This window comes from Salmo salar, chromosome ssa04 (genome assembly GCF_905237065.1).
Source record: "Salmo salar chromosome ssa04, Ssal_v3.1, whole genome shotgun sequence".
NCBI classification, from domain to species: domain Eukaryota; kingdom Metazoa; phylum Chordata; class Actinopteri; order Salmoniformes; family Salmonidae; genus Salmo; species Salmo salar.
Window position 1 is genome coordinate 68,851,283 of NC_059445.1, and position 277,688 is coordinate 69,128,970.

Sequence of the window (277,688 nt, forward strand, 5' to 3'; positions counted from 1 at the left end):
GTTAGCCAGCTAGCTAACGTTAGTGCCACAACAAATTGAAATTCGTAACATATCATAAGTTTAGCAAATTTGTTACATATCATACAAAATGGATGATGGACATCCATCCACAAATTAATACATATCATACGAAACGTAACATATCATACTAAATGGTGTGTCTCAGATTTACATACAGAATAATACGAAATGCCCTGAGACCAGTTTGGTGCCAGAGGGGATAGATGGAGACAACCAAATAGAGTAACCCAGAGGTCATATTACACCCATCTATTTGTGAAATTTCAATTAATCTACGGAAGGTAAACTGCTAACAAAAATACCTATTGGATAAAGTATATCTCAATATAAGAATATGTTGATATCAATGAGGTGACTTTGCTGAATTATTTTATTTGGTAAGGGGGAGGGGGTCTGCTCTTTTAATTACATTTAGTTAGCAGTTTTATAGTGTCAGAAGGATGATGAAAGGTGACGTAATAGTTGTTCGTGGAACACCCAATGATACACCCTGCGCCTTACAATCAGTTTCTGCATCAGTGATTGATCAGTTGAGGCCCTTGCAGCTCCTAAGGAGAGAGAAACTGCAATATTAACACTTCTATACTTCCTCTGCCACCTCTGATCTTAATCTGTACTACCGTAATAATTTAGAGTTCTTAATGCAATGGGTACTTAAAGTGACATTAAAAGTTTGTCAGATGTTTTCAGACCTCTAATGTCATGGGACGTGGTTTCATCTTGACATTACTTTACTTTTGAGGTGTGAAAAGATGGAGCAAACTTCCATTTATGAGTGAAATGTCCCTTTAAGGTAACCAAATAAAACAAGATTTTTTTTAACCTATATTATTCAGCAAATAAATGCCAATTTACCATGCTATCAATCCCCCTTCCATTCATCAAGAATGCTGTTGTCTGTTTTTAGTGAGAATGGATGTGGGGGCTAACAGAAGTGCTCTTCTTTATACAGATGATGGGCAAGTTGAGTTCCAAAATGTAAATGAGAACATCCAAAACAACAAAGGATAGTGCCTCCTGTTCAGTTTTGTCAGGCTTTCCGATTTTGATAGTATACCTCTCGCTACCACCCATAAACCATGTTGATGTCCAAATACCAGAGATAATATTTATCATCCTACAGATAGATGCCGTTTTTGATGAAAAATCTATGGTTTTTGTATAGGAAAAACAATGATATGAGCGAAAATCCCTCTTTCCATGAAGTGTATTTTGCCCATATACACTGTTGAGTCCCAAATTACAGCCCATTTAGGGCTGTTATGGTGACCATATTACTGCCACACCGGCAGTCACGAGTCACGATGGCAGTCAAATTCCACATGACCATTTAGCCACGGTAATGAGGCTTCTCCAAGCTCTGATACTGCTGATGGTCATTAGTACCCTACCAAACTTCCTACCTGCCTGATACTCAGCACTCTAATCATGCTGACATCAATGCAAATGAGTGCCATGAATCAGGCCTTCATGGTTGAATTGCTGCAAAGAAACCCCTACTAAAGGACACCAATAATAATAAGAGACTTGCTTGGGCCAAGAAACAAGAGCAATAGACATTAGACCGGTGGAAATCTGTCCTTTGGTCTGATGAGTCCAAATCTGAGATTTTTGGTTCAACCGCCGTGTCTTTGTGAGACACAGAGTAGGTGAACGGATGATCTCTGCATGTGTAGTTCCCACCGTGAAGCATGGAGGAGGAGGTGTGATGGTGTGGGGGTGCTTTGCTGATGACACTGTCTGTGATTTATTTAGAATTCAAGGCACACTTAACCAGCATGTCTACTACAGCATTCTGCAGCGATACGCCATCCCATCTGGTTTGAGTTTAGTGTGACTATGATTTGTTTTTCAACAGGACAATGACCCAAAACACACCTCCAGGCTGTGTAAGGGCTATATGACCAAGAAGGAGAGTGATGGAGTGCTGCATCCGATGACCTGGCCTCCACAATCACCTGACCTCAACCCAATTGAGATGGTTTGGGATGAGTCGGACCGCAGAATGAAGGAAAAGCAGCCAACAAGTGCATCTGTGGGAACTCCTTTAAGACTCTTGGTTGAGAGAATGCTAAGAGTGTGCAAAGCTGTCAAGGCAAAGGGTGGCTACTTTGAAGAATCTCAAATATAAAATATATTTATTTTGTTGAACACTTTTTTGGTTACTACATGATTCCATATGTGTTATTTCATAGTTTTGATGTCTTCACTATTCTTCTACAATATAGAAATTAATAAAAATAAAGAAAAACCTTGAATGAGTAGGTGTGTCCAAACTTTTGACTGCTACTGTATATTATTTAGTATATGTAAAGACAACATTAAATGAAGAATAGTCTGATGGGTGACAATATTAGCCTATCACTTGTGAATTATGCCCAGCTTGTGCATTAAGGCAAGAAACAGAGCACAACTTTTTTTTGCGAATTTTATCAAATCATAGTCATATACCTCATGTATCATAGCCCATAGGCCTATATGTTTTGATAAAGTTTGAATCACAACTAAAGTGGCCCAATAACTTCTTAAAATTAAGACATTAATCTGATGTATAACCGGTGTAGAGCCTAACTGACATACATAGGCTGCGTGTGAGTTTCACGTTTAGGTAAGATAATTTTCACCATTAAAATGGACCTTTATAATACAGTTGAAGTCGGAAGTTTACATACTGTCACAGGCCGGCTCATAGCCTGTGGCAAAAATGAGAGGACATCAACAACCGATATAGGCCAATTCAAAAAGTTATTTATTATCAAACAAAATTATTAATTCTAAACAAAAGAAAAAGGAATGAGGTGTGGAAATGTCATAATGTAAGGTGTATGTAAGGTGCATGGATGCGTGAATATGTGTGTGTGAACATGACTGAGTGGAAACTAAATAAACCAACAAAGGAACAAACAAAACAGGATCATACCTGGAGGAGCAGGGAGACAGAGAGCAAGCCAAGCGAGAAGAAGAGAGAGGTTAGGGGAGCAGTTGGTTAAATACCCTGAGCCCAGGTGGCTCCAATCACCCCAGCTCCAATCACTAACGACCCTCCTCTGCCTGCAGGAGGAACCGCCCCTGCACTGCAGAGGAGGAGCCGTGACAATACACCTCAGCCAAATACATTTAAACTCAGTTTTTCACAATTCCAGACATTTAATCTAAGTAAAAATTCCCAGTTTTAGGTCAGTTAGGATCACCACTTTATTTGGAGAATGTCAAATGTCAGAATAATTGTAGAGAGAATGATTTATTTCAGCTTTTATTCCTTTCATCACATTCCCAGTGGGTCAGACGTTTACATACACTCAATTGATATTTGGTAGCATTGCCTTTAAATGGTTTAACTTGGGTCAAACGTTTCGGGTAGCCTTCCACAAGCTTCCCACAATAAGTTGGGTGAATTTTGGCCCATTCCTCCTGACAGAGCTGGTGTAACTGAGTCAGGTTTGTAGGCCTCCTTGCTCGCACACACTTTTTCAGTTCTGCCCACAAATTTTCTAAAGGATTGAGGTCAGGGCTTTGTGATGGCCACAACTTTGGAAGTATGCTTTGGGTCATTTTCCATTTGGAAGACCCATTTGCGACCAAGCTTTAACTTCCTGACTGATGTCTTGAGATGTTGCTTCAACATATCCACATCATTTTCCTTCTTCAGTACGCCATCTATTTTGTGAAGTGCACCGGTCCCTCCTGCAGCAAAGCACCCCCACAACATGATGCTGCCACCCCTGTGCTTCACGGTTGGGATTGTGTTCTTCAGCTTGCAAGCATCCCCTTTTTCCTCCAAACATAACGATGGTCATTATGGCCAAACAGTTTTATTTTCGGTTTCATCAGACCAGAGGACATTTCTCCAAAAAGTACGATCTTTGTCCCCATGTGCAGTTACGAACTGTAGTCTGGCTGATTTTTTTGATTTTCTCATGATGTCAAGCAAAGAGGCACTGAGTTTGAAGGTAGGCCTTGAAATACATCCACAGGTACACCTCCAATTGACTCAAATGATGTCAATTAGCCTAACAGAAGCTTCTAAAGCCATGACATCATTTTCTGGTATTTTCCAAGCTGTTTAAAGGCAGTCAACTTAGTGAATGCAAACTTCTGACCCACTGGAATTGTGATACAAGGAATTATAATTGAAATAATCTGTCTGTAAACAATTGTTGGAAAAATTACTTGTGTCATGCACAAAGTAGATGTCCTAACTGACTTGCCAAAACTATAGTTTGTTAACAAGAAATTTGTTCAGTGGTTGAAAACGAGTTTTAATGACTCCAACCTAAGTGTATATAAACTTCCGACTTCCACTGTAAATCAGTACATGCATAATCGCATTTGCCATCACTTCTGAGAACAGTGTATTCCCGCTAATTGATTGGATATTGGAACATCCACAGTTAGGACAAGTTGACCAATATAATAGGTCAACTTTTGTATGATGGGGTTTAGTAGATTGACATACTGTAGGCTAGTGCTTTTGCTGTTAGTTAGGCTTACTCATCTTTTTGGCTGACGAAAGTAGGCTAAATGTGGACAGTTCTAACATCAATATGCGCCTCGGAATTTGATAACAGATGCGGATGCGGATGCGTCTACCTTCATTCACTTGTAGCCTACTTCTTAGCTGAAATGCCTGTGAGAAGGACCCCATCACGTGACTGGGCATTGGCTACATCTGAGAGAGCCATGTGAGTGAAAGGTGCTTCGGAGCAAGGCAGCCGGGAGAAGGGAATTATAATCTGCCTATTATACACTGCTCAAAAAAATAAAGGGAACACTTAAAAAACACAATGTAACTCCAAGTCAATCACACTTCTGTGAAATCAAACTGTCCACTTAGGAAGCAACACTGATTGACAATACATTTCACATGCTGTTGTGCAAATGGAATAGACAACAGGTGGAAATTATAGGCAATTAGCAAGACACCCCCAATAAAGGAGTGGTTCTGCAGGTGGGGACCACAGACCACTTCTCAGTTCCTATGCTTCCTGGCTGATGTTTTGGTCACTTTTGAATGCTGGCGGTGCTTTCACTCTAGTGGTAGCATGAGACGGAGTCTACAACCCACACAAGTGGCTCAGGTAGTGCAGCTCATCCAGAATGGCACATCAATGCGAGCTTTGGCAAGAAGGTTTGCTGTGTCTGTCAGCGTAGTGTCCAGAGCATGGAGGTGCTACCAGGAGACAGGCCAGTACATCAGGAGACGTGGAGGAGGCCGTAGGAGTGCAACAACCCAGCAGCAGGACCGCTACCTCCGCCTTTGTGCAAGGAGGAGCAGGAGAAGCACTGCCAGAGCCCTGTAAAATGACCTCCAGCAGGCCACAAATGTGCATGTGTCTGCTCAAACGGTCAGAAACAGACTCCATGAGGGTGGTATGAGGGCCCGACGTCCACAGGTGGGGGTTGTGCTTACAGCCCAACACTGTGCAGGATGTTTGGCATTTGCCAGAGAACACCAAGATTGGCAAATTCGCCACTGGCGCCCTGTGCTCTTCACAGATGAAAGCAGGTTCACACTGAGCACAGGTGACAGACGTGATAGAGTCTGGAGACGCCGTGGAGAACGTTCTGCTGCCTGCAACATCCTCCTGCATCACCGGTTTGGCGGTGGGTCAGTCATGGTGTGGGGTGGCATTTCTTTGGGGGGCCGCACAGCCCTCCATGTGCTCGCCAGAGGTAGCCTGACTGCCATTAGGTACCGAGATGAGATCCTCAGACCCCTTGTGAGACCATATGCTGGTGCGGTTGGCCCTGGGTTCCTCCTAATGCAAGACAATGCTAGACCTCATGTGGCTGGAGTGTATCAGAAGTTCCTGCAAGAGGAAGGCATTGATGCTATGGACTGGCCCGCCCGTTCCCCAGACCTGAATCCAATTGAGCACTTCTGGGACATCATGTCTCGCTCCATCCACCAACGCCACGTTGCACCACAGACTGTCCAGGAGTTGGCGGATGCTTTAGTCCAGGACTGGGAGGAGATCCCTCAGGAGACCATCTGCCACCTCATCAGGAGCATGCCCAGGCGTTGTAGGGAGGTCATACAGGCACGTGGAGGCCACACACACTACTGAGCCTCATTTTGACTTGTTTTAAGGACATTACATCAAAGTTGGATCAGCCTGTAGTGTAGTTTTCCACTTTAATTTTGAGTGTGACTCCAAATCCAGACCTCCATGGGTTGATAAATTTGATTTTCATTGATTATTTTTGTGTGATTTTGTTGTCAGCACATTCAACTATGTAAAGAAAAAAGTATTTAATACGATTATTACTTTCATTCAGATCTTGGATGTGTTGTTTAAGTGTTCCCTTTATTTTTTTGAGCAGTATATTTAGCCCAAGGGCACATCAGCCACTTTGGCCGCAAAATACATGTTTTTTTTTAGGCGGCATTACGGCTACACAAGGATGCCGCCGGGAAATTTGAGGCCTGGTGAGATTATTATCAAGTGCTTGTCAAATTGTGAATGTGTCAAGTCTACTCCAGCTCCCCCTCTCCAGCGCTCGATGTACTACGCACACCTGGCAATCATCATGAGGCACATCTGAACTTCATCACTCCCTGATTACTTCCCCTTTATCTAGCACTCCGTTGTATTAGGTAGTATTGTTTCCTGTTTTCATGTTTAGACGGTACTCCTGTTTTTGTATTCACTCCATGTTCGTTCCTGTGCAACCAGAGGGAAATAAATTCTAGATCACCTGTACTCCACACACAGAGACACGTACAAAGCTCTCCCTCGCCCTCCATTTGGTAAATCCGACCACAACTCTATCCTCCTGATTCCTACTTACAAGCAAAAATTAAAGCAGGAAGCACCAGTGACTCGGTTAATAAAAAAGTGGTCAGCTGAAGCAGATGCTAAACTACAGGAATGTTTTGCTATCACAGACTGGAACATGTTCCGGGATTCTTCCGATGGCATTGAGGAGTACACCACATCAGTTACTGGCTTTATCAATAAGTGCATCAAGGACGTCGTCCCCACAGTGACTGTATGTACATACCCCAACCAGAAGCCATGGATTACAGGGAACATTCGCACTAAGCTAAAGGGTAGAGCAGCCGCTTTCAAGGTGCGGGACTCTAACCTGGAAGCTTACAAGAAATCCTGCTATGCCCTGCAACAAACCATCAAACAGGCAAAGCATCAATACAGGGCTAAGATTGAATCATACTACATCAGCTCCGACGCTCGTCTTATGTGGCAGGGCTTGCAAACTATTAAAGACTACAAAGGGAAGCACAGCCGTGAGCAGCCCAGTGACACGAGCGTACCAGATGAGCTAAATCACTTCTATGCTCGCTTCGAGGCAAGCAACACTGAGGCATGCATGAGAGCATCAGCTGTTCCGGACGATTGTGTGACCACGCTCTCCGTAGCCGACGTGAGTAAGACCTTTAAACAGGTCAATATACACAAGGCTGCGGGGCCAGACGGATTACCCGGACGTGTGCTCCGGGCATGTGCTGACCAACTGGCACGTGTCTTCAATGATTTTCAAATCTCCCTGATTGAGTCTGTAATACCAACATGTTTCAAGCAGACCACCATAGTCCCTGTGCCCAAGAACACAAAGGCAACCTGCCTAAATGACTACAGACCCGTAGCACTCACGTCCGTAGCCATGAAGTGCTTTGAAAGGTTGGTAATGGCTCACATCAACACCATTATCCCAGAAACCCTAGACCCACTCCAATTTGCATACAGCCCAAACAGATCCACAGATAATACAATCTCTATTGCACTCCACACTGCCCTTTCCCACCTGGACAAAAGGAACACTTATGTGAGAATGCTATTCATTGACTACAGCTCAGCGTTCAACACCATAGTACCCTCAAAGCTCATCACTAAGCTAAGGATCCTGGGACTAAACACCTCCCTCTGCAACTGGATCCTGGACTTCCTGATGGGCCGCCTCCAGGTGGTGAGGGTAGGTAGCAACACATCTGCCACACTGATCCTCAACACTGGAGCTCCCCAGGGGTGTGTGCTCAGTCCCCTCCTGTACTCCCTGTTCACCCACGACTGCATGGCCAGGCACGACTCCAACACCATCATTAAGTTTGCAGATGACACAACAGTGATAGGCCTGATCACCGACAACAACGAGACAGCCTATAGGGAGGAGGTCAGAGACCTTGTCGGGTGGTGCCAGAATAACAACCTATCCCTCAACATAACCACGACTAAGGAGATGATTGTTGACTACAGGAAAAGGAGGACCGAGCACGCCCACATTCTCCTCGACGGGGCTGTAGTGGAGCATGTTGAAAGCTTCAAGCTCCTTGGTGCCCACATCAACAACAAACTATAATGGTCCAAACACACCAAGACAGTCGTGAAGAGGGTATGACAAAACCTATTCCCCCTCAGGAAACTAAAAAGATTTGGCATGGGTCCTGAGATCCTCAAAACGTTCTACAGCTGCAACATCGAGAGCATCCTGACTGGTTGACGAGGGAAGGCGGGTGTGCGTGATGGATGGCAGGAGTGTGTGATGCAGGGCAACCTGGCGGCCTCAAGCGCCAGGGGGAGGGAAGAGCGGGAGCAGACGTGACAGTACCCCACCTCCTCTTGGGGCGCCACCCGGTGTCCCACCTGGGCGAACCAGCCGAGACATGGGCAAGCCGGTTGGGGCCTGGAAGCCTGACGAACCGGCAGGAGCATGGGAGCCTGAAGATCCGGCTGAGGCAAGATGCCTGTCGATCCCGCTGCAGAGAGGGAGACCGATAATCCGGTGGAGAGTTACGTGGGAGCCGCCGAGCCAACCGAGGCAAGGAAACCTCTCGAGCCAGCCAGGGCGTGGAAGCCCGACGGGCTGGCTTAGGCACTCCCAGTTCCATCAGCGCCAGAATCAACCTCAACGTCACCAACAAAACAAAAGACAAAAAAAATGAAAACTCCTGGACCGGCTGGGCGAACATGAACTGACGATCCGGCTGAGGCCCAACGTGGCATGGGCGCAATCTGAGCCAACCGGGGCAAAGAAACCTCTCAAGCCAGCCAGGGCGTGGAAGCCCGACCAGCTGGCTAGGCAACCCCGGTTCCAACAGGTGGTGACCCAGAGCCGATGCCACCATACCAACCGGAACGCCAGTACTCCCCGATGCTTCATATGTATGGTGGCTGCATTCTGTCACATAAGTTGACGCTGGAGAGACGAAGCAGCTACGGGGAGTAAAACATTTAATAAATAACGGACATGGAACGAGACAGGAACAGCGTCAGCAAACTAATACTAAAGACAATAACAATACAATGCAGCCACGGGGAACAGAGCTGGGGAACTGACAAATATAGGGGAGGAAATAAACAGGTGATAAGTGAATCCAGGTAAGTCCAATAACGCTGATGCACGTGACGAGGGAAGGCAGGTGTGCATGATGCAGGGCAACCTGGCGGCCTCAAGCGCCAGGGGGAGGGAAGAGCGGGAGCAGACGTGACACTTAGAATGTATTAAAAATCCAAACATTTATCCCAACATTTGTATCACAATGAAACTGCATTAATAACTCTAAATTAAGCAGATAGGACCCGTTTCTTTGTTAACCGATCAACACAAAATAGCCGCATGTGCGCACTTCCTTTGAAATCATTTTTAGAAAATATACTTACTTCATCCTATAAAATTATTGTAAAATAATGCCACGGAATTCTAAGCAATTATTATCTGCTAAATGAACTACTGAAGCCCACAGCCAAATGGCATAGCCATATCAGGTCCTAACATAAGCATTACAAGGGCCTGCTCCTGCATATCTTTCAGATTTGATCCTGCCGTACATACCTACACGTACGCTACGGTCACAAGACGCAGGCCTCCTTACTGTCCCTAGAATTTCTAAGCAAACAGCTGGAGGCAGGGCTTTCTCCTATAGAGCTCAATTTTTATGTAATGGTCTGCCTACCCATGTGAGAGACGCAGATTCGGTCTCAACCTTTAAGTCTTTATTGAAGACTCAACTCTTCAGTAGGTCCTATGATTGAGTGTAGTCTGGCCCAAGAGTGTGAAGGTGAACAGAAAGGCACTGGAACAACGAACCACCCTTGCTGTTTCTGCCTGGCCGGTTCCCCTCTCTCCACTGGGATTCTCTGCCTCTAACCCTATTACAGGGGCTGAGTCACTGGCTTACTGGTGCTCTTCCATGCCGTCCCTAGGAGGGGTGCGTCACTTGAGTGGGTTGAGTCACTGATGTGATCTTCCTGTCTGGGTTGGCGCCCCCCCTTGGGTTGTGCCGTGGCGGAGATCTTTGTGGGCAAGTGTAGGTTGGTTTATACTCGGCCTTGTCTCAGGATGGTAAGTTGGTGGTTGAAGATATCCCTCTAGTGGTGTGGGGGCTGTGTTTTGGCAAAGTGGGTGGGGTTATATCCTGCCTGTTTGGCCCTGTCCTGGGGTATCGTCGGATGGGGCCACAGTGTCTCCCTCCTGTCTCAGCCTCCAGTATTTATGCTGCAGTAGTTTATGTGTCGGGGGGCTAGGGTCAGTCTGTTATATCTGGAGTATTTCTCCTGTCTTATCCGGTGTCCTGTGTGAATTTAAGTATGCTCTCGCTAATTCTCTCTCTCTTTCTTTCTCTCTCTCGGAGGACCTGAGCCTTAGGACTACCTGGCCTGATGACTCCTTGCTGTCCCCAGTCCACCTGGCCATGCTGCTGCTCCAGTTTCAACTGTTCTGCCTGCGGCTATGGAAGCCTGACCTTTTCACCAGACGTGCTACCTGTCCCAGACCTGCTGTTTTCAACTCTCTAGAGACAGCAGGAGTGGTAGAGATACTCTGAATGATCGGCTATGACAAGCCAACTGATATTTACTCCTGAGGTGATGACCTGTTGCACCCTTGACAACCACTGTGATTATTATTATATGACCCTGCTGGTCATCTATGAACATTTGAACATCTTGGCCATGCTGTTATAATCTCCACCCGGCACAGCCAGAAGAGGACTGGCCACCCCTCATAGCCTGATTCCTCTCCAGGTTTCTTCCTAGGTTCTTTCTAGGGAGTTTTTCCTAGCCACCGTGCTTCTACACCTGCATTGCTTGCTGTTTGGGGTTTTAGGCTGGGTTTCTGTACAGCACTTTGTGACATCAGCTGATGTAAGAAGAGCTTTATAAATAAATTTGATTTGATAAGGACACCTCATAGTATGCTATTCTGTTGTTCTGAAATAGATTACATTTCCTTCATATCCTGTTTCTTTAGACCTTTCTAAAATAAATAATGGATTTATTGTGATGGTGTAGGCCATATTAAATTCATTTAATAGACTTTTTAAAATGTAGATGTTCCAAAGGTCTGCATCAGTGGCTTGTAGGCTATGCGTGGAAGCCAGGAGATGCTAAATGTGTTTGTGCTAATTAACGGTCAATTACAGTGAGACAGGCAGTTATTTTCTTGACAATCACAGGCTGACCAAACTTCATGACTGCCACAGCCCTAACCCTATTCCCTTTATAGTGCACTACTTTTTACCAAGGCCCAAATAGCACTATAGGGGAAAGGATGCCATTTAAGATGCAGACCTTACTCAGCAGTACCATTAGAGAAGGGCCCTCCTCTCTATGCCCCTAATACTGAGAACAGAGGAACAACAAGTGGCTTCAGACTGAGGCAAAGTATAAGCGTTCAGTGGCCAGGGTAAAACCTGAATAGCCTAGGTCTTGCCATGGCATTGTCAGCTCATTTTGGCCATTTCCATTCCAGAAGTGTATTTGAATAAGCTTAAGTGACGTTCTAAAGGGACATTCATGTATTCATTGCTGCACTTGGAATTTCACTCATGCTTAGAAGCTTACTATGCACGTTTTAAAAGTAGTCTCACTACAAATCCAGAATTGTGCAGAAAATAAACAAGATGTGTGTTTTATTTTCGGTACAATTGTTCTACTAAACACACACACACACACTGCTGTTGTGTTGCTTTGTTGTGCAGTGCACCCAGTCCTAGTAGGCCCTGCCTTGGAGGAATGTCTGTGTGCTCTTTCGGGGGACGTGCCCAGAGTGGACAAATCATGCTAATTGTCTGGGAGAGAAACAGAGCGTTAGACCCAAGATGAAGGCAGAGAGGGAGGATCTCTCCAAAGCCATAGCCGCTCCTCAACTTTTGCTGCTCTGGTGTCTTCTTGTCTCACCTCAGTCAGGTAAGGGAAACTTTCCCGTTTTTGGAAAACACATCTGTGCTGACTTAAAGGAATGTGTAGTGTTCACTTGCAAGGCTAAGACAATGTGGGTAGGAAGTATTTAGAGTGGAGTGGGCAAGTGTAGGTTGGTTTATGCATGTTTTCTGACTGACGTATTTGTTTGGCTGATAAGTTGGACACATACATTTTTGTGTTTTTCTTGTCCTACTAAATTATGCCTACTTTTGCTTGTAAATTTGTTCATGTAAATTCATCTATTCAATAAAAAAAGATTACTGTCAATCATTCAACAGCCCCTAATAAGACCCCTATTATGAATTTAAATGTCTCAGAATATTTATTGAATTAATTTGATTAGCATATATGCATAGGTACCATATAAATTACAAAAACAATTATATAAAACACAATTTCCATGTCAAACAAGCAAATAAACATTTCCTTGTTGTGTACTAGCTTATATTCTGAAAAAAAAACGTTATTTAAAACATTCAAACTGACTGCACAATGCCACACAGTATGTATTTTTATTACTATTGCTCAATTACTAGAAAGAAAATGAAACTCTGATGACACTCATAAAACTATACATACTCTGTGGATTTAAAAATAGATTGATGAAGATATATTATTTGGCAGAAAGCAGTCACAATGGGACCCAGATTCAATCCTGGAGTAAAATGTACTTTCAATGGACATTGAAAGTACATTGAGAACGGTTTTTAGTCCAGGACTGCTTAATCTGGGTTTGGGAAACTGGCAAATAGGGTTTAGACTTTAGAGAGTATAGGTGTTCGTTCTGTACAAAAAGCTATTTAGTTCATATCAATGGTAATTGATCTCTGTAGAGCCCATGTGGAACCTATGCTACTCAGATGTCTTCCGGTTGGTTCAGCAGGTTAGCCAAAGCCCTCCACCAGTATTCACTGTGATGTCATTGAACCAAACTGCTCTGTGAGAATGGCACAATCAGAGGATTCTCCAAGATGAGAGGATCATGGTTAGAAGACAGATGTTGGTTGGTATGAGGTTGGAGAAGGACCTGAGCTCAGGCTATTGAGGTGTGACCTAGATACATAAATGGAAAGCTATACGACGAATTGATCATTTTGTACATATATAATTCTAATTGTATATGAGATATAGCAAAAAGGTGTGCAGACTCAAACATAGAAACATGATACTTGGTACTTTTTGAGGTGCGATTGTGTCATGTTGCGGTTGTGTTGTCATCAGCAGAATCACTGGGGCCCTCTGTCTTCGGGCTCAGCCAATCGGGGAGCTTGTGTTGCTCTGAGGCCTCTTTTCATGGGCTGCCAGGAAGGAAATTGGTCCAAACAATCCCCCCTTTTGTCAGCTCATCACAGCCGTCCAAGAGGACTGCAAGCCGTTACCACGGCGATGCAGTGCTGCCACGCAGGCTCCATGCAGCGCACTCTGCCCCGGCGGAGGAGGGGGCCCGGTGCCTACAGTCAAGTCATCAGCAGCCTGCCGCCCACAACAACAGCCAGCAGAGCTAGTTAGAGTCCATTGGCTCTCACTTTATAAGCCCACTCTGATCACATACTGTAGGCTATCAAAAAGAAACCTCTGGTCAATCAACTCTGAAAGGATTTCTGCAAAATCTGTTGGCCATAAGTTAAACGGTTTGAAATATGCCTTGTAGTGAACTTATTGAACTAGCTAACGGGCTAAGAGAAATCTTAGCATAACCCAGACAATGACCTGCTAACAATGTCACGCCTTCTAGCCACAAATGCTTGAATAGAAGCATGTCACTTAATCAAGGACGGTTTAGACACGACTGGGATGGTGGTATTGGTGGTGTAGAGATTGTGGACAGTCCAATATTTTTCTGAATACTAACCTTCACAGTGTAATGGAATAGGAAAGGTCCACAGAAGGCTGCTGAGGGGAGGACGGCTCATAATACTGTCTGGAATAGACCGAATGGAATTGCATCAATGTCACGATCGTCTAAAGGAGTAGACCAAGGTGCAGCATACTTAGAGTTCCACATGTTTAATAAATATGAAACTCACCAAAACAATACAGATGAAAACGAAGCGTGACGTTCTGGGCTGCTCACAGGCAGCTACACAAACACAAGATCCCACAAAGCACAGGTGGGAAAAGGCTGCCTAAGTATGATTCCTAATCAGAGACAACAATAGACAGCTGCCTCTGATTAGGAACCATACTTGGCGCAAAACAAAGAAATACAAAAACATAGAAAAAGGAACATAGAACGCCCACCCTAGTCACACCCTGGCCTAACCAAAATAGAGAACAAAACCCTCTCTATGGCCAGGGCGTGACAATCAAACACTTGGAAACCATGTGTTTTATGTATTTGATACCATTCCAGTAATTCCACTCCAGCCATTACAACGAGCCAGTCTTCCCCAATTAAGGCGCCACCAACCTCTGAGGGAAGTGGGCCAAGTGTCCTTGGGTACACGATCTGGGTAAAGCTTGTTTGTTGGATGTGAAATGGCTATCATTTCAATCGGTGAGGTGACAGAGGGTCCCTGGTTCGAGCCCAGGTTAGGGCGAGAAAAGGGATGGAAGCAACACTGTTACACTAGGCCTATTTAAAAGACACTTGTAGCAAGCTGAAATGGCATTGCAGGTAGGATAGACCTGTACCCCATTGCAATGTAATGCATGTATCAGTTTATCCATGTCACACATGCGTGTAAGTGGTGGAACACATGTTCCATTCGTATGAACTGAGACGTGTATAGAATAGAAATCTGCTAAATATACAGTATAACCTGAATAAATAGACTCTGTTCCATCTCCTCTGGGTCCAGGAAGTGTCAAGGGGGTCAACATCACCAGCCCTGGCTCTCTGATCCAGGGCACGTTGGGCGGAGAGGCACTCCTCTCTGTTCGCTACAGCAGCTCCAGCCCCGACGCGCCAGTCATCAAGTGGCAGCTGAAGAGGGACGACAAGCCCGTCACCGTGGTCCAGTCCATCGGCACCGAGATCATTGGGAACCTGAGGCCCGAGTACCGGGACCGCATCCTGGTGTTTGAGAATGGCACCCTCCTACTCCACAACCTCAAACTCTCTGATGAGGGCACCTATGAAGTGGAGATCTCCATCACGGATGATACTTTCACCGGAGAGGGGAGTATCGACCTGACTGTGGATGGTATGTGGTCCATAGTGTAAGCAAGAGCCTATCTCCTGATTCTGTAGCGCGAGGCAGCTTGATGTACAAGTAAACCCCTTGGACAGGATACTAGTCTATCACAGGGTCTTATCCCCCAATCCATCTCCGTAATGCAGAGATACATTGGGTACAATTTTTAGAGTCTTTGGTATGACTTGACCCCCCAAACTTCCAATCTCAGAGAAGGCACTCGATCCACAAGGCAATTGAGATGGTTGATGCATATTTTAGTATAAGTTTACTTGTCCTTTATGACATGACTTGCTTGTAGGAACTGCTGGGATTGTCTGTGATAAAACCAAAATATTTTTTTCCTTTTTTTTTATACAGTATTTCTCACACATTTGTATGACTGTAACATCGGATGAATTGTCAAGGAAAGTGCAGGGGACAATGGTCCAAAACATGTTGTTCTTGTAAAGTCATTGTTGCAATGAGGGTCACCTGAGAAGTTGTTAATGTACACCTGAGCTAATTTTTTAACCCATCATATCAGTATAACCTTTGACCCAGAAGGAAGAGACATGTCTTGACGTGTCTGACTACTATACTTATTCTCCATAGAGCCCATATCCAGACCTTACGTCCACATGGAGGCGTCCTCAGTACTGGAGCTCAGCGAGCACTTCACCCTCAACTGCTCCCATGACAACGGAACCAATGCCAAGTACAGCTGGCAGAAAGGAGGGAAACTGTTGACCAATGAGACGCGTCTGCAGCTGTCACCTGACCAGAAGCTCTTGACCATTGTGCGGGTGCTGATGGTGGATGATGACATCTATGGATGCGCGGTGGAGAACCCTATTGGGAGCATGAAGAGCCTGCCCATCAAACTCACTGTCTACAGTAGGCTACACAGTGGCACTATAGGCTTGAACCAGTGGCAATTCAAAGTCACAATCTTTAATCCGGTTTTAGGTCAAATGGCAACGTTGCCACATGCTTTGCTATAAAATTGAGGGATGAGGCTGGATAACTCCTGTAATAATCTCTGGCTATTTAACCCATGATATAGGCGACTTTAGAAAGTACTCACTAAATAAATTGAAATAATTTTCATAATGTCATCTCAGAGTGCTTTTCCCTTATAGTCCTACTTGTCACTGGTTCAAGCCTAGGGCGTGCAACAAATACTTCACTGAAAAGCAAGTCCTTGTATGTGAGAGAAGGGGTGAAAAAAAGGCAAATGCAAGCAATAGATCGTTTTTTTTTTTACTAACTGTAGCCTAATGTACCAGCAGCAAAAAGATAATGAGTGGGAGGGAAGTTGATCACTGGCCATACATCCAGTACATGACTACATCACAAAGACATGAGTGTGTGCGTAGGAGGACGGGGGAGGAAGTACATGCTGTAATTCTGCTTGAACATATTGTTAAGTAGTTCTACTGTGCTGTTTGTTTTCCTATGTGGATGCGTCCCAAATAGCACCCTATTCTCTATGGTGCACTACTTTTGAACAGAGCCTCGGTGGCCCTGGTCAAAAGTGAACACTAAATATGGAAAAGGGTGCCATTTGGGACAAAGCCTATGACCCTCCTACCCTCCTGACCCTCCCCCTGCAGGGAGGAGTTCCCTCTACATCATTCTCTCCACCGGGGGTATTTTCCTCCTTATCACCTTGGTTACGGTGTGCGCCTGCTGGGGGCCGTCCAAGAAGTAAGAACCAAACACACTTTTGTCTCACTCTCTACATGTTTCTGGATGCTTCGGTCTGTTCATGGTCCTATGGGTTGGGAATACAGCAAGAAGATTAGTAACATGGCAGAAGCATATTGATAGACAAGTTCATTAATGAAATCCAGTTAACTTGATAATAATTATTGAATTATACAATTTAGTCAAATTTGTATTAAAATAATAATTACTATTTTATAGTACAATAATTGTACTGATATACTGTAGTGTTAAATAGACAAAATGCTAAATTTGACATGAACAATGTTGTTTTGAACAGTTTTATACTGTATAATTTAAGCACACAGTTGATTCTCACATACAGTATATTGTATGTTTATTGTGCAGAGAGCGGCAGAAACAGCAAATGAAGCCCAGAGGTTTGGCAGGACTGCCAAGGCATTTAATAGAACACCCTGATTATTCCCCAATCAATCATGCAGGTAAGGAACCTAATAATTACTTGTATTTATATTTCCTATTTATTCATAAGAATTATAAATTGTTGTGCTACACCAAAGGTCTTCATCCAATGAATGTTTCATCCTGTACAGTTGACGTTGTACCAAAAATGATGACTGAACATGAACGCAAGAATCCAGTGGCACTCTACATCCTCAAAGAGGTACCTCTTTTTAAATAACAAAAAAGCTGTCATCAGCATCTGACTCAAAACATAGCTAATAATACATTTGAATTTAATAAATCAATAAAAAGCCCAGAGACACTGTGGGGACTTGTAGGTTTTTATTTCTCAACCCTCATTCAGGTGTTAAGATGACTACAATATCTCAATGTAGAAAAAAATACAGCCAGTATGTATTGTTTGGAACCTGTTCAGAGCATTGTTTGTGTGTCTGAGTATTGACTTGGTTTCCCTTGTTGTAGGATTTCCCTCAGGGCGACCATGACTCACCCGGCAACATGGGCCTTGGCCCCTCCTCTGAACCACCCAGCAGCCCCCCCGGCTACAGCAGCTCCCTGCCTCCCTCCTCACGCTCCCCTGAACCCCCCGCCCACTCCTCTCGCGGGTACCCCCGCACCCCGATCAGCTCCCCCCCTTCGCATCACAACAAGGTGCAGGGCAAGTCTTCCACCCCCTCCCCACCCCGCACTCGAAGCTCTGGGCGCATTTTCCGCGCCCCAGTGGGCATACTGCCTGCCAGTCAGTTGGAAGAGCCCGCCCCCACACTGGAGAGCAAAGGTACCACTCTACAAGTCCTGGAGGGATGAAGTGTGTGCAGACTTATGTTTCAGCCCAGCAATAAGACATCTGGTCTAAATTGAAAACCGTGACTAGTTGAAAAAGGATCGTATTCATTAGTCACCAAAGGGAACAAAATGGCCTGAAACAGGGATGGACTAACTGGAATTTTCCAATAAGAAACATTCATTTTCTTTTTTCTTTGCAAAAAGTTATTTTGAGTGCCCTAATGAATATGGCACTGGTGTGGTGAAGCTGGGCCAGAAAAAAAGCTGCCACAGTGTGTCTCCTGTTGTCTACCCCTGGTCAACATGTTCTTCCCCCCTCCATGCCTTGGTGCTGTAGAGAGACATGTTTACATGGTGACTGTATGTATATATGTAAATAGATTTTATATGACGTTATAGTGCAGTAATGTTTGTCTCAGAACCAAACACAGCACTTAATCATCTCAATAGGTTTGTAAATACACTGTCATCCTCCACAACTGTATGGGTCAGGTTTAGGTTTTAAGTTATGACACGTTAGTTAGCCTATTGTTTTTTCTTCAATTCTATTATGTCCTATTCTTAAGACCTGATCAAATGTATAAAACCTCTCTTTAAAGATACCCATTTATCCATATATTGGTACATTTTGTATTGTGTGGATGTTTGTAATTGAATTAATCATTTTCTTTGTTATTGGGTATCATAGCTGAATAATCATTCAATGTTTTTCCTTTGTATAGATTCATAGAATTATTAAGAAAATCAAAGGATACATTGTACATATCAGCAGAGATGTTCATTAAAGACGTGATGAGGAGGAAATATTGGTTGTCATTTATACATTTGTCTCACTCAAAGTTAAACTTTAGTGAATGTTTGAATGTTTCAAACACTTTATCCTCAATATTGTCAGTTTGCATCTTCAGGTGAGCATGCATTTTTGCCATTTATCTATGCAGAAATTAATTGGAAAAATAAGTTAGTGTAGCAGATGGCAATCTGTGAAACTCACTCCTTAGCCTGAAGTGCCTCCACTTGCGCTGCTGAATAGCTACTTTTTCAGTGGTACGACTATATAAGACCCTTTGAGAGGGCAGTTACGTGTGATAGCGAGGCAGAGGTCCTGGGTTCGAGCCTCTGTATGAGTGAATCAGGAGGAAGCTGTACCCGCTAACCAAGCAGCGTGACGTCTTTTACAATGGTGCCGTGTTCCGGATCATCAGTTGGGCTCAGCTCAATGATGGGGTCGCTGTGGAGTGGGTTTGGGGGGTGAATGTAGCAGATGGCGATGTGTGATACTCACTCTTCAGCCTAAAATGTCTCCACTTGTGCTGCCGAATAGCTAGCTTTTAGGTGGCGCAACAGGGTAAGATGCTAATGGAGGGTGGTCAGGGGTGTTAGCAAGGCAGAGGGCCTGGGTTCGAGCCTTGGTATGAGCCGAATCAGGAGGAAACGGTACTCGCTAAGCAAGCAGTGTGACTTCCTTAACATTAGCTTACGTGGGACTTCTTCAGACAGTGGTAGGCTGCACCCATCGTTGTCGACATCAATGCAATCTCTTCATCTCTCTCCACAGAGAATGTTTGTGCCCTGCAATAAAACAGAGGGGACATACTTTCAACAACGTACAGTACAAGCTTTATGTAATTTGTTCCTTTTTGTCAAATGCTCCTCATTCTGTTCTCACACACACACAGATAATTTGTTTGCTGATTCACAGTCATAGGACAATAGTACGCCTGTTCAGTGACCACTACAGTTGAGGCATGGAGAAGAAAGAAAGTGATTATTCTGCCTATCCCAATATATACACTACCGTTCAAAAGTTTGGGGTCACTTAGAAATGTCCTTGTTTTTGAAAGAAAAGCAAATTGTTTTGTCCATTAAAATAACATCAAATTGATCACAAATACAGAGTAGACATTGTTAATGTTGTAAATGACTATTGTAGCTGGAAACGGCTTTTTAAAGGAATATCTAGCCCATTATCAGCATCCATCACCCCTGTGTTCCAGTGGCACGTTGTGTTAGCTAATCCATGTCTGTGTTCTTTTGCCCATCTTATTATTTTATTTTTATTGGTCAGTCTGAGATATGGCTTTTTCTTTGCAACTCTGCCTAGAAGGCCAGCATCCCAGATGCTCTTCACTGTTGACGTTGAGACTGGTGTTTTCCGGGTACTATTTAATGAAGCTGCCAGTTGAGGACTTGTGAGGCGTCTGTTTCTCAAACTAGACACACTAATGTACTTGTCCTCTTGCTCAGTTGTGCACCAGGGCCTCCCACTCCTCTTTCTATTCTGGTTAGAGACAGTTTGCACTGTTCTGTGAAGGAAGTAGTACACAGCGTTGTACGAGATCTTCACTTTCTTGGCTATTTCTCGCATGGAATAGCCTTCATTTCTCAGAACATGAATAGACTGACGAGTTTCGGAAGAAAGTTATTTGTTTCTGGCCATTTTGAGCCTGTAATCGAACCCACAAATGCTGATGCTCGATACTCAACTAGTCTAAAGAAGGCCAGTTTTATTGGTTCTTTAATCAGAACAACAGTTTTCAGCTGTGCTAACATAATTGCAAAAGGGTTTTCTAATGATCAATAAGCCTTTTAAAACAATAAACTTGGATTAGCTAACACAATGTGCCATTGGAACACAGGAGCGATGGTTGCAGATAACGGGCCTCTGTACACCTATGTAGATATTCCATAAAAAAATGTGCCGTTTCCAGCTACAATAGTCATTTACAACATTAACAATGTCTACGCTGTATTTCTGATCAATTTGATGTCATTTTAATGGACATACAATGTATACGTTGGAGAGTAAAGACATTACAAAATTTGTCCACAGAACAGGGAAAGATTATTACATGCCTGTTGTTACGTGTTAACGTGTTGTTACTATGTTTTCTCACGAGAAAACTATGTCACTGTGTACTTGGACTTTTCAGTGGGCCTAAATCAAACGGCCTATTTCCATAGATGGAAATTAGTTTATATAATGTATTAGTATCTGACCAGTGCAGAGAGAGTAACACAGCTGAAGACTAGCGCAGAGCAGACGGTCTATGGTCACGACAGGTACACCAAAAGCTGGGCCTTGGGTACTGGCTCATTCACTGCTTACATTCCCGCTCTCTCGGGAAAAGTGTCTTCACACACATAGGCAGCTGCGACAGCAGGTGAGAAGGTGGACTCGAGCCGTGGACCCAGCAGTGCAGACGAGCACCAGGTCAGCGATGTGTGTATAGTGTGTGTGTTCAAGCTTTGTCAATGGTTTATAACCTAATCAAAAGCCTGGCCTTTAGTCGTAACGGCAATATGCTGTCCACCACTATTTTGCTGCTTTATTACCATGTATCAAATAATTGCACCTCTTTTAATCGTGGAGGGCAGGGAATAGACAGGGAGAGGTTGAATACATCTGTTCAACAGATTCTAACAGCCTAAATATAATTTTAATCAACTCACTTTCATGCCTAGGGTGCTTCTGAGCAGGTTTTGAGCAGGCTAGACTGCGCATGTTTGAGTCAAACTACATTTTGATGGACACCTGGTACGACCATTCAGATCTCTCTAATCCAGAAGAAACCCAAATAAATGAAGTGGGCGGACCAAAAATGGTCGCACTGTTATTACGTCACCAACAACAAGAAGCGTCTACTGTGGCAGTTGAGAAGCCAAACACTTTAGTATTTAAGAAAGGTTATGTTCACAGATACTAGCAAATAATGTATAGACTTCCGGACAATTAATACTAATTTCAACGCTGTTGCACAACGTGAAACGTATTAGGTTGGTTGAAGAAGTAGCTAGCTAACGTTAACTCAGAAGTTAGCAAACGTTGCCTAGATAGCTAGCAACATGCCCTCTATTATCAAACCTAAAGTAAAAGGCACAACCAAAGTTTCAATTAGTGGGATAACAGTACATGCTCAAAGCAAACATTGTCATCGAAATAATGTATTGGCCGAGAGGAATCAGGCAGTAGCACCTGTGGGCGCCTGGGTGGAGAGTGGACAAGACTGCCAGGATGAGCATCCAAATGTAAGTGTAGCCGTACATCAGTTATTGTACTTGAACAGGTAGCTAGTTAGCATATTTACCTGTTGACTTATTCTTTCGTATGAGTCAGGTTCGTGCCCTGCTAACTGAGGAGCTACAGATGGAGATTCAACGGGAGAAAGAGGAGAGTCTTCGCCGGTTTCAGGAAGAAGTGCGCCGCCGCGTGGCACAACAGGCTCAAATCCGCAAGAGGTGGCAGCTTCAGAAGTCATGCGAGATGGTGACTAGGCTATATAATGTGGATGATTAACATATTGTATTACAATTGCTGTTCATGATGGAAGACAGTTAGTAGGCCAACATCATTATAAAAACAACAAAGCATTACAAATGGAAAGAATACAGTTATCTTGGTTTCCAAGTATTGTAGCTAGCAACTGCATATGTAAATGACATGGACTATGGGTAAATGAGCACCACCTCTATCAAGAATGTCACAGGCTAGTGACACAAACCTGGGTATGCCATGCAGAGTCCTCAAACTCCTCATTTAATGACAGCATATTAGCCAGTTTAAAGCCTGCGTTGTTTGTCTTTACAGGCAGAGCAGGAGGGGAGAGTGCTCCAGCAGTCCAGCGATGCAGCGCAGAGATTGACCCCCAGGAAGAATCCGTTCCCCTACTCCCCACAGAGAGAGCTAGCCATCTGCAGCCCCAACTCCCGCTGGGTTCGAGCACAGGACCATGAGAGCAGCGACAGAGAAAACAGGACAGATCAGCAAACGCATCAGGTGGCTAAATTTATCTGTGATGATTGACATCTTCTCCAGAGCATCTTCTATTCCATGCATTAAATGGAAGTAAGAAAAACGACCACATATCTCGATCATTGCAAGGGAAAAAAACTTCTAAATACCAGTAGCCTTGCAAAATCTGTGCTTGTTACAGTAAAGGAAAAGCAAGTAGTGTTCGTTTAAAAAAAAAAAAAATCTGTTATAAAAACATTGAATGAAGCCACACAAGCACTGGGTGATATTGTTATTGATTCGCATCTATATCTAACGTGTGTCTATAGCTGCGTTTACACCGGCCTTTTGACCAATCAGATCAGATATTTTGGGCAAAAGATTAGAATTGGGAAGCCTGTGTAAACACATCCTATGTCCATCATTGATCTCTGCAACAAAGGCTGCATTTACACAGGCATCCCAATTCTGATCTTTTTGCCACTAATTGGTCTTTTGACCAATTAGATCCTTTGCCTATAATTGGGCAAAAGATCAGAATTGGGGTGCCTGTGTAAACGCTGCCATATAGACCTAGGCTACCTACCTGTTTATCCTCAATAATGCCAAAGGATTATTTAAACAGATGTTGAAGCCATTCTGCTCATATTAAGTCAGTGACATTGCCATTACTTCTGTCGTTAGCGCTATAGATAAAATAGGTAATCATATGGGTTGGTTCTGGTATTTCAGCTCAGCAAAGTCATGAGGCAGGTCAGACACAGACTGGCAGCCTGTCAGACGGTCCGTGACGGAGAAGTGATGTCAGAGCTCCCTGGGGGAATATGGAAGGTGTCTCCTATCAGAGATGTGAGTTTATTTATACTGCCCCTTTCTAACAGACCAAAGTAAATTTTTACAAAAATGTCAGATAACCATAGAATTAGAATTAATTTATTCTACCTCTTATAGATTTGGCCAGCAGCATACTACCCTGCATCCCACTGCTGGCTTGCCACTGAAGCTAAGCAGGGTTTGTCCTGGTCTGTCCCTGGATGGGAGACCAGATGCTGCTGGAAGTGGTGTTGGAGGGCCAGTATGAGGGACTCTTTCCTCTGGTTTAAAAAAATATACACTGCTCAAAAAAATAAAGGGAACACTAAAATAACACATCCTAGATCTGAATGAATGAAATAATCTTATTAAATACTTTTTTCTTTACATACTTGAATGTGCTGACAACAAAATCACACAAAATAATCAATGGAAATCCAATTTATCAACCCATGGAGGTCTGGATTTGGAGTAACACTCAAAATTAAAGTGGCGAACCACACTACAGGCTGATCCAACTTTTATGTAATGTCCTTAAAACAAGTCAAAATGAGGCTCAGTAGTGTGTGTGGCCTCCACGTGCCTGTATGACCTCCCTACAACGCCTGGGCATGCTCCTGATGAGGTGGCGGATGGTCTCCTGAGGGATCTCCTCCCAGACCTGGACTAAAGCATCCGCCAACTCCTGGACAGTCTGTGGTGCAATGTGGCGTTGGTGGATGGAGTGAGACATGATGTCCCAGATGTACTCAATTGGATTCAGGTCTGGGGAACGGGCGGGCCAGTCCATAGCATCAATGCCTTCCTCTTGCAGGAACTGCTGACACACTCCAGCCACATGAGGTCTAGCATTGTCTTATATTAGGAGGAACCCAGGGCCAACCGCACCAGCATATGGTCTCACAAGGGGTCTGAGGATCTCATCTCGGTACCTAATGGCAGTCAGGCTACCTCTGGCGTGCACATGGAGGGCTGTGCGGCCCCCCAAAGAAATGCCACCCCACACCATGACTGACCCACCGCCAAACCGGTCATGCTGGAGGATGTTGCAGGCAGCAGAACGTTCTCCACGGCGTCTCCAGACTCTGTCACGTCTGTCACGTGCTCAGTGTGAACCTGCTTTCATCTGTGAAGAGCACAGGTCGCCAGTGGCGAATTTGCCAATCTTGGTGTTCTCTGGCAAATGCCAAACATCCTGCACGGTGTTGGGCTGTAAGCACAACCCCCACCTGTGGACGTCGGGCCCTCATACCACCCTCATGGAGTCTGTTTCTGACCGTTTGAGCAGACACATGCACATTTGTGGCCTGCTGGAGGTCATTTTGCAGGGCTCTGGCAGTGCTTCTCCTGCTCCTCCTTGCACAAAGGCGGAGGTAGCGGTCCTGCTGCTGGGTTGTTGCCCTCCTATGGCCTCCTCCACGTCTCCTGATGTACTGGCTTGTCTCCTGGTAGCGCCTCCATGCTCTGGACACTACGCTGACAGACACAGCAAACCTTCTTGCCACAGCTCGCATTGATGTGCCATCCTGGATGAGCTGCACTACCTGAGCCACTTGTGTGGGTTGTAGACTCCGTCTCATGCTACCACTAGAGTGAAAGCACCGCCAGCATTCAAAAGTGACCAAAACATCAGCCAGGAAGCATAGGAACTGAGAAGTGGTCTGTGGTTACCACCTGCAGAACCAGTCCTTTATTGGGGGTGTCTTGCTAATTGCCTATAATTTCCACCTGTTGTCTATTCCATTTGCACAACAGCATGTGAAATTTATTGTCAATCAGTGTTGCTTCCTAAGTGGACAGTTTGATTTCACAGAAGTGTGATTGACTTGGATTTACATTGTGTTGTTTAAGTGTTCCCTTTATTTTTTTGAGCAGTATATATCCCAATGCCCCAGGGCAGTGATTGGGGACTTTGCCCTCTGTGGTCACTAAAGATCCCATGGCACTTATCGTAAGGGTGTTAACCCCCGGTGTCCTGGCTAAATTCCCAATCTGGCTCCATACTGTACCATCATGGCTACCTAATCGTCCCCAGCTTCCAATTGGCTCATTCATCCCCCCCTCTCCCCTGTAACTATTCCCCAAGCCTTTCCTCAAATGAGAATGTGTTCTCAGTCAACTTACCTGGTAAAATAAAAATATTTTTTCTGTTTCTTTGGCTATAACTTTATCATTTGGAACTCTCAATTGCAGGAATACTGTCTTTTCTGTAAAATTTGTGTCAACATTTTAGTACAAGGAATTATTGTGCTTTCTAACTCAAAACAGAAACCTGTATATCGGGTGACAAGAGAAGAAGAGGGTCATGAAGAGGAGGAGGAAGATATTCCTTTGATTGGGCAACATGACTTCCCTCTTCAGAACTTTGATCCTCACGAGGGTCACAGGAGCAAGACTGTCACCTTTGACAACAATCCGGTCTGTCACCACAAGTGTTCTCTTTTTGACACTTCTCCAATTTCCAAACGCTCCCATTTCCCCAAACCCCACACAGTCAATAGTCCTGTGACTCACATGCTTATCCTAACATTCCTTTAGTCAGGCTATAGCAAATTGTTTGTTTATCAATCTATATAGTTACCTTTCTAACTCCAACTAAACTACCCTAAAGGTTTAATCTTACATAATGCACAACGAGAGGTGCTCAACTCTTACTAAATTCTGTAAATTATTCTTTGGGTGCTTTTGTCCAGGAGTCACCTGACTTTTATGAAAAAGACGGCTTTAAGGCCAAAACACATCTATTGTGACAGCTAATAATCAATCTTTCATACCTGTGTTTATTGCAGGTCTGTCAGAGGCTCTTTAGTGAGCCTTATCCTGAAGGTCATGGTAATGAGTTTAGTAGTGACCATAGAGCTACTCAAGTGCTGTGGCCCCAAGAAGACCAGGAGGAACTGAAGAGACAGGTGATTAAGGCCAGTTAGAACTACATTATAGGGTTTTAGTGTTTCTGAATATACACCCTGGCCTTAGACGGCTATTAAATAAACTTTATCACTGACCATATTTACACACAGCCCTCCACCAAATCCCCCCTTTAGAGATCAACTAACACTGTATGACACATAATGATTCATGCAGCACGGTGACCCAGTGTATTTTCAGCCCAAAAAGTACCACATATTTTCAAGACACACTTTCAGCAAGTTAGCATTTAGTAAAATACACTACATGGCCAACAGTATGTGGACACCACTTCAAATTAATGGATTCAGCTATTTCAGCCACACCCCGTTGCTGACAGGTGTATGAAATCGAGCACACAGCCATGCAATCTCCATAGACAAACATTGGCTGTTGTTTGGATACCACCTTTCCAACAAGTCAGCCCTGAAGCTGCCCGGTCAACTGTAAGTGCTGTTATTGTGAGGTGGAAGCGTCTTGGAGCAACAACGGCTCAGCCACGAAATGGTAGGCCACACAAGCTTACAGAACCGCCGAGTGCTGAAGCACGTAGCACGTAAACATGGTCTGTCCTCGGTTGAAACACCCACTACCAAGTTCCAAACTAACCCTGGAAGCAACGTCAACACAAGAACTGTTCGTTGGGAGCTTCATGAAATGGGTTTCCATGGCTGAGGAGCCGCACTCAAGCCTAAGATCACCATGCACAATGCCAAGCGTCAGCTGGAGTGGTGTAAAGCACTCCGCCATTGGACTCTGGAGCAGTGGAAATGCGTTCTTTGGCGTGATGAATCGAATCACGCTTCACCATCTGGCAGTCCGACGGACGAATCTGGGTTTGGTGGATTCCAGGAGAACGCTACCTGCCCGAATGCATAGTGTCAACTGTAAAGTTTGGTGTGTGAGGAATATTGGTCTGGGGTTGTTTTTTCATAGTTCGGGCTAGACCCCTTTAGTTCCAGAGAAGGGGAATCTTAACGCTACAGCACACAATGACATTCTAGACGATTCTGTGCTTCCATTTTTGGGGCATCAGTTTGGGGAAGGCCCTTCCCTGTTTCAGCATGACAATGCCCCCGTGCACAAAGCGAGGTCCATACAGAAATGGTTTGTCGAGATCAGTGTAGAAGAACTTGACTGGCCTGCACAGAGCCCTGACCTTTGGGATGAATTGGAACGCCGACAGCAAGTCAGACCTATTCACCCATCATCAGTGCCCGACCTTACTATTGCTCTTGTGGCTGAATGGAAGCAGGTCCCCGCAGCAATATTCCCACATCTAGTGGAAAGCCTTCCCAGAAGAGTGGAGGCTGTTATAGCAGCAAAGGGGGGACCAGCTCCATATGATTTTAGAATGAGATGTTCGACGAGCATACTTTTGGTCATGTAGTGAATTTGCTTTAAACTTTGGTCTCGGCTTCAATCCCATTAATGTGCTGGAACATAATTTTTCTCCATATGCACATTTTATAAAGAAATATACCCCGTGACACCATAAAACAACTTTACCTTAACTCTAACAATGTTTGTTTGTAGGGTCAGTCTCAGTTTCTGATGTACCGACGCCTATTCATGGACATTGAGAGAGAACAAGTGAAGGAGCATCAGAGACATAGGAAGCACCTGAGGAGAATCGGAAGGTGACTCGGCACAACCACAATAAACAAATGTAGTTCCCCCTCTGGATATACTGATTTTCAAAAGATTTCACTATTAGTAAACTGTGCTGTCACATTTGCATTCATATCAGGGTTGGGGTACATCTTATTTCAATGCAGTCAATTGAGATATTAAACTGAAATTCTAAATTTCCCTAGTTTTTCTCATTTGAATTTCAGTGTTTTGTTGAATTGACTAATTTAAATGGAATGTAACCCAACCCTGATTCATTCTGTACCAGTCAAAAGTTTGGACACACCTACTCATTCAAGGGTTTTTCTTTTTTTTTTTTTACCATTTTCTACATTGTAGAATAATAGTGAAGACCTCAAAACTATGAAATAACACATATGGAGTCGTGTAGTAACCAAAAAAGTGTTAAACAAATCAAATATTTTATATTCTTCAAAGTTGCCGCCCTTTGCCTTGGTAACATCTTTGCACACGCTTGGCATTCTCTCAACCAGCTTCACCTGGAATGGTTTTCCAACAGTCTTCATGGAGTTCCGACATATAGTGAGCACATATGCTGAGCACTTCTTGGCTGCTTTTCCTTCACTCTGCAGCCCAAATCATCTCAATTGGGTTGTGGTCAGGTGATTGTGGAGGCCAGGTCATATGCTGCAGCATTCCATCACTCTCCTTCATGGTCAAATAGCCCTTACACAGCCTGAAGGTGTGTTGGGGCATTGTCTTGTTGAAAAACAATTGATAGTCCCACTAAGCGCAAACCAGATGGGATGGCGTATCGCTGCAAAATGCTGTGGTAGACATGATGGTTAAGTGTGGCTTGAATTCTAAATAAATCACTGACTGTGTCACCGGCAAAGCACCATCACACCTCCTCCTCCATGCTTCACAGTGGAAACCACACATGCGGAGATCATCCATTCACCTGCTCTGTGTCTCACAAAGACACGGCAGTTGGAACCAAAAATCGCAGATTTGGACTCATCAGACCAAAGGACAGATTTCCACCGGTCTAATGTCCATTGCTCATGTTTCTTGGCCCAAGCAAGTCTCTTCTTATTGGTGTCCTTTAGTAGTGTTTTTTTTGCAGCAATTCAACCACGAAGGCCTGATTCATGCAGTCTCCTCTGAACAGTTGATGTTGAGATGTGTCTGTTACTTGAACTCTGAAGCATTTATTTGGGCTGCATTTTCTAAGGCTTGTAACTCTAATGAACTTGTCCTCTGCAGCAAAGGTAACTCTGGGTCTTCCTTTCCTGTGGCGGTCCTCATGAGAGCCAGTTTCATCATAGCACTTGATGGTTTTTGCGAATGCATTTGAAGAAACTTGCAAAGTTCTTGAAATTGTCTACATTGACTGACCTTCATGTCTTAAAGTAATGATGGACTGTCGTTTCTCTTTGCTTATTTAAGCTGTTCTTGCCATAATATGGACTTGGTCTTTTGTATACCAACCCTACCTTGTCACAACACAATTGATTGGCTCAAACGTATTAAATTTCAACAACGCACACCTGTTAATTGAAATGCATTCCAGGTGACTACCTCCATGAAGCTGGTTGAGAGAATGCCAAGAGTGTGCAAAGCTCTCAAGACAAAGGGTGGCTACTTTGAAGAATCTCAAATATAAAATATATTTTGATTTGTTTACTACATGATTCCATATGTGTTATTTCATAGTTTTGATGTCTTCACTATTATTATACAATGTAGAAAATAGTAAAAATAAATAAACCCTTGAATGAGTAGGTGTGTCCAAACCTTTGACTGGTACTTTATAAACATTCATACTCCTTCAACATGGTCTCTTCAATGTAATGGATAAAATGTGTTCTTAACAATGCATACAGTGGCATTAAATCCCATTGCAAAATAAGAACACATTTTAATGTAGTTTTGTCTGAATTTTCTTTTCCACTGTAGGATAAAGGCAGAAAAGGAACAGAAGAGGTTGGAAGAGGAGAGGAAGCTGGAGAGACTGCGGCAGCTCGAGGAGGATAGACTGGAAATGGCTGAGAGGAAATTTCTAATTCTGGAGCGACTGAGGCTTGAGGAAGAGGAGAGGGCAGAGGTGTTGGAGAAGAAAGAGAGAGCAAAGAAAGATAAAGAAGCCACAAGGTAACTTTATTAATCAATACAATCTGAAATTAAATGGACTAGATACAGCCCAGAAGGTTTTTGATAATTGTACAGTATCTGACATAGAATGGTCAATCTTCTGCCAATATATATAATTGTTTTGTCCTTGAGCAACACATCATGTGCTCTACTCCTCCAAAAGTCACATTGGGAAATATGAAAGACCTTATTCTTTCTAGAAAATACCAGTGTAAAAAAATTAATTCTGATGTTTCCTCGTGATAATCATGGCAACCAATGTTTTTATACTTTAGATAACACATCTACATTCTAACCTTCTCCTGACCCCATTCCTAGACTGGAAAGCATGCTGAATGATTAATCTCCTTTGAAAGTACTTTTTAGTCCTGGAATAATCTTGGTGCAGGAAACTGGCCCTAAATATGTTTGTGCTGGTCAACTAGAGAATAAGGCCCTGTGTCCCAGCCTGTGTTATTGTGTGACACGTTGGGTACTTTGACAGAAAATGGAACAATACACATTGTTTTGTGTCTTGTGGTAGGTACATCGAGGCTCTGAGAGCTCAGATGAAGGAGAGGATAGTTCTGGAGAATACAGAGCTCCCTCCTCTCTGTTGCTGCGGAGACCGTTTCTGGGACTCCCATCCTGACACCTGCGCAAACAACTGTGTCTTCTACAACAACCCTAAAGGTACAAACGGTACCAAATGTCTCAACCACAAGCCAATAGGCTACCTCCAAAAGAGCAGTATGGTATTTATTTGACCTGCTGCATGCCAAGATAGGTGACTTGCACCCTTGTTGTATGTTTACGATATAGAGGATGTATCATTTCCCATATAATATTTTCATCAATTATTCAGTGGTTCCTAACATCAATGTTAGGAATGTTCACTTTTTAGTTTCTGGTAGAAACATGCCTCGAGGAGTAATTAACGCAACTCTGTCAAGGTCCCTCAACGTGAACCTACTGACGTTTATCAGTTACCCAATATAGTTACCTCCTGTTCATTCAACATATCAAATTCCTTCCATATTTTCCCTGTTTTTGATTCTTCCCTTATTTTGATTATTTTCCCTATTCTAGTCTACCTGGGTCATGTTCATTAGGGCACGCAATATAATAAAAACATTTACAAAACTTTGTAACAAGATTGTAAATTGTCATGGTCAAAACATGTAGATTCACTGGTTGCAAAGATTGGGAGAGGTCTAGGCATAATAAAGAGATGCTCTGCTTTGTTGACACCACACTCCAAAAAGCAAGTTCTGCAGGCTCTAGTTTTGTCTAATCCTGATTATTGTCCAGTCGTGTGATCCAGTGCTGCAAGGAAAGACCTAGTTAAGCTGCAGCTGGCCCAGAACAGAGCGGCACATTTTGCTCTTTAATTATAATCAGAGAGCTGATATAAATACTATGCATGCCAATCTCTCTTGGCTAAGAGTTGAGGAGAGACTGACTGCATCACTTCTTCTTTTTATAAGAAACATTAATGTGTTGAAAATCCCAAGTTGTTTGCATAGTCAACTTACACACAGCTCTGACACACACACTTATCCCACCAGACATGCCACCAGGGGTCTTTTCATAGTCCCCAAATCCAGAACAAATTCAAGAAAACGCACAGTATTATATAGAGGCCTTATTGCATGGAACTTCCTTCCATCTCATATTGCTCAAATAAACAGCAAACCTGGTTTAAAAAAACAGATAAAGCAACATCTCGTGGCACAACGCCTCTCCCCTATTTGACCAAGATAGTTTTTACTTGTGCCTTTTAAAAAATGTATGTAGTTCTGTTCTTGTCTAATGATGTTCTGTATTTTGTCATTCTGTATTATGTTTCATGTTTTATTTGGACCCCAGGAAGAGTAGCTGCTGCTTTTGTAAGAGCTAATGGGGATCCTAATAAAATACCAAATACCAAACCGAAAATGATAATTAGGGTTTCTTATTGGGCTAGTCCATTTTTCAGTCAGTTCTCTTACGTTTGGTTCCCGATGAACATGACCCAAAGGTTCAGAATGATGTGTTATGAATGGGATGGATGTGTTAATGATTGTGTTTCTTTCATCCAGCCTATGTCCAGGCTCTGCGGTCTGCTCTGTTGAGCTGTGATCTGAAGGACAGGAGCCACTCCACTCACCAGCGAGCCTCGACTCACCGGATTGCCTCCATGCACGCCCTTTCACCCAGGAAGGAAACCACAGCTCACAGGAAGTTAGCCACCTCGCAAAGGAACCAAAAAAAAGAGGACATTTGAATTTCAGCCCTCTGTTTTTTTTAAAAATCAATAATGACCTTTAAACGGTACCATGAAAGGACATGCCGTTTTGTCATGCTATTGATTTTGAATCAAACCTTGCCGTCTCTCACTCTCGAATACTTATCAGTTGTAATTCCTTGAAACGTGATGTCCTTTATTTTGTATGGTTTTATTTTAATTATCTGTCTTTAGTTATGTCAAATATGTACACTTGGTTTTACGCTATGCTTAATTGCTGAAAAATTGCTGATTTAAAACTTGACATTTTATCTTTTGAACCTCGGGATGATGCTTCAGTGGTGTTTGTTAGTCCTATAATATATTTTGGATGCAGCAGTGGGCATAATCACTGGTAGTGTCCTAATCCTTCCTATGACGGTATATATTATTCCATTCCTATGGAAAAGTGGGGGATGAAAATGGCAGCTGCTTTCATTTCCTATAAAATGGGGAAATAGTGACTCTTGTCCTAGGCAACAGACCTATGATTATTTTTTATTTTTTTATATCAATGTATTATTAATATGTTACTCATTGCATTGTTTGGGTGATTTGTTACGGTTTCCTACGGTAAGATTTATTTATTTTTTAGTGTTCACCAAAACTGAATGAATGTAAAAGGCCTTCCTATATGGTAAATGCTCATGTTTATTAATGAAAAAATGAGAAGCTAAACTTGTAGGATACAGTGCATTTGAGAAGTATTCAGACCCCTTGACTTTTTTCAAATTTTGTTACATTAAGGCCTTACTTTTTGTTACGTTACAAAGCGAAAAAGGTAGATTTCTTTTGCAATAACATTTTTTATGGAAATATTACATTTACATAGGTATTCAGACCCTTTACTCAGTACTTTGTTTGGCAGCGATTACAGCCTCGAGCGACGAGCTTGACACACCTGTATTTGGGGAGTTTCTCCCATTCTTCTCTGCAGATCCTCTCAAGCTCAGTCAGGTTGGATGGGGAGCTTCGCTGCACAGCTATTTTCAGATGTTCGATCGGGTTCAAATCCGGGTTCTGTCTGGGCCACTCAAGGACATTCGGAGACTTTTCCAGAAGCCACTCCTGCGTTGTCTTGGCTGTGTGCTTAGGGTCATTGTCCTGTTTGCAGGTGAACCTTTGACCCAGTCTGAGGTCCTGAGCGCTCTGGAGCAGGTTTTTATCAAGGATCTCTCTGTACATTGCTCCATTCATCTTTCCTTCAATCTTGTTTCTCATAGTCTGAGAGTCCTTTAGGTGCCTTTTGGCAAACTCCAAGCGGGCTGTCATGCCTTTTACTGAGGAGTGACTTCAGTCTGGCAACTCTACCATAAGGGTCTGATTGGTGGAGTGCTGCAGAGATGGTTGCCCTTCTGGAAGGTTCTCCCATCTCCACAGAGGGACTCTGAAGCTCTGTCAGAGTGAGTAACCATCGGGTTCTTGGTCACCTCTGTAATGTAACAATGTGGAAAAAGTCAAGGGGTCTGAATACTTTCCAAAAACTCCAAGGCATTCTTACCAGAAGATAAAAGGGAGTCTAACATCAATGCCACAACTAAGCCTGGTAAACGAGATCACATTACCATAAACTATTGCTATTAGAGAGTGCACAGATTCTTCTGCTTTTTCACAAATTGCCTATGTGTGTAGTTCTACTTTGATGGTTAAGATGGCTAATAATTAAATGTTTTCTCTACACTTTATTTGAAATTCTGGTGTGTGTGTTTTTCCACTCTCACTGTAACACAGTTCATAAACTCTAATCATGAGACTCATCATGACCACCCTCAAGGTGTTTGTGCATCAGTACCCTTTTCACAAACTGTAATAAATAATTTATTTTCACACTGTCCTTTTCAGCATAGCATATCTAGTTAGTTGTAAAACTGAATGCGTTCAACCGAAAAGTGTTTTACGCATTTAATCCAACCCCTCTGAAATCAGAGATGCCTTAATCGACATCCATGTCATCCGCGGCCGGGGAGCAGGTGTTGTTAGGGGGGTTAACTGCCTTGCTCAAGGGCAGAACGGCAGATTTTTTTTTTTTTTTCCCACCTTGCCGGTGTTGTGCCGAAAATCTCCCCCAACATGACCCAAGAAACGTTTCAATTTGTAATTTTACAGAATAGATATAAAAATATAGCAATTTTTACGTATTTTCATTTTCTGCTGTAAGTAGGTTATAACACATCAAGGAAGACAAACCATACTTCTCTGCTACTTGAAGAGTTAATGGACGAGATTGTTTTTTTCATAGCCCGGTGCCCCGGGTGAGTGGAGATTACATTTCATGTACAATAGAATGGACTGAACAATACAAACTCTGCCCACCCAAGGCACCGGGGGCCACGTAAAACGAGCTCTCCCATTGTCATCGCTCCTTTAATTCTGTGACGTCAGACACGGGAATCACATGTCTACACACTTCGGAATATAGATTTTGTTGAGGCGTTTTGCCTAAGCTTGGAAAACATTAGCGAAGGACCGCCTTCCAACTATTATGGACACATTCTGTTAACATATTTCCATGTGACACGGTAGAGAAGTGCATAGAGTATTTATAGGAACCGGCTTTTATAACGCTATCAGCGGACTCGAGCAAGTATGGAAATCGATGGGAATTCATTGTTTGTGGAGATTCACTCACATCATCATGAAGTAGGAATAGCAAAGCGACTTAAACTTTTTTGATCAGTGCTCGGAGTGTTTTTATTCTTTATCTTTTAAATTAATAAATTTGAAATAAATAAAAGAAAAATCGGTGTTTTTAATCAAAGACAATTGGAAAAAAATTCAAGCGAGACCCTGTGAGAAAAGAAGCTGTCCCATGTAACGAAACGTAATGGTTTAAGTTTGTTTTTAGCTAGTTTTAGATATTTTTTTTGTAGTCCTAGTTTTTGTACAAATACTATATCATCAATTGGGTGTATATAAGGCGCCCGATATAACTTTTGAAGCCATGTCCGAGAGAGAATTGTAAGCGGTTTTAACAAGTTTTACGAAGTTGTTTAGGCTACTACACTAAAGATGAGGTCTTTGGCTCCCGGCATTAGACTGATCACGTCCTTCTCAAGAGACAGCTGGTAAGTTGACACTGTCTTTGATATTGTGACATCCTTTATGTAAACAAAACTAAATGCATTGCATTTTACAGTATGTACTTTGATGATGGGGGAGGGGAAACGGCGGTTTTGTCCTTAATCAGCTAGATATCAGTGATTGGCGAGAGATTTGGTGTCATTCTATCTATGCATTACTGACATACTGACATTCTAGAATGTTAGGAATTAGTCAACCGTCTAGATTTGATTTGAGTGTTTCATTAGGTATAGTTAAACCCCATATTCAAATGGATTTGCAAAAAGAAGCATTGACAATCATAGAATGTTACATGCAATCATCCTAGGTGAAGGCTCTTGGATTTGGTAGGCTGTTGGATTTCTGTAACTATTCTGCAATCAACAAAACGTTCTGCATTATTCCTGTCACTGATCCAGTATGCTCAAAGGGTTAAAGGTCACAGCAGGCTTTGTCTCAGGCACTACACTTCCTCCTGAATGGCTGAGTCTGAAATGGCACCCAATTCCCTATGTAGTGTACCACTTTTGACCACAGCACATGGTCAAAAGTAGGACACTAATATGGTGTAATTGGAGACGTAGTCTATGTGTTGTGTGTAATTAGCCTGGGGATGAAGAGGTTACACCAGGTTTTAAATGAGGTGTTAACTGAATCTAACTCGTGGTAAAACCTGCCTTTCCACTCCAGGAAAAGTCAACAGTCAGTACAGAGCATGCACCTTGAGTGGGTTGTAGCTAGCTGCCTTCCTGTGCAGTGTGCACCTAGTGTCATGAGGCAGCCAGGTCCCTGTACTGCTCCCAGCACTGAAGAACTATTCTGAATACCCTGTTTTGTTTCCATGTCAGGTTCCCACAAAAAAAAGCTTATGTGTACTGTCTACTGTACAGACAAGTCCATGTGAACGATGGTTTTGTGTTCTCCTCAGAACCCTCTCCAGGATGGTAGTTTGAAGCCTGCCTCTTGGTCTCTTTCCCCTCTCCCTCCCTTCTGGTCCTATGATGCTAACATCCCTGGAGACTTCTAGTCTAGACCATGTGAAAGAGACTGTCCTAAAAACTGTAGAGGGTGTGCTTTGACTTACAAACAGGACGAAGTTCATGGCATGATATTTGCTTTGGATAACATTAGAATGAGCTCTTCTTCTACTCTCTCTGTCCAGGTACCGAGGTTTCACCCTCTTCCTCACCTTCCTCTTCTATACCAGCTACCATCTCTCCCGGAAACCCATCAGCATCGTTAAGGTGATACACTGACTCCACAAACCTGTATTAAACGTTATTGAAATGTATGGCCACACTGTTCAGCTTTTTATTGTAACATCTCTAGGTGTTCTAGGCCACAAAGTCCCTAGAACACTCGAGCCACACTACAATAGTTAACACTATATACTGAACAAAAATATAAAAGCAACATGTAAAGTGTTGGTATCATGTTTCATGACCTGAAATAAAAGATCCCAGAAATGTTCCATAAACACAAAGTTTATTTCTGTTGTGCACAAATTTGTTTACATCCCTGTTAGTGAGCATTTCTCCTTTGCCAAGATAATCAATCCACCTGACAGGTTTGGCATATCAAGAAGCTGATTAAACAGCATGATCATTACACAGGTGCATCTTGTGCTCGGGTCAATAAAAGGCCACTCTAAAATGTGCAGTTTTGCCACACAACACAATGACACAGATGTCTCAAGTTTTGAGGGAGCATGCAATTGGCATGCTGACTGTATGAATGTCCACCAGAGCTGTTGCTAGGGAATTTAATGTTAATTTCTCTACCATAAGCCGCCTCCAACGTCGTTTTAAAGAATTTGTCAGTACGTCTAACCGGCCTCACAACCGCAGACCACGTTTAACCATGCCAGTCCAGGACTGCTGCATCCGGCTTCTTTACCTGTGGGATCGTGAGACCGGACAGCTGATGAAACTGAGAAGTATTTCTGTCTGTAATAAAGCCCTTTTGTGGGGAAAAGCTCATTCTGATTGGCTGGGCCTTGCGCCCATTGGGTGGGCCAGTCTCCCAAGTATGTGTGTTAACTCACTACAAGCAGTTGACCAGATGATGTTGTGCGGTTTGACAGTGGGATATTTGGAGAGCGCGTGCCCCTGCCAAGTCATGTGAAATCCATGGATTAGGGTCTAATTAATTTATTTCAATTTACTGATTTCCTTATATGAACTGTAACTCAGTCAAATATTTGAAATTGTTGTGTTTATGTTCAGTATAGTTGGTGAGAAAGTGATTTCATAGTTGTTTTTCTTTCGAGACGTTTAGTTCTTTGCCATCTTTATGCAGGTTGTCTTAAAGGCTGAGTGTTTTGTGTCCATGTGTGTAATCTCTGCTTATTGCTCCATGCATGTACAGAGTCAGCTGCACAGAAATTGTTCCACCCTCATTCGACCTCCAAACCTCAATGGAACTGACAATGAAACCTGGTGTGACTGGGCGCCCTTTGGTGAGTCCTCTGCTTGACTCGAGTTCTTTGTTCATTTTAAGAAGAAATAGAAATTCTTCCAAAGTTTTCCGAGTGCTTACAAAACTAATATCTAGAAAGCACAACATATCAGTAGAATGGGACAGCAGATTTCATTTGGATATTTTCGGTGTCCTCTTGTTCTGTCCAGACCAGGACAACTACCAGACACTGTTTGGAGCTGTGGACAACTCCTTCCTGGTTGCTTATGCCATTGGCATGTTTTTCAGGTAGGCAGAATGATGTATGTGATTGTGTTTTGTATATGTGTGTTAACTCACTACAAGCAGTTGACCAGATGATGTTGTGCGGTTTGACAGTGGGATATTTGGAGAGCGCGTGCCCCTGCGCTACTACTTGACCATCGGTATGCTTCTCAGTGGTCTCTTCACGTGTCTGTTTGGCCTGGGCTTCTACTTGAACATCCACTCAATATGGTACTACGCCTTCGTCCAGGTACGGGTTAAATCTCCTCCAAAACCATTCAGTCACTTGCTCACACTCTGCAGCATAGTTACCAATTTTTGTATTTATTATATATACCTTTTTTTGCCATACACTACAATCCCTACCCTGACTGGAGTAAACTAACGGGTAACAATACTTCTACTGCTACTTACAGCCAGAGGTGTGGATTCGAGTCACATGACTTGGACTCGAGTCAGATTCGAGTCACAAATATGATGACTTGCAACTCGTCTTTGACTTTAACACCAATGACTCGTGACTTGACTTGGATTTGAGCCTTATGACTCGACCTGACTTGATACCCTCCCCAAGTCCAAATATAAAAAATGATGCTATTAAAAAAAGTGTGCAGCGCATCAACTCTTCATTTAACGGATTACAGTTTGAATCGGACAGCAGCCAATAAAATTGTGCCAGCTGAGAAAAAGTTGTGTGTGGCAGTGCAGTCGGCGGGTGAATTCAGATGGAGCCCTTGGAAAAATGATACCCAAAATTATTATTTTCCGATATAAAGATGACGCTGTATCAACAAAAAAACGGATTGCAACTTATAAAACATGCGGGAATAAAATTACAGACGGAGGCGCAACAATTTACAACTTTTTTGAACATTTGAAGCTGCACAAAGAACAGTAAGTCGTGGCTAATATAACCGACAGCTATATATATTTTATTACTTTACTAGTGTATCATGTAGACTAATGTAACGTTAAATCAATGAGCCTCCTCACAGTCAGTCAGTGCGAGAACGTGATCATTGCACCCAAGATTGAGCAACAACTGGCTAGCCATTTCTTAATGCACAAGTCCAGGTAGCCCCTCTCTGTTTCAGTATCATATGACAGCGATAGTGTGAGGGAGGCTGAGAGAGGGTTTCAATGCCAGTACTTTTCTCAAGGCTGTTTGTGAGAATGTAATGTAGGAAACCAGCCCACCCCCTTTATTTATATTTGTATCTCTTTCTTTCTCTCTTTCTCGTTGGGATACAAAAAGTATCTCTATCTCCCTCTCTTTTTCTCTCATTGGGTCGGGTGTAGAGACATATTTCATGTTGAAATAACAGAGAATTTGAAGACCTCAATCTCCCTCTTACTTTCGTAGGCAATGAATGGACTGGTGCAGACGACGGGCTGGCCTGCAGTGGTGGCCTGCGTTGGGAACTGGTTCGGAAAAGGGAAGTGAGTGAGACACATCCTTACTGTAGACTGGTTCAGCAATGCTGACTACGCAGTATCAGTACCCTCTCTTCCATCTCGTGCAGGGTTTTTATCTGTTGCTCACGGTCAGTCACATGATGTGAATGTAAAAACAACTGTCCGATCAGCGCCTTTGGTTGAGCAGGTTTGATTGTAATGAGATTTTGGACATTCAAAATAGGAACAATTTACAGGCGTCCAGTCCCTAATTCAGCATTTGAATGCCAAAAGCTGTCCTCAGTATTTAGTACTCACTGTTCAACGTCAGGATGTACAATGTTTCTCAAGGTAAATCCACCTCTCATTTCCATCCTATGTGTCTGTCCCTCTCCCTCCAGACGAGGGTTCATCATGGGCGTCTGGAACTCCCACACCTCGGTAGGCAACATCCTGGGCTCGCTCATCGCTGGCGTCTTCGTATCCTCGGCCTGGGGCATGTCCTTCATCGTGCCTGGCATCATCATCGCCTCCACTGGCGTTCTCTGTTTCTTCTTCCTGGTGGAGAGTGAGTCTGACCTCTTGGCCTGTATTCTTAAAGCGTCTCAGAGTAGGATTGCTGATCTAGAAGTTTTGCCTTTTAGATTATAATGAATGGACAGAGGGGACCTGATCCTAGATCAGAGTTCCTACTTTGAGACGCTTTATGGATATGCCCAGACCTTGTTCAAAACATGCCAATAGTGCTGACTGTAATCCATTACAACCTATTGAAGCTTGATAGATCATAGTCAAAATGTTCATTGCCACTATAAAGTTATTATGGAGGATACATTTTTATTAAGTTAGTTTGAAAAAGGATCATGTTGCATTTATCAGAGTTTTCACTGCAGGCATTTCATCTTAAACCTAGACTGTTAACATTAAGACAAAATGTAAAATGAGAGTTGGCTTGTCCCAAGACTGTATTTTGACATGAAAATGTATTTGTGAGCAAAACTTTTTTTCTGTCACAGAACCAGAAGATGTCGGTTGCAGCCCTCCGCAACACCATGTAAGTACAACCAAAGAACACATTAAGTAATTGGTGCCCTTAGTAGTACAGAGAAAAGCTGCCTTGCTAAAGGCCACAAGGGCAGTAGGTGTAGGTTGCACCTGAGATATGATGCCTGGCCTGCTTCACTAACCTCTAGGCTACCAGCTATGCCCAGTTTTTGACCTTATTTTTGGTTTGTGATGACCACCGTTTTGTCATTACATAATTTTCCTTCGTAAGAGTTGATATTATAGAGTAATAAAAGAAATGTCAGACAGATCTACTCAACCTTAAAACAGTCAATAGTTGCAGTCCTGGTTAGAACCATGCTAATTGCAGTGTATGGACAGGAGGACAATGAGAAGGAGCCTCTCTTACAGAACTCATCCAGTAATGAGATCTTCAGCAGTCCTGGCCAGTCCAACTCTATCTCTTCTGAGCCGGCAGAGGAGCACACCAAGGCCATCAGCTTCTGTGGGGCCCTCAGGATACCTGTGAGTGGGGATCACAATCTACTTTAATTACAAGCCGTTTCAGTTGCTGAATCTCATCAAATGTTACACAAGTATTCCTCTGGCAAAACAGACACAGACAATCAACATAATAATGGGTTGTATTTTATGTCACTGCACCTAAGCCTTGAATTCCTGTTTCACCTCTGTTGTGACTCATTGTTGGTAATTACTCTCCAAACCCACATGAATGCAGTTGACTGTTGTTATGACAGTGGCTATGACAGTGTAATATGTGTTATCTTACAGGGCGTGATGGAGTTCTCTCTCTGTCTGCTGTTCGCTAAGCTCGTTAGCTACACCTTCCTCTACTGGCTTCCTCTCTACATTGCTAACGTTGGTACGTACTCAGTTTAGTTCCTATTTGTTTACTGTTGTCATTTCACCTGAGGGTTCAAATGCTAACAATGTTTATGAGCTGATAATGATTTGCTTTGCATTGTGAGATGCGCTGTCAATTAATTTTGCCTACTGTGTCACTTAAAATTCCCAATGTTTATTTCCTCAGCCCATTTTGACCCCAAGGAAGCTGGGGACATGTCAACACTATTTGATGTAGGAGGAATTGTTGGTAAGCCTTAACAGTTTTTTGGCGGACCTTATGTGGCATTATCTAACCATTTTTTATAGCCCAAAAGTCTGTAAGATCATATGAGGAACCAGGAAACTCTTCTCTGATTACCTGGATGTTTTGTATGCACTGTAGTTATAAGTGGTTTCTGCAGTCATAACAAGTAATGTCTGCAGTCATAACAAAACAGGCATAACAAGTAATGTCTGCAGTCATAACAAAACAGGCATAACAAGTAATGTCTGCAGTCATAACAAAACAGGCATAACAAGTAATGTCTGCAGTCATAACAAAACAGGCATAACAAGTAATGTCTGCAGTCATAACAAAACAGGCAAAACAAGTAATGTCTGCAGTCATAACAAAACAGGCAAAGCAAGTGATTTCTGCAGTCATAACAAAACAGGCATAGCAAGTGATTTCTGCAGTCATAACAATACAGTGCCTTGGAAAAGTATTCATACCCTTTGGATTTCTTCCGTTTATTGTGTTACAAAGTGGGATACAAATGGATTTAGTTGCATTTTTTTGTCAACAATCTACTCAAAATACTCTGTCAAAGTGGAACAATTCTAACATTATTCTAACAGAAAAATTTGACTCACTATGTGTGAAATATTAGGGGTTAACATGATTTTGGAATGACTAACCCTTCCTCTGTCCCCCATACATACAGTTGAAGTCGGAAGTTTACATACACTTAGGTTGGAGTCATTAAAACTCGTTTTTCAACCACTCCACAAATTTCTTGTTAACAAACTATAGTTTTGGCAAGCCGGTTAGGAAATCTACTTTGTGCATGACACAAGTAATATTTCCAACAATTGTTTACAGACAGATTATTTCACTTATAATTCCTTTTTCAATTCCAGTGGGACAGAAGTTTACATACACTAAGTTGACTGTGCATTTAAACAGCTTGGAAAAATCCAGAAAATGATGTCATGGCTTTAGAAGCTTCTGATAGGCTAATTGACATAATTTCTGTCAATTGGAGGTGTACCTGTGGATGTATTTCAAGGCCTACCTTCAAAATCAGTGCCTCTTTGCTTGACATCATGGGAAAATCAAATCAGCCAAGACCTCAGAAAACAAATTGTAGACCTCCACAAGTCTGGTTCATCCTTGGGAGCAATTTCCAAACGCCTGAAGGTACCACGTTCATCTGTACAAACAATAGTACGCAAGTATGAACGCCATGGGACCACGCAGCTGTCATACCGCTCAGGAAGGAGACGCATTCTCTCTCCTAGAGATGAGTGTACTTTGGTGCGAAAAGTGCAAATCAATCCCAGAACAACAGCAAAGGACCTTGTGAAGATGCTGGAGGAAACAGGTACAAAAGTATCTATATCCACAGTAAAAGGAGTCCTATATCGACATAACCTGAAAGGCCACTCGGCAAGGAAGAAGCCACTGCTCTAAAACTGCCAAGAAAAAGCCAGACTACGGTTTGCAAGTGCACATGGGGACAAAAATGTAACTTTTTGGAGAAATGTCCTCTGTTCTGATGAAACAAAAATGTAACTTTTTGGCCATAATGACTGTCGTTATGTTTGGAGGAAAAGGGGGGAGGCTTGCAAGCCGAAGAACGCCATCCCAACCGTGAAGCACGGGGGTGGCAGCATCATTTTGAGGGGGTGCTTTGCTGCAGGAGGGACTGGTGCACTTCACAAAATAGATGGCATCATGAGAAGGAAAATTCTGTGGATATATTGAAGCAACATCTCAAGACATCAGTCAGGAAGTTAAAGCTTGATGGCAAATGGGTCTTCCAAATGGAAAATGAGCCCAAACATACTTCCAAAGTTGTGGCAAAATGGCTTAAGGACAACAAAGTCAAGGTATTGGCGTGGCCATCACAAAGCCCTGACTTCTATAGACAATTTGTGGGCAGAACTGAAAAAATGTGTGAGAGCAAGGAGGCCTACAAACCTGACTCAGTTACACCAGCCCTGTCAGGAGGAATGGGCCAAAATTCACCCAACTTATTGTGGGTATGTAAACTTCTGACCCACTGGGAATGTGATGAAAGAAATTAAAGCTGAAATAAATAATTCTCTCTAATATTATTCTGACATTTCACATTCTTCAAATAAAGTGGTGATCCTAACTGACCTAAAACAGGGCATTCTTACATGGATTAAATGTCAGGAATTGTGAAAAACTGAGTTTAAAAGAATTTGGCTAAGGTGTATGTAAACTTCCGACTTCAACTGTACTACGTATGTAAGGTCCCTCAGTCAAGTATTGAATTTCAAGCACAGATTCAAAAACAAAGACCAGGGAGCTTTTCGAATGCCTCATGAAAAAGGGCAGTGATTGGTAGATGGGTAACAATATGGTCAAGTTAATAAATATGCTGTGGATTATGTATTAAACTACCCAGACACATCAAAGTTACAGTGGTCCTTCTGAACTGAGCTGCAGGACAGGAATGAAACTGCTCAGGGATATTACCATGAGGTCATTGGGGATGTTAAGAGCTAGAGTTCAATGGCTGTGATGAGAGAACTGAGGATGGATCAGCAACATTGTATTGACTCAACAATAATGACCTAAAAAGGAAAATACAAATTACAGAATAAAAAAATTACAAAACAATCTTCTATGCAACAAGGAACTAAATTAATAGTGCTAAAAAACACAAAGGAATACACCTTTTAGCCTAATTCAAAGCCTTATGTTTGGGGAAAATCCAACACATCACTGAGTAACTGCCTCCTTATTGTCAAGCATGGTGGTGGCTGCATCATGGTATAGGTACGCTTGACATCGGCAAATGCCGGGTAATTTTTCAGGATAAAAAGAAACGGGATAGAGCTAAGCACAGGCAAAATCCTAGAGGAGAACCTGGTTAGTCTGCTTTCCAACACACTGGGAGAGGAATTCCCCTTTCAGCAGGACAATAACTTACCACACAAGGCCAAATCTACACTGGAGTTGCTTACCAAGAAGACCGTGAATGTTCCTGAAAATCTATGGAAAGTCTTAAAAATGTCTCTCTAGCCATGATCCCCAACATCTTGTCAGAGCTTGGATATTGCACAATCCAGGGGTAAAGCTATGAGCTTTACACACAAGAAGACGCATAGCTGTAATCGCAGACAAAGGTGTTTTTTTTAAACATACATACATGCATACATACATACATGCATACATACATGCATACATACATGCATACATACATACATGCATGCATACATACATACATACATACATACATACATACATACATACATACATACATACATACATACATACATACTTTTTTCCCTCACTGTATGTATGTATGTATTTGATCCCCTGCTGATTTTGTACGTTTGCCCACTGACAAAGAAATGATCAGTCTATAATTTTAATGGTAGGTTTATTTGAACAGTGAGAGACAGAATAACAACAAAAAAATCCAGAAAAACGCATGTCAAAAATGTTATAAATTGATTTGCATTTTAATGAGGGAAATAAGTATTTGACCCCCTCTCAATCAGAAAGATTTCTGGCTCCCAGGTGTCTTTTATACAGGTAACAAGCTGAGATTAGGAGCACACTCTTAAAGGGAGTGCACCTAATCTCAGCTTGTTACCTGTATAAAAGACACCTGTCCACAGAAGTAATCAATCAATCAGATTCCAAACTCTCCACCATGGCCAAGACCAAAGAGCTCTCCAAGGATGTCAGGGACAAGATTGTAGACCTACACAAGGCTGGAATGGGCTACAAGACCATCGCCAAGCAGCTTGGTGAGAAGGTGACAACAGTTGGTGCGATGATTCGCAAATGGAAGAAACACAATAGAACTGCCAATCTCCCTCGGCCTGGTGCTCCATGCAAGATCTCACCTCGTGGAGTTGCAATGATCATGAGAACGGTGAGGAATCAGCCCCGAACTACACGGGAGGATCTTGTCAATGATCTCAAGGCAGCTGGGACCATAGTCACCAAGAAAACAACTGGTAACACACTACGTCGTGAAGGACTGAAATCCTGCAGCGCCCGCAAGGTCCCCCTGCTCAAGAAAGCACATATACATGCCCGTCTGAAGTTTGCCAATGAACATCTGAATGATTCAGAGGACAACTGGGTGAAAGTGTTGTGGTCAGATGAGACCAAAATGGAGCTCTTTGGCATGAACTCAACTCGCCGTGTTTGGTGGAGGAGGAATGCTGCCTATGACCCCAAGAATACCATCCCCACCGTCAAACATGGAGGTGGAAACATTATGCTTTGGGGGTGTTTTTCTGCTAAGAGGACAGGACAACTTCACCGCATCAAAGGGACGATGGACGGGGCCATGTACCGTCAAATCTTGGGTGAGAACCTCCTTCCCTCAGCCAGGGCATTGAAAATGGGTCGTGGATGGGTATTCCAGCGTGACAATGTTGTTATTCTGTCTCTCACTGTTCAAATAAACCTACCATTAAAATTATTGACTGATCACTTCTTTGTCAGTGGGCAAACGTACAAAATCAGCAGGGGATCAAATACTTTTTTTCCCTCACTGTGTAGTAGTCTGCCAGAAGAGTTCTCATTAGAATTGGTCAGTTAATGTCTCCTACTGTATGGTGTCAGACCACTTTCCATAGTATTGATCATCAATGTAGCTCCCTAAATCCCATGGATGAATATTTTCAGATTATGTAGGACTGCTGTCTCCCCCTGTGTGTTAAGGGTGTGTGCTGTGTTTCTGCAGGGGGCATCGTGGCTGGACTGGTGTCGGACCAAACTGGGGGAAGAGCCTCTACCTGCTGTGTCATGTTAATCCTGGCTGCCCCTATGGTGAGTGTGCATTCACACAGAAGACATCACTGGCTTTTAACCATGTGTAACACCATGGCCATTTATAGTGTGTCTTTAGTATAGTACACTTATGACTCCTTAAATTGTAAATGTGGCATTCAAGGGAAATCTGTACATTCCAAACATTTAGAAAACCGGTGCTGGGCAAAATATACTGTAGATAAGGAAAGGCATGCACAAATGCCTGAATCACAAATGTGGACTAGACACTTTTTATATTCACTTATGAAAAGAGGCAATTCTCTATGTCAAAGTTTTGATCACACAATCACATATATGCAATGTAAATATGACTGAATGATGGACACAGAAAAAGGAATTTGGCAGTGAACGCTCACTCGCTGCCCAAGCCTGAAAAACATTTTATGTTAGTCCGTGAGCTCCTTTACAGTAATGTGTCAATCCGTTTTTCAGCATAGCTCAATGTTTTCCTTTGGGTCTGCATGTGGGTTAGTAAATCCTTCAAGAGTGACACATTTTACCCATGATCCAGTCTAAATGTTTGTTTTTTTTTCTTTCCTAGCTGTTCCTGTACAACCACATTGGACAGCATAGCCTAGTAACCACAATCGGTAAGAGTTAAGTTATTCTGTATGAAATTTGACTTTGAAGCCATGGAGCTATTTTGGTTTCAACGCCTCTTACTGAAAACTACATAAATTCTCAAATTTAACACATTGTACATTGTACTTTACTGTGTGTCGGTTGTGTGTTTGTAGCCTGTGGATTTCACATTTACGCTTTGTCATTTGGCAGACACTTATCTACGACTTGCAATCAGTGCAACCAACATAACCACAATATCACTATGAAAAGCTTCCTAAAAATAGCCTTTGTCTGCTAGCTAGCGTACTGTACATGCCTGATCCACTTGTTGCTGTTTTCCTCTGCCTTGTAGGAATGCTGTTGGTGTGCGGAGCCCTGGTGAACGGTCCCTACGCCCTCATCACCACCGCTGTTTCTGCTGACCTGGTAAGCACATCCATCCCAGACTGCACTGCTGCATGCCTTTCTCACATGAAGTCCTCAGCTCTCCCGAAGTCACACAGAGGAGATAAGCCCATCATTGCCCCCTCTCACCCCAGATTCCCCATGTTCCCTGTTAGTCCAAGATACTGTCTAATGCGTCTTTCCTCGATTTCTTGCATTCTATCTCCCTCGCCTCTTTCTCAAACCGTATTGGAGAAGAAGATCCCAAGGTCCCTCCCGTCAGACCTTCACCTTCCATGCGTTTTGAGAAGAGGCAGAGGAGAGAGAACGCAAGGAATTGAGGAGAGACACATTTGGAAAGAGTCCAAGTCTTTTATGCTGAATGTTGATTCAAAATGAGGGTTTTCCTTTCATAGGGGACGCATGAGAGCCTGAGAGGAAATTCTAGAGCGTTGTCAACGGTCACTGCAATTATTGACGGCACGGGGTCAATAGGTATGTGGGGAATTTCTAGGACACACACGGGGGATTGGTACTCTTTGATCTTGTTGTTTTTAGATTTGATGCTTGTAATGGTAGCTAGTAATGGGTTGGTGGTGCTAAGATGCCTTTGTGTGCCTGTGTCAATGCATGAAGGAAGGTTTTTATTTTAGGTCGCCTATGTTTTGAGAGATTAACTTCAATGCTCAGTCATTGTAGTGTTATGTGACAATTACAAATTGTATACAGTTTATGTACAAGGTCCATACAAAACTATTTTCCATTGTAAATCATGTAGTGTTCTAAAGGCAGACTTTTTATGATTGTTGTCCCAAATCAGATTGTATATCCAGTCCTGGTTTCAGGTGCTTGGGTTCCCCTGACTCTTATTTTCTGACTGTCCTCTAGGTGCCGCCCTAGGTCCTCTGTTAGCAGGGCTGATCTCTCCGACGGGATGGAACAATGTCTTTTTCATGCTGGTCACTGCTGATATCCTCGCCTGTTTGGTTCGTTTTTAATCTTTGTTTTTATTAACATGTTTTATAAATCACTGCAATATTTTTGCCACATGTTCAAAGAAGGTGCTACACCTGTGGATTGTGTACAAAATTAATGAAACCCTTGATACCAAATGATACACTACATGGCCAAAAGTAGGTGGACACCCCTTCAAATTAGTGGATTCGTCCATTTCAGCCACGTGTATAAAATCGAGCACACAGCCATGCAATCTCCAGAGACAAACATTTGCAGTAGAATGGCTCGTACTGAAGAGCTCAGTGACTTTCAACGTGGCACCGTCATGGGATGCCACCTTTCCAACAAGTCAGTTTGTCAAATTTCTGCCCTGAAAGAGCAGAAACTGTAATTGCTGTTATTGTGAAGTGGAAATGTCTAGGAGCAACAACAGCTCAGCCACAAAGTGATAGACCACACAAGCTCACAGAACAGGACCGCCAAGTGCTGAAGCATGTAGCGTTTAAAAATCGTCTATCCTCGGTTGCAACACTTCTACCGAATTCCAAACTGCCTCTGGAAGCAACGTCAGCACAATAACTGTTCATTGGGAGCTTCATGAGATGGGTTTCCATGACCGAGCAGCCTCACACAAGCCTAAGATCACCATGTGTAATGCCAAGCATAGTCTGGAGTGGGGTAAAGCTCGCTGCCATTGGTCGCTGGAGCAGTGGAAACACGTTCTCTAGAGTGATGAATCAAGTTTCACCATCTGGCAGTCCGACGGACGAATTTGGGTTTGACAGATGCCAGGAGAACGCTAACTGCCCGAATGCATAGTGCCAACTGTAAAGTTTGATGGAGGAATAATATCTGGGACTGTTTTTAAATGATGTTACATGTATATTTTTTATATATATTTATGTGTAAAAACACATATTTTAGTAAGCTGTGTTGAGTGTGCTGTCTCCCTGTTTTCCAGCTGCTGTCCAGGCTGGTGTATAAGGAGGTGAGGGGCTGGTGTGGACACAGCCCCAGACATAGAGGGTAAGCTGCTCACAACTACACCGCTGGGAATCATATAACCAATCAGGAAACCCAAAGCTGGTTTCCATTTCTTATGATAAAGAGGCTGCTAAGTGCAATAAGTCATGTTAGTTATAAAGTCATACCCATTTTATCCAAGAAATGAACAAATACTTGCTACTTCACTTAAAAGGGGCAAAATGCAATTGAACTTGAGTGTGGACTAAAATGACTATTCCTTTAAATAAAGGTCAAAGCCACAAATAGAGCTACTCCACAGGGAGTAGCATTAGCCTTTCCCTAGAGGTTAAGGGTGCTCATTATTCTACTCCAAAGTGGCCTCCAGGCTGCTGATTAATTAGCTAGCTTTAAGGGAAAAATCGCAATTGCACCTCAGGCTATTTTTAAAAATCAGAAGTTGTCATTCACGATTAACCTGGGACCTTGATTGCGTCTTGAGAGTTCTATATTTCCACCAGGTTCCCATAGGATTTGAGATGTGATTGTCTTTGAATGGATGACTAGAGTTGGTGTTATTAGACACTGGATCAAATTTTATATATAGAAATGTCCTTGTTTTCCATGGAAATATAGTCAAGACGTTGACATCGTTATAAATAATGATTTTTAATTGAAATAATAATTCTGTCCTTCAAACTTTGCTTTCGTCAAGGAAAGCATTGTAGTTGTCAATTTATTGAGGTAATCTGAAGAGATTTCACCCCATGCTTCCTGAAGCATCCCCCACAAGTTGGATTGGCTTGATGAGCACTTCTTACGTACCCTACGGTCAAGCTGCTCCTACAACAGCTCAATAGGGTTGAGATCCGGTGACTGTGCTGGCCACTTCATTATAGATAGAATACCAGCTGACTGCTTCTTCCCTAAATATTTCTTGCATAGTTTGGAGCTGTTCTTTGTAGGAGGAAATTGGCTCAATTTAAGCGCTGTCCACAGGGTATGGCATGGCGTTGAACAATTGAGTGATACCCTTCCTTCTTCAAGATCCCTTCTACCCTGTACAAATTTCCCACTTTACCACCACCAAAGCACCCCCAGACCATCACATTGCCTCCACCATGCTTGACAGATGGTGTCAAGCACTCTTCCAGCATCTCACGAATGTTTTTCTTTGTGATCCGAACACCTCAAACTTAGATTCGTCTGTCCATAACTTTTTTTCCAATCTTCCTCTGTCCAGTGTCTGTGTTCTTTTGCCCATCTAGTCTTTCATTTTTATTGGCCAGTCTGAGATATGGCTTTTTCTTTGCAACTCTGCCAGGCAGGCCAGCATCCCGGAGTTGCCTCTTCACTGTTGACATTGAGACTGGGGTTTTACAGGTACTATTTAATGAAGCTGCCAGTTGAGGACTTGTGAGGTGTCTGTTTCTCAAACTAGACTCTATAATGTACTTGTCCTCTTGCTCAGTCGTGCACCGGGGCCTCCCACTCTTTTTATTTTGGTTAGAGACAGTTTGCGCTGTTCTGTGCGTTGTACGAGAGCGTTGTACGAGATCTTCAGTTTCTTGGCAATTTCTCGCATGGAATAGACAATTTCTCAGAACAAGAATAGACTGATGAGTTTCAGAAGAAAGTCTTTGTTTCTGGCCATTTTGAGCCTGTAATCAAACCCACAAATGCTTATTCTCCCGATACTCAACTAGTCTAAAGAAGGCCAGTTTTATTGCTCCTTTAATCAGCACAAAAATGTTCAGCTGTGCTAACATAATTGCAAAGTGTTTTCTAATGATCAATTAGCCTTAAAATGATTAACTTGGATTAGCTAACACAACGTGCCATTGGAACACAGGAGTGATGGTTGCTGATAATGGGCCTCTGTACGCCTATGTAGATATTCCATAAAAAACATCTGCTGTTTCCAGCTACAATAGTCATTATTTACAACATTAACAATGTCTACACTGTATTTCTGATCAATTTTATGTTATTTTAATGGACAAAAAAAATGCTTTTCAACAACAGGGACATTTCTAAGTGATCCCAAACGTGTGTGTGTGTGTGTGTGTGTGTGTGTGTGTGTGTGTGTGTAAACTCAGCAAAAAAAAAGTCCTCTCACTGTCAACTGCGTTTATTTTCAGCAAACTTATCATGTGTAAATATTTGTATGAACATGACAAGATTCAACAACTGAGACATAAACTGAACAAGTTCCACAGACATGTGACTAACATAAATGGAATAATGTGTCCCTGAACAAAGGGGGGGGTCAAAATCAAAAGTAACAGTCAGTATCTGGTATGGCCACCAGCTGCATTAAGTACTGCAGTGCATCTCCTCCTCATGAACTGCACCAGATTTGCCAGTTCTTGCTGTGAGATGTTACTCCACTCTTCCACCAAGGCACCTGCAAGTTCCTGGACATTTCTGGGGGGAATTGGCCCACGCTCTCACCCTCCGATCCAACAGGTCCCAGACGTGCTCAATGGGATTGAGTTCCGGGCTCTTCGCTGGCCATGGCAGAACACTGACATTCCTGTCTTGCAGGAAATCACGCACAGAATGAGCAGTATGGCTGGTGGCATTGTCATGCTGGAGGGTCATGTCAGGATGAGCCTGCAGGAAGGGTACCAAATGAGGGAGGAGGATGTCTTCCCTGTAACGCACAGTGTTGAGATTGCCTGCAATGACAACAAGCTCAGTCAGATGATGCTGTGACACACCGCCCCAGACCATGACGGACCCTCCACCTCCAAATCGATCTCGCTCCAGAGCACAGGCCTCAGTGTAACGCTCATTCCTTCGACGATAAACGCGAATCCGGCCATCACCCCTGGTGAGAAAAAACCGCGACTCGTCAGTGAAGGGCACTTTTTGCCTGTCCTGTCTGGTTCAGCGACGGTGGGTGTGTGCCCATAGGCGACGCTGTTGCCGGTGATGTCTGGTGAGGACCTGCCTTACAACAGGACTAAAAGCCCTCAGTCCAGCCTCTCTCAGCCTATTGCGGACAGTCTAAGCACTGATGGAGGGATTGTGCATTCCTGGTGTAACTCGGGCAGTTGTTGTTGCCATCCTGTACCTGTCCCACAGGTGTGATGTTCGGATGTACCGATCCTGTGCAGGTGTTACACGTGGTCTGCCGCTGCGAGGACAATCGGCTGTCCAGCCTGTCTCCCTGTAGCGCTGTCTTAGGCGTGTCACAGTACAGACATTGCAATTTATTGCCCTGGCAAAAGCTGCAGTCCTCATTCCACCTTGCAGCATGCCTAAGGCACGTTCACGCAGATGAGCAGGGACCCTGAGCATCTTTTTCTTTTGGTGTTTTTCAGAGTCAGTAGAAAGGCCTCTTTTGTGTCCTAGGTTTTTATAACTGTGACCTTAATTGCCTAACATCTGTAAGCTGTTAGTGTCTTAACGACCGTTCCACAGGTGAATGTTCATTCATGGTTCATTGAACATTGAACATGCATGGGAAACAGTATTTTAAACCCTTTACAATGAAGATCTGTGAAGTTATTTGGATTTTTATGAATTATCTTTGAAAGACAGGGTCCTGAAAAAGGGATTTTTATTTTTTTTGGTGTGTGTGTGTGTGTGTGTGTGTGTGTGTGTGTGTGTAGTTTGAAATGTATTTTATTCATCACATGCTTGGTAAACAACAGGTGTAGACTAACAGTGACACGCTTACATATAGGCCTTTCTCAACAATGCAGAGAAAAAGAAATTGGAGAAATAATAGAAATTTAAATAAACCTAATAATAAATACAAAATGAGTAATGAAACACTAGGAGCCAGTGCCGAGTCGATGTGCAGGGGTACGAAGTAATTGAGGTAGATTTTGTATGTGCATATAGATAGGGGTGAAGTGACATAATAAACTGTATCAGCAGCGTATGTGATGAGTAAAAGAAGTTGGTGCAAAAAGGCTCAATGTAGATAGTCCGGGAAGCTATTGCATTAAAACCTAAGGATTCCACCCTTTTTTCAATTTTCGCCTAAAATGACATACCTAAATCCTACTGCCTGTAGCTCAGGACGTGAAGCAAGGATATGCATATTCTTGATACCATTTGAAAGGAAACACTTTGAAGTTTGTGGAAATTAATATAGGAGAATATAACGCATTAGATCTGGTAAAGATAATACAAATAATTGTATTTTTTTTTTTATTTTATTAAAAAGTTGTACCATCTTTGAAATGCAAGAGAAAGGCCATAATATATTATTCCAGCCCAGTTGCAATTTAGATTTAGCAATGTATGTGCAAAGTTTTAGACCGATCCAATGAACCATTGCATATCTGTTCAAAATGTTGTATCAAGACTGCCGAAATGTGCCTAATTGGTTTATTAATACGTTTAGGTTCATAATTGTGCACTGTCCTCAAACAACAGCATGGTAGTCTTTCAATGTAATAGCTACTGTAAATTGGACAGTACAGTTAGATTAACAAGAATGTAAGCTTTCTGCCCATATCAGATATGTCTGTCCTTGGAAATGTTCACATTAGCCTATGTTAGCTTAACACCGATCCTGTAGAGGTTTTAAGTACCTGACTATGTTTTCAAAGGGTCAAAAAGACACACAGCTTCCTCAAAAAGACACACAGCTTCAATTTCTCAGGCACCAATTTTGCTAGGGCTGTCCGGGAGTGGTCTGAGTGGTGAGGGGAACACTGAATACTAGCTAATGGAATTTAGAATGCACTTCCTTATTGTTTTATTAACTAATTTACCACCTGGTGAGGTCACCAGGTAGGCCAAAACTCCATCACACCAAAACAGGCTGACATTTCAGGCAGTGTTTTTGAACAGCTCTTACACTAAATAAATAAAAAGAACACAGAAAACTAGTTTTTGGCTGTTCCAAACTGACCCTCACATCCTGTGAAATAATGCTGCTTTCAAATAAAGCAAGACTCCATCCCCAACAACAATTGTGCACCTCATGGCTCTATGCTGCCCCACATTTATTCCACCCCCCAAACTAACTCGATAGCATTAGCCTCTCTCCAGCAAAATTGTGAATAGGCTAGGTACCATTGTTGACTTGTTAATTTTATCAATCAATCAAATGTATTTATAAAGCCCTTCTTACATCAACTGATGTCACAAAGTGCTGTACAGAAACACACAGGACACCGGATAAGGCAGGAGAAATGCTCCAGATATAACAGACTGACCCTAGCCCCCCGACACAAACTATTGCAGCATAAATACTGGAGGCTGAGACGGGAGGGGTCGGGAGACACTGTGGCCCCGTCCGACGATACTCCCGGACAGGGCCAAACAAGCAGGATATAACCCCACTCACTTTGCCAAAGCACAGCCCCCACACCACTAGAGGGATATCTCCAACTACCAACTTACCATCCTGAGACAAGGCCGAGTATAGCCCTTGAAAATCTCCCCCATGGCACAACTCAAAGGGGGGCGCCAACCCGGACAGGAAGATCACGTCAGTGACTCAACCCACTCAAGTGACACACCCCTCTTAGGGATGGCATGGAAGAGCACCAGTAAGCCAGTGACTCAGCCCCTTTAATAGGGTTAGAGGCAGAGAATCCCAGTGGAGAGAGGGTAACAGGCCAGGCAAAGACAGCAAGGGTTGTTCATTGCTCCAGTGCCTTCCTGTTCACCTTCACACTCCTGGGCCAGACTACACTCAATCATAGGACCTACTGAAGAGATGAGTCTTCAATAAAGACTTGAAGGTTGAGACAGAGTCTGCGTCTCTCACATGGGTAGGCAGACCATTCCATAAAAATTTAGCTCTATAGGAGAAAGCCCTGCCTCCAGCTGTTTGCTTAGAACTTCTAGGGACAGTAAGGAGGCCTGCGTCTTGTGACTGTAGCGTACGTGTAGGTATGTACGGCAGGACCAAATCGGAAAGATGGGTAGGAACAAGCCCATGTAATGCTTTGTAGGTTAGCAGTAAAACCTTGAAATCAGCCCTTGCCTTAACAGGAAGCCAGTGTAGAGAGGCTAGAACTGGAGTAATATGATAAAAAATGTTGGTTCTCGTCAAGATTCTAGCAGCTGTGTTTAGCACTAACTGAAGTTTATTTATTGCTTTATTCAGGTAGCCAGATATACTCAGTTGAAGATTCTGTGGTTCCTTCACCGCCAGTCCTCAAATATGAAATGACATCGAATTAATCAGATCCAATGATCTGGTGCCTATGTTAATGACCGGAATAGGTTTGCATTCGGTCCATTCTGAAATAGGCTAATCTAACCTTGTGTTGGCAGGTTCAAAGAAATCTGAGTGGCTGCCTGGGACAAGAGACCGTATCACACCTGCGAGGAAGGGCGCAGGAAAAATGACCCAGTAATAATCCCTGAGGCACACCATGATTCATACGGTACTGGTCCTTTCATCCTTCAGCCTTAATGGATCCAGACCTCATCACCAGCGGATGAAAGGAGCTGAAAAAGGAGGAAGGGGCCATTGATATTCTGGGACCATCTGACAGAGAGAACATGTCCTTTCCTCAAGTGACCGCAAAGCTCTTTCTCTTTTAAACCCAAAAAATACACTTTAAAACATTTTTTTTTATAGACTGTCTCTCTTATAGCCCCTCTCGGTGCTGTGTGCATCTTTCATGTTTTATCATTCTAATTCTGTGCACGCTGTGCCTTTCCCCAATCTCCCCTCCAGTTGACATCACATACCAGTATTGGGCAAGTTGAATTCGGGGGAGCTCGTTTTGCACAGCCGGGGGATGCCAAACTACATAAGCAGTAAAGGAGGATGCAAATGGTTGTTGAAATGTTTATTGATCAATGATTAGAAGTTAGTTTGTATCCACCATGTGCACTTCGTTGTTTTGTTTTTGTCTCCACCCCTCCTAGCCGGCCTCGTCGTCAATTTTGAGCAGGGTGTGTGATGATACTGATGGTTTGTCAGGACTAATAGTTTTTACGGTTGTGGCTAGATAGCGTTCCCAAACTTCTTTGGCCCACAACCCCTTTAGATTTTTTTTTTAACACCATCGTCATTGATGTTCTCCCCCCCAGTTTGATTTAGTTAGCACCAAGTCTTTTGCTCTCTGTTCTAATGAGTCCTGCGTGGCTTGTGGGCATTGTAGAGGAAAACATAGGTGTTCCTGAGAGTCTTATCTTTCAGTGATTGGGTCATAATATTTTGTAGCTTAAACCATTCAAAAGATAGAGCCACATTTGTAGGAAGAAAACAGAAACCGCTCTGTTTACTACAACTAAAACTTGCAGCCTCTATGAACTAAGCAGGATTTCAGACTTCTCTTGCGACCCCCCCCATTGGGAAACGGTGGGCTAGATGGAGTTCAGCTACAGAGAGAAGTTTCTGTACATAGCAGGTTAGGAGAATTCATTTAACAGCTTAGGAGAATGAAGTTAAGGTTAGGAAAAGGGTTGGGCTTAGCTAAAATGCAACGGTTGTCAAAAACGGTTGTCCTCGACGTGACATGTAGATGGAGCTGTACTCCATCTAGTCACAATCGTTAGAACCATCTATCTCGACAAACCATCAGTATCATAACAGGGGCTTTTGACTTTTGCCGTCGGGCTCCTAAATTGCAAGTTGAGCGCCAACTCCTCCCACGCGACCAACAGCCAGGGGACTGGGCCATGCAAAACGAGCTCACCCAATGTTTTCACGTGTGACTGATTGTAAATGTATCCCTTTCAGTGGCACGCTACCTACTCTCCTATATATTTATTTTGCAGAGAAGCTAAAATGTAATTTGGCTCTATACTCCAGCATTTTGGATTTGAAATGAAATGAGCAGACAATACATAATGTCACCTTGTTATTTTGGGGTGTTTTCTGTTTAACTATTTAGAAATGAAAGCATTTTATGTATCTAGTCCCCCTGTTTTTGAAGGTGTCAAGTTTTTAGACAAATTCACTTAGTGTATTACATTTATTCAAGTTTAGTATTTGGTCCCATATTCCTAGCACACAATGGCTACATCAAGCTTGTGACTACAAATATTTTGGATGCATTTGCTGTTTGTTTAGGTTGTGTTTCAGATTATTCTGTCCCCAATAGGATTGTAATGGTAAATAATGTATTTTGTCATTTTGGGGTCACTTTTATTTTATGTTTCTGAACACTTTTACATTAATGTGGATGCTTCCATGATTACAGATAATCATGCTTGACTTGTGAATAATGATGAGTGAGAAAGTTAAGGCATAAATATTATACCCTAACTTCTCCTGTTATTGATCATGCTGAGAGGTTAGAATGTTTTAGGGGCATGATCTTTGTGCGTCTAACTTTCTCGCTCATCCTTATTCACCCTTAAATGACAGGTGACATTCTGTCTTGTAGGTTCATATAAAACATTTAATATCAAATCCAAGATGCTGGAGTATAGAGCTGAATTTAAAAGTTTTAGCTCCACTGGCCTAGTAAATACCTAGGGGACCAGTGTCCACAAATGGTTCTTTTTTTTCAATGAATTGGTGTTTCATTCTTTGTAGATATTTATTTTTTGTTGACATTTTAGTAATTTAGAAGACACTCTTATCCAGAGTGACTTACAGTAGTGAGTACATACATTTTCATACTTTTTTTGTACTGGTCCCCCATGGGAATCAAACCAACAACCCTGGCATTGCAAGCACCATCCTCTACCAACTGAGCATCCTCGCCAGTGGCCCATGTTAAGGTGATAATTGTACTTCAGGGACCCTCTGTTGCTTTGTTGTAGTCAGAGGCGTTGTTAGAGGGGGAGTAGTCTTTTTTTAATATAATTGAGGAGGGATGCAGATAGTTGTAGTGCCCCAAATAAAGTCAGATGTTATGCCATGCATAAGCTATGCAGAGGGCAGGCTGTATTATGTTACATGACTAATATTCCAAGTACATTTAGAAAAAATGTAAATGATGAAGTGTAGTGTATGTACATCAGATGTCTGATTTAAGCTGAATAAATCTGAGCATGACCAACTATTTAATTTCCACAGAAACGGCTCATACTCGCTTATCTAAATCCCATATCCCTCAAAAACATATGTTCTGGTACCACATCACCCATGGCTGCATTGCATTCCAAAAGGTACCCTATTCCCTTTATAGTGCACTACTTTTGACCAGGGCCCATGGGACTCGTCAAAAGTAGTGTACAATATAGGTAAACGGGTACCATTTGGGACGCACACATACTTCTAACACCATCTGGACCTTTCATTTCCACGACCCTAAGTGAACTATTAATTAATCAGAACAAGCCCACTTTGTTAATGATGTATGACGTGCACCATTCACCATTCAAATCTGAGGTAACCCCTTGAATAGGCATTACCTAATGAGACCATCAAAGCTAAACACATGCACATGATGTCAATGTTTGATTCTATTCCACCAACATGGTTGCATCTCAAGTGTTTCCTTGATTCCTCTTTCTCCTCGAACTGTGTTGGAGGCGAGGAATCAATTAAATACTATTGAGATTTTACCACCATTATCTGAATTCAGAGTTTCCTGAAAGGAGTGGATGATGTGAGAGGGTCAGGGGATAGTCTACTTCGCCGTAGTAACGGTACCTTGGCAACTGCAGAGTTAATGGGTGATATTTAAAGGGCTGGTGGCGGATCCCTCCCCCAGGTTTCATACAGGTTGTATTCCTTCGCTCTCTGGATCTGCCGCATATCAACAGGCAGGAGAGGTTTGCTTCTGACAGTGACTGACTGAAGTATGTAAGTCTAGTTTCATTAGATTCTTTGCAAGATGAATTAGCATTGAGATATTTTATCTTTATATTCTTTTTTGCTACAGGAGTGTGTTTATATTTCAATGTGTTATGTAGCAACTGGTTGACAGGAAAATTATAGTATTTATCTATATTCATCTATTAATTTATTGAAAGTATATGCAATTAATATTAAAAAATTATGATAAATAAGGTTACTTTTACTTGCTTTTCATGGTAATGATCCAGCATGAATGTAATACATGGAATGGATAAATAGCTGCTCTGAATTAATTTCATCCTAGACATCAACATTTGTATTTCCTTCTGTACCTGCATACTTATTCTCAACCCCACAGTACACCACAATGATATGAAATGAATTGTAGACAGGTGAGCGTGGTACCAACGATCCACATGAGTAAAGTACAACTGTCATTTGTGCCTTTCCCAGTTCCCATTTCATTTTTTCACAGAGACGAGGAGCGAGGGACAAGGTCACTATGGGTACCAGCTCCTCATCATACTCCCCCAAGACGGTCTACCTAGATGTGGATGGGAAAATGCAGAAGGTGAGTGAGACCAGAGATCTGTATATAATGATGCTTATATTCCAAAGGCGGGAAGGCAGGCGACAAGCTTAGGTCCAAAATAAGCCCATAGAAACACATTGGGCTTATTTTTTACAGATTTTGGCAAGAGTGAAACCTTTTGCCTCTTCCTCTCTGGTGAGACTGAGTGACACAACTTATGGTCCTGGTACACCAGCTGCCATTATCAGTTCATTACAGCTGATATAATGCAAATAATATCAACAACAATGACATGCATGTTTTTAAGGAATTATATAACACTTTATAAGGAGGAGCTTTAAGTAGTGTAACTGAATCATGGGTATTGAAGGGATGGATGCTTGAGGTATTTCAATTATATTAATTTGTAATTGTCATGAATGAGGATGGAAAGAAAGTTGAAGGAAAATGGGTTTTATGTTTGACATTGATTGCATTAGCAAATTTTTAGATACAGTAAATTACATTGTAGTAAATGTGAAGTAGTCTGATGGCTAGAGCTTACAACTCAAACCACTTGAACTGTCTGCCTTACATGTGACCACCTTGTGTTCATCTCCTGTGAAAGTATGGGGGCTTTGGTCAGGTCAAGAGGTGCCCAGATAAGACAGGTGATTCACAGGTGGTTGTGACACAAAGGGAGGTGTAACACCTGGAGTGAACATGCTCTCATCATTATTGATATTCATTCTATTGATTTCAGTTGTTAGGAGTTCATGGTTATAAAGAAAATCATTACTTGAGTAGTATTATTTATCTTCAGTATCCCTGAAATACTTTGTATGTGCAAATACAGTACCAAGACACTATTAAGTATGAAGATCGGCAGTTTGATCTACATCAGTACTATTTGTATCGATATATTGTATCTTTAATGTTCTTGCCTCTGTTTTTAGGTGATTTTCAGTCGATACTGCAGCCCCTGTGACATCCGAGAACTGCTGTGTTCTTCCTCTAACATAGCCAGGTCAGTGGCACCTCACTGCCCTTTTTCACTCAAACACATACACATCTTAATTTGAGCCAGTTTGCTACAGCAGGAAAATAATTCTGCAGCAACAGAAAATGTGGATTATTATTAATGGACATTTTTGTTGGGGTTGATACATTTTTTGTAAGGGGAAATCAAGTCTAAAATTTCAAAGTGGAAATTACAAATGTCAGAAGCCTATTTAATCCTCAAAAACATTACAAGTTTTACATTTCATGTATTGCAGGAAAGTTCTCCTGCATCAGGGTGGTCAAATTAAGATCCTACATCTGTACACCCTTATGTCCTGCACTTATCAACAACGTTAAATCAATATGCCAACTGTCTAACATTACTTACTATTCTAAAACTCTTGAGTTTGCTTTATGGATCTCCTCGCCTTTGAAGCTTGCATTGTCTGTCCTCAGCTTCAAAGCGTTTTTTTACTTACCATTTCCCTTTTCCCCACTTAACATGATGCAGCATACAATACTTTGATGTATTTAATAATTTGTGTAATACTTTGATTTGTCCTCAGAAATACTGCTATAAGTCTGGTGAACTCAGAGGGAGCGCTGATCTCCATTGATCCCACAATGCCTACCAACACCCCAAAGTAATGACACGTGTTTTTGGAAACACTGTATTTTTTACAGTCCGCTGTTTGACGTGGTATTTATTCAGACAATACATTGTGAATAGGTAATAAGCTTATATTAGTCATTGGTTTGGTGTAGACATAGTAGCAGAAAGTATACATTATTACCATATAATTTCCTACAATATATACACTACAGTGCAAAAGTTTGGGGTCACTTAGAAATGTCCTTGTTTTGAAAGAAAGGTTTGAGAAACAGGTGCCTCACAAGTCCTCAACTGGCAGATTCATTAAATAGTACCCGCAAAACACCAGTCTCAACGTCAACAGTGAAGAGGCGACTCCGGGATGCGGGCCTTCTAGACAGAGTTCCTCTGTCCTGTGTCTGTGTTCTTTTGCCCATCTTAATCTTTTCTTTTTATTGGCCAGTCTGAGATATGGCTTTTTCTTTGCAACTTTGCCTAGAAGGCCAGCATCCCGGAGTCACCTCTTCACCGTTGATGTTGAGACTGGTGTTTTGCGGGTACTATTTAATGAAGCTGCCAGTTGAGGACTTGTGAGGCGTCTGTTTCTCAAACTAGACACTCTAATGTACTTGTCCTCTTGCTCAGTTGTCCACCGGGGCCTCCCACTCCTCTTTCTATTCTGGTTATAGCCAGTTTGCGCTGTTCTGTGAAGGGAGTAGTACACAGCGTTGTACAAGACTTTAGTTTCTTGGCAATTTCTTGCATGGAATAGCCTTCATTTCTCAGAACAAGAATAGACTGACGAGTTTCTGAAGAAAGTTCTTTGTTTCTGGTCATTTTGAGCCTGTAATCGAACCCACAAATGCTGACGCTCCAGATACTCAACTAGTCTAAAGAAGGCCAGTTTTATTGCTTCTTTAATCAGAACAACAGTTTTCAGCTGTGCTAACATAATTGCATAAGGGTTTTCTAATGATAAATTAGCCTTTTAAAATGATACATTTGGATTAGCTAACACAACGTGCCATTGGAACACAGGAGTGATGGTTGCTGATAATGGGCCTCTGTACGCCTATGTAGATATTCCATTAAAAAAAGTGGTGTTTCCAGCTACAATAGTCATTTGCAACATTAACAATGTCTACACTGTATTTCTGATCAATTTGATGTTATTTTAATTGACAAAAAAATTGCTTATTTTCTTCACAAACAAGGACATTTCTAAGTGACCCCAAACTTTTGAACGGTAGTGTATATATTTTCAAATGTAAAAAACAAAATATTAGCTGGAACAATACTTTAAAATAATATTGTGACACTGTTGGTAAATGTTTTTCCAGATGGTTCAAACTAAATCACTTTAATTGGAGGGTGGGATACTAGCTGGTGGTAACTGAAATCTGCCATCTGTTGTTGTTTTGTCTCATCGCAGCTCCCAGTACAAAGTAATGCCTCAGTCGACTGGTCAGGTGGGAGGTACGCTACAATATGAAGCATTTGCGAATTCTATCATTTTCACAGTCACATACAGTAATGGTAAATAGATAATACAGAAGCAAAGTCAGAACCACCGATACATATTTTTCCTCCTTTCAGACAAAGAAGACATGTTCCAGAATGTTTTGTCTCAGGTGGCAGAGCAATTTAGCAGGTGATATACAAGGATTACATTTTTTATATTTTAGTCATTTAGCAGATACTCTTATCCAGGTGTTTTGTTTAGTCTAGTTAATTTGATTAATTTAGAAATTATATCTGAGAAAATATCTGTGGCCATCGCACCAATTTCTGGTTTTGTCTCTCTTTTCATTCATCTGTTCAGTCTGTGTTGATTTGATTGATTTTACTTGTAAGTAAAAAATAAATAAAAATACACACGTTGCCTAGGCTCACACAGATTTCTGCTCAATTAAAGGAGTTATGTTTTCCACCATTTCTGTTTCAGGGCTTTTAGAATCAATGAGTTGAAGACAGAGGTGACCAATAGGCTTGCCATGTTGGAGAAGAGAGTGGAGTGTGAGTGATGGTGTTACTGTTTTAACGTTGGCACCACTGGCTTTAGTTTGTGAGAATATTCACACCTACACTGAATATACTTTTATATGCATTATACAAATTTAATATATAAAAATAATATCAGTTTTGTTGTGAAATATTTATTACTGTATACATTGACTCTGTTGCAGTAGAGGGGCTTAAAATGGTGGAGATTGAGAAGTGCAAGAACGACCTGAGGAAATTACGGGATGAGATGACCTCAAAGGGAGGAGGAAGGTCAGACAACTGCAAATAAACCAAATGATCATATCAGATAGTAGTAATAATAATATTGAATTAAACAGAATCCAGTGGAATATGTCTACATTTACAACATTGAAGTTTCAAAGGTCAATGTTGGTGAGGTCAATGTTGAAAAGATTATATAGAAGACACTCTTTAATCCATGTTGATACATTCAAAAGGCCTTTTAAGGGCCCAAAGTAACATATTGTTCAGTACATTTTCCTTTAAGGGGCCATCTGCAATTGCTACATCCATTTTTGGATTGTTAAATTAATGATATCCATTGATTCTTGAAGAATATAACTTATAAATGCCTCATGAGCTAAGTTCAACTGTCCTACCCTATCAGATCCCAAAATATAAGCATGTTTTAATACCTTTTTTGTAAACAATGTAATTGTAAACAAACACTGTATAGCCTCAAAACATGGTTCAAACGATAATTGTTTCCTCGTGGATAGTCAGCTTTGTCTATGAATTTGAGTGGTTACCATTCTCCAGCCCAATCCTCAGCTCTTTCCAAAACAGAGGCGGGGTAGACGCTTTTGTTATTCTTTGAACTGCAGACTGTCTCATTAATACTGTATGTGTAGTCTATTATGATTAAAATAAGAGCCTCTTAAAATTGACCAAGCCATATGTTGCCCTTAAATCAGTGTTGATTGAAGGCCCATTACATGAAAGAACCTTGAATATGTTCTTATATATTCTTAACTTCTAGGCTACCACCCTTCTGTTTTCCCCAATATTGCTTCTTATTATTAGAGTGACTTGTGGTTGCAAATATAGCTTCACAGAGGACGGCAAGAAACTGTCCCCAAGACGAGACGTTCCAAATTACCCAAAGGTAAACAGTTAAAGCATAATAACCAGTACACCTTTTGTTAATGCTGAATAAATGACTTACATTACTCTTTGCACTATGTCTACAGTACACTCTATCCCAGGAGACCATAGAAGCTCTGAAGAAACCTACATTTGACGTTTGGCATTGGGAGCACAATGAGGTTGGGGATATTTCATGTAGCCTAATTTGGGCAAATATGCATTGCATGTATGTATGAATGATAGATGTATTTTTATCTGACAAATGATTATTCTTGCTTTGATACTTTTTCCAAGGCAATCTATAAAGATAGCTAATCACTGTCTTAGTCCCAATTGCTCTGTGTAGTATTAAACATATTCTGATAGTACTCATTACTGTATCATGTTTCCAATGTGGAGATGTTAAGCTGTCTGGAGTACATGTATCATGATCTGGGCCTGGTGAAGGAGTTTAATATGAACCCCATCACACTGAAACGATGGCTGGTGAGTTAGATCCACACTTGTGAAACCCCTATCTTTACCCAAGTAGTCATTAGCCTCGATTTCCATTCTTTATCTCATGAAAGAAAAAATATACACTTATGAGCTGATTCAAAATATACACACTATTAAAAAAGGCTTGATTTGTTGTTTGTAAGATGTTTGTTGCTTTGTGTTTCAGCTGGGAATCCAGGAGAATTACCGCAACAACCCGTTCCATAATTTCCGCCACTGCTTCTGTGTCAGTCAGATGATGTATGGAATGATTCACCTGTGCAACTTACAAGTGAGAACACACCTCATATAGTGTGTGTGTGTGTGTGTGTGTGTGTGGTGTGTGTGTGTGTGTGACTCTGACTCTAGCTGTGTTTCTCAGGAGAGGCTCACCATGACTGACATGTGCATCCTCATGACAGCTGCCGTGTGTCACGACCTAGATCACCCAGGCTACAACAACACGTAGGTCACATTACATATATATATATATATATATATATATATATATATATATATATATATATATACACAGTTGAAGTCGAAAGTTTACATACACTTAGGTTGGAGTCATTAAAACTCGTTTTTCAACCACTCCACAAATTTCTTGTTAACAAACTATAGTTTTGGCAAGTCGGTTAGGACATCTACTTTGTGCATGACACAAGTAATTTTTCCAACAATTGTTTACAGACAGATTATTTCACTTATAATTTACTGTATCACAATTGCTGTGGGTCAGAAGTTTACATACACTAAGTTGACTGTGCCTTTAAACAGCTTGGAAAATTCCAGAAAATTATGTCATGGCTTTAGAAGCTTCTGATAGGCTAATTGACATAATTTGAGTCAATTGGAGGTGTACCTGTGGATGTATTTCAAGGCCTACCTTCCAACTCAGTGCCTCTTTGCTTGACATCATGGGGAAATCAAAAGAAATCAGCCAAGATCTCAGAAAAAAATGTTGACCTCCACAAGTCTGGTTCATCCTTGGGAGCAATTTCCAAACGCCTGATGTACCACGTTCATCTGTACAAACAATAGTACCCAAGTAGAAACACCATGGGACCACACAGCCGTCATACCACTCAGGAAGGAGACGCATTCTGTCTCCTGGAGATGAACGTACTTTGGTTATGAAAAGTGCAAATCAATCCCAGAACAACAGCAAAGAAGGACGTTGTGAATATGCTGGAGGAAACGGATACAAAAGTATCTATATCAACAGTAAAACGAGTCCTATATCGACATAACCTGAAAGACCTCTCAACAAGGAAGAAGCAACTGCACCAAAACCGCCATAAAAAAACAGACAACGGTTTGCAACTGCACATGGGGACAAAGATCGTACTTTTTGGAGAAATGTCCTCTGGTCTAATGAAACAAAAATAGAACTGTTTGGCCATAAAGACCATCGTTATGTTTGGAGGAAAAAGGGGGAGGCTTGCAAACCGAAGAACACCATCCCAACTGTGAAGCATGGGGGTGGCAGCATCATGCTTCACAGTTGGGTGCTGCAGGAGGGACTGGTGCACTTCACAAAATGGATGGCATCATGAGGAGGGACAATTATCAGTCAGGGAGTTAAAGCTTGGTCGCAAATGGGTCTTCCAAATGGACCATGACCCCAAGCATACTTCCAAAGTTGTGGCAAAATGGCTTAAGGACAACATAGTCAAGGTATTTGAGAGGCCATCACAAGCCCTGACCTCAATCCTTTAGAAAATTTGTGGGCAGAACTGAAAAAGCGTGTAACAGTGTAGGTTCCGTCCCTCTCTTCGCCCCAACCCGGGCTCGAACCAGGGACCCTTGCACACATCAAGAACTGACACCCACGAAGCCTCGTTACCCATCGCGCCACAAAAGCCGCGGCCCTTGCAGTGCAAGGGGAAACCCTACTTCAAGTCTCAGAGCGAGTGACGTCACTGATTGAAACGCTATTAGCGCGCACCACCGCTAACTAACTAGCCATTTCACATCGGTTACAAGAGCAAGGAGGCCTACAAACCTTACTCAGTTACACCAGCTCTGTCAGGAGGAATGGGCCAGAATTCACCCAACTGATTGTGGGAAGCTTGTGGAAGGCTACCTGAAACGTTTGACCCAAGTTAAACAATTTAAAGGTATGTAAACTTCTGACCCACTGGGAATGTGATGAAAGAAAGAAATGCTGAAATAAATAATTCACTCTACTATTATTCTGACATTTCACATTCTTAAAATAAAGTGGCGATCCTAACTGACCTAAGACAGAGAATTTTTACTAGGATTACATGTCAGGAATTGTGAAAAACGGAGTAAATTTTTTTGGTCTAGGGTGTATGTTAACTTCTGACTTCAACTGTATGTATGTATGCATGTATGTATGTATGTATGTATGCATGTATACACACACACACACACATTTTTTGGTTACTACATGTACTAGTAACCAAAAAATTGTTAAACAAATCAAAATATATTTGAGATTCTTCAAGTACCCACCCTTCGCCTTGATGCCAGCTTTGAACACTCTTGGCATTCTCTCAACCAGCTTCATGATGTTGTCACCTGGAATGCATTTCAATTAACAGGTGTGCCTTGTTAAAAGTTCATTTGTGGAATTTCTTTCCTTCTTAATGCGTTTGAGCCAATCAGTTGTGTTGTGAGAAAGTAGGGGTGGTATACAGAAGATAGCCCTATTTGGTCAACGACCAAGTCCATATAATGGCAACATCAGCTCAAATAAGCAAAGACAAACGTCAGTCCATCATTACTTTAAGACATGAAGGTCAGTCAATTCGGAAAATGTGCAGTCGCAAAAACCACCAAGTTCTATGATGAAACTGGCTCTCATGAGGACCACCAAAGGAAAGGAAGACCCTGAGTTACCTCTGCTGCAGAGGATAAGTTCTTGGATAAGTTCTTCATTTTTGCAAATGTATAAAAAAATCCATACAGAAATATCTAATTTACATAAGTATTCACAACCCTGAGTGAAAACATGTTAGAATCACCTTTGGCAGCAATTACAGCCGTGAGTCTGTCTATATTTGCACATTTATTATTTTTAAAATTCTTGAATTATGTCGAGGCTCAGATCTGGGGAAGGGTGCCAGAAAATGTCTGCAACATTGAAGGTCCCCAAGAACGCAGTGGCCTCCATCATTCTTAAATGGAAGAAGTTTGGAACCACCAAGACTCTTCCAAGAGCTGGCAGCCCGGTCAAACTGAGAAATCAGGGGAGAAGGGCCTTCTTCAGGGAGGTGACCAAGAACCCGATGGTCACTCTGACAGAGCTCTAGAGTTCCTCTGTGGAGATGGAAGAACCTTCCAGGAGGACAACCATCTCTGCAGCACTCCACCAATCAGGCCTTTATGGTAGAGTGGCCAGACGGAAGCCACTCCTCAGAAAAAGGCACATGACAGCCCGCTTGAAGTTTGTCAAAAGGCACCTAAAGACTCTTACTATGAGAAATAAGATTCTCAGGTCTGACGAACTCTTTGGCCTGAATGTCAAGCGCCATGCTGTGGGGATGTTTTTCAGCGGCAGGGACTGGGAGACTAGTCAGGATAGAGGCAAAGATGAACGGAGCAAAGTGCAGAAAGATCCTGGATGAAAACTTACCCCAGAGTGCTCAGGACCTCAAACTGGAGCGAAGGTTCACCTTCCAACAGGACAATGATCCTAAGCACACAGTCAAGACAACGCAGGAGTGGCTTCGGGACAAGTCTCTGAATGTCCTTGAATGGCCCAGCTAGAGCCCAGACTTGAAACCGATTTAACATATCTGGAGAGACCTGAAAATTCTTGTGTGCTAATGCTATGTCCTGTTGCAGGTACCAGATAAACGCTCACACAGAGCTGGCGGTGCGCTACAACGACATCTCACCCTTGGAGAACCACCACTGTGCCGTGGCCTTCCAGATCATCTCCATGCCAGAGTGTAACATCTTCGCCAACATAGAAACGGAGGCCTTCAAACACCTCAGACAGGTGAGGCACCAGGTTTCTCACAGCAAGGGCCTCACTGCAATTTGAATAACAAAGCATTTGTGAAGTAGCATGTATTATAGTTTAGAAGCTAAAAATGGGGTTTAGCTATGTTAGGTTAAATATACACTGAGTGAACAAAACATTAGGAACACCGTCCTATTATTGAGTTGTACCCCCTTTTGCCCTCAGAACAGCCTCAATTCATCAGGCATGGACTGTTCAAGTTGTCGAAAGCATTCCACAGGGATGCTGGCCCATGTTGACTCCAATGCTTCCCACAGTTGTGTCATGTTGGCTGGATGTCCTTTGGGTGGTGGATCATTCTTGATACACACTGGAAAAGGTTGAGCATGAAAACCCCAGCCACGTTGCACTTCTTGACACACTCAAACCAGTGCACATGGCATCTACTACCATACCCCGTTCAAAGGCACTTAAATCTTTTGTCTTGCCATTCACCCTCTGAATAGCACACATACACAATCCTTGTCTCAATTGTCTCAATGCTTAGAAATCCTTCTTTAACCTGTCTCCTCCCCTTCCTCTATACTGATTTGAAGTGGATTTAACAAGGGACTTCAATAAGTGATCATAGCTTTCATCTGGATTCACCTGGTCAGTCTGTCATGGAAAGAGCAGGTGTTCCTAATGTTTTGTACACTCAGTGTATAGCCTACCATGAATAGAAACCAACATTATTGTAAAATAAATGGTATTACACATCACCACCTAAACATAGGGATAGTTTCGCACAGAGGATGGCTTTTGTTTGTGATTTTGGCCAGGATTGGTTTCTAGTATAGTATAATGATATTATTTGCGACCTTGGCAGGCTATCATCACTCTCATCTTAGCCACAGATATGGCCAGACACGGTGAGATACTGGACTCCTTCAAGCAGAACGTGGACAACTTTGACTTCACCAACCACAAGCATGTGACATGTGTATGTATGCATTATTTACGTAAGGTTGTCACGGTTGATATACAGCATGTGTCAAATATATTGCAGAGACTTTGGGGGAAGCCCAAACCCAGGTCTAGCAATGGACAACCCAGCACCTTAACCTTAATGCCAAGACGTCTGAACCTCTTTACAAGGTTGTTAGGTTTTACATCCGTTATGTTTGAGGATTGTTGTTGCGTCTCTGTGCAGCTAAAGCTGGTGCTGATCAAGTGCTGTGACATCTCCAATGAGGTGAGACCCACGGAGGTGGCCGAGCCCTGGCTAGACTGCCTGCTGGAGGAATACTTTATGCAGGTGAGTTACTGCTTTTTTGAAAATGATTGTCAATTAACTCACCATTATTTTAAATAATAACCGTAATTGTGAAGAAAAAGTATAGTCTTGACTAATCTCGGACACAGAACAAAAATTGTGCAAATTAAGTTCTGGGGGGAGACAAAACTAGCAAAGTCTCCACCCCTCCAAATGAAAACTCGCAGCCATTTTTGGGCAAATCTTTGGGCCAAATGTCCCCTCCCCTTCCAAAATGTGAGCGCCTGTGCAATTCAGATTTGTCCAAATGATTAGTGAGAAAACAGTTGTGTACCGGAACAAAGTTCTCATTAGTCGTTGAATCCCACAGTCTATCGACAGATGCTACTACCATTTATGGTACATGTATTTGTCCACGAGAGATGTCCACGAGTCTTGAGCAACCTTCAATGTTGCAAGGAAGTATTTTCACCTTAAAGATATTTACATTTCTCATCTCATGAAATCACACAAATCCTTGGTTTAAGGCAAACTATATATGCATTTTCCAATGGGTGTGGGGAGGTGTGCCCCTTTCTTTCCAATGAGGAAAGAAGCAAATGTTCTGTATAGGCTTTCATTATCTGTTTTTGTGTCCAGAGTGACAGAGAGAAATCTGAGGGTCTCCCAGTAGCTCCGTTCATGGATCGGGACAAAGTGACCAAACCCACCGCTCAGATCGGCTTCATCAAATTTGTCCTCATTCCCATGTTTGAGACTGTTATGAAGGTGTGTTTCTGTTTCCGTGTGAGCCTGTGACTGAGATCCAGAGTGAGATTCAACAACCCAAAATGTCTGCCAACAGAAATGTATGCTATAACACTGTGGGGTGGTTTCCTGGACAGGGGTTCAAACTTTAGAACCCAGCTCCTACATTTGAATATAAAACTAGATTTTATCAAACAAAACTATGCTACATTTTATCTCTGGGACCCTCAGGATGACAAATCAGAGCAAGATTACTGAATGTAAGTACATTATTTACCTTCAGAGGTGAATGTATGAAACCAGTTGCCTTGATACAAGTTTTTTGTTGTTGTGCACTCTCCTCAAACAATAGCATAGTATTTTTTCACTGTAATAGCAAATGTAAATTGGACAGTACAGTTAGATTAACAAGAATTTAAGCTTTCTGCCCATGTAAGACATGTCTATGTCCTGGGAAATGTTCTTGTTAGTTACAACATCATGCTAATCACATTAGTGCACATTAGCTTAACCGTCCCGGTAATCTATGGATGTAAATCAGTGGCGGCAGGTGACAAAAAAAATGTTGTAGGATAATGGATGAAAACTATTTTGGGACAAAAAGCTAATGGGATGACAATCTTTCATGTTCTGAGCCACTCTTAAATGACTACATCTAAATGTGTGTCCTAGCTCTTCCCCCAGATTGAGGAGATTATGGTGCAGCCTTTGCGGGATTCTCGAGACCACTATGAAGAACTTAAACAGATTGACGATGCCATGACTGAGGTAAAACCCTTCTCCTCACACCTCGTTGACCTCAAGAATTGAGGTCAATCTCATTTGCATTGTATGTTAAAAATAAATGGAACAAACATGGAATACATTATGGCTGACTCATTATACAGACTCTTGCGAAAAAAAACAATAGAGAACATGGGCATTTGTAGTTAAAATTGTGTGTTTAATTATTTTCCTGAATTGACTGAAGTTAAGCTGAATGTGTCATGCCCATTGAAAATGGGGGCCCTTTTTTAATTTGTTTGCTGAAAAGATAAAATAAATGTTTCTTCAATGCATAATTAACTCAAAGATATCGAATTTGGCCATCAGTTCCCCCTTGAAAAAATTAAGTGCATGACACCTCATCATTGCTTTCCTTTTATTGTGTGTAGATGCGGTATGTCCTGTTACAAGGCACTACTACAGCAGGGTAGTACTGATAATAACTGGCTCAGGGGTGAAGTTTCCCCTATGTGCAGATCGAGACTCAGCTTCCTCAATCCTAACCTTAGCACTAGTGAGGAAACCTTTAAACTGACCCAAGATCAGCGTCTAGGGGTAACTTCACCCAATAACTGTGGCCTTGGTCCTTAGCCTATCTATCAGCTTTATTACTCTATAAAATCCCTCCGCCGCCATCTTGTGTTAACATAAAGGTGTCTTTTGTTCTACAAGGCACAGAAGAAAAAAACTGAGAGCAAGTCATTAGGAGGAAAGAAGAAATAAACTTTTCCTGCAAACTCATTGGTGCCTTGTAAGTTTAAACGTTAGATGTGACGTGCCCTCCTCTTTCACTCTCTGACCAAACTTTATCCCACTAATGATGTAGTTTACATTTATCCCAATATGAACAGGATATTTAGAGGGGACCTGATCCTAAATGAACACTTCTACTCTGAGACATGCAGCCCATGTAGCGTTGGTAGGCCCTAGACTGGCTTCAATAGTAAGTGTCATGTGCCATCTAGTGGTCATACCAGTGTTACCATACGGTTTATTAGGCTTCAGATTAAATAAATGTATGAACTTCACAGGCTGGTGAAAGTGCACAGGGATTTTGATGCTGCTTTCCAATAAATATTGAGGGTCTTATTCTGCTGACATGATGATCGATGTTTGACTCCCCTTTGACAAATAAACATTCTCGCTCTTATCCATAATAATCTTGTCATGTAAACGCAGGTGCCAAGACCAGAGTAGGCATGTTTGCTATTTAACGGAACAGTTTTTTTGACAAAACTATCGGTAGAGTTTCAAAACACAATGGAAACACATTGAACTTCAGGTTTTTATTCGGTACATGAAAACTTAAGCAAAAAAATGGCTTTTTGTGTCACCACGGAAAGCCAAAACCCCTGTTCATGCAAACCTGGTGATTAGAAGGTCCTGTGTAGATTGTATTTTCAACCAGAAACTATCAGGAAATAACACTGATATATGTTTCCAATGAGGAAACTGTGTTTGATTAATCAGCTGTTGTACAATATGATACAAAACACATGAAAAAATGTAATTTTGACTGCACTGGGCCTTTAAATCAACTCATATTACATAGCAGTATTGCCGATTTATCATATGATTGATATTGTTATGACATTCTATAAAAGGTAAAGCTTTTATACTAACTATTTTAGAATGCATATTGACATGGCTGTTCTATTGTAGAGAAGTGTGTGTGTAATAGGTCCACCTCACCGCACCCCTCTCTTTTGAAACCTAGTTCTGTGTGACCTTTGGTACTATCTCCAGCAGATGCATTTTATGCAATCTTTTCCTCTTATCCTGTTCTCCTCATTTGACCCTTGACCTGATGTAGAAATAATCCAGGATCACAACTCTGGAGGCTGAGATCTGTTGTGTCCTAATCATGTACTTTCCTCCTCCTTGAATTGCATGTGTTGATATGTCAGCGGTGGCTGGTGTCAGTTTAAATCGAAGGACATGTTCACTGTAATGGCTAACATTGCATTCAAGCCATTGCTATGAGCCGTCCTCCCTTTACCAGCCTCCACTGTTAAACGTATTATATGTATATTAATCTGTCTTTGAATAAGATCCCATTGATGGATGGCTATGTAGATAATGCCTCACTTTACAATGTAGATCTTCTGTTGTTTATAATGATAGTCTTATCACACAATGACCCTCGTTCCCAATTAACTGGTTATGCCCACCTCTATGTTTTCTGGCTTTAGAGACCTCGGATGGTGTTTCCATTCCGAGGGGGAAGCAAGGCGTCTGCCTGAGCCTGAGCAACCGTCTTGGCTTGGTTTTGGCCATAGAAAGGGAGACTCCTCCCCTAATACCACAACTTCCTGTAGTTATATAGTTATGTAGCCAGCCCAGGCAAGTAGGGTGAAGAAAAATACAAATTAACCAATCAGCACTTTCCCTCTCTCCTTAGCCACTCCCAACATAGTGAGAAGAGGAGAGAAGACGGCAGTGATATTGTTTGGCCTTAGGGATGGCAACACTGGTGCTGGTTTTGTTTCTTCTTGTTATTTTTGCACAAGGTTTTCTTTTGGTAGAGAAGGATGAAACATTTACGGACAAATATGAAGAGATTGTGTCTTCTAAATTAGTATGTGAGGTAGGTTAAATAATAGTATTTATAATATGGATAGTATTTACATAGGGCTTTTCATTGTATGGGGCTAACGTACTGTACCTCAGCCACCTTATGGGCATTTTAAAGACAAAGTTGGAGATTAGGGACATATAGCAGGTCGGCAGTATTTTAACCAGTTTTGTAGAAATCACTACATGATTTACAGTGAAAGGACAAATACATTTCTACCAGTGTATATTTTGACACGTGCATGTATGACTTTGCATATCAAATAAAATAGCAATACTTATTGGCCGATTATCTCGTAGATGTGTCTTTATTTTAATGTTACTTTTAGATACACTTGCATCTCCTGAGAAACTGGAGAGGTCAGTGTGTGACAGCTATTACACTACAATATATTTCTCCACCTGCTGGTTATTTGGGACACCTTTTCCTTTCTGAGGCCTACTGAGACTTTTTTGTCACTAGTTTTCCTCTTTAAAAGAAGTCATCCATCATCATTATCAACCTGGTCTCTCATACATACTGTACACACAAACACCAAGAAGCAACAGCCAGCTGAAAAACATTCACAATGCGGAGTGATACAACATCACAACTTTATATATCAGGGATCAGCAACTAGATTAAGCTGCAGCATGTTTTTTTTCTTGAGAGATGTTCAGGGGGCCAGAACATAATTACAAATAATTATGTAGACTGCAAATTGACCGCAAGAAGCCCAAACAATATAATATTTGACTAAAACATAATTTCAAACCTTGCTTAAATTTGAATACCATCACATAAATCCAATCAAAATCAAATGAAATGGTATTTGTCACATGCTTTGTAAACAACAGGTGTAGACTAACAATGCACAAAGAAAGTAAAATAGAGAAATAAAAAAATAACACTAAATAGTAAAAGTTATAAGAATATACAATGAGTAACGATAACTTGGCTTTACACTAGTGTTTTCACGATACCAACCTTGTATACAATACCAGGCCAAAGCAATAATACACTTAATAATATGCTATGAGTAATGATAACTTCGCTATATCTCTTTATTTTGCGTAGGAATACTTCGTAACAGATTTCCAAAATTAAAATGACTGGTAGTTGATTTGCTGGTGTTTTTAGTCTTTTATGTCCAACAATTAATTATAGTTTTTTCAAACCCTTTATTTATTTTATTGTATTTTTTGCACAGAACACTTGGGGTGCCACATAAAATTACCCGGGGGCTGCTAGTTGGGGAATCCTAGTCTATATGATGATGATAATTGCACTACTATGAAGAATCTGTGAAACAGATTTCAGGTTGTTCTGTCGCCGTCCTGGTTGGCCTTGCTGACCTCGTCGATGTGGAAGACCGAGCCATTGAAGGTGGAGGCCAGGCGCTGGGCCTGGTGGTGCAATATCTTCTTCGCCTTGCTGTCAGCATCAAGATGACCGGCTCTGAGGGCTGGGCCGTCTGGAGGTGCCTCCCCAGGTGGATCGTAATCCTCAGAGCGCTGGCTGGGGAACACCTTTGTCACACTCTCCATCTCCCTGAGTAAGTCGTCTCGCTGCCAGGAAGGCCAGCAGAAGCCCCAGCAAGGATCAACGCTCGCACATTATCTATGGAAAAACCAGAAAAGGGCAGATAAGGCTACTCTATTTGACCATCATTCCATACACCTAAAGCTGAGTTCACAGAGACCATCTGAGTAAATCTAGGACAATCTCAACTAGCTGGTATAGATTTTGGAACACTGAAACCTGTTCACAGACAAAATCCAAAACTGATCAATCCACATGTTCAATCTTTCTAACCTGAGAAAATCTCAGTTTTAGAACTTTGAAACTGGATTGTGTCCGATTTTTCTGTTTTTGTTTTACCATTTCTCAGATGGTCTTTGTGAAAATAAAGTAATTCCTTGTTCACCACCGCAACCACCCAAGCCATAGACTGTTCCCTCTGCTTCTGCACAGCAAACGGTGCATCAAGTCTGACACCAATAGGCTCCTGAACAGTTTATATCCCTAAGCCATAAGACTGCTAAATAGCTAACACAATAGCTTACAAAATGGCTACACGGACTGAGTTTACCCTAATTTTGCAGTCTCTATGTACATTCACAGGGCCCTACACACTGACACTCCAACACCCATACAATCACTCACTCCATAATTTCCTCACACACATATAATATGCACATACATATATACACATACATATATACTGACTCTACACACACCCACTCGCATACAGTTGAAGTCGGAAGTTTACATACACCTTAGCCAACTACATTTAAACTCAGTTTTTCACAATTCCTGGCATTTAATCCAGAAAATGTCCCTGTTTTAGGTCAGTTAGGATCACCACTTTATTTTAACAATGTGAAATGTCAGAATAATATTAGAGAGAATGATTTATTTCAGCTTTTATTTCTTTCATCACATTCCCAGTGGGTCAAACGTTTACATACACTCAATTAGTATTTGGTAGCATTGCCTTTAAATTCTTGAACTTGGGTCAAATGTTTCGGGTAGCCTTCCACAAGCTTCCCACAATAAGTTGGGTGAATTTTGGCCCATTCCTCCTGACAGACCTGGTGTAACTGAGTCAGGTTTGTAGGCCCCCTTGCTCGCACACACTTTTTCAGTTCTGCCCACAAATTTTCGATGTGATTGAGGTCAGGGCTTTGTGATGGCCACTCCAATACCTTGAATTTGTTGTCCTTGAGCCATTTTGCCACAACTTTGGAAGTATGCATTTTCCATTTGGAAGACCCATTTGCGACCAAGCTTTTACTTCCTGACTGATGTCTTGATGTTGCTTCAATATAGCCACATAAGTTTCCTTCCTCCATGATGCCATCTATTTTGTGAAGTGCACCAACCCTCCTGCAGCAAAGCACCCCCACAACATGATGCTGCCACCCTCGTGCTTCACGGTTGGGATGGTTTTCTTCGGTTTGCAAGCTTCCCCCTTTTTCTTCCAAACATAGCCATGGTCATTATGGCCAAACAGTTCTATTTTTGTTTCATCAGACCAGAGGACATTTCTCCAAAAAGTACGATCTTTGTCCCCATGTGCAGTTGCTAACCATAGTCTTAGTTTTGGAGCAGTGGCTTCTTCCTTGCTGAGCGGCCTTTCAGGTTATGTCGATATAGGACTCGTTTTACTGTGGATATAGATACTTTGTACCTGTTTCCTCCAGCATCTTCACAAGGTCCTTTGCTGTTGTTCTGGGATTGATTTGCACTTTTCGCACCAAAGTACGTTCATCCCTAGGAGACAGAGATGCTCCTTCCTGAGCGGTATGACAGCTGCGTGGTCCCATGGTGTTTATTATACTTGCGTACTATTGTTTGTACAGATGAACGTGGTAGCTTCAGACATTTGGAAATTGCTCCCAAGGATGAACCAGACTTGTCGAGGTCTAAAAAAAAATTCCTGAGGTCTTGGCTGATTTCTTTGATTTCCCCATGATGTCAAGCAAAGAGGTGCTGAGTTTGAAGGTAGGCCTTGAAATACATCTACAGGTTTGACTCAAATGATGTCAATTATCCTATCAGAAGCTTCTAAAGGCATGACATAATTTTGTGGAATTTTCCAAGCTGTTTAAAGACACAGTCAACTTAGTGTATGTAAACTTATGACCCATTGGAATTGTGATCCAGGGAGTAATAAGTGAAATAATCTCTCTGTAAATAATTGTTGGAAAAATGACTTGTGTCACGCACAAAGTAGATGTTCTAACCGACTTGCCAAAACTATTGTTTGTTAACAATAAATTTGTGGAGTGGTTGAAAAACGAGTTTTAATGACTCCAACCTAAGTCTATGTAAACTTCCGACTTCACCTGTACAATCATCATATACGCTGCTGCTACTCTGTTTATCATAAATCCTGATGCCTAGTTACCCCTATACATACATACACTTTATACACAAAAGTATGTGGACACCCCTACAAATTCTTCTATTTCAGCCACACCCGTTGCTGACAGGTGTATAAAATTGAGCACATAGCTTTGCAATCTCCATAGAAAAACAAAGGGCAGTAGAATGTCCTTACTGAAGAGTTCAGTGACTTTCAACGTCATAGGATGCCACATTTTGTCAAATTTCTGCCCTGCTAGAGTGATGTTATTGTGAAGTGAAAATACCTAGGAGCAACAATGGCTCAGCTGCGAGGTAGTAAGCCACACATAGTCACAGAATGGGACCGGCGTGTGCTGAAGCGCATGGCACATAAAAATTGTTTGTCCTTGGTTGCAACAATCACTACTGAGTTCCAAACTGCCTCTGGAAGCAATGTCAGCACAATAACTGTTCGTCGGGAGCTTCATGTAATGGGTTCCCATGGCCAAGCAGTCGCACACAAGCTGGAGTGGTGTAAAGCTTGCTACCATTGGACTCTGGAGCAGTGGAATCGCATTCTTTTTTTATTTTTTTTATTTAACCAGGTAGGCAAGTTGAGAACAAGTTCTCATTTACCATTGTGACATGGCCAAGATAAAGCAAAGCAGTTCGACACGTACAACAACACAGAGTTACACATGGAGTAAAACAAACATAGTCAATAATACAGTAGAAAAATAAGTCTATATACAATGTGAGCAAATAAGGTGAGATAAGGGAGGTGAAGGCAAAATAGGCCATGGTGGCAAAGTAAATACATTATAGCAAGTAAAACACTGGAATGGTAGATTTGTAGTGGAAGAAAGTGCAAAGTAGAAATATACTGCTCAAAAAAATAAAGGGAACACTAAAATAACACATCCTAGATCTGAATGAATGAAATAATCTTATTAAATACTTTTTTCTTTACATAGTTGAATGTGCTGACAACAAAATCACACAAAAATAATCAATGGAAATCCAATTTATCAACCCATGGAGGTCTGGATTTGGAGTCACACTCAAAATTAAAGTGGAAAACCACACTACAGGCTGATCCAACTTTGATGTAATGTCCTTAAAACAAGTCAAAATGAGGCTCAGTAGTGTGTGTGGCCTCCACGTGCCTGTATGACCTCCCTACAACGCCTGGGCATGCTCCTGATGAGGTTGCGGATGGTCTCCTGAGGGATCTCCTCCCAGACCTGGACTAAAGCATCCGCCAACTCCTGGACAGTCTGTGGTGCAACGTGGCGTTGGTGGATGGAGCGAGACATGATGTCCCAGATGTGCTCAATTGGATTCAGGTCTGGGGAACGGGCGGGCCAGTCCATAGCATCAATGCCTTCCTCTTGCAGGAACTGCTGACACACTCCAGCCACATGAGGTCTAGCATTGTCTTGCATTAGGAGGAACCCAGGGCCAACCGCCCCACATATGGTCTCACAAGGGGTCTGAGGATCTCATCTCGGTACCTAATGGCAGTCAGGCTAGCTCTGGCGAGCACATGGAGGGCTGTGCGGCCCCCCAAAGAAATGCCACCACACACCATGACTGACCCACCGCCAAACCGGTCATGCTGGAGGATGTTGCAGGCAGCAGAACATTCTCCACGGCGTCTCCAGACTCTGTCACGTGCTCAGTGTGAACCTGCTTTCATCTGTGAAGAGCACAGGGCACCAGTGGCGAAATTGCCAATCTTGGTGTTCTCTGGCAAATGCCAAACGTCCTGCACGATGTTGGGCTGTAGACACAACCCCCACCTGTGGACGTTGGGCCCTCATACCACCCTCATGGAGTCTGTTTCTGACCGTTTGAGCAGACACATGCACATTTGTGGCCTGCTGGAGGTCATTTTGCAGGGCTCTGGCAGTGCTCCTCCTGCTCCTCCTTGCACAAAGGCGGAGGTAGCAGTCCTGCTGCTGGGTCGTTTCCCTCCTACGGCCTCCTCCACGTCTCCTGATGTACTGGCCTGTCTCCTGGTAGCGCCTCTATGCTCTGGACACTACGCTGACAGACACAGCAAACCTTCTTGCCACAGCTCGCATTGATGTGCCATCCTGGATGAGCTGCACTACCTGAGCCACTTGTGTGAGTTGTAGACTCCGTCTCATGCTACCACTAGAGTGAAAGCACCGCCAGCATTCAAAAGTGACCAAAACATTAGCCAGGGAGCATAGGAACTGAGAAGTGGTCTGTGGTCACCACCTGCAGAACCACTCCTTTATTGGGGGTGTCTTGCTAATTGCCTATAATTTCCACCTGTTGTCTATCCATTTGCACAACAGCATGTGAAATCTATTGTCAATCAGTGTTGCTTCCTAAGTGGACAGTTTGATTTCACAGAAGTGTGATTGACTTGGAGTTACATTGTGTTGTTTAAGTGTTCCCTTTTTTTTTTGGGCAGTGTAGAATTAATGGGGTGCAAAGGAGCAAAATAAATAAATACAGTAGGGGAAGAGGTAGTTGTTTAGGCTAAATTATAGATGGGCTATGTGCAGTGATCTGTGAGCTGCTCTGACAGTTGGTGCTTAAAGCTAGTGAGGGAGATAAGTGTTTCCAGTTTCAGAGATTTTTGTACTTCGTTCCAGTCATTGGCAGCAGAGAACTGGAAGGAGAGACGGCCAAAGGAGGAATTGGCTTTGGGTGTGACCAGAGAGATATACCTGCTGGAGCGCGTGCTACAGGTGGGTGCTGCTATGGTGACCGGTGAGCTGAGATATGGGGGGACTTTACCTAGCAGGGTCTTGTAGATGACCTGTAGCCAGTGGGTTTGGCGACGAGTATGAAGCGAAGGCCTGCCAACGAGAGCGTACAGGTCGCAGTGGTGTGAAGTAAATGGGGCTTTGGTGACAAAACAGATGGCACTGTGATAGACTGCATCCAGTTTATTGAGTAGGGTATTGGAGGCTATTTTGTAAATGACATCGCCGAAGTCGAGGATCGGTAGGATGGTCAGTTTTACGAGGGTATGTTTGGCAGCAGGAGTGATGATGCTTTGTTGTGAAATAGGAAGCCAATTCTAGATTTAACTTTGGATTGGAGATGTTTGATGTGAGTCTGGAAGGAGAGTTTACAGTCTAACCAGCCACCTAGGTATTTGTAGTTGTCCACATATTCTAAGTCAGAACCGTCCAGAGTAGTGATGCTGGACGGGCGGGCAGGTGTGGGCAGCGATCAGTTGAAGAGCATGCATTTAGTTTTACTTGTATTTAAGAGCAGTTGGAGGCCACGGAAGGAGAGTTGTATGGCATTGAAGCTCGTCTGGAGGGTTGTTAACACAATGTCCAAAGAAGGGTCAGAAGTATACAGAATGGTATCGTCTGCGTAGAGGTGGATCAGAGACTCACCAGCAGCAAGAGCGACATCATTGATGTATACAGAGAAAAGAGTTTGCCCAAGAATTGAACCTTGTGGCACCCCCATAGAGACTGCCAGAGGCCCAGACAACAGGCCATCCGATTTGACACGTTGAACTCTATCAGAGAAGTAGTTGGAGAACCAGGCAAGGCAATCATTTGAGAAACCAAGGCTCTGGAGTGATGAATCACGCTTCACCATCTGGCAGCCCGACTGACAAATCTGCGTTTGCGGATGCCAGGAGAACGCTACCTGCCCGAATGCATTGTGCCAACTATGAAGTTTGGTAGAGGAAAAATAATGGTCTGGGGCTGTTTCCATGGTTTGAGATAGGCCCCTTAGTTCCAGTGAAGGGAAATCTTAACGCTACAGCATACAATCACATTATAGACAATTCTGTGCTTCCAACTTTGTGGCAACAGTTCGGGTACGCTTTTTCCTGTCTCAGCATGATAATGCCCCCGTGCACAAAGCGAGGTCCATACAGAAATGGTTTGTCGAGATTGGTGTGGAAGAACTTGATTAGCCTGCACAGTGCCCTGACCTCAACCCCATCAAACACTTTTGGGATTAATTGGAACGCCGCCTGCAAGCCTGGCCTAATCTCCCAACATCAGTGCCCAACCTCATGTAATGCTCTTGTGGCTGAATGGAAGCAAGTCCCCGCAGTAATGTTCCAACATCTAGTGTAAAGCCTTCCTAGAAGAGTGGAGGCTGATATAGCAGCGAAGGGGGACCAACTCCATATTAATGCCCATGATTTTGGAATGAGATGTTTGACGATCAGGTGTCTGTATACTTTTGGTAATGTAGTGTATCTACCTTTATCGATCCAGTATCCCAGCACATTGTAAATATGGTACTGGAACTGACCCTGCATACAGTATGCCTACTTACTTTATCGTGTTCTTATATCTTGTGTGTTTTTTGTTCTACCTTGTTATTTGTAGTATTACATTGTTATTGAATACTGCATTGTTGTGGTTAGAGCTTGCAAGAAAGGCATTTCACTGTACTTGTGCATGTGACATTAAAACTAGAATTCTACTGTGGAAATTTACACTGCACATTTTATGAATGGAAAACTCATGTTATCGTATTCATTTTTTGTTTTCAATTTGTGTAATCCATTAATTCTAACTCTAAATTCTAACTCTAAATAAAGCTTGTTTTTTTGTGACCAATTTTTTATTATTAGACTTTCAGTCAAGTGTGCAGGTACAGTACATGATTATTGGATTTTATCATCAATGTAACTTATCATCAGCATAAACATCATCGTTTCCTTAATCATTCATTATAAAAGTTATACTGCTTTAATTGTATAAAGGCCTAGAGGTTGCAGAAAACAATCAATGTTCATGTTAAAGAATCCATAAGAAACCATAGTAACTACCTGGTAATAAGCAGGCTATGAAAGAGAAAGAGAAAAAGAAAGAAGAGAAAGAAAGAGGAGGCCAGAAGTTTCAAATTGCTAAAAGCTATTCTGATCCATATTCATCCTCTTGGGAATCCCTTTCATTAGAGATTCCTCAACCTTCTTTCTATGCAGTAGTAGTATGGGTTCGACGAGCCAAACCCAATGAATATAGTTGGTCACGAATGTTTGATCTTGAACAGAACTTACAACATCAATCAACATGTCTCAATCAAAATTGTACTGCCAGAAGAACAGAAAAGATTGGGAATCTGTACCTGAACAAATGTCAAATCATATTTTTCGCTGAGATGGCCAGTCAATTTGAGTAACATTATTGTGTATTCTACGTAATGACGCAGTTTTACGTAATCACGCAATGACATCACAACGTCATTTAGCAACTTTTAGCAACAAATCAACCTGCCTCTGGCAATTTACCCTGAAAATTAGTTGGCAACACTGGTTAGATGTCAATGTCATCACTCAGCAAAATGCCTTTCCCTCAGTCAGAGCCTGCAGAATAGCACAGAGAAAATATGAATATTTTGAACTTCTTCCGAAAGAGTGACAAAAAAAGCAAGCAGGTTGAGGAAGCAGTGAATGTGGTGGAGAGGGCAGAACAGCCAGAAAGTCAAAGTGCAGCAACAGCAGTAGAGTTAGCCACAGGTTTGTGGAAGGTTGGTGGTAGCTAGCCTCCCTCAGCATAAGGGTTGGCTAATGCTTCTATCTCATGGCCATCAGACTGTTAAACAGCCATCACTAACATTGAGTGGCTGCTGCCAACATACTGACTCAACTCCAGCCACTTTAATAATGGAAAAATGGATGTAATCAATTTATCACTAGCCACTTTATATAATGTTTACATACCCTACATTACTCATCCCATAAATATATACTGTACGCTATACCATCTACTGCAGCTTGCCTTCTTGATGTAATTAAATGTATCACTAGCCACTTTAAACAATGCCACTTTATATAATGTTCTCATACCCTACATTACTCATCTCATATGTATATACTGTACGCTATACCATCTACTGCATCTTGCCATCTTGATGTAAGGTATCACTAGCCACTTTAAACAATGCCGCTTTATATGTTTCATTACTCATCTCATATGTATATACTGTACTCTTACCATCTACTGCATCTTGCCTATGCCGTTCGGCCATCACTCATTTATATATTTTTATGTACATATTTGTAATCATTCCTTTACACTTGTGTGTATAAGGTAGTTGTTGTGGAATTGTTAGGTTATATTAATTGTTAGATATTACTGCATGGTCGGAACTAGAAGCACAAGCATTTCGCTACACTTGCATTAACATCTGCTAACCATGTGTATGTGACAAATACATTTGATTTGATTTGATGCTAATAAGTGAGCGTTAGCGATCAGCATCCTTAATCTATTTGGTGTCAGTGAGAGTTATTTAACAGTATATTAAGTGAATGGGCAAGCTAAAGATGTTGATATAAGTCATGATATTAGGAAAAGTGTTTCCAGCAAGTGTATTTGATGGGGTTCATTTCTGTAGCTAGCTTGGCTGGCTAGCCACTTTGGTATCTACTGGCAGGCTAGCTAGCTGAGACTGAAGAGATGAGAACATTTTTCTGACTGAAGCACATCTTCTGACAGTGACACAATGCCCCCTGTGGACTGAAGCTGAACTTTACTACACCATTATATATAACCCTGTTTAAAATTAGCAATGATGAGGTGGTAGAACTAACAAAATGAAATGAGTCATAGAGGTCTTATAACCTATTCCATTGTACAGGTAAACATGTTTGGCTCATGTCTGATATTTTCATTTAGGCTATGTAACTATTTGTAATATATATATATATATATATAGAGAGAGAGAGAGAGAGAGAGAGAGAGAGAGAGAATTGTAGCTGCCCATTATTAAATTGGTGAAATAATGTTATTGTACTTTTGTTTTGTTAGTCTTTTTATTCACTCAGCTACTTACTTTTTCTATTGTTGTTGCATTGTTGAGTGGTTTACCTGCAAGTGAGCATTTCATTGCACTGTGTACTCCATGTATATTATGTGTATATGACAAATAAACAAACTTGAACTTACAAGGGAAGGGGGAGGGCAGTCAGAAAGAGAAGATAAAAGATGGCCAGCTTTGTAGTTAGATTGTAGATGAGCAAAACATTAAATACATAGGCCTGATGCACTTTCCTGCAGTCAAATGACCTAGTGGCCTCATGGGTGGAATGTTCTTAATATTATTCATAATTTCATAATTAAAACATTTTAAACAATTAAATGCAGAAAATTCAGTGTTTATGTCAAACTATGTTGTTATATTTCAGTCTTCTGTGATGTACAGTACCAGTCAAAAGTTTGAACACACCGACTCATTCAAGGGTTTTTATTTATATATTAGAATAATAGTGAAGATATCAACACTATCAAATAACACATATGGAATCATGTAGTAACCAAAAAAGTGTTAAACAAATCAAAATACATTTTAGATTTGAGATTCTTTAAAATAGCCACCCTTTGCCTTGATGACAGCTTTGCACACTCTTGGCATTCTCTCAACCAGCTTCACCTGGAATGCTTTTCCAACAGTTTTGAAGGAGTTCCCACATATGCTGAGCACTTGTTGGCTGCTTTTCCTTCACTCTGCGGTCCAACTCATCCCAAACCATATAATTGGGTTGAGGTCGGGTGATTGTGGAGGCCAGGTCATCGGATGCAGCACTACATCACTCTCCTTCTTGGTCAAATAGCCCTTACACAGTCTGAAGGTGTGTTGGGTCATTATCCTATTGAAAAACAAATGATAGTCACACTAAGCGCAAACCAGATGGGATGGCATATCGCTGCCAAATGCTGTGGTAGCCATGCTGGTTAAGTGTGCCTTGAATTCTATATAAATCACTGACAGTGTCACCAGCAAAGCACACCCACACCATCACACCTCCTCCATGATTCACGGTGGGAACCACACATGTGGAGATCATCCGTTCACCTACGCTGCGTCTCACAATGACACGGCGGTTAGAACCAAAAATGTCAAATTTGGACTCATCAGACCAATGGACAGATTTCCACCAGTCTAATGTCCATTGCTCATGTTTCTTGGCCCAAGCAAGTCTCTTCTTCTTTTGGTGTCCTTTAGTAGGGGTTTCTTTGCAGCAATTCGACCATGAAGGCCTGATTCATGCAGTCTTCTAAACAGTTGATGTTGAGATGTGTCTGTTACTGTCAGATGGTGAGTGTAGCTGGTGCATGAAGTCAGGCGCAGGAGAGCAGAATGAGTGAGCAACATACTTTACTCAAAATAAAGGCACAAGGCAACAATACACTTGACCAACAATAACCGATAATCAATTACGCACGGGTGAAAACAGCACCCGTCGAAAACCAGCCATAACGTACCGAATGAACATAGAAACAATCACGCACAAAAACATGGGGGAAACAGTGGGTTAAATACATGAACATGTAATTGGGGAATGAAACCAGGTGTGTAGAAAACAAAGACAAAAGAAATGGAAAATGAAAGGTGGGATCAGCGATGGCTAGAAGACCGGTGACGTCGACCGCCGAACGCCGCCCAAACAAGTAGAGGGACCGACTTCGGCAGAAGTCGTGACAGTTACTTGAACTCTGTGAAGAATTTATTTGGGCTGCAATTTCTGAGGCTGGTAACTCTAATGAACTTCTCTGTAGGAACGGTAACCTCATGTGAGCAAGTTTCATCATAGCGCTTGATGCTTTTTAGCGACTTCACTTGAAGAAACTTTCAAAGTTCTTGAAATTTTCCGGATTGACTGACCTTCATGTCTTAAAGTAATGATGGACTGTCGTTTCTCTTTGCTTATTTGAGCTGTTCTTGCCATAATATGGACTCGGTCTTTTACCAAATAGGGCTATCTTCTATATACCAACCCTAACTTGTCACAACACAACTGATTGGCTCAAAAGCATTAAGAAGGAAATACATTCCAGGAATTAACTTTTAACAAGGCACACCTGTTAATTGAAATGCATTCCAGCTGACTACCTCGTGAAGCTGGTTGAGAGAATGCCAAGAGGGTGCAAAGCTGTCATCAAGGCAAAGGGTGGATGATTTGTTTAACACTTTTTTGGTTACTGCATGATTCCATATGTGTTATTTGATAGTGTTTATATCTTCACTATTATTCCACAATGTAGAAAATTTAAAAAAATTAAGAAAAACCATGGAATGAGAAGGTGTGTCCAAACTTTGTCTGGTACTGTATAGAAAGTGTAATATTGGAATTCAAACTCAAAATTGAATACATTTTCAACTCTATATCTGGCATGGTACAGGTGTCTTCTCTTTTTAAGCCCATAACCATGTGTGTGAGGTGTACACTTTTGTTTCAATGTACTTTTGTTTAAGACTATCAGGAAACAGTCTCTGTGACCCTGATTTAGTCCACTTCAGTAATGAAGTTGTGTTACGTTCGTCGTAAGAATGAGACCACGGTGCAGCGTGGTAAGCGTACATCTTACTTTTAATAGATGAACACCGAACAAAACAAATAAAACTACAAAATGAACGTAAAGTTCTGCAGGCTTCACAGTAGCTATACAAAAACAAGATCCCACAAAAACCCAGTGGGAAAAGGCTGCCTAAATATGATCCCCAATCAGAGACAACGAATGACAGCTGCCTCTGATTGGGAACCATATCAGGCCAACATAGAAATACAAAAACATAGATATACATAATCTAGAATGCCCACCCAAATCACACCCTTACCTAACAAAATAGAGAAATAAAAAGGGCGTGACACGTTGTGTGTCCTCAAATGTTAAGTAATCTAAACATCTCACATTAGCTTGTAGAACTGATGAAATGAAATGAATCATAGAGGTCTTATAACTTATTCCATTCTACAGGTATTTTTTGGTTCATGTCTCTTTATATTCATATAGGTTAGGGGCTATGTAGCTTCTTATTTGTCATGTTTGGAGTTGTGTTGTTACCTGCCTATGTGGCATCGAAATGAGTCAGAAACATGTATTCTACAATCAAAATTGACTACAGTGTAAATATTGTCTCATTTACATTGATACATTTAAATTGATGGTCCCTAACTAGCCAGTGGAGCACTTAGAACAGCAGCAGCCAGGGGCAAATGTTAAGAGAAAGGATGATTTAAGGGACCCAGACACAGGCCCACAAAAATGTATGCTATTCCAGTATCGCCTTGACCATTTTGGATTGCAAAACTAAAGAGACACACCAGACAAGACACAGAGACAGCAACAGAAGAATATGATATGATGAGACACCAGAAGAACAAAACAGGCCGTAACAGAAGAGGATAGACAAAGGAGACCGTATCAAACAAGAACCTGAGATGCAACAGACAAGACACATAGAAAGTGACAGAAGAGGGCAGATGGAGAGAGAACAGATGTGGGATGAGCACACAGTAGACTGTATCACTTCAAGCTGTGCTATAGATTCTAATTCGTTTTATTTATTTGCACAAATTGTAAGAGGTGAAATACAGGCAGTGAAAAAGTAAAATATGGTTTACAAAGAATTTGCAGGTGAGGTGAAAAAGCCTGTGAAATGACTATTCAAAAAAATTACTACAGGGCCTCCCGTGTGCATCGCAGTGCTAGCGGCATCACTACAGATCCTGGTTCGATACCGGGTTGAGGCAGCGTACAATTGGCCCAGCGTCGTCCGGGTTAGGGGAGGGTTTGACCGGCCAGGTTGTCCTTGTCCCATCGTGCTCTAGCGGCTCCTGTGGTGGGCGGGTGCATGCATGCAGACACGTCGCCAGGTGTATGGTGTTTCCTCCGACACATTGGTGCGGCTGGCTTCTGGGTTAAGTGAGCATTGTGTCAAGAAGCAGTGCTGCTTGGCAGGGTCGTGTTTCGGAGGACGCGTGTCTCTCTTGTTAAAGGTTAATGTAGGCAAAACTATGCTCAGAACTTGAAACCAACATGTTGAAGTAGGCTGCCTGATTTCCTCAAGCTTAGAACAGAGGGGAAATGAATAACTTTTTAGTTTACATTAAGTTGCTGTTAAACATGTGTAATAACACTGTAATTACAAAACATGTCTTACCAAATCATACCAATTTAATGTTTTTTTTTTGGGGGGGGGACCATTTTAAGTTGACCTCTCCTTTGCTTGGCATGATCTGTGTCCTAGAAAGGTTTGGTCAAGCTCAATATTTACTTTCCCTACACTTAGGATAACAATTGGGCAATTTGGTCTAAGAATGATCATTCATTGGGGTATTGGATTAGAATAGAATATAATACTTTCAGCACGCCCATGATTGATGGACTTACTGAAATATATTATTGTGCAAACTATTCTATTGGATCAGTTAGTTAATTTGTTCTGTAACAGATCGTGTCCTTGTCGCCTCTCGGGGAGTAGTGTTTGGGGAATGATATTTCTTTAAGTTTTGGGAGCCCGCAATTGTCACCTATATTCCTACAGTGCACTTGCTTGGCTACGCAAACACATTGCTCCAACCAAACGTCACGCCAAACGTTCTTGTATGGTACGTGCTATCTGGAATCCTTGGGACGTCCCTATCCTAACCCATAGCCTAAGTTTATCCATAGCCCTTGCCTAACCCTAAACTCAACCATTTAAAAATGCTGCTTCAATGGAGTTGGGACGTCCCAATTGGATTCTGGACAGCATGGACCTTTCTCTTGTAGCGAACGAATAAGCAGTGGAAGAATTCAGTTTGAGTCGTCAGGCAAACAACTCACTGAGCGCAGTAGCAGTCACTGCTTCGTCTGTGAAGTCGTGACAGGGACGGGATCGTAAACTCAAAAGAGGACCTCAACTTTTCATCAACCAGGCTTGCACAATTCAAGTTTGCTTGAATTCGTCTGAACGAAGAGCGCAAATTTTATGGTAAAGATTATGCACAAAAACTTTATCTTCACAGATACTTCAGAAACGCTACAATGTATCATAATATAGAACGTACTAGGTTGGCTACACAACGCTGAGATGGTAGCCCACCCACCTTTGCAGAGATTTCATAACAGTGATTTGAATCTGTGGATCATAGATTTAACTTCATGCAGCCTTTTCGGTCCGGGACTTTTCGTTTACTTGAAAAAATTTGCGACCGATTTCAAGATTATTTACACCTATGGTAGTCGACAGATTTTTTTGAATAGTTAAACTTCACATTTTTCAATGAGTTTGGGAATTTATTCGAGGGAGATATCGGCAGTGGCACCACTTCTGATTTCTCTACTAGTGGTAAATCATTTTGGGTCGCTTGGGATTTGTTCAGAATTAAAAGTACGAGTGCGTTTAAGTGATGGACAAATTGCAGAGGAGATTTTGGTAGCAGACAGTGAGAAGGATTCCATAACAGTCGACTTCAAGCAAGGAGATGGTACTCATATTACTGCAGTATTTGATTTAAAACGGGTGAGTGAACTCAATATTTTAAAATGTAAATATTTACAACAGTTTCAAAACACTGTAATATGCTGCATATTATGTTCCTACCAATGAACAACCACACAGACACCATTACATTACTATTATATATATACCCTGGACATTATATTATAATTGCCTATCCATTTTCTATAGACCTATATCTATTTATCTATATGCTGCTTTATTGCATACAGTATGTATAAAGACAAATATTTTCATATGAAATAGCTAAGAAAAACAGTCCTCTTGGACAGACTTAAAATTCTATCCTAATTGTTATTGTCTGTTAACATAGACACATAACTTTTTTAGGATTGACCATTATTACAATCAATCAGATGTATTTTATAAAGCCTTTTTTACGATAGCAGTTGTCACAAAGTGATATACAGATACCCAACCTAAAACCCCAAAGAGCAAGCAATGGAGATGTACACACACAGTGGCTAGGAAAAACTCCCCAGAAAGGTGGGTACCTACCAAAAAACCTAGAGAGGAACCAGTCCTCTTCTGGCTGTGCCAGGTGAAGATTATAAGAGTATGGCCATTTAGGCCAGATCGTTCTTCAAGGCATTTAAACATTCATAGATGACCAGCAGGGTTGAATAATAACCACAGCGGTTATAGAGGGTGCCACAGTTTAACACTGTAGGAGTAAATATCAGTTGGCTTTTCATAGGTGAGCATTTAGAGGTCGAGACAGCAGGTCAGAGAGAGAGAGAAAGTCGAAACAGAATGTCCAGGATAAAGTACCATGTCCGGTGAAAAAGGTCAGTGTTCCATAATTGACAGACAGGAGTCATCAGGTCAGAAACAGCAGGTCCGGAACAAGGTAGTAACATAGCCGCACAAAAAACAGCAGAACTGGATCGGCGGCAAAACCGGGTGCACTGGGGACAGGGACAGCCAGGAGTTGTCAGGCCAGGTAGCGCCGAGGCATGGTCCTAGGGGTTAGGTCCTCCCGGAGGGGAGACAGAGAGAGAGAGAGAGAGACACCCAGGAGCATTCAAGGGAGCATGCCTAAGATCGCACAGGACACCAGATAGAACGGGAATTTGAGATCACACATCGCACCAGATAGGACAGACTGACCCTAGCCCCCTGGCACATAGGCTATTGCAGCATAGATGCTGGGGACTACATGTGTTTTTCAACAAGGATATGTGGTGAACTATCCCTGATTGAGCAGGCATTTGATATTACCCTGGCTAAGGAACTCCCTACAGTGGCCCAGGTTATCCTGACATTACACACATTTAAAATCGTATTGACGTGAAGAGCAATCAAGAAGTCATAAAACTGTTGTCCCCCATTGGCTCTACTCAGACTGTTGAAAAACTTTCTTAAAGTCCCAGCGGGCTTATCTGGTTACAGTTAACAGGCACACGCTGCAGAGGGGCAGCACATATTTTCTTCTGTCTGGATCAAGTCAATTTAGATGGCAGCCCTCCCTCCATGCATGTGCTTCAGGTCTACTCCTGTCGGCATTACGCAGATTTATGGAAAGTTGGAATCGGTCTGATGGCAAGCTGCCAAACTGGAGTAACTGTACAGACAGGCGAGCCAGTTCATCTTGTAAAGGAAAATCTTGAAAAGGTGCGTTGCATAAAAGGAAGGGGTTATTTATCTTCCTATGGTGTGTCATGGGGGTAAAGAAAGGGGAAAGAGTCTAACTAGAAAAGAACATCAATATTATGCAAGAAGTAACTGGGCTGTGCAAGGTTCAGATAATCCAACATTTTTCAAGTCCTATTTGCATCTTTGTTGTTTGTTTCTGGTTCCTCCCCTATGTCTGCGTATAAAAAGGGGATTAACATTTTTTGGCAACCGAAAATACTCCTGCCTTTCAGACCTAAATGTCAATACCATGACATTTGCTATCACAGACTGGAATATGTTCTGGGATTCTTCCGATGGCATTGAGGAGTACACCACATCAGTCACTGGCTTTATCAATAAGTGCATCGAGGACGTCGTCCCCACAGTGACTGTACGTACATACCTCAACCAGAAGCCATGGATTACAGGCAACATTCGCACTGAGCTGAAGGGTAGAGCTGCCGCTTTCAAGGTGTGGGACTCTAACCTGGAAGCTTACAAGAAATCCTGCTATGCCCTGCGACGAACCATCAAACAGGCAAAGCGTCAATACAGGGCTAAGATTGAATCAAACTACACCGGCTCTGACGCTCGTCTTATGTGGCAGGGCTTGCAAACTATTACAGACTACAAAGGGAAGCACAGCCGTGAGCTGCCCAGTGACACGAGCTAAATCACTTCTATGCTCGCTTCGAGGCAAGCAACACTGAGGCATGCATGAAAGCATCAGCTGTTCCGGACGACTGTGTGATCACACTCTCCATAGCCGACGTGAGTAAGACCTTTAAACAGGTCAACATACACAAGGCTGCAGGGCCAGATGGATTACCAAGACGTGTGATCCGGGCATGTGCTGACCAACTGGCAGGTGTCTTCACTGACATTTTCAACATGTCCCTGATTGAGTCTGTAATACCAACATGTTTCAAGCAGACCACCATAGTCCCTGTACCCAAGAACACAGAGGCAACCTGCCTAAATGACTACAGACCTGTAGCACTCACGTCCGTAGCCATGAAGTGCTTTGAAAGGTTGGTAATGGCTCACATCAACACCATTATCCCAGAAACCCTAGACCCACTCCAATTTGCATACCGCCCAAACAGATCCACAGATGATGCAATCTCTGTTGCACTCCACACTGCCCTTTCCCACCTGGACAAAAGGAACATTTATGTGAGAATGCTATTCATTGACTACAGCTCAGCATTCAACACCATAGTACCCTCAAAGCTCATCACTAAGCTAAGGATCCTGGGACTAAACACCTCCCTCTGCAACTGGATCCTGGACTTCCTGACGGGCCGCCCCCAGGTGGTGAGGGTAGGTAGCAACACATCTGTCACGCTGATCCTCAACACTGGAGCTCCCTAGGGGTGCGTGCTCAGTCCCCTCCTGTACTCCATGTTCACCCACGACTGCATGGCCAGGCACGACTCCAACACCATCATTAAGTTTGCAGACAACACAACAGTGGTAGACCTGATCACCAACAACGATGAGACAGCCTATAGGGAGGAGGTCAGAGACCTGACCGGGTGGTGCCAGAATAACAACAACGTAACCAAGAATAAGGAGATGATTGTGGACTACAGGAAAAGGAGGACCGAGCACACCCCCGTTCTCATCGACGGGGCTGTAGTGGAGCAGGTTGAGAGCTTCAAGTTCCTTGGTGTACACATCAACAACAAACTAGAATGATCCAAACACACCAAGACAGTCGTGAAGAGGGCACGACAAAGCTTATTTCCCCTCAGTAAACTAAAAAGATTTGGCATGGGTCCTGAGATCCTCAAAAGGTTCTACAGCTGACACATCGAGAGCATCCAGACTGGTTGCATCACTGCCTGGTACAGCAATTGCTCGGCCTCTGACTGCAAGGCACTACAGAGGGTAGTGTGTACGGCCCAGTGCATCACTGCCATCCAGGACCTCTACACCAAGCGGTGTCAGAGGAAGGCCCTAAAAATTGTCAAAGACCCCAGCCATTCCAGTCATAGACTGTTCTTTCTACTACCGCATGGCAAGCGGTGCCAAGTCTAGGACAAAAAGGCTTCTCAACAGTTTTTACACCAAGCCATAAGACTCCTGAACAGGTAATCAAATGGCTACACGGACTATTTGCATTGTGTGCCCCCCCCAACCCCACTTTTTACGCTGCTGCTACTCTCTGTTTATCATATATGCATAGTCACTTTAACTATACATTCATGTACAAACTACCTCAATTGGGCCGACCAACCAGTGCTCCCGCACATTGGCTAACCGGGCTATCTGCATTGTGTCCCACCGTCCGCCAACCCCTCTTTTACGCTACTGCTACTCTCTGTTCATCATATATGCATAGTCACTTTAACCATATCTACATGTACATACTACCTCAATCAGCCTGACTAACCGGTGTCTGTATGTAGCCTCGCTACTTTTATAGCCTCACTACTGTATATAGCCTGTCTTTTTACTGTTGTTTTATTTCTTTACTTAGCTATTGTTCACCTAACACCTTTTTTTGCACTATTGGTTAGAGCCTGTAAGTAAGCATTTCACTGTAAGGTCTACACCTGTTGTGTTTGGCGCATGTGACAAATAAACTTTGATTTGATTTGAAGACATTTATTTTTTCACTGGACAGTGAACAATCTGTGTCCAGTTGTTTGAGGCCTGCCCAAACAACTGGAATGCTCCCATCCCCTCCCCCACTCTGTGTACCCCATACATCTGCTTCTCTGGATGTTCTGCCATCACAGTGGGGGAAACAAGAGTCCCCCCTCCTCCTTCTTCTTGTCTTTTTTAACTCAAGCACTCCACAGTTTCCCATTATCTGCATCTCCACCTTAAGGACCAACCGGAGTGTTGTTTGAGTCATGATACTTGGTTGACTCAGAGGGAAGTCAACCCAACGGGCCTGGTAGACGAAGAGAAGAAAAGGACTTGTTCCTTGTTCAGATAACCTAGTCTTCCTTTTGTCTGCTCAGTCGACTGGAATGTTTGCCTCGGCTTTGAGTTCTACTGGGGTTTTTTAACAGTTGGCATAGCCATTGAGATGAAAATGAAGTCAGAGGAGCATTGGGACGGATGAGGGTACTAGGGTAGGATTCAGGTCTCATGGTGCCAGTGAAGGTCAGGGCAGGTCAGGTCAGCCCTCATAACAGACATAACACTTGATATAGTAGTAAGTTATGGGCTATCCTTATGCCACACGCCTAGTGGAGTTTTGGCAGCACTTTTACATGAAGGTGCCCTTACACCACACCTTTGTGACGTTTCTGTTGAAATGGATTTAGCTGAGAACAATAGCAATGCAAAGTTTGATCTTAGGGGATACTTTCACATAAGTAACAAGCATTGTAACAACCAGATTTGATATAGGTTAAAGATCCGTACTGCGGTCTGCTAGTTGAGTATGGCTGATATATTGTATCACAATATGTGAATGTATACAGTATACGGTTTACATTTCATATTTATCTCATCTCTTTTTTTTTCAGGATGTGAGGATTGTGCGAGCTCTGATCCTGGGGGAGCCGGAGCGTGGCCAGAACCAATACCAGGTGCTGTGCTTCATCTCACGGCTCAATCACCACCAGATCATCCACACTGAGTCCATGGCCCGCCACAGACAAGTGAGCTGCTGTAACAAACCACCACCTTCCCTCATAATCTGGGCCATCATTCCCATATAGGGTATAGGAGGTAACAAGGGACAGGTTTTGGATGTGGAGGAACAGTACCAATGGTGTTATTATAAGAGACATTGTGTCACAATAACATGTTATACAGATGTCGGATCTTAACTTGATCCTTCTTTTGTCGCAGAGAATTTCCCTGCTGCATCAGGAAATTCGAATGCGCCTTGTGAGTCTTTGAGATCAGGGCTTGCTATCAAAATAATTGTCTCTCTCGATCGCTCAAACGCTAGGCCTAAGTCCTATTACTGCAACATTCAAATGTACAAAAATGTATCTAAAATGCAGTCATACACATCAACAACTGTTGTTTTATATAGCTTAATAACACAAGATCGATATTGGCAACACTAGGCTATGACATACAAGTGTCCAGTGTATCCTAAGGTAAACATTTTGTTCAATTGTGGCCTGGGGTGGTCTAGCGGTTAGGGCCGCTGCCTTCAGAGCGCACATATAGGCCTTCCGTATCGCTGTTGATTCACTTCCGGCCCTTCTTCGCCCTTCTGGCACAAATAACTCAATCCCCCCCGATTGACTTGATTTAGTTACACATTTCAAATGTCTTGATAAGAAATGACCATACTAGACACTTTTGAATAACATACATAGGAAACGAATAAAATGATAACAGTAGGCTACACCAATATTAGTTTCCATTCGTACAAAGTGTCAGGTAATTGCCATAGTAGAGTTGCCGTGTTAAACAATGTTGACGTTTTATAGTTATGTCTATGTATAATTTGTCAATATAGTTCTGGTCTTTGGTGTGGATTGAAAGCTTGTATATAATGTGTCTTTAATATTTCATTTCGTAAAGCTGTCAAGATGTTTATGCATTTGAGCCTATCCATGGACAATTTCGTTGAGCTGAGATACTTTTCTTTGATGTGTAAATTATCAGACTATTCATTTTACTTCTTGAAAACATTTAAATAAATGCAACTAACTTGTGGGCCAAATGTAGGCTCAGGCTGGTCACTGGAGCCGCAGAGGGCTGCTTAGACAAGCACTGAAAATACTAGGAAGAATACTGATGATGCATAGGCGAGTCGTTTTAATTATTTTCCTCAAACCATAGCCCTAACCTTAACCAATCCGAATTAATGCCTAAACTTTGAGTTGTTTCGGTTTTAACCTTGTAACCACATGGAATTAGCCGTGTAACCATGTGGAATTAATGTGTCAAAAATAGACATCCATGAGTCAAAGGGCAGTGGGCCGGATTCAAACCCATGCCGACTCTGACATATGTGTGGCGGGGTCAGTGGCTGTAAACATTGGACCACATAGGCACTGAGGAAACCAATCATTTATTTTGCCTAGTGCTTGCCTTCAACAAATCATAAAACAATTGATAAAAAAAATAAATCCCGAATGAAAAATACAAATATGTAAATGTATAATAATCCAGATATGAATTAATACGAGACGTGCTATAGCCTTCATAAGGTATAAAGTAGGTACGGTGTGCATTGTATACAAACACCGCTTCCAGTTACCCCTTGGCGCCGATTCTAAATATTTCTTCATATATATTCAAATCCTCCTGCTGCAGGACTATTTTCCTCCTGCGACGAAAGGGGTCAAATTAAGATCCGACATCTGTTGGGCTAGTTTCCCTGACACAGATTAAGCCTCATCCTGGACTTTCAATAAAGTATCTTCATTGAGCATGTTTCTTTGTCGAGGACTACCAACCCATCATGTAGAAATGTAATTGTAGTAGGAAATTCAAATGTTTCCTACTGCACAATGTTATGTGAATTGTACATTTTTCTTTCTTTCTTTTTTACATGTACCACCAATCTGTTTTAACCCTAACATAAAAGTAGTGGAGCTTACTTCCATTGCTCAATTTATTATACTAGCACTACTAGTCCTTCTTTATAATATGGAGCTGTTCTGTGTTGGGATTCTACAGAAGAACCCAACTTGGTCCGCAGGGCAGAGGAGAGGTGTGAGGTGGAACACATCCACATGGACATGGTGGTGAACATGAGTCGTGCAGGGCACCTCAACACACTCATCCACAACGTGTGTAAGGAGGCACACAGGGGGTTTTATACCCGGACAGGCGACACCAATCATTGGCTGGATAAAGGTAAGTTTGGCTTCCATTCAGATGCTCTGTAAGTGTTTGGGTGTTTAAAGAAAGGAACCTCTTCATTCTATCTATCCTAGCTTTCATTACCATTGTGTTGTCTAAGGTTCCCTATGCTTTTGGATGTATGTCTGCACAGCCATAGAGTTCATTGCCATACATTTCAACAGACATTCCTTTATCGAAAGTCTCAAAGTCACAATTTCTCTCTCTCTCCAGGAATAGAGGCCATTGAATTTGAGTCCCTGCCCTAAACAGCAAACGCCCCTGGTCTGCAGCGATGCCCCTCCACTCTGGATCTGTGACAGCCCTGTGTCTGCAGCTATTGCCTGCGTCTGGGGTGGCTCCCATGCCTGCTCAAATACTGCCGCAGCCGCTTGGGCGTGGCTGGAAGGGCCAACCCCTATATGTGTGGCATCAGGAGCTGCAGCAAGGGCTACCGCTTCGACTACTACGTCCCCCATAGACAGCTCTACCCATGGGACGAGGAGACCTAAAGCAGCCTGTTTGGCTCCTGGTTCTTTCCTAGAAGGCATTTAGCCTACAGTGCATGTCTAGACTGATCAAGTCAGGGGATTCACGTACAGTTGAAGTTGGAAGTTTACATACACCTTAGCCAAATACATTTAACCTCAGTTTTCCACAATTCCTGACATTTAATTATTGTAAAGATTCCCGGTCTTAGGTCAGTTAGGATCACCACTTTATTTTAAGAATGTTAAAATACAGAATAATAGTGGAGAGAATTATATTTATTTCAGCTTTTATTTCTTTCATCACATTCCAATGGGTCAGAAGTGTACATACACTCAATTAGTATTTGGTAGCATTGCCTTTAAATTGTTTAACTTGGGTCAAACGTTTTGGGTAGCCTTCCACAAGCTTCCCACAATAAGTTGGGTGAATTTTGGCCCATTCTTCCTGACAGAGCTGGTGTAACTGAGTCAGGTTTGTAGGCCTCCTTGCTCGCACACGCTTTTTCAGTTCTGCCCACAAATCTTCTATAGGATTGAGGTTAGGGCTTTGTGATGGCCTCTTCAATACCTTGGCTTTGTTGTCCTTAAGCCATTTTGCCACAACTTTGGAAGTATGATTGGGATCATTGTCCATTTAGAAGACCAATTTGCGACCAAGCTTTAACTTCCTGACTGTTGTCTTGAGATGTTGCTTCAATATATCCACATCATTTCCCCTCCTCATGATGCCATCTATTTTGTGAAGTGCACCAGTCCCTCCTGTAGCAAAGCACCCCCACAACATGAAGCTGCCACCCCCATGCTTCACGGTTGGGATGGTGTTCTTCAGCTTGCAAGCGTCCCCCTTTTTCCTCTAAACATAACGACGGTCATTATGGCCAAACAGTTCAATTTTTGTTTCATCAGACCAGAGGACATTTCTCCAAAAAGTACGATCTTTGTCCCCATGTGCAGTTGCAAACCGTAGTCTGGCTTTTCTTATGGCGGTTTTGGAGCAGTGGCTTCTTCCTTGCTGAGCGACCTTTCAGGTTATGTCGATATAGGACTCATTTTACTGTGGATATAGATACTTTCACAAGGTCCTTTGCTGTTGTTCTGGGATTGATTTGCACTTTTCACACCAAAGTACGTTCATCTTTAGGAGACAGAACGCGTCTCCTTCCTGAGCGGTATGACGGCTGCGTGGTCCCATGGTATTTATAGTTGCTTACTATTGTTTGTACAGATGAACGTGGTACCTTCAGGCGTTTGGAAATTGCTCCCAAGGATGAACCAGACTTGTGGAGGTCTACAATTCTTTTTCTGAGGTCTTGGCTAATATCTTTTGATTTTCCCATGATGTCAAGCAAAAAGGCACTGAGTTTGAAGGTAGGCCTTGAAATACATCCACAGGTACACCTCCAATTGACTCAAATGATGTCAATTAGCTTATCAGAAGCTTCTAAAGCCATGACATCATTTTCTGGATTTTTCCAAGCTGTTTAAAGGCACAGTCAACTTAGTGTATGTAAACTTCTGACCCACTGTAATTGTGATACAGTGAATTATAAGTGAAATAATCTGTCTGTAAACAATTGTTGGAAAAATTACTTGTGTCATGCACAAAGTAGATGTCCTAACCGACTTGTCAAAACTATAGTTTATTAACAATATATTTGTGGAGTGGTTGAAAAACGAGTTTTAATGACTCCAACCTTAGTGTATGTAAACTTCCGACTTCAACTGTATGTGGCCTTGGAGTGAAGAAACAGACCTGCCTATTGCCGACATGTCTAACCGTGGAGTTAGAAATTTTCATTTACATAATTTCTTGTTGTGGGACAGAGGAGTGTCTCTTGACTTACCACCAAGGTGTTTGGATTCAACCTAGCATGCTAGCATGGATGAATGTTTTGACCAAAGATGGTGGATAAATTAAGATGTCTTACTGAGGCAGTTTACCATTGGAAAAAATTGTCAAGGTTCCTGTCTGTGTAAGTGTGTGTTCCCTCTCTCACGTGAGCATGCTTTCCTGCGTGAAACCAGTGGTTCTGGTCTACTTGTTGTCCCCTCCCCGCTCTTCCCACCCGCCCGACCAGAACATTTTTGCCAGTGAGATGTCTCGCCTCTGGGGCACCCCCTCTGCGGGGAAGGGGCAATAAGTACAGTAGCCCCACCCGACCCGAATAAATTAGGGAGTGGGGTGTCTCGTTTTCTCTACTGTCTCTGTTTTGACTTGGTGCCATCTGTTAAAGTGCTGTTCAGTGCCACCTAAGGGTGAGACTGTGAATGGAGGATCTGCTCAGAGAAAACAGACACTCTTTTATATAACACTTTGTTTTTACTTAACTGATCCAGTTTTTATTTAATTTAGTGATATTCTGTTAAAAAAATTGGATATTGAAACAGTCCAGTGTGTAACCAATATTCACACTCTTACCTTGGACATTACTCTCTTTGAAAAAAGGACTCCAAAAGGGTTTTTCGACTGTCCCCATAGGAGAACCCTTTTTAGTTCCAGGTAGAACCCTTTTGGGTTGCGTGTAGAACCCTCTGTAGAAAGGGTTCTACATGGAACCCCAAAAGGTTTCCATTTGGAACAGAAAAGGGTTCTTCAAAAGGTGCTGCTATGGGGACAGCCAAATAACTATTTTAGGTTCTAGATAGCATCTTTTTTTCTGAGTGTAGTGACCAATATTTGGCTGTATGGAAGGCTTTTGCCATTGCTGTCAAATGCATCAGCATGTAGCCTAATATCTGCCTTGCAACTTCAAATGCAGAAACTGACTTAAGTCAGGTTTATATTATAGATATAAGGAATAAAGTTGAGTTCACAGATTAACTGTGAGTACTGTTCTCTCATATTCGTGGTGGTATGAGATATTCATCAGGCAGCTTACATGTGGGAACCTTTCGCATCCAGTTATTTTTAAGCCTTTTTTATCCCTCTTTGATCAACAATATTTTCTCAGGTTTACCATCTTGTTGTGATAGACTGAAGAAAGAAACTAGTGGACTGAACTTTCTGTCGTCCTTATTGTGCCCTTATATGTCCAAAGTGCCAGTGATTAAGTTTGTACTGGATATTGCTGTTCCACATGTTATTAGTACATTATGCTAATTTTGTCCATCTATCTCGCTGAGGGATTAGATTTTACAAACAAAAGTTACCTAATGCATACACACAATAACAAAACATAAAACTTTATTTTTGAAATATGTAAACCATTGGTTGATGGTAAGTGCCTTACCTTTTCACTGTTTTATTTGATTTTAAAGTAATTCTATGGTTTAAAATGTTTTATGAAAAAAAATGCAGTTGAAGCTCACAATGTTTTCTAAAGGTGTCTAACTTTGACAAATTAAAATCCTAAATTGTCTTCATACTAATGCTTCTTCTATTGGGTATTGTCGTGTCTTTGGGCACCATTAACTGAAGACATGTTTATCAAAATAACTCCCTGTTATTATTATTACGCGATTAAACTGATTAATCGTTTAATTGTAATTAACTAGGAGATCGGGGCACCAAGGAAAATATTCAGATTACAAAGTTAGAATTTTCCTAATATAACTTTCCTATATTATAACAATATATATTATATTATAGTATCTGACCGATTATCTTCTGGTTTAAATGGTGTATTTTACCTCACGTCCGTCTCATTCCAAACGTCGTAAATTGTTGTATCTGCACAAACCCAGTCTTTACTAAATCATCCATACATCAACTGTCTTAAAATCATTTATTTACTAAACAAAGTAATTCACATAAAGCATACAAACAGTAGTTATCGTCACAAAGAATTGGTAGAGTAATGTGCCCTAGTGGGCTAAACCGGCATGGCGGCTTGTTAAACCAACAAGGGGGGGTCAGCTGAGAAGACCCTACAGAGTTGATAAATATTAACAATTGATATGCTAATCCTTTGCACATGAACGCTCACTTATTCGGGAACAATTGCAATCAATATATATTTACGCTCAGTGTGTCGTCGGGATCCTTGTTGGAAAGTTTTTGTCCTGTTGGAGAGTTTTGTCCGCGTTCTCTCTCCCTCGGTTAGAATGGATCTTTCAAAGCGACATTCATTAATGTCGTTATAGAATGAATGTTTCATCGGTCTTCGCATTCAATGATACCGAATTCTAGCTGCAGACTAGTACTTAATATCAAAGACTTGTTCTTATTCTGTATCGATAGTTTAACCACGTGGTATGGTAAAGTTCAGTAGAGGAATGTATGGTCAAACCTATTGGCCAACTCGTAATGGAGTGGAGGCCTGGTCTGAAGAAAGTAACCCTGGGTGGGGGTTTTATTCGGAATGACAGAAAAAGGCTGTCTCATGACGCCAGGTCTTGTCTGTGTCCCTGGGGGCGTGCCGATGACTGAGTTAAGCTTTGAACAGAAATACAATTCTATCACATTAACATCAGTACATAGCCTCTCAACATATTCCAAATAGCTTTAATCTTATTAAATCATTATATACAACCATTTAGATGCAAGTCCCATAGCTAAGGCTATTATATAAACCTTGTCTATTGTCTCCAATGGGTATCACAAAATTGTACCAAGCGGACCAGTTCGTACCTGGGTTCTTCACCGATCTTTTATACCTTCTTGTAACGCCCTGGCCATAGAGAGGGGTTTTTGTTCTTTATTTTGGTTAGGCCAGGGTGTTACATTGGGTGGGCGTTCTATGTTCCTTTTTCTATGTTTTTGTATTTCTTTGTTTTGGGCCGTGTGTGGCTCCCAATCAGGCACAGCTGAAGCTCGTTGTTGCTGATTGGGAGTCACACATAAGGAGCATGTTTTTCCTTTGGGTTTTGTGGGTAATTGTTTCTGTTGAGTGTTTTGCAACTGTCAGGACTGTTTGGCTGTCAGTTTGCTCATTTCTTGTTTTTGTATAGTGTTCACGTTGTTCAATTAAAATCATGATGAACACTAACTCCGCTGCACCTTGGTCTACTTCCACAGACAGCTGTTACACTTCTCCAGAACATAAATGTCATTCGGTTCCCCAATTCTGTGAGTTGGAAGAATTTCCTTTGTCTCTCTATGAAACCCCTCTCTGTCTCAACTGGACCAAGCGGCAGGACATTCTCCTTTAGAATTTTACGACCGCCTTCACAGGGCCTGGGTAGGGAGAGGTAGGTAGGGGGATGGTGCAAGGGGGAGTGGGTCAACTGTGCTCCCTGTTCCCAGAGAGAGGGCAACGTCATGACAGTATCATATTGCAAAGCTCATTAGATTTGTGGGTATATAAACATCATAATGCGCCATCTAAAACCCTGCTTTGGAAAACACTCCCCGTCTTCCAACTTGTCTTCATGGTAAAGATGCTGGTGCTTCCACACATTTGGGGTTCCTGAGTTAATTAAGCAATTAAAACATCCCATCATGCTTAGGGTCATGTATAAAAATACCATGGCTAGAAGAAGAGATCTCAGTGACTTTAAAATAGTAGTCTAATGTGTGTCTCAGTCACCAACACAATTGAACACTTATTGTCACGACTTCAGCTGAAGTCGGTTCCTCTCCTTGTTCGGGCGTCGCTCGGCGGTCAGCGTCGCCGGTCCACTAGCCATCGTCGATCCACTTTTCATTTTCCATTTGTTTTGTCTTTGTTTCTACACACCTGTTTTTCATTCCCCTAATTATTGTACATGTATTTAACCCTCTGTTTCCCCCAGGGTGTTGTGCGGGATTGTTTATTGTCATGTTCGGTAATGTTGGTGACTGGTTATTTCGACGGGTGCTGTTTCTTGCCCGTGCGTAAAAGTTGATGTTCGTGTGTCTGTGTTTGGGCAAGTGTATTGTTTTACCTTGCACCATTCGTTATTCTGAGTAAAGTTACGTTGCTCCCAATTCTCTGCTCTCCTGCACCTGACTGCATACACCAGCTACACCCACCATTCTGACACTTATGGTAGATTCTCCAGCGGTGTCTGAGAAATAGTGTTTTCTACCGCCATCAACAAAACACAAATTATGGAGTTTGTTGTGGAAGAATGGTGTTGCATCCCTCCAATAGAGTTCCAGACACTTATAGAATCTATGCCAAGGCACATTGAAGCTGTTCTGGTGGCTCATGGTGGCCCAACACCCTATTGAGACACTTTATGTTGGTTTTTCCTTTATTTTGGCAGTTACCTGTATGTTCCATCCATATAATGCACAAACATCCATTGTGGAGTTTAACTGCCCTCTGGTGAATACTGGACTGAAGGTTGCCTGACTAAATACATTTCGGAGAGTTAACAGCTATATAATAGCTTTAGCCTGTAGCTCAGTTAAATATAAACTATGCTGTTAAACTGACTTAAACAAACATTTCATATCTAGCAGTTTGATTAAAAACACCATTTGACCAGATTTGCCTACAACCACATTTTGTGGTCCACATATAGAAGTCATTTTGTGGGGGAAAACTCATTCTGATTGGCTGGGCCTGGCTCCCCAGTGGGTGGGTCGGGCTTCCAAGTGCACTCTCAGGCCCACCCATGTCTGCGCCAGTGGTGTAAAGTACTTAAGTAAAACTACTTAGGTCGTTTTTTTGGGGTACATGTACTTTACTTTACTATTATTATATTTGACTACTTTTATCTTTACTTCAATACATTCCTAATGAAAATATTGTACTTTTTACTCCATACATTGTCCATGACACCCAAAAGTACTCGTTATATTTTGAATGCTTAGCAGGACATGGAAATTGTAGTTTTTGTAGGCTCAGGCTGATCACTGGAGCCGGAGCGCGCTGCTTAGACAAGCACTGAGAATACTAGGAAGAATACTGATGATACAAACCGTAGGCGAGCCGTTTTTTATTATTTACCCCAACTATAGCCCTAACCTTAACCACTTGGAATTAATGCCTAAACTGTAAACCTTTGAGTTGTTTCTGTTTTAGCCCTGTAACCACACGGAATTAATGCTTCAAAATAGACATCTGTGAGTCAAAGAGCAGTGGGCTGAATTCAAACCCATGCCGACTCTAACCTATGTGTGCCGGGGTCAGTGGCTGTAAAACCTGGACCGCATAGGCACTGAGGAAACCAATCATTTATTCTGCCTAGTGCTTGCCTCCAGGACCTCCACATCCGGCTTCTTCACGTGCGGGATCATCTGCTACCAGCCACCCGGACAGCTAATGAAAAGCACCATTTGACCAGATTTACATTTTGTGGTCCACATATAGAAAAACTAATTTCTTCCCCTCCCCAGTGGGTGGGCCTGGCTCCCAAGTGGGTGGGCTCCCACCCCCACCCATGGCTGCGCCCCTTCCCAGTCATGTGAAATCCATAGATTAGGGCCTAATTAATTAATTTAAATTGACTGATTTCCTTATATCAACTGTAACTCGGTAAAATTGCTGAACTTGTTGCATTTTGCGTACTGTCTACCTGTGCCCTAAAAACATACTTCCTGTTTCCTAACAATATTTTTGTTTGATCAGTGTCTATGAACTTGAAGTGGACAACAAGAATATATTAGCCTAAATAAAACATTTTGCATCACTTGTCTTTCTATCATAGACTCACGGTTTTACTTTTCAATCGTAATTATTGGTTGTGCCGAAATAGGCTTTTATTTATTTATTTTATTTTGGAATTGACCATATATGGTAAATTCGCCTATGGTATGTGCATGCACATGTGTATGTTTGTCTTTCTGTGGGAACAAAGGGTGAAGGAGCGTATCCAATGGCATGAAAGACAGTTGAAGATGCTGTTTCAACAAGCCAACCAAAGAGAGGAGTAATCAGCTGTTTACTCAGTCATCTGTGCCATTCTCCCTCTGGACATAAATATTGTCTTTATGTGTCTTAAGTTTGACCAACTTCATTTGCATAAAGGTCTTTGTGTCCCATGCCTTCTTTTCTTTATGCTTAGATGTCATTCAGGCAGACAGACCTGTGGTTGTTGCATCATCTCAAAACATGCTAGCACAATGTTTTGTAGTGAATAGAAACAGATGAGAATGCACTTGAACCAAACCTGTCATCATGGTTTATACATTAATAAAATGTTATAAATGCTTATGAATGCTTGTAATGCTTGTAAATGCACATGTTTAGAAAGGTTTACAAATAATGAAATACAAATGTATTGATTATTAAATAAAGCTGATTCGTGAAAGGTACTATAAAGTTTTGTCCCCATTTTGGCGGTCTGCCCATTTTGTCTGCTCATTGGTAGATTTCAATCTTGTTCCACAGTAACAAATAACTATGATGTAAAGCTTATTATTCTCTCCACAATTTGTCCTGATTTGATGCTAAGTTATTATGGCAACATGCTGTCCGCTTATTCATTTCTTTATACAAACACATACACTGAAAAGCAACTTTTCGAAGTTCGCAATCAATCCATTGTTGTTTTATGCAAAAATAAAACGAGACTGGATAGGACACACCGAGAGACGTATGCAAATACCTCTCTATCTGCCTGTGTGGGGTACTGAAAAAGGTGCATTTTCCTCCACACCCACTTAGGTAAATGCAGATGACCACTAGTAGATATTATACATTTCCATCCCAATACCAGCATCTTTATAGAGACAAAAGGGACATATTCACATAGTGCTATCTAAACCAGTGAGTGGAACAATTGTTAAATCCAGGTAAGTAATTTATATATATTTTTTTTTAATTAAACATTTATAAATTACCTGTTCACGTTTTAAATTCTTATATTCAATGTAATATAAAGAAAAACAATTTAAGCCATTTCACCAAACTTTGTGAGTGTCTGTTAACTTGATCCATTTGGTTTTGAGTGAGTTCAGATAGGGAGGAGAGCTGGAGCAACTGTGCTGAATACTGAATGGGGATACCCTCCAACTTATGAATATTATAACAGCAATCACATGTGGGAGAAAATTTGAAAGTACGCCGCATTAGAATAACCTCAAGATCATTTTACTGGTAGAGCTGAGTGCTGCATTGTCCCAGCGAAGTTACAGTCCTTTAGGAAAATCAGCAGTATTTATCATTTACAGATATTAAGATGAGCACAGACGGAGTGGAACACTCAGAGGCTCACCATGAACAAGCAGGTAAGGATGTTTCACCTTTCAATGTCTACTTTTAATTTGTCAGTTTGTCGTTATCTCTTGTCAGGCATATCAGAAAAAATTATGATGACATATATCTTGGAAAATTATGTTTACTTTTCTCCATCGCTCCTGCTAAATGTATTTCTTGGTGATAGTGGTGTTAAAAACAAAATATACTTACAGAAAGACATTTCTGCTTATTCTTATGTTAAGATTACCCTACAAACATTTCATTTCAACATTTCTTTATTTGATAGCTTTTAGTAGCACAATATGATTTTGTTATTATTTATTACTTTTTAATTACGTAATCTCTCTGAGGAATCATTGTGTGCTTAGTATCCCTGGATCTGTGGTACATACTTACATACAGATTTGTACTGAAAAATAGCAAATTTTGCTTTTTTAATTGAAATGATTAACTGAAACACACATTTACTGAAACAGAACACCCCCAATAACATTGAATATTATACACTAATTGTTGACAGTAAATGTTTTAGTGTGTGTGCTTTTCTTACTCAAATGTTGTCATGGATTTTGGATGCAAGAGTATGTGGAGCCTCCAGGCTGAGCATGAAAGTTTCACATTGCTATGGTTAGTTTATTATTTCGGAAGTTCTGGTGTGTCTGGACATTTGCTTTGATAGCTATAGGCTGTATTTATCAATAACACTGTAAATGTGTCTCAACATTTCTTGTACAGTCCATAGCTGATAAGTGGGCCATTAGGGTGTGTTGATTACCACAGTGTGAATAGTGAATTACTATTTCTCTGTATAATCTTTCTGATTGATAGTACCTTATCAACAGCCAACATCTCACCCCAACAACAACTGGAATAAGTGTTTCTGAGAGTGTTTCTAAAATTGGATGTGTTGATTCTGTTGGTTGGCGGCTCTACCAGGATGTAATGTGTGTACCTCAAGCTGTTTGCAGAGAAGTTGCCACAGCCCCAGGTGACATGGACGAGGTGGTAAAATACAGAACAAACTAAATGAAAATGTGGAACTTGGATTCAGATAGAGCAGCATAGTGTATAGAAGTTATTTTCTTTGGACAAAATCTGACAAAATAGGCATTTAAAGTTCCATCATGCATTTGCCTCAGCTATCATTCAAGCAAATCACTGTAAAACATACAACTTGTACAAAGTCCAAATACGTTACATGTCCAAGTTGGCTGGACTTAAATTGGGAGAATTTGAAAACATTCTGAATAAAAACTTTGGCAAATGAAGGAATTAATGTCAGTAGAACTTTCCTGCCCCAGAGTTGAGTAAACTTGAAGTCAGAGTGCAGCAGCAGCTGGGTGCCTTAACCTTTTATGTTGAATCAACTTCACCTCAAAGGATCCTCTAACGATCACACCAGACATGATTTCATATAATCTAACACTAATAGCCACAACACTATGCAAGACCATCAGGTCAGAGAGGAAATTATCACAATAATTTTACCCTGATAGCAATGATATCATGCATCTTTTCACACAGCTTGCGGTTCATTGTTTTATTGTGTTATTTTTCAACACAAATTAACCAAAATTAAACTAACAACTTGACTCCCTAATTGAAAAGTGAATGAAAGGTCTGCATGAAATATAGGTCAGAAAGAGAATTCTGTATATGTTCCTGAGTGGCGCAGCGGTCTAAGGCACTGCATCTCAGTGCTAGAGGTGTCACTACAGACCCTGGTTTGATTCCAGGCTGTATCACAACTGACCGTGATTGGGAGTCCCATTGGGCGGTGCACAATCGGCCCAGTGTCGTCCGGGTTTAGCTGTGGTAGGCCTTCCCTTTGAGAAGATGTCCCCTAAGCTAATTGATATTGTATGATATATTACAACCTTAATCTTTTGGTGACATTCTTTCCAGAAACTGAATTAAGAGTCTATTTACTGAGTTATCAATATATTTTTATTGTATAATTACAATAATTAATTGCAGAAAGTGGCTTTCCAGATATCGCTCTCAGAGGTGCATTTGATTTCCATAGCAGTGTATCCTGGATGGACGGTGTTGACACTTGACTCAGAAACTGGCAGTCCCATGGCGCTCAGTTTAGACTGAAAACCTGTCTGAGTAGTCATCAAGAGCATGCAACCAGACAGACTATTCTGAGTGTCAACTCCTTCCATCATCTAGAATATGCTGCTGTGCAAATCAAATACACGTTTGAAAGCACTATCCAGAGAGCCACTAAAGGTTTATGGTCTCTTCAGGATAAGGGTTAGAATAATGCAGGCAGTGGCCTGGGCTGGTCTAAGGGTCTAAAGGGCCTTATACATTTCATGCAAACAGAGCGATGGATTGCCATATACGGTCCGTAAAAAAATTATAGCCACACAAAAGTACATAGAACTACATGAAATTAAAAAAAAAATTACGCATTCCTGCGCCTGTCTCCCGACCCTTTATACCAATGTGACAGAATAATCGACCATTAAGGAAGACAGCGGGAATGGCCCGTCTGACAACGCTGCTACTGGTCCATCCAGCGCTGCCGCAACTTCGGCAGCTGCAACTGGGCCGTCCGACATTGCCACAACGGGTCCGTCCGACGACGCAACTTCAGCAGCTGTAACTGGCCCGTCCGACGCCACCACAACTTTGGCAGCGGCAACTGACCCGTCCGACGACAACGCAACTTCGGCAGCTTCATCAGGTCCTGAACGACCCGCAATGCGTTCCTGTGTTCGTCCTCGAGGCCGGTGTCATTGCACTGCTAGTGCAGCGCGTCGGGGGGGGGGGGGATGGGTACTGTCACAGATCCCTCCGGAACCTTCATTACGCACACCTGACCACTATTCCCAGTGATTAATAATTGTATAAGTGTGTCCTTGGTATACCATCATCCCCAGCCTTCCGATGTTAAAATGCGATTGAACTGACATAAGGGTACTTGGATGCTGCCAGGCAATTCTGTATAATACGATAGTACAATAATAATAATACAGTATACATAGAGTTCAAAGTTTTGTTCTATCCTGTGTTGCCAATGCTATCCCAGTTCAATTATAGTTCTGGGTTTAGAGTTAGTCAATGTGTGTAGTGCACCTGGGGGTCTGTAAACATTACAATGGAAAGGCCTGAAAAGGTTGTCAAGGCTACGCAGCTGATTTGCATGGCACCATAATTTCCATACTGGAAGTTTGGCCTGGGGGTGGGGGGGAGATTTCCATACTGTGGGTCGAGCAGGCACATCACTCTCCGCAAACTCCCAGAGGTCCTATTTGAAATTCAAATGAGGGAAGATTACCTGACACAGCAGACCTTTGAACTCTCTGTCTCGTATGGCATCGTTGTGTTGTAGGGAGGGTGCCAGTATCTTAAAGGGTTAATGTGATCATAACCTTTGTAATCATTCACTCCATATGGTGGTGAATCATCCATATGGCTGTGTTGGATTTTTTTACACTATAGCCCTGATGAGGATATATATGGTCAGTGCCAAGAAACTGTCTAAATAAACGACATCTTGTGTATTTTTATCCTACAAATTGAGGACACACTTGTGAGGCACAAGGGCTTCTCAGTTTCAGTGGGCATGGCGTCTCAATATGTGGTTTGCCTGTAACACTTTATAATAACTTTCGTGAAATAAAATGCATAAACTATTTATAAACTATTACATCATTTGTAAACATGTATTAACAATTATAAGTATTATGAGCATTACAATTTATAATAATTTATAAAAATGTATGATAATTTAGCGACTATTTATAAACATTTACAAGCATTTATGCCTTATTCATGAAAGTTATTATAAAGTGTTAGCAATTTGCCTTTTATTGAGTTGTGTATCTTAATTATCAAAAATCATCCATAATGTTATCCAGAGCGCTACTTCAGGTGTAGGCCTATTTTAATAAACAGAAAACCACAAAGTGGCCCTAATATTGGGGATAGGTATGACATTGTAATTTATGACTGTTTAATCATTTATATTTACTTTCTCCTGCAGACAACGAACAAAATGGAATTGACTTCACCAGACAAGTGAGTATAGAAAACACATGTCATTTTAACTTCAGATTAGCTATCCATAAGTGGGAATGAATTGAACTGTGAGCAACTTTTTTTTTTTTTATTTAATCTTTATTTAATTAGGCAAGTCAGTTAAGAACAAATTCTTAGAGAATAGATAGTAGGACATTACAGGAAAACTATATTTATCATTTATTTTATATTTACCATATGGGCTCCCTTGTGGCACAGCGGTCTAACACGCTGCATCGCAGTGCTAGAGGCGTCACTACAGACCCTGGTTCGATTGCAGGATGTGTCACAACCGGCCGTGATTGGGAGTCCCATAGGTCGGCGCACAATTGGCCCGGCGTCGTCCGGTTTAGGGTATGGCCGGGGGTAGGCCGTCATTGTAAATAAGATTGGTCTTGTACATGTAACAGAAATATTGATTGTGATGTCTGTCAATACTGAAAGTAATGTACTCTAGTCTGTGGAAATCATGTAATAAGAACATCTAGTGTCATATTACATGAACTCAATACCACTTATTGTGAGTCTGCTGGACAGTTCCACTAAGATCATGACATCTTTTCACACTACTCTTTATATACCTCAAAATGTCCACCTATTATTAAAACCTATTATCTTAGTTTAGTTATTCCTAAACTATGTCTATCCATTTGGCAATGGGAGATTGTTAAAGGGAGGTTTATTGTTTTAGTCCTGGGGGTTATTTGCATACTACACTGCCTGAGGGGAGGGTGTTCATCAGAGTTTGTATCTTGTTTAACAAGTCCTGCAGCCTAACCCAACCGGTCAAGGAGCACACATACGCACACACACACACACACACACACACACACACACACACACACACACACACACACACACACACACACACACACACACACACACACACACACACACACACACACACACACACACACACACACACACACACACACACACAGTTTCCCAACTCCAGTCCTCAAGTACCCCTAAAAGTATGCATTTTTATTGTAGCTTCTGATTTAACTTGTCAACTAATCATCAAGCCCTCAATTAATTAAATCAGGTGTGTTTGTCCGGGGCTACAACAAAAATGTGTGCTGTTGGAGGGACTGGAGGACTGGAGTTGGGCTGTTGGGGGAACTGGAGGACTGGAGTTGGGCTGTTGGAGGGACTGGAGGACTGGAGTTGGGCTGTTGGGGATACTGGAGGACTGGAGTTGGGCTGTTGGGGTTACTGGAGGACTGGAGTTGGGCTGTAGGGGGTACACGAGGACTGGAATTAGGCTGTTGGGGGAACTGGAGGACTGGAGTTGGGCTGTTGGGGGAACTGGAGGACTGGAGTTGGGCTGTTGGGGGAACTGGAGGACTGGAGTTGGGCTGTTGGGGGTACTGGAGGATCAGAGTTGGAATAACATTGATACTGTAGATGACAAGATAGAACAACAAGGCTGACATTTGGTCTATGTCAATTGGTCACACAATTGATATCCACATTTCCAGTGAAAACGAGAAGACTGTGTTTATGTACTGTTATTCTTCTAAAGACAATTACAACATCAAAAAGTAGGAATAGAAAAGTGAGTAATATTGTGATGTGATTGGTTTCCAGATCAAGACAGAGGTCCTCAATGACTCTCCCCATTCTGTCTTATCACACAAGACATGTCACCTGACACAAGGAGCCCCAATATCTGGTGGCCAGCTATCAGGGGTAGGTTACTCATCTTCTGTCTCAATATATCAGAGGCCTTTAAGTTCATCATTAATACAATTATATGAATGGGGGGACCTGATCCTAGATCAGCACTCCTACCCTAATATGTTTGATATGTACAGCCCCTGGCCCCATGTTTAATGTCATGTCAAGCTATAATTATTTATCATTTTCTAAGAATGGGAGAAAACTGTCATTCTGTAATGAGGGCATTTGGATGGTTGTTTATTGGTTTAGATCCAGGTCTCTCCTGCGAAAGAGATTGTATCTCAACAACTCAACTGGATAAATAAAGGTTAAATAAATGACAAATCTAAGATTGTATTTATGTTGTTTCAACAGGAGCTCTCCTCCCTGCACACCATGCAACAGTTGGTGCTTATGCCAGGCTCTCACCACCTCTCACCCCCATCCTCCTTCCTCCTCTCACAGACACAACACACGGGGCACCAAGGTACACATGGACAGTCAAATGAAAGGGTTGCAATATTCTGGAAACTTTCCCAAAAGTCACAGGTTTTTTACGCTACACCAGTTTGAGGACTCCTGAAATCAGGAGAGAATAAGCAGGGAGAGAATCCTCCAACTGGGAATCCTTCAAACAGGATTTCTGAAAAATGTGGGAAGTGTGAAAGTTACAATATCTATGATACTTCTCGAAATAAATTGAATTAATTAGTATTTTTTTCCCCCGTGTAGCACTTCTGCAGCAGAACCTCCTCAGCTTTCCCACCCAGAGCCAGTCAGGCCTCCTCCAGCACCAGCCTGGGTTAGCATTGACACCTCAGGTAAAAATCCCACTTCTTACACCAGTTGACATGATTAGCTATACGGATGAGGCAGAGAAATGTAGGTCAAATTATCAATAGGGCAACACTACAGGTCATGCATCCGGGTCCTTGAACTTGATAACAGAATTAACCCTTTACAGGACAGACCATGAGAGGGATAAGGATTTATCATAGAACTTCCAATGATAGTCAAATATATTAATATGAGGAATTATGAAGAGAGAAATTTGCATAAGACACAAACATATTCAATTTTTGCATGTACAAGGTTTCTAACACTGCTATAATTTTCACATGGCTAAACATATATACAATTTCTTTCGTCACCCATTTAACAGTATTCCTACTCACCACTGTGTTCCCTAAAGGCCATGAGTCGGTCGGGCCTGACGTCGTCGTCCATGGAAGGCCACCTGGACATGTCCCACCTGCAGGTCCCCAAACACATGGGGCCCCCCCAGCAGGACGAGGCCAGTGACCTGGAGGAGCTGGAACAGTTTGCCAAGGCCTTCAAACAGAGACGCATCAAACTGGGCTTCACCCAGGTAGCGAGGGCCACTGGCTCAAAATACAATACAACTTTATCTTTTTGCCATTTTATGTTTTTTTCCCAACCCCCCAGACACCACAAATACTGATACACTAACAAAAGTGTCTAGATGCCACAGAACAGCGCCCCTTGAACGGGTTAGGGGTTAAATGTCTTGCACAAGGGCACAATGGCAATATGTGGCACCTAATATTGTGATTCTTAATCCCACCAGATATTTTCCTGTCAGTCCTGGGATTTGAAATGGCAACCCTTCAGTTACTGGCACGCCTCTCTAACCTTGAAGCTACCGCCACTGGCTCTGATTACTGATATGCCACCTAACTTCTGTACTTGGTGTATTTGCCCATTCTGATATAATTTAACTGTTGAAACACACATAGTGCAAAGCACTAGCGGTTCTGGGGGGGGGGGGGGGGGCAGTGTCCCTGTGACAACAATTTTGGACCCCCTTGTGGCCCCCTAAATGTGAAGTATGAAATCATTTTTACATAACTAATTTTTGCTATCGTTCTTTTTTTACATCCGTTATTAGACAGTGGCAACGGTGATGATTATGAACATGGTCTTTTGCCTGCTAATGCCTGCAATGCAGTGAAGAAAACGATATGACAACAATAACGTCTAATGTAACTGGCGACTCTAACAGTACAACCGGCGCCAGCTTGGCCCCCCCAGTTGAAATGGTCTAGAACCGCCACTGGCGCAAAGGCAGGAGTGAAGTGACTTAACATTTCTGTAGTCAACACACTTGAAGGAGATTAATAATGTAATACAGGTATTGAATTCATGACGTAGATTGAAACGAGATTATAATTTGAAAGTTTGCCGTAATCAGATTCAAATATGTTCACTGTGTGTGTATCAGGGTGATGTAGGCCTGGCTATGGGGAAGCTGTATGGGAATGACTTCAGCCAGACTACCATCTCCCGCTTCGAGGCCCTCAACCTAAGCTTCAAGAACATGTGCAAGCTGAAGCCTCTACTTGAGAAGTGGCTGAGTGACGCAGGTACTATACAGTATAACAATACACTGAGTATACCAAACATTAGTAACACCTTCCTAATATTGAGTTGCACCGCCACTTTTGCCCTCAGAATAGCCTCAATTCGTTGGGGCATGGGATGCTGGCCCATGTTGACTCCAATGCTTCCCACAGTTGTGTCAGTTGGCTGGATGTCCTTTGGGTGGTGGACCATTCTTGATACACATGGGAAACTGTTGAGCGTGAAAAACCCAGCAGCGATGCAGTTCTTGACACACTCAAACCTGTGTGCCTGACACCTACTACCATACCCCGTTCAAAGGCACTTTAATCTTTTGTCTTGCCCATTCACCCTCTGAACGGCATGCATACACAATCCATGTCTCAATTGTCTCAAAGCTTAAAAATCATTATTTAACCTCTCTCATCTCATTCATCTGCACTGATTGAAGTGGATTTAATAAGGGATCATAGCTTTCACCTGGATTAACTTGGTCGGTCAGTCTATGTCATGGAAAGAGCAGGTGTTCCTAATGTTTTGTACACTCAATGTATATTTTGTAGATGGTTTGGTCAGTCATTTACATCATGTGCGATTGCATGTCTTTATCAAATCAAATCAAAGTTTATTTGTCACGTGCGCTGAATCCAACAGGTGTAGACCTTACAATGAAATGCTTATTTACAGGCTCTAACCAATAGTGCAAAAAAGGTGTTAGGTGAACAATAGGTAAGTAAAGAAATAAAACAACAGTAAAAAGACAGGCTATATACAGTAGCGAGGCTATAAAAGTAGCGAGGCTACATACAGACACAGGTTAGTCAGGCTGATTGAGGTAGTATGTACATGTAGATATGGTTAAAGTGACTATGCATATATGATGAACAGAGAGTAGCAGTAGCGTAAAAGAGGGGTTGGTGGGTGGTGGGTGGCGGGACACAATGCAGATAGCCCGGTTAGCCAATTGAGCGGGAGCACTGGTTGGTCGGCCCAATTGAGGTAGTATGTACATGAATGTATAGTTAAAATGACTATGCATATATTATAAACAGAGAGCAGCAGCAGCGTAAAAAGAGGGGTTGGGGGGGGCACACAATGCAAATAGTCCGGGTAGCCATTTGATTACCTGTTCAAGAGTCTTATAGCTTGGGGGTAAAAACTGTTGAGAAGCCTTTTTGTCCTAGACTTGGCACTTCGGTACCGCTTGCCATGCGGTAGTAGAGAGAACAGTCTATGACTGGGGACGCTGGGGTCTTTAACAATTTTTAGGGCCTTCCTTTGACACCGCCTGGTGTAGAGGTCCTGGATGGCAGGTAGCTTAGCCCCAGTGATGTACTGGGCCGTACGCACTACCCTCTGTAGTGCCTTGTGGTCAGAGGCCGAGCAATTGCCGTACCAGGCAGTGATGCAACCTGCCAGGATGCTCTCGATGTTGCAGCTGTAGAACCTTTTGAGCATCTGAGGAACCATGCCAAATCTTTTTAGTTTCCTGAGGGGGAATAGGCTTTGTCGTGCCCTCTTCACGACTGTCTTGGTGTGTTTGGACCATTCTAGTTTGTTGTTGATGTGGACACCGAGGAACTTGAAGCTCTCAACCTGCTCCACTCTCAACCTTCTCCACTTTACACACTATTTCTATGTCAAGAGGATATTCATTTTGTTATATTGGCTGGAAATGTTTTTTAGAGGAAATGTATGTTGGTAAATCATGTTCATGCTCTTTCCAAATCAGAGAATTGCCCCTCTGACTCTATGAGCAACGCTGTCTCTCTACCCCCCCTAATGGAAGGCTATGGAAGGAAAAGAAAAAAGAGGACAAGCATCGAAACCAACATAAAGCTCACCCTGGAGAAACGCTTCCTTGACGTGAGTTAACTTTGTTTGTCCTCTAATATTGTCCCCTGCATTTCCAATCATAAATGCTGAAAATAATGTAGGAACTGTTGATATAAGTCGTATTTAAAAGCACTTTTCCATGCTTTCCAGGGAGCAAAACAATCCACCATAATGCACATTGTTGTGGCACTTGAGTGACTACATAGCAGCCATTTTGAGTTAGCTGCAATGCTGACACATATGTTATGGTTTATTTTAAGACATTATAAAGGCTCATGCATGCTTATAACAAGTCATAAGCATTATGTCGGCAGGCTTTACAGTGTTAGCTACCAACGTTACTTCTTAGAACCCCAAGCCCAACTTGGCGGAGATCACACTGATTTCAGAGCAGCTACATATTATATGGCTTATTACAAGACACTATAAAGACTCATGCATGCTTATAGCACCTAATACCAATATTTCCATTCAGAACCCCAAGCCTAACTCGGAGGAGATCATGCTGATCTCAGAGCAGCTGTCTATGGAGAAGGAGGTGGTGCGGGTGTGGTTCTGTAACCGCAGACAGAAGCAGAAGAGGATTTACTGCCCCGTGTCCACCTCACCAATGAAATCACACAACTTCAACTCCAGAATGGTTAGCCTTAAATCTCTCAGTTATAACGTTTTGGGTTAAATTACGTATGTTTCTTCCTGATGGTGAAATGGCCAACTCTGAATACGTACAGTAGCTCTCTATTTTCAAGTCAGTTTGAAAGTATATTTTCAATGTTCATTGTTATGATAAGAGTTGTGTAATGAAAGAGTAGTGTGATAGTAATGCATAGTTACGCTACAACACATTTTCAGTGCATTGTCTTGTGTTTTGTCTCACCAGCCATCATGTAACTGTTGTTTCAGGCATCCACGTCCAGATCATACAGCCCTCCTGCTTCAGGAGGCAAGTGTAACCATATGTACTTGATATAATCTGTATTTAAGACTACTCCATACAGTCTGTAGTACTTAAGACCTGTATTTAAGACTACTCCATAGGGTCTGTAGTACTTAAGATCTGTATTTAAGACTACTTCATATAGTCTGTAGTACTTAAGACCTGTATTTAAGACTACTTCATATAGTCTGTAGTACTTAAGACCTGTATTTAAGAAAAAGTAAATGGCATAGAGACATTTTCTGTGAAATTGACACTGTGTGAGAAATCAAACCTATAAAACCTTCCTCCATATGAAACTAACTGTATGAAGTTTCAAGCTTTCTTGTGAAATCAGTGTGCATGTTAAATTGAGTGTATTCCTCTGTGCTCTAGTGTCATCGAGTTCCTCTCCCAATAGTCCTAGTCGTGGGCCTTCGCCCGGAACACTCCGGTCTGGCTCCGCTGCTCTGACATCTCAGGTCAACCAGTCCTTCAGCTCACCAGGGTAAGGGACACTTGCTCACCACAGCCAAGGACATGTGAACAGTGTCTATATGCCAAATAGCACCCCATTACCTATATAGTGAACTACTTTTGACCTGAGCCCCATGGCCCTTGGACAAAAGTAGTGCACTACATGGGGAATAGGGTGCCATTTGGGAGATACACAGAAGATTAGTCTAACACTGTATTGGCAACATGGTATTGTACAAATGAGAGATGAACCTGTTATCTTTGCGTTACAGGTCATGGTATCGCACATGGAACCCTACGTCCTATCACCACTGAGAAAGCCTGCCTGTTGTGGAAGAGAACTAAAACTATTGATGTCAATTAATGGAAAAAGAAATAGATACAAACCAGCAGACACGCGTGAAGACCTTTTAAAATTCAATTGAGAAACGGTCTGCATTTGGAATCAAATGTGAAATGTCATAATCAATATTTATAGCATCAGTTTAGGGCACCTCTGAGGTCATATGCAGCACAAACTGAATTTGAGCCTACATTATCTATAAAAGCAAATTGGAAGCAAAAAAAAAAGAAACGTCAAAGTCAGGGACGGATTCTGTTAAACCTGCCGTTAGAAAATGTTGACGCAGCAACTGTTAAACTACTGCCCACGCACAAGTGGCTAATTCAGAAAACTGGATCAATATGACCTAAATAGGGTCTACCTGGTATTTTACAGTACTGTACTCTAACGTTTTGACTTTAGAGTCCAAATCACTGCAATTTCATCTGACCACCGGAAAATAAAACACAGTATGTCTGTATGCCACTATGTAGCCTATGCAGCTGTATGAGTTGGATTGAATTTAACTGCCCATGTATGTTTACAGTGCAGTTAATTTGGCCATTTCCTTTGTTATTCATCAGGAGTTCAGGTGTGAGAATAAATGTGCGAAGGTGTATATATTAAAATGTCAGACAGCAATCTAAATAATGATGTTGCCTATTGTTTGTATTTTTATACAGTTGAAGTCAGAAGTTTACATACACCTTAGCCAAATACATTTAAACTGAGTTTTTCACAATTCCTGACATTTAATCCTAGTAAATATTCCCTGTCTTAGGTCAGTTAGGATCACCACTTTATTTTAAGAATGTGAAATGTCAGAATAATAGTAGAGAGAATTATTTATTTCAGCTTTTATTTCTTTCATCACATTCCCAGTGGGTCAAAAGTTTACATACACTCAATTAGTATTTGGTAGCATTGCCTTTAAATTCTTTAACTTGGGTCAAACGTTTCGTGTAGCCTTCCACAAGCTTCCCACAATAAGTTGGGTGAATTTTGGCTCATTCCTCCTGACAGAGCTGGTGTAACTGAGTCAGGTTTGTAGGCCTCCTTGCTCGCACACACTTTTTCAGTTCTACCCACACATTTTCTATAGGATTGAGGTCAGGGCTTGGTGATGGCCACTCCAATACCTTGACTTTGTTGTCCTTAAGCCATTTTGCCACAACTTTGGAAGTATGCTTGGGGTTATTGTCCATTTGAAAGACCCATTTGCAACCAAGCTTTAACTTCCTGACTGATGTCTTGAGATGTTGCTTCAATATATCCACATCATTTTCCTTCTTCATGATGCCATCTATTTTGTGAAGTGCACCTGTCCCTCCTGCACCAAAGCACCCTCACAACATGATGCTGCCACCCTCGTGCTTCACGGTTGGGATGGTGTTCTTCAGCTTGCAAGCCTCCCCCTTTTTCCTCTAAACATAACGACGGTAATTATGACCAAACAGTTCTATTTTTGTTTCATCAGACCAGAGGACATTCCTCCAAAAAGTACGATCTTTGTCCCCATGTGCAGTTGCAAACCGTGGTCTGTCTTTTTTATGGCGGTTTTGGAGCAGTGGCTTCTTCCTTGCTGAGCGGCTTTCAGGTTATGTCGATATAGGACTAATTTTACTGTGGATATAGATACTTTGTACCTGTTTCCTCCAGCATCTTCACAAGGTCCTTTACTGTTGTTCTGGGATTGATTTGCACTTTTCACACCAAAGTACGTTCATCTCTAGGAGACAGAACACGGTATGACGGCTGCGTGGTCACATGGTGTTTATACTGGCGTACTATTGTTCGTACAGATGAACGTGGTACCTTCAGGCATTTGGAAATTGCTCCTGAGGATGAACCAGACTTGCCGAGGTCTACAATTTTTTTGAGGTCTTGGCTAATTTCTTTTGATTTTCCCATGATGTCAAGCAAAGAGGCACTGAGTTTGAAGGTAGGCCTTGAAATACATCCACAGGTACACCTCCAATTGACTCAAATTATGTCAATTAGCCTATCAGAAGCTTCATGACATCATTTTCTGGAATTTTCCAAGCTGTTTAAAGGCACTGTCAACTTAGTGTATGTAAACTTCTGACCCACTGGAATTGTGATACAGTGAATTATAAGTGAAATAATCTGTCTGTAAACAATTGTTGGAAAAATTACTTGTGTCATGCACAATGTAGATGTCCTAACCGACTTGCCAAAACTATAGTTTGTTAACAAGACATTTGTGGAGTGGTTGAAAAACAAGTTTTAATGACTCCAACCCTAGTGTATGTAAACTTCCGACTTCAACTGTATATCATGTTTGCTTAAATATATTTAGGTTGTGAAATGAGTCGAAATGATAGAGGGAAAAGAGCTTTGGAAAAAATAATAAAGATTTTAAAATCAGCACTAGTATTTTTTAAGGAATGTTTCAAAGCGTATCACGTTTTGCCATCTGCAATGTGTTTCAGTGTGATCTACCAATGGTCCAATGCATACATTGTTACATTTTGTTATTTTCATGAAACACACTTTGTTACATTGTAACAAGTCTTAGTGTAGTCTCTAGTGCATGGATGTATCGATATGGGATCTTTGCATGTTTTTTTTTTTTTTATCTAGCAGATGGAGTAATTGTCATTACTACTGTTGAGATGATAGCATGAAGACAAAGATGTAAGATGTCAGTCACCTCAAATGACCTGGAGTACTTTGGGGCAATAACCAGAGACAACCTAGCCCTGACTGTCCTGCCACAGTCAGATTATGGTTAATCTGGATGCGGGATAAAGCTGCCTGTTTGCTTCTGTCTGCTTCACACACAGCTCTAAGTGTCATTAACTAACAGTCCCGAGGGAAAATGTGGTAGCCTGTCTATCGTCATGTCATTGAGCATGTAGAAGCCTAATCAAACATGGAAACACCAGTTCCCTAGAATGTGTTATGATGCTGGTAGACCCTGCACACTTGTGTCTCACTTTTAATTCCCAGGTTTGTAATGCCTGTCACCTAGAAATCCAGACTGAATTCAGCTCTGTTGCTAGTTTGTTACGCTCCACTACTAAAACATAGCATGATTCAGTCTAGATTTTGAGGCTACCTGTCTTCCTAGGCTAGTCTATATTCACTACAATGTCCTATATTTCACTACATTCTCATATCATCAAAGTTTCATTCATAGAGACTGTTGCATGTAGTCTGTTGAGGAGACAGTAAATGTAGGACTGCATATCTCTTGCTTGTTCTACAGCCAGGGTAGCTGGAGGGAATCGACTAATCTCATAAGAGGCTAAAGCTGCTTGAGAACCAGGGGCAAGGGATGTAGACTAGCTAGGGGACTAATTTATTGTAGTAGGCTTGCTTGACGTTTTATTGCAGTGAAAAAGTTAACATGCGCTCCGTTTCAAATGTGCCAGGCCTTTTTGGAATGACTTTCGAGGCAGATCCGAAAGGTCATAGCAACACCAATGGAGGCTGAAGATGGCAGACATTTGTTGGAGTTGATATTTCAGATCTGAATACCAGGTTAGGATGCATCTGGAGAGTAGAAGATAAAGGTATGTAGGCTATAGTTGTATGCTAGCATTTTGGCTATGATCTTCTTGATTGTTACTAGCCTATTATTATGGCTATTAGGCCCAAGTATTACATTGTTTTGTTGTTTGACCGTATTCTTAAGAAAGCCTAGGTTTTGGACCAAAAAAGTGCGACATGTGGTACATGTTTTGAAATGTCATAGCCTAATCATTGAACTAATAAGCATGTTCTCTGACTACAATTTACACATTGTAGCCCTAGTTACTTAACAAAATGTAACAATGTCTGTAAAATATGAACACTAAATATTTGAATTATATGATATGAATATTATGTAGCTTAGGCTATTGGGGGATAAAACTAGAGCGGACATTATACTAGTGTATGCCTAGATATCGCATTGCCTCTGTTTGACATAGTAATGTCAAGTTGACTCTGGTTTCCCTTGTACAGGGACAACAATGCTACTTTTGGAGGTGTGCTGCTGCCTGATTGGCTGGATTTCACTCTACTTTGCATTCTGTTACCTGAATGGCCAGCGGGGTAAGGAGTGGAACTGCAGGCTGGTGACACTGACACATGGGATCCTCATAGTATGTCTTACTGCATACATTAGCTTCATCGATGGGCCCTGGCCTTTAACACATGCAGGTGAGGTATGGATATGTGTTACCGCAAAGTATGCAGGTGTATTAAGTTTAGATTTATTTCAGTATACATGGCAACTATTTGAATTGCAGCATGAGATTGACCTTGACTAATTGACCTTGTCCCGTTTGTGACCTCAGGTACAGAGAACACACCGCTCCAGATCCTGGCCCTGGTGGTTAGTCTGGGCTACTTCCTATTTGACTTTGGCTGGTGCATCTGCGTCCGTACCGAGGGCCCTGTCATGCTGGCCCACCACACCATGAGCATCGCAGGCATCCTGTTGGCGCTGGGCCTGGGCAAGTCGGCAGTGGAGACATGTGCCGTGATTTTCGGCAGCGAGATCACCAACCCCTTGCTGCAGGCCCGCTGGTTCCTCCGGCAGGTGGGCCGCTACGACAGCCTGTGGGGGGACGCGGTGGACCTGCTCTTTATCCTGCTCTTTGCCCTGGTGCGTGTAGGCGTGGGTGGCATGATGCTCTACTGTGAGCTCACCTCTCCCCGGCCCAGCCTCATCATGAAAGGAGGGGGCCTGGCCATGTACACACTGGCCTGGGTCTTCATGGTGGACATTGCCAAGTTTGCCTGCAAGAAAAGCAGGACAAAGTACAAGAGGTGGCATGAGATGTGCAAGTTGGTAGAGGTGAATGGACATACAGGGAAGACTGAGTGAAGAGTGAGGTGAGGTGGAGGTATATAATCTGAGACACATTGGGCGACCGTCACCTGCAGTCCCGACATTGTGTTCCAGGGATCACCTGCTGGGTGGTTGTGAGCGGTGGGCATCTAACCAGGTTCAATATGTAAAATCTGGGATGGAGGTCTGAGATTGGCTCAGGGGTGTGAAACTATCAGATCCTTATGGCTCTTTCCCCACACGTAAACAGAAGTGAAATGCAAATAAGCTGCTGTAGCCTGGGCAGTGTGTTCCAATGCATATTTAACTACAAAATGTTTTTCAAATATTTTGGCAGTCAGTAGCAGTCTCCCTGGTGTATATCAGCTTTTACCCTTGGTGGCTGAATTACAGTACAAGTTGGATGCTGCTCTGCGATATTGCGTCTGTCCATTTACTGATGGTGAACTGATGAGTTTGATGTCTGATGAACAATTGATCAACATTTGTACAAATGCTGCTCTACCTCATTTTGACTTTAATTGTGGAACTCCCTCACAGGGAGTGTTTGACATCAGTGTTTGATGTCGGTGGCACTGAAGAGGTTTGAATACAAACTCTAGCACACATCTTTTATTGTAATCTCATAGGAATGCTAAAAGAAGGGAAAATCTAGTCTACCTCAGTGAAGTTAGTTAATACCTTGTCAATGTGTTTTAGTTTTGACAAATTAGATATTGCACATTTCAAACTATTTCTAATTTAAACTGACAAACAAATCATGCTATTATCAGACTTGGTATTCAATATGGTGTAATGGACCATGTTGTTGTGCTTGAACTAGATTTTTGTGTGTGCAGCTTAAAGTTAAAAAGTTGATCCTTGCATCACAGTTTACATGGAATGTTACTGATTGTTCAATAACCTTGATCAGTAACCAAAACTAAGCTGTACTTCGATCATATGCTGGTCTGGTCAATATTGTACAATATTTAAAATGTGACTGCCGAGGCAAGTCTCACTAATATACTGCTATTGCAACTATTTTTAAATTGGTGCTGCAATACATTATATGTCCTCTGGGTGACAGTATACGCTAATGTTATGTTTCCAAGAGCATCATGAGATAGTGTGCCCCCAAGATTGAAATTGCACTGAGGGAAATTCCTCTACATTACAGTAGGCCCCTACCTATCAGTGTCACATGATGCAAGTGAAGTGGTCAAGTGTTCACTCCTTGAAAACTGTTATTGTTTGTCTGCAGTAACATTGTCTATATTAAACACAATGATTTAGGGAGTCTCTTTTTGTACAGATTATTCTATTGATAATGATATTTGGAAGCATCAATGGAAGTATTGGACCTATTTTGGCATCAACACCTACAATAACAAACTGCATTTGATGCACCACCTTGGTTATTTTATGACTAAATAATGAATAAGACTGTAACAACCAATAACTAATCCTGATTGATTTTCATTTGTGATGAGATCATTTATGTTATTATAGTATGTTATGCAGCCGCATAAAGTGCTTTAAGCAGGTAGGCCTAGGCTATACCATGATTAATTACCAAGTGCTTAGATTGTCCATGCTATGGGCTAAAGATGTGGAAAGTCTGATACATTACCAGACATAACATCCTCTGCTCATGGATAAGGGAGACAAAGGAGGGAATACTATTAGTTATGTTCAGTGTATAGAATACACCACAAAACAGACTGTCATGCAGAATATATGATGCTATAAATGATTAACAAAGAATTTGTGGCTCAAATTGTGGCTGTAGCCTAAAAGCACTTCAGACTTGAGTCATTTAGGCCTAATACTTATATAGCCTATGGTATCTATCTATATATATATATACAGTTGAAGTCGGAAGTTTACATACACCTTAGCCAAGTACATTTAAACTCAGATTTTCACAATTCCTGACATTTAATCCTAGTAAAAAGTCCCTGTCTTAGGTCAGTTGGGATCACCACCTTATTTTAAGAATGTGAAATGTCAGAATAATAGTAGAGAGAATGATTTATTTCAGCTTTTATTTCTTTCATCACATTCCCAGTGGGTCAGAAGTTTACATACACTCAATTAGTATTTGGTAGCATTGCCTTTAAATTCTTTAACTTGGGTCAAACGTTTCGTGTAGCCTTCCACAAGCTTCCCACAATAAGTTGGGTGAATTTTGGCCCATTCCTCCTGACAGAGCTGGTGTAACTGAGTCAGGTTTGTAGGCCTCCTTGCTCGCACACACTTTTTCAGTTCTGCCCACAAATTTTCTATATGATTGAGGTCAGGCTTTGTGATGGCCACTCCAATACCTTGAATTTGTTGTCCTTAAGCCATTTTGTCACAACTTTGGAAGTATGCTTGGGGTCATTGTCCATTTGGAAGACCCATTTGCAACCAAGCTTTAACTTCCTGACTGATGTCTTGAGATGTTGCTTCAATATATCCACATAATTTTCCTACCTCATGATGCCATCTATTTTGTGAAGTGCACCAGTCCCTCCTGCAGCAAAGCACCCTCACAACATGATGCTGCCACCCCTGTGCTTCACGGTTGGGATGGTGTTCTTTGGCTTGCAAGCCTCCCCCTTTTTCCTCCAATCATAACAACGGTCATTATGGCCAAATAGTTCTATTTTTGTTTCACCAGACCAGAGGACATTTCTCCAAAAAGTACAATCTTTGTCCCCATGTGCAGTTGCAAACCGTAGTCTGGCTTTTTTTATGGTGGTTTTGGAGCAGTGGCTTCTTCCTTGCCGAGCGGCCTTTCAGGTTATGTCGATATAGGACTCGTTTTAGTGTGGATATAGATACTTTTGTAACTGTTTCCTCCAGCATCTTCACAAGGTCCTTTGCTGTTGTTCTGGGATTGATTTGCACTTTTCACACCAAAGTACGTTAATCTCTAGGAGACAGAACACGGTATGACGGCTACGTGGTCCCATGGTGTTTATACTTGCGTACTATTGTTTGTACAGATGAACCTGGTACCTTCAGGCGTTTGGAAATTGCTCCCAAAGATGAACCAGACTTGTCGAGGTCTACAATGAATTATACGTGAAATAAAAAGTCTGTAAACAATTGTTGGAAAAATGACTTGTGTCATGCACAAAGTAGATGTCCTAACCGACTTGCCAAAACTATAGTTTGTTAACAAGAAATGTGTGGAGTGGTTGAAAAACTAGTTTTAATGACTCCAACCTAAGTGTATGTAAACTTCTGACTTCAACTGTATATATATACACACACACACATATATATATATATATATATATATATACACACACAGTTGTATATATACATATATATATATAATACTTGTAGCTAAAGTTACATGGTGTGCTCTGATGAGTAATCCTGAATAACCTCAAAATTGATAGCTGAATAAACATTTATTTCATTTATCCGTTGGAATCATATGCAATAAATTGGCCATCTACTGGTCTGTATTTTAGCATTTTCTTTAGAATCATGACGATCCCATTTGCTGGCCAGCCAAACTAGCTGCTGACAGCGTTTTGAAAGTTCTATTCCGAAAATGTACTCTGTCGTTTGGGTTTCAATGCATGTAATTCCATGAAAAGTATTCAAATAGGAACTAGGCTTCAGAAAACGAATTTGTCGAGATCCGTGTGTTGCTTTCAAAAGTTGCTGTTACGAATGATGTGTTCGGACAGAGGAAAGGAGCTTTTTTTCCCTGTTGGGGGGTGGGGGTGGGAAAGCGTTTCCTTTTTCCATCCGCACTACAGTACAGTAAAGAACGAGAGGCCTGTACAAAAGTGAAGATCACTCATGTAAATTAACGGGGGATTCGGAAAACCTTTAGAACGCGGCGAGGATCATTGTCAAAATTGAAGAAATTATTCGGGGCATGACGGACCAAATTCGTCTGGGATAACATTAGGGGCGAATTGTGAATGTTACCATGAAAACATTTCGGAAGGAAAAATAAGGAACACTCGAGAGAAGCCTAGCTTCATTTGAGATAACTTAATTAAAGGAAAACTATGACCAGGAGTCTTCTCGGCGATCAAGGACGAGTCTTGTCAAGATATTGTTCAAAGGAGTAACTTTGTGGAGTGGTATTTCTCATGGAAACAAATAGGTTGCCAGTCTGCTAATATTTTCTCTGTGGTCCATTGACAAAGACTATTGCTGACAGCGGCAGGCGATGCCCAGGCTACAATGTGTTCGCATTTAATGTTTCTCCTGAAGATATTGAGAGGTTAACTTTTTATTTCCTCGGAACATTTCACCATATTCAGTGTTATCAATGTAACTGCGTTATTTCATGCACGCCCCGGTAATGGTTTTAAAGAAGAACATGTTTATACTTACCTCTGATTTCTCTTTCTGGCCACATTTTTTACATCAATAGCTGGAATAAACAAAATAAGCCAACGAATTCAAGTCTACACTGTGGAATAGCCCATGTATATTTTCTTATTTTAATGGATTCAAATCATTTTCATCGTTGTGGAACGCTCTTGAACGGACATTGAAAAAGTCAAGACGTAGTCATTCTCCAAAATACAGAGGTTGTCATTTTGGTAAAAATGCTAGTTGGATAAAAAAGCCTACGTCGGGGGAAAAACACATAACGGAAGCCCAATGAGCGGCATACAGTCAACACTCCCTGAAAGGTAAATCATATCTAATAACCACGATGTAAGAATGGTAGCTCAACTCCTATACGGCGTCGCAATCAATGTCATTTCACTTTTGCAGTTGTATTTGTCCCTCCCTTCTCAAGGCTATGTATTGGTATTTTAATGTGGCCAGCAGTATATTGTCATGTAGCCTAGCTATGCACAAAATGTGATCTGGCCATGTCATGTTTTCAGGCCAGAGGTGGACTACAAAGCAGCATCAACGAGTTAGCCAGCTAACTTTGATAAATAAAACACTATTGATTTTCTGGTTTATTAAGGAAGTTAAACTTAGATATGTGTTTTTGGTTGTTGAATCAATTAGACCATGTCCATTTAATGCTCATCTTAAACAATAAATAGTTATTGCAGAATGTTCTGGGAAGCTAGCTGGCTAAGTTATAGCCCATTCATAGATGCGAACTACCTTCTGTGTTAAAACTGGTAAAATAATGTACAGTAAGTTTATATTTTGCATTTGTGAAATTATTTTTGATGTGATATGAAAGTAGAGGGCTTTTTCTAATCTTTCTAGAACCCTACCGGAATTGAGAATTGATTCACGTTTAGATGGCTGTTTTGGTTGCGAGAGACAATTCTCCTTTAAACAGAACATGTAAGGTCCTTGGACTACAAGGAGTGACGTTAGTCTCCTTTAGTCCATTATTGGGCTAGCTAAGTCATTGATCTTGCTTTGTAGTATACCCCACGGGACCAAATAATTTGTTGTTTGTTATCAAACCCCTCTTTCCCCGTTTATAATGTGATTAGATTAGTCTGATTTGCTCCATATGTAATAGGATATACTCCGTGTGGGGCATCTCCTCTGAAACGTCTCCTATTCAAGTATTGCTGCCTTAGTACCAGGAACATTATTGCATGTCTTGTTAATCCTAGAAATGTCATATACCAAATATGATATGGGTATTCTATGTGCTGTCCTCCAGTGAAAGTGGATAGCAAAGCACAGGGATTTGAGTGGTGACAGTAGCCTGTGCAATTTTTATTTTACAAGGGAAGTCAGTTAAGAACAAATTCTTATTTTCAAAGACGGCCAAGGAACAGCGGGTTAACTGCCTTGTTCAGAACGACATATTTTTACCTTGTCAGATTAGGTATTCGATCTTACAACCTTCCAGTTACTAGTCCAATGCTCTACCCACTAGGCTACCTGCCGCCCCAATGGATGAAGAAGACTTTGCCTTTGGATAACCTGATAACCTGGAATCTGTGCCCAACTCAGTTTGGTGTGGGTGTGTAAAGATTGCTATGTAGTATCACTGGTTTCACAGGGACTTAAAACTGGCTTTGGGAGGTTGGGAACCAGCTGAATTATCCATGTTGAGTCTTGTATTGGAGTGTATTCAACATTAAGTCACCTGTTTATTGAGGAGGAGAGGGGAGAGGACATTAACAGGTGCTACTGTGGCAAGAGCTCAAAACCAAACCTGAAAACGAAACAAATATATATATATTTTATTGTCACATACAGGTGCAGTGAAATGTGTTGTTTTACAGGGTCAGCCATAGTATGGCGCCCTTGGAGCAAAATAGGGTTAAGTGCTTTGGTCAAGGGCACATTGACAGATTTTTCAAGTTGTTGACTCGGGTATTCAAACAAACGACCTTTCGGTTACTGACCCAATGCTCTAACTGCTAGTCTACCTGACCCAATTCTCCAACTGCTAGGCTACCAATAAAATACAGAAACTACAATACAGAAACAATACAGAAACTACACTCTATCATGTGGAATAAAGAGTCATGCAGCTCTGTCTAATATATTCCTATTTGAAACATGAATAGTCTGCCCCATCGAATAAACCCACCAACATATCTGGACAACAACAAAACATGCTATAGGAGAGTAGACAGCCATGCCTCCTTTGCTCTTGACATCGTATTTGTGTCGTGACAAGGAATTTTGGAATGAAATGGAGTCTTCTTAAACCCAAAAGCATTTGGATTTTTCAGAACTGTTGTAAAGGTTTTCCATTGGTGCCAGTCTTGAATGCTTCGGCTGGCCTTCCTTTCATTGCACTTTCCTAGCCTAAATGTCAGGGAATGGAAAATACATTTCTTTCAGCAGTTTTGTTTCCAGCACATTCACAGTACTTGATGTATTTGTACCATTTTGACACTCCACTGTCTCTGCACTCTTCTTAGGAAAGACAAAAGCTAGAGGCACTCATGATTGGCCTCAAAAGTCAAATAGTGTTTTGATGTCTTTAACCTCTATAATCTGTATACAGATAACAAGATTAATCTATTATCTTTTTTGCACAGTTGTTGTGCAACCACTGCCTCCTTCACATTGTTTTGCTTGCATCTGATGTTTTTGTATCACCAAGCCAACCCCATTTTTATTTCCAGGACTGTAGCTTCTGGTTTCATGATCATGTCATGTGGCTTTCCAGAGGTCAAGGTACTCAGGCTTGCAAAACTACCGGAATGTTCAGTAATTTAGGTAATTAATGCTGAAACCCTCATATTAAACACCAATTGTATTCCCTAAGTTTATGGTTTATATTTAGGATCATGTTTTACAGCTTTGGTATTCTATTTTTTATAGAATAAATAAATAAATAAATATATATATATATATAAAAACATGTGATAATGCCATGTCCCAGGCCCCAAGAACCTGCTTCAAGCTGATTGGCTAATTTAAAAAATATGGGCTATTCTGTGGGAAAGTCACCTGAGCATGAAAATCTTAAGTTTACTATACTACATTTGAGAAACATTTCAGATGATAACAAATGTGTTATGATACTGTAGCTTTTGATCAAGAAATCTTTAAGATTTGAATGTCTATTTCAGACTGTGACATCCATAACGGAGGTTGTAACATCCATAACAGTAGTTTTTCCTCCCTAAAGTAATAATGGGAATGACAATCTTTTTAAAATGCTAATTTTTGTGTTCAGCCAAGCCTTTCCTTCGAAATGGCTAACTATGTTTTGACCTAAGACAAACTCACAGACTTTTGCTAATATGTTCAGTCTTCTCAAAAAGCTTATCCATTTCATGTAACATCCATAGCACCTCTTATTTGCTTTATTTCTCCAACATGCTAATATTTAGAAGTCCGCTTTTTTGGATATACACTCCCCCAAGGGGTACTATAGACACACACATCAAAAGTTTAATTTATATTTTGTTTGTCCATTCAATGAGACAAGTTGTGATTTTGCGTGCAAATGTAACATCTATAATGCTGGAATCGCCCAAATGCATTGACCTTTACTAGTGGAATATTATCAACATTCTAAACGATCCAACCATGCCCCCTACAAAATGCTGTGGGTTATGCACATTTTCAGGGGTTTGCCTATAGCCAAAAGCCCTTTGTGTTGGCAGTGGCGCCGGTATATCCTACCTCTGGTGCCCACCTGCATAAAGGCATGCTAGTGGGTGGAGTTCCTCCACCTCCCAGCACAACCCTACATTAAGCAGGGACTTTTGCAGGCTCTCAAGAAAACATGCACTACCCAGGGCCGGATACAGCCATGAGCTGATAGGCCAAGCCAGGAAGCAGGGTCATCATGATCATCATCTCCTCTGTATGCTTAGCCCATCGCCTCTGCTTAAGGAGAGAGCACCAGCATAGTGGAGCAGCACCGCTCCGGCTTTGTTGGAGTCCCTCCCTATTATTGTGAAGTGTTTACTTCTTTGGGCCCCTTTTGGTTGTCCTCCTACACTGCTATTTCTCCAGAGGGTCCGCAACAGAAGGAGCATGAGCGTTTTATTTCCATTTCATTTTGGTTGAAAGCAGCAAATCAAACATGTAGGTTAGTGAAGATTCAAATATGGTTTCGGACAGCACATAAGTGATACAGCAATTCAACTGAATTTCCCACACCCTGCAATGCACTAAGTCTTATTTTTTTACGTCTAGAGATCCTCACTGTATTTGACTGATCTTTTAATTAAGATATTGATCACACTAACACAGACCAAATGGATTGCCCTTTGTCAGTTGATTATCGGAGCACTATTGGCATGTATAGTTTGTTTCATTGCCAGAAAACCTCTTCTGGTTGTATGTCTATGACTGACTCCCACAGAGGGCCAGGGTGTTCAGGGCCTGTTGGAAGTATCATGCTTGAATTACTGATGAAGGCTGGGATATGCGACTGGGTCTCTTTGCTCTTTGTCACTGAGTTTAGCTGATCTGGGTATTTTCACCCACCCTCACGGGAAGTGGTGACATCACTGATAAACAATGTCTGTCAGCCCGGCCAGGCCACCAGCCCTTCTTGACAGAGCCGCTGGCCAGAGCGGTGCAGAATGGGTATGAGCTGAGCCTCCCTGTCATTCTACGCCCTTGACAAATTACAGCATCAAGGGCCCTGTTTGTTTGAGCAGAGGTTCTGTTTCAATGTTTTGACTATGTTAGAACATGTTTGGTTCCGTTACATTGTTTTACTATGTTAGAACATGTTCGGTTCTGTGACAGTGTTTTACTATGTTAGAACATGTTTGGTTCTGCTACATTGTTTTACTATGTTGGAACATGTCCGGTTCTGTGACAGTGTTATGACTATGTTCGAACATGTTTGGTTCTGCTACATTGTTTTACTATGTTAGAACATGTTTGGTTCTGCTACATTGTTTTACTATGTTAGAACATGTTTGGTTCTGCTACATTGTTTTACTATGTTGGAACATGTCCGGTTCTGTGACAGTGTTATGACTATGTTAGAACATGTTTGGTTCTGCTACATTGTTTTACTATGTTGGAACATGTTTGGTTCTGCTACATTGTTTGACTATGTTGGAACATGTTTGGTTCTGCTACATTGTTTTACTATGTTGGAACATGTTTGGTTCTGCTACATTGTTTTACTATGTTGGAACATGTTTGGTTCTGCTACATTGTTTTACTATGTTGGAACATGTTTGGTTCTGCTACATTGTTTTACTATGTTGGAACATGTTTGGTTCTGCTACATTGTTTGACTATGTTAGAACATGTTTGGTTCTGCTACATTGTTTTACTATGTTGGAACATGTTTGGTTCTGCTACATTGTTTTACTATGTTGGAACATGTTTGGTTCTGCTACATTGTTTGACTATGTTAGAACATGTTTGGTTCTGCTACATTGTTTTACTATGTTGGAACATGTTCGGTTCTGCTACATTGTTTTACTATGTTAGAACATGTTCGGTTCTGTGACAGTATTATGACTATGTTAGAACATGTTTGTTCTGAATGTAATTTAGTCATGTCTACTTTTCTGTAATCATGCAAAGTTGCTGCTGAGTTCAGTTGAATTGACCAGTTATGGTTATCTCACTCTTATGAGAAATTATCACTTTTTATTTCATATGAATGACTGTCTAGAGATACCAATATCTTAACATCTGTAGTATATTCCTACACATGGAGGAAGTCAGACAGATGTAGACAGACTTGCCTAGTTAAATAAAGGTTAAATAAAAAAATGAAGTAGTGGTTGTACATGTTGAAATATATCAACACAGTGACCAATAATACCCCACAATTAAGTGGCTTTATGTTTTTGCTGATTATAGGGAAATCATATACAGTAGCGGTGCGTGGGTAAAATCACTGGGGACCCCCCCCCCCCCCACACACACCCAATGTGTTGTGATAATTGCGTGGTTTGCTCTATAACCTGTTAACTCATATGCCTTGCGACTGGGATATATAGGCCTAAAGGCCGAGACAAGAAGAAGACAGTGGCACACCTTTGTTTTATCAGAAAACCGGATAGCGAATTCTGTCCAGTGAAATCCACAAAGAATATTGCATGTACAGTAACAGACAGTTACATGACCTACAGCATGGTCAAGCAAGTTAATGTTTCCAACATTTTCGGACCACTAAACAACTATTGATTTAGAACCACAGAGTATTCCAGCACCATTTCAACGCCAAGATTTCAACATCATCAAATCACCTCTGCTTAGTCTAATACAGTGACAACTAATTGATACCAAAAACTATTTAGTCCAATCCATGTAAACTAAATATGACGTGGCTGTCCATTGTTCTGATTTCTGTGTGTGTGTGTGTGTGTGTGTGTGTGTGCGTGCGTGCGTGCGTGCGTGTGTGTGTGCGCGTGTATGTTCGTGCAAATAGAAAAATGTTGACTCACTGTACTTCTAGAGAAACAGCAATGCCATCCTCCTCTCTTTCATGTTGACGATCACTCTGTCATACAGTACACACTTTTATATTTTTGTTGTCATAGGCTACCTGACTATAATGCTTGCTCGCTAGCCTAACTTCCATTCATGTGTAACATTAGCTCGTTAGCATTAGCCTTCTACATCTAGCTACATGTTGAACTTCCATCCTCTCAGGCCAGGGGCACAACAATGTATAAATTAATGGTTGGATCAGAATCGCCGTTATAATCACTGGCCAGTACAGAGAATGAACTAAAACCACACATCCAAATCCCTATCTCCATCCATGGCTAATTTACGAAAGGGATCATTTTAGCTAGCTGGCTACCTAGCCACCGGAGGACAACAACACAATGATATGCAACGATTCAAGTTTTTCTGTCAATGACGTATGCTCTTAATGGGATTTGATAGGAGTGACACCAAATCAAAGCTGGCTACACTTTACACATTTCTTTGGTGTGCCAGGACCATTCACTGTTGAGCTCGCTCAGTTTAGCTCATCTCTGATTGTAAAATTCTTTATACTTTTTTTGTCAAGGGAGGCCAGATGCTCGCTGGTTTCCCTTGCCTTCAATGCTACGGACGGCAACAATGTCATACTCGTTTAGACCAGACAGCTTCAGATAGATGACCTACACGTAGAGACAGAGGGGCGCTGTTTCCCTCGCTCGGATGCTTTCTCCTGTGAGATACATTCAGCCTCTTGCGAATTGGAAGGAAAATTATGAAACACAGAGAGACAAAAAATACATTATTTAATCATAAATAAATAAAATATTGGTCAATGTTTTGAGGAAGCCTGGCTTCCATGGCATCCATGAATACACGCCACTCATCAAATAAGTGATACAGGAAGTTTGTTACAAATGGGCATCTGAAATGTAACCTATCATACACACAGTGTTTTGCCAGTGGTGGTTTATTTAATAACCTTTTTTTTCTTCATTTCTTGACGCCAGGCTGGCGAAAATCCTTTGTCATTTTAACACCTGCCTGAAATGGAATGGGGGTAAATGTTTTTTTTTTATGTCTCAAACAAAAGCTTGGGTGTCTGGTGCCGTGATGGTGGACCCTCCTTGTTCTGAGATGATTATCAGCAGATAAGACTGTGCACAGGTGTGTATTGTCATCCTCAGTGGAGACCTAAGATTCACTTGCTGTCCGTATGAGCTAGGCCAAGGAACAACTTAGATAAAATCAGCCTTGTAAGTCTTTTGGGATTTGGAGTGAAGATACTATGAGTTACTGTTAAACATTGTTACTCATAGGAATGAGTGGTTTGGGATGGATTACCATTTCTTGGAAGGAAAACTTTTTCACTCATATTGTAATTAATTATAGGTCATACAGTGGCTTGCGAAAGTATTCACCCCTTGGCATTTTTCCTATTTTGTTGTCTTACAACCTGGAATTAAAATGAATTTTGGGGGGATTTGTATCATTTTATTTACACAACATGTCTACTACCACTTTGAAGATTACAAAATATTTTTTATTGTGAAACAAACAAGAAATGAGATGAAAACTGAAAACTTGAGTGTGCATAACTAACTATTCACCCCCCCCCAAAAAGTCAATACTTTGTAGAGCCACCTTTTGCAGCAATTACAGCTGCAAGTCTCTTGGGGTATGTCTCTATAAGCTTGGCACATCTAGCCACTGGGAGTTCCGCTGGTGTACAGCAATCTTTAAGTCATACCACAGATTCTCAATTGGATTGAGGTCTGGGCTTTGATTAGGCCATTCCAAGACATTTAAATGTTTCCCCTTAACCTGTTATGGATAGGGGGCAGTATTTTCACGGCCGGATAAAAAACGTACCCGATTTAATCTGATTATTACTCCTGCCCAGAAACTCGAATATGCATATAATTATTAGCTTTGGATAGAAAACACTCCAAAGTTTCTAAAACTGTTTTAATGATGTCTGTGAGTATAACAGAACTCATTTGGCAGGCCAAAACCTGAGAAGATTCTGTACAGGAAGTACCCTGTCTGACCATTTCTTGGCCTTCTTGATCATCTCTATCCAAAACAGGGGATCTCTGCTGTTACGTGACACTTCCTACGGCTCCCATGGGCTCTCAGAAGGCGGCAAAATGCTGAATGGTGGCTTTGCAGGCCCTGGCTGAAAAACATCAGCGCGTTTGGATAGTGGTCGGTCAGAGTACTATGAGACTGAGGCGCGTGCACGAGTCGACTCCATGTTTACTTTCTCTCTCTTTGAACGAAAACAACCACTCCCGGTCGGAATATTATCGCTTTTTTACGAGAAAAATTGCATAAAAATTGATTTTAAACAGCGGTTGACATGCTTCGAAGTACGGTAATGGAATATTTAGAACATTTTTGTCACGAAACGCGTCGGGCGCGTAACCCTTCGTCACCCTTGGATAGTGTCTTGAACGCACGAACAAAACGCCGCTATTTGGGTATAACTATGGATTATTTGGAACTAAACCAACATTTGTTATTGAAGTAGAAGTCCTGGGAGTGCATTCTGACGAAGAACAGGAAAGGTAATTAACTTTTCTAATAGTAAATCGGAGTTTGGTGAGGGTCAAACTTGGTGGGTGTCAAAATAACTAGCCTGTGATGGCGTGCTATCTACTCAGAATTTTGCAAAATGTGCTTTCACCGAAAAGCTATTTTAAAATCGGACATAGCGAGTGCATAAAGGAGTTCTGTATCTAGAATTCTTAAAATAATTGTTATGTTTTTTGTGAACGTTTATCGTGAGTAATTTAGTAAATTCACCGGAAGTGTTCGGTGGGAATGCTAGTTCTGAATGTCACATGCTAATGTAAAAAGCTGGTTTTTGATATAAATATGAACTTGATTGAACAAAACATGCATGTATTGTATAACATAATGTCCTAGGCGTGTCATCTGTTGAAGATCATCAAAGGTTAGTGCTGCATTTAGCTGTGGTTTTGTTTTTTATGACATTATATGCTAGCTTGAAAAATGGGTGTCTGATTATTTCTGGCTGGGTACTCTGCTGACATAATCTAATGTTTTGCTTTCGCTGTAAAGCCTTTTTGAAATCGGACAGTGTGGTTAGATAAAGGAGAGTCTTGTCTTTAAAATGTTGTAAAATAGTCATATGTTTGAAAAATTGAAGTTTTTGTATTTTTGAGGAATTTGTAATTCGCGCCACGCCTATCATTGGATATTGGAGCAGGTGTTCCGCTAGCAGAACGTCTACATGTAAGAGGTTAACCTGTTGAGGACAGACGTTCCGCCTGCGGAACCCCTAGCCAACAGCCAATGGCATCGCACGGCGCGAAATACAAAACCAACTAAAATACCACAATTCAATTTTCTCAAACAATCAACTATTTTACACCATTTTAAAGATAAGACTCTCGTTAATCTAACCACATTGTCCGATTTCAAAAAGGCTTTACAGCGAAAGCAAAACATTAGATTATGTTAGGAGAGTACATAGACACAAATAATCACACAGCCATTTTCCAAGCAAGCATATAATGTCACATAAACCCAAACCACAGCTAAATGCAGCACTAACCTTTGATGATCTTCATCAGATGACACTCCTAGGACATTATGTTATACAATACATGCATGTTTTGTTCAATCAAGTTGCTGTTTATATCAAAAACCAGCTTTTTACATTAGCATGTGATGTTCAGAACTAGCATACCCACCGAAAACCTCCGGTGAATTTACTAAATTACTCATGATAAACGTTCACAAAATACATAACAATTATTTTAAGAATTATAGATACAGAACTCCTTTATGCAATCATGGTGTCAGATTTTAAAATAGCTTTTCGGCTAAAGCACATTTTGCAATATTCTGAGTACATAGCTCGGCCATCACAGCTAGCTATTTTGACACCCACCAAGTTTGGGACAACCTAAACTCAGAATTACTATTAGAACAATTGGATTACCTTTGCTGTTCTTCGTCAGAATGCACTCCCAGGACTTCTACTTCAACAACAAATGTTGTTTTGGTTCCAAATAATCCATAGTTATATTCAAATAGCTCCGTTTTGTTCGTGTGACGCGCGAGCGCATTTCGTGACAAAAAAACCCGAAATATTCCATTACCGTACTTAGAAGCATGTCAAACGCTGTTTAAAATCAATTTTAATGCTTTTTTTCTCGTAAAATAGCGATAATATTCCAACCGGGCAATGTTGTATTCATTCAAAGGCTGAAAGAAAAAAATGGAGTAGTCTCGTGACCGCGCATCTCCAGTGTCACTGTCCCCAGGCTGACCACTTACAAATTCTCCTGCTGTTCTTCGCCCAGAGACAGCAGACACCCCATTCCACTCTCTGGCGGCTTTAGAGATCCAATGGAAGCCTTAGAAAATGTCACGTTACAACACAGATGCTGTATTTTCGATAGAGATGCAACAGAAGGACAACAAATTGTCAGACAGGGCACTTCCTGTATGGAATCTTCTCAGGTTTTGGCCTGCCATATGAGTTCTGTTATACTCACAGACACCATTCAAACAGTTTTAGAAACTTTAGGGTGTTTTCTATCCAAATCAAAATCAAATTATATGCATATTCTAGTTACTGGGCAGGAGTAGTAACCAGATTAAATCGGGTACGTTTTTTATCCGGCCGTGCAAATACTGCCCCCTATCCCCAACAGGTTAATCCAACCACAGTGTCCGATTTCAAAAAGGCTTTACGGCGAAAGCAAACCATGCTATTATCTGAGGACAGCACCCCAGCAAACATACACATGAAATCATAATTCAACCCACCAGGAACAACACAAAAGTCAGAAGTAACATATAATGCATGCCTTACCTTTGAAGATCTTCTTCTGTTAGCACTTCAATATGTCCATTAAACATCACAAATGGTCCTTTTGTTTGATAAATTCTGTCGTTATATATCCAAAATGTCCATTTATTTGGCGCGTATGATTCAGAAAATACACCGGTTCCAACTCGCGCAACATGACTACAAAATATCTCAGAAGTTACCTGTAATCTTTGTCCAAACATTTAAAACAACTTTCCTAATACAACTTTTTTTTTTTTTTTTTACGAAAATAATTGATCAAATTTAAGACGTGATAAACTGCGTTTAATACCAGAGGAAAACAAAGTGGAGCGTGCTTTCAGGTCACGCGCCTCTATCAAACAATACACTTCCCTCGACCCTCGTTCTGAACAGGGCTACTTCTTCATTACTCAAAGGAAAAACATCAACCAATTTCTAAAGACTGTTTACATCCAGTGGAAGCGATAGGAACTACAGGCTTTAACGAAACACGGCTTGTAACAAAAATAAATAGGCTTTAACGAAACACGGCTGGTAACAAAAATAAATAGGCTTTAACAAAAAACGGCTTGTAACAAAAAAAATGTGCAGTAAGCTTTAGTTGTCTTTTTGCACTGAGTCAATTCCTCACGCTGCTGTTTCCAATGTCTTATCATCGACTCATTAAGACCAAGCTCCCGTGCAGCAGCTCTATTTCCTTTTCCAACAGCCAGATCAATCGCCTTCAACTTGAAAGCTGCATCATATGCATTTCTCCGTGTCTTTGCCATGATGAGGGTGACAAAATGACTACCGTAATCAGAATGATGGGAAGTTTGAGAGCGCTCGATTTAATCTGAACAGTAAACAAAAAAGTTGTTTGACCTTAACCCGTTCAGCAATTTCATTGGTCTAATGAAAGTTCATGCCGCCAAAAAACTGAGCACGTCACAGAAAGTGTTTTTTTGGAGAAAAAAAAATTGAAAGAGGGAAAAATCCATATATTAGCTGCGTCATTGTTTAAGCCGCGAGGTTCAAAGCCTGGGAAAAAAGTTGTGGCTTATAGTCCGGAATTTACGGTACATTTCTCCAGCCCTATCCCTCAGCTTTTTACTGCAAAAAGTGTAGACACTTGTTTTTTCAAGTGTCTACACGAACAGCTACAACCTGAAGTAATTATGTCCTTAGGTTATTGTTTGCCCTCTGAGTATCGTGACCAGCTGTCTCTTTCCCTCTCTTTCTCCCTTTCTCTCTTTTCACCCTTCACTTTCCTCTACTTTCAGCATGTCTTGGCTTGAACTACAGACAGCTATTTCCAGATGAGAACCACACCCAATGGAGTCAGGGATTGAATAACCAGGTAGTCCATTTGGACTGATATAGGCACTGCCAAGGTCTTTTCCACATAACTCAAGCAGTATTATGCAGAGATAGACAGTCCTCAACTTCATGGAGCTGGATGTTTTCCTTCAAGCAGAGATAGTCAAACATGACTTTCATCGACATTCAGTTTCTACATTTTATTTATGTCTGTTTACATTGCTGCAGTTGCTCGTCCAGTTTCCGTGTGCCTCAGATTTCCCTGACCGCAGCTGAATTTGTCCTCGAGCCAGAGGCCAGGCTTTATCCTGCCAGAGTCTAGGAAAAAAATAAAATATCTAGTTGCTACGGGACTAAGAAACGTTGGCTCCACGGAACAGAGAGTGACATGATGTCATGGCTTTCTGAGCAGTGTCAACTCAGGGATTGTTGGGGTCTGTGCTGATACCTTGGCAGTGGCACAGGCCCTTCTCGACATGCCTTCCAACTGCTCTAAATCCCTACCAAGCAATCTCTCACTCACACACACACACACACACACACACACACACTTTTTTCTCATACAGCTCTGCCCAGCTGTTTCTACACTCTGCTGTCCAGTTGCCGCATGTGATGCAGCAGCAAGTCACATGGCTCTCAGAGAACATTATACTTCTGTTCTTAATTTTCATCATGTCTGTGGTATTTTGTGACGACAGTCACTTTACTCTCTTGATGCTTTTGGTTATTGCCACTGCTTCAGAATTCAGTACATTAGCTTATTAAAGTAGAAGGGACATGGCCACAGAGTATCAAAACTGGTTATGGTACATGGGAAAGAAAGTATAATTGCTTCCACTTCCTATACTTGATTTGAGTTCCTTTTCCGTGGAGCCTCTAAACAACAGCGAAATAAGCATTATCTGTATACACAATAAAAGGCTTTGAAGCAGTTTGCCACCTTAGTGAAAGTAGCTAATAACGGAGCTAAAATCTAGCTACTTGATGTACAGTGGCAAGAAAAAGTATGTGAACTCTTTGGAAATACCTGGATTTTTGCATAAATTGGTCATAAAATTTGATCTGATCTTCATCAAGGTCACAACAATAGACAAACACAGTCTGCTTAAACTAATAACACACAAACAATTATACATTTTCATGTGTTTGTTGAACACACCGTGTAAACATTCACAGCGCAGGGTGGAAAAAATATGTGAACCCTTGGTTTTAATAACTGGTTGACCCTCCTTTGGCAGCAATAACCTCAACCAAATGTTTTCGGTAGTTGTGGATCAGACCTGCACAATGGTCAGGAGGAATTTTGGACCATTCCTCTTTACAAACTGTTTCAGTTCAGCAATATTCTTGGGATGTCTGGTGTGAACTGCTCTCTTGAGGTCATGCCACAGCATCTCAATCAGGTTGAGGTCAGGACTGACTGGGCCACTCCAGAAGGCGTATTTTCTTCTGTTGTTGATTTGTTGATTTACTTCTGTGTTTTGGGTCGTTGTCCTGTTGCTTCAACCAACTTCTGTTGAGGTTCAATTGGTGGACAGATAGCCTAACATTCTCCTGCAAAATGTCTTGATAAACTTTGGAATTCATTTTCCCGTCGATGATAGCAAGCTGTCCAGGCCCAGAGGCAGCAAAGCAGCCCCAAACCATGATGCTCCCTCCACCATACTTTACAGTTGGGATGAAGTTTTGATGTTGGTGTGCTGTGCATTTTTTCCCCCACACATAGTGTGTTTCTTCCTTCCAAACAACTCAACTGTAGTTTCATCTGCCCACAGATTATTTTGCCAGTAGTGCTGTGGAACATCCGGGTGCACTTTTGCAAACTTCAGACGTGCAGCAATGTTTTTTTTGGACAGCAGTGGCTTCTTCCGTGGTGTCCTCCCATAAACACCATTCTTGTTTAGTGTTTTACGTATCGTAGACTCGTCAACAGAGATGTTAGCATGTTCCAGAGATATCTGTAAGTCTTTAGCTGACACTAGGATTCTTCTTAACCTCATTGAGCATTCTGCACTGTTCTCTTGCAGTCATCTTTGCAGGACGGCCACTCCTACCACTCCTAGGGAGAGTAGCAACATTGCTGAACTTTCTCCATTTATAGACAGTTTGTCTTACCGTGGACTGATGAACATCAAGGCTTTTAGAGATATTTTTGTTTTGTAACCCTTTCCAGCTTTATGCAAGTCAACAATTCTTAATCTTAGGTCTTCTGAGATGTTCGAGGCAATCTTCTTTTGTTCGAGGCATGGTTCACATCAGACAATGCTTCTTGTGATAGCAAACTCAAATTTTGTGAGTGTTTTTTATAGGGCAAGGCAGCTCTAACCATCATCTCCAATCTCGTCTTGTTGATTGGACTCCAGGTTAGCTCCTGACTCCAATTCTTTTTTTTTGAGAAGTCATTAGCCTAGGGGTTCACATACTTTTTCCAACCTACACTGCGAATGTTTAAATGATGTATTCAATATAGACAAGAAAAATACAATAATTTGTGTGTTATTAGTTTAAGCACACTTTGTTTTTCTATTGTTGTGACTTAGATGAAGATCAGATCAAATTTGATGACCAATTTATGCAGAAATCCAGGTATATTCCAAAGGGATCACATACTTTTTCTTGCCACTGTATGTTACTTGATGTAATAGGAGATAGAAACTTTGTGGATCAACAACATGCAAAAAGTCTCCAGTATTTGTGGTCAGTGGGAGCCATGGAGCTGTGTTGTGTTGTGTGTGTGTGGGGCCTACTTGGTGCTCAGTTCCCACAGGAAGTGGCAGAGAGAGAGACAGAGGGAGAAAAAGAGAAAGACCCCTCTTGAAAAGGGAGGAACAGGCTCCTCTCTCTCTGTCTGTCTGTCCTCTCGCTTGGTGTGTGTATATGCGTGTGTGTGTGCTCATGTGTGTGTGTGTGTGTGTGTGTGTGTGTGTGTGCGCGCGCACGCTTGTATTAGTGTGTGTGCGAGGAGCAGTGCAGTCCAGCACAGCTCCTCGTGCCCCACACACGTGACGGAGCGCTCAACTTTCCCAGCTGCATCAGTCACCATGGAAACTAACAGTAATATTCGGCAGCTTTCCCATCCCCCCCCTCCCCCCTCTTCACTCCCTCCCTGCCTCTGCCAACAGTGAAGAGGGAGGAAAATGACTTCCTCAGGATAGCCTGACTGGCGACTCTCACAGGGACCCCCACCAGCCCACTGCTTGTCTACACTTATTGAGAATGCTCGCTATCACTTCACAGGCCACTCATGTCTAACTGACTGTTTTCTCACCACCGACTCCATTCACATATCTTTTACCTTGTTTTTGTTGTCTGTGGGTCCAGTTGTTTCCTCTAATAGAAAGTTGTCCCATTCTGTTATCTAGCCCTTAATTTAGCACAGGATATGTCCATTACGTGCTTTAGGCACACTGTAGAACTTCGGTCCAACTTTTAACGAACTACAACTTTTGACACTAAATTAATCCTTCATAAACTCCATAAAGGCTTATATAGATGTTTTAAACCTCATCATAAGTAAATGACATGCCATATAGTGTGTGGCAAAAGTGTTATGCCACATTTGACAAAGCACAAGATGCTTTGACATTTTATATCTCCCTTCCAGTATGGAGCTATTGTGTTTTTTTCTACGCAGCCCTAGCCATACGATAACCTTCAACTGGTTTCACATGAGCAATTGGTCATTCGAAAAATGCAAGTGGTCTTTTTCTTGAAGCATAACCAAACATATGCATTGTATCCATCACTAGCAACACAGCACTCTGTCCTTTGATATTGTTGTCTTCAATAGCTTGATTTCATAGCAGCTACAACAGAAATGCAGATTATTTTTTCCCTTAGAATTCTCCAGTAATTGGGTAAGACATCAAGCACATCATGTTGCTGGGGAAAAACGATTACCTGAATGTTACAGTCCAGGATGGCTCTTATGTTGCCCAATATTGTGTTGGCCTGAAGTGAGTAGGATTGATTGCAGCCCACCTCAGAGACAGCTGCTCTGAAGTGAAGCCAGGATCAGTGTGTCTGGAGAGAGAAGGTGAGATAGATGTGCCAATCTAAACATTCCAGAGAAGTGTTATAGCTGCTGAATTCTCATGGATTTATGTATAGTGTTTAACATGAGTTGTGTTCTCGATGAGAAGGTCAGTGTTGAGCAAAAAAATAGATGTGTTTGGAAACTGACCGCAAAGAAATCTGCACCAGTTGGGTATATTTAATCTATTTTTCATGTTCAATAAGCCGCCATATTTGTTGCACAAATAGTGTGCACATTTTCTTTTGCTTTTCAAAACTAGCCATCATTCACGAGTTGGTGACTTATGCCATTCATTTCATCTAGAATTTTTTTTTTTAAATCACTTGCTTAGAGCTTCAGATCCCATTAAACCCCGCAGCCACAATTAAGCTACTTTATTTATGTAACATAGGAATTGCATGAGTAAGCGAAGGAAATAGGCCGTATGCATCAAGGTGAGTTGGCTTGGCGTACATGTGGCACACCAGGGAGAGAGAAAAAGATAGAGAGTCGGGGTGGGGACCGTTGCTGCTACTGCTGTCTCCCATGTAGCCCTGCTTTAGGCAGTGCACCTGGACCTGCAGGCCTCTAGTTCCTGTTCCAGGTCTCCCCCACATGCCTTGCTTTCTCAAGCCCACTGGAGCGAGTCTCAACAGGAGGCAGAGTCGTAGCCACCCCGCCGCTATCGTCACACACTCTCACATGCACAATGCACACACCTACACACAAGATTCATACACAATCCGATTCATACACACAAACACTCATTACATACACACACACTCAAACACGTTATGCACACAAAGACACAACCCATGCAAGCCCACCCTGCCAGGCTCTGGATGACCCCAGCTGGCAACATCTGGCCTGGCTGCAGATAAGAGAGGTGGGGTCGCTAGATACACCCCTTCACGCCTTTATCACTGCCATCAAATCACAGTCGGCCAACTTCCTGCGCTAACGGACCATTACCAAATCACCGAGCTGCCTGTGTGTGTGTGAGAGAGTGAGAGAGGTTAGTTAGTGGGTGTGTTTGTGGAAGAGAGAGGGGGAGGGTTGGCATTTGTGGAAGTGTGTGTGTGATCACACGCCATTGTCTGCACAGACAGTTTGACAAGTTGACATCTTGGTCAGGTGCAGGTAGATAGAGTAGGTCTCCTAGTCAGGAGTGGTGCATACTCCACAGCCTGGGTGAAAGGGATGCACTTTTTGTTAGTATATGTTGCAAGAAAAGTCTTGTCTACATCACCAATGCATCACTGTCAGCAGCAGTAGCTTGGGGATAAGTGTGCCTGAATGCAAAGCAATGCACCTTTTGACCCTTGCAGCTGACTGGACTGAAAAACCAAAGTTGCCAAACAGCTGTGCAACTTTTCTTGTTCTCTAGACTTTTGAAGTGCAAAATTTAAATAGCTTTTTTTGCTAAACAGTATCACAGGTTTGATATTGTCATTCAATTAAAAAAATGTAAATGTAGAGTTTTTCATTATAATTATTTTGCATAGTGAGTCACTCATACACTGGCAAACCCCACCTGATATTCTGTCAGTATCAAGGATAATTTTAGTCTGATAAAGAACGGTATCCTGTCTTTTCCTTTAGTAAAAGGCAGGATACCTTTCAGCAAAGTTCCTGTGTGTTCATGTGTTTGGGGTGCAGTTTGTCGGCCTAGGTGTGGTATTCTCCCACACATGCATAGACAGCAGCTGTGTGGAGGACCATTGAAATGTTTGCACACTGTTCTCACTCGCTCTTAGTTACCCTACCACAAAGACAACTGCTGAGCAAAGGGATTTTCGTTTTGTTCTCCCTAAACAAAGTAGGAAAAAATGTAGAGCCCAACTAGTTATAGTGAGAATGTTTGTTCCTAAATGGACTCAGTAGAGGAGATGTCTTTGTCAGGCCAAGAAACCACTTGAAATTCTACAGCTGTTAGATGCGAAATGGAGTTGTTTGTACAATGGAGGACTCTTCCTACCTCTCAGTTCTTAAACAGGTGTGAAGTCCAGACATGAACTTCTGTGACAATGAGAAACAAGCTCAGGTTCTGCTGATCTTCTGTGAACTAACATGCCATGTTGATAAATGTTTTTGACTCAGTTTTGTAGGGAAAACATGAGTCACCTGGGGAAAAGGGCTGCAATGACTGGAACCTGGGCCTCTTGCTATCTCCAGCCCTCTGTGTAGTTCAGCCTGTACTCTGCTGTGATCATCCCAGAGGGATTGTCAGGTATTTTTGGCATCTGAGACATGACTATCGTTGTAAACAAAAAATGGTCCTCTTGATAACTGTATGGTTATAAATAGCCCAGAGAGGAGACACTCCCTGAACACTGATGAAGGGGCAGGCAGGCAGTCAGATTTTAGCTATGACGCTAATCCTAGTCATACAGTGGTTGAGCTAGCTCAGTCGGTTTTATGTTGTTGTGGAACGGACTCACCTGATCTTTTTGTTACATATCCTAGCTGCAGTGGTGGAAAAAGTACCCACATTTTTATTTTACTATGCAAGTTGGTTAAGAAAAAATTATTATTTTCAATGACAGCCTAGGAACAGTGGGTTAACTGCCTTGTTCAGGGGCAGAACGACATATTCTTTTTTACCTTGTCAGCTCAGGGATTTGAACTTGCAACATTTCGGTTACTAGTCCAATGCTCTAACCACTAGGCTACCTGCTGTATTTGTCACATGCACCGAATACAAACAGGTATAGACCTTACAGCGAAACGCTTACTTACAAGCCCTTAACCAACAATGCCGTTTTAAGAAAATACCCCCCAAAAAAGTAAGAGATAAGAAGAACAAATATTTAAAGAGCCGCAGTAAATAACAATAGCGGGACTATATACAGGGGGTACCGGTACAGAGTCAATGTGCGGGGGCACTGGTGTCGAGGTAATTGAGGTAATATGTACATGTAGGTAGAGTTATTGAAGTGACTATGCATAGATAATAACAGAGAGTAGCAGCAGCGCAGAAGAGGGGTGGGGGGCAATGCAAATAGTCTGGGTAGCCATTTTATTAGATGTTCAGGAGTCTTATGGCTTGGGGGTAGAAGCTGTTTAGAATAGAGGTCGACCGATTATGATTTTTCAATACTGATTATTGGAGGACCAAAAAATCTGATACCGATTAATCGGCCGATTTTTATAGATATATTTGTAATAATGACAATTACAACAATACTGAATGAACAATGAACACTTTTTTTATTACGGAAAAAAAAACATGTATGAAATGTATGCATTCACTACTGTAAGTCGCTCTGGATAAGAGCGTCTGCTAAATGACTAAAATGTAAATGTAAACTTAATATAATACATAAATAAAATCTATTTAGTCCCAAATAAATAATGAAACATGTTCAATTTGGTGACTTCTAGTTTAGAAGCCTCTTGGACCTAGACTTGGCGCTCCGGTACAGTTTGCCGTGTGGTAGCAGAGAGAACAGTCTAGGACTAGGGTCTTCCTCTGACACAGCCTGGTATAGAGGTCCTGGATGGCAGGAAGCTTGGCCCCGGGGATGTACTGGGCCGTACGCACTACCCTCTGTAATGCCTTGCGGTCGGAGGCTGAGCAGTTGCCATACCAGGCAGTGATGCAACCAGTCAGGATGCTCTCGATGGTGCAGCTGTAGAACCTTTTGAGGATCTGAGGACCATGCCAAATCTTTTCAGTCTCCTGAGGGGGAATAGGTTTTGTCGCACCCTCTTCACAACTGTCTTGGTGAGCTTGGACTATGTTAGTTTGTTGGTGATGTGGACTCCAAGGAACTTGAAGCTCTCAACCTGTTCCACTACAGCCCCGTCAATGAGAATGGGAGCGTGCTCAGTCCTCCTTTTCCTGTAGTCCACAATCATCTCCTTTGTCTTGTTCACATTGAGGGAGAGGCTGTTGTCCTTGCACCACACGGTCAGGTCTCTGACTTCCTCCCTATAGGCTGTCTCATCATTGTCGGTGATCAGGCCTACCACTGTTGTGTCAGCTGCAAACTTAACCTCTTGGGGCTAGGTGGGACGCTAGCGTGCCACCCGTGGTGCACTCCATCAACAGCAGGTGCATTTCAAGAGCGGCAAATTTGAATCCAAATAAATGTCAAAATTCAAATTTTTCAAAAATACAACTATGTTACACCATTTGAAAGATAAACATCTCCTTAATCTAACCACGTTTTACGATTTCAAAAAGGTTTTACGGCGAAAGCATAAATTTAGAGTATGTTAGGACAGTACATTTACAAGAGTTGTGTGTAATGTTTTGTCAAGTCAAAGACAGGGTCACCAAAACCATAAAACCAGCTAAAATGATGCACTAACCTTTTACAATCTCCATCAGATGACACTCCTAGGACATTATGTTAGACAATGCATGCATTTTTAGTTCTATCAAGTTCATATTTATATCCAAAAACAGCGTTTTACTATGGCATTGATGTTGAGGAAATCGTTTCCCTCCAATAACCGGCAGTCAAGTCAGCGTCACAAATTAAATAATTAAAATTAGAAAACATTGGTAAAATATTATATTGTCATTTAAAGAATTATAGATTTACATCTCTTGAACGCAATCAACTTGCCAGATTTAAAAATAACCTTACTGGGAAATCACACTTTGCAATAATCTGAGCACTGCGCCCAGAAAAATACGCGTTGCGATACAGACTAGACGTCATGTTGGGGAGATCTAAAATCGAAAATACTATGTAAATAATCCATTACCTTTGATTCTCTTCATCAGATGTCACTTCCAGGTATCACAGGTCCATAACGAATGTAGTTTTGTTCAAAAAAGCTCATCATTTATGTCCAAAAATCTCCGTCTTGTTAGCACATGATCTAAGCCAGCCGGACTTCTCGTCATGAACGAGGGGAAAAAATATATTTCCGTTCGTTCAAACATGTCAAACGTTGTATAGCATAAATCATTAGGGCCTTTTTTAACCAGAACATGAATAATATTCAAGGTGGACGAATGCATAGCCTTTTATAACGTATTGGAACGAGGGTACCCAACATGAACTACGCGCCAGGTGTCTAATGGGACATCACCGTTCCATGGCTCTTGTTCGGTCAGATCTCCCTCCAGAAGACTCAAAACACTTTGTAAAGGCTGGTGACATCTAGTGGAAGCAATAGGAAGTGCCAAAATATTCCTCAGCCCCTGTGTTTTTCAATGGGATAGGTTTAAACTCAATACAACACATCAGGTATCCACTTCCTGTCAGAAAATGTCTCAGGGTTTTGCCTGCCAAATGAGTTCTGTTATACTCACAGACACCATTCAAACAGTTTTGGAAACTTTAGAGTGTTTTCTATCCATATATAATAAGTATATGCATATTCTAGTTACTGGGTAGGATTAGTAACCAGATTAAATCGGGTACATTTTTTTTATCCAGACGTGCAAATGCTGCCCCCTAGACCCAACAGGTTAATGATGGTGTTGGAGTTGTGCCTAGCCGTGCAGTCATGTGTGAACAGGGAGTACAGGAGGGGACTGAGCACGCACCCCTGAGGGGCCCCTGGGTTGAGGATCAGCGTGGCGGATGTGTTGTTACCTACCTTTACCACCTGGGGGCGGCCCGTCAGGAAGTCCAGGATCCAGTTGCAGAGGGAGGTGTTTAGTCCCAGAGTCCTTAGCTTAGTGATGAGCTTTGAGGGCAGTACGGTGTTGAACGCTGAGCTGTAGCCAATGAATAGCATTCTCATATAGGTGTTCCTTTTGTGCAGGTGTGAAAGGGCAGTGTGGAGTGCAATAGAAATTGTCATACGTGAGTAAAAGTAAAGATATCTTAATAGAAAATGACTCAAGTAAAAGTGAAAGTCACCCAGTAAAATACTACTTGAGTAAAAGTCTAAAAGTATTTGGTTTTATATATACTTAAGAATCAAAAGTAAATGTAATCGCTAAAATATACTTAAGTATCAAAAGTTAAGTATAAATTGTTTAAAATTTGTTATATTAAGCAAACCAGAGGGCACCATTTTCTTGTTTTTTTTTAAATTTACGGATAGCCAGGGGCACACTCCAACACAACAGCCAGATCAGAGGCAGTAGGGATGACCAGGGATGTTTTCTTGATAAGTGCATGAATTGGATGTCCTGCTAAGCATTCAAAATGTAATGAGTACTTTTGGGTGTCAGGGAAATGTATGGAGTAAAAAGTACATTATTTCCTTTAGGAATGTAGTGAAGTAAAAGTTACCCCCCAAAAACTAAATAAGTAGCATTTTAAAGTATCTTTACTTAAGTAATTTACACCACTGCCTATTTGGTAGTATACTCAACCTTATATAACCTTAGCAAGGTTCATGAACTTAGGCTACAGTAGTTACAAGGGTTTTTGTGGGACGCTCGAGAGACTACAATAGAAGGAAATGCAGCTAGCAATAGATGTAAACAAAGTTTAGTTTGAATTTGCCCACAAGTTGAATTTGTGGGCCTTAGTCCTGTATCATGTGAATACAACCAATAAAGCGACACTGTCTAACTTTATTTCAGACTGAGGCAGAAGTGTCTTAGGCCCGTTGGTGCCCTATTGTCAATCATGAAATCTTGGCTAAGTCAGTGACCAATCTAATTATTTCGATATTATAAGGCTCAAAGTAGGAGAACCCATTAAAGTGATACTGCGTTATTCTGGCAATAAAGCCTTTTTTCTATTTACCCAGAGTCACACTGGATAAGACAGGATACTGGATAAGACAGGAGAAATACTCCAGATATAACAGACTGACCCTAGCCCCCCGACACATAAACTACTGCAGCATAAATACTGGAGGCTGAGACAGGAGGGGTCAGGAGACACTGTGTCCCCATCTGATGATACCCCCGGACAGGGCCAAACTGGCAGGATATAACCCCACCCACTTTGCCAAAGCACAGCCCCCACACCACTAGAGGGATTTCTTCAACCACCAACTTACCATCCTGAGACAAGGCCGAGTATAGCCCACAAAGATCTCCGCCACGGCACAACCCAAGGGGGGGCGCCAACCCAGACAGAAAGACCACGTCAGTGACTCAAACCACTCAAGTGATGCACCCCTCCTAGGGACGGCATGGAAGAGCACCAGTAAGCCAGTGACTCAGCCCCTGTAATAGGGTTCGAGGCAGAGAATCCCAGTGGAGAGAGGGGAACCGGCCAGGCAGAGACAGCAAGGGCGGTTCGTAGCTCCAGTGCGTTTCCGTTCACTTTCACACTCCTGGGCCACACTACACTCAATAATAGGACCTACTGAAGAGATGAGTCTTCAATAAAGACTTAAAGGTTGAGACCGAGTCTGCGTCTCTCACATGAGTAGGCAGACCATTCCATAAAAATGTAGCTCTATAGGAGAAAGCCCTGCCTCCAGCTGTTTGCTTAGAAATTCTAGGGACAATTAGGAGGCCTGCATCGTGACCGTAGCGTAAGTGTAGGTATGTACGGCAGGACCAAATAGGAAAGATAGGTAGGAGCTGTATTTAGCACTAACTCAAGTTTATTTAGTGCTTATCTGGGTAGCCAGAAAGTAGAGCATTGCAGTAGTCTAACCTAGAAGTAACAAAAGCATGGATACATTTTTCTGCATCATTTTTGGACAGAAAATTTCAGATTTTTGCCATGTTACGTAAATGGAAAAAAGCTGTCCTTGAAACAGTCTTGATATGTTTGTCAAAAGAGAGATCAGGGTCCAGAGTAACGCCGAGGTCCTTCACAGTTTTATTTGAGACAACTGTACAACCATCAAGATTAATTGTCAGATTCAACAGAAGATCTCTTTGTTTCTTGGGACCGAGTTTAAAAGTAAAACGTTTGCAGCCATCCACTTCCTTATGTCTGAAACACAGTCTTCCATCGAGGGCAATTTTGCGGCTTCCCCATGTTTCATTGAAATGTACAGCTGTGTGTCATCCGCATTGCAGTGAAAGTTAACATTATGTTTTCGAATGACACCCCCAAGAGGTAAAATATATAGTGAAAACAATAGTGGTCCTAAAACGGAACCTTGAGGAACGCTGAAATTTACAGTTGATTTGTCAGAGTACAAACCATTCACAGAGACAAACTGATATCTTTCCGACAGATAAGATCTAAACCAGGCCAGAACTTGTCCGTGTAGACCAATTTGGGTTTCCAATCTCTCCAAAAGAATGTGGTGATCGATGGTATCAAAAGCAGCACTAAGGTCTAGGAGCACGAGGACAGATGCAGAGCCTCGGTCTGACGCCATTAAAAGGTAATTTACCACCTTCACAATTGTAGTCTCAGTGCTCTGACGGGGTCTAAAACCAGACTGAAGCGTTTCGTATACATTGTCTTCAGGAAGGCAGTGAGTTGCTGCACAACAGCTTTTAAAAAAAAATTTGAGAGGAATGGGAGATTCGATATAGGCCGATAGTTTTTTATATTTTCTGGGTCAAGGTTTGGCTTTTTCAAGAGAGGCTTTATTACTGCCACTTTTAGTGAGTTTGGTACAAATCCGGTGGATACAGAGCTGTTTATTATGTTCAACATAGGAGGGCCAAGCACAGGAAGCAGCTCTTTCAGTAGTTTAGTTGGAATAGGGTCCAGTATGCAGCTTGAAGGTTTAGAGGCCATGATTATTTTCATCATATTGTCAAGCGATATAGTACTAAAACACTTGAGTGTCTCCCTTGATCCTAGGTCCTGGCAGAGTTGTGCAGACTCAGGACAACTGAGCTTTGGAGGAATACGCAGATTTAAAGAGAAGTCCGTAATTTGCTTTCTAATGATCATGATCTTTTCCTTAAAGAAGTTCATGAATTTATTACTGCTGAAGTGAAAGCCATCCTCTCTTGAGGAATGCTGCTTTTTAGTTAGCTTTGCGACAGTATCAAAAAGAAATTTCGGATTGTTCTTATTTTCCTCAATTAGGTTGGAAAAATAGGATGATCGAGCAGCAGTGAGGGCTCTTCGATACTGCACGGTACTCTTTCCAAGCTAGTCGGGAGACTTCCAGTTTGGTGTGGCGCCATTTCCGTTCCAATTTTCTGGAAGCTTGCTTCAGAGCTCGGGTATTTTCTGTATACCAGGGAGCTAGCTTCTTATGACAAATGTTTTTAGTTTTTAGGGGTGCAACTGCATCTAGGGTATTGCGCAAGGTTAAACTGAGTTCCTCAGTTAGGTGGTTAACTGATTTTTGTCCTCTGAAGTCCTTGGGTAGGCAGAGGGTGTCTGGAAGGGCATCAAGGAATCTTTGGGTTGTCTTGAGAATTTATAGCACGACTTTTGTTGCTCCTTGGTTGGGGTCTGAGCAGATTATTTGTTGCGATTGCAAATGTAATAAAATGGTGGTCCGATAGTCCAGGATTATGAGGAAAAACATTAAGATCCACAACATTTATTCCATGGGACAAAACTAGGTCCAGAGTATGACTGTGGCAGTGAGTAGGTCCGGAGACATGTTGGACAAAACCCACTGAGTCGATGATGGCTCCGGAAGCCTTTTGGAGTGGGTCTGTGGACTTTTCCATGTGAATATTAAAGTCACCAAAAATTTGAATATTATTTGCTATGACTACAAGGTCCGATAGGAATTCTAGGAACTCAGTGAGGAACGCTGTATATGGCCCAGGAGGCCTGTGAACAGTGCTATAAAAAGTGATTGAGTAGGCTGCATAGATTTCATGACTAGAATCTCAAAAGACGAAAACGTCGGGGTTTTTTTGTAAATTGAAATTTGCTATCGTAAATGTTAGCGACACCTCCGCCTTTGCGGGATGCGCGGGGGATGTGGTCACTAGTGTAACCAGGAGGTGAGGCCTCATTTAACACAGTAAATTCATCAGGCGTAAGCCATGTTTCAGTCAGTCCAATCACATGTTTCGGCTGTAAAAGCATGCGGACGCCTTAACTTCCTTCATACTGCAAACGTAGACATAAAAATGGTATCCATGACTTCATCTGACTCTGGGTAAGTAGGAAAAGTCCCAGAATCTCACAGTATCCCTTTAACTCTTTTTCCCTGTTCTCGCTGTAGCCTTGGTATGTATTTTCTCAATGGCAGGCAGTCTTCAATTGAAGACACTTTCAGAGACATGTCCTGGCCTTCGCTGCTCAGCCACCACAGATGTTCTGTAGACAATAACGACCCGGTGTTTTGCGTTTGGCAAGAACCCTCAGGAGCATGTCCCAGTGCTGTTTATAATAAATCTGCAAATAACTGGGCTCGAAGTACCACTGAGCAGAGTTACTGTTTCAAGAGTTTTGTACTTCACTGCACCCTCCAGTAGTATAGCAGGCAAGACATGACACACACACTGACCGTGAAATGGCTTAGTTATGGTCCATAGGCGCTATCAAATTGAAGTTTTGTATTGTTCCTCAGCTTTTTGGAATATGCACAGGCACAGCGTAGGCATACTATTGCGAACACATACCAGAGTTGTACTGAACCCCTCAGGGTTTAGTTGAACCTATCAAAGTTTGTTTTCTTGTGTACTCTTCACGGAAGACTAGTCAATTTGGTTCAAACTGCCTTATTGGGTCAGCTGGAGACTGAAATAATTAAACCGATGTAATTGGAGCATGTCAGGGGTATTGATTTGTGTAGCGACGTGGAGAATTGTCTCCTCAGCTGCCAAAGCTGTGACACTGACTCCACTATTGTCATTAGGCTACCACAGCCAGGGAGCGAGGACATGGCTCGCCACCTCTCATTCTAGTTATGACACGAGGGGCCGGCGCTATTGATCCCTCTCTAACGGCATTGACTTGGAGATGAGCGCTGATTTGGATTGATTGGATTGTTCTTGCCATTCTCTCCACCACCTGATGTGGTTGGATTCCTGCTCAAATTTATTTTGGAACATTTAACTCAATGTTCTACTATAAGTGCAATTTGATCTATATCAGAGATGGCTAACTTTGATGGGGGTGGGGGTTGCAAAAAATCTAAATTCATCATGAGGGGCCGCAGTTGCTCGCGGGTCTGCAGGAACTACTCACATCCATAACACATTGCGAGCAAAACATTTTAGTGGCCCCCTTCTTGACAGCGGAGACAAATAAAAAAAAATGTTTTTGTTAATTTCGTGCAATTCTACAGATTTTGCCATGGAGCGGAGAGGAAAATTAGATGTTTTACAACAAATTTCCTGCAATTTTACACATTTTGCCATAGGGTGGAGAGAAATGTTTGTAGTTTTATGATATCTGAGTGAGACTGACTAACAAAATCAATGGGGGCCCCCCAGCTGGTAATTCAACCATGATAGCAAGTTTAGATAGCTAGCCACTAAATAATTTAGCAATCTAAAAAATGTTAGCTGACATGGGCTAATTGACTGACTATCAGTAGCTAACATAAAAAGAGAAAAACTTTGTGTATTATGCTATTCATTTTTTGGGACTAGTTATCAACTGCTCCCCAATGACATATCGTGTTTCAGAACAAAGAGTGGATCGTTTTTTCAATACAGACAACTTGAAGTTGCAAATGACTCTTTATAGTAGACTATCAAATCAAATTTTACTTGTCACATGCTTCGTAAACAACAGGTGTAGACTAACAGTGAAATGCTTACTTACAGGCCCTTCCCAACAACGCAGAGAAAAAATAATTATAATAGAACAATAATAACACGAGGAATAAATACACAATGAGTAACGATAACTTGGCTGTATTCACAAGGGTACCAGTACAGAGTCCATGTGCAGGGGTTCGAGGTAATTGAGATGATATGCACATATAGGTAGGGATAAAGAGGCTATGCAACAAGATAGATAATGAACAGCAGCAGCAGCATATGTGATGAGTCAAAAGAGTTAGTGCATTAAGAGTCAATGCAGATAATTAAGTAGTTAACCAATAGCTACCCGGACTAACTATTTATCAGTCTAATGGCCTGGGGTTAGAAGCTGTTCAGGGTCCTCTTGGCTCCAGACTCGGTGCATTTGTACCACTTGCCGTGCGGTAGCAGAGAGAACAGTCTATGACTTGGGTGGCTGGAGTCTTTGATCATTTGTAGGGCCTTCCTCTGACACCGCCTGCTATATAGGTCCTAGATGGCAGGGAGCTCGGCCCTAGTGATGTACTGGGCCTTATGCTCTAACCTCTGTACCACCTTGCGGTCAGATGCAAAGCAGTTGCCATACCAAGCGGTGATGCAGCCAGTCAAGATGCTCTTAATGGTGCAGCTGTAGAACTGTTTGAGGATCTGATGGCCCATGCTGCATTTTTTCAGCCTTCTGAGGGGGAAGAAACGTTATGGTGCTCTTGACTGTGTTGGTGTGTGTGGACCATGATAATTCCTTAGTGCTCCACTACAACCTGCTTCACTACAACTAGCTATGTTGCTAATGGTAATGAAAAAAAGTTAGAAAAACACACTCAACCCTCTTATGCTGTGCTTAATTCACACTGCGGGCTAATGAACTATTAAAGAGCTAAGTTATTCTCACTGAGCTGCCCTAAGCTTGGAGGTTAATCCAAGGTTATTGTATTACAAACCTCCATTTAATCACTGGAATCTGAGGCATGTGTGTCATTCCCTCCACCTTTTGCGAGTGTAGAGGTGTGCCTGTGTGTACGTGTGTGCTTGTGTGTCTCTTTGTGTCTTGTCTCTGTGCTGTATGTGTACTCGACACAGATGGGGGTACACTGTATTCTGTTTGGGTGGACAGGCCCATATATGTGGTGCCACCATGGTCGACCAATGGAATCAGACCTGTGGCAGGTTGAACAGCAGCCTGGTCTATGGCATACACCGTAGGGGCTGTCCACACTATAGGGGCTTGTACAAGCTTAGCTCACCACCAGCCTGGTGTGAAAGACACACACACAAAGAGTTGCTGGCAGACAACCCACACATACATACACATACACACTGGCAGACAACACACACACACACACACACACACACACACACAGAGAGTGTAGTTGGCAGACAGAGGCGGTGTTGTGTCAGCTCAGCTGCTGGTGAATCATCTGTTTGCCCAAGCCTCCCTCTCTGCTCCCCTGACTGCAGCATGTCTCCATCCAGCCCCACCCATCACCTCCCCATGACCAGAGCACTGCTGCAGTGCAGCTAGTGTAGTCCTGACCTGACCCACACACTCAAGTGTTGTCGGTCTCAATACCATTTTGTTATTCTGTTTGAGCAAACGAACACAGCATTAGCCATGGCAAAATGCATAGAAGTGCAGGAAAGTGGCTTAAAAAAGCTAAAATGTCACCACTAAGATGGGGGCCTCTTAAATTGTAACAAAATGATTGCTGCTCCGACAGGCTTCAGTGCTTATTGTAATGCCCCTTGCCACGCCCCCTGCCACGCCCACCACCTAAGCCCCATTTGATCTAGAAAAAACCTTGTGATGTAGTGGTAAAAAACAAATAGGTGGGGAAACCCAAATCACTGTTCGCGGTGAATAAACTAAAGGCGTCAGTGTGCTCGCATACTCCCCTAAAAGACCTTCGCTTGAAAAACAAGAAAAAAGCGACAATAGTACTGTTTGTCCACTTTGAGACACTGTAGCCAGTATACACATCCTCAAAATAGTCCAAATGTATCTAAGATAACTGAAGCAATCTGTCATACATTTTTATGTTTTTACCGAGGAGGTCTTAGTCGTGCAATTTTGCATCCAACTAGGATGTTTGGTGCAGTATTTCTCACGAGAAAAAATGTGCATGAGGACGAGTCGTCTCGTTAAATGACAACAGGGACTTAATTGAAGAATCCCTACTGTTGACCAATCGCCAACAAGGAGGAATAGGCTTCAGCGACCGACTTCGGCTTGCCTCGAGAAAAAATGTAGTGTGCCCGAACAGCCGAAAAAACTCCATGCCAAAGTCCAAAACGTCACAAAATGTTGTCATAATATAGGCAAAAACTGTTCCAAACGGCTACCTATATTTTCCATGTATTTTTTTGCGATAGGTTGGTAAACGTTTGCACAAAAGGTAAAAAGGTGCATAACGGCTACACCACTGATTGTACAACATGGATATGTGTGCCAGTGTTTCGAATGTTTATTCTGTGGTTGCTGGGAGGCCATTAAAAGTGCCTGGCCAGTGGAGAGAGAGATTGAGTGAGAGACTCTGGCTGTGCCTCAGGTCCTGTGGTGGGTGGGGGAGAGGAGAGGAGAGGGGGGAGGGGTAAAGTAGGGTCCTCTCTCCACTTTCTCCAGGCCCTACATGATACAGATGGAAATGGACTTTGTCCCAAATGGCACCCTATTCCCAATAGGTGCACTACTTTTGACCAGATTCATATGAGCCCTGGTTAACACTAGATAAGCCTTGCTTCTTTGGACCCCCCTTCATGCCAATGAGGAGTCATTTTGCCTCAACATTCTAACAGTCTAATAAATCAATTTCATATATACTATCGGAAAAATAATACTTTGGTTGGGTTTATGAAGGTGTTGGGTAACATTAAAAGAACACAGTAGCATTTTCATGAGTTTATGTTACTGTAGGCAATCTGTTGCTGCATGCTCACGTGTGGAGCACATGGAAAGGTGGTTATTCTTGGAAAAAGTGATATTTTGAAGGTTATGGGGCAATGGTAAGTGTTTTGGAAACCTCAGAATCAGCTCTTTGTGACACTATATAGAAATTAAAACATCTTACCTGCATGTGACTCTGTAGAAGGATTGGAAAAAGTCACTTTCTGGCGCTCTGGGGAAAGAAATGACATGTTCCCTTAAAGCTGCTTATAAACACATTCTGTTTGTGATGAAATTCTAACAACTTACATGTGTTAAATAGACATATTTAGGAAAAGTCAAGGACGGAGGGGGGCATTTCTTAAGAAATGGCAGAGATATTTCCATTTAAAATTCATATTGGGTCAAAATGATCCCCTTGACCTTTCTTATGTTAAAAGTAGTGCACTGCAAAGGGAATAGAGTACCATTTGGCACACAAACAAGTGGCACCTCACTGCAATGCATTTTCATAGTTTTATTGTAAAGCCGGGAGAGCTACCCAGCTTGGAGTTGTGAATATGTGTGCACACAATTTGGGGAATGGTATTATAATTTTAGGGTCAAATGTATTTCTCTGAATGTTTGTGTGTCTTTGTTTGTTTACAGTTATGGCCATAAGTCCTATCAACATCTGGTAGACCTCTAAAGCCTGGGAGATTAACCCATCCAAGCAGTGTCACAGGGGCTTTGTTACCTTGACGTGACACACACACACACACACACACTGTGTCAGTTTAGGGAAGGGTCTACACGGCCCCGTTTATTCAGAACAACCCATATTTTATACACTGAGTGTACAAAACATTAAGAATACCTGCTCTTTCCATGACATAGACTGACCAGGTGAATCCAGGTGAAGCTATGATCCCTTATTGATGTCACTTGTTAAATCCTCTTCAGTCAGTGTAGATGAATGGGAGGCAGGTTAAAGGAGTATTTTTAAGCCTTGAGACAATTGCGACATGGATTGTGTATGTGTGTCATTCAGACGGTGAATGGGCAGTTCAAAGTGCCTTTGAACTGGGTATGGCAGTAGGTACCAGGTGCACCAGTTTGAGTGAGTCAAGAACTGCAACGCTGTTTTGTTACGCTCAACAGTTTCCAGTGTGTATCAAGAATGGTCCACCACCCAAAGAACATCCAGACAACTTGACACAACTGTGGGAAGCATTGGAGTCAACATGGGCCAGCATCCCTATGGAACGCTTTTGACACCATGTAGAGTCCATGCCCCGACGAATTGAGGCTGTTCTGAGGGCAGAAGGGGGTGCAACTCAATATACTACAGTCCCACATATCAGGTTGTTTATACTGACTCCATGGGTTTGTGTGACAGAATGAGGAATGGGTTGAATTAATTCCATTTCAATCAAGCATAATCAGACACTCACAATCTTGAATTTTGCATAGGAAAAAACTTTTCTATATTTTCTAGAATCAAGTATGCATAAATGTAGGAAATTATATCATGATTTATTATGACATGGCATCAGACCCACAGTTGGCAGGTAATTGGTTTTGGACAATTCCTGGTTACTGTACATAACTGAATCTATTTAGTGCTAGTTACTTACACTGAGGAGCAGATAGCCCCTCAGCCTCACTAGCCATACACAAGCTCCCTTCCCCGCATAGCTATACATTACCAAATGGAGAGAGGGAGAGATCGAGAGGGGGGGATATCTTTGTCTCTGCACAGATGGATCAGACATGACAGCTTAAGTGATACAAATCAAACTTTATTTGTCACATGCGCCGAATACAACAAATGTTGACTTTACCGTGAAATGCTTACTGACAAGCCCTTAACCAACAATGCAGTTCAACAAGAGTTAAGAAAAGATTTACCAAGTAGACTAAAATAAAATGTAATAATAAATAAGAATAACAATAACGAGGCTATATACATGGGGCGCTGGTACCGAGTCAGTGTGCAGGGGTACAGGCTAGTTGAGGTAATTTGTACATGTGGGTGGGGGTGAAGTGACTATGCATAGATAATAAACAGCGAGTAGCAGCAGTGTACAAAAGGGGGGGGGGGGTCAATGTAAATTGTCCTGTGGTGATTTTATGAATTGTCCAGCAGTCTTATGGCTTGGGGGTAGAAGCTGTTGAAGAGCCTCTTGGTCCTAGACTTGGCGCTCCGGTACCGCTTGCTGTGCGGTAGCAGAGAAAACAGTCTATACCTTGGGTGACTGGAGTCTCTGACAATTTTATGGGCTTTCCTCTGACACGCCTATTATATAGGTCCTGGATGGCCGTTCGCACTACGATGGTGCAGCTGTAGAACCTTTTGAGGATCTGGGGACCCATGCCAAATATTTTCAGCCTCTTGAGGGGGAAAAGGTTTTGTAGTGCCCTCTTCACGACTGTCTTGGAACATGATAGTTCTTTGGTGATGTGGACACCAAGGAACTTGAAACTTTCGACCCGCTCCACTACAGCCCTGTTGATGTTAATGGGGGCCTGTTTGGCCTGCCTTTTCCTTTAGTCCACGATCAGCTCCTTAGTCTTGCTCACATTGAGGGAGAGGTTGTTGTCCTGGCACCGCACTGCCAGTTCTCTGACCTCCTCCCTATAGGCCGTCTCATCGTTGTAGGTGATCAGGCCTACCACTGTTGTGTCGTCAGAAAACTTAATGATGGTGTTGGAGTCGTGTTTGGCCACCCAGTCATGGGGGAACAGGGAGTACAGGAGGGGACTAAGTACACACCCCTGAGGGGCCCAGTGTTAAGGATCAGCAAGGCATACGTGTTGTTGCCTACTCTTACCACCTCGGGGCGGCCCATCAGGAAGTCCAGAATCCAGTTGCAGAGGGAGGTGTTTAGTCCCAGAGTGTTGAACGCTGAGCTGTAGTCGATGAACAGCATTCTCACATAGGTGTTCCTTTTGTCCAGGTGAGAAAGGGCAGTGTGCAGTGCGATTGAGATTGCATCATCTGTGGATCTGTTGGTGCGGTATGCGAATTGTAGTGGGTCTAGGGTGTCCTGTAGGATGCTGTTGAGGTGATCCATGACCAGCCTTTTGAAGCACTTCATGGCTACCGACGTGAGTGCCACGGGGTGGTAATCATTTAGGCAGGTTACCTTCACTTCCTTGGGCACGGAGACTATGGTGTTCTGCTTGAAACATGTTGGCATTACAGACTGTCAGGGAGAGGTTGAAAATGTCAGTGAAGACACTTGCCAGTTGGTCCGCGCATGCTTTGAGTACACGTCCTGGTAATCCATCTGGCCCAGTGGCTTTGTGAATGTTGACCTGTTTAAAGGTTTTGTTCACATCGGCTACTGAGAGCGTTATCACACAGTCATCCAGAACAGCTGGTGCTCTCGTGCATGCTTCAGTGTTGCTTGCCTCGAAGCGAGCATAAAAGACATTTAGCTTGTCTGGTAGGCTTACGTCACTGGGCAGCTCGCGTCTGGTTTTCCCTTTGTAGTCTGTAATAGTTTTGAAGCTCTGCCCCATCCGACGAGCGTCAGAGCCGGTGTAGTAGAATTCAATCTTAATCCTGTATTGACACTTTGCTTGTTTGATGGTTCGTCTGAGGGCATAGCGGGATTTCTTATAAGCCCCAGATTAGTCACCGGCTCCTTGAAAGCGGCAGCTCTAGCCTTTAGCTCGATGCGGATGTTGCCTGTAATCCATGGCTTCTGGTTGGGATATGTACGTACAGTCACTGTGGGGATGACGTTGTCGATGCACTTATTGATGAAGCCGATGACTGAGGTGGTGTACTCCTCAATGCCATTGGATGAACATATTCCAGTCTGTGATAGCAAAACAGTCCTGTAGTGTAGCATCTTCGTCATCTGACCACTTCCGTATTGAGCAAGTCACTGGTACTTCCTGCTTTAGTTTTTACTTGGAATCAGGAATCAGGAGGATAGAATTATGGTCAGATTTGCCAAATGTGAGGCGAGGGAGAGCTTTGTATGCATCTCTGTGTGTGGAGTAAAGGTGGCCAAGGATTATTTTCCTCTGGTTGCACATGTGACATGTTAGTAAAAATATCTAAAACTGATTTAAGTTTGCCTGCATTAACTTCTCTAGGGCCAGTGGGACGATTTCGTCCCACCTACGTAACAGCCAGTGAAATCCCGTGGCGCGTTATTCAAATACCTTAGAAATGCTATTACTTCAATTTCTCAAACATATGACTATTTTACACCATTTTAAAGACAAGACTCTCGTTAATCTAACCACACTGTCCGATTTCAAAAAGGCTTTACAACGAAAGCAAAACATTAGATTATGTCAGCAGAGTACCCAGCCAGAAATAATCAGACACCCATTTTTCAAGCTAGCATATAATGTCACAAAAACCCAGAAGACAGCTAAATGCAGCACTAACCTTTGATGATCTTCATCAGATGACAACCCTAGGACATTATGTTATACAATACATCCATGTTTTGTTCAATCAAGTTCATATTTATATCAAAAACCAGCTTTTTACATTAGCATGTGACTTTCAGAACAAGCATACCCCCCCGCAATTCCGGTGAATTTACAAAAAATTTACTAAATTACTCACGATAAACGTTCACAAAAAGCATAACAATTATTTTAAGAATTATAGATACAGAACTCCTCTATGCACTCGATATGTCCGATTTTAAAATAGCTTTTCGGTGAAAGCACATTTTGCAATATTCTAAGTAGATAGCCCGGCATCACAGGGCTAGCTATTTTGACACCCAGCAAGTTTAGCCTTCACCAAACTCCGATTTACTATTAGCAAAGTTTGATTACCTTTGGTGTTCTTCGTCAGAATGCACTCCCAGGACTTCTACTTCAATAACAAATCTTGGTTTGGTCACAAATAATCCATAGTTATATCCAAACAGCGGCGTTTTGTTCGTGCGTTCAAGACACTATCCGAAAGGGTAAAGAAGGGTGACGAGCACGGCGCATTTCGTGACAAAAAAATTCTAAATATCCCATTACCATACTTCGAAGCATGTCAACCGCTGTTTAAAATCTATTTTTATGCCATTTTTCTCGTAAAAAGCGATAATATTCCGACCGGGAATCTGCGTTTAGGTAAAAAGACGAAAGAAAATAAAGCACGGGGTCGACACGTGCACGCGCCTAAGCCCATTGTCCTCTGATCGGCCACTTGCCAAAAGCGCAAATGTGTTTCAGCCTGGGGCTGCCTCGATATCATTCAGCTTTTTCCCGGGCTCTGAGAGCCTATGGGAGCCGTAGGAAGTGTCACGTTACAGCAAAGATCCTCAGTCTTCAATAAACAGAGACAAGAAGAACAAGATCTTGTCAGAGAGGGCACTTCCTGTAAGGAATCTTCTCAGGTTTTTGCCTGCCATATGAGTTCTGTTATACTCACAGACACCATTCAAACAGTTTTAGAAACTTTAGGGTATTTTCTATCCAAAGCCAATAATTATATGCATATTCTAGTTACTGGGCAGGAGTAGTAACCAGATTAAATCGGGTACGTTTTTTATCCGGCCGTGTCAATACTGCCCCCTACCCCCAACAGGTTAAAGTCCCCGGCCACTAAGGGCGCCGCATCTGGGTGAGCATTTTCTTTTTTGCTTTTGGCCTTATAGAGTTGGTTGAGAGCGGTCTTAGTGCCAGCTTCGTTTTGTGGTGGTAAATAGACAGCTACGAATAATATAGATGAGAACTCTCTTGGTTGATAGTGTGGTCTACAGCTTATCATAAGGTACTCTACCTCAGGCGAGCAATATCTTGAGACTTCTTTAATATTAGACATCGTGCACCAGCTGTTATTGACAAATAGACACACACCCCCACGCCTCGTCTTACCAGAGGTAGCGTCTCTGTTCTTCCGGTGCTTGGAAAATCCCGCTAGCTCCATATTGTCCGTATCATCGTTCAGCCAGGTCTCGGTGAAACATAAGATTTTACAGTTTTTAATGTCCCGTTGGTAGGATAATATTTATCATAGGTCATCAATTTTATTATCCAATGATTGCACATTAGCAAGAAGAACGGGTGGCAGTGGGAGTTTACTCGCTCGCCTACAGATCTTCAGATGGATGCTCGATCTGCAGCCAAATTTCCTGCGTCTTTTCTTCACGCAAAAGGTGGGGATCTGGGCCTGTTCCAGTGAAAGCAGGATATCCTTCTCGTCGGACTCGTTAAAGGAAAAAGTTTCTTCCATTCCGCGGTGAGTAATCACTGTTCTGATGTCCATAAGTTATTTTCGGTCATAAGAGATGGTAGCAGCAACATTATGTACACAATAAGTTAAAAATAAGTTACACAAAACGCAAAAAAACGAACAAAATAGCACAATCGGTTGGGAGAATGTAAAACGTCAGCCATGTTCTTCACCACCATCTTTCAAACATCCCCTCTTCTACTACTAGGCATACTCACTCCCCTGTCCCAAATTGCACAACTTTTCCTTTATTGGGCTCTGGTCAATAATAGTGCACTATATAGGGAACAGGATGCCATTTGGGATGTCTCACCTTCTCTACCCTCTCACTACATTCTCTATCCCCCTCTAGCCTCTCCTACCATCTCAACCCTCCATTCTCTCTCTCTCTCTCACTCACTCACTCACTCACTCACTCACTCACTCACTCACTCACTCACTCACTCACTCACTCACTAGTACTTTGACCAGGGGAGCAGTCGGTCTGCAGTGCTTTGAAGAGTTCACTGCCGTCAGTAGCCTCAGAACTGCCTGGCATCAACATGCATCTCTCTGCCTGGCATCAACATGCCTTTTTCTGTCTGGCGTCAACATGCATCTCTCTGCCTGGCGTCAACATGCATCTCTCTGCCTGGCATCAACATGCATCTCTCTGCCTGGCATCAACATGCCTTTTTCTGCCTGGCATCAACATGCATCGACATGCCTCTGCCTGGAGCTTCTCTTTAAACTCATTTTAACTATTTTCCACCCTAAACGCAACATGCAACAATTTCAAAGATTTTACTGAGATACAGTTCATTTAAGGAAATCAGTCAATTGAAATACATTTGTTAGTCCCTAATCTATGGATTTCACATGACTGGGCAGGGGTGCAGCCATGGGTGGGCATAGGCCCACCAACTTGGCAGCCAGGCCCACCCACTGGGGAGCCAGGCCCAGCCAATCACAATGATTTTTTCCCCCACAAAAGTGCTTTATTACAGACAGAAATACCCCTCCCTTCAGACGATCCCGCAGGTGAAGAAGCCAGATGTGGATGTCCTGGGTTGGCGTGGTTACACGTGGTCTGCTGTTGTGTTTCTTCTCCTCCCCAAGCTTATGACCTGCCTTAAAAAGTTACATTCATTTATTCATAAAAGCACCGTTTAAATGTCCCGGCACTACAAAAACGACTTATTCTCAAGCATTTCACCCCCAAACCTATTGTGTTGGTCGCTGTGTCACTGTAGGCTAGCCTACAGCCTAGCTAGGTGGAAACAAGACCAGGCCTTGCCTTCCCTGCCTGCCTGAAGGGATCAAACATGGTGGATATGGAGGTGCTGGCTTGTCTCTCTCAGGGGCTTGCTGGTTGTCTGTTCTTCTAGGGGATTTATCATTCTCTCTCCCCCCTCCACACCCCCAGCCGTCCCTGGCTACGCTAATAAAACGTGAACAGACAGTGTAGCGTGAAGAAATGTACATCCCCAAGCCGCGTCAGGATGCAGACTCTCTGATCAGGCTTATTGGGGCAGAAAGAGAGGGGAGTGCCTGCTCCCTCCCTTCAGGCCCTGGAGAATGAGGGATGGTGAAAGAGGGGGTGCAGGGATAAGGGAGTTGCCGCTGTGTGTGAGTGTGTGTGGTCTGTTCTGACCTATGTTGAGTGGGACTAGAGGGTCTTCAGATACCCTTTCAAGGCCAATAACTTGAATTTCCCTAGATACAGCTAGCATTCCTGTGCACGCCACACAAAATAAACACCATTGTTTTGAATAAGAGTACGGCCCCCATTGAAGAAATGATTTCACAGTACTCTGTTCCAATGTTGTTGTTGAATTCTTCAAGTGTATTATAATCTTACCACTGTGCATGCAGTACCACAAATGGAGTTGTAGTAAGTATTTTGGCAATAACATCCCAATAGTCTCAATGTACAATATATCATCTTTACAGACTATCCTTATTGATATTTATAAACTGGCTGGTTTGAGCCCTGAATGCTGATTAGCTGAAAGCCATATATCAGACCATATACCATGGTATGACAAAACAAATATTTGTACTGCTCTAATTATGTTGGTAACCAGTTTATAATAGCAATAAGGAACCTCTGGGCTTTGAGGTATATGGCCAATATACCACAGCTAATGGGTGTATCCTCAGCCGTGGTATATTGGTCAAATACCACACTTCCTCAGGCCTTATTGCTTAATTATAGAACAGCGATAAATGTACAGTAATTCATTAGTATATTGACAGCCTTGAGATAAATCGGCTTTTGGGTTTCAGTGGAAGACTTCCTGCACTACTACGATGCATTTACATTTTGATATAATACATTTGATTTATGCAATGCTTCTCCAGTAGCTCAAAGCATCACCTTCACCTGAGTGCTACAGTCCCAGTCCATTCATTTGTTAATACGCTTACCTTGCAGTAATACAGTTCAGCAATTGATCGTGATGAAGTGTGTCTGTCTAGGTACTGGAGTTAGAATAATATACATATAGTTATGGAGAAAGGAGGGTTTACTGGGCTAACTTTGATAAATGACGGTCATACTAATCTGATTATGATATTGTGCTCCCTCAGGTCTTTGCCTGGAGGTAGCTTTTCTCTGAACGTAGACAGGTATGCCTGGCATGTACTCTGGGCTACTCTCACTCTAGACGCTTGTAATAATGATTTGTACTCTGTACTTTTCCAGAACTCAATCTCTCTCGCTTTCCTTGTTTACTCAATTTGATTCAAAGGGCTTTATTGGCATGGGAAACATATGTTTACATTGCCAAAGCAAGTGAAATAGATTATTAAAAAAAAGTGAAGAAAACAATAAAAAAATGTTTTTGTAAATGTTACAGTTTCAAAGGAATAGAGACATTTCAAATGTCATAATTATTACAGTGTTGTAACGATGTGGAAATAATTTAAGTACAAAAGGGAAAATAAAAACATAAATTTGGGTTGAATTTACAATGGTGTTTATTCTTCACTTGTTGCCCTTTTCTTGTGGCAACAGGTCACACATCTTCCTGCTGTGATGGCTCACTGTGGTATTTCACCTAATAGATATGGGAGTTTATAAAAATTTGATTTGTTTTCAAATTCTTTGTGGGTCTGTGTAATCTGAGAGAAATATGTGTCTCTAATATGGTCATACATTTGGCAGGAGGTTAGGAAGTGCAGCTCAGTTTCCACCTCATTTTGTGGGCAGTGTGCACATAGCCTGTCTTCTCTTGAGAGCCAGGTCTTCCTACGGCAGGCTATGCTCACTGAATCTGTACATAGTTAAAGCTTTCCTTAATTTTGGGTCAGTCAAAGTGGTCAGGTATTCTGCCACTACTCTCTGTTTAGGGCCAAATAGCATTCCAGTTTGTTCTTTTTTTTGTTACTTACTTGACACATTGGAAATAATTATATTTTTGTTTTCTCATGATTTGGTTGGGTCTAATTGTGTTGCTGTCCTCCAGTTCCAGCTTGCTTAGGGGATTCTTCTGTAGCTTAATCTCTTTGTAGGTGATGGCTTTGTTATGGAAGTTTTGGGAATCACTTCCTTTTAGCTCTCTCTCTCTCTCTCTCTCTCTCTCTCTCTCTCTCTCTCTCTCTCTCTCTCTCTCTCTCTCTCTCTCTCTCTCTCTCTCTCTCTCTCTCTCTCTCTCTCTCTCTCTCTCTCTCTCTCTCTCTCTCTCTCTCTCTCTCTCTCTCTCTCTCTCTCTCTCTCTCTCGTAAATTCACCACTGTGTATCTCTTCAAATGCTATATTCTGTGGAGGCAGTATGTTCGAGACTAGTTGTCTTATCTCACAAGCCCAGGTTCACCTGTCTTGTGAGCAGAGTTCTAACCTCGCAAACTGCCTGATCCCAAAAGCTTCCATGAATGTTTGCTGCACGGATATCATGATAGAGCAGCGGTAATCATTCTGGTATTTACGAGCCTGGCAGAGTTCACCTCAAATCCACTTCAATTAGTTTTATGGTTAGGGCTGAGTGCAGGTCAAATGTGATGTTTCTACTTGAGGAGGCAAACTGGATGTTCTTTCTAAATGCCACTCCTCCTCAAAATGGGACCTCATATGGAACGGAGAGTGAAATGAAAGAAGTAGCCAGAACTGGTGATTGACGACAAGCTTCTCTCTGAAAAACGTGTGCTTTGGATCCAACACAAGGGAAAAGGGTTAAGCATCTCTGGCCCTGTAGCCTGTCTACGCCGAAAGGGATCAGGCCAGTTCCCAAAGACGTCCCGTCCTGCTGCTGCAGTGCTGTTGCTCTCTATGCACTTTATCACTTTCCCCCCTCTTCTCGGTATTGTTTTGAAGCTCTTCCATAGACCTGACTGGCTTCAAAATCTTATAAAATGGCAGTGTCCACGTGCCAGGCCCCTTGGGCAAACCTGTTACCTCAGTCACACTTCCCAAAAAGCTTAATTTAGCTTAGCAGGCACCACTGAGTGAGAGCACTCACTTTCTGGCACTCCGTTTGTTATCGTAACAGTTTTAGACTCCACTGCAGTGAAGCGTTAAAGCGTTTACATGTGTCTCAGACCGGTGAGATAGACATGTTTGAGGTGATACATGTGGGGCTGGCACAAAATGAACTTCCTTGAGTACATCCCTCCGTAGAACTCTGGTGCTGTTTTCTGTTCTTTCCTCTACCTGGTTCACTTGTGTCAGGTCAGTAACATCAAAGAGGATGGGAAGTGTTCTCTGTCTTAGTAATAAGCGTCTTTGGTGACATTGCTCCTAGGAAAAACGTATGAGTGGATTCAGGAGGGAGGCAATGGGATGTGACAATCACAGAACTTTAACGTTACATGCAGTGGCTCAAGTGGCTCATCAGTGATGATGTTTTGCTTGCCATTTAAAACTTTCTTTAGGCTGCCATTGCTGCACTGCCAAAGCTATAGCGTTTATAATTTACCCATTGTCCATTTCTGAGTGGTCTCTTGCTATAAGTTGTGAGCTTGGCCTGGTAGACAAAAAGTAGACAATAAATGGAGTATTGATAAAGATGATTTAATTTAAGGAATTCATTTTATAACATGATCAAAATGAACTCTGAATAAATTAAAACCTACTTGCGGCAGGACTTAACTCTCTGTTAAAGCTAACAGCTAATTGTTAAAGGCTAGCAATCGATTTCACTACACTTGAATCTTTGTGTTTCCCATTGATCTGCCTTGTAAGCTAACAAGCGCATTGTTCCCCTCAGGCTTTCAATGTACCCATTTAAGTATCTAAATATCAGCTAAATCCCTTTCTTACCCAAAGCTATCTGCACTAGCTGCTTAGCCACCACCCAGTGAGACTGATGTCTGTCCTCACCCAGACAGTATATCCTCTGGCCTGCCTCCTAATCTCCCCAGGACACATCAGAGGAGAACCAGTTTAATAACTCCTCCTGTTCCCAGACAGTGTAGTAGTGAATCCCATGTCTCTCTATTTGGCAGGGGTTCAATATGACTCGGTTGATGTCAGATTTTTTTATTGAATGATGTTAATTTACTTCAACAACTGTGCTATTTGGTTGAATTAAATAATTACCATTTCAACTATTAAGAAGTGTTTCTTAAATCTGGATACCACTGGATATCATAAGGTGAATGCACCAATTTGTAAGTTGCTCTGGATAAGAGCGTCTGCTAAATGACGTAAATGTAAATCCAAGGTGGTAGCAGTGGAAAGGTGTATCACAGTGTTTTTGGTAAGTGTTATATATTAGGGATTTTGGCCATGGTTAGACTGAGCTATGTTTTTTTCTGTGTCAAAAGAGATTTCCAAGTACGAGCTCTGCAGCCTAGGTACTAACACAGGATTCTCCAAATCCTGCCCCCTCCTGCCTTCTCTGAAAGATACCCACTCCCACTCATCCCCCTCCTCGTTTCCTCTCCAATCTCCCCTCTCATCCCCCCTTCTCCCACATTCAGGAAATGGGAGGCCTGCCAGAAGCGCTCTCTGTTTCCGGGAATCAGTCCCACAATGCCGCAATGTAGTAAGCTGGCTTTGACGTGAGCGCCATTGTTCAAAGTGCAGGCCCCATTGTCTGAGGGAAGGAACAGCAACAAAAACAAAAACCACCCGCGGAAGAAGGGAGGAGGTGGAGATAGAGGGACCTGTGCTATTTATATGAAGAACCCAGCCACCTTCTATCTCTCAGACTTAGGCATTTGGGTAGGGATCTGCATGTTTGATATGCCAACCAGTGGAACAACTTGGACCAAGAAAGTGCCTGAGGACATGGGGCTTATGTTGGCATCGCCACACCACCGCCCTTTTGATTATGAAATTAATTCAAGTGGGTCTAGTGTTCCATCATTTCTGGTCCCTCCGAGTAATGGTGGTGGTTGTGATCCTGTGATGTGTAAGCAGATGGTGAAAGATGTACCTATGATAGTGCAGTCTAGTGGTTAGCAGCATGTCATGAGACAGACGGCAAGGTGGGTTTAGAGGTGGGGGGGTTAGAAGCTGGCTGTCTCTGACTGATGATGTCACTCAGTACACAGAAACATGCAAATGACAAGGAAGACCAGAGCATGTTTTCATTAAGCGCCTCAGAGTAGGAGTGCTGATCTAGGATCAGTTTTGTCTTTTAGATCATAATGAATAAGGTTACCCCAGAACTGTTGATTTATATACTTATTTTTTTATAAAATGTATGTTTCTTTTGTAATTTTCTTGACGTAGCATGCAATGACAATAAAAACGTGGTAGCAAATGGAGAATATAAGGTTGAACATGGGGCTGGTTTCAGATACCCTGATTAAGGATATTCCTGGACCAAAAAGCACTTTCAATAGATTCTCTCTTCAACATGTTTTAGTCCAGGTACAGGCCTGGGAAACCAGACTATTTTTGCTAGAACAATAAACTTGTTGCTTGAGTTAACACTTCTGGAGTATAATAAATACTCAGGGAGAAAAAGTTGTAGATTCACGTGCAGAGCGGGAGGTGTTTATCGCAGAAGGCAGGAATCGTGGTCACAGGCAGGAAATGGTCATACACAGGTAGGCAAACAGGCAGGTGAATCAAAACTAGGACTGAAAGCTATAACTGGTTCTCACAAACGAGCTAGGAAAAGGCTTAGTAGAGTCAAAACACACAATACCTCACAAAGGCACAAACAGAATGAACTTAACTAAATAAGGAGCTGATGAGACCAGGTGAGAAACTAACACAGGTGAAATCAATGAACAAAAATGAAAGACAGGGCTACGTTCAAGAACACAACGAAACAGAACACAAAGGTTGACTAAGAAAATGAATACAGAACCGTACATAGAGCTACAATACATTTTACCTCACAGGGGTCCAATTTCATAGAGTTTGTGAAATTTAACCTGTCTTGAAAAAATTATTCTGAATGTCAAAGTGGAATTAGGTTTTTAGAAATGTTTAAAAATTAACAAAAAATGTAAAACTAAAATGTATTGAATCAATAAGTATTCAACCCCTTTGTTATGGCAAGCCTAAATAAGTTCAGGAGTAAAAATGTGCTTAACAAGTCACATAAGTTGCATGGACTCACTCTGTGTACAATAATAGTGTTTAACATGATTTTTGAATGACTACCTCGTCTCTGTTCCCCGCACATACAATTATCTGTAAGGTCCCTCAGTTGAGCAGTGAATTTCAAACACAGATCAACCACAAAGGCCAGGAAGGTTTTCCAATGCCTTGCAAATAGGTTATTAATTACACTTTGGATGGTGCACTGTGTCAATACACCTACAGTAGTCACTACAAAGATACAGGCATCCTTCCTAACTCAGTTGCCAGAGAGGAAGGAAACCACTCAGGGATTTCACCATGAGGCCAATGGTAACTTTAAAACAGATACAGAGTTTAATGGGTGTGATAGGAAAAAGGATGGGTCAACAACATTGTAGTTACTCCACAATACTAACCTAAATGACAGAGGGAAAAGAAAAAAAATATTCCAAAACATGCATCCTGTTTGCAATAAGGCACTAAAGTAAAATTTACTTTATTTAATGAATGCAAAGCATTATGTTTGGGGCAAATCCAACACAACACATCACTGAGTACCAGTCTTCATATTTTCAAGCATGGTGGTGGCTGCATCATGTTATGGGTATGCTTGTCATTGGCGAGGACTAGGGAGGTTTTTTTTAGGATAAAAAGAAACAGAATAGAACTAAGAACAGGCAAAATCCTAGAGGAAAACCTGCTTTCCAACCAACATTATGAGACAAATTCACCTTTCAGCAGGACAATAACCTAAAACACATGGCCAAATCTACACTGGAGTTGCTTACCAAGATGACATTGAATGTTCTTGAGTGACCTAGTTACAGTTTTGACTTAAATCGGCTTGAAAATCTATGGAAAGAAAATGGCTGTCTAGCCATGATGAACAACCAACTTGACAGAGCTTGAAGAATTATTGAAAGAATAATGTCCAAATATTGTAAATTCCAGGTGTATGAAGCTCTTAAAGACGTACCCAGAAATACTCACAGCTGTAATCACTGCCGAAGGTTATTCTAACATGTATTGACTCAGGGGTGTGAATACTAATGTAAATGAGATATTTCTTTATTTATTTTTCAATAAATTAGCTAAAATGTATAAAAACATGTTTTCACATTGTCATTATGGGGTATTGTGTGTAGATGGGTAAGAAAAAAATGATATTTAATCCATTTGGAGTTCAGGCTGTAACACAACAAAATGTGGAATAAGTTAAAGGGTATGAAGGCACTGTACACTTAGAACAGGGCTTTACCAATGACTAATAGTATTCTAATCCTTTCTCGTCTTTGTTTTCACAGGTTTTCCAAAAAAGCAACCAGGTCAGAGTTTTTTTCCTTGCTTCGTAAATCTTTGTCCACGTTGTCAATCACAAAGGACTACAATCATGACATCCAGATGAACATCACCATATAACTATGGTGATGTTCACTTACCACAAAATAAATGATATGCTCCTACGAGTTGGGTCGCCTGGTATGCGTCCTAAATGGAACCCTATTCACGATTTAGTGTACTATTTTTGACCTGGCCCTGGTTAAAAGTAGTGTATTAAATAAGGAATAGGGTTCCATTTCAGATGTTGCCCTGTATTTGAGTTGATTTAGCCTGATATTATGAGGCTTTTGGACCCCATACCGTGCCTGACATCCTGATAAGCATGTTAAGATGACACCTCATGTATCTAGAATCTGACGGTGCAGTCTTTTTCCTAAGCCGTAGGGATTTGGCTCTCTATTTCGTCTGGTAAAGGGTCTAAGTCCCAGGTGTCTAAGATACAGTATGTCTGAGAGAGTATTGTAACAGATAATATTACGTGAAAGTAGAATATAATGGGGTCATTCCACGAATAGAGTGACATTTTAAGTATACATTTTGCACCAATATTGAAATTTAAAAGCCTGGTTAAAAACCTGCACAGACGTGTGAAATCTGGTGTCGTGTGTGTGTGTGTGTGTGTGTGTGTGTGTGTGTGTGTGTGTTTCTCACCATGCCATCTGTGTTTGTGTGTTCCCAGGACCCCTAGCATTCTCAGCAAGGACCACCCCCCAGACAAGAAACCCAAGAGTGACAAAAACACAGTCCCACCTGCGCATGAGTTTGACCCTACAGGTAAGTGTGCACGCACAAGCATACACACACACACAAACAACATAGGACCTGCACACACAAACAAACAGAAAACAGGACTTGTGCACACTTGCAACATACACTCATTGAACAAACTGTGCAAGCACAAAATATAATACACACCTCAATCCATTTCAATGTCTAATCTAATTTTCCACTTGGTTGGTGCAGTGTATTACTGTCGGTCAGTTACTGGTGATAACTGTAATAATCATTTGACACAATATTAGCTACTGACCAAATAAACCAAATTCTATGGGAATAGTAATTAAACAGCTCCTTACGTAGTTGAATGGAGTGGAAAGAGTTTCTGTTAGTGGCGAATCCTAACTTCATAGCGACCATTAATGCACATTGGGGTTGTTTCAAAATTAAAGGAAACTCTTTCACTGTATACTGTATTGTCTGATATAAGCTCAAGCCAATCACTGTTATTAGACCCTTTCAGACTGTAAACGTGTCATTGATCCTGTTGTAGGTAGCACTCCACTTCACTCACTCACACACATTAGATAATTGAACGTAAATTATGCAGCGTGTCGATGTGATAAGTGCTGCGGTGACATGCTATAGCCTAGGTGGGAGCTACTAGACACCAAACGGAAGAAAACAAACCGAAGCAGGGTGGGACTACCTGGACGTGTCCAATAGGAAACGTTTGTTTTTGTTTTCCGTTGCAAAACGTTTTGCTACGCTGTGCGCTAATGTATACGACCCTGGGAACGGAAAATGTTTTGCAACAAAAACAATAGTTTCTTATTGGCCAAGTTCACGTAGTCCCTCCCTCTTTTTTTTCATTTGCTACCTAATGAATAGGACCCTGTTATTAAAGCTCCACTCTGGAGACTAGGGGTTAATGTTTGGTCTGGGGTGGGGGGGGTCAAATGGGAGCACTGTGGCTCCCCAGCTGACAACCAGATTAACAGCTAGCACCAGGCTGATGCTTATCTTCTGTTAGGCTGGAGAAACAGGAGCGGCAGCAGGATGAAACACAAACACACACATGTACATACACACATTCAAACACACACAGTCAAAATAATACTTGCACACTCGCACACACGTCATGGCTGCTGGAGTCTGAGGATGAAACACACACACACACACACACACACACACACACACACAGGTTAATAGTGCGCTTTGAGCCCTAGTCATGTGATGAGGTAGTCTACTCTTCAGACAGGCACAGCACCAAAATCCCTCCCATTTGGGTGCTAGCGGTCTAGTCTGTGTTTTATGAATGTGCAATGAGCATACACAGATACAGGCATCCTTCCTAACTCAGTTGCCTGAGAGGAAGAAACCGCTCAGGGATTTCACCATGAGGCCAATGGTGACTTTAAAACAGTTACAGAGTTTAATGGCTGTGACAGGAGAAAACTGAGGATGGATCATCAACATTGTAGTTACTCCACAATACTAATTTAATTGACAGAGTGAAAAGAAGGATGCCTTTACAGAATGCAAATATTTCAAAACCTGTGTTAATTTTCTATAATGCCTCTTACCAGATGTTGGGCATTATTAGTGGATGTGCACTGCATTGTGCATGGTTAATTTGTTAAAAAAAAAGGACATTTTCGTAGACCGACTTGAAAGCCAGATCAGTGACTATTGCAAAAAAGCAGGTTGAACTATTTTGATAAAATAATGAAATTATGAATGGGTCTTATGGTTGTGGAAGACTTATATTTAGCTTAGGTATAATGTTACAAGCTTTGAATTCATTATATTATTCCTGACTGTTTGAAATGCAGTGTATTGACCTTTAATTGCGCAACAATGGTTATTTAACCTTTTTAGTTTTTTATCGATATATTTATCGTGAATTGGCCATAAGTTTGAAAAAAATTGATTTATGATTTTTAGGCCATATCGCCCAGCCCTAGTTGTAGGCCTGATAAACAACAATGACGAGTCAGCCTATAGAGAAGAGGTACAGTGCATTTGAAAAGTATTCAGACCCCTTGACTTTTTCCACATTTTGTTAGGTTACAGCCTTATTATAAAATGTATTATTCTCATCAATCTACACAAAATACTTCATAATGACAAAGCAAAAACTGGTTTTTAGATATTTTTGCAAATGTATAACAAATTTAAACTGATACCTTATTTACATACGGTTTTCACACCCTTTGCTACGAGACTCAAAATTGAGCTCAGGTGCATCCTGTTTCCATTGATCATCCTTGAGATGTTTCTACAACTTGATTGGAGTCCACCTGTGGTAAATTCAATTGATTGGACATGATTTGGAAAGACACACACCTGTCTATGTAAGGTCCCACAGTTGACAGTGCACGTCAGAGCAAAAACCAAGCCATGAGGTTGATGACAGGATTGTGTCGAGGCACAAACCTGGGGAAGGGTACCAAAGAATGCCTGCAGCATTGAAGGTCCCCAAAAACACAGTGGCCTTCCTCATTCTTAAATGGAAGGAGTTTGGAACCACCAAAATTCTTCCTAGAGCTGGCTGTGCGGCCAAAGTTAGAAATCGGGTGAGAAGGGCCTTGGTCAGGGAGGTGACCAAGAACCTGATGGTCACTTTGACAGAGCTCCAGAGTTTCTTTGTGAAGATGGGAGAACCTTCCAGAAGGACAACCATCTCTGCAGCCCTCCACCAATCAAGCCTTTATGGTAGAGTGGCCAGACGGAAGCCACTCCTCAGTAACAGGCACATTACAGCCCGCTTGGAGTTTGCCAAAAGGCACCTAAAGCGCTCTCAGACCATGATAAACAAGATCCTCTGGTCAGATGAAACCAAGATTGAACTCTTTGGCCTGAATGCCAAGCATCACATCTGGAGGAAACCTGGCACCATTCCTACGGTGAAGCATGGTGGTGGCAGCATCATGCTGCGAGGATGTTTTTCAGCAGCAGTGACTGGGGAGACTAGTCAAGATCGAGGGAAAGATGAATGGAGCAAAGTACAGAGAGATCCTTGATGAAAACCTGCTCCAGAGCAGTCAGGACCTCAGACTGGGACGAAGGTTCACCTTCCAACAGGACAATGACCCTAAGCACACAGCCAAGACAACGCAGGAGTGGCTTCAGGACACGTCCTTGAGTGGCCCAGCCAGAGCCCGGACTTGAACCCGATCGTACATCTCTGGAGAGACCTGAAAATAGCTGTGCAGCGACGCTCCTCATCCAACCTGACAGAGCTTGAGAGGATCTGCAGAGAAGAATGGGAGAAACTCCCCAAATACAGGTGTGCCAAGCTTGTAGCGTCATACCTAAGAAGACTCGAGGCTGTAACTGCTGCCAAAGGTTCTTCAACAAAGTACTGAGAAAGGGGTCGGAATACTTATGTAAATGTGATAGTTTTCTTTCTACAAACCTATTTTTGCTTTGTCATTATGGGGTATTGTGTGTAAATTGATGAGGGGATAAAACGATTTAATCCATTTTAGAATAAGGTTGTAACGTAACAAAATGTGGAAAAAGTGAAGTGGTGTGAATACTTTTCGAATGCACTGTATATATACAGCAATGTTCTAACTTCTATTGGAAAGCCTTCCCAGAAGAGGGGAGGCTGTTATAGCAGCAAATAGGAGACCAACTACATATTAATGCCCATGATTTTGAAATAGAAATGTTTGACGAGCAAGTGTCCACATACTTTTGGTCATGTAGTGTATATCTCACTGTTTCTTAACCTATCATTCAATAGCTCAACCTGTGCTGGTCCATGATATGTTGCTGACCGGTTTCTGAGACTTTAATCTGGGAGTTCTACAGAGTTAGTTTTAATGTTAGCTGTCCTGCAAGGAGGAAAGAACATGGCTTGCTGGTCGCTGGTACAAAAAAGGTTAAGAAACATTTATCTTTATGCCTTCATTTTCTTTGTCTGAGAGACATTTTAGGCTTGGCTTTCCTCAGAATCCTTCTTCTTTTGAATTCTGCTTGTTTTTTTTTTCATTCTTAACCTCAGTTACCTTTATTTCAGTTTAGTTGTTTTCAAGGAAGCGTTATCTACATGTCCATACATAAATACATACAGTACCAGTCAAAAGTTAGGACACACCTATTCATTCAAGGGTTTTTCTTTATTTGACTATTTTCTACATTGTAGAATACTAGTGAAGACATCAAAACTATGAAATAACACATATGGAATCATGTAGTAACCAAAAAAGTGTTAAACAAATCGAAATATATTTTAGATTCTTCAAAGTAGCCACCCTTTGCCTTGATGACAGCTTTGCACACTCCTGGCATTCTCTCAACCTACTTCACCTGGAATGCTTTTCCGACAGTTTTGAAGGAGTTCCCACATATGCTGAGCACTTGTTGGCTGCTTTTATCTTCACTCTGAGGTCCAACTCATCCCAAACCATCCCAATTGGGTTGTTGTCAGGTGGATGTGGAGTCCAGGTCATCTGATGCAGCACCATCACTCCCCTTCTTGGTAAAATAGACCTTACACAGCCTGGAGGTGTGTTTTGGGTCATTGTCCTGTTGAAAAACAAATGATAGTCCCACTAAGCGCAAACCAGATGGGATGGCGTGTCGCAGCAGAATGCTGTGGTAGCCATGCTGGTTAAGTGTGCCTTGAATTCTAAATAAATCACTGACAGTGTCACCAGCAAAGCACACACACACACACTATCACACCTCCTCCTCCATGCTTCACGGTGGGAACCACACATGCTGAGATCATCGGTTCACATACTCTGCGTCTCACAAAGACATGGCGGTTGGAACCAAAAATCCTACATTTGGACTCATCAGACTCAAGGATAGATTTCCACCGGTTTAATGTCCATTGCTCGTGTTTCTTGGCCAAAGCAAGTTTCTTCTTATTTTTGGGGTCCTTTAGTAGTGGTTTCTTTGCAGCAATTTGACCATGACGGCCTGATTCACACAGTCTCCTCTAAACAGTTGATGTTGAAATGTGTCTGTTACTTGAACTCTGTGAAGCATTTATTTGGGCTGCAATCTGAGGTGTAGTTAACTCGAATGAACGTATCCTCTGCAGCAGAGGTAATTCTGGGTCTTCCTTTCCTGTGACGGTCCTCATGAGAGCCAGTTTCATCATAGCGCTTGATGGTTTTTCCTACTACAGTTGAAGAAACCTTCTTCAAGTTCTTGACATTTTCTTGATTGACTGACCATCATGTCTTAAAGCAATGATGGACTGTCATTTCTCTTCACTCATTTGAGCTGTTCTTGCCATAATATGGACTTGGTCTTTTACAAAATAGGGCTATCTTCTGTATACCACCCCTACCTTGTCACAACACAACTGATTGGCTCAAACACAACTGTTGGGGCTACAGATTAGCAATGAACCCCGAGTCGGGATTGCTAACAAGGCTGGAAATTCAAAACATCAAAAATCTAATAATTTCAATTTCTCAAACAATCAACTATTTTACACAATTTAAAAGATAAACATCTCCTTAATCTAACCACATTGTTCGATTTTCAAAGAGGCTTTACGGCAAAAGCATAAAGTTAGATTATGTTAGGACAGTACATAGCCACAAAAGTACAAACATCCATTTTCAATTCAAGGTCAGGCGTCACCAAAAGCAGAAACCAGCTAGAATTATGCACTAACCTTTGTCAATCTCCATCAGATGACACTCCTAGGACATTATGTTATACAATACATGCATTTTTTGTTCCATCAAGTTCATATTTATATCCAAAAACAGCATTTTACAGTAGCGTGAAATTCAGATTTTTTCTTCTCTGAAATGCTTCCGGTGAACATAACAAAATTACTATTCGAAAACATTGGTAAATTATAATATTGTCATTCAAAGAATAATATATTATCATCTCGTAATTGCTACCGAATGGCCAGATCTCAAAATAACTTTACTGGGAAATCACATTTTGCAATAAACGGGGTGCTATGCTAAGAACAATAAGCTATGCTATACAGTTAGCATCATCTAATATCGATAATAACATTGTAAATATCCCCTTACCTTTGATTATCTCCATCAGAAGGCACTGCCAGGATTTCCCAGGTCCGGAACAAATGTGGTTTCTTTTGACAAAGTTCATAATTTATGTCCAAATAACACCAAGTACTTAGCGTTCATTATGCTCCCACAAAACGTGGTGGGGGGGTGTAAAATCACGCCGAAAAGCTAAAAAAACATAGTAAATAATCTATTTACGTTCGTTCAAACATGTCAAATGTTGTTTAGCATTAATCTTTTGGTCCATTTTTAACGTTAAACATCAGTAATATTTTCACACAACCTATCCTATGTCTAGATAAACAATGATGACAAACTCACGCTTCTCAGATTTATGCGCAGGCGCAAAAAAATGAAGTGATGACATGTCAACTTCCTTGCATTCTAATTTGCTCTCTGTTTATCATAGACGCTTCAAACAACTTTATAAAGATCGTTGACATCTAGTGGAAGCCGTAGGTGTTGCGAAATGAATCCTTTCTCACTATGGTATCTATAAAACAGTGACACTAAATAGTACAGTCACAAAATTCAATTCAAATTTGGATCTATTTTTCACAGGTTTTTGCCTGCAATATGAGTTTTGTTATACTTACAGACACCATTCAAACTGTTTTAGAAAATTCTGAGTGTTTTCTATCCGAATGTGTTAATAATATGCATATCCTAGCTTCTGAGTTGGTGTAGGAGGCAGTTAAAAATGGGCACATATTTTTTTCAAAATGTCTCAATACTGCCCCCGAGCCCCAACAGGTTATTAGAAGGAAAGAAATTCCACAAATTAACTTTTAACAACTGTTAATTGAAATGCATTCCAGGTGATTACCTCATGAAGCTGGTTGAGAGAATGCCAAGAGAGTGCAAAGCTGTTATCAAGGCAAAGGGTGACTACTTTGAAGAATCTCAAATATAAAATAACACTTTTTTGGTTACTACATGATTCCATATGTGTTATTTCATAGTTTTGATGTCTTCACTATTATTCTGCAATGTAGAAAATAGTAAAAATAAAGAAAAACGCTTCAATGAGTAGGTGTGTCCAAACTTTTGACTGGTACTGTACATAGATTCAATAAAACAATTACTTATTGCAACAAAATTCAGACTGACTCCTCACACACTGTAAGGTAAGGTGTATAGTCACACTGGTACAGAAGACTCACTCTTTTTTTTGCCATGTTTTTTTCTCCTCCCAATGTTTTAGATTTTCTTGTGCTCTTTCTTTTGCTCTGTTTTCTCCTCTGTGTGTCCTGGTTGTGTTTTTACGTTACCATGTGAACTGTGTCGTGCTGTACTAGACGTGCCTGTGCAGCGGTCTGGCTGTGTAGTAGCCGAGGGAAGCCCCTCCGAACCCTGTGGTAAGATGGTCTTAATGGCTGTGTCTCAATAGTCTCTAAGTGTCCTCTTTTTCTTGTCTCCTTTCCTTCATTTGATCTGAGGGAACAGGACAGTGGACAGGTGGAAACCCGATTCACCAGCACTAGGCTTTTTTTCCACCATAATAGCACCTATCCCGTCTGTTAAGTTCAGTGCAAACAAAGGGAGGCAAGTGGAAGTTGCCGTTTTAGACTATTGAGATGCACCCCGTTAGTGTGTGGGGGCTGTTTTGTGTTGCGACGTCCCCAGTTCTTCTGTCATGTTCACGAACGTACTAACACGAGTCCTACACCCCTTCGTTCTCCTTTTATTAATTTTTATTGAACTCACCATTGCCTCTCATTGCCCTGGCAGTGAACTTTCCCGCAGTGTTGAGAAACATTGTCTGGATGTTTTAGTGTTACCTGGCCAGAGCAGCGTGAAGGAAGATGTTTGGGTTGATGACGGAATGCTACCAGGAGAGGTTGAGGGGAGAAAGTTGGAGAAAACGCACCTGTTTAACTATACTACATTTTTAAGTGGCAGTTCAGCCGAATGACCTATTTATTTACATTGTCAAGGTTGGTGAGACTGAAATCCATGCTTTGGTGTTGTGAAGCTAGCTACTGCCACCAACTGTTAATGTTGGTGGCAGTAAATCAGTGTCCCCCAGTTAGCATGCTTTCAATTTCATGCCCAGATCATATTTTAAAGGGATTGTGTAGCCCAATAACTTTGAAGTGACTTTGATGTGATTTGGGCATGACATTGAATTTACTTAGTTTTTTAGCTATAAAATTGCTAATACAGCAGGATTCTTTCTGGATTAAAATGGGGCTTAGGTGAGGGGTTTGGCTGGGGTGTGGCAGTGGGCCTGGGCCAATAGCGAGGTCATCGACCCCTTTTTTTGGAGGCCCTCTTGCTCGCAGAGACAAAATGTTGCTGTTTTAAAGCGAATTTCCTGCAATTCTACAGATTTTGCTATGGCTATTGCCGTGTTCTTATGCTATCTAAGTGACTTAACAAAGTCAATGGGGGCCCCCATGTCATGACAAAAATACTCCTGAATGCATAATTTTCTACAATTGTAGATTCTCCCTGACTGTTTTGCTTTTATTTTGGTGATTGTTAGTAAAAAAAAAAATTACAAATCTTATTTAAAAATACATAGCTCCAATAAGTTTTCTACATATGTTATATTAAGTTTACACTGAAAATGTTTTTCCATGCCAAAAATTATTTCCCCCAAAAAGGCAGCCCGAAAAAAACACTTACACAGCTCATCCAATACTTTTCTATGTTGAGAAAAACGCTGTACAATATCAGTTAGTGTCAGTGGCTAGCTTAACAAAACCAAAGCAATGACTAAAGTCTCCTTGTTCATAGACTGCTTTCAAGGTAAGGAAACAAATATGTGGATAAAAAATGTGGCTGAAATGTCCATTTAAAGTGCTTCAAAGTGAGACAGAACCATATTTTCTCACACATTTGCAATAATTTGAGTAATACGTTGATGATTACATCTGTTGCTGGGTTGCAACATTAGCCATTATTTGACATTGCACAATTTCTTACTGTACCTCCTGCAACCTAGCCTCGTATGAACCATCCTGACCTCGAGAGCTTACATTCTGTTTCGCTTCACAGATAACGAATCAGAATGTAAGCTTGCGAGATCAGGATGGTTTGTACGAGAGGCTACCTGCAACCTGGACTACTGGTTTAATCTGCTTTTTCGTTTGGCTTTGTTTACAGTATGCACTCACTGTTTATAATGATGATATGGGTTTGGATTAACTATTGTGTTAGTGCAACTCACCTGCAAGTTTACTGGTGTGGTGAATCAATGTCAATTTACGAATGTGAATCCGTGTGTCTCTCTATTTGAAAGTCAAACAACTCACAATCTGTGTTCAAACAAACATGACAGAGGGTGCTGTTGCCACTTGTGTCCTGATATCAATGTTCCACAAACAACATGTCTTTATGTGAGCATCAAACTGGGTTCCTAGAGGGTCATGTGTTATGCTGTTATTTATAACAGCCTATCAAAGCATCATACGGATATTAAAGGGATAGTTTAGCAAAACTATTTCGATATTTGTTTCCTTATCTTGAAAGCAGTCTATGGACAAGGAGTGATTGCAATCCACACTATACTTTTGTTTGTCTCTTTTTGTGCATAGACTGCCTTCAAGTTCAGGGAACAAATGTCTAATATGCGATTTTGCAGAACTATCCCTTTAACAAAATGCATCCATGTATTAAAGGCTTTTGAAGAAGAGAGTGAAGTACTTTCACAACTGGGGCGTAGTATTAAGTATTTGAAACCAGGTAATACCCTGAGGTATCAATCATTCATTGCTGCCACTCAATAGAAGCTTCAAAAGCCTCAGGTTTCATCATCATCATTTTATAACAACGACTAGCCACAAAACAGACCTGATCTATTGAGTGAGTGCCTCCATCACCAAGGAGACACATTGCCTTATACCTGTATATAGGAAAACAGTTTGACACCCACATTGCATATTGTGCCCCATCACGCACCCCCTGTCACCGACCTTGATTCCTTTAACTGTGCCAACCCGAGTGTATGTGTGTGTGTTGTTTGTGTGTGTGATGGTGGGTAACACAATATTTCTTTCTCTTCTGTCTGTCTATGTGTAGGGCTTGTCCAGCGTTGTGTGATCATCCAGAAAGATGAGAATGGCTTCGGGTTGACAGTGAGCGGAGACAACCCTGTATTTGTGCAGTTGGTCAAAGAGGGTAAGGCCTTTTCCATCCTATTCTAATCTACACCTTCCTGTTCTTTAGTCAAGTCAGTTATGATGAGGTATGGTGTGGCTTAATTGGTAAAGCATGGTGCTTGCAACAGCAGGGTCACTGGTGCGATTCCCACTGGGGCCACCCATATGAAAATGTATGTACAGCTGAAGTCGGAAGTTTACATACACATAGGTTGGAGTCATTAAAACTCGTTTTTCAACCACTCCACAAATTTCTTGTTAACAAACTATCGTTTTGGCAAATCGGTTAGGACATCTACTTTGTGCATGACACAAGTAATTTTCCCAACAATTGTTCACAAATAGATTATTTCACTTATAATTCACTGTATCACAATTCCAGTGGGTCCGAGGTTTACATACACTAAGTTGAATGTACCTTTAAACAGCTTGGGAAATTCAAGAAAATTATGTCATGGCTCTAGAAGCTTCTAATAGGCTAATTGACATAATTTGAGTCAATTGGAGGTGTACCTGTGGATGTATTTCAAGGCCTACCTTCGAACTCAGTGCCTCTTTGCTTGACCTCATGAGAAAATCAAAAGAAATCAGCCAAGACCTCAGAAAAAAATATGTAGACCTCCACAAGTCTGGTTCATCTTTGGGAGCAATTTCCAAACGCCTGAAGGTACCAGGTTCATCTGTACAAACAATAGTACGCAAGTATAAACACCATGGGACCACGCTGCTGTCACACCGCTCAGGAAGGAGACGTGTTCTGTCTCCTTGAGATGAACGCACTTTGGTGCGAAAAGTGCAAATCAATCCCAGAACAACAGCAAAGGACCTTGTGAACATTCTGGAGGAAACGGGTATAAAAGTATCTATATCCACAGTAAAACGAGTCCTACATCGACATAACCTGAAAGGCCGCTCAGCAAGGAAGAAGCCACTGCTCCAAAAACCAGACTACCGTTTGCAACTGCACATGGGGACAAAGATCGTACTTTTTGGAGAAATGTCCTCTGGTCTGATGAAACAAAAATAGAACTGTTTGGCCATAATGACCATCGTTATGTTTGGAGGAAAAAGGGGGCGGCTTGCAAGCCGAAGAACACCATCCCCACGGGGCTGGCAGCATCATGTTGTGGGGGTGCTTTGCTGCAGGGGGACTGGAGCACTTCACAAAATAGATGGCATCATGAGGCAGGATAATGATGTGGATATATTGAAGCAACATCTCAAGACATCAGTCAGGAAGTTAAAGCTTGGTCGCAAATGGGTCTTCCAAATGGACATTGGCCCCAAGCAAACTTCCAAAGTTGTGGCAAAATGGCTTAAGGACAACAAAGTCAAGGTATTGGAGTGGCCGTCACAAAGCCCTGACGTCAATCCTATAGAAAATTTGTGGGCAGAACTGAAAAAGCGTGTCCTCCTGCTCTGTCAGGAGGATTGTGTCAGAATTCACCCAACTTATTGTGGCAAGCTTGTGGAAGGCTACCCAAAACATTTGACCCAAGTTAAACAATTTAAAGGCAATGCTACCAAATAGTAATTGAGTGTATGTAAACGTCTGACACACTGGGAATGTAATGAAAGAAATAAAAGCTGAAATAATAATTCTCTCTACTATTATTCTGACATTTCACATTCTTAAAATAAAGTGGTGATCCTAACTGACCTAAGACAGGAAATTTCTACTAGGATTAGGTAAGGCTCGGGCGTCGTGAGTGAGGAATCAAAACGCAGGAAGCAGCGAGCACAGGGTAGTGGCTTTTTGATGGGTCAAGAGGCGAACACACACAAGCCACCCCAAACAGCGAATAGCGCGCACACAAAACAAAGTGCCCCAAACACAGGGGAAAACACATGCGGCGCAAAACTAACGCACAAGCGTAAACACAAGCACACAAACAGGAATGACAATCCCGCACAATGAGAAGGCAGCCCCGCTAATCACCCCCACTACGAACAGGTGCACACAATCACAAAAGGGGGGAAAACAAAAAAGGGAATCAGTGGCAGCTAATAGGCCGGTGACGACGACCGCCGAGCGCCACCCGAGCAGGAGGGGGCGCCACCGTCGGTGGGAATCATGACAGATTAAATGTCAGGAGTTGTGCAAAACTGAGTTTAAATGTATTTGGCTAAGGTGTATGTAAACTTCCGACTTCAACTGTATATTTATTATATGTCAAGTTAATTTAATTGTATATCTTGGGGGTGTAAACCTCTGACGTTAGCGCAATATGTTCAATTGGGAGCATAGCACAATGTAAATATCTATTCATACAGTCTTGATACCCAAGGCAAGGATACAATATATTGGATTTATCTCTGGAGGTGTCATAATACAGTCAGATACAGTAATATCTCTAACCTTTTATCATTCTCACTCCCTTTGCCTGTCCTGTCCTCTTCCGCAGATGGCGCTGCCATGCGAGCGGGTGTCCAGACGGGTGATAGGATCATCAAGGTGAGGCTCATTCCCTCTCTGGGGCCCATAACACTCTTCCTAGACATTACCCGTAGCCTAATCTCTCGTGGACAGATGCATGTAACATAAATGGTAGTAGCATCTGTCGCAGACCTGGGTTCAAATACAATGTCAAATATCTGAATTGCTTTCACATACGGTACATCTGAAGTAAGTATTCAGATATATTTTATTTGAAAAGACAATTAGTTGAATATTTGTAATTCATTTGGAAAAATACTTGGAAAGTATTTGAAAATACTCATACAGTTGAAGTCGGAAGTTTACATGTACTTAGGTTGGAGTCATTAAAACTTGTTTTTCAACCACTCCACAAATTTCTTGTTAACAAACTATAGTTTTGGCAAGATGGTTAGGATATCTACTTTGTGCATGACACAAGTCATTTTTCCAACAATTGTTTACAGACTTTTTATTTCACTTATAATTCACTGTATCACAATTCCAGTGGGTCAGAAGTTTACATACACTAAGTTGATTGTGCATTTAAACAGCTTGGAAAATTCCAGAAAATGATGTCATGGCTTTAGACGCTTCTGATAAGCTATTTGACATCATTTGAGTCAATTGGAGGTGTACCTGTGGATGTATTTCAAGGCCTACCTTCGAACTCAGTGCCTCTTCGCTTGGCATTATGGGAAAATCAAAAGAAATCAGCCAAGACCTCAGAGAAAAAATTGTAGACCTCCACAAGTCTGGTTCATCTTTGGGAGCAATTTCCAAACACCTGAAGGTACCACGTTCATCTGTACAAACAATAGTACGTAAGTATAAACACCATGGGACCACGCAGCTGTCACACCGCTCAGGAAGGAGGTGTGTTCTGTCTCCTAGAGATGAACGTACTTTGGTGCGAAAAGTGCAAATCAATCCTAGAACAACAGCAAAGGACCTTGTGAAGATGCTGGAGGAAACGGGTACAAAAGCATCTATTTCCACAGTAAAACGAGTCCTATATCGACATAACCTGAAAGGCCGCTCAGCAAGGAAGAAGCCACTGCTCCAAAACCGCCATAAAAAAGCCAGACTACAGTTTGCAACTGCACATGGGGACAAAGATCATACTTTTTGGAGAAATGTCCTCTAGTCTGGTGAAACAAAAATAGAACTGTTTGGCCATGATGACCATCGTTATGTTTGGAGGAAAAAGGGAAGGCTTGCAAGCCGACGAACACCATCCCAACCGTGAAGCACGAGGGTGGCAGCATCATGTTGTGGGGGTGCTTTGCTGCAGGAGGGACTGGATCACTTCACAAAATAGATGGCAACATGAGGAAGGAAAATTATGTGGATATATTGAAGCAACATCTCATGACGTCAGTCAGGAAGTTAAAGCTTGGTCGCAAATGGGTCTTCCAAATGGACAATGACCCCAAGCATACTTCCAAAGTTGTGGTAAAATGGCTTAAGGACAACCAAGTCAAGGTTTTGGAGTGGCCATCACAAAGCCCTGACCTCAATCCCATAGAAAATCTGTGGGCAGAACTGAAAAAGCATGTGCGAGCAAGGAGGCCTACCAACCTGACTCAGATACACCAGCTCTGTCAGGAGGAATGGGCCAAAATTCACTCAACTAACTTATTCTGGGAAGCTTGTGGAAGGCTACCCAGAACGTTTGAACCAAGTTAAAGAATTTAAAGGCAATGCTACCAAGTACTAATTCAGTGTATGTAAACTTCTGACCCACTGGGAATGTGATGAATGAAATAAAAGCTGAAATAAATCATTCTCTCTACTATTATTCTGAGATTTCACATTCTTAAAATAAAGTGGTGATCCTAACTGACCTAAAACAGGGACTTTTTACTAGGATTAAATGTCAGGAATTGTGAAAAACTGAGTTGAAATGTATTTGGCTAAAGGTGTATGTAAACTTCAGACTGACTTAAAAATACACTCTCATGCATTTTACCCAGGTATTTGAAAATAATCTCATGTACAATTTTGTAGACTATTTGGTTTTTACAAATAACCGTTAAAATACTCAAATAAAAGTATTGATTTTGGGCTGTGTGTTTGAAAATACTCAAATACACCATTTTCTTTTTTAAATACCAGATACTCAAATCTATATGTATTTGAACCCAGGTCTGATCTGTCGACAGACTGTGGGATGGGACGACTAACGAGGAACTTTGTTTCGGTACTCAGATTTTTAATCTCTGATCATTTGGACAAATCATGACTTTGCTGGTGTTCCCATCTTTCAAATTTTGGAAGGGGAGGGGACATTTGGCCCATAGATTTGCCCGAAACTGGCTGAAAGTTTTCATTTGGAGGGGTGGAGACTTTGCTAGTTGTGTATTACGTTTTCTAATACGTCTCCCCCCACGTCTCCTGGGATTACCCTTAGTTTCAGATCTATGATCAGTTTATCTTCCCAAGAACCTTACCTCATGCATTTTAACCAAAATGCAAAACTGAAACTAGATCAGTGTGAAGGGGGCAACTTCATCCTGCCACTATCTCTAAAACAGAGACCAATCTGGGTGAAGTTTTCCCAAGTTACCATTCTAGGATCAGTCTCCCCTCCCCTCCCCAATCCTTACCTTAAAGGGGCAATCCGCAATTGAAACAATAACAAACCCTGATCCCTGCCTCTGTTTCGGTAAAAATCTGAGGGATGGGGCTGGAGAAATGTAACCACTCTCAAATTCATACAGAGCTATGGATGCAAGATATAGTTTTAACCATGTTTTGAGGCTATGTAGTGTTTGTTTACATTATTTATTTATTTATTTTTACAAAAATACAAAAAACATGCTTATATTTAGGATCTGATGGAGGTACGACTGTTAAACTAATGAGCCATTTATAAGTTATATTCCTTAAGAATCAATGGGTATAGATAATCATTTTTTTAGTCCAGAAATGTATATATTTGTATTTGTTATGGATCCCTATTAGCTGAGTTCTGTAAAATTAAGGCAGTTCTATACAATTAAAAACATTGCATTACATTTCACATCAGATTTCACAACACATTAAGTGTGTGCCCTCAGGCCACTAGTCTACTACCACATATCTAAAACACAAAATCCATGCGTACGTGTGTGTATAGTGCGTATGTTATCATGTGTGTCTGTAGCAACTGGTGATTGCCCCTTAGTGGGGAAAATGCTAAACTGACGAAAGATCAGTGTTTAAGAAAAACATAATTCTGTCTCAGACAAGAGAACCCTGCAGGCTACTGCAGTAGGTCGTAGGTCATGGGTTTGGCCCCCTCCATACTTTACCACTGCCCTCTGCTGGGATGCTGAGTAGCTACACCATATAATGGCAATGCATTCCAATGGGTCATTGGAAAGGGCAGGATGGCTTAGTGCTGTGCATAGTGTCAGTGAAGAAAATGAATTGTTAGTTTGTGGGGGTGAACCTAAACTTTCACTTCAGTAACATTTTCAATTAGTCATGCATTGATGTTGGTATTGATGTTAGGATTCATAGCAGGGCCAGACGGGTTACCAGGAGGTGTACTCAGAGCATGCGCTGACCAGCTGGCAAGTGTCTTCACTGACATTTTCAACCTCTCCCTGACACAGTCCGTAATACCTACATGTTTCATGTAGACCACCATAGTCCCTGTGTCGAAGAAGCCAAAGTAACCTGTCTAAATGACTACCACCCCGTATCACTCACATCTGTAGCCATGAAATGCCTTGAATGGCTGGTCATGGCTCACATCAACACCATCATCCCAGACACCCTGGAGCCACTCCAATTTGCCTACCGCCCCAACAGAACCAGAGAGGGTGCAATCTCTATTGCACTCCACACTGCTCTCTCCCACCTGGACAAGAGGAACACCTATGTGAGAATGCTGTTCAGTGACTACAGCTCAGCGTTCAACACCATAGTGCCATCCAAGCTCACCACTAAGCTAAGATCCCTGGGACTGAACACCTCCCTCTGCAATTGGATCCTGGACTTCCTGATGGGCTGCCCCCAGGTGGTGAGGGTAGACAACAACACATCCTCAATGCTGACCCTCAACATGGGGGCCTCTCAGGGGTATGTGCTTAGTGCCCTCCTTTACTCCCTGTTCACCCATGACTGCATGGACGCACACAACCCAAACACTATCTTTAAGTTTGTCGACAACACAACGTTGGTAGGCCTGATCACCGACAACGATGAGACAGCCTATAGGGAGGAGGTCAATAACAACATCTTCTCCCTCAACGTCAATAAAACAAAGGAGCTGATCGTGGACTACAGGAAACGGAGGGTCGAGCAAGCCCCCATTCACATCGACGGGTCTGTAGTGGAGCAGGTCAAGAGCTTCAAGATCCTGGATGTCCACATCACTAAGACTCTATCATGGTCCACACACAGCAACACAGTGGTGAAGAGGGCAGGACAATGCCTCTCCCCCTCAGTTGGCTGAAAAGATCCGCAATAAATTCTACAGCTATACCATTGAGAGCATCTTGACTGACTGCATCACCATTCGATATGGCAACCGCAAGGCGCTACAGAGGGTAGTGCATACGGCCCAGTACATCACTGGGAAAGAGATCTCTGCTATCCAGGACCTCTATACAAGGCGGTGTCAGAAGAAGCAGGAAAAAATTGGCAAAGGCTCCAGCCACCCAAGCCACAGACTGTTCTCTCTGCTAACGCACAGCAAGTGGTACCAATGCACCAAGTCTGGAACCAACAAGCTTCTACACCCAAGCCATAAGACTTCTAAACAAGAGTGGCTACAAATGGCTACCCGGACTACCTGCACTAACTATTTTTCTACTGTATTATTGACTGTATGTTTGTTTTACTCCATGTGTAACTCTGTGTTGTTGTTTGTGTCGAACTGCTTTGCTTTATCTTGGCCAGGTCGCAATTGTAAATGAGAACTTGTTCTCAACTATTTCTTTACGTTTTTTTGCACTAACTCTCTTGCACTGACCCTATGTACACAGACTGGACTCACACACACGCACGCGCACACGCACACACATCCTACATACGCCCAAACACACATAACATGCACACACATGCATACTATACTGACTCCACACACACACTTTCAAACTCACCACATGCGCTGCTGCTACTGTCTATTATCTATCCTTCTGCCTAGTCACTTTACCCCTACCTATATGTACATAGCTACCTCAATTACCTCGTACCCCTGCACATCGACTCTGTACTTGTATTCCCTGTATATAGCCATGTTATTTTCTACTCCCTATGTATAGCTATGTTATTTTTACTTGTTATTTTTATTCGTTATTCTCTGTATATTTATTCATTGTGTCACTTTCTATTTTTTATTACATTTTTTATCTTATCTTTAACTCTGTATTGTTGAAAAAGGACCTGTAAGTAAGCTGTTCGTCTACACCTGTTGTCTACGAAGCATTTGGCCAAAAAATGGATTTGATTTGAATGAACATTTAGAAATAAATAAGGTATTTCTTGGCTTGAATAGAGTTGTTATGTACACATGCTCCTGTTGAACATGAACTAATATGGGGCTTCCCATTTGCATTGTTTTTGTCATTTTTGCTACTTTTTAGACAGAACGCATAGTCCTCTTATAGAAAGTGTTGTATTTCATTTGAATGACGTTGATTTGAGGGGTAGTTTATGTTTTTGTTGCAGGTTAACGGGACCTTAGTAACACATTCAAACCATGTAGAAGTCGTCAAGCTAATAAAATGTAAGTTCCAGTGGCAGTTTTATATCCAATTATTCGTAGACATGAAAAATCACAGGCTCTTCAAGAGACTTACTTTCTTAAAGCCAACCTGTAGTAGGCTATATGCACTCATAATGCATTGTAAGACTTGTCATAAGGATGTATAATGTCTTATCATCTCATGAGTCTGACCATACTGTATAATAAGCTAGCCATTGTGAGTGAAAAGTTTTCAGTCAATTTAAGTTGAAAGTTGGCTACATAGAGAGACATTACATGAAGATATATTTTTTATAATAAGAATTAAAACTCATACAAGTAATAGAGCTGTGACCCCTATTGTCTCTATGTGTCAGCGGGCTCCTATGTGGCCCTCACAGTGCTGGGGAGGCCCCCGGGGCTGGCCCAGATCTCGCTGTCGGAGGGCGAGGGGGGAGACCTGTCCTCTTTCCTCTCCTCGCCCCACTCTCCTGGACCAACGGGGGGAACAGGGGAGCGCTGCGTCACCTCCTCCACCAGCCCCCAGGACCACATCACCTCCCCGCTGCCCATCTGGGTACGACAGATGGCCAATTGGTTCTCTGTCTGCAACTGAAATGGCATCCTATTTACTATATAGTATACCACTCTATAGAATAAGTAGTGTACTCTATAGGATAAGTAGTGTACTCTATAGGGAGTGGGGTGCCATTTCAGACACTCTCTTTTTAAATACAGTACCAGCCAAAAGTTTGGACACACCTACTCATTCCAGGGTCTTTCTTTATTTTTACTATTATCTACATTGCAGAAAAATAGTGAAGACATCAAAACTATGAAATAACACATATGGAATCATGTAGTAACCAAAAAAGTGTTAAACAAATCAAAATATATTTAATATTTGAGATTCTTCAAAGTAGCCACCCTTTGCCTTGATGACATCTTTCCACACTCGTTCCATTCTCTCAACCAGCTTCATGAGGTAGTCACCTGGAATGCATTTCAGTTAACAGGTGTGCCTTGTTAAAAGTTCATTTGTGGAATTTATTAACTTAATGCATTTGAGCCAATCAGTTGTGTTGTGACAAGGTAGGGGTGGTATACAGAAGATGGCCCTATTTGGTAAAAGACTATGGCCATATTATGTCAAGAACAGTGAAGACATAAGCAAAGATAAATGACAGTCCATCATTACTTTAAGTCAATCCAGAAAAGGTAAAGAACTTCGAAAGTCTCTTCAAGTGCAGTCGCAAAAATCATCAAGTGCTATGATGAAACTGGCACTCATGAGGACCGCCACAAGAAAGGACGACCCAGCCTCAGAAATTGCAGCCCAAATAAATGCTTCACAGAGTTCAAGTAACAGACATATCTCAACATCAACTGTTTAGAGGAGACTGTGTGAATCAGGCCTTCATGGTTGAATTCCTGCAAAGAAACCACTACTAAAGGACACCAATAAGAAGAAGAGACTTGCTTGGGCCAAGAAACACGAGCAATGGACATTAGTGGAAATCTGTCCTTTGGTCTGATGATTCCAAATTTGAGATTTTTGGTTCCAACCGCTGTGTCTTTGTGAGATGCAGAGTAGGTGAACGGTTGATCTCTGCATGTGTGGTTCCCACCGTGAAGCATGGAGGAGGAGGGTGATGGTGCTTTACTGGTGACACTGTCTGTGATTTATTTAGAAGGCACAGTTAACCAGCATAGCTACCACAGCATTCTGCAGCGACACGCCATCCCATCTGGTTTGCGCTTAGTGGGACTATAATTTGTTTTTCAACAGGACAACGACCCAACACACCTCCAGGCTGTGTAAGGTCTATTTAACCAAGAAGGAGAGTGATGAAGTGCTGCATCAAATGACCTGGCCTCCACAATCACCAGACCTGAACCCAATTGAAATGGTTTGGGATGAGTTGGACCTCAGAGTGAAGGAAAAGCAGCCAACAAGTGCTCAGCATATGTGGGAACTCCATTGAGACTGTTGGTTGAGAGAGTGCCAAGAGTGTGCAAAGCTGTCATCAAGGCAAGGGTGTCTACTTTGAAGTATCCCAAATACAAAATCTATTTTGATTTGTTTAACACTTTTTTGTTACTACATTATTCCGTATGTGTTATTTCATAGTTTTGATGTCTTCACTATTATTCTACAATGTAGAAAATAGTCAAATAAAGAAAAATCCTTGAATAACTAGGTGTGTACAAACTTTTGACTGGTACTGTATGTCTCTCTTTTTCTCTTGGTCCCTCTGTCTCCCTCTCTGTCCATATCTGTCCCTCTCTATCTTCTCTCTCTTTCTGTTTTTCCTGTCGCCCTTGCTCTCCTCTCTCTCCCGCTCTCTCTCCACAGTTCCACTTCCGTTCTTCACTCCCCCTTCTCCTTCCCACCTTAGTATCCACACTCACTCTGCCTCTTTCACTTTCTCTTACTCTTCTCACTAGTTTCCTCTATTTCCAGTTAAACCTATGCTAAAGCTGCCATTCTCCCTCTGCTGCACGTCAGTGAAGTCCCAAGCGAACACAGTTCTTATTATTCATTTTTGGGGTTGGTCCCTCAGGAGGAGAATAACGCCCTTCACAGCCAGAAGGTGGACATCTTACAGAAGATGCTGACCAAGGAGCAGGAGGATTTACAGGCAAGACACACACAAACACACACACACAAACACAGTGTCACCATACTCTGAATGTTTCTACATGAGGAGATGAGACAGTCATTCAGTCGAACTTTGTTTCTTTGATTTGAAAGAGTGAATGCAGGTTTTTCTATGCAGCTACATTCATAAATCATCTCAGACAGAGTAGGAGTGCTGATCTAGAATTAGGTCCTTGTACATGTGATCCTATTCATTACCAAAATGTACAACTAGATCAGCACTCCTACTCTTAGACGCTATATGAATACAGGCCCAGATGAAATTAAAATCATTCACACATTAAATTGTCATCAAATGCTCATCATTGAAGTGGATCACCCACGCTTTAGCTTAATGATGTCATTACACGTTTCTGCACATTAATTATGTTAATTTGCAGCATGCTTCAGTTCAATCGAGTACTGGCTTAACTGAATAACAACAAAGACAGACTACAATATGGAATTGTATTGAATAGTTTGAGGTAGGCCTCGTCTCAGAGGAATGCTCCTCAGAGCCAGATGGTGTAGACAGGTTGCTCTATGCTGGGCAGCTGGCATTGAACCCACCCCACTGGGAGAACGGGGATCCGATGACGGACCTTCAGTTAGTGGTGGTGGGGAGGTAGAAGATCGTTGGAAGACTGTTGCTACAAAACAGCAAGTGGGAGACACAAGGTTTGCGTTGACATATATAGTGTGCTCCAAAAGTATTGGGACAGTGACACATTTTCTGTTGTTTTGGCTCTGGACTCCAGCACTTTGAAATGATACAATGACTATGAGGTCAAGCCTGAATGAATCGTGAATAAGGATGAGTGAGAAAGTTAGACACACGAATATCATATCCCCCCCAAAAATGCTAACCTCCCCTATTATTGTAATGGTGAGATGTTTGCATGTCTTGGGGCTATAGTATTTGTGCATCTGTAACTTGCTCACTCATAATTATTCACTATTCATTCAGGATTATCTGTAATAATGGTAGCCTCCATATTCATGTAGAAGTGTTTAGAAACATATTCTATTTTTATATATAATAAAAGTGACTCCAAAATGACACAATACATTATTTACCATTAATTTATATTGGGCAGAGAATAATCGGAAACTCAACCAAAACAAACAAATGCATCCAACAAATTTGTAGTCACAAGCTTGATGTAGTCATTGCGCGCTATGATTATAGGACCAAATACCTAACTATTTACCACTTTAATACACATATAAGTGAATCTGTCACAGTACTTTTGGTCCCCTAAAATGGGGGAACTATGAACAAACAGTGCTGTAATTTCTAAACGGTTCACTCAATATGGATGAAAATACCCTCAAATTAAAGCTGACAGTCTGCACTTTAACCTCATAGTCATTGTATCATTTCAAATCCAAAGTGCTGGAGGGCAGAGCCAAAACAACAACACGTGTGACGGTCCCAATACCTTTGGAGTGCACTGTAAATACTCCCCTAGATTCATTCCCATTGGTTGAAAAAAAGGAAAGTGATAATAGCACGTTAGCCCATAGGTTAATCAGCAACATGGGTGGAATTACCTTAGTGTTCAATGCTCATAGACTGAAGTTAATAGGTGAATGCTTGCTAACAGTATAGGAGGAGAGACGTGACGCTAAGCTAATGAGGTAACATTATCAAATCAATTAAAATCAAATGTATTTATAAAACCCTTTTTACATCAGCAGATGTTACAAAGTGCTTATACAGAAACCCAGCCTAAAACCCCAAACAGCAAGCAATGCGGATGTAGAAGCAGGAACCTAGGGAGAAAACTAGAGAGGAACAAGGCTCTGAGGGGTGGCCAGTCCTCTTTTGGCTGTACCCTGTAAATATCTGCTATGCTGATGAGTGAGATAGGAAGCGATGTGAATTATATGAGTTTACTAGATGAATGAAAAGTGACAATCCATTCAGACCAGCCTTACTGACTGATCTTTCGTAAACTACATTTCCTAGCAGCATTCATAGCAGTGGCATCATTCCAATTTAGTGTGGAATACTCACTGAGTTTCCTGGAAAGCATTGAATGAAGGCAAAGTTCATTAATTCTCATTAGTGTGTTTGTGTTTATGTCCCCTGTGGGGCCTCTATTGATGCCTGCTTTGTCTCTCTGGGGAGTGTGAGAGTTGCTTATTGGACGACTTTGGGTAGTACCTCCCCAGAACTCAAGCAGGTTTCTTCTGTTTTGCGACGAATGAACACGGCCCTGTTGCAGTGGTGGGTGGGTGAGGGAGGAATGGAAGGAGGGATGGGAAAAATAAACAAGTTCTTCCACAATCCTCAAGTCTTTTGTGAGCCATTTCTTCTCTTCCTCTGGGTCGTGTTCCTCAGGCACTAAATGGAAGAAAATGAACTGAACAGGGAGAGGCAACCAAAACATTAAGAAATGCTTGTTTTTGTTTTCTGTTACAAAACGTTTTGCTACCATGTGCCCTAATGAATACGACCCCGTACCATCGAAGCCAATCATTCTTACCACTAAACAGATACTCTACCATGGTAACCACTCAAACACTGACTACATCTCACCCTCCTCTTAGTTTCACTTCCTCCTATGACTGACCATGAAATAGAACTAGGACCATGCCAACTGGACACATACGCAGACTCGTACACAAACACACGTGCACACACACACCTCCCTCCCAGCCTCCCTCCTGTGTCCTCTCCTAAAATGTGCGCTGTGTCTTGTGTGTCACATTATGTCATCTCATGTCCAGGCTATGAAGGAGGTGTACAGCAGGAACCCCACAGCGAAACTACTGAAGGACATCCAGGAGGCCAAGAAACACATTCCTCTGCTGCAGAGCCAGCTCAGCAAGGCCACAGGCACACCTCAGGTATACACACACATACGTATGTATAGCAGGGTTTCCCAAACTCAGTCCTCGGGACCCCAAGGGGTGCACATTTTGTTTTCTTGCCATAGCACAGCTGATTCAAATGATCTACTAATCATCAAGCTTAGGAGCACACACAAACACTCTCTCATAGACACACACAGTCTCTCCTGCTCTCACTGTTTCTCTCACTTTCTCTCATTGTCTCTCTCTCTCTCACTGTCTCTCTCTCTCTCACTCACTGTCTCGCTCACTCTCACTGTCTCACTGTGTCTCTCACTGTCTCTCTATCTCTCTCACTCTCTCTAACTGTCTCTCTCTCTCACTGTCTCTCTGTCTGTCTGTCTCTGTCTGTCTCTTGTTTCTCACTGTCTTTCTCTCTCTCTCAATTCAATTCAGGTCAAGGGCTTTATTGGCATGGGACACACACTCTCAAAGGGACAGCCCAGTTACTGTCTGGCCTGTCACATATTTATAGTAGGCATGATTCTGTGTGTTTTCAGGATGGCTCCCTCTCCCCCATGGACGGTGAGGTGGAGGAGGGGGGCATTGAGGCAGCCGATGGAGAGCAGACCCCCTTCTCGCGGGGAGAAAGCGGCAGCGACGGGCCCTGGACCAATAACGCTGTGAGTCAACCCGGCCAACTAGCCTGTCTGTTATTATCACCACCAGACCGTCTTTCCATGACAGTTATGTGTGAACTGGCATTCTCAACAGAATACCACTGTACTGGAACCAGGGTTGGGGTGTTTTCCATTTCAATTCAGTCAAATCAGGAAGAAACTGAAATTCCAATTTCTATTTTCCTCAATGCTTTTGTTTGAGAAAATTGGAATGGAAAGTGTGGAATCAATACCACAATGCCCATTCAAAATCATGTAATATGTGACTGGTGAGTGGGTCTTTCTATGTCAGGTGTCTCCCAGTCCCCTCCCTGAGAATCCGTGCCAAAGAGAGACGCCCTGCCACAGCCCAAAGACCACTCCCCGAGAGAGCCTCAACTCCTGCCCCTCCCCTGACACAGAGGACACGGCGGACCTGGTGAGACTCACACACACACACTGTATGTTTGTTGTTTGCAATAGCCCAGTGAGTGAGTGTGTGTGTGCATGTGAGTCCCATCATTGCACTAACATCTTGTCTCTGTGTGTGTGTGTGTTCATGTGAATCAGAACTGTAACTTCCAGTCCAGTGTGGGCAGCCCCTTCTCCCGTCTCAACCCCCAGATAATCGGAGCAGAGGACGACTACTTTGACACAGAGCAGGAACAGGTACTGCAGGACTACTGCAAGACAACTGTCTGTCTGTCTGTCTGTCTGTCTGTCTGATTGGCTGACTGGGTATCTCTATACTCTCTCTCTCTATTTCTCTCCTGTCTGTTTCTGTCTTATTTTCTCAATGTCTCTCTCTTACTCAACTTTGCCTTTCTGTCGATCTCTCTCTCTCAGATCAACGGTCAGTGTAGTTGTTTTCAGAGTATAGAGCTGCTCAAGTCTCGGCCTGCTCACTTGGCCGCCTTCCTCCATCACGTGGTCTCTCAGTTTGACCCTGCACCTCTGGTAAGTCAACCACACACAGACACACACAAAAACAAATTGCCTGCCTAACAAACACATACTCTTACACTCATTCACACCATTCATAAAGTACATCCATTGTGGCTACTGCTTGAGCTCTAGGCATGCAACATTACGGTAACTGTCCCAAAATTCACAAGTTTTCCAGAAATGTGGGCACATTTTGCAGCCCCTAATGAACGCTGATATATTCTAATTAGGGTACAGCAGTTACTCTTTAGCACTTTGGTGGTTTGACCCCAGAATGCTTTGGTCAGTAGTTTAGACCTAACTGCCTGTGATTCTCTACCAGCTGTGCTACCTTTACGCTGACCTGTACAAGCAGACCAACTCCAAAGAGACCAGACGGATCTTCATGGATTTCCATACTTTCTTTATGGACCGAGCAGCAGTAAGACACACACTTGTGCACACATTTTATGTACAAGCACACATGCATTCACACACACACATATGCGCAAGTTCAGGGGCACACACACACACACACACAAAGAAGACTCAGCTAAAGTATTTTAAATGGGATTTGACAGGGGCGCACACGTGTATTGAAAATATAGGTGACACCAGTGTGTGTGTCTGTCTCTGGGGCATCTTGTGAGTGTGTCTGGACAGTTCCATCACAAGTGGTTCTTCTCCTGGAAGAAGTCTGTCTTTTGGGTTTTACTCTCCTTTCAGATAATTAGGATCATTTTAAATGTACTCTTTATCTGGTGCGGTGGGTGAAGGAGAGGAAAGGGTATTGTTGTGGTTGTATTACACTCTTTATCTGGTGCGGTGGGTGAAGGAGAGGAAAGGGTATTGTTGTGGTTGTATTACACTCTTTATCTGGTGCGGTGGGTGAAGGAGAGGAAAGGGTATTGTTGTGGTTGTATTACACTCTTTATCTGGTGCGGTGGGTGAAGGAGAGGAAAGGGTATTGTTGTGGTTGTATTACACTCTTTATCTGGTGCGGTGGGTGAAGGAGAGGAAAGGGTATTGTTGTGGTTGTATTGCAGAAGGTCTCTCTTCTAGCTTTTTTTTAGCTGAGAACTCTTTTTTTCCACTTGCAGAATCTGAAAGTAGCTGTGCCTGAGTCTATGGCCTCTGAACTAGGTGAGTTATTACTTACTCCTCTCATGTGTTGTATTAGTTTAGCAACAGTTTTAGCAATGCAGTAGTGTATTGTCTAGTGTAATTGATTAGAATGTTTCCAAAAAAGGGAGACTGCTTCAAACTGAGTGCGTGTGTGTGCATGTTGGCAAACATGCTGTTGTGTGTTCCCAGAGCGGCGGAGACCTGAGCTGATCCCAGAGGAAGTGCACAGACCTTACATACAGCTGCTACAGGACACACTGCTACCAGACATCCAGAGGAACCTAGAGGACTTCAGGTCAGACACACACACACACACATTCAGACAGAAACACTCATACGTACACAGACACACTCGCACGGTCTCACACACATACCATACACGCACACCACAAACACACACGTGCACAAACTCACACTTCTCAAAGATGATGTGCACATAATGATGCTTTGATGTTGTATTTCCTCATGGATTAATCATACACGTGCGTGTGTGTGTATCTGTCTGTGTCTGTGTATGTGGATCTGTCTGTGTGTGTGTCTGCCTGTGCCTGTGCATCTGTGTGTGTGTGTGTGTGTGTGTGTGTGTGTGTGCGTGTGTCTGTGTGTGTGTCTGCCTGTGTCTGTGCATCCATGTGTGTGTGTGTGTGTGTGTGTGTGTGTGTGTGTGTGTGTGTGTGTGTGTGTGTGTGTGTGTGTGTGTGTGTGTGTGTGTGTGTGTGTGTGTGTGTGCGTATGTCTGTCTGTGCGTCTGTGAGTGTGTGTGTGCGTGTGTCTGTGTGTGTGTCTGCCTGTGCCTGTGCATCCATGTGTGTGTGTGTGTGTGTGTGTGTGTGTGTGTGTGTGTGTGTGTGTGTGTGTGTGTGTGTGTGTGTGGTGTGTGCGTATGTGTGTGCGTATGTGTGTGCGTATGTCTGCCTGTGTCTGTGAGTGTGTGTGTGCGTGTGTCTGTGTGTGTGTCTGCCTGTGCCTGTGCATCTGTGTGTGTGCGTGTGTGTGCGTGTGTCTGTGTGTGTGTCTGCCTGTGTCTGTGCATCCATGTGTGTGTGTGTGTGTGTGTCTGTGCGTCTGTGTCTGTGTGTGTGAGTGTGTGCGTATGTCTGCCTGTGTGTGTGTGTGTGTGTGTGTGTGTGTGTGTGTGTGTGTGTGTGTGTGTGTGTGTGTGTGTGTGTGTGTGTGTGTGTGTCTACAGGCAGAAGCGCAGCATGGGTCTGACCCTGGCAGAAGGGGAGCTGGCTAAGCTGGACACAGAGAGGGTGAGAGACCGCGTGTCGCTGGAGAGAGAACGCTCCTGTGCCGAACACATCATCTCCAAGATAGAGGACGTTCTGTAAGTCCCTGCAATACATGCACACTAGGGTTGGGCGATATTACGATAACATCGTGTATCGACGATGATTGACAGCGATCGTCGATGGTGATGAGAGAGTGATGTGACAGACAATGGTTTAGCCTATTTGAACTTGACTGGTACTGCGCAGGAAAAAACGGAGTGTCTCAGCACACAACAGCACACAAGTGACATTCCCAGCAATTTGCCCATTCTTTGTTATAGCCTATTTCAATAAATATGTTATATACAGAACGCAAGAGGGGAATGTAGGCCAGACAGAGTGGAGAATTGCACCAAAGCAGTGCAAAAATGCATTAGGCAATAACCAGGATGGGCAACCCCCCGCCCCAGAAGTAAAAAAACATATATTTTTAGGAACTGTGTGGGTCTCAACTTACTGTTGTGAGTTAGAATAGTGGAATACACAAGGTGCAATTTGGCTGTGCATCAGCAATTCTTCTCTTGTTACGTCAGTCACTTATAGTCAAGTCAATTAGCCCATGTCAGCAATTGTTTTTTAGATTCCTAAGCTAGTTTTGCGGCGTTATCATGGTTGAATTTCCGGCTGGGGAGCCCCCATTGTATTTTATTAGTCAGTAAAACAGATCATTTTCATCTCTGCCCCATGGCAAAATTAGTAGAATTTCACGAAATGTGTTATAAAACTGCGAAATCTTCTCTCTGCCACTATGGCAAAGTGTGTAGAATTGCATAAACTTAACTCTAAAATGTAAAAATGTTCTCTCCGCTGTCAAGAGGGGGGGCCACTAAAATGTGTGTGGGAGGGGGGGGGTGAGTTCAGATCAAAGTTGCCCATCCCTGGACACTCCACTATCTTTTGTCTAGCTTTTAAAAAAAACTTTGCCTATATTCCCTTTCATCTCCATTCGATTGGCTACGAATAAGACTGAAGGCTACGCTTCATTATTTTATGCAGGGCTTTCTCCATATCAAACAATGAATGTTACAGAGTTACATCTCATTATTTGAATAGCCTAAAAACCACCACATGACCAAAAGTATATGGACACCTGCTTGTCGAACATCTCATTCCAAAATTATGGGCATTAATATGGAGTTGGACCCCCCTTTGCTGCTATAACAGCCTCCTCTCTTCTGGGAAGGCTTTCCACAAGTAGTTGGAACATTGCTGCAGGGACTTGCTTCCATTCAGCCACAAGAGCATTAGTGATGTTTGGAGATAAGGCCTGGCTCGCAGTCGGCGTTCCAATTCATCCAAAAGGTATTCGATGGGGTTGAGCTCAGGGCTCTGAGCAGGCCAGTCAAGTTCTTCCACACCAATCACGACAAACCATTTCTGTATGGACCTCGATTTGTGCATGGGGGCATTGTCATGCTGAAACAGTAAAGGGCCTTCCCCAAACTGTTGCCACAAAGTTGGAAGCACAGAATCATCTAGAATGTGATTGTATTCTGTAGCGTTAAGATTTCCCTTCACTTTAGCTAAGGGGCCTAGCCTGATCCATGAAAAGCAGGCCCAGACCATTATTACTCCTCCACCAAACTTTAGAGTTGGCCCTATGCATTCGAGCATCCGCCAAACACAGATTCCGTCAGACTGCCAGATGGTAAAGCGTGATTCATCTCGCCAGAGAACGCTTTTCCACTGCTCCAGGGTCCAATGGTGGCGAGCTTTACACCATTCCAGCCAAAGCTTGGCATTGCGCATGGTGATCTTAGGCTTGTGTGCGGCAGCTCGGCCATGGAAGCCCATTTCATGAAGCTCCCGACAAGCAGTTCTTGTGCTGATGTTGCTTCCAGAGACAGTTTGGAACTCGGTAGTGAGTTTTGCAACCGAGGACAGACAATTTTTGTGCGCTACGCGCTTCAGCACTCGGTGGTCCCGTTCTGGGAGCTTGTGTGGCCTACCACTTCACAGCTGAGCCGTTGTTGCTCCTAGATGTTTTCACTTCACAAAAACATGTCTTACAGTTTTTTTATTTTTGATTTAACCTTTATTTAACTAGGCAAGTCAGTTAAGAACAAATTCTTGTTTTCAATGACTGCCTAGGAACAGTGGGTTAACTGCCTTTTTCACGGGCAGAACGACAGATTTTGACCTTGTCAGCTCGGGGATTCAATCTTGCAACCTTCCGGTTACTAGTCCAATGCTCTAACCACTAGGCTTGACCGGGGCAGCGCTAGCAGAGAAGAAATTAGACAAACTTACTTGTTGGAAAGGTGGCATCCTATGACAGTGCCACATTGAAAGTCACTGAGCTTTTCAGGACGGGCCATTCTACTGCCAATGTTTGTCTATGGAGGTTGCATGGCTGTGTGCTCGATTTTATACACCTGTCAGAAATGTGTGACTGAAATAGCCGAATCTACTAATTTGAAGGGGTGTACACATACTTTTGGCCATGTAGTGTAGCAAGAGAACGAATAATAAGAGAGAACAAACAATATCAATAGCCTGTAGAAAAATTCTAATGACAAGTTTCATCAGGTTTAAGGTTATTATGAAAGAAATTATCCATGCGGGACGGGAAAATTATAGTATTATTTTAAGAGGCAAATAAAACAATTATTATCCAGTTCTGAAGACGGTAAACTGCTTCTATCCAGCCCATGATGTAGTCCTATAACCTAGCTCACTATGTAAGACAGCCTGTTCCTCATCAGACTGTCACTGCTCCATCATGTGTGCTGCCGCATCAGACACACACACACAAGCCAGCATCATCAAGATTATTGAGTGACAACATGACACGAGTCAGGTCTCTGTTTTCCACTTCGAGATAAACAGGAGGCAAGTGTAGTGCACGATGCACGTTCTTTCTCTCTCGTTCTCTCTCTAGCACACACACACATTCTTTGTCACTCACGTACACACACATGCCATCAATCACAGGAAGATGATGTTATCAGTGCCATAAGGATTATCTAGTCTGGTAATGTTATAAGTTGTAGGTTAGAGGTGAAAGGATTGTTGGGTCGTTCAACCTCAGAAAGCACAAGAAAGAGGATTTCAACACCCAACAACACTGTTTCTGTAACAGATACAAATAACTTTTCTAAAACATGATTTTGTTGAAATATAATTTGGTCTCTGAGAAATTAAGCTAATCGATTGCACCCAAATTGGCAATTTTAATTTACAGGATTCAGATATTATTCAATAAGTATAATGAGGAAGAAATTAGGAAGCCCCAAAAAATTGGCAAAACGCCACCACTGATTTTTGGGGGATATCCTGATAAACGAAAATACATAATACAAAAATAAAAACAACTTTGTTTCAACTTGGGAACTGACTTGCTGCGCAGCCTGCTCAACTTGGGTGCCAGTGAGTTTTACACAGGAGGGGGAGAGAAAGAGTAGCAATACAGACTCGTGCTAGTTAGACAAATGTATAGATTTCATAGGTTATCTGTCATCGCATCTGGTAGTGCCTGTCTTGACTGCATCAAATCGATGTAAAGATGCTAGCTAAGATATCCAGCTATGTTAGCCAGCTACCTAGCTAGCTATAAGTAATTGAGCCTATTTTTCTGCACTTCCTGCCTTTGTCTACAAGAACTCCATTCAGATTAAACAACAGCCTACCTGATAGTTTATTTTAGTTATAGCTTACTCCATCTCATTTAACTAACTTAATACTGTAATTTGCCAGCAGCATACCACCCTGCATCCCACTGCTGGCTTGCCTCTGAAGCTGAGCAGGGTTGGTCCTGGATTGGAGACTAGATGCTGCTGGAAGTGGTGTTGGAGGACCAGAAGGAGGCACTCTTTTTCCTCTGGTCTAAAAACATAAAAAATCTCAATGCCCCAGGGCAATGATTGGGGACATTGCCCTGTGTAGGGTGCCGTCTTTTGGATGGGACGTTAAATAGGTCACTTAAGATCCCATGGCACTTATCGTAAGAGTAGGGGTGTTAACCCCGGTGTCCTGGCTAAAATTCCCAATCTGGCCCTCATACCATCATGGCCACTTAATCGTCCCCAGCTTCCAATCGGCTCATTCATCCTCCCTCCTCTCCCCTGTAACTATTCCCCAGGTCGTTGCTGTAAATGAGAACGTGGTTTCAGTCAACCTACCTGATAAAATAAGGGTTAAATAAAAAGTCATTGTAATTCCATGTTGCATTGATTAGAGATCTCCCACATTGCTTGGTACACATGGAGCCACTGAGTGTAGACAGTGCCACTTTGAATGGCCGACAATAACAACAAACGTGTGAAGCCTGTGTAGGCTACTATGGTATGTCATTTTATGGGGCACACATCATACAAATTAATTTAAAAGTTTAGACTTATGATAAAAATAAATCTGAATACTCTCGCAATTATTTGACTACTAACGTCTGTTGGGATATTAAAATATTAGAATAACCGTGCCCGTCCCTAGGTGTCATGGCTTACTGAAATGACATGGAACCACTCTGTTGTTCCAGTTACCGTGTGTGTGTGTAGAAGAAATTGTACCACATACACATGCCATTTCTGGGAATTATTTCCAGGTCAGTGAGTGCTTGCGTGTCTCTGCTCTCTGGGCCTCAAACACGCCAAACTGTACAGATTACAGGGATTAAGATAGATACAAGTTATATATTATTGCTCTGTCTCTCTCAAACACACAGACAGACAGACAGACAGACAGACAGACAGACAGACAGACAGACAGACAGACAGACAGACAGACAGACAGACAGACAGACAGACAGACAGACAGACAGACAGACAGACAGACAGACAGACAGACAGAGACACACTCGTACTTTCAAGACCACTGATATCATCTCACTCTCCCAAGACCGTCTCTCTTACCTGCACTCACCTGTTGTTTAGTGTTGTTGATGCCAGTGTGAAGGTTTAAGCCGTTTTGGGATAGACTGTAGCTACTAGTTACCAATGTTTTGACATTTGCATGCACATGCAGATTTTGGCCTTTTGAAATTGCCTTGTGAATATTTCGGCCTTCTAGAGTTTTGTTTGATAACAGAAAAAAACCTAAGCATCACAGAGATCCTAAATTATTCCTACACTGAACAAAAAAAATAACCCAACATGTAAAGTGTTGGTTTCATAACCTGAAATAAAAGATAACAGAAATGTTCCATATGCACAAAAAGCTTATTCCCTGTTAGTGAGCACTTCTCCTTTGCCAAGATAATCCATGCACCTGACAGGTGTGGCATATCAATACGCTGATTAAATAACACGATCATTACACAGATGCACCTTGTGTTGGGGGCAATAAAAGGCCACTCTAAAATGTGCATGTTTGTCACACAACACAATGCCACAGATGTCTCAAGTTTTGAGGGAGAATGCAATTGGCATGCTGACTGCATGAATGTCTACCAGAGCTGTTGCCAGAGAATTTATTGATCATTTCTCTACCATAAGCCGCCTTCAACGTTGTTTTAGAGAATTTCGCAGAAACACCCCACACAACTGCAGACCATGTGTATGGCTTTGTGTGGGTGAGTGGTTTGCTGATGTTAACGTTGTGAACAGAGTGCCGAATGGTGGCGGTGGGGTTATGGTATGGGCAGGCATAAATTACGGACAATGAACACAAATGTATTTTATCTATGGCAATTTGAATGCACAGAGATACCGTGACGAGATCCTGAGGCTCATTGTCGTGCCATTCATCCGCCACCATCACCTCATGTTTCAGCATGATAATGCACAGCCCCATGTCGCAAGGATTTGTACACAATTCCTGGAAGCTGAAAATGCATTGAAATACAGGACTTTTTCACACTCAAACATTTTTATATATATATGGGTAGCTACCAATGTGTAGCACCCACCTGGATGATGCACGGCAGCCATTTTGTGCCAGAAAGCTCGCCAGTCATGGGCTTTTTCTCAACTAATCTTTCTTTGATTCTTCACATCCTCTCTCCTCTCATCCTTCTCAAAATCCATTGGAGAAAAAGGTCAGAAGAAAGGGACCTTAGATCTTCTCCTCCAATACAGTTGAGAAGGAGGCGAGGAGATAATGTGAGGAATCACATAATGACTAATTGAGATATTAGACATGGGCTAATAGAACTGCATTACCATTATACAAGCAGACTACACATTTTGTCTATTTGAAGTAGAAGTGAAACTGCTTATTGTTGTGTGTGTGTGTGTGTGTGTGTGTGTGTGTGTGTGTGTGTGTGTGTGTGTGTGTGTGTGTGTGTGTGTGTGTGTGTGTGTGTGTGTGTGTGTGTGTGTGTGTGTGTGTGTGTGTGTGTGACTTAACCCTATTATGTGTTTCTCTTCTTCCAGGCTTACGTCACAGCCCACAGAAGAGGAGAAGTGGTAAGGGGGATTTTTATCTAAAACAGGGGTTGGCAACTAGATTTTTGTCAGTGGATGGTTGGGGGGGAGGCAAAGTAATTATAATCATTTGTACACTGCATATTGACCACAACTAAGCTCAATAAGAGATTGTATTTGAAAATGATTATTTCGTACCTGAGATACAGATTTCCTGTTTTGCTTGAGGGCCCCAAAAAATCCCTGCAGGCCACCTGTTGCCGACCCCTGATGTTAAAGTAACTAACCACATGATGTCAGAATATGACGAGGATAGGTCTGTTCTCATACTAGAGTTTAGAAAGTTTGCTGGGGAAGTAGCGTGTTGATTGTTGAATGAATTCAAGTGAGTGTGTGTTGTCATACAGTTTTTGTGTATGAGTTCAATTACTTGTGAAGGTCGAGGTGAAACACCCACACTATCTGGGCCTGTATTCACAAAACCTGTCGGAGTAGGAGTGCTGATCTAAGATCATTTCCCCTTTTGGAAGATGATGTTTATTATTATATTGACAGGGGGGACCTGATCCTAGATCACCACACTTACTATCAGATGTTTTGTGTATACAGCCCTGATCGGAAGTCCACGCGAATTGGAATTATGTTCTCTTGGTTTAATACTCTAAACCATTTCTTTCCACTATTTTCAGTCGCATGTAGTTAGCACACAGATTATATGAAAGTGGTTCATATCCCATATGGCTAACCGGCGTTCTGTTCTGACTAAGGGGTCAGTGTGCTAGGACAGATGGTGTGTGTGTGTGTGTGTGTGTGTGTGTGTGTGTGTGTGTGTGTGTGTGTGTGTGTGTGTGTGTGTGTCTATTTGGGGAATGGCTCACGTTGTGGCTGCATATTTCTAATACGTGAATTCCATCAGCATGTTTCTATCCATGCTGTGAGAAGAGCTGTTGAAGTGACATAGGTTACTGAATATGTGTCCCAACTGGCACCCTATTCTCTATATTATGCACTACTTTTGCCCAAATTGGGTGCCATTTAGGACGCATCCTGTCTGCCATTATGTCATAGCGTAATGACTTGCCTCGTTAAATAAAAGGTTAAATACAAGTAAAAAAAATAGTGTGGTCTGCCTCCATCTGTTGGAAGTCTGTGGTACTACACACTTTGAGTTGGGCCAGGGTGGTGTTCATTAGTACCAAATGGAAGAAAACAGACCGAAGTGGGGAGGGACTACCTGGTCTTGTGAAAAAAATATTTTTGTTTTTAGTTGCAAAACGTTTTCCTTTACACGCCCTAATTAACACGACCCTGTTCTGACAATATGAATGGTATTGAAGAATAGGGCGATTAGTAAAAACTGATTCGGTCAGTTTCCTAACCTTTTAATTCGATTATCCCCACATGTGCTTCTAGTGATTGATAACATGTGTCCTATTAGAATTACTGTTTTCAAAGAGCCTTGGGAGACATTTATGTATCATGACTAAACCATTTTTATAAGTATAATAATATCATCAATATGATGATTTAGATGATTTTATATTAAGATAAAGTGGGCTGTACTGGGTTAATGGTAATATAAACAATTAATGAATAGTGTATTGTGTTGCAGCACTACTATGCAGTATGTCATCCTCACCTATATGAAACACCTGGGGGTGAAAGTAAAGGAACCACGTAGCCTAGAGCCCAAACGAGTCCGCATCAACTTCCTGCCCAAGATCAAGGTACAACACACACACACACGCACGCACTCACACACACACACACACTCACACTCTCACACACACACACACACACACTCACACACACACATCACACACACACACACACACACACTGTACACAACCAGCTTGACGCATCGATTATGTATTTGAGCACAATATCGTGGTCCTTTACAGCTTGTAGGAACTTCTAATTTGATGTAGCATAAATTATTCAGTTTCTTCACACAGCGGCACTGTTTTACTTCTTGGTGTGAGTTTTGTTCTTGGTAACAAGCATGGTGACATGGTGTCTCCCTTGTTAGCAGCTTTCCAGGGTAGCGTTCAGTAGGGCACAATATTGTGCAACTTCCAGATAAAAATATAGCATAAAACAAACATGCCTCTTTGACATGTAGAATATGTATGATAAGGAATCACAGCAGCTCTATTCATGACATGTCTATCTTCAACGTTCAACAACATTTGCCTACTGAAAGTGACCCAGTTTTAAATTCTCTGACTGGGCAGTTTGTATGTGTTTTGTTCTGTGGAGCAGAAGAGCACCAAGACTGAGAAAGAGGGGGAGGAGAAGGTGAAGAAGCCTCGCTTTCCCAGCATCCTCGGCCCTCCTCGGCGGCCCAGCCGCGTGGACTCAGCTTCAAGTAAGTGTGGAAGACTACAAATGGATGTAGTACACTTAACAGTTCCCTCCTGGTGTGCCAGTTTAGAACGCAAAAAAAACGGTAATGGTTAGTTTGAGATGTGTACAGGCTCTGTAGTGACACATTTTTTTTATATACAAAAATAACAACACACATCCCTATGTGCCAATATCCACACTAGCATTTACCTAATATGCATGTCCAATACATCACCAGTAGTATGCAGGTGTGGATATTTGAACTTAGTTAAAGGGAATGTACAGCCCTGGTATTGCACTGAGGACAGAAGCTAGTGGTGTTGTGTTCAGGCTCAGACACATTACATCTCACATCCAGCGCTGTAAGGAGATTGTGGACTTCCGCAACAGGAAGTGCCTGTCTGGAGTTGTGTGGGCCAGCTCCCCATTACGTTGTGCTGTTCCCGCCATAGATATACACATATTAGACTTGCAGACACACTCATTTACATGTTCAAAGAGCCTTGGGAGACATGTATGTATCATGACTAAAAACATTTTTACAAGTATAATAAGTATTGCAGTTAATCAGTGTGATGATTATTTTTTAAATTATGATTTCATATTGAGATAAATACGTCTGCACTTCCATACTGCTCCTTTTCATTTGATCAGATGTCCATTTAGAAATGAGGAAGATATGGACCCTTTTGTCATAACATTGCTACTTTGCCATTCTCAACCAATTGGCCAATCTAGTAGATCTATATCTGTATTGTATCAGCCAAGCTACTCACTGTGGTTCGTCTCAAGCCCCCTCCCTCTTCATAGCTGCTGCTCCTTCTTTCTCCCTGAGCTCTGGGTTTGGAGATAGTGGGGCTGTGCATGGCTGTGTGAGCTACTGACTCTCGTTTGGCTTATATCTGTGTGTGTGTGTGTGTGTGTGTGTGTGTGTGTGTGTGTGTGTGTGTGTGTGTGAGTCAGTAAGGCCATGGAGTTGAACAAGCATCGGGGCCCCCAGAAACAGCTCTCCCAGCCCGCCCTCAGCGTCTTCGAGCACCCAGAATTCTCGGCAGGCGGCATCCGTGCCCGCAGCCAATTCAGCGATCCAGGCTCTGACGCGGCCACCCACCCCTTGGCCTACATCGCATCCCCCCCCCACAGTGCCCCAGCCAGCCAGGGCTCCGACCTGACGGGACGCGACTCTGACTTGGGTAAGGACCCCTCGTCTCTCCCCCAACCTATGCCTTTCCTCCTCACTGTTTCTTCCTATCTGCCTTTTCCTCTCCACTTCTCTCAAATAATGATAGAAGGTAAAGAATTGTGTCATACAGTATAGCGCTTTAGTGCTTTTCCAAGTACTCAATTAGCTATATATTTGAGGGGTGGACTCACCTCATTCAGTATAACCAATTCTCTTTTCTCACTCTCTCTCGCTCTCTCTTTCTGTCTTCATGTCTTCCCTCCAAGCTGGCTTCCTCGCTTTCTTTCCTCCCCACGTTGTCTGTTTGCTTTTGTTCTGTCATCCACTTCCCTCCTCTCAGACATGTTTTCTCCTTGGCCTTTTGTTGTCAGGACTCTTTTACACTGGCTTAGCCTGGCTTACAGTGGCCCAGCCTTCTGGAAAATAATTGCTTTCTTTGGCTTTTTCTTGTTGATTCCTAATTGGGGGGAGGCCTTGTTTTCAGAACGTCGTCTAGTCTTTGTCGGCATATGATCTGTCGAAACGACCCCTCTCTATTTTCTTTTTGAAACATCTGCTGTGTGTAGTGCGGATATTATTTTTGCACTGCTTTTAGACTATAGCGTATCTCTAGTCTTGAGCTTGTTCCACCGCACGATAAGACATCTGTTGACTAACGCACTTCTCTTCCATGGAGATCTTGTTTGACCTTTAGAATTAAGAAACGTACGTGAGCCTTCGCCATATTGCTTAGGACCATATTGCCTCTGGTTGGACGTAGAATATAACTTTATTAATTCACATGGAGAGGGACATTCACCCTGCTAAAATGTAATTGAACTTCATTAATCCACCTGGAGAGGGACATTAGCCCATTAACCTTGGATTGTTCTAATGTAAGAGCCTCCCTCTGGGGCCGTATGTATCAAGTGTCTTAGATTAGAAGTGCTGATTTAGGATCGGTCTTGTCTTTTAGATCACAACGAAAATAAGATTACATGGACAGTTGGGACCTGGTCATAGATCAGCACTTCCTACTCTGAGATGCTTTTTACTTACAACCCCTGACCTCTCCTCCTATTTTGTTCTCTCCTCTCCAGGACTCACTCCCTCTGCCCTGCCCAGACTGAGCACCGACGGGCTCCACTCGGGCGACACCCTGGACGGGATGGTCCACCTAACCAGCACCCACTTTGACTTCAGCCCCTGCACCCTGGACCAATTACAGGAGGAGGAGCGTGAAAGTGACAGGTAAGGGCGGGAACAGGTAAGGGCGGGAACAGGTAAGGGCGGGAACAGATTCATGGTGTCAGGGGTCGTATTCGAACCCATGCAGACTCTGTTAGACCACACAGGCCACAGAGACAATACACTTTGATAGTGTCCCTCTTGTTATAACAATCTTCAGTGGAATATACACAGCTAGGTGTTGATTAGACTTTGCTAAATATACAACTTAATATGAAGCGGTGTATAAACATAGGGGTGTGGAATCATGGCCAGTGGACCTTCCTAGACAGTTGAAGTTATAAACTTCTGGCGCCGACAGAGATGGCCGCCTCGCTTCGCGTTCCTAGGAAACTATGCAGTATTTAGTTTTTTTTAATGTATTATTTCTTACATTGTTACCCCAGGAAATCTTAAGTTTTATTACATACAGCCGGGAGGAACTATTGGATATAAGAGCAACGTCAATTCACCAACATTACGACCAGGAATACGACTTTCCCAAAGCGGATCCTCTGTTTGGTCCACCACCCAGGACAATGGATCGGATCCCAGTCGGCGACCCAAAACAACGGTGCCACAGAAGGGGCAGACGGAGCGGTCTTCTGGTCAGGCTCTGTAGACGGACACATCGCGCACCGCTCCCGAGTATACTACTCGCCAATGTCCAGTCTCTTGACAACAAGGTAGACGAAATCCGAGCAAGGGTTGCCTTCCAGAGAGACATCAGAGATTGTAACGTTCTTTGTTTCACGGAAACATGGCTCACGTTATCAGAGTTGGTACAGCCACCTGGTTTCTTCACGCATCGCGCCGACAGAAACAAACATCTCTCTGGTAAGAAGAAGGGCGGGGGTGTATGCCTAATGATTAACGAGACATGGTGTGATCATAACAACATACAGGAACTCACGTCCTTTTGTTCACCTGACCTAGAATTCCTTACAATCAAATGCCGACCGCATTATCTACCAAGAGAATTCACAGTCGTGTATATCCCCCCCAAGCAGACACATCGACGGCCCTGAAAGAACTTCATTGGACTCTATGTAAACTGGAAACCACATATCCTGAGGCTGCATTTATTGTAGCTGGGGATTTTAACAAGGCTAATCCGAAAACAAGGCTCCCTAAATTTTGTCAGCATATCGAATGCACGACCCGGGCTGGCAAAACTCTGGATCATTGTTATTCTAACTTCCGTGACGCATACAAAGCCCTCCCCTGCCCTCCTTTCGGAAAATCTGACCAAACTGAAAGCGCGAACCACGGCTTTTAATCAGGGCAAGGCGACCAGAAACATGACCAAATAGAAACAGTGTAGCTATTCCCTCCGCAAGGCAATCAAACAAGCTAAGCATCAGTATAGAGACACAAGTAGAGTCGCAATTCAACGGCTCAGACACGAGAGGTATGTGGCAGGGTCTACAGTCAATCATGGACTACAAAAATAAAACCAGCCGTCGCGGACCACGATGTCTTGCTCCCAGACAAACTAAACAACTTCTTTGCTCGCTTTGAGGACAATACAGTTCCACCGACATGGCCCGCTACCAAAACCTGTGGGCTCTCCTTCACTGCAGCCAACGTGAGTAAAACATTTAAACGTGTTAACCCTCGCAGGGCTGCCGGCCCAGACGGCATCCCTAGCCGCGTCCTCAGAGCATGCTCAGACCAGCTGACTGGTGTGTTTACGGACATATTCAATCAATCCTTATCCCAGACTGCTGTTCCCACATGCTTCAAGAGGGCCACCATTGTTCCTGTTCCCAAGAAAGCTAAGGTAACTGAGCTAAATGACTATCACCCTGTAGCACTCACTTCCGTCATCATGAAGTGCTTTGAGAGACTAGGCAAGGACCATATCACCTCCACCCTACCTAACACCCTAGACCCACTCCAATTTGCTTACCGCCCCAATGGGTCCACAGACGACGCAATCGCAATCACACTACACACTGCCCTAACCCATCTGGACAAGAGGAATACCTATGTAAGAATGCTATTCATCGACTACTCAGCATTTAACACCATAGTACTTTCCAAACTCGTCATTAAGCTCGAGACCTTGGGTCTCGACCCCGCCCTGTGCAACTGGGTCCTGGACTTCCTGACGGCCGCCCCCAGGTGGTGAAGGTAGGAAACAACATCTCCTCCCCGCTGATCCTCAACACTGGGGCCCCACAAGGGTGCGTTCTCAGCCCTCTCCTGTTCACCCATGACTGCGTGGCCATGCACGCCTCCAACTCAATCATCAAGTTTGCAGACGGCACTACAGTGGTAGGCTTGATTACCAACAATGACGAGACGGGCTACAGGGAGGAGGTGAGGGCCCTCGGAGTGTGGTGTCAGGAAAATAACCTCACACTCAATGTCAACAAAAGAAAGGAGATGATCGTGGATTTCAGGAAACAGCAGAGGGAGCGGCCCCCTATCCACATTGACGGGACAGTAGTGGAGAAGGTGGAAAGTTTTAAGTTCCTCGGCGTATACATCACGGACAAACTGAAATGGTCCACCCACACAGACAGCGTGGTGAAGAAGGCGCAGCAGGAGGCTGAAGAAATTCAGCTTGTCACCAAAAACACTCACAAACTTTTACAGATGCACAATCGAGAGCATCCTGTCATGGCTGTATCACCGCCTGGTACGGCAACTGCTCCGCCCACAACCGTAAGGCTCTCCAGAGGGTAGTGAGGTCTGCACAACGCATCACCGGGGGCAAACTACCTGCCCTCCAGGACACCTATACCACCCGATGTCACAGGAAGGCCAAAAAGATCATCAAGGACAACAACCACCCGAGCCACTGCCTGTTCACCCCGCTATCATCCAGAAGGCGAGGTCAGTACAGGTGCATCAAAGCTGGGACCGAGAGACTGAAAAACAGCTTCTATCTCAAGGCCATCAGACTGTTAAACAGCCATCACGAACATTGAGTGGCTGCTGCCAACATACTGACTCATCTCTCGCCACTTTAATAATAAAAAATTGGATGTAATAAATGTATCACTAGCCACTTTAAACAATGCCACTTTATATAATGTTTACATACCCTACATTACTCATCTCATATGTATATACTGTACTCTATACCATCTACTGCATCTTGCGTTTGCCGTTTGGCCATCGCTCATCCATATATTTATATGTACATATTCTTATTCATTCCTTTACACTTGTGTGTATAAGGTACTTGTTGTGAAATTGTTAGATTACTTGTTAGATATTACTGCATGGTCAGAACTAGAAGCACAAGCATTTCGCTACACTCACATTAACACCTGCATGTGACAAATACAAGGCTGTGGCCATTGTCGTTCTAAATTCAGGCTACGAGGCCATTGAGGACAATTTACTTAATCAACCTATTTTACATTAATTTGTTTAGCAAGTGTTACATTTTAAAACTAAACTATGAGGTAAGCAAGAACATTCATCGAATGTAAACTGAGTGTACAAAACATTAGGAACACCTTCCTATTATTGAGTTGCACCCATTTGTGCCCTCAGAACAATACATTGGGGAATGGACTCTACAAGGTGTTGAAAGAGTTCCATAGGGATGCTGGTCCATGTTGACTCCAATGCTTCCCACAGTTGTGTCAAGTTGGCTGGATGTCCTTTGGGTGGTGGATCATTCTTGATACACTCTGGAAACTTTTGAGCATGAAAAACCTAGCAGCGTTGCAGTTCTACACTCAAACCGGTGCGCCTGGCACCTACTACCATACCCCGTTCATAGGCACTAAAATCTTTTGTCTTGCCCATTCACCCTCTGAATGGCACAACTACACAATCCATGTCTCAATTGTCTCAAGGCTTAAAAATCCATCTTTAACTTGTCTCCTCCCCTTCATCTACACTGATTGAAGTGCATTTAACAAGTGACATCAATAAGGGATCATAGCTTCACCTGGATTCACCTGGTCAGTCTGTATCATGGAAAGAGCAGGTGTTCTTAATGTTTTGTACACTCAGTGTATTTTACAATCGGTGGATAAAAAGGGAACGAAACAGTTATTGTATGATTATCATTTCTGATCATCTCTGTGCTTGCAGCAGCGTTTACCCCCCTCAAAAATCCTATGGTTTACATAGTGACGTTATAGTGACTATGATAGGCTTATTGACTTGGTAACAGCACCTCTCCATGTAATGTGCTAGTAATATACAGCGTAGAAATACAGAGGGCAGATCTTCTGTAATCAAATGGGATGGTTTCAGCAATACATAGTGAATATTCTACTCTGCTCAAGGGTTGAGATACTCTGATATATACCATCCCTTCACCTCAAATGGCTTATCTAATCCGAGTCAGGACTGTCCTCTGGGTCAACACAAATCTACACTAAGTCTGCCTCCCAAATGGCACCCAATTCCCTTTGGGCTATAGGTCGAAAATAGTGCACTAAATAGGGAATAGGGTGGCATCTGGGATGCAACCTAAATCTTATGCTGAGCGAGATTGCATGATCACTGAAATATTGTTCCGAATAGGGAGCAAGCTTTCCCGGGAAAAGCCTTCCAAGGCAGAATGTTTCGCTGCCGTGTTGGTCCACTGCCAAGCTCATCCGTTCTCATCCAATACAACCAGTCGACCGCAAAGTCTGCAGTCTCACAGTCTCATACGGCCATACTGTTGGGATACATAGCCCTTCCCAGCCATTATGCTCAAGGCCTCGGAGCCATATCTGTTCTGCTGCTGCTGCTACAGCACTCTGCTGCTGAATCGCTTTCTTTGTCTCTCCGATCATTCATGACCTCATTGAAACTCATTGAAAGAAAGATCCTCTTATGGTGTATTACTTGGAGATGGGGAGTTCTCCAACTCATGCCTTAGGTTCTCTGCTCAGATAGATGTGGAGGATTGAAAGGAGGGATTTGGTGAATGGCAGAAAGTGTGTTGACAGAGACTGTGATCTTCTATCCCCAGGGCTCAAGAGGGAGGAACGCCCAAACCAGCCCGGAGGTGAGTCTTTCTCTTCTCTTATTTTTATACTCTATTTCATCTGATGTTGTTACAGACCTGGGTTCAAATACTATTTGAAATTGAGCTGTTCTGGAGTGCCATATGGGCAGGGTTTGCAGTTTAAGGACTGTTCTATTGGTCAATTTAGCCAGGCAAGCTCAATCAAGTACGGATAAATCATTTCAAATACTATTTGAACACAGGTCCAGTTGTTGTTTTTTTGTCTCTGTAGTCATATGAATGGCATGAATGGTAACTGATTTTCCCCAGTTGTTCGGTAGTACCAGCTATTCAAAAAGTTTGTGTTGCCCACATAATTGAATCAATTGTGATTGATTAAACACGATTAACATGATTAAACTTGAACTTAACTTTGGCAAAACCTTTGAATAGAATTGATTGAGTTACTGGTCCCCCTCTCTCTACCCATTATTACAGGGTTGACATCTGCATCTGCATCAATCGCATCTGCATCAATCGTAGAGTTTCGCTTTAGTGTTGTTTAAGTGGGCCCAGGGCCGTGTTCATTAAGCACCAGGTCTCTCTTGTAAAAGAGGTCTTCTGATCTCAACGGGACTTCCTGGATAAATAAAAGTTAAATTAAACCAAATTTAAGAAAATTAACTGAAACAGGGTTGGACTATCTGAACATTTGTCCAATAAGAAACACTCTTTTTCATTTTCCATTGCAAAACATTTTTCCACTGCATGCCCTAATGAACACAATCCAGGTGTCATCATCAGAGACTTCTTGTTTTCATGTCAGGATGGACGGGTTAGGCTGTGGGGATGTGCCGAGTGAGGACGACCAGGGGAACGAGATCGAGTGCGAGCAGGACCCTCCCAACTGGCAAGCGCTGGTTAGCCGAGAGGTCCTGGCGGGCCTGACGCCACAGGAGATCAAAAGACAGGAAGTCATCAACGGTGAGGCCGGTGGCCATTTTGGCTCCACATACTGTACAGCTGCCTGGGGATCAATCATACAGATAGATAGCTGTTGAATATTCAAAGTAGTTTCATGCTTTGAGATGGCAAATATGATGCGCTGTATTAGAATTTGTCCTTTAGATTTTTATACCGCCCCAGCCTTACCTAAACCTTATTGATTATTTGAGTCTGTCTATGACCAAGTCTACTGTGTCCATTCAAGTCAAGTGGTGAACTCTTTCATCATGATTATCAGTGATGGTGAGTCCGCTAGCTAAATAAACCACAACAAGTCGCAAAGGTTTGTGTGACGTTTTCGTAGAAAAGTCTCCAAATTCTATGTTGCGTAGATCCTGATATACCAGGAAATCTGCAATCCCAAATGAAAATCTTGGTTCCACCTCGTTGTCTTACATCAGGTAGCGTGACAGCCGTCTGCGGGTGCGTTAGAATGGCACCATCTGTCGGAAGACAATGGGTTCCACCTGTCTTATGACGGTCTGACCATAGAGATACGATAGAGCAGCGTTTCCCAAACTCGGTCCTCAGGACCCCAAGGGGTGCACGTTTAGGTTTTTGCCCCAACACTACACAGCTGATTCAAAGTATCAAAGCTAGATGAGTTTATTATTTGAATCAGCTGTGTAGTGTTAGGGCAAAAACCAATACGTGCACCCCTTGGAGTCCCGAGGACCGAGTTTGGGAAACCCTCTACTAGTGGCTGATGTCATAGACCTGCATAGCTTTGGAATGGGCTGATAATGGCAGCTATCTTGTTCTGTTTAATTCTGTGGGTCTGAATGTGTGCGTCTCCACAGAGCTCTTCTACACAGAGCGAGCACACCTGAGGATGTTGAAGGTGCTGGATAACGTGTTCTGCCAGAAACTAACCCGAGACAGCATCCTGCCTCCTGGAGACATTAAACACATCTTCACTAACCTAGAGGAGATTGTCCAGCTACACGGTACGCTGTGTGTGTGTGTGTCTGTGTCTCTGTGTGTGTGCAATGCTAGCTATACTCACCACGGGGCTTCCTCTTCAAAGCTACAGTCAAACTCCTCTCTCAGGGATAATGCTAATTTACACAACTAGAATTTTAACTTCCTAAATCATTGAAATTCACCTATTCTCAAACAAATGACCTCTTTTCCTTGACTTTTCTCTTCCTCCCTACAGTGTGGATAACGGAACAGATGTCGGTCATTCGGAAGAAGAACGAGACGTCAGTGATAGACCTGATAGGAGATGATCTACTAGCTTGGGTAAGAGAAGACTATTCCCTTTATAGTGCACTACTTTTGACCAGAGCCCTATGGGCATTTTGGGATATATTTTCAGTCACTGCAGGAGAGGGGGAGTATTACATCCAAAAGCCATTGCTAACATTGCTGTGTGCGTGTGTGTGTGTGTGTGTGTGTGTGTGTGTGTGTGTGTGTGTGCGTCTGTGTCCTTTTCTGTGTCCCTGTGTTTCCATGTCCCCCTGTGCGTATGTGTGTGCGCATGTTACCATGTCCCTGTGTGCATGTGTGTAGTTTAGTGATGACGAGGAGGAGAAGATCAAGCGGGCGGTGGGTACCTTCTGCAGTAACCAGCCCTTTGCCCTGGAACTCATCAAGACCCGGCAGAAGAAAGACCAGCGCTTCACCTCCTTCATGCAGGTACGACATACTATACTATACTATACTATACTATACTATACTATACTATACTATACTATACTATACTATTCTACTGTTCATGGGTTGCATGTTGTGTCACAATATTATTCTGAAGGTTCTCTTGACGACTGGGCATTCTACTCAATGCATTCTCAGTTGGCGCTAATGAAGATTTTGCATTATAGTGGCTTGGAAACACAATATCTCTAAAGGAAAAAAACTGGCTTTCGTCATCATTGTGATGTCGTCAGATTGACCATTTGATCTGGAGTGAGTGACTGTAGTACTGACTCGGGTGTGTCTCTCTCGTCCTGTAGGAGGCTGAGAGCAACCGTCTGTGTCGCAGGCTGCAGCTGAAGGATATCATTCCAGTGGAGATGCAGAGGCTGACCAAGTATCCACTACTGCTGGAGAGCATAGCCAAGTACACAGGTACAGTAGACAACACCACTATAAAACACAGTCTGTCCACACAACTAATAACGTTTGAGACATTGGCCTGAAAATAATTTGGATTACGTTTCATCTCTCTCTGTGTCCATCTGTTGAGAGATAAGTATTGCATTTCTTTGTAATGGTTGATTAAAGAGGGATGTATTTCCAAGCCAAATTATCTTTTAATGTTTTATAAAATGACTGAACTAAAGGAAAGCAGATTTAGCTACTCAAACCTTTACAACCAAAGATTGTAAAATCTGTCAAAAATTGCATGAAGATTAGGCTATAAATAATCTTGGTTTACCCAGAACTAAAATATGGTTACGTAGTCTCTCCACGAGAGATTAGGCTATAAATAATCTTGGTTTACCCAGAACTAAATATGGTTACGTAGTCTCTCCACGAGAGATTAGGCTATAAATAATCTTGGTTTACCCAGAACTAAGATATGGTTACGTAGTCTCTCCACGAGAGATTAGGCTATAAATAATCTTGGTTTACCGAGAACTAAAATATGGTTACGTAGTCTCTCCACGAGAGATTAGGCTATAAATAATCTTGGTTTACCCAGAACTAAAATATGGTTACGTAGTCTCTCCACGAGAGATTAGGCTATAAATAATCTTGGTTTACCCAGAACTAAGATATGGTTACGTAGTCTCTCCACGAGAGATTAGGCTATAAATAATCTTGGTTTACCCAGAACTAAGATATGTTTACGTAGTCTCTCCACGAGAGATTAGGCTATAAATAATCTTGGTTTACCCAGAACTAAAATATGGTTACGTAGTCTCTCCACGAGAGATTAGGCTATAAATAATCTTGGTTTACCCAGAACTAAGATATGTTTACGTAGTCTCTCCATAAGAGATTAGGCTGTAAATGAATCCGTCATCATCATCATGCCTTCACATTCTCGTGCACGTGGGTTTTTGTTGTGCACTTATTTGGTCCACTCCATGAGACTGATAACATCTGCTTGTTTTTTTGCCTGACAGAGGATGCAGAGGAGAGGGACAAAGTGAAGAGGGCCGGGGAGTGCTGCAGGACGATCCTCAACTATGTCAACCAGACAGTGAAAGAGGCAGAGAACAAACAGGTAACTGTCTATGGAGAGGACACCCAATGGGACTAGACACATGGTGAACACATGCACACATCTGGCTACACCAACAGTTGTCATGGTGCAGCCACGTTTCAATTGAAAACTGTGGGACACTTGCAAGCTAAATTAAGCGAAACCAGTTCAGATTCAATGGGATTCGAACACTTCCTACCTTAATATGGCTGTCTACAGTGGCTTGCAAAAGTATTCACCCCCCTTGGCATTTTTCCTATTTTGTTGCCTTACAACCTGGAATTAAAATAGATTTTTGGGGGGGTTGTATCATTTGATTTACACAACATGCCTACCACTTTGAAGATGCAAAATATTTTTTATTGTGAAACAAACAAGAAATAAGCGTATAACTTTTCACCCCCCAAAGTCAATACTTTGTAGAGACACCTTTTGCAGCAATTACAGCTGCAAGTCTCTTGGGGTATATCTCTATGTGTCACAGCTGTCTTCAAAAATGGACCAAGGCGCAGCGGGAATGTGGATACTCATAGTTTTTTTTATCAACTCAAGTAAAGCATCCACAGGGAAAACAATAAACGATACTCACGAAGACAGGAACAGTTTTGGCAGGCACACAACACGCAGTGCAAAAACAACTACCCACAACCCCAAAGAAAAACACACACTCCTGTATAGGACTCCCAATCAAAGGCAACTCAACACACCTGCCTTCAATTGGGAGTCCTAATCACCAACACAACACTTAACACACAAAAAACCTGCCACGTCCTGACCAAAACTAATACAATACCTCCCTCTGCTGGTCAGGACGTGACAATAAGCTTGGCACATCTAGCCACTGGTATCTTTGCCCATTCTTCAAGACAAACTACTCCAGCTCCTTCAAGTTGGATGGTCCCTCTGATGTAGAGCAATTTTAATTCATACCACAGATTCTCAATTGGATTGAGGTCTGGGCTTTGACTAGGCCATTCCAAGACATTTAAATGTTTCCCCTTAAACCACTCGATTGTTGCTTTAGCAGTATGCTTAGGACCATTGTCCTGCTGGAAGGTGAACCGCTGTCCCAGTCTCAAATCTCTGGAAGACTGAAACAGGTTTCCCTCAAGAATTTCCCAGTATTTAGCACCATCCATCATTCCTTCAATTCTGATCAGTTTCCCAGTCCCTGCCGATTAAAAACATCCCTACAGTATGATGCTGCCACCACCATGCTTCACTGTGGGGTTGGTGTTCTAAGGGTGATGAGAGGTGTTGGGTTTGCGCCAGACATAGCATTTTCCTTGATGGCCAAAAATCTCAATTTTAGTCTCATCTGACCAGAGTACCTTCTTCCATATGTTTGAGGAGTCTACCACATGCCTTTTGGAAAACACCAAACGTGCTGCTTATTTTTTTCTTTAAGCAATGGCTTTTTTCTGGCCACTCTTCTATAAAGCCCAGCTCTGTGGATTGTACGGCTTAAAGTGGTCCTATGAACAGATACTCCAATCTCCGCTGTGGAGGTTTGCAGCTCCTTCAGGGTTATCTTTGGCCTCTTTGTTGCCTCTCTGATTAATGCACTCCTTGCCTGGTCCATGAGTTTTGGTGGGCGGCCCTCTCTTGGCAGGTTTGTTGTGGTGCCATATAATTTTAAATATATACTGAGATCAGGTGACAGATCATGTGACACTTATTTAAATAAAGTCCACCTGTGTGCAATCTAAACACTTATTTAGGGGCTTCATAGCAAAGGGGCTTATAACATATGCACGCACCACTTTTAGGTTTAAACATTTTTATTTATTTATTTTTTTTCATTTCACCAATTTGGACTATTTTGTGTATGTCCATTACATGAAATCCAAATTTAAATCACAGGTTTTAATGCAACCAAATAGGAAAAACACCAAGGGGATGAATACTTTTGCAAGGCACTGTATTTAAGTTGACCAGTTCCTCTGCTAAGCTATGTGATTGGCTTTTCTTTGCTGTTTTTATTGCTGCTGCTGTAACTATTGCTGCAACCTGCTATGTATTGTCTGTTTTCTGCTAGCCTAGCACAACCCCAGCCTCCACCTATTTGGTTCTGCTTGTTTCCCCATCAGGGGATTGATATATCTCACTCACTGCCTGTATTGTAATAGTAATAAGGGACACATGACCTTGGCAGTCAGCTCCCATGAAGGATCAGAGCCAAACACCAATACCAAATATTTTGTCATCTATTTTTGTTTCTTAAATGGTTAAAGGAATATGTGAGTTTCATGTCTGAACTCTATTAATGCAAAATGTAGTAAACAGTGCAACTCTTATGCCTGCCACCTTTCTACCAGAATATATCAGCTAAGGGACTGAATAGCATTTAGATCCTATTAAATGAGTGTTCTAACTGTATACTGCCTAGCCAGTGCTGGTAAGTGTGTGTGCTCCTCTCCCTACAGAGGTTAGAGGACTACCAGAGACGCCTGGACCTGTCCTCACTCAAACAGAGTGAGAACCCAATGATCTCAGAGTTCAAGGTGAGACTACTTGTGTCTCCATTTATTTACATGCATTTACCGTTATTTGACCAGGGAAGTTAATTGGACATATTCTCATTGACAAGAACCCCCGTTGGCTTAAAGCTGTAGAAAGGTGCCTGTTCTGACGTGTGTGCGTGCATGTGCGTATGTGCATGTGCATGTGTGTAGAGTCTAGACCTGACCAAGAAGAAGATGGTGCACGAGGGACCTCTCTCCTGGAAGGTCAACAAAGACAAGACCATCGGTACGTACCCATAATTCAACAGAATGTGTTTTAGCGGTGTAGAAATGTTGATCATGTAGAGAATAATTTCGAATTTTTTACCTTTAGGACAATTGCTATTTCCATTTTTAGCTTAGCCCTTTGGTACGCTAGAGTTGTCCTCGTCCAATGCTGAAAAGCTAAGTAGACTACAACATACAATAGAAGACTGAGAAGAAGACCCAGGGTTCACATGCTATAGTAGTTTTAGCCCACATGAGGACTAGCTTGTCCTGTTGATTGTAAGTGCTTTTCTGTGTGTTGTAAACCATCTTCTCTCTATACCAAATGCCAGGACTGAGAGATGCAAAACGTTCCCCATGCCATACCAATGAATCAACAAAACTTGAGTCATGTTGTCATGAATTTCAATTGTGTTTATCCATGTATTTCAGTGTCTGTGACTGCCATTTTGTTATAAAAAAAAAAGTGTTAACTTGAACTTCCTCCTGTGCCCTCAGAGCTGTACACGCTGCTCCTGGAGGACATCCTGGTGCTGCTGCAGAAGCAGGACGAGCGGTTGGTCCTCAAGTGCCACAGCAAGAACTTGGCGGGCACCGCCGACACCAAGCACATCTTCAGCCCCATCATCAACCTCAACACCGTGCTGGTGCGCTCGGTAGCCACCGGTGTGTCCATTCAGTTCAGTTCTAACAATAACAAAGCGTTTTCCCTAGTTTATGTTTCAGTAAAACGCTAAGGGATGGGGCTTGAGAAATGTAACCACCCTCAAATTCATAGACAGAGCTATGGATGCAAGGACTGACAATCCATTGTATCAACATTATAGTTTTAACCACAAACTTATATTTTGGGTTTTGAAGGGGTACGACAGTTTAACTAAGCTCATGAGGCATTTATAAGTTATATTCTTGAAGAATCAATCAAATGTATGTAGCAACTGCTTATTTCCCTTTTAAGGGGGTTATTTAGTGTGAAATGTTTTTTTTTTTAAATCATATATAAATAGTTATAAATAGATATAATAGATATATATAGATATTAATAGATATAAATAGTTATTGCTCTATTTGTTACGTTTCCATCTGTGATGTTCTGAATGTTGCATCCCACTGAAAAGGCTCCTGGAATCATATCTTATCAAATTGCTTCAAGCAACATATCTGTGGTAGCCTGGTCCCAGATCTGTTTGTGCAGTCTTGCCAACCACCATGTTTGGCATGACAGTGACTATTGGCGTAAGCTTTTTGGAACCTGCCTGATCTTGCAATAGCTCACATTCTGTTTTACTGACGTGACCAGGCTAAATTGGAGTTGGCAATACAGCTCAAACAGATCTGGGACCAGGCTATATCTAGTGGACTTTGGAGAGGAAAGACAACATAGTAAAGACAACATAGAAGACTGTCAATACAATACACTGTATGCTCTAATGATATTGCCTCTTCTCCTATCAGACAACAAGTCCTTCTTTGTGCTGTCTATGTCCGACAACGGAGCCCAGATCTACGAGCTGATGGCCCAGACCGTGTCCGAGCAAAGAACGTAAGTCTGTCTGCTTATTTTCATCCCAAAGTAACTTTATTCAAGCATCCCATTTAGTTGTTACCTGGCTGGAACTTGGATTGCAAAATTCTGGACACTTTCCAAAAGTTCCCAGGTTTTCCAGAAATCCCAGGTGAAGGATTCCAGGGGAGGTAAGCAGGGACAGAATCCTCCAACTAAGATTTCAGAAAAATCTGGATTTGCTTGGTCCCTCCAAGCTAAGTTGCTCTCAAAGAGATACATTGCCTTCAGAAAGTATACACACACCTTTGTTTTCTCCACATTTTGTTGTCACATCCTGAATTTCAATTGGATTAAATTTAGATTTTCTGTCACTGATCTACACACAATACCCCTTGAAATGAATAACAATTAAATTAAATGTATTCAGTCAATAACTATTCCCAGGTTTTCCTGAGGGCACACAATTAATGTGTTGTGAAATCTGTTCTGAATGTATTGTAATGTTTTTAAAATTGTATAACTGCCTCAATTTTGCTGGACCCCTTGGCAGAAACTAATGGGGATCCAAAATAAATAGAAATATTCAACCCCTTTGTTATGGCAGGCCTAAATAAGTTCACAAGTAAAAATGTGCTTAACAAATCACATAATTTGGTTAACATGATCTCTGTACCCTACACATATAATGATCTGTAAGGTCCCTCAATCGAGTATGTGATTTTCAAGCTCTGATTCAAGCACAAAAACCAGGAAGATTTTTAAATGCCTCGCAAAGAGGGGCACCTATTGGTTGATGCTGAATATCCCTTTGAGCATGGTGAAGTTTTTAATTACACTTTGGTTGGTGTATCAATACACTCAGTCACTACAAAGATACAGGCGTCCTTCCTAACTCAGTTGACGGAGAGGAAGAAAACTGCTCATGGAGGACAAGTACATTAGAGTGTCTAGTTTGAGAAACAGACGCCTCACAAATCCTCAACTGGCAGCTCCATTAAATAGTACCCGCAAAACACCAGTCTCAATGTCAACAGTGAAGAGGCGACTCCGGGATGCTGGCCTTCTCAGTTGTGCACTGGGGGCCCCCACTCCTCTTTCTATTCTGGTTAGAGATCGTTTGCGCTGTTCTGTGAAGGAAGTAGTACACAGCGTTGTACGAGATCTTCAGTTTCTTGGCAATTTCTCGCATGGAATAGCCTTCATTTCTCAGAACAAGAATAGACTGATGAGTTTCAGAAGAAAGTTCTTTGTTTCTGGCCATTTTGAGCCTGTAATCGAACCCAGAAATGCTGACGCTCCAGATACTCAATATTCTAAACAAGGCCAGTTTTATTGCTTCTTTAATCAGAACAACAGTTTTCAGCTGTGCTAACATAATTGCAAAAGGGTTTTCTAATCATCAATTATCCTTTTAAAATTATAAACTTGGATTAGCTAACACAACGTGCCATTGGAACATAGGAGTGATGGTTGATTATAATGGGCCTCTGTTTGCCTATGTAGATATTCCATTAAAAAAATGTTTTAAATCAGCTGTTTCCAGCTACAATAGTCATTTACAACATTAACAATGTCTACACTGTATTTCTGATCAATTTGATGTTATTTTAATGGACAGAAAATGTGCTTTTCTTTTAAAAACAAGGACATTTCTAAGTGAACCCAAACTTTTGAATGGTAGTGTGAGTATGTATATATATATATATATATTTAACACATCACGACAAGAGAGACAACACTACATAAAGAGAGGCCTAAGACAACAACATACTGTAACAAGGCAGCAACACATTACAACACAGCATGGTAGAAACAGAACATGACAACAACATGGTAGCAACAGAACATGGTACAAACATTTTTGGGTACAGACAACAGCACAAAGAGCAAGAAGGTAGAGGCAACAATACATCACACAAAGCAGCCACAACTGACAGTAAGAGTGTCCATGATTGAGTCTTTGAATGAAGAGATTGAGATAAAACTGTCCAGTTTGAGTGTTTGTTGCAGCTTGTTCCAGTCGCTAACTGCAGCAAAGTGAAAAGAGGAGCGACCCATGGATGTGTGTGCTTTGTGGACCTTTAATACTAACCTAAATGTAAGAGTGAAAAGAATGAAGCCTGTACAGAATAAAAATATTCCAAAACATGCATCCTGTTTGCGATAAGGCACTTAAATAATACTGTAAAAAATGTGGCAAAGAAATAACATTTTGGGAATACAGCTAGTTATAGTTTTGACTTAAATTAGCTTGAAAATCTATGTCAAAACTTGAAAGTAGCTTTATAGCAATGATCAACAACCAACTTGACAGAGCTTGAAGAATTTTAAAAAGAATAATGGCCAAATATTGTACAATCCAGGTGTGCAAATCTCTTAGAGACTTACCCAAAAAGAATCACAGCTGTAATCGCTGCCAAAGGTGTTTCTAACCTGTATTGTCTCAGGGTGGTGAATAGTTATCTAATCAAGATTTTTTTTTAATTCATAATTTTTTTATACATTTTGTGTAGATTGTTGGCCAAAAATAAAAATTAAATCAATTTTAGTCCCGCTTTGTAACAACAAAAAGTGGAAAAAGTAAATTGGTGTGAAAACTTTCTGAAGGCACTGTAGATGGTGCACTTCCCAGAAAGACGGGATGGGCTCTCTTTCTATTTCTATGGTTGGTCTGTTTCTCATTAACTTCTTCCATCCACTAGGTGGCAGTGTCTGATAACGCAGAGCGCAGAAACCATGAAGACGAAAACACACATACCTTTACTTCAGACCGAGTGAGTTCACTGGCCTTGTTGGCTTTTTATATATATTTTATATGTACTTTTATACACTCTGCTTTCTAATGAAAAAAAGCACATCGCTGTAGTTTATCATTTACGTTTGTGTGTGCGTGCATGCGTTTGGCATGTGTGTTGCAGTGTGGAGCGAGACGCAGTGGAGATTATCAGCACGGGGATGCCCAAACTGAACAAAGACCCTGAGCGCACCTCCATGGGATGTACCCAGTCCCCAGGTATCAATAACTAGACATTTAATACATTTTCAAAAATCTCATCAAATCAAATGTTATTGGTCACATTCACATATTTAGCAGATGTTATTGCGGGTGTAGCGAAAAGCTTGTGTTCCTAGCTCCAACAGTGTAGTAGTATCTAACAATTTAAAAAAAACATCTACCCTATGAAAAGCTATGTGAGTTTGACTATTCTTCATGCAGCTGTAACACACCTTCATTAACCAATGTGTCTGTGTCCCCTAGAAAAAGACGTAATTTCCTTGCCGGGTCTGCAACCCACACCCACATCGACCAACCCATTTGACGGCGTCAAATCAGACGACGAGGAAGAAGAGGACTCGCCACTGCCAGACAGAAGAGAAGAACAAGAAGAGGAGGAGGAAGTGGAGGAGGTAGATGAGGAGGAAGTTGAAGCGTTTCTGGATGGAGAGCTGGCAGACAGACTGCCCTTCCTCCAGGAGAGGACACGCCGGGGCATCGCCATCGACGAGGAGGAGCCCGATGACGCCTTTGGCATGCCCCCCTCCAGAGCCGAGGAGGCCCTAAGAACCTGTGAGTTCACTGCCTTAGCCTTAGACCAATATGTCACATAGTGATAGAATGACACATTGAATGGCACACTAAATGTTTTGCAACGGAAACCGAAAATGAGTGTTTCTTCTTAGCCTAATGAACATGACCCTGTAGCCACGCTGACTCTCTCTCCTTATCCCAGTGGCAGCCCTGAGGCAGGTCCTTCTCAACCACATGACGAGCAGAGCAGAGGGCAGCGACAAGGACAAAGAGAAGGGGAAAGAAAAGGAGCAGAGGAAGGGCCGAGCCCCTGGGGGCCGCCTGCTGAGGACCACGTCCCTGAGGGGCCCCGAGGACAACAACAGTACCTCGGCCCCAAGCAGCGTAGCAGCACCCTCTACTGGCTCTTCGGAGAACGGCGCCTCGGAGAAGACCGAGGCAGGAGGGGAGGAGGGGTCCCCGGGGTCCAATGAACTCCCGTCTAGGACAACAGGTTACTTTGAGACTTCCGAGGACTACGGTGAGCCAACTGGGACATTCAAGGCAGAAAAGCGGCAGGGGATTCACCCCTTAGGTTAAGTAGAATTTCACTTAGTCATGAATCGATGTCAATAGGAGACCAAGTTCTAATTCTACTTAAGTGGAAGTTAGGATATCTTGTTGCTTTTATAGCATGTTGTTCCTATATCTGATGTTTTATAATAAATCATCTTGACCTCTATGGGCTAGGTGGGACGCAAGCGTCCCGCCCGTGGTGCACTCCATCAACAGCAGGTGCATTTCAAGAGCGGCAAATTTGAATCCAAATAAATGTCAAAATTCAAATTTTTCAAACATACAACTATTTTACACCCTTTGAAAGATAAACATCTCCTTAATCTAACCACGTTTTACGATTTCAAAAAGGTTTTACGGCGAAAGCATAAATTTAGAGTATTTAGGACAGTACATTTACAAGAGTTGTGTGTAATGTTTTGTCAATTCAAAGACAGGGTCACCAAAACCATAAAACCAGCTAAAATGATGCACTAACCTTTTACAATCTCCATCAGATGACACTCCTAGGACATTATGTTAGACAATGCATGCATTTTTAGTTCTATCAAGTTCATATTTATATCCAAAAACAGCGTTTTACTATGGCATTGATGTTGAGGAAATCGTTTCCCTCCAATAACCGGCAGTCAAGTCAGCACCACAAATTAAATAATTAAAATTAGAAAACATTGGTAAAATATTATATTGTCATTTAAAGAATTATAGATTTACATCTCTTGAATGCAATCAACTTGCCAGATTTAAAAATAACCTTACTGGGAAATCACACTTTGCAATAATCTGAGCACTGCGCCCAGAAAAATACGCGTTGCGATACAGACTAGCCGCCATGTTGGGGAGATCTAAAATCGAAAATACTATGTAAATAATCCATTACCTTTGATTCTCTTCATCAGATGTCACTTCCAGGTATCACAGGTCCATAACGAATGTAGTTTTGTTCAAAAAAGCTCATCATTTATGTCCAAAAATCTCCGTCTTGTTAGCACATGATCTAAGCCCGCCGGACTTCACTTCATGAACGAGGGGAAAAAATATATTTACGTTCGTTCAAACATGTCAAACGTTGTATAGCATAAATCATTAGGGCCTTTTTTAACCAGAACATGAATAATATTCAAGGTGGACGAATGCATTCTCTTTTATAACGTATTGGAACGAGGGTACCCAACATGAACTTCGCGCCCAGAGTCTAATCGGCCATCACCGTTCCATGGCTCTTGTTCGGTCAGATCTCACAGTAAAAGACTCAAAACACTTTGTAAAGGCTGGTGACATCTAGTGGAAGCAATAGGAAGTGCCAAAACATTAATCAACCCCTGTGTGTTTCAATGGCATAGGCTTAAAGGTAATTCAACACATCAGGTATCCACTTCCTGTCAGAAAATGTCTCAGGGTTTTGCCTGCCAAATGAGTTCTGTTATACTCACAGACACCATTCAAACAGTTTTAGAAACTTTAGGGTGTTTTCTATCCATATATAATAAGTATATGCATATTCTAGTTACTGGGTAGGATTAGTAACCAGATTAAATCGGGTACATTTTTTTTATCCAGCCGTGCAAATACTGCCCCCTAGCCCTAACAGGTTAATGCATGTTTGAGGTTCTTTCTTTTTAATTGTGAAAGTTAAAGTACTCAGGTGGGCATAACCTACCCATTTCCAACTGTCTCTCCCTCCCCCTCCTTATTTCTCTTTCCCTCCCTCCCCAGGCAGTTACATGGTCCTGGAGGACTACGGGGCCTCGGGGGGAGAGCAGCACGGACAATGACGGTCAGGCGGGTGGCGAGGGCGGCGGGGGGGGTGGGGCCCAATGGGGCCCGGACATCGACCTGAAGAAGCTGCTCTCCTCATCCTCGCAGACAGGGGGTGCTGGCCCCAACCTCAGCCGCCAGGTCATGACCCACATCCGCCTGCTCCAGGCCAACCTGCAGCACCTGAAGGTACACAATTAACCCCCCTTTAAGTAACATGAAGTTTCTCCCCCTAGATCAGACCTGGGTTCAAATACTATTTGAAATCATTACCTCGGGATTTTGGCAATGATGCCCTTTATCTACTTCCCCACAGTTCGATGAACTTGTGGATACCGTTTTTTATATCTCTGTGTCCAGTATGAAGGAAGTTAGAGGTAGTTTCACGCGCCAATGCTAATCAGTCTTAGCACAATAACTGGCAGTCTATGGTTATCTGCTTGCATGGCGCTAGTTAGCAACTTAATTCAAACAGCACGCAGAGAAATAAAAATGGTATCCACAAGTTCATCTGACTCTGGGGAAGTAGTTAAAGTGCCTCATTGCCAAAATCCCGAAGTATCCCTTTAAAAGACTTTACGTGGTTGATTGAGTATGCCTGACTTAGACCAATTAGAATTGCCCCAAAATGGCAAACCACGCCCATTTAGCACTTCAGGCAGGCTAGAGTAAGCGCTTAAAAGTGCACTATGCAGAAATTGCTGCGCCATTTCCTGGTTCCTAATATTCTAATAGTTCGCCTAATTTCAGTTTGTGACAAAACAAGCAAATATAGTGTAGAGAATAATTGTACCATCTAAATCGTTGTGAAATTTTCAGCTGTTTAACCTAGTGTACAAAACTGAAAGTGAGAATGTGAAGCATAGAAATGGCGCACATAGAACAGATCTACCGCGTCTTAGACTTGCTTTCAATAAGAATGACATATCTATAACTCATATTTCTATGTGAATTTGGTCAGATCGCCCAAAAAGTGACATATTGCATATTTAAAGTATTTGAAAGATTTCAGATAAATCAGACTTGGCTTCAAATGCTAAGGTCAGTTTTTTGTTCTTAGCTGATCTTTGATGTGTGCCTCAGGGCATCTTCGGCACAGAACTCACGGTTTGAGTGAAATGTATGAGAAGGGCTTTATAGGTAAAGTTATTCAATGGCTATCATGCAGTCTCTCACGCGGCATGATCAAGACATCTGTTTGTCAATCTGCCTGTTTGCCCATACTATTATATTTTTTTACTGTATGGGGCCATCCACCCATACACAAATCTTCTCCATCTGTATGTTCATATGTTCTACCAGAGCTAAGTTTCTGTCAACAATCTGCTTTCAGGAAGTGGAGACCAAGTATAATGAACTGCGCCAAAGGCTGACTGAAACAGCTACTGACACAGAGGAGAACAAAGGTACTGTGAATTATTGATACTGCATCCCATATGACACTCTGTACTCTTTATCAGTAAAGTATCAGCGTGCGTCCCAAATGGCACCTTCTTCCCTATAAATTGCACTACTTTTGAGAGCTCTTTGGGCCCTGGTCAAAAGTAGTGCAATTTATAGGGAAGAAGGTGCCATTTGGGATGCACCCTGATACTTTACTGATCATGAACAGATACAACAGTAGTTCACATGCACAGGATGCTTGAAAGGGCTTTGGAGTACATACGCGTAGATATATCTTGTGCTCCACCGATACATAGTTATTTCTGCAAGCATTGAAGTTTGAGTAAACCGCACACACGGGACAATAAACAGAATACGTATCACAACTTCAAACCATATGTGTTGTTGGTTATCATAAGTATACGTTTTGTGGTCAGATATCAAAGAGAAAAACACGATGAGAAAGCTAAATCAAAATATGTGTTCATTATTTCTCTTTTTGTTGTCTCTCTCACTTTTCAGATAATAGTTAGTGATGACAGAGCCCCTTCCCCTCCACAGGAGGACAAAGGAGGGACGGAGGGGGACACCTCTTCCTGTCCTCTGGAGGCCCACCACCTCAGCCCCCCACCCTTCCCATACTGCTGTGGCCCACAGTGGAGACTGGAACGATCAGGGGAACCCCCTCCCCCGGCACAAATGGCAATCAGGGAAAAGAACGCCACAACTCACACAGCGTTCTCACTAGGACCATTCCACCCCAAAACGCGCCACTTTGGAAATTAACACAAGTGCTGCTCAAAGTGTACTGGCTACCACCACCATCAGGGTATTAGTAGATAGGGATTGAAGTTATTTTTCAACCCCCGCATCTTCTTTCTCCTCCTGTGGATAAGAGTGTCATCTTCCCATTGCTCACGTGCATTCAGCATTCGGAACGCACCACTTTCAATATATCCATTGTGGGTCAGAAACACAACTGTACGTGATGCTATAGTCCAACTTAAAGCACTGCTGTGTTGTGGTTAATGGTTTGGACCTGGATGACCACCATGACAAAGGCTTAGCAGAGTGAGAAGTGTGCAGAAGATGCGGGGTGGAGAGGGTGGTCAATATACATACCTCTTCAGTTGGAATCATTCCATGATTGATCAAATTCCACTAGAACAAAAAATGGCAAGTTTAATCAGTGTTTTTTCTAAACGTAATACTATGATAAGTGAACCCCCCCATCATGCCTACAACACTGAAAGCCTTGATAAATTTTCATTAGGTATCTTAAGACATTCTGAAGTAATTCTTTAATCACTTAGGGGTGAATCCTATTGTAACTTCCACTTAAGTCAAATGTTCCCTTAAGTTAGGATTCTCCCTTTAATAGGTCCTCAAGTGATTTAGTGGATCTCAAGAAAAAAGGACTAGATCAGTCTGCTAGACTGGTCCACTTTGCTAAGCCGCATCCTTAGCATGAAGCCTTGGTCTTGTTCACAGCAGATGGTGAAAGAATAAATTGACAAACTCCATTTTCTCGAGAGATATTTCAGTGATACACTGTCGGTGGTGAGGTGATAACAGTATACCGGTAAGCGCTCCATTTGTTCACCTTTTGGTGTGGCTGTATCTCCTCTGGCTTGAGTTGTGGCTCTTGGGAAGCACGTGGTGTGATATAGCAAAATACAAGAGGACAGTCTGTCATTAGAGTTATTGACTTCCCTCTGAAGTCATGTAGTATTCATCCATTCCTAATTGATAGGGACCCTCCTGGGTCAGGGAACACCCCCAGCTCTTTGCCCAGTTTCTGTATACCTTCAATTTTTCTGTTTTTGGAACTCTAAACTCTCTACGTTACTGTACATCGTCCTTTGTGTACGAGCTACTGAGGAAGTCTTAACTCATAAATAATCTTCTGGGGTGAGAGCACAGGACCTGTGTAATTTCATGGTTGGATTGAGAAAAGACTGGCACAACAAATATATTACTTTCACCAGCCGGAAGACTTGGCTTGGATTCTTGGATGAAAAGGACTTCTATGGACTATTTTAAATGTAAAAAAATGACTAACAGTTATGAAAAACACTGCATCTCTTAAAATAAGAGCAATCTTTAAAAAAAAAAACATTTCTCTCCTGCTTTCTACATTATACAATCATGTATTACTTTGACAGAAACTACTAAAACCAGGAGAGAATAAGACTGCAACGTATCCCTAAAATATTAAATGTAATCTGTCTTTTTATTATTTTTGTCTAGACGTTATATTTTTATTATATTATTGTGAGCACTATTATTATGGTCTCTGGCTCTGTTGAAAACGTAAATAGTTATTTTAGGTGAGAGATTTAAATTTGACTGATCTATTGTTTTAAAATGAAAGGAAAGTTCATCTTCCTGTGTAAAGGGAGGGAAATATGAGTTTGGAATATCGGCCAAAACTACACAACTTAAAATGTTCAAATATCATTAAAGAAGCTTGCTGGAAACACTGATGGTGGAGCGTTATTCTCTGTGCTTGGATGTGAAAATACTGCTGTATATTTTGGTATATCTTCTTGTTACGAATGTTTATGTTTCATTTAATGAGCATTCTAGGGAGTTTTTCCTAGCCACTGTACTTCTACATCTGCATTGCTTGCTCTTTGGGGTTTTAAAATGGGTATCTGTATGGTATGGTCAAGGTTAATTTTTGAACAGTCTGGCATGGACGTGTTGGCCATGGTTTGACCTGTAATCATACAGAAGATAGTGTCAAAATCGAATGAAAACCGAGAGAAGTAAAGCACTGGCGCAGGTTAGAGTTGTACCTTGTCCACTATAGAATTTATGTTGACGATGCGCTTGTAGAGTTTATCCATAGAGATGTATAGATGACCCTAGTGCCCAAAAGCCTGTTTCAGCATGGACAGCACCATAGAGGACTGAAACCATTTGAACAAGTCAACTGGGTGAGACTTCCCATGAGTTAAGGATCACATAATTCCATCCAGATCATGAGGAGGGATCAGCCACTGAATTATACTTGTGAGCAAACATTCCAAAACTGCAGGTGGCAGTAAATCACCAACCTTGGCTTTATACCTGTTTTATAACTGTTCAAATAACACAATTCAGGTGGCAGTATGCACCCTTTCAGTTTGTTTACCAAGTCATATAAGGACATTCTAATATGTATTGGGTCAGGGGGTGAATACTTATCTTATCAGCTGATTTCAATCTGAATTGTAAAATGTTGGTACTGTCAACAAGGACTGCCGCTGACTGGATGTTTTTTATTTGTCACATGATTCTCGGGAAACCCTAGACACTGTTGTGTGTGAAAAGCCCAGGAGGACGGCCATTTCTGAGATACTGGATCCGTCCGGCGTGCCTGACACCGACAATCATACCACACTCAAGGTCACTTAGGTGACTGGTTTGGCCCCTTCTAACATTCATTTGAACAGTAACTGAATGCCTCGATGCCTGTCTGCCGGCTTTATATAGCAAGCCACGGCCACTTGACTCAATGTCTTTAGGAGCGATCCATTTTTGTGAACGGGATGGTGTACCTAATAAACTGGCCAGTGAGTTTAGATACCTGCTATGCTGATTTTGTTTTAGATTTTAAAAAAAATATTTTACCTTTTTTTAACTAGGCAAGTCAGTAAAGAACAAATTCTTATTTACAATGATGGCCTAACCCGGCCAAACCCTAACAACGCTGGGCCAATTGTGCCGCGCCTGATGGTACTCTCAATCATGTCCGGTTATGATACAGCCTGGAATTTAACCATATCTACATGTACATACTACCTCAATCAGCTTGACTAACCGGTGTCTGTATGTAGCCTCGCTACTTTATATAGCCTGTCTTTATACTGTTGTTTTATTTCTTTATCTACCTATTGTTCACCTAATACCTTTTTTGCACAATTGGTTAGAGCCTATAAGTAAGCATTTCACTGTAAGGTCTACTACACCTGTTGTATTCAGCGCACATGACAAATAAACTGATTTGATTTGAACATAAACACTACAGTATGGATACATGCTATGCTGTGAGATAGGAAGCGATGTGAATTATATTAAACTTACTAGATTAATTTAAAAGTGACAAGCCATTCAGACCATCCTTCCTGATTGAACCAACATAAACTGCATTTCAATCAAGTACAGGCTTAACCGAATGACAGAATGCGATATGGAATTTTATTGAATAATATTTTTGCAGGAATCTCCTTGCGAATGATTTTGCCGAAGATTGTATCTCCGCCGGCCTGGGCAACCTGAGCTCCGATTTGACACACTGAACACTATCAGAGAAGTAGTTGGTAAACCAGGCGAGGCAATCATTTGAGAAACCAAGGCTGTCGAGTCTGCCAATAAGAATGTGGTGATTGACAGTGTCGAAAGCCTTGGCCAGGTTGATGAATACGGCTGCACAGTAATGTCTCTTATGGATGACGGTTATGATGTCGTTTAGGACCTTGAGCGTGGCTGAGGTGCACCCATGACCAGCTCTGAAACCAGATTGCATAGCGGAAAAGATTTGAAATGGTCGGAATCTGTTTGTTAACTTGGCTTTCGAAGACCTTAGAAAGACAGGGTAGGATAGATGTAGGTCTATCCTACCCTATAGCAGTTTGGGTCTAGTGTCACCCCCTTTGAAGAGGGGGATGACCGCGGCAGCTTTCCAATCTTTGGGAATCTCAGACGATACGAAAGAGATTGAACAGGCTGGTAATAGGGGTTGCAACAATTTCAGCAGATAATTTTAGAAAGAGAGGGTCCAGATTGTCTAGCCCGGCTGATTTGTATGGGTCCAGATTTTGCAGCTGTTTGAGAACATCAGCTATCTGGATTTGGGTGAAGGAGAAATGGTGGGGGCTTTGGCGGGTTGCTGTGGAGGGTGCCGGGCAGTTGACCGGGGTAGGGGTAGCCAGGTGGAAAGCATGGCCAGCCGTAGAGAAATGCTTATTGAAATTCTCAATTATAGTGGATTTATAAGTGGTAACAGCGTTTCATAGCCTCAGTGCAGTGGGCAGCTGGGAGGAGGTGCTCTTATTCTCCATGGACTTTACAGTGTCCCAGAACTTTTTTGAGTTAGTACTACAGGATGCAAATTTATGTTTGAAAAAGCTAGCCTTAGCTTTTCTAACTGCCTGTGTATATTTGTTCCTAACTTCCCTGAAAAGTTGCATATCACGGGGGCTATTCGATGCTAATGCAGAACGCCACAAGATGTTTTTGTGCTGGTCAAGGGCAGACAGGTCTGGAGTGAACCAAGGACTATATCTATTCCTAGTTCAACATTTTTTGAGTGGGGCATGCTTACTAAGATGGTCAAGAAGGCACTTTTAAAGAATAGCCAGGCATCATCTACTGACGGGATGAGGTCAATGTCATTCCAGGATACCCCGGCCAGGTCGATTAGAAAGGCCTGCTTGCAAAAGTGTTTTAGGGAGCGTTTGACAGTGATGAGGGGTGGTCGTTTGGTCGCAGACCCATTACGGATGCAGGCAATGAGGCAGTGATCGATGAGATCTTGATTGAAAACAGCAGAGGTGTATTTGGAGGGCAAGTTAGTTAGGATGACATCTACGAGGGTGCCCGTGTTTACGGATTTGGGGTTGTACCTGGTAGGTTCATTGATAATTTGTGTGAGATTGAGGGCATCAAATGTAGATTGTAGGATGGCCAGGGTGTTAAGCATGTCCCAGTTTAGGTCACCTAGTAGCATGAACTCAGAAGATAGATGGGGGGCAATCAATTCACATATGGTATCGAGGGCACAGCTGGGGGCCGAGGGAGGTCTATAGCAAGCTGCAAAAGTGAGAGACTTGTTTCTAGAAAGGTGAATTTTTAGAAGTAGAAGCTTGAATTGTTTGGGTACAGACTTGGATAGTAATACAGAACTCTGCATGCTATCTTTGCAGTAGATTGCAACACCGCCCCCTTTGGCAGTTCTATCTTGGCGGAAAATGTTATAGTTAGCGATGGAGATTTCAGTGTTTTTGGTGGTTTTGCTAAGCCAGGATTCAGACACGGCTAAGACATCCGGGTTGGCAGAGTGTGCTAAAGCAGTGAGTTAAACAAATTTAGGGAGTAGGCTTCTAATCTTAACATGCATGAAACCAAGGCTTTTACGGTTACAGAAGTCAACAAATGAGAGCACCTGGGGAGTGGGAGTGGAGGTAGGCACTGCAGGACCAGAGGAGGAACAGAGGAGAAGTAGGATAAGGGTACGGCTAAAGGCTATACGAACTGGCCGCCTACCACGTTTGGAACAGAGAGTAAAAGGAGCAGGTTTCTGGGCACAATAGCATAGAGTCAAGGCATAGTGTACAGACAAAGGTAAGGTAGAATGTGAGTACATTGGAGGTAAACCTAGGCATTGAGTAATGATGAGAGAGATATAGTCTCTAGAGACGTTTAAACCAGGTGATGTCATCGCATATGTAGGAGGTGGAACAACATGTTTGGTTAAGGCATATTGAGCAGGGCTAGAGGCTCTACAGTGAAATAAGACAGTAATCACTAACCAGGACAGTAATGGACGAGGCATATTGATATTAGAGAGAGGCATGCGTAGCCAAGTGAACATATGGGTCCAGTGATTGGGTGGGCTGACTGGGGACACGGCAATTCAGACAGTTAGCAAGCCGATGCTAACAAGCTAACAGTTAGTAGGCCAGGGCTAAACAAGCTAGCAATTAGCAGACCGGGGCTGGCAAACTAGCAGTTAGCAGACCAGGTTAGCAAGCAAGCAGTTGGCAGACCGGGGCTAGCAGTTAGCAGACCGGGGCTAGCAAGTTAGCCTTTGGGGGACGTCACGATGGGGGTAAGTCTTATTTGCCTCTTCATGCGGTGACGTCGATAGACCAGTCGTGGAATTAGTAGGGTTCCAAGTAGCTCTAGATAGCTAGCAGGCCGGTTAGCAGAATGGGCCTTCAGCAGACGTCGCGCCTGAGGGGCCTGTTGGAATCCTCGGGCAGATTATGTCGGTATTCCAGTCGTAGAGGATCGGCGGCGTTCCGTGCCCCGTACTGGCAGTAGAAGGGGTCCGGATATTGTAGCCCAGGAGTGGGCTTCGGTGCTAGCACAGGAGCCTTGGTCGAGCTAGCTTCAGGCTAATTGGTGCTTGCTCCGGGATGGAAACGCTAGCCAGGAGTAGTCACCCGGGATTGCGGTGAGCTAGTTGCGAAGATCCAGATGAAAATGTTGAGAGTTTGCGGTAGGGATATGGGGGAAAAAATATATAAAATAATAATAGGTCCGTTATGCTCTGGTTTGAGTCACGTTGTTCGAACTGACGAGAGTTTTCCAGAGCTAAAGGTTAGCTGATGACCGCTAGCAATGGTTTGCTGACTGATAGCTGGTAGGTAGTTAGCTGGCTAGCTTCAGTTGAGGGATTCCAGATCTGAACTAAATAGAAATACTTGAAAAAAAACTGATCCATGCCACATTGGGTGAGGCGGGTTGCAGGAGAGTATTTAGAAGTTTAGGTTTAGGAAAATATTTTTAAAAGATATGCGAAGAAAAAGATGTAAAAAGATATATACAAGGGACACGACTGGACAAAGACGTCTGACTGCTACGCCATCTTGGAAATGAAGAAAATATATTTTGATTTGTTTAACACTTTTTTGGTTACTACATGATTCCATATGTGTTATTACATAGTTTTTCTTCACTATTATTCTACAATGTAGAAAATAGTAAAAATAAAGAAAAATCCTGGAATGAGTAGCTGTGTCCAAACTTTTGACTGGTACTGTACAGTTGAAGTCGAAAGTTTACATAAACTGAGTTTAAATGTATTTGGCTAAGGTGTTTCACAATTACTGACATTTAATCCTAGTAAAAGGTCCCTGTCTTTGGTCAGTTAGGATCACCACTTTATTTAAGAATGTGAAATGTCAGAATAATATTAGAAAGAATGATTTATTTCAGCTTATTTCTTTCATCACATTCCCAGTGGGTCAGAAGTTCACATACACTCAATTAGTATTTGGTAGCATTGCCTTTAAATTGTTTAACTTGGGTCAAACGTTTTGGGTAGCCTTCCACAAGCTTCCCACAGTAAGTTGGGTGAATTTTGGCACTTTCCTCCTGACAGAGCTGGTGTAACTTAGTCAGGTTTGTAGGCCTCCTTGCTCGCACACACTTTTTCAGGTCTGCCCACAAATGTTCTATAGGATTGAGGTCAGGGCTTTGTGATGGCCACTCCAATACCTTGACTTGGTTGTCCTTAAGCCATTTTACCACAACAGTATGCTTGGTGTCATTGTCCATTTGGAAGACCCATTCGCGACCAAGCTTTAACTTCCTGACTGATGTCTTGAGATGTTGCTTCAATATATCCACATCATTTTCCTGCCTCATGATGCCATCTATTTTGTGAAGTGCACCAGTCCCTCCTGCAGCAAAGCACCCCAACGTCTTGATGCTGCCACCCCCGTGCTTCACGGTTGGGATGGTGTTCTTCAGCTTGCAAGCATCCCCCTTTTTCCTCCAAACATAACGATGGTCATTGTGGCCAAACAGTTCTATTTTTGTTTCATCAGACCAGAGGACATTTCTCCAAAAAGTACGAACTTTGTCCCCATGTGCAGTTGCAAACCACAGTCTGGCTTTTTTATGGCGGTTTTGGAGCAGTGGCTTCTTCCTTGCTCTGAGCAGCTTTCAGGTTATGTTGATATAGGACTCGTTTTACTGTGGCTTTTGTACCTGTTTCCTCCAACATCTTCACAGGGTCCTTTGCTGTTGTTCTGGGATTGAGTTGCACTTTTCGCACCAAAGTACGTTCATCTCTAGGGGACGGAACGCATCTCCTTCCTGAGGGGTATGACGACTGCGTGGTCCCATTGTGTTTATACTTGCATACTATTGTTTGTACAGATGAACGTGGTACCTTCAGGCGTTTGGAAATTGCTCCCAAGAATGAACCAGACTTGTGGAGGTCTACATTTTTTTCTGAGGTCTTGGCTGATTTATTTTGATGTCAAGCAAAGAGGCACTGAGTTTGAAGGTAGGCCTTGAAATACATCCACAGGTACACCTCCAATTGACTCAAATGATGTTAATGAGCCTATCAGAAGCTTCTAAAGCCACAACATCATTTTCTGGAATTTTCCAAGCTGTTTAAAGCCACAGTCAACTTAGTATATGTAAACTTCTGACCCACTGGAATTGTGATACAGTGAATTATAAGTTAAATAATCTGTCTGTAAGCAATTGTTGGAAGAATTATTTGTGTCATGCACAAAGTAGATGTCCTAACCGACTTGCCAAAATTATAGTTTGTTAACAAGAAATTTGTGATGTGGTTGAAAAACGAGTTTTAATGACTCCAACCTAAGTGTATGTAAACTTTCGACTTCTACTGTATATATTTAATCAATTTTAGAATAAGGCTGTAACGTAACAAAATGTGGAAAAAGTAAAGGGGTCTGAATACTTTCCGAAGGCACTGTATGCGAAGAATAGAACAAAAGTGCCATTATGCTTTAATGGAAAGTGTTAAATGGAATGTTTATTAATGCAAGGTGCGCAGAGCGCAAGATTAGTTTAAAGTGTTTGGTTGAAATGAGACATCTGTATGTATGTTTACCCAGCCGAATGCAGGAAGATAAGGGCACCTGCCCAGAATCCCGGCCCAATGCTGAACTCCAGAGTGCCCCGCATTGTTACGCTGATGTGTTTAGATGAAATCCTGCGTATGCTTGTACGTAGAACTAAACCACCAATGCTGTAATGTGATTTGTAGGATATGAGACATTTGCTTTGCTTCGAACCCAGTCATGCATGCGGTACTACAGGGATGGGGACACAAGCCAAAAGAGTGTCTGACCCAATGCCGGGTATAATAATTAATTACCGCCAGCGCTATAAACATGAGGGTAATTGGACACACGCCAACTATTGATAGCTATGGTAAAGGGACCATTGCTGAGAGGACGGCAAATAGATTGCGCCTAACATATGAGGTGTAGCAAAGCATGACCAGTGACCTAGATGCTGGAGAGTGAGTTTGGAATTATACCTAGTGCGGCTGCGGTAGTTGCAGCTCCAGTTCTGAATGAAAGACAAGTGTAGCGTAGAGGGGAACGATAACCCCTTTTTATTACCTAAGAAAGGAGTGAAGTGAAACATATGTACCCCCACACATTGACTCAGTGCTGGTACCCCCTGTATATAGCCTCGCTATTGTTATGTAATTTTCTTGTGTTACTTTTGGATTTTATTTTATTTCGTAAATATTTTCTTAACTCTGTTTCTTCAACTGCGCTGTTGGTTAAGGACTTGTAAGTAAGCATTTCACGGTAACACAAAATAGCATTTGACAAATAGCGTTTGATTTGATTTGAATAGGAGGGATGAACAGCTAATGTTGAGGAGCAGTTTCGGGGTCCAGCGTGAATATATAATCGTAAATCATGAGAATCGATTAAGTGTAAGTGCGAGCTATTATGATAGTATCCCAGGAACCCAATTTAGAATGCATAAGAGTGAGGCTAGTGATTAGGTTGATAAGACCAGATCAGGAAACATCAATGGTGCAGCTGTAGAACCTTTTGATACTCTGAGGACCCATGCCAAATATTTTCAGTCTCCTGACGGGGAATTGGTTTTGTCGTGCCCTCTTCGACTGTCTTGGTGTGCTTGGACCATGTTTGTTTGTTGGTGATGTGGACACCAAGGAACTTAAAGCTCTCAAACTGCTCCACTGCAGCCCCGTCGATGACAATGGGGGCGTGCTCGGTCCTCTTTTTCCTGTAGTCCACAATCATCTCCTTTGTCTTGATCACATTGAGGGAGAAGTTTTTGTCCTGGCACCACACGGCCAGGTCTCTGACCTCCTCCCTATAGGCTGTCTCGTCATCGTCGATGATCTGGCCTACCACTGTTGTGTCCTCGGCAAACATAATGATGGTGTTGGAGTCGTGCCTGGCCATGCAGTCATAAGTGAACAGGGAGTACAGGAGGGGACTGATCACGCACCCCTGAGGGGCCCCCGTGTTGAGGATCGGCGTGGCGGATGTGTTGTTACCTACCCTTACCACCTGGAGGCGGCCCGTCAGGAAGTCCAGGATCCAGTTGCAGAGGGAGGTGTTTAGTCCCAGGGTCCTTAGCTTAGTGATTGGTGTTGAACGCTGAGCTGTAGTCAATGAATAGCATTCTCACATAGGTGTTCCTTTTGTCCAGGTGGGAAAGGGCAGTGTGGAGTGGGGCGGTATGCAAATTGGAGTGGGTCTAGGGTTTCTGGGATAATGGTGTTGATGTGAGCCATGACCAGCCTTTCAAAGCACTTCATGGCTACAGAAGTGAGTGCTATGGGTCGGCAGTCATTTAGGCAGGTTACCTTAGTGTTCTTGGACACAGAGACTATGATGGTCTACTTGAAACATGTTGGTATTAAAGACTGGGAGAGGTGAAGACACTTGCGAGTTGGTCAGCGCATGCTCGGAGCACACGTCCTGGTAATCTGTCTGGCCCTGCGGCCTTGTGAATGTTGACCTGTTTAAAGGTCTTACTCACATCGGCTGCGGAGAGCGTGATCACGCAGTTGTCCGGAACAGCTGATGCTCTCATGCATGTTTCAGTGTTACTTGCCTCGAAGCGAGCATAGAAGTTATTAGCTCGTCTGGTAGGCTCGTGTCACTGGGCAGCTCGCGGCTGTGCTTCCCTTTGTAGTCTGTAATAGTTTGCAAGCCCTGCCACATAAGACGAGCATCGGAGCCGGTGTAGTATGATTCAATCTTAGCCCTGTATTGACGTTTGGCCTGTTTGATGGTTCGTCGCAGGGCATAGCAGGATTTCTTATAAGCTTCTGGGTTAGAGTCCCGCTCCTTATAAGCGGCAGCTCTACCCTTCAGCTCAGTGCAAATGTTGCCTGTAATCCATGGCTTCTGGTTGGGGTAGGTACATACAGTCACTGTGGGGATGACGTCCTCAATGCACTTAATTGATAAACCCAGTGACTGACGTGGTGTACTCCTCAATGCCATCTGACCTCTTTTTTTATAGACAGGGTCACTGGTGCTTCCTGCTTTAATTTTAGCTTGCAAGCAGGAATCAGGAGGATAGAATTATGTTTTTTTTTGCCAAATGGAGATTTGCCAAATGGAGGGCGACAGAGAGCTTTGTACACATCTCTGTGTGTGAAGTAAGGGTTGTCTAGATTTGTTTCACATTTAACATGCTGATAGAAATAAGGTAAAACTGATTTAAGTTTCCCTGCATTAAAGTCCCCGGCCACTAGGATGAGCGTTTTCCTGTTTGCTTATGGCGGTATACAGCTCATTGAGTGCGGTTTTAGTGCCGGGCATCGGTCTGTGGTGGTATGTAGACAGCTACTAAAAATGCATATGAAAACTATCTAGGTAGATAGTGTGGTCTACAGCTTATCATGAGATATTCTACCTCAGGCGAGCAAAACTTCGAGACTTCCAGCTATTGGTTACATATATGCATAGGCCCCTGCCCCATGTCTTACTGGAAGCTGCTGTTCTATCCTGCCGATAGAGTGTATAACCTCCCAGCTGTATGTTCTTAATGTCATCGTTCGGCCATGATTCGGTGAAAGATAAGATATTACAGTTTTTAATGTCCCGTTGGTAGGATATATGTGCTTTCAGTTCGTCCCATTTATTTTCAAGCGATTGAACATTAGCTAGCAGGACGAAGACAAAAGCAGATTAGTCACTCGTTGCCTGATCCTCACAAGGCACCCTGATCTTTTTCCACCAAATCTCAGTTTCCTTCTCCAGCGAATGACGGGGATCTGGGCCTTGTCGGGTGTCTGTAGTATATCCCTGCTGTCCGACTCATTGAAGAAAAACTCTTCTTCTAATCTGAGGTGAGTAATCGCAGTTCCGATGTCCAGAAGCTCTTTCGGTCATAAGAGACGGTAGCAGCAACATTATGTACAAAACAAGTTACGAACAATGCAAAAAAACTAACAAAATAGCATGGTTGGTTAAGAGCCGATAAGACGGCAGCCATCCCCTCCGTAGCCATCATGATGAACAATCTCTGGAGAGACCTGGAAATAGCTGTGCAGCGACACTCCCCATCCAATCTGACAGAGCTTGAGAGGATCAACAAAGAAGAATGGGAGAAACTCCCCAAATACAGGTGTGCCAAGCTTGTAGCACCATACCCAAGAAGACTCGCAGCTGTATTCGCTGCCAAAGGTGCTTCAACAAAGTACTGAGTAAAGGGTCTGAATAGTTATGTATATGTAATCAGTTTTTTTATTTTTAATACATTTGCAAAAATGTTTAAAAAAAAACAGCTTTTGCTTTGTCATTATGGGGTATTGTGTGTTGATTGATGGGGGAGGGAAAAACTATTTAATACATTTTTGAATAAGGCTGTAACAAAATGTGTATAAAGTCAAGTGGTCTGAATACTTTCCGAATGCACTGTATGTCCATTGATTGAAAGAAATGGAAATTATTATTGCATGAGTGAGCCCATAGGTTATTCAGCAAGTGTGGTGGAATTGCCTTAGTGTGCCATGCTCATAGGCTTCAGTTAATAGGTGAATGACATTCTGCACGCTTGCTGATAGAAAAGAGGAGAGACGTGACGCTGAGGTAACATTATTAAGACTACCATATAAATACCTAATATGGTAATGAGGTCAAATTATTATTAACGATACCATATAAAAACCTGCTCTGCTGAAGGGGTCACATTATAAACACTACCGTATGGATACCTGCTATGCCCGTGAGATAGGAAGCGATGTGAGTTACATGTATATTGTGCTTACTAGATTAATTTAAAAGTGGCAAGAGTTTCAGACCAGCCTTCCCGATTGAACCTTCGTAAACTACATTTGTTTTCCTAGACATACATATTTTCGATCAATCAATCTCATTTATTTTACAAAGCCCTTCTTATATAATCACTTACACTATATATACAAAAGTATGTGGACATCCCTTCAAATTAGTGGATTCGGCTAATTCAGCCACACCCATTGCTGACAGGTGTATAAAATCGAACACACAGCCATGCAATCTCCATAGACAAACATTGGCCTTACTGAAGAGCTCAGTGACTTTCTACATGGCACTGTCATAGGATTTTTAATTACATTTTTTAATTTAACTAGGCGAGTCAGTTAAGAACAAATTCTTATTTACAATGACAGTCTACAACGGCCAAACCCAGACGACACTTGGCCAATGGGACTCCCAATCACAGCCATGATGCAGCCTGGATTCAAACCAGGGACTGCAGTTACACCTCTTGCACTGAGATGCAGTGCCTTAGACCACTGCGCCACTCGGGAGCCCGAAGGATGCCACCTTTCCAACAAGTCAGTTTGTCAAATTGATGTCCTGAGCTGCCCCGGTCAACTGTTAGTGCTCTTATTGTGAAGTGGAAACATCTAGGAGCAACAACTGCTCAGCGCGAAGTGGTAGGCCACACAAGCTCCCAGAACGGGAGCGCAGAGTGCTGAAGCGCGTAAAAATTGTCTGTCCTCAGTTGCAACACTCACTACCGAGTTCCAAACTGCCTCTGGAAACAACGTCAGCACAATAACTGTTCGTCGGAAGCTTCATGAAATGGGTTTCCTTGGCCCAGAAGCCGCACACAATCTTAAGATCACCATGTGCAATGACAAGCTGCGGCTGGAGTGGTGTAAAGTTTGCCACCATTGGACTCTTGAGCAGTGTAAACACGTTCTCTGATGAATCAAGCTTCACCACGTGGCAGTCCTAAGGACAAATCTGGGTTTGGTGGATGCCAGGAGAACGCTATCTGCCCACATGCATAGTGCCAAATGTAAAGTTTGGTGGAGGAGGAATATTGGTCTGGGGTAGTTTTTCATGGTACGGGCTAGAGCCCTTAGTTCCAGTGAAGGGAAATCTTAACGCCACAGAACACAATGACATTCTAGACGATTCTGTGATTCCAACTTTGTGGCAACAGTTTGGGGAAAGCTCTTTCCTGTTTCAACATGACAATGCCCCAGTGCACAAGGCGAGGTCCATAAAGAAATGGTTTGTCGAGATTGGTGGGGGAGAACTTGACTGGCCTGCGCAGAGCCCTGACCTCAACCCCATCGAACACCTTTGGGATGAATTGGAATGCCGAATGCGAGCTAGGTCTAATCGCCCAACATCAGTGCCCAACCTCACTAATACTCTTGTGGCTGAATGGAAGCAAGTCCCTGAAGCAGTGTTCCAACAGATCATGGAAAGCCTTCCCAGAAGAGTGGAGGCATTTATGGTAGCAAAGGGGGGACTAACTCCATATTAATGCACATTATGTTTTAAAGAGATGTTCGACGAGCAGGTGACCACATACTTTTGGTTATGTAGTGTATCATAAAGTGCTTTACAATGACCTGGCTCAGACCCCAAAGAGCAGGGGTGTCAAACTCATTCCACGAAGGGCTGAGTCCCTGCAGGTGTTTGATTTTTCCTTTCAATTAAGAAATAGGCAACTAGGTGAGGGGAGTTCTTTACTAATTAGTTACCTTATTACGTCAATCAAATAAAAGGGAGAAGCGAAAACCCGCGGACACTCGGCCCTCCATAGAATGAGTTTGACACGTCCCAAAGAGTAAATATTTGTCCAGCTGCTTTTTGAGTGTTCTCTCCCAATGGACAGGTATGGCAAAGACCAATAATACCAGTGTAACGCCCTGGCCATAGAGAGGGGTTTTTGTTCTTTATTTTGGTTAGGCCAGGGTGTTACGTTGGGTGGGCGTTCTATGTTTTTGTATTTCTTTGTTTTGGGCCGGGTGTGGCTCCCAATCGGGCACAGCTGTAGTTCGTTGTTGCTAATTGGGAGTCACACATAAGTAGCCTGGTTTTCCTTTGGTTTTTGTGGGTGATTCTATTCTGTTAGTGTGTTTTCCTGACAGAACTGTTTCTGGTCGTTTTTGTTTCGTTTTGTATTGTGTTCGTTCAGTCAATTAAACTTCTAATGATGAACACATCCTCCGCTGCACCTTGGTCTAATTCTGACGACGGCCCTTACAACCAGAAATTATTCCCACAGAGCTATACCGCTACACAACAGTGCTAAGATTTTGTGTTAATGATTCTCTCGTTATCTCAACTAATGATGTTGCCCTCAACAATGTCATGCTGACCAAGCCTGTATGTGACCAACCCAATATCATACCCCTCCCCAAAAAGTTGGGTGTTGGACCTTCATCAGGTGCCTTGCCTGTAAACGGTATAAAATGCGGAGTTCTGAGCACCAGGTGTCAGAGCACTCTTGGCTTCATCTAGTTTGGGTCTGCCGTTACCTGTGTCTCTATCACCATGAGAGCCCTCATCCTGGCCTGCATTTGTCTTATCCTGGTGGTGGACTCCCAGGCTCAGAAATCTATGCCTTGCAGTGAGTACACATCTGAATTATTTGACATGTTTTATCGGAAAACCAGCAGCATTGATCAAAGACGCTGAGCCAAATCCTGAGTGAATTTCTACATGTTATACCTGTTGAATGACTGCTTTTAACTATCCATGCACTGAAAAAAAATATATATTTGCTGTACAGAGTAAACCCACAGATAATTGTATAGCCTACTCTTGGTTACAAACAACTCATTTGCCGTCTAAATGGTGTGAAACTATTCTTTGACATTTTATGTTCTATTTACTTCTTTCTCAACTTCAGCCTCACCACCATTTCTGAATGGAGTTATGACCATGGTAAGATTCTTGACAACTGAAATGATTTCTCTATAGAGTACAAACATTCTGAGATACTGAATTCTGTCTCTTTTTCTCAGGCTGTTGCTGACGGGTCTGTTATGGCCAATGGACGGTTCACATGACTCTCTTGTATTGAAAGTGCGCTTTAGAAACTATGGGATGCATTTCAACGAGGCGTTTGCTGTAGACCAGTTGATGCTCTTCAGACAGGTACGGTAAGAGCACAACAGGGCTTTCCACATAGTAATTACTGTCAGGGATGTCATTTGAAAAAACACATTGCTCAGGTACAGTAGCTATATCTTAAAGAGCAACTCCAGTGATTAAATTTAGACCTTTCTCCGTCCCCCAAAAATCCCCCAAAAGTTTGGAGTGGTACAATGTTGCAAGATTGGTATAGGTATTTATCAGGATCCCCATTAGCCACTGCAAAAGCTTCAGCTACTCTTCCTGGGATCCACATGAAACATACACTACCGGTCAAAAGCTGTATCAGTTATGTTGTGACATGGGGGGGGGGGTATACAGAAGATAGCCTTATTGGTTGGTAGAAGACCAAGTCCAAGAACAGCTCAAATAAGCAAAGAGAAACGACAGTCCATCATTACTTTAAAGACATGAAGGTCAGTCAATATGGAAAATGTAAAGAACTTTGAAAGTTTCTTCAAGTGCAGTCGTAAAAACCATCAAGCGCTATGATGAACTGGCTCATGAGGACCACTACAGGAAAGGAAGACTCAGAGTTACCTCTGCTGCAGAGGATAAGTTCATTAGAGTTACCAGCCTCAGAAATTGCAGCCCAAATAAATGCTTTACAGAGTTCAAGTAACAGACACATCTCAACATCAACTGTTCAGAGGAGACTGTGTGAATCAGGCATTCATGGTCGAATTGCTGCAAGGAAACCACTACTGAAGGACACCAGTAATAAGAAGAGACTTGCTTGGGCTAAGGAAAAAGAGCAATGCACATTAGACCGGTGGAAATGTGTCCTTTGGTCTGATGAGTCCAAATGTGAGATTTTTGGTTCCAACCGCTGTGTCTTTGTGAGACGTGGTGTGGGTGAACGGATGATCTCCGCATATGTATTTCCCAGCGTATAGCATGGAGGAGGAGGTGTTATGGTGTGGGGGTACTTTGCTGGTGACACTGTCTGTGATTTATTTAGAATTCAAGGCACACTTAACCAGCATGGCTACCACAGCATTCTGCAGCGATACGCCATCCCATCTGGTTTGGGCTTAGTAGGACGATCATTTGTTTTTCAATAGGACAATGACCTAAAACCTCCAGGCTGTGAAAGGGCTATTTTACCAAGGAGAGTGATGGAGTGCTGCGTCAGATGACCTGACCTCCACAATCCCCCGAACTCAACAAAATTGAGATGGTTTGGGATGAGTCAGACCGCAGAGTGAAGAAAAAGCAGCCAACAAGTGCTCAGCATATGTGGTAACTCCTTCAAGACTGTTGGAAAAGCATTCCAGGTGAAGCTGGTTGAGAGAATGGCAAGAGTGTTCAAAGCTGCCATCAAGGCAAAGGGTGGCTATTTGAAGAATATATCATCTAAAATATATTGATTTATTGAACACTTTTTTCGTTACTACATTATTCCATGGGTGTTATTTCATAGTTTTGATGTCTTCACTATTCTACAATGTAGAAAATAGTAAAAATACTGAAAAACCCATGAATGAGTAGGTGTTCTAAAACTCTTGACCGGTAGTGTAGTACAGAACATTATTAGTCAAGGGTTGAAATACATCAATTTAAAACATCACACACAGTCTACATATCAGTACATACCCACAATATCTAGGTCTAATACATAGTACTGTGCAATTACAATACAAGATATATAAAATAGCTTTGTCTCTTCACGGTCCCCTTTGTGCAGTAAGGTGTTCTTTTATCGGTTGTTTTGATTCCCCATCTCGCAAAAAATAAATCCTAACCAAATGCTACCCTTGATGATGTACCGTAGATATGCACCATGGTGTCCATTTCAGTAAGGGGTGGACATGTATGAATTGAAGCCCAAAAAGTGGATTTTAGGACTTCAATTGATGTACATTACAGTAACTAACCTTAGAAAAATGTCCTTTAAACAACCACCACTCTCTAGGGCTACTACTATGTCCTGTAAGAAGAAGAGACTAAAATTCCGCTTCCATCTCATGGAGGTCCCCAAAGATGCCAACCTCATGGGTCAGATTATCCTGGGAAGCTCCTCCCTTGGTATTGCGACAAACTTGCTGGTCAACACCTGGTATGGAAAGGTCCCTGGGATGAAAAACGGTGAGAAGACCTTCATAAATGGATTTTAATTTGATGAAAAAAAAACGTAAATGTCTTTTCAATTGTTAACTACGTTATATGAAACACCTACAGATTTGAACAGACAGACAAGAAATACTTATTTTTTGTATTTGTGGCACAAATCCAATGCAAGTCAATATCCTCTATTAGCTTTTGATGTGCTTCATGTCCAAATAATCTTAAAGAAATGAGCTACACAGTACATTTTAGACACTTCAGGATGATTGACATAAAATGTGAAAACTGGGGATATTGACATTGGATTTTGCTTTAAATACAAAAAAGTAGCCTTTGGAGACAGTGGCCAGGTAAAAAAAAAAATAACAAAGCAAGGATTGCTACCTTTTCCATAAACTGCTGTCATAATTGATAGACCAGTACATGAGCACCTTTACTGAATTTGGCTGCCTGCCCATCACCAGCATGTACCACACCGCGGCAGGATGGAGCACCTTTAGGTTTGCGAAAACCACTCACACCAACATGAAGGCTATTCAATATTTAGCATTACCTGCTGAAACTGGATAGAAGTTGTCCTTAAGCACTAGGCCTAAATTAAATCCGGGCCGTGGAAGATCCATGTTGTAGCACGGAAGATCGACATTGGTTGACATTTAAAGCAAATTTGTGATTAACCTGGCATCTGCAGCGTTTACTTTGAATGCAATCTCCGTGACCGTGGTAACATTGCCTTTAAATGGTGCATAGCCAAAAAGAGGCGATCGGACTGAATTGAATCCTAACTCCTAGCTCTAACTCCCCAAGCTCCACAATGAAATAGGGTGCAGGCCAGGCAGCAGGCTGTTAGTCAGCCTGCCAGCTTAGTGGAGTCTGCCACAAGCACAGTTAGTGTAGTCAGCTCAGCTATCCCCATTGAGACCGTGTCTGTGCCTCGACCTAGGTTGGGCAAAATTAAACATTGAGGTGTTCGCCTTAGCAATCTCACTAGAATAAAGGCCTCCTCCATTCCTGCCATTATTGAAAGAGATTGTGATACCTCACATCTCAAAATAGGGCTACTTAATGTTAGATCCCTCACTTCCAAGGCAGTTATAGTCAATGAACTAATCACTGATCATAATCTTGATGTGATTGGCCTGACTGAAACATGGCTTATGCCTTATGAATTTACTGTGTTAAATGAGGCCTCACCTCCTGGTTACACTAGTGACCATATCCCCGGCGCATCCCGCAAAGGCGGAGGTGTTGCTAACATTTACGATAGCAAATTTCAATTTACAAAAACCCCCCCGACGTTTTCGTCTTTTGAGCTTCTAGTCATGAAATCTATGCAGCCTACTCAATTACTTTTTATAGTTACTGTTTACAGGCCTCCTGGGCCATTTACAGCGTTCCTCACTGAGTTCCCTGAATTCCTATCGGACCTTGTAGTCATAGCAGATAATATTCAAATTATCAGCCTATATCAACTCTCCCATTCCTCTCAAAAAATGTTGAAAAAGCTGTTGTGCAGCAACTCACTGCCTTCCTGAAGACAAACAATGTATACGAAATGCTTCAATCTGATTTTAAACCCCATCATAGCACTGAGACTGCACTTGTGAAGGTGGTGAATGACCTTTTAATGGCATCAGACCAAGGCTCTGCATCTGTCCTCGTGCTCCTAGACCTTAGTGCTGCTTTTGATACCATCGATCACCACATTCTTTTGGAGAGATTGGAAACCCAAATTGGTCTACATGGACAAGTTCTTGCCTGGTTTAGATCTTATCTGTCGGAAAGATATCAGTTTGTCTCTGTGGATGGTTTGTCCTCTGACAAATCAACTGTAAATTCCGGTGTTCCTCAAGGTTCCGTTTTAGGACCACTATTGTTTTCACTATATATTTTACCTCTTGGGGATGTCATTTGAAAACATAATGTTAACTTTCACTGCTATGCGGATGACACACAGCTGTACATTTCAATGAAACATGGTGAAGCCCCAAAATTGCCCTCGCTGGAAGCCTTTGTTTCAGACATTTGGAAGTGGATGGCTGCAAATGTTCTACTTTTAAACTCGGACAAAACAGAGATGTTTGTTCTAGGTCCCAAGAAACAAAGAGATCTTCTGTTGAATCTGACAATTAATCTTGATGGTTGTACAGTCGTCTCAAATAAAACTGTGAAGGACCTCGGCGTTACTCTGGACCCTAATCTCTCTTTTGACAAACATATCAAGACTGTTTCAAGCACAGCTGTTTTCCACCTATGTAACATTGCAAAAATCATAAATTTTCTGGCCAAAAATGATGCAGAAAAATTTATCCATGCTTTTGTTACTTCTAGGTTAGACTACTGCAATGCTCTACTTTCCGGCTACCCAGATAAAGCACTAAATAAACTTCAGTTAGTGCTAAATACTGCTGCTAGAATCCTGACTAGAACCAAAAAATGTGATCATATTACTCCAGTGCTAGCCTCCCTACACTGGCTTCCTGTTAAGGCAAGGGCTGATTTCAAGGTTTTACTGTTATCCTACAAAGCATTACATGGGCTTGCTCCTACCCATCTTTCCGATTTGGTCCTGCCGTACATACCTACACGTACACTATGGTCACAAGACGCAGGCCTCCTAATTGTCCCTAGAATTTCTAAGCAAACAGCTGGAGGCAGGGCTTTCTCCTACAGAGCTCCATTTTTATGGAATGGTCTTCCTACTCATGTGAGAGACGCAGACTCTGTCTCAACCTTTAAGTCTTTATTGAAGACTCATCTCTTCAGTAGGTCCTATGATTGAGTGTAGTCTGGCCCAGGAGTGTGAAGGTGAACAGAAAGGCACTGGAGCAACGAACCTGTCTCTGCCTGGCCGGTTCCCCTCTCTCCACTGGGATTCTCTGCCTCGAACCCTATTACAGGGGCTGAGTCACTGGCTTACTGGTGCTCCTCCATGCCGTCCCTAGGAGGGGTGCGTCACTTGAGTGGGTTGAGTCACTGACGTGGTCTTCCTGTCTGGGTTGGCGCACCCCCTTGGGTTGTGCCGTGGCGGAGATCTTTTGTGGGCTATACTCGGCCTTGTCTCAGGATGGTAAGTTGGTGGTGGAAGATGTCCCTCTAGTGGTGTGGGGGCTGTGCTTTGGCAAAGTGGGTGGGGTTATATCCTGCCTGTTTGGCCCTGTCCGGGGGTATCATCGGATGGGGCCACAGTGTCTCCTGACCCCTCCTGTCTCAGCCTCCAGTATTTATGCTGCAGTAGTTTGTGTCGGGGGGCTAGGTTCAGTCTGTTATATCTGGAGTATTTCTCCTGTCTTATCCAGTGTCCTGTGTGAATTTAAGTATTCTCTCTCTAATTCTTTCTTTCTCTCTCTCTCTCAGAGGACCTAAGCCCTAGGACCATGCCTCAGGACTACCTGGCATGATGAATCCTTGCTGTCCCCAGTCCACCTGGCCATGCTGCTGTTCCAGTTTCAACTGTTCTGCCTGCGGCTATGGAACCCTGACCTGTTCACCGGACGTGCTACCTGTCCCAGACCTGCTGTCCCAGACCTGCTGGAACCCTGACCTGTTCACCGGACATGCTACCTGTCCCAGACCTGCTGTTTTCAACTCTCTAGAGACAGCAGAAGCGGTAGAGATACTCTCAAAGATCGGCTATGAAAAAGCCAACTGACACTTACTCTTGAGTTGCTGACTTGTTGCACTACTACTATGATTATTATTATTTGACCATGCTGGTCATTTATGAACATTTGAACATCTTGGCCATGTGCTGTTATCTCCACCCGGCACAGCCAGAAGAGGACTGGCCACCCCTCATAGCCTGGTTCCTCTAGGTTTCTTCCTAGGTTTTGGCCTTTCTAGGGAGTTTTTCCTAGCCACCGTGCTTCTACACCTGCATTGCTTGCTGTTTGGGGTTTTAGGCTGGGTTTCTGTACAGTACTTTGAGATATCAGCTGATGTAAGAAGGGCTATATAAATACATTTTATTTGATTTAGACCGGCAACAGAGCGCTGGAGGGAGGGAGGGAGGTCAGTGGGGGCATGACAGTATCGTGTTAAATATTAGCCACTATTGGTAGCCACCATCAGTTATACCAACATACATTTATAACTGTTAGTTTCCTTACATTTTGCTTCATTCCATTACATCGTTGGTTTACCTTTCTTTCCTTTGTCACATTTGTGTGGTTGTTTCTGAGGATTGCTAGCAATAGTGGATCATATTAGAATAACGTATTACAAGTTGTGCAATAATTTGGAACATGTAACCTATTTGAATCATTATGGAATGCAGACCATATGTAGCAGTTTAAACCTGGACAGTTGTCATCACAGTTCCAATCAGTGAGGATTATTAGGCTAGATACCTATTCTACACTTTTCTCACCTTTCAATATTTAATGGATTGAACAATTGAATATGGCAATTTTCAGGATGAAACTGACCAATATATGGATTCACCAATATATTTCATGCATGAAGGCTCTCAAACTGTTTTTTTTTTATTCATAAATACTTTCCCGAACCATAAATAATATAAGATCAGAGTATTTTTAAATCTACCAAATGGTGCTGAAAAGGAGATTAATATATATTCTACCCTAGTCTGTCGAATTTGAATTAAAAGTACACTGTATTTAAAGAGTTCGCTTTAGATAAATGTACTGAAAACCCTATTGAATGAAAACTCCATGAGAAATCTGTCAGCATGTGGGAGGGTTTTCAGTTTATTCAGCGTGCACAAGGGAGCCACACCTAAAAACCCATTACGCACCTGCATAAGGTAAGTCTGAATACCAACTATTGGGAAGCGCTTAAATCAAAACATCTGAATCTTGCCCCGTGGTGAATAAACTCAGACTTACCTTCTCACCTTTTTATTTATTTAACCTTTATTTAACCAGGTAGGCTAGTTGAGAACAAGTTCTCATTTGCAACTGCAACCTGGCCAAGATAAAGCATAGCAGTTCGACATTGTAACATTTGTTGTAGTGGAGAGAAGACCAATACGCAGCGGGAATGTGGATACTCATCTTTTTTTAATAAAATATGAGTAAAGCATCCACAGGAAAAAAAACAATAAACAATACTCACGACACGAACAGTGTGGCAGGCAAAACAAAGCAGTGCTCACAAACAACTACCCACAACCCCAAAGAAAAACACACACCTGTTTATAGGACTCCCAATCAGAGGCAACTGGAAACACCTGCCTCCAATTGAGAGTCCAGCAACCCAACCTACACATAACACAAAACCTCTGCCACGTCCTGACCAAAACTAATACAATTACTCCCTCTGCTGGTCAGGACGTGACAGACATATACAACAACACAGAGTTACACATGGAATAAACAAAACATACAGTCAATAATACAGTAGAAGAAAAAAAGTCTATATACAGTGAGTGCAAATGAGGTAAGATAAGGGAGTTAAGGCAATAAATAGGCCATGGTGGCGAAGTAATTACAATATAGCAATTAAACACTAGAATGGTAGATGTGCAGAAGATGAATGTGTAAGTATAGATACTGGGGTGCAAAGGAGCAAGATAAATAAATAAATACAGTATGGGGGTGAGGTAGTTGGATGGGCTGTTTACAGATTGGCTATGTACAGGTGCAGTGATCTGTGAGCTGCTCTGACAGCTGATGCTTAAAGCTAGTGAGGGAGATATGAGTCTCCAGTTTCAGTGATTTTTGCAGTTCGTTCCAGTCATTGGCAGCAGAGAACTGGAAGGAAAGGCGGCCAAAGGATGAATTGGCTTTGGGGGTGACCAGTGAGATATACCTGCTGGAGCGCGTACTACGAGTGGGTGCTGCTATGGTGACCAGTGAGCTGAGATAAGGCGGGGCTTTACCTAGCAGAGACTTGTAGATGACCTGGAGCCAGTGGGTTTGGCGACGAGAGTGAAGCGAGGGCCAGCCAACAAGAGCGTACAGGTCGCAGTGGTGGGTAGTATATGGGGCTTTGGTGACAAAACGGATGGCACTGTGATAGACTGCATCCAATTTGTTCAGTAGAGTGTTGGAGGCTATTTTGTAAATGACATTGCCAAAGTAGAGGATCGGTAGGATGGTCAGTTTTATGAGGGTGTATTTGGCAGCATGAGTGAAGGATGCGTTGTTGCGAAATAGGAAGCCGATTCTAGATTTAATTTTGGATTGGAGATGCTTAATATGAGTCTGGAAGGAGAGTTTACAGTCTAACCAGACACCTAGGTATTTGTAGTTATCCACATATTCAAAGTCAGAGCCATCCAGAGTAGTGATGCTGGACGGGCGGGCAGGTGCAGGCAGTGATCGGTTGAAGAGCATGCATTTAGTTTTACTTGCATTTAAGAGCAGTTGGAGGCCACGGAAGGAGAGTTGTATGGCATTGAAGCTTGTCTGGAGGTTAGTTAATTAACACAGTGTCCAACGAAGGGCCAGAATTATACAGAATGGTGTCGTCTGCGTAGAGGTGGATCAGAGAATCACCAGCACCTACAGTGTGTATAACATTCTCCTGGGCCTGGACCCCATGGACTTCGTCCCTCCTTCCATCTGTGAGAGGGCAGTGCAAGAGGAGACTGGAGAGGCAGCCAACTTCTTCAGTGCCCTGCAGACACTGGCTCATGAGCAGCTGCAGTAGAGATGATTTCTATATAAAGAGTTTGTTGAGCAATGTAGCTTGTCATAAGTTAACAATACTACCAAAGGGCCTCCCGGGTGGCACAGTGGTCTAAGGCACTGCATCACCAGAGATTCTGGGTTGGAGTCCAGGCTCTGTCGCAGCTGGCCGCGACCGGGAGGTCTATGGGGCGACGCACAATTGGCCCAGTGTCGTGTGGGTTAGGGAGGGTTTGGCCGGCAGGGATATCCTTGTCTCATCGCGCACTAGCGACTCCTGTGGCGGGCCTGGCACAGTGCACGCTGACCAGGTCGCCAGGTGTTTCCTCCGACACATTGGTGCGGCTGGCTTCCGTGTTGGATGTGCATTGTGTCAAGAAGCAGTGTGGCTAGGTTGGGTTGTGTTTCGGAGGACGCATGGCTCTCGACCTTCGCCTCTCCTGAGTCTGTACGGGAGTTGCAGCGATGAGACAAGACTGTAACTACTACCAATTGCATACCACGAAATTGGGGAGAAAAAAGGGCTAATAAAAATTTAAAAAATACTACCAAAGCCTGCTTCAGATCTGTATGTGCTTTGAGCCAACTCTTCTATCTGCTGTCAATACATCTGACACACATCTGGAACCAGACTACTAGTATTATATATATATATATATATATATAGATAGATAGATACACACACACACACTACTATAGTATATGTACTAGTATAGTACTAGTGTTCATGTTTGATACTATTATTGGAAGGGAGAGGTAGAGATGAGATACATATTTTGCATTCATTCAGTGCATTATTAAAGTGGACTGTAGTGGAGTATCAGTACTTGTTTGTGTGCTTAGTGACACTTAAATAAAAGTAGAACACATTAAATATAACTTGTATTTTCCCAGATTTCCTGCTCTCTTATTCAAAGTGTTTAGATGCATATATTAAACGTATTATTATTGCGCTTTAAATTTCACAACAGTAGCACATGATAACTTCTAAGCATTAAAGAGTTATTGGTTTCATTACACTATAAGACCACAATCCATGCTTTGGTTTTGTTTACCTTGCCACTCCAAAGGCTTACATTTTAGCATTTGTGGCCCAAAACCAATGCAAGTCAATATTTTTTTATTTGCGTTTCATATCCAAAACATCCTAAAGTGTCAACCCAAAAAATGTCTAGGTCAATTAAGTTGCTTGGTGGTTTGGACATGAAGCACCAAAAAATGATGTTCTCTGTAATGAAATAAGCAATTTTTTGGGTGAAAAGTATATAACTGAGAATGTTTATTTGTTTACAATAGGTCAGGCTAGCCAGGAAACTCAAAGTTGCAAGATATGAAATAAAACTTTTAAAAAAGTAATCTATAACAATACACAAACCTAGTGTGGGTAGATACAATTATCATCTGATCTCAATGTGCCTCAGTCAAAAATGATTGAACTACATAGGACATTTGGGTGCCATACATAGGACCCGTTTACCAGAATCGCTGCAAGTGTTATTACCCTCAGAATGAAGATGTGAGAGCAGTATGATATTCATCTGAAATGCAGTGGGAAAAGGCAGCACATGAGAATGTTTAAAACTTCATCAAGTGATAAATAATGAAGCCAGCTCGGAACTAGCCTCTTACTAACCATTCACGATGGTTCGTACAAGGCTAGATCAGAACTCCTGATCCCTAGTCCAACACCAAAGTTAGAGCGTCCTCGTGTCCTGACTGTGATTGCATCTACTGCATAATAATGCCTCACTGCATAGGAATGAAGCCAAAATAAAACAATTATTCCCTGAATCTACTTTACTTTAAGTTCAAACTCAAGGATTTTCAACCCACTACACAAGCACAACATCCCATCACTCATAAGTGTAGTCATCCACCCATTTGTTTGAGCATCCTTACATACTGTAACCTTACATACTGGAAAGAAAGGGAGATGCCGTATAGAGGAGACTAGGATGTTTAATGGCTTTTACCTATACTTAGAATATTTAGTTCCATTGTATTTCATGCACATTTAGCAAAGTTCTGGAAATAGTTTTTGTGTGAAGTTAAATCCCACTAAGATTTTGATGGAACCTGATGGTGTCCTACATTTTGCCTGAGATCCCTGGAATCCCTGGTGGATGTGTGGTGGGTGTAAGCTTAGAGTGATGTGCAGGATGGAAACTGGCATCTCCTAGCCAGCCCAAGGCTGATAACAAAGGATTTTGGCCAGTAACAGACACTGTGTGACTTTATGGGGACACTTACAGTGAAGGGCTTCCAAAGAAAATCAACTCATATGACAATGTTCCACTAAGTTGCTGTCACCTTGGACTCATTTTGTGCACTTTTCCTGGGTAACAATGCCCTGAATATTTCCCTTTACCGACAAATGTGGTGAGAAGCCATGTAGATAATGTATGGAGAGGTACTGACCTTATTAACAGTTCACATTGGCACACGTCATTAATCCTCATAAAATGAGTCTTGGAACCATCATAACCATACTTCATTAAAACTTGATTACATGCTACACATTACAGAAAACCACTACATCTTGCCTGCTGTTCAAATGCTGTCTCTCTTGCTCAGAGTCTCAGAGGTCCAGTGATAATATTGCCATACGGAGACACACCATGAAGAGCTCCAACATCTGTTCAGCTCTGCTCTCAGCAGGACAATGCTCTGCTTTAATAAGAACAAAACATCCCAACCGCCAATGCTCTGCTTTAATAAAACAAACTATCAGAACTCCAACACATACAGAAAAATATATTGACATAAACTAAGGTTAAAAAGTTTGCAGTCACTTAGAAATGTCCTTGTTTTTAAAAGAAAAGTATTTTTTTTTGTCCATTAACATCAAATTGATCAGAAATACAGTGTAGACATTGTTAATGTTGTAAATGACTATCGAAACTGGAAACGACTGATTTTGTATGGAATATCTACATAGGCGTACAGAGGCCCATTATCAGCAACCATCACTCCTGTGTTCCAATAGCACGTTGTGTTAGCTAATCCAAGTTTATCATTTTAAAAGGCTAATTGATCATTAGAAACCCCTTATTGTTTGCTCTGGCAAACAAATAGCAGAGACTGAGGACACCATCCAACCTGGAACTGAGACAGACCAGATACAATGTTAATTAGCACTGAGGTGTGAAGTGTCAAAGCCCAACAAATGGCAGGAGTCTCACAGGCTACCCCACCCAAATCCAAAGGGCTTTGAAGCCCTCTCCCGCTGTTCAGAGACCATCCACTAGCATTTTCTACAAGAAATCTTGCTCTATAATTAAAAGCTTCTCCCATGTGGGTGTGACACTTACTCCCATTGCCTGCTGCACTGCTGCTTGGATTCCACCTGGCGATCTGTTCATTGCCCTGGCCTGTCTCCCCCTGTCTGGTACAGGTACCCCCACCACACTCCTCCCTCTCTCCTGAGCTTTCGCTCGCCTCCAGCACCCAGGCACTGTTGGGGCGAGTGACTCTTAACTTACAATGGCTAGCCCCAAGACGTTATAATTATTTTATTGTGCATTTTGCTATTTGCCTCATGACTCCTGCATGCTTTGTTGACTATGAACTTTGTTTACCCAACTGTGGAACAGACTGTTTGTTCCCACACTCGGGACTCTGACTCTCTATTGGTTACACAGACTTTTGGCCTCCCATCCTATTCTAACCACCTCTCGCTGGCTTTGTATTCATGTCACCTGATGAAATTGCTGTACAATATGATCTTGTTGCCATCTAATGCACATTAAAATATCATAATCAACACTGCAGAGCTCTCCCGTCGTGCCTTGATTCTATTATTGTTGATGATATCTGGAAATGTGCATGAACACCCTGGCCCATCTACTGTTGCTAGCCCCAATTCTGACTTGTACTCTGATATCTGCTTCACTGATTTCTGCTCTTGTAAAAGCCTGGGTTTTCTGCACGTTAACACTAGAAGCTTATTACCTAAAATGGATCAACTGAAAGTGTGGGATCACAGCTCCAATCCAGATGTGTTGGTCATTACTGAGACTTTCTTAAGGAAAAGAGTTTTGAATACTGATGTTAACCTTTCTGGTTATAACCTTTTTCGGCAAGACAGAACTTCCAAAGGTGGGGGAGTGGCAATCTTTACCAAAGATCACCTTCAGCGCTTGGTTGTCTCCACCAAGTCTGTCCCCAAACAATTTGATTTGCTGGTTTCAAGCATTAAAAACTTTTAAATAGCTCTTTGTTGACTGTTGCTGGGTGCTATCATCCTCCATCAGCACCGGCCTGTACCCTACCTGCCTTAAGTTCTCTCCTGGCCCCTTACACTAAGTCGAATTTGTCCTGCTAGTTGAGCTAAACTGGGACATGCTTAAACCACCTGACCAAGTCCAAAAGCAATGGGACTCCCTAAATCTTTCTCAGATTATTACAAATCCCACAAGGTATGACTCCAAACACCCAGAAAAGGCTACTCTCCTCGATGTTATCCTCACAAATAATCTTGATAGGTATCAGTCGGGTGTTTTCTGTAATGACCTTAGTGATCACTGTTTTACAGCCTGTGTTCGTAATGGCTGCTCAGTGAAACGACCTGTCCTGATTTGTCATAGACGCTTGGTAAAAAACTAACAAGAATTCCTTCATGACCCGGCCTCTGTAAATTGGTATAGAATCAGTGGTATTGTTAACAAACACGCCTCCATAAAGAAAATGAGAATTAAAAACAGGTTCAGCCCTTGCTTCGATTGTGATCTTGCAGAGTTACACCACAAGAATTCCATTTGGTGAAAGGCTCGGCACACGCATACTCAGGCTGACTGGCTCTCGTTCAGGCAAATGAGAAATAAGTGCACTCAGGCTATCCGGAAGGACAAAGTTAGTTACTTTAAGGGGCAGTTCTCTCTCTGTGGGTCTAAGGTTGCTGCCCCTATCATCACCAAGCCTATCTCTGACCTTTTAACCTGTCTCTTCTCTCTGGGAAGGTTCCCATTGCTTGGAAGGCAGCCACGGTTCATCCTTTATTTAAAGGGGGAGATCAAGCTGATCCTAACTGTTATAGGCCTATTTCTATTTTGCCCTGTTTATCCATTGTGTTGGAAAAACGTGTCAAAAATCAACTGACTGGCTTTCTTGATGTCTATAGCATTCTCTCTGGTATGCAATCTGGTTTCCGCTCAGGTTATGGATGTATCACTGCCAGTGGTGTAAAGTTCAGTAAAAGTACTTTAAAAGTACTACTTAAGTATTTTTTGGGGGGGGGTATCTGTACTTTACTATTTATATTTTTATAACTTTTACTTTTACTTCCCTGCATTCCAAAAGAAAATATTATAACTTTTTACTCCATACATTTACCCTGACAACCCAAAGTACTCGTTACATTTTGAATGCTTAGCCATTAGACAGGAAAATTGTGAAATTCAAGCACTTATCAAGAGAACACGTGGTCATCCCTACTGCCTATGATCTGGCAGACTCACTAAACACAAATACATATTTTGTAAATAATGTCTGTGTTAAAGTGTGCCCCTGGCACACTTTTACTGGAGTTACATTCTATGAAGGTATCTATACTTTTACTCGAGTATAACATTTTACATTTACATTTTAGTCATTTAGCAGACGCTCTTATCCAGAGCGACTTACAGTAGTGAATGCATACATTTCATTTTTAAAAATTATCCGTACCGGTCCCCTGTGGGAAACGAACCCACAACCCTGGCGTTGCAAACACCATGCTCTACCAACTGAGCCACACAGGACAGCCACCACTGGTCACTGCAACCTTAAAGGTCCTGAATGATGTCACCATTGCCCTTGATTCTAAGCAATGTTGTGTTGCTATTTTTATTGACTTGGCCAAAGCTTTTGATATGGTAGACCATTCCATTCTTGTGGGCCAGCTAAGGAGTATTGGTGTCTCTGAGGGGTCTTTGGCCTGGTATGCTAACTACCTCTCTCAAAGAGTTCAGTGTACAGTATAAAGTTAGAACATCTGCTGTCTCAGCCACTGCCTGTCACCAAGGGTATACCCCAAGGCTCGATCCTAGGCCCCACGCTCTTCTCAATTTACATCAACAACATAGCTCAGGCAGTAGGAAGCTCTCTCATCCATTTATATGCGGATGAAACAGTCTTATGTTCAGCTGGCCCCTCCCTGGATTTTTTGTTAAACGCTCTACAACAAAGCTTTCTTAGTATCCAACAAGCTTTCTCTGCCCTTAACCTTGTTCTGAACACCTCCAAAACAAAGGTCATGTTGTTTGTACGAAGAATGCCCCTCTCCCCACAGGTGAGATTACTACCTCTGAGGGTTTAGAGCTTGAGGTAGTCACCTCATACAAGTGCTTGGGAGTATGGCTAGACAGTACACTGTCCTTCTCTGAGCACATATCAAAGCTGCAGGCTGAAGTTAAATCTAGACTTGGTTTCCTCTATCGTAATCGCTCCTCTTTCACCCCAGCTGCCAAACTAACCCTGATTCAGATGACCATCCTACCCATGCTAGATTAATAAAACGTAATTCATAGATCGGCAGGTAAGGGTGCTCTCGACCAGCTAGATATACTTTACCATTCTGCCATCAGATTTACCACCAATGCTCCTTATAGGACACATCACTGCAATCTATACTCTTCTGTAAACTGGTAATCTCCGTCGCAAAACCCACTGGTTGATGCTTATTTATAAAACCCTCTTAGGCCTCACTCCCCCCTATCTGAGATATCTACTACAGCCCTCATGCTCCACATACAACACCCATTCTGCCAGTCACAGTCTGTTAAGGTCCCCAAAGTACACACATCCCTGGGTCGCTCATCTTTTCAGTTCACTGCAGCTAGCGACTGGAATGAGCTGCAACAAACACTCAAACTGGACAGTTTTATCTCAATCTCTTCATTCAAAGACTCAATCATTGATACTCTTACTGTCCGTTGTGGCTGCTTTGTGCAATATATTGTTGTCTCTACCTTCTTTCCCTTCGTGCTGTTGTTGAAGACAATGTTTGTACCCTGTTTTGTGCTGCTGCCATGTTGTGTTGCTACCATGTTGTTGTCATGTTGTGTTGCTACCATGCTATGTTGTTGTCTTAGGTCTCTCTTTATGTAGTGTTGTGTTGTCACTCTTGCTGTGATGTGTGTTTTGTCCTATAATTTTATTTCATATATTTATATTTTTAATCCCAGCCGCCATCCCCGCAGGAGGCCTTTTGCCTTTTGGTAGGCCGTCATTGCAAATAACAATTTGTCTTAACTGACTTGCCTAGTGAAATAAAAAGGTTAAATAAAAAACATTTAGAAAATGTTTTTTTATTTTTTATGTGCCAACATGAAAGAGGAGAATGGTATTGGCGTTCAACTAGCCTACAAGTAGGGTAAGTCAACATTTTTGTTTTACTCGCTCGAGCATGCATGCACGCACCCACACACAGGAATTAATACCATGAACAGCCACATGATATTTAGCATGTTTTATGTTTGTTTTCAGTGTATTAACGAGTGGTTTAAAGTACTTAAGTAAAAATACCTTAAAGTACTACTAAAGTCGTTTTTTGGGGTATCCGTACTTTACTTTACTATTCATCTTTTTGACACCTTTTACTTTTACTTCACTATATTCCAACATTTACTCCATACATTTTCCCTGACACCCAAAAGTACTCATTGCATTATAAATGCTTATCAGGACAAGAAAACTGCCCAATTCATGCAGTCATCCCAACTCCCCCTGATCTGGTGGACTCACTAAACACAAATGCTTTGTTTGTCTGAGTGATTGAGTTGGCCCTGGCTATCTGTAAATAGCACCACTCTAGCACCACTCCCCATTCCCCAGGCGTTCTCATTTCTTGACTTCTGTAACCGTAAAAGCCTTGGTTTAATGCATGTTAACATTAGAAGCCTCCTCTCTAAGTTTGTTTTATTCACTGCTTTAGCACACTCCGCCAACCCTGATGTCCTAGCCGTGTCTGAATCCTGGCTTAGGAAGGCCACCAAAAATCCTGAAATTTCCATCCCCAACTACAACATTTTCCAACAAGATAGAATTACCAAATGGGGCGGAGTTGCAATCTACTGCAGAGATAGCCTGCAGAGTTCTTTCATACTATCCAGGTCTGTGCCCAAACAATTTGAGCTTCTACTTTTAAAAATCCACCTTTCCAGAAACAAGTCTCTCACCGTTTCCACTTCTTATAGACCCCCCTCAGCCCCCAGCTGTGCCCTTGACACCATATGTGAATTGATTGCCCCCATTTATCTTCAGAGTTCGTACTGTTAGGTGACCTAAACTGGGATATGCTTAACACCCAGGTCGTCCTACAATCTAAGCTAGATGCCCTCAATCTCACACAAATTATCAAGGAACCTAGCAGGTACAACCCTAAATCCGTAACCATGGGCACCCTCTTAGATATCATCCTGAACAACTTGCCTTCTAAATACACCTCTGCTGTCTTCAACCAGGATCTCAGCGATCACTGCCTCATTGCCTGCATCCGTTATGGGTCCATGGTCAAACAACCACCCCTCATCACTGTCAAACGCTCCCTAAAACACTTCGGCGAGCAGGCCTTTCTAGGATGCCTGGTTGCTCTTTAAATGTGCTTTCCTCACCATCTTAAATAAGCATGCCCCATTCAAAGAATGTAGAACTAAGAACAGATATAGCCCTTGGTTTACCCCAGACTTGACTGCCTTTGACCAGCACAAAAACATCCTGTGGCGTTCTGCATTAGCATCGAATAGCCCCCGTGATATGCAACTTTTCAGGGAAGTTAGGAACCAATATACACAGTCAGTTACGAAAGCTAAGGCTAGCTTTTTCAAACAGACATTTGCATCCTGTAGCTCTAATTCCCAAAAGTTTTGAGACACTGTAAAGTCCATGGAGAGTAAGAGCACCTCCTCCCAGCTGCCCCCTGCACTGAAGCTAGGAAACACTATCAACACCGATAAATCTACGATAATCGATCATTTCAATAAGCATTTTTCTATGGCTGGCCATGCTTTCCACATGGCTACCTCTACCCCGGCCAACAGCTCTGCACCCCTGCAGCAACTTGCCCAAGCACCACCCCCCCCCCACTTCTCCTTCACCCAAATCCAGACAGCTGATGTTCTGAAAGAGCTGCAAAATCTGGATCCCTACAAATCAGTTGGGCAAGACAATCTGGACCCTCTCTTTCTAAAATGATCAGCCCAAATTGTTGCAACCCCTATTACTAGCCTGTTCAACCTCTCTTTCGTATCATCTGAGATCCCCAATGATTGGAAAGCTGCCGCGGTCAAAGGGGGAGACACTGTAGACCCAAACTGTTGTAGACCTATATCCATTCTGCCCTGCCTTTCTAAAATCTTTGAAAGCCAAGTTAACAAAAACAGATCACAGACCATTTCGAATGGTTACATGCAAGGATCGGTAGGATAGTCGTTTTACGAGGGTATGTTTGTCAGCATGAGTGAAGGAGGCTTTGTTGCGAAACAGGAAGCCGATTCTAGATTTAATTTTCGATTGGAGATGCTTAATGTGAGTCTGGAAGAAGAGTTTACCGTCTAACCAGACACCCAGGTATTTGTGTTGTCCACATATTCTAAGTCAGAACCATCCAGAGTGGTGATGCTGGTCGGGTGGGCAGGTGCGGACAGCAATCGGTTGAAGAGCATGCATTTAGTTTAACTAGCGTTGAAGCTGGTTTGGAGGTTTGTTAGCACAGTGTCCAAAGAAGGGCCAGAAGTATACAGAATGGTGTCGTCTGCATAAAGGTGGGTCAGAGAATCACCAGCAGCAAGAGCAACATCATTGATATTTACAGAGAAAAGAGTCGGCCCGAGAATTGAACCCTATGGCACCCCCATAGAGACTGCCAGAGGTCCGGACAACAGGCCCTCCGATTTGACACACTGAACTCTATCTGAGAAGTAGTTGGTGAACCAGGCGAGGCAGTCATTTGAGAAGCCAAGGCTATTGAGTCTGCCGATAAGAATGCAGTGATTGACAGAGTCGAAAGCCTTGGCCAGGTCGATGAAGACGGCTGCACAGTACTGTATTTTATTGATGGTGGTTATGAGTGTGGCCTTGAGCGTGTATGTAATAACACAAAAAATCTTTCTGGGCTAATAATGTAAGAAATAACACACAACAAATCTAAATACTGCAAAGTTGCTTAGGAGCTAGAAGGAGAGCTGCCATGTCTGACGGCGCCGTCTCGAGGTATGCTGCCAGTGATATAACTGTTCGTTACATGCAATATTTGCTTTGTGGACTTCACCGGGAAGATGTTGCTCTCCGGTTTTGTGATGAAACAAACATACAGTTGAAGTCGAAAGTTTACATACACTAAGGTTGGAGTCAATAAAACTCATTTTTCAACCACTCCACAAATTTCTTGTTAACAATCTGTAGTTTTGGCAAGTCGGTAAGGACATCTACTTTGTGCATGACACAAGTAATTTTTCCAACAATTGTTTACAGACAGATTATTTCACTTATAATTCACTGTATCACAATTCCAGTGGGTCAGAAGTTTACATACACTAAGTTGACAGTGCCTTTAAACAGCTTGGAAAATTCCAGAAAATGGTGTCATGGCTTTAGAAGCTTCTGATATGCTAATTGACATCATTTGAGTCAATTGGAGGTGTACCTGTGGATGTATTTCCCATGCTTGACATCATGGGAAAATCAAAAGAAATCAATCAAGCTCTCAGAAAACAATTGTAGACCTCCACAAGTCTGGTTCATCCTTGGGAGCAATTTCCAAATGCTTGAAGGTACCACATTCATCTGTACAAACAATAGTACGCAAGTATAAACACCATGGGACCACGCAGCCATCATACCCCTCAGGAAGGAGACGCGTTCTGTCTCCTAGAGATGAACGTACTTTGGTGCGAAACGTGCAAATCAATCCCAGAACAACAGCAAAGGACCTTGTGAAGATGCTGGAGGAAACAGGTACAAAGTATCTATATCCACAGTAAAACAAGTCCTATATCGACATAACCTGAAAGGCCGCTCAGCAAGGAAGAAGCCACTGCTCCAAAACCACCATAAAAAAGCCAGACTACGGTTTGCAACTGCACATGGGGACAAAGATCGTACTTTTTGGAGAAATGTCCTCTGGTCTGATGAAACAAAAATAGAACTGTTTGGCCACAATAACCATCGTTATGTTTGGAGGAAAAAGGGGGAGGCGTGCAAGCCGAAGAACACCATTCCAACCGTGAAGCACAGGGGGTGGCAGCATCATGTTGTGGGGGTGCTTTGCTGCGGGAGGGACTGGTGCACTTCACAAAATAGATGGCATCATGAGGCAGGAAAATGATGTGGATATATTGAAGCAACATCACAAGACATCAGTCAGGAAGTTAAAGCTTGGTCGTAAATGGGTCTTCCAAATGGACAATGACTCCAAGCATACTTCCACAGTTGTGGCAAAATGGCTTAAGGACAACAAAGTCAAGGTATTGGAGTGGCCATCACAAAGCCCTGAACTCAATCCTATAGAAAATTTGTGGGCAGAACTGAAAAAGCGTGTGCGAGCAAGGAGGCCTACAAACCTGACTCAGTTACACCAGCTCTGTCAGGAGGAAAGTGCCAAAATTCACCCAACTTATTGTGGGAAGCTTGTTGAAGGCTACCCGAAACATTTGACTCAAGTTAAACAATTTAAAGGCAATGCTACCAAATACTAATTGAGTGTATGTAAACTTCTGACCCACTGGGAATGTGATGAAAAAAATAAAAGCTGAAATAAATCACTCTATACTATTATTCTGACATTTCACATTCTTAAAATAAAGTGGTGATCCTAACTGACCTAAGACAGGGAATGTTTACTAGGATTAAATGTCAGGAATTGTGAAAAACTGAGTTTAAATGTATTTGGCTAAGGTGTATGTAAACTTCCGAATTCAACTGTATGTGTTGTTGAATTTTTCCCGCCAACTTTTTGTTGGCCTTATTGTATATCACGGTGGCATGTGAAAGAATGTGTTATAGAGCAAACAATGCAATTATTTACATTACATTTTACATTTAAGTCATTTAGCAGACGCTCTTATCCAAAGCGACTTACAAATTGGTGCATTCACCTTATGATATCCAGTGGAACAACCACTTTACAATAGTGCATCTAAATCTTTTAAGGGGGGGGGTTAGAAGGATTACTTTATCCTATCCTAGGTATTCCTTAAAGAGGTGGGGTTTCAGGTGTCGCCGGAAGGTGGTGATTGACTCCGCTGTCCTGGCATCGTGAGGGAGCTTGTTCCACCATTGGGGTGCCAGAGCAGGGAACAGTTTTGACTGGGCTGAGCGGGAACTGTGCTTCCTCAGAGGTCTCAGAGGTAGGGGGGCCAGCAGGCCAGAGGTGGATGAACGCAGTGCCCTTGTTTGGGTGTAGGGCCTAACAATTTTCACAGCAGGTTGTAAAATGGCTGTTTTACTACCTTGGCTTGGCTTCCTCAGTGATTTCACCCACCCACACACCGCTACTGAACTATATGAAGAATAGGGTGCCATTTGGGATGTAGCCACTGAGGCTTCTGGGATGTAGTTAAGAATATAGGGCAGCGGTTTTGTGGGGTGTATCTCCCTTTACTGAGTGACCCCCAGCATTGGTGCTGCACGACAGCTACATAAGACGACAGCTACATCTTCAGAAAACGTCTCCCATTTCTCAAGGGTGTTTCTTTTGCAGCCACTGTCCCAGTCTGCCTAACTGACTTGTCTTGCATCAATCCACCTCGTCTGTCTGCTTATTTTAGCTCATTTCCCAAAATGGCTAAATGAGAAAAAGTCTACGGAGAGCTGGTGGTGCTTTGCAACAAGATCGATATGGCGCTGGTGGCAACAATAATCCATTGGATTTGAAAAAGATTGGAGCCATTGAATATTGGATTGTGCATTTGGAATGGCTTGCCTGTCTATTGTTTTTGTTGCCGTTTTTCATGCCTGCTCTGCTTCGCTGGCATCTCATTATTGGGACTGGCTGCAAGAGGGATGGATATTCATAACTCTGGAGGTTGAGCCAGCCATCAGTGAGAGTGCAGGTGTAGAGCTGATATGAGTTTCAGTGTGTCGGGCTCATTCATCTCCACTGTTTCTCCATTACAGACTGATGAAAACCTGGGGGGCCCGACAGGGACAAGAGCAGTAAGGAACAAATGGGGAATCGATAGCCCGTTTTCTCAGCATTACAACTGAAAAAGTGTTTTACAAAATGTAAAAGCTCCACACCAACGAACATCCCTGCAGGGCCATCTTATTCGGATCAGTTGTGAAACAGTGATTCATTTCATTTGTCTGGTTAGCTTGTCTTGATTCCATTCCAACCATTACTATGAGCCCGTCCTCCCTAATTAAGGTGGCAACGGCCAACTGTGCTTGATTCTACAAAACTATCATTTTAATAGCATCTAGAATTGTTATTAGGGCTCAATATGAATATCTGAATAGTCAATGACCGTATGCTACTTTCTACGACTGGTGTTAATACTGTTAACAGGGGCAAAGGACAATCGAGGTGTGTAATCTTAACATGGTCAAGGTTTATAGTCCTACTCCAGTCTCCTTTTGAGCTCATTTATCACCTGATTTACTCAACAAAAGGCACATCTCAATAGGTGGTCCAGGTATCCTCATGACATGGCACAAGTGGCTGGGGGGTGTTTCCTCTGTTGTTCTCTATTGCTCCTCTATTGTTCCTAAAGCAAGGGGGAGGCGGTGAGATCACAAATCCCCATTAGACCTCCTTGAATGCCCTACTCGTTGAAGTTTGTAGTTGGGTCCATAAAACACTATTTGCTCAGAATATATTTCTTTACCTTTAGTGCGTGTATTTACCGTATTTATACTTGCCATATCTTAGCACGACTTTAAATCAAATTAAAACAAATACAATTTTATTTGTCACATGAGCCGAATACAACAGGTGCAGACTATTGTGAAATGCTTACTCACAAGCCCTTTCCCAACAATGCAGAGCTAAAAAGTAAGAAAAAATTCAAACATTTTTTTTGTTGCTAAGTACAAAAAAAATCCCTGTCTTAGGTTAGTTAGGATCACCACTTTATTTTAAGAATGTGAAATGTCAGAATAATAGTAGAGAGAATGATTTACTTCAGCTTTTATTTCTTTCATCACATTCCCAGTGGGTCAGAAGTTTACATGCTACCAAATACTAATTGAGTGTATTGCCTAGAACCTTAAATTGGTTCTTCGGCTGTCCCCATAGGAGAATCCTTTGAAGAACCCTTTTTGGTTCCAAGTAGAAGCCATTTGGGTTCCATGTAGAACACTTTCTATGAATAGAATATGTTTCTAAACTCTTTTACATTAATAGGGATGATACCATGATTACGGATAATCCTGAATGAATCATGAATAATGATGAGTAAGAAAGTTAGGAGGCACTAATATCATACCCCCCAAAAATGCTAACCTCCCCTGTTATTTTAATGGTAGGGTTTTATATTTGTGCATCTGTAACTTTCTCACTCATCATTATTTGCGATTAATTCAGGATTATCCGTAATCATGGTATCATCTACAGTCATGACCAAACGTTTTGAGAATGACACAAATATTAACTTCCACAAACTTTGCTGCTTCATTGTCTTTAGATATTTTTGTCAGACGTTACAATGGAATACTGAAGTATAATTACAAGCATTTCATAAGTGTCAAAGGCTTTTTATTGACAATTACATGAAGTTGATGCAAAGAGTCAATATTTGCAGTGTTGACACTTCTTTTTCAAGACCTCTGCAATCTGCCTTGGCATGCTGTCAAGTAACTTCTGGGCCACATCCTGACAGATGGCAGCCCATTCTTGCATAATCAATGCTTGGAGTTTGTCAGAATTTGTGGGATTTTGTTTGTCCACCCGCCTCTTGAGGATTGACCACAAGTTCTCAATGGGATTACGGTCTGGGGAGTTTCCTGGCAGGTGTAGACCTTACAGTGAAATGCTTACTTACAAGCTCTAACCAATAGTGTAAAAAAGGTATTAGGTGAACAATAGGTAGGTAAAGAATTAAAACAGTAAAAAGACAGGCTATATGCAGTAGCGAGGCTATAAAAGTAGCGAGGCTACATACAGACACCGGTTAGTCGGGCTGATTGAGGTAGTATGTACATGTAGATATGGTTAAAGTGACTATGCATATATGATGAACAGAGAGTAGCAGTAGCGTACAAGGCGGGTTGGCTGGTGGTGGGTGGGACACAATGCAGATAGCCCGGTTAGCCAATGTGCGGGAGCACTGGTTGGTCGGCCCAATTGAGGTAGTATGTACATGGATGTATAGTTAAAGTGACTATGCATATATGATAAACAGAGAGTAGCAGCAGCGTAAAAAGAGGGGTTGGGGGGCACACAATGCAAATAGTCCGTGTAGCCATTTGAAAACCTGTTCAGGAGTCCATGGCTTGGGGGTAAAAACTGTTGGGAGCGCCAGTGTTGAGGATCAGCGTGGCAGATGTGTTGCTACCTACCCTCACCACCTGGGGGCAGCCCTTCAGGAAGTCCAGGATCCAGTTGCAGAGGGAGGTGTTTAGTCCCAGGATCCTTAGCTTCGTGATGAGCTTTGAGGTACTATGGTGTTGAACGCTGAGCTGTAGTCAATGAATAGCATTCTCACATAAGTGTTCCTTTTGTCCAGGTGGGAAAGGGCAGTGTCGAGTGCAATAGAGACTGCATCATATGTGGATCTGTTTGGGCAGTATGCAAATTGGAGTGGGTCTAGGGTTTCTGGGATAATGGTGTTGATGTGAGCCATTACCAACCTTTCAAAGCACTTCATGGCTATGGACGTGAGTGCTACAGCTCTGTAGTCATTTAGGCAGGTTGCCTTTGTGTTCTTGGGCACAGAGACTATGGTGGTCTGCTTGAAACATGTTGGTATTACAGACTCAATCAGGGACATGTTGAAAATGTCAGTGAAGACACCTGCCAGTTGGTCAGCACATGCCCGGAGCACACGTCCTGGTAATCCGTCTGGCCCCGTAGCCTTGTGTTTGTTGACCTGTTTAAAGGTCTTACTCACGTCGGCTACGGAGAGCATGATCACACAGTCGTTCGGAACAGCTGATGCTCTCATGCATGCCTCAGTGTTGCTTGCCTCGAAGCGAGCACAGAAGGGATTTAGCTCATCTGGTAGGCTCGTGTCACTAGGCAGCTCACGGCTGTGCTTCCCTTTGTAGTCTGTAATAATTTGCAAGCCCTGCCACATAAGACCAGCGTCGGAGCCGGTGTAGTATGATTCAATGTTAGCCCTGTATTGACGCTTTGCCTGTTTGATGGTTCGTCGCAGGGCATAGCAGGATTTCTTGGTAGCTTCTGGGTTAGAGTCCCGCACCTTGAAAGCGGCAGCTCTACCCTTTAGCTCAGTGCAAATGTTGCTTGTAATCCATGGCTTCTGGTTGGGGTATGTACATACAGTCACTGTGGGGACGACGTCCTTGATGCACTTATTGATAAAGCCAGTGACTGATGTGGTGTACTCCTCAATGCCATCGGAAGAATCCCAGAACATGTTTCAGTTTGTGATAGCAAAACAGTCCTGTAGTTTAACATCTGCTTCATCTGACCACTTTTTTTAGACCGAGTCACTGGTGCTTCCTGCTTTAATTTTTGCTTGTAAGCAGGAATCAGGAGGATAGATACATACAAATACACACGTTTGTTGGATGAATTGTGATTATGGTTAATTGTTTACCTAGCTAGCTCGCTAGCCAACATTACATGTATGACCTTATTATTCGTATCTAAGAGATATTTGCTTGGCTAGCTATAGCCTAATATTAGCTAGCTAACATTGAACCTAGTTGGTTGGCTAAGTTACCTGCAGATTCATGCAAGGTATTAACTCATGAGGTGTGATTATGTTTAATTGTTTACCTAACTAGCTAGCGACATGTCTTAACAAAATACTCCACTATGCAAGTAACCAGTTCGGGTGCGTTCGTAAATTCAGTCTGGCCATCTAACGTTACTTGTCAGTGTGCCAGAGAGCCAGAATAACTGATACATTTACGAAGTCATCAACGCTCAGGATAACATGAAAACAGCCTAACCAGCACTGCTAGGGCGAGTAAAATGGTCAGAGTGAGGTGTTCTCTCATTATGTGTCTGGAAATAGCTTGCAAGTTAGCCAGTTAGCATGGGTGCTTGACTGCCATCGTCGTGAGGTCAGAACGTAAGAATCGATCATCAAATCGGCTAGAGCGTCCGGTGTGCGCTCTGAACACAAAACGCTCTGAATTTATGAACAAACAATCTGACAGCACAGTTGCAGTCATCAACCTATTATGTTTCTAAACACTTCTACAATGTACAGTCGTGGCCAAAAGTTTTGAGAATGACACAAATATACATTTTCAAAGTTTGCTGCCTCAGTTTGTATGATGGCACTTTGCATATACTCCAGAATGTTATGAAGAGTGATCAGATAAATTGCAATTAATTGAAAAGCCCCTCTTTGCCATGCAAATGAACTGAATCCCCCAAACATTTCCACTGCATTTCAGCCCTTCCACAAAAGGACTAGCTGACATCATGTCAGTGATTCTCTCGTTAACACAGGTGTGAGTGTTGACGAGGACAAGGCTGGAGATCACTCTGTCATGCTGATTGAGTTCGAATAACAGACTGGAAGCTTCAATAGGAGGGTGGTGCTTGGAATCATTGTTCTTCCTCTGTCAACCATGGTTACCTGCAAGAAAACACGTGCCGTCATCAGTGCTTTGCACAAAAAGGGCTTCACAGTCAACGATATTGCTGCCAGTAAGATTGCACCTAAATCAACCATTTATCGGATCATCAAGAACTTCAAGGAGAGCGGTTCAATTGCTGTGAAGAAGGCTTCAGGGCGCCCAAGAAAGTCCAGCAAGCGCCAGGACCGTTTCCTAAAGTTGATTCAGCTGCGGGATCGGGGCACCACCAGTACAGAGCTTGCTCAGGAATGGCAACAGGCAGGTGTGAGTGCATCTGCACGCACAGTGAGGCGAAGACGTTTGGAGGATGGCCTGGTGTCAAGAAGGGCAGCAAAGAAGCCACTTCTCTCCAGGAAAAACATCAGGGACAGACTGATATTCTGCAAAAGGTACAGGGATTGGACTGCTGAGTACTGGGGTAGAGTCATTTTCTCTGATGAATCCCCTTTCCGAAGACAAGGTGAGCGCTACCATCAGTCCAGTGTCATGCCAACAGTAAAGCATCCTGAAACCATTCATGTGTGGGGTTGCTTCTCAGCCAAGGGAGTGGGCTCACTCACATTGTTGCCTAACACAGCCATGAATTAAGAATGG

At 42.2% G+C, this 277,688-nt stretch overlaps 7 protein-coding genes and 2 long non-coding RNA genes across 15 annotated transcripts; 8 read left to right on the forward strand and 1 right to left on the reverse strand.

Moving 5' to 3' along the window:
• Positions 1 to 12,022: 12,022 nt before the first annotated feature.
• Positions 12,023 to 19,042, forward strand: LOC106603736 (hepatocyte cell adhesion molecule). Its single transcript, XM_014197780.2, has 7 exons — positions 12,023 to 12,167; positions 14,984 to 15,328; positions 15,914 to 16,195; positions 16,915 to 17,008; positions 17,375 to 17,469; positions 17,581 to 17,651; positions 17,915 to 19,042. Exons 1-7 carry the CDS (start codon positions 12,080 to 12,082, stop codon positions 18,257 to 18,259), a joined length of 1,320 nt encoding a protein of 439 aa, XP_014053255.2. The 5' UTR covers positions 12,023 to 12,079; the 3' UTR covers positions 18,260 to 19,042.
• Positions 16,548 to 21,777, reverse strand: LOC106603737 (uncharacterized). Its single transcript, XR_001328484.2, has 3 exons — positions 21,692 to 21,777; positions 19,720 to 19,810; positions 16,548 to 17,075 (listed from the first exon to the last, which is right to left on the reverse strand). It is a non-coding gene; the product is annotated as an uncharacterized lncRNA (long non-coding RNA).
• A 60-nt stretch (positions 21,778 to 21,837) lies between these two features.
• Positions 21,838 to 34,367, forward strand: ccdc15 (coiled-coil domain containing 15). Its single transcript, XM_014197779.2, has 10 exons — positions 21,838 to 22,267; positions 22,356 to 22,505; positions 22,827 to 23,015; positions 23,703 to 23,819; positions 26,052 to 26,201; positions 26,573 to 26,692; positions 28,227 to 28,330; positions 30,243 to 30,437; positions 30,961 to 31,109; positions 32,498 to 34,367. The coding sequence occupies exons 1-10, from the start codon at positions 22,085 to 22,087 to the stop codon at positions 32,680 to 32,682; spliced, it is 1,542 nt and encodes a 513-aa protein (XP_014053254.1). The 5' UTR covers positions 21,838 to 22,084; the 3' UTR covers positions 32,683 to 34,367.
• Positions 34,368 to 35,053: 686 nt separating this feature from the next.
• On the forward strand, positions 35,054 to 58,533 carry LOC106603738 (glucose-6-phosphate exchanger SLC37A2). Of its 2 annotated transcripts, none has more exons than XM_014197781.2 (18): positions 35,054 to 35,747; positions 36,905 to 36,986; positions 38,110 to 38,200; positions 38,370 to 38,448; positions 38,539 to 38,674; positions 39,788 to 39,864; positions 40,221 to 40,387; positions 40,836 to 40,873; positions 41,206 to 41,349; positions 41,617 to 41,707; positions 41,876 to 41,938; positions 46,632 to 46,717; positions 47,262 to 47,310; positions 47,637 to 47,710; positions 48,085 to 48,163; positions 48,557 to 48,654; positions 49,587 to 49,651; positions 55,841 to 58,533. In XM_014197781.2, exons 1-18 carry the CDS (start codon positions 35,692 to 35,694, stop codon positions 55,854 to 55,856), a joined length of 1,491 nt encoding a protein of 496 aa, XP_014053256.1. In that variant the 5' UTR covers positions 35,054 to 35,691; the 3' UTR covers positions 55,857 to 58,533. The 2 variants fall into 2 exon arrangements, with proteins under 2 accessions (XP_014053256.1, XP_014053257.1); XM_014197782.2 differs by having other exon boundaries at positions 41,236 to 41,349.
• Positions 58,534 to 58,780: 247 nt separating this feature from the next.
• pde9ab (phosphodiesterase 9ab) lies at positions 58,781 to 74,539 on the forward strand. 3 transcript variants are annotated; one of them, XM_045717281.1, is made up of 18 exons: positions 58,781 to 59,844; positions 60,741 to 60,811; positions 61,353 to 61,430; positions 62,811 to 62,854; positions 62,975 to 63,029; positions 63,324 to 63,394; positions 63,565 to 63,652; positions 64,427 to 64,508; positions 64,594 to 64,668; positions 64,889 to 64,975; positions 65,154 to 65,258; positions 65,349 to 65,431; positions 68,786 to 68,942; positions 69,775 to 69,888; positions 70,099 to 70,203; positions 70,801 to 70,929; positions 71,581 to 71,676; positions 72,346 to 74,539. In XM_045717281.1, the coding sequence occupies exons 1-18, from the start codon at positions 59,776 to 59,778 to the stop codon at positions 72,394 to 72,396; spliced, it is 1,560 nt and encodes a 519-aa protein (XP_045573237.1). In that variant the 5' UTR covers positions 58,781 to 59,775; the 3' UTR covers positions 72,397 to 74,539. The 3 variants fall into 3 exon arrangements, with proteins under 3 accessions (XP_045573237.1, XP_045573239.1, XP_045573238.1); XM_045717283.1 differs by having other exon boundaries at positions 74,075 to 74,539; XM_045717282.1 differs by having other exon boundaries at positions 64,451 to 64,508.
• A 20,905-nt stretch (positions 74,540 to 95,444) lies between these two features.
• Positions 95,445 to 98,386, forward strand: LOC106603757 (uncharacterized). Its single transcript, XR_001328496.2, has 3 exons — positions 95,445 to 95,574; positions 97,562 to 97,741; positions 97,961 to 98,386. It is a non-coding gene; the product is annotated as an uncharacterized lncRNA (long non-coding RNA).
• An 8,287-nt stretch (positions 98,387 to 106,673) lies between these two features.
• On the forward strand, positions 106,674 to 119,694 carry pou2f3 (POU class 2 homeobox 3). Its single transcript, XM_014197657.2, has 13 exons — positions 106,674 to 106,822; positions 107,201 to 107,257; positions 111,226 to 111,260; positions 112,851 to 112,952; positions 113,298 to 113,409; positions 113,655 to 113,743; positions 114,115 to 114,291; positions 115,165 to 115,306; positions 117,016 to 117,149; positions 117,595 to 117,759; positions 118,023 to 118,062; positions 118,432 to 118,543; positions 118,785 to 119,694. The coding sequence occupies exons 2-13, from the start codon at positions 107,209 to 107,211 to the stop codon at positions 118,825 to 118,827; spliced, it is 1,200 nt and encodes a 399-aa protein (XP_014053132.2). The 5' UTR covers positions 106,674 to 106,822; positions 107,201 to 107,208; the 3' UTR covers positions 118,828 to 119,694.
• Positions 119,695 to 121,966: 2,272 nt separating this feature from the next.
• Positions 121,967 to 124,916, forward strand: tlcd5b (TLC domain containing 5b). Its single transcript, XM_014197794.2, has 3 exons — positions 121,967 to 122,373; positions 122,807 to 123,004; positions 123,142 to 124,916. Exons 2-3 carry the CDS (start codon positions 122,815 to 122,817, stop codon positions 123,672 to 123,674), a joined length of 723 nt encoding a protein of 240 aa, XP_014053269.1. The 5' UTR covers positions 121,967 to 122,373; positions 122,807 to 122,814; the 3' UTR covers positions 123,675 to 124,916.
• Positions 124,917 to 127,157: 2,241 nt separating this feature from the next.
• On the forward strand, positions 127,158 to 236,343 carry arhgef12b (Rho guanine nucleotide exchange factor (GEF) 12b). Of its 4 annotated transcripts, none has more exons than XM_045717285.1 (41): positions 127,158 to 128,275; positions 173,894 to 173,914; positions 174,610 to 174,704; positions 181,966 to 182,025; positions 184,694 to 184,792; positions 187,179 to 187,228; positions 192,854 to 192,911; positions 193,271 to 193,446; positions 195,434 to 195,511; positions 198,247 to 198,366; positions 198,870 to 198,992; positions 199,282 to 199,407; positions 199,539 to 199,637; positions 199,815 to 199,925; positions 200,236 to 200,334; positions 200,993 to 201,035; positions 201,207 to 201,312; positions 202,207 to 202,344; positions 208,600 to 208,632; positions 210,203 to 210,317; positions 210,853 to 210,958; positions 211,896 to 212,129; positions 213,199 to 213,349; positions 218,262 to 218,297; positions 219,064 to 219,221; positions 220,043 to 220,189; positions 220,402 to 220,487; positions 220,758 to 220,883; positions 221,201 to 221,315; positions 222,320 to 222,420; positions 224,826 to 224,903; positions 225,075 to 225,150; positions 225,630 to 225,797; positions 226,587 to 226,674; positions 229,341 to 229,412; positions 229,557 to 229,651; positions 229,898 to 230,206; positions 230,370 to 230,741; positions 232,439 to 232,669; positions 233,814 to 233,886; positions 234,386 to 236,343. In XM_045717285.1, the coding sequence occupies exons 1-39, from the start codon at positions 128,244 to 128,246 to the stop codon at positions 232,495 to 232,497; spliced, it is 4,359 nt and encodes a 1,452-aa protein (XP_045573241.1). In that variant the 5' UTR covers positions 127,158 to 128,243; the 3' UTR covers positions 232,498 to 232,669; positions 233,814 to 233,886; positions 234,386 to 236,343. The 4 variants fall into 4 exon arrangements, with proteins under 4 accessions (XP_045573241.1, XP_045573240.1, XP_014053265.2 ...); XM_045717284.1 differs by having other exon boundaries at positions 127,159 to 128,275; positions 193,247 to 193,446; XM_045717286.1 differs by having other exon boundaries at positions 127,160 to 128,275; positions 193,247 to 193,446; positions 230,370 to 230,687.
• Positions 236,344 to 277,688: the final 41,345 nt, after the last annotated feature.

Excerpts from the sequence above, each read along its gene's own strand:
- LOC106603738 (XM_014197781.2), top strand. The coding sequence starts at position 35,692 with ATGAGGTCTTTGGCTCCCGGCATTAGACTGATCACGTCCTTCTCAAGA. Across the intron at positions 47,711-48,084 it reads CCGCTGTTTCTGCTGACCTG|GGGACGCATGAGAGCCTGAG; the intron begins GTAAGCACATCC and ends TTCCTTTCATAG. Across the intron at positions 48,655-49,586 it reads CTGATATCCTCGCCTGTTTG|CTGCTGTCCAGGCTGGTGTA; the intron begins GTTCGTTTTTAA and ends CCTGTTTTCCAG.
- tlcd5b (XM_014197794.2), top strand. The coding sequence starts at position 122,815 with ATGCTACTTTTGGAGGTGTGCTGCTGCCTGATTGGCTGGATTTCACTC. Across the intron at positions 123,005-123,141 it reads CTGGCCTTTAACACATGCAG|GTACAGAGAACACACCGCTC; the intron begins GTGAGGTATGGA and ends TTGTGACCTCAG.
- arhgef12b (XM_045717284.1), top strand. The coding sequence starts at position 128,244 with ATGAGCGGCATACAGTCAACACTCCCTGAAAG. Across the intron at positions 193,447-195,433 it reads CCTCCCCGCTGCCCATCTGG|GAGGAGAATAACGCCCTTCA; the intron begins GTACGACAGATG and ends TTGGTCCCTCAG. Across the intron at positions 201,313-202,206 it reads AGGAACCTAGAGGACTTCAG|GCAGAAGCGCAGCATGGGTC; the intron begins GTCAGACACACA and ends GTGTGTCTACAG.
- ccdc15 (XM_014197779.2), top strand. The coding sequence starts at position 22,085 with ATGCCCTCTATTATCAAACCTAAAGTAAAAGGCACAACCAAAGTTTCA. Across the intron at positions 23,016-23,702 it reads CAGATCAGCAAACGCATCAG|CTCAGCAAAGTCATGAGGCA; the intron begins GTGGCTAAATTT and ends CTGGTATTTCAG. Across the intron at positions 28,331-30,242 it reads CACCTGAGGAGAATCGGAAG|GATAAAGGCAGAAAAGGAAC; the intron begins GTGACTCGGCAC and ends TTTCCACTGTAG.
- pde9ab (XM_045717281.1), top strand. The coding sequence starts at position 59,776 with ATGGGTACCAGCTCCTCATCATACTCCCCCAAGACGGTCTACCTAGAT. Across the intron at positions 59,845-60,740 it reads TGGATGGGAAAATGCAGAAG|GTGATTTTCAGTCGATACTG; the intron begins GTGAGTGAGACC and ends CTCTGTTTTTAG. Across the intron at positions 65,432-68,785 it reads CACCCAGGCTACAACAACAC|GTACCAGATAAACGCTCACA; the intron begins GTAGGTCACATT and ends GTCCTGTTGCAG.
- LOC106603736 (XM_014197780.2), top strand. The coding sequence starts at position 12,080 with ATGAAGGCAGAGAGGGAGGATCTCTCCAAAGCCATAGCCGCTCCTCAA. Across the intron at positions 12,168-14,983 it reads TCTTGTCTCACCTCAGTCAG|GAAGTGTCAAGGGGGTCAAC; the intron begins GTAAGGGAAACT and ends CTCTGGGTCCAG. Across the intron at positions 17,009-17,374 it reads TGCTGGGGGCCGTCCAAGAA|AGAGCGGCAGAAACAGCAAA; the intron begins GTAAGAACCAAA and ends TTTATTGTGCAG.
- pou2f3 (XM_014197657.2), top strand. The coding sequence starts at position 107,209 with ATGAGCACAGACGGAGTGGAACACTCAGAGGCTCACCATGAACAAGCA. Across the intron at positions 113,410-113,654 it reads ACAACACACGGGGCACCAAG|CACTTCTGCAGCAGAACCTC; the intron begins GTACACATGGAC and ends TCCCCCGTGTAG. Across the intron at positions 117,760-118,022 it reads ACAACTTCAACTCCAGAATG|GCATCCACGTCCAGATCATA; the intron begins GTTAGCCTTAAA and ends CTGTTGTTTCAG.